The 235825-nt window shown below is 39.9% G+C and overlaps 2 protein-coding genes across 3 annotated transcripts; both read right to left on the reverse strand.

Moving 5' to 3' along the window:
* Nucleotides 1–279: 279 nt before the first annotated feature.
* Nucleotides 280–49574, reverse strand: LOC132767326 (F-box/LRR-repeat protein 20-like). Its single transcript, XM_067464439.1, has 9 exons — nucleotides 49429–49574; nucleotides 35084–35253; nucleotides 33501–33655; nucleotides 31458–31535; nucleotides 12345–12534; nucleotides 8635–8762; nucleotides 6802–6918; nucleotides 2830–2940; nucleotides 280–742 (listed from the first exon to the last, which is right to left on the reverse strand). Exons 4-9 carry the CDS (start codon nucleotides 31481–31483, stop codon nucleotides 616–618), a joined length of 699 nt encoding a protein of 232 aa, XP_067320540.1. The 5' UTR covers nucleotides 31484–31535; nucleotides 33501–33655; nucleotides 35084–35253; nucleotides 49429–49574; the 3' UTR covers nucleotides 280–615.
* Nucleotides 49575–71080: 21506 nt separating this feature from the next.
* FRMD3 (FERM domain containing 3) lies at nucleotides 71081–215018 on the reverse strand. 2 transcript variants are annotated; one of them, XM_060762145.2, is made up of 15 exons: nucleotides 214421–215018; nucleotides 147529–147633; nucleotides 127884–127926; nucleotides 118484–118562; nucleotides 111493–111590; nucleotides 109820–109943; nucleotides 98924–99011; nucleotides 97750–97838; nucleotides 95420–95483; nucleotides 93797–93885; nucleotides 91699–91773; nucleotides 91447–91515; nucleotides 89471–89592; nucleotides 87670–87813; nucleotides 71081–76069 (listed from the first exon to the last, which is right to left on the reverse strand). In XM_060762145.2, the coding sequence occupies exons 1-15, from the start codon at nucleotides 214568–214570 to the stop codon at nucleotides 75471–75473; spliced, it is 1938 nt and encodes a 645-aa protein (XP_060618128.2). In that variant the 5' UTR covers nucleotides 214571–215018; the 3' UTR covers nucleotides 71081–75470. The 2 variants fall into 2 exon arrangements, with proteins under 2 accessions (XP_060618128.2, XP_060618129.2); XM_060762146.2 differs by lacking the exon at nucleotides 87670–87813 and having other exon boundaries at nucleotides 214421–215017.
* Between the last annotated feature and the right edge of the window lie 20807 nt (nucleotides 215019–235825).

The following is a 235825-nucleotide window of genomic DNA, read 5'->3' on the forward strand; positions in this document are numbered from 1 at the left end:
ACGTTATAGGTGTGCGTATTGCTTTCAAAGTTTTTTTTTTTTATCCTTGATCCAGGAAGCGTTTTAGGCCAACACTGGTAAAAGGCAAACAAAGAGGTTGAGGACAAATCTCCCCAGACAAGATTTGGTTGTATCAATATGAGACACTGAATAGGCTTAACTGGTCAGTCTTAATGGATGAGCCGGCTTTATACATTTTTCAAACTTCTGGATATGCATTACAATGTTATTTCCTTTTTTTTAAAAAAAATAGTCCAGATAACATTTTAAATTATATTTAATGAGGCTTTCTGTACTTATTTACAATCATGCTTATATTTCTTTCAATGCCCCTAAAAAACTAAAAAGGGTTTTTTTCCTATTTAACAAATGTTCAAAATGGCAAAAATAGTTAAGTATGTGGATGAAAGTTAAAGAGAGAAAGGATCCTAGGCCCAAATTCAATTGCTTGTGCTAACTACAGTAGACCCATTTAAACAATAGAACTTACACAGGTATCAACTTGCCACCTTCCCACTGATTTCATGGATTTGATTCAGTTAAGAGTAGTAATTAGGTACTAGAGTTTAAAATTAACGTAACTATGACATCTCTTTTGTATTTTGGTAGGATTCTTCATTCCAATGACAGCTTAGCAGCAGGGACATGTAGGTCATCCAATATTTCTACAGTTTTATTGACTTTTTTAATAGACTCCAGATCAGGCACAAAGCAGCAACCATATAAATGAAGGGTCCTTAATCTGTTGCAAAGAAAAGAGACATTTAGTATAATTAAGTAGCTCACTGTTTCCATGTCATATGGCAACTATACACAAACACCTAAAATTTGATTGTTTCCTTTTAAAAATATTGAGGATCTTCAATACAAGACAACTTACAAAGCCTTTGAATAAATATAGTAGAGTGAATACGTATGGCATGGGACAATGAGGATTGATGTTTTTACTGGTTTTATATGGTTTTTATATTATTTGCTAAATGTTTTAAAATTGTATTTTATGTTGTTGGGGGCATCGAATTGTGCTGTCTGTAAACCCCACTGAGTCGCCTTCAGGCTGAGAAAGGCGGTATATAAAGATGGTAAATAAATAAATAAAGCCAAATGTCCAAATTCACTTGGGAAGGCAAGTGTTAAGCCCTTGCAGTTCTAGTGATAGAAATCCAAAATATTCTTGCTGGAAGAGTAACCCCAGCACTTTTCTTTGGCCCTCTCATCCAGTTTCCTCCAAAGATATTGAATTCTATCCCCAACAGAACTGCAATCTGATGTTCATTCTTGATTCTTATTGCCAGAGCTTTTTTTTGTAATAACCACTGCTCTTATGTCAGTTATAAAAAAAAGTACCTTGACTCACCACAAAGGGGGGAAAGCCAGAAATGTTACATGTTTCTACAAGGAAAACTATTGAGAAATTAAAGTTTACCTTTGTTGACCCATGCCAGTGATGGTTACAGCTGCAGCATGGAGTACAAAAACAAAAGGCCATGCTAGTATTATGCTATTGCTAAATAATTTGTTAAAATTAGGAAGCAGTTAAAAGGAGTCTGAGCTATTCATTTACCTGAAAAGATTTGTGAGGCAACTATGCTTCACAAATTTGTTTTATCTCTTAAACACACTCGTTTAGATAACATCACAGCAGCCTGAACAAATAGATGAGCACTAAGTGTATCATTCCTTCTGTTTCTACTGTTGTGATCCCAAATTATCACCCTTTGTGAAAACAAACAAATAATAATAATAATAATAATAATAATAATAATAATAATTACATGCAGAGGCATAACACCGTTGCTCAGATGATTCATTGGAACTTGTGCCACAAATACCATCTGCCTGCAACAAAGAACTGGTGGGATCACAAGCCGGAAAAAGTTACAGAGAATGAACACGTCAAGCTACTCTGGGACTTCCGGATTCAGACTGACAGAGTTTTGGAACACAATATTCCTGACCTCGCAATCATGTTAAAAAACGAAGTATGGATTGTTGATGTTACAATCCCAGGTGACAGGAGGATTGAAGAGAAACAACTGGAAAAGCTGACACAATATGATTTAAAGATAGAACTGCAAAGACTCTGGCACAAGCCAGCCAAGGTGGCCCCAGTGGTGATTGGCACACTGGGTGCAGTGCCTAAAGACCTTGGCCTGCACTTAAACACAATTGGCAGCTGCAAAAGGCCACCTTACTGGGATCTGCATGCATTATTCGGTGATACATCACACAGTCCTAGACACTTGGGAAGTGTCCGACGTGTGATCCAATACAACAGCCAGCAGAGTGTCTGCTGTGAACTCATCTTGTTGTGTTTCAAATAATAATAATAATAACAACAAACACAATATTTTATTTATATACTGCTCTATCTCCCCTAGGGGACTCAGGGCGGTTTCCATGTAACAAAACACCAAAACATACAGAGTAAGCAAAACATAAGCATAACATTATCAAAACAACACAGATACATCAAAAATCAATTTTACCCTATTCTTTCATACAAAATTAGTGTTTGGGCCAGGATTTCAGAATGGGCCTAAGTGAATTAAGAAGTGCTTTTCTTTTGGCTGCCAATAACCTACTGGCACAACCCGAGTTTCATTAATGTAGAAGACAAAGGAAAACAAATTCTCCCATTTTCTTTCTTCACAGCACATGAAACTTTATAAGCCTTGAAAATCCTGTCAATCGTTTTTTGTGAACTCAACATTCCTTAATGCTAAACCAATAGGACTTTCCTTATGATTTGTCAATGAAACTTTTAAGTTTTCCATTTTATATTGACTTAATTGTTAGACTATTTTATAGTGTACCAATCACACTCACCTTCTACAATTTCTGCATAATTTTCCAACTGCATTCAAGGAGATATTCTTGCAGAAACTAAGCTTCACACATTCCAACGTCTGGAAGCAGAAACTAGCCAATAAACAAACTCTGAAACCCATAAAACAAGATGCCAATTAGATTCTGGTATTATGAGAGGATTTACTCTTAGAAACTACTTCTCAGAATGGATTTATGTTACATTTAAGCTATTTCATTTTTTTCCTGAAAGGCACAAGACTGGATGACATTCCAATGAATCCCCCACCCCCCCATGCACATATACACACATGTTAAGTACTGTGGTTACTTCAGATCTGTCACCACATACACAGAGGATGTGGAAATTGTGTATTCTTCTAGATCCTGGACTACCTGTGGCTATCCAGGTGTTTTGGGCTTCAGCTCCCAGCATTCCTCACCATTGGACAAGCTGGCTAGGGCTTCTGAGATTTGGAATCCTAAAAACCTGGAAAGCCACAGGTTGTGCAGATGAGTTCTAGATGTTGCTGAATGGCAAACTTACAATCACAGTCCAATTTAGTAGGGTACACAATTCCCATCATTACTATGGAGCTCATAGCCAATAGGCAACATATAGGCAACACTGCAGTCTTTGATAGGTTTCTGCTTTTTTTTTTTTAGATGGGCTCACATCTTAGCCAGGAACAGTTCTAGATCTGAGTACAGCCTGGACAGAGTACCCTCCATAAAAAAGAGGCCATTTTTTATCTTATATTAAAATGAAAACTATCACAAATATAAATGAATGACATATAAATAACGAATACATACACTCTCAAGATACATGTATCTGATTTGAACTTTCAGTTATTCTTCGGCATATTCAGCACTAGTCAACTATGCATGACCAGCAAAAACAATGAGGCTAAACCACAATGAATAAAGCAGTTAGTTATTACTTAGCACACGTACAGTGAACCAGATTTTCAACTTCATGATGTCCTTCCTTATAAGTGTAGAGTGAATAGCAAGTTAACAATGGGTGGATTAGATATATATATATTGTTTTCTTTTAAGAAAAAGATCAGAAGTCTTTGTAGCAAATGCTGTAAGCATTAAAGCAGCCGGAGAATAAACTTCACAGATCAATGTTTTTCAATGCCTTTGCAGTGCCTGTGTGCACAAACGTTTTGCATGAGTGGAACAAAAGAAATCCTGCAGATCATTAGTCTCTACTGTGATAGATTTGTGGTAAAAAAAAGTCTTCTTAACATTTAAAGAAGGAATTAGAAAAAAATATTAAAGTACTTTTTTATCATCCCCTGACTTTTTAATCGTTTATGCTTAATTAATCTTATTTTTTCAATAATTTCATCACTTTTTATTTTGTAGGTAGATTCTTTTGATTTGTTTTAAGAAGTGGGATATAAATAAATACTGTTGTTAGTGGTGGTGATGTTATGCACATAATCTTCAGGGAGAATACAATGCAAACAATTTAAAACAATCTGTCAGGATCCAGGGCTCTGCTGATATGCGACAAAAATTAACCAAACAACAATAGGCCTGTGTCCAAGCTATTTTATTTGAAACATTAACTTAAACACTCTCACCATTTTAAGGTCCCACTTCAAAACATAAAGATACATCATCACCACATAATATAAAGCAAATACTTATATCAAGGAGCATACTACAGACGCCAAGAGTCAATAATAAATGTCCAAGGAGCAAGAGTCTAAAACATAGTCATCTTTCCTTTGGTCAAGCCAGGCCCCTTCCACACAGATGAATAAAATCCCACACTACCTGCTCTGAACTGGCATATATGGCAGTGTGGACTGAGATAACTCAATTCATTCTGCCTTGATATTCTGGGTTATATGGCTGTGTGGAAGGGCCCCCAGAGAAGCCAAAGTTCAAGAGTAGTCCAAACACAGTAGTCGAGGGTCATTCCAAGGGTTCGCAATTCATCAAGGTCAACAGCAGGGTACGGACACAAAGATGTTCACCAACACAATAATCCTCTTGGTTCAAGGTTCCACACAGTACAAGACTCACAAGAGTTCATGACACGGGTCTTAACACCATAATCCACCAACCCAAGGGAAGCACTACCAATATCCATGGCCAAGCATGACAAATACTTTTCTTCCAAAGAGCAGTCTCTGCTAGGCTCTTTTTATGCATCTTATCACAGCTGAATCCTCTCTCTTGAAGGTTTCTGCCCTTAATTGCTACCGCCTTTACATTCTTACCTACAGATTACTCTGCCCTTGCAGTTTCTCAAGTCCCTCCTGACAAAAAAACCTCTGTCCTTTAGAACTAGGAGAAAGACTAACCCTGTCTATACCTTCTAAAGCATCACCGCCATGCAGGTCATGATCCTGCCAAACCTTCTGTATACTAACCACCACCACCAACTGCTAGGCATTCTAACCACTATCAACTGCTGGACATGCTGGAAAATTCCATATTAAAAGCATAATTAATTTATGCAAGATAAAAATCAGTTTTAACATAACCAAGTTTAAAAACACTTTAAAAACTTCAAGGATTTTAAACCATATGCATGTATACTTTGGGGGAAAAATAGTCCCCAAAAACTTTAAGAAAAATCCATGTTTTGGCTTAGCACCAGAAAAAAACCCACCCTCCTGCAAATGAACCACTAAAGGAAGTTGATTTCTGGTTTTTGTCTTAGTTTAAAATCAGCCTATCCCAGGCCTTGAATAGCCTGATTGGAGCGAAAAATTATGGTACAAAAATCATGTATCCCCTGTGTGCTGTAGCAGAACATTGGATTACATGTTCAGCAAACTGAATTTGTGCTTCTTCATATTCTGAAGGCTACATTGTAGTCCATATTCCAATGCAAGCTTTTCCAAGAATGTACAAGATACTGATCTCCTTGCAGTCAGTGAGTGCAGAGGCAATGCAAATCAAGAAAATCCATCAAAATTATTGTGGTAATTTATATAAGCTGCATTGTCTAACTAAATAACTACAAGGACATGTTCTGGTACAGTAGCGTTTAAGTCCAATGGGCTCTTAAAAGAAAAATAGCCCCATGAGATGCAGTTGAACATAATGGAATCAAGAAGGAAATGGACCAGACCAGACAGATGAAACCCAGACAGTCCAGAGCAACATGGTTGTATTTAAGGAACATAAAGCCTCACAATTATGGAGCTCCACTGCTACCTAGGCAACACAGTCTTAATGCTCTGCAACTCAGGAAGGGAAATTTAAAATGTAGTGGGGAAAAAAGCTCTTTTGTCACCTCTTTACTTTTCATCTTAATTAGCAGACCCTCGGCTCTTGAAAAGATCCAGCTGTGAGATGAAAAGGGAGCTCCGTCATTACAGGGACTGGCAACAAGAGCTTTGTACCTACTACTGACGCACACTGACTGACTCCAGCAGGGGGGCAGAAACCTACTTTCTTTTAGCATGTAGATACTTTGCTAATTAAAAATGCTATTAATGCATGACAACAGCTCTATAAAGGTCTCTGTCAGTGCAATGGGGCATGCCATCTAAAAGGAACTCCAGATTTTTTTTAAAAAAAATAATAGAATAGACTTGCTTTTTAAATCACCTAGGATTTAGAAGCAAATGATTCACCAGCAAATCTTAAAATAGCATTTAGTAAGATTCACAGAGTAGTACCATTTTTGTTATGTGACCCGGACATTTTAGTCACTCTGTGCTGAACCAAGTACTTTTTCCAGCCAGAGCAGACTATATTCTGGGTTAGTTTTACTGAAAAGTTCATGACAATCCAGGAGTCAAGTGGAGGAGATGCTCACGACAGATACTCCAGGACTGTTTTTAGACTAGAGATGATAGAATCATAGAATTGGAAGGTATATGGCTGCACTCTGTTATTTAATAGACACGTGTTATTGCTTGCAGTAACAATGTAGTTTATACAAAACACACCTTGAAAGTCAGACTTTACTTGTATTACAGAGGCATAAGTGTGAAACAGTCTCAAACATTTTACCCTCTCTTGCTTGTTGCTGTGGAACTCAAATCAAGGTAAGAAATCCTATGACACTTCCTTGCCAAAGCTTGAACTCCGGCGTCAGTCACTTTTTCACAGCCACTAACATCAAGGTACCTGCAGGAATCAAAACAGAGAATCCAGGTATATCAATCAAATAAATAAATATTTGACATGTATTAAGTGGTCCTAAACGGTTTGGGACCACCCTACCTGCGTGACCGCATCTCCATCTACGAACCTACACGCTCACTTCGATCATCTGGGGAGGCCCTGCTCGTGATCCCGCCTGCGTCGCAAGCGCGTTTGGTGGGGACGCGGGACAGGGCCTTCTCCGTAGCGGCCCCCCGACTCTGGAACGCCCTCCCAAAAGATCTCCGACAGGCCCCTACACTAACAGCTTTCAGAAGGAACCTGAAAACTTGGCTGTTCCGCTGTGCCTTCCCGGATTAGGAACCCTCATCCCAAGTCCTAATAGCACGTTAGCACGGTTAATATTGCTGCACACCGTACTTTAATCCCGACGCCCCTCCTACCATTTTCAGCACTTTTAACCTTGTACCTCTCACCGGCCGAACCAGTTTTTATATTTTTATATTGTCCCGATGTATAGTTCTGCTGTATTGCTAATTTTGATTTGATTTGTTTTTGTTTTTAATTTGCTTTGTTTGTTTCTATTGTATTGTGTTGTGGCTTCGGCCTGTGTAAGCCGCATCGAGTCCTTCGGGAGATGCTCGCGGGGTACAAATAAAGTTAATAATAATAATAATAATAATGTTAGATTATATGAAGTCTTTACAGCCACATGATAAACAGAACTGCAATCTATGCCATGTCTGTGTTTCCTGAGCTCTTAAACAGAGCTCAGGGAATGGATCACAAAATCATGCACTCTGTTTCCCCCAGTGGGCACTTCTGCTTATGATGTCAACAGCCATAATTGTGACTAATATCAAATAGAATCCCATTGCTTCCAAATAAAGAAGACAGGGAAAGATCAAAAATAACAAAATATTAAAAAGCGGAGGAACCTGTGTTACCAAAGAAACAATATAACCACTGTCCTGAATTTTAAGATAGCATATGTTGCCATAATACATACTTGTGTTACCCATGGGAGAGGGATGTAAAAATTTCCAGGTTGGTATGTAGGGCTCACAGAATCACAGAACTGGAAGAGACCCCAAAAGCCACTGGAGGCCCCTTCCACATCTATATAAATAAAAATGTAATGTTCGTTTGTGGGATTAACATAACTCAAAAACCACTGGGTGAATTGCCACTGAATTTGGACACAATACACCTTCTAATCCAAGGAGTGATTATCAAACAAAAAATGATTTTGTCATTTGGGAGTTGTAGCTGCTGGAATTTATAGTTCACCTACAATCAAAGAGCATTCTGAACCCCACCAATGATGGAATTGAACCAAACCTGGCACACATAACTCCCATGACCAACAGAATAAATAAAAATACGGTGTTTTCTGATGGTTTTTGACAACCCCTCTGATAACGCCTCGTGAACCCCCAGGGGTCCCAACCCCCAGGTTGAGAAACACTGACGTAAAGAATCATAGAATCCTAGAGTTGGAAGAGACCTTGTGGGCCATCCAGTCCAATCCCCTGCCAAGATGCAGGAAAATCACATCCAAAGCACCCCTGATAGATGGCCACCCAGTCTTTGCTTAAAGTCCCCTCTCATGTGCCTCTGGACCACTCTTTTTCACAAAGAACCATTAATCATGCTTCTGGCCCAAATGAAGTCACTGAGTGTGACCACCTTAAATTATTATAAATAGCAGCAATGTTTCAGAAACATCACGAAACACACCTGATTGAAGGTAAATGAGTGCTAATTTCCACCAGGCTGCTGTCAGTTACTTGACAGCAAGAATGGAGAATGAGGCATTCCAATTCAGGACATTTTTTCACAATAAAATGGACCAAATGATCCCTCACCTGCGACCAAGCAGAAAAGACAATCAGGAAATATGATCATTTGGATGAATTTCCTTCAAAAGACATTGCACAAAAGGGCCCCAAGAAATGTCATGTCATCTTACACATGTTAAACTTGGCTATCACTTCAGCCTATTGAAAAATGTCACTTCTTCATATTGTTGATCTTATGTAGCCTTCAAGACGTTTCCAACTTAGAGCAATTCTAAGACATATCACAGGGATTTCTTGGCAAGATTTGTCTAGCGGAGATTTGCCACTGCCATTGTCTGAGAGAGTGTGGCTTGTCCAAGATCACACATTGGGTTTTTGTGACCATATTGGGATATGAACCCTTTATTTCAGAGTCCTTGTTCAACAACACAGTCACAGCTGTATACTGTCTCTTGTGCTTCTTCCTATAGTTATGTATGATTTAAACTGAGTTGAAGAATACCTCCAAATGTTGCTGTGTTGAACTCCCATCAGTTGCATAGCAGTGGTGATGGATGAGGGATCAGCAGTTCAAAAACATCTGGAAGATCATATATTAAAGGGTTCTAAACCTGTGGGTGTGAGTACAATGTCTTTCTCTTGTGAGCATGGCAACTCCCATAAGAACTTAAGAAGAGCTCAAAGTAAAGCATATCTGTTATTAGGACTCACATTGTGTTGGCTTCACACTTAATCCAGTTCAAAAGTACTTCCCCTTATTAATAATGGAGATGTGGCTGAATGTAAGATATTTGTTTTTAATCAGATATAATTAAAATCAGAATCAAAAGAATCACTTTTACATTTCCTTATGAATCTGAACTAGACAAGGCATAAATAAACAAACATGTTCTGTGGCATCCAGTACTTCCTGTTTCTTCACACAAGGTCAGCTGATTTTATGTTAATAAAATGTTTAGCTCTCTTTGAAATTTGTGTGTTCCCTTATGTGTGCCAAACGGTTCAATCAAAACTTCGCTTTCCTTTTTTCTTGCCTTCTGCTTACAAACTAGGAGTTACATTTTATTTTTAAAATGCCCATGTATCCACTAAACAGACAGAATAATTATCTAATACAACATTCAGCAATGTGCACAGATAGACAAGCACAATTATTCAGGGTCAACACTGCAGTTTTCACTGGTCTTCATTATAATGGTGAGTGTAGACTCATATAATGCAGATTGAACCACACTGAACTGGATTATATAGTCTACATTGTCATATAATCCAGTTCAATGCAGTTAATCTGCATTCTGAAACTCGACTGAGGGTGGTTCCAGACAGCACCAAAATCCGGGATTAAAATGGGGGGTAAAAATCCTGGAACCTGACTGCAAGTCCCCACATAGACCTGTTAGTCCTGGGACTGGGTCCCCTGCCATCCTCACAGGCTTCCTCTGTATCGGAACAAAATGGGGGGCAGATGGGGGACATCCAACGGAAGGTTGGTTTTTTAAATCACTATTATGCACTGAACCTTGTGTGCACACATGAAAATATCTGCATGTACACACAAGCACATTTCTTATCTCTCTTTCCCCATTTTTAATGCAAGCTCTGTTTAATATTATAAACTGTGAAAGAAAGAGTTTCAGAGAGTTCTAAGTGCTCTCTGTTTGTGCTTTTCTTTCTTTGTGTTTCACAGCCCAATCAGCTGATCAGCTGTTTCAGGCTTGTTAAAAGCAGACTTGCGCTGGAGCAGTCTCTACAAGGGGGAGGAAAGGAAGGAAATCGCGTGAAAGGAAAGAAATCGCATGATTGCAGGGTTGTACAATCATGTGAATATGCACATTTTCTGGCCAAAATCAGGATGTAAGGGGACTTTTTACCATGTGTTTTTTCTCTGTTAATGTAAATGAGCGTGGATTTAGCACTAGCATCATAGCCGATGCCACAGCCCACCCCCCACTTTTAACCCGGTAACTTCCGCATTTTAGGTGCTGTGTAGAAGAGACCTAGACTGGGAAAGAACAGCATTTTTACCTGAATCTCATCTTATTTCAATTTATAATAATCTTATTATACCTGGGATGGTGACAAAACAAAGACAGAGCTGAAAAAGACGGAGAAGGGGTAGAGTTTTGGAGAAAATTCTCAGAGTGAGGTGAATAAGCATTGCATTTATCTTCTTATGTAAATACTTTTGCAGAGTTATTTATTGTAAAATTGCTTCTACACATTTCAACCAGCATGAGATTCATGCTGGTTGAAATGCATCACAGTCCAGAAGTAGTTCCTGGAATGACCATGTAACCACAAAATACTTTTTGTTTAAGGAAAGGGAAAACTTAAAGGGAGCACAGCATTATACAATGTAAGGTACTTCATGTATAGTATGCCAGCAAAAAAGTATTGTGCTTAACATCCCCCTCCACTAAGTATCATCCTGCAGTTGCTGGGTACTTCAGAAAACCCATAACATCAAGCCCAGTACAGATCTTTCTTTCTTTCCCTTTCTCCTAGTCCCTTGTAGCTCTGAAACATTATACACATATTTCCACTGTTAAGATATATGTCTCTCAAATCAAATCAAATCATTTATTTCGGTCATTGACCAGCACAGGAAATAGTCACATTTTCATACAAACTTGGTATGTGTGGTACATTAAAAATATAAATATAACTACTGAAGCACAATATGGGTGAGGGAGCAGAAGGGAAGGGGAAAGAGGGTAAAAACATACATATGTCTCTGCACACACACCCCAAAATTAAATGGAAGAGAAAGGGATGTATATCAGAAATGTTTTCCAAAGAATGCAGAGACTGGCCAGTTGGCAGCTATAAACATAGTAACCTACAGTCTTAGAAAACAACCTTATATAGGAGAAAAGACAGAATTTTCCAGTGGTTTCAACATTGTCCTCCTTTGTAATTAAAAACCACCTGTTCACAAACAAACGAGTTTAATTAGCCAAATGTCACATATAAAAACTACTTTGAATGCAGTCTATTATATAGTTTTTATATAAATTGGTAGTGTTCTGTCTCATTTTTGACATAATCACTGGAAGCAGAAAGCATACTAGAATGACCTTTGCTTTATAATTACTTACAGAGTAAACCCTGTCATACCTGCAACTTCATCAGCAATCCTACTTTGCATTTTAGTTAACTAGAATTTACATAATATTCTCCATATGTATATAAACAAGGTGAATATGCCAAATGTAAACAATGTTCTGTTGTTATTAAGCAACATAACTGTGCTGAAATTAACTTTGATTTTGTTGGGGAAACATTAGGATCAAATTTGTGTCCACACTTTTTCCTCATGTTATCATTCTTCAGTAGTCTTCTGGGCTTTTATATTTCCCATTCTTAAAGGGTGAGACGTTTCTTCTGAAATTTAGTTACTTCCAATAAGGTCTTTATCCTGCGTTCTTGGTACCACTTTTTTGCTTTTGATCCAATTCATTAATGGAGAACAGCATCAAGAAATTATCTGAAATTGAATTTGGATCTTAGTCTAAAAGAATTTTCCACCTTTAATTTAGATTTCTAACTATGTGCAGTAGAAAAACAATGTATTGGAGAAAATTGCTGCAGCTTGAAAGATAGAAACAACAGTTGAAATTAGGTGAGAACAGGGAAATCTTTCCTTACCACATTGAGCCCTGTACAGTTCAGACTAGTTAGTTTTTCCATGCAATTTACAATTTTTGCCAAACAGTCCTCAGTAATCTTGGGAACTCTGCCAATATTCAGGACCTTTAGGTTAGGACATCTCACAGCAACACAACTCAGGCATTTGGCAGTAACAGCATGGCAGCCAAATATTTCAAGTTTCTTAAGTCTGAAGAAAGATAAAACAATATAGTCAAGTAAATTTGCAATCTCTTCTAACATCAGCAGCTCAATATTCAATAAAACCATTTCAGTGTAAAGCTGTCCAAAATATTAAAGAAAAACAAAACATAAATGACATAGCGGGGTAATAACACAAAATTTTATACTGGGTAGTTATCCCTTCCCTGGAATGCCTAAATCCAAAATGCTTCAACAGGTAGTGACAACTTTGCCTTTTGATGCTTCAGTATATGCAAACTTTATTTTCTGCATAACATTATTAATAATACTGTGCTTGAAACATAAGAACATAAGGTGCACAAGAAATATAAATGTTTTGTGTTTAGATTTGGGTCCCATCTCCAAGATAGCTCATTATGGGTGCTTCCAGACAGCGGCAAAATCCCACTCCACCCCTCAAAAAATGGGCTTTCCCGGTTGGGGAGGGGGTTTCTAAATGCCATCCTGATAACTACTGAAATGGCCTCCAGCCATCCCAAAGCACCCCAAAACAATACTTGATGTGCCAGGAGGGGGCAAGGAGGGAACCCCCAACCCCCCCCCCCCCCCCGGTCACCTGGTGTGTCATTTCTACACTCCAGGAGGATTGAAGAGCCACCTTAATGGTGGACCGCTAAGTTTCTTTTAATTTTAATACTTGTTATGAGGGGGCCTAAGGGGAGGGGCTGGGTGTCATTCTGCACCTATGGGCTCCAGGAGCCCAAAAGGTGTGAGATGGCAAATGGGGACTCACCTCCAGGTAGTTCCGGTTGGTCCTGGAACTACCCAGTGGTGAGTCCCCACTGACCCAATACCCCATTAGACCCGGGCCTTTCAGGAAGGCCCAGATCTAATGGGGTATTTAATTAATTTGTAACAAAACAGGTAAATTCTGCTTCGTTCCGAATTAATTCAGTTTCACCGAGACAGGTCTCGGTTTAAATGCCCGCTTGGATTGACCCTATGTAGGTATTTGCAAACATGGGTATTATAAAATCTGGGGGGGGGGGGGAGGAATCCAGTATGAAAATAGTAATTATTTAATAGTTTAAATGCTCTATAGTAATCGTATATTTAAATGGTGGACTCTAAAATGAGCTAGTTTCCACACTAAGATAAACAACTGGCGAAGACTTTTATGTCCAAACTATTTCATACAATTGCACATAGCCCTTCAAATCGACAGGAAGAGACTTTATTTCAAACATTTAATTAAAACGTTCGACACAATTAATACTTATGTTTCTGCCAAAAAGTGCTCAAGTACCCAACATTCAGATGCCCAACATTCTAAAATACTGAACCAGGCATGTCTTTCCACTCTTCTCTCTTAGGCTCAGGAATCAAAAGTCATTGCTACCTGTCAATTTATTTAAATTCTGTCTAGGAATCTGTTATCACCTTCCAGTCATCTGAGTGCCAAATTCATGATATTATTTAAAACTAGATGGAAAGAAGGTACGAGTTAATTTTCTAAAGGAAAAATACTGTAGAATACCCTGCTTAGAAAGTTAAAACAATTTGTATTGTCAAACACAAAGGACAAAACTAGGTCTTCTGCAGGCAATAAATAAAGTGGTCTGGACTCTGGCATATTTATTAGTAGATCCTGTCCATATTGTTCCTTCATAGCTCCTGTTCTTGAATTGCTCAGTTAGAGTTCCCTGCATTATCACAGATGCTTCAGCAGCCTGATTTGTACTCTGTGCTGCTATGCAAATTCATTTTGTGTTTTTATTGCACGCAGCTGGAGTATGCTATATCATTAAAGTGCATCTGTCATGGGTAAACACATCAGCAGGAAGAATTGTCGCACTCCATCATGCTCTAGAATTTTATAATAAAGGCAGTACTGGTGAAATATAATTATGACTAGGAAAGAGACAAACAAGGTTGGAGAACATTTTGGGTGGGTTTTTTAAAAAAAGAAATTGAGATAAGGAACACATTTCAGTCTTGCTCTCATCCAGTTTTATAGTCACAGCAATCTGAAAGCAGGTGCACATCGATGGCAGATGAGGTATTGTTGTTGTTTATTCATTCAGTCACTTCCAACACTTCATGACCTCATGGACCAGCCCACACCAGAGCTCCCTGTCGGCTGTGGCTACCCCAAGCTCCTTCAAGGTCAACCCAGTCACTTCAAGGATAACATCCGTCCATCTTGCCCTTGGTCAGCCCCTCTTCCATTTTCCTTCCATTATCTTCTCCAAGTTTTCCTGTCTTCTCATTATATGGACAAAGTAATTCATCTTTGCCTCTAATATCCTTCCCTCCAGTGAGCAGCTGGCCTTGGTTTCCTGGAGTATGGACTGGTTTAATCTTCTTGTGATCCAAGGCACTCTTAGAATTTTCCTTCAGCACCTCAGTTCAGAAGCTTCTCAGCCTTTTGGCTAAGATCAAGTGTAGAATCAAAAGCATCTATCTTCCTTTGCTCAGCCTTCTTTGTGGTACAGCTCTCGCATCCATAGGTTACTACAGGGAATACCACTGCTCTAACTATGTGGATCTTTGTTGCCAGTGTGATATCTCTATTCTTCACTATTTTATTGAGATTGTTCATTGTTCTCCTCCCAAGAAATAAAAGTCTTCTGCAATAATCTTCACTCCTAGAAATATATAGTCTGTCGCTGCCTCCACGTTTTCTCCCTCTATTTGCCTGTTATCAATTAGTCTGGTTGCCATAATTTTGGGTTTTTTTTATTGTTTAACTGCAACCCAGTTTTTGCACTTTTTTCACCTTGGTTATTTATTTATTTACTATTTACAATATTTCTATACCGCCATTCTCAGCCCGAGGGCAACTCAGGGCGGTTATAAGACTCATCAGGTCCTCCTCTCTTTCAGCCATCAAAGTGGTATCATCTCCATATCTAAGGTTGTTAATGTTTTATTCAGAAATGTTAACTCCAGCCTTGGATTCCTCAGGCCCGTATTTCACATGATGGGTTCTGCATTCAAGCTGAATAGGTAGGGTGAGAGTATACAGCCCTGCTGTACTCCTTTCCCAATCTTGAACCAGTCTGTTGTTCCATGGTCTGTTCTCACTGTTGCTATTTGGTCATTATACAGATTCCTCGGGAGACAGACAAGATGACTTAGTATCCCCAGACCTCCAAGAACTTGCCACAATGTATTATGATCCACAGTCAATGGCTTTAGAATCTATATAAATAAAAATGTAATGTTTGTTTGTGGGATTATCATAACTCAAAAACCACTGGATGAATTGACACAGCGGAAGGGACTTTAAAAGCCAAAAAATAAAAATACATTACAAAGCATGCGCAAAACAATATATATACAAATATATACACACACATACACACATATATACACATATACTCAAAACACATATATACAAACTGGGCCACAGCAACGCATGGCAAGGGAATGGCTAGTAGTCAATAAAACAGAAATAGATGTTTTTCTGAAACTCCATACCTTCCTCCATTATCCAGTGGATATTGGCAACTGGGTTTCTCGTTCCTCTGCCTTTTCTAAAACCCGCTTGTACATCTGGCAACTCTCTCTCTATGTATTGCTGGAGTCTTGCAGGATCTTGATCATTACCTTACTGACATGTGAAATAAGTGCCACTGTGTGAAAGTCTGAGCATTCTTTAGCATTTCCCTTTTTTGGTATGGAGATATAAGTGGATGGCCTTTCTTGTGTTTTCCAGGTTATCTATATCTATATCTATATCTATCTATATCTATATCTATATATATAATAAAGAAGAGTGTTTGTTTGTATCGGACAGAGGAAGGGCGGCGGGCGGAAGGGCGGAAGGGATATGTGGCAGCGTTCTGATTGGCCAGCCTGAATGTTCCAACATTCGGATTGGCTGCCGCAGTGGTGCTATTTGCATATGGTCTCTGATTGGCCAGCTTCAAGAGGAGCCCCTGGTGGAGAAAAGAGTTCATGGCAGAAACGGGGACATGAGAAGGAAATTTGCATATGGTCTCTGATTGGCCAGCCTCAATTCCAAGATTCCGAGATGACAGAGGAAAGGAAAGGCCAGAGGGGGCTGAGTCAGACAATTACCAAGACAGACCACACTTGGCAAACAGAGCACACAAGACCCACTCGACATCCTACTGCAGTTTGGAGGAGGATGAACCATGGATGATGGGACTTGCAGTACCACCACTCACATTCTGAGACCGCTGTTAACCTTATCCAATGACTGATCAGGACCAAACTTCGCACAGAGACCTCTCATGACCCACTTTACATCCTGCTGTGGTTTGGCCGGGGATGGACCGTGGATTATGGGACTTGCAGTACCATTGCTCAATTCATCAGACCACTGCAACCCTCATCCAAATACCAAAAAATACCCAACTTGGCACACTGAGTCTCCATGACGCACTCTACATCCAGGTGCAGTTTGAAGGAGGATGCACCATGGACGATGGGACTTGCAATACCTGCACTCCCTTCCTACGACCATTACAACTGCCAACAATGATGGGTCAACACCACAATTTACACAGAGAGCCTGCATGACCCATTCTACATCCTGGTGTGGTTTGGAAGAATTTGTCAATGCATGATGGGACTTGCAGTCACTGCACTCACTTCCTGGGACCACTGAGACCCTCGCCAATGACTGATCAAGACCAAACTTGGCACACAGAGTCTCCATGACCCACTCTACATTCTGGTGCACTTTCTAGGAGGACAGACAATGGATGATGGAACTTCAAGTACCTCCACTCCCTTCCCAAGATTGCTGCAACCCTCATCCATAGACCAATCTAGACCAAACTTGGCACACAGAGCCCCCATGACCCACTCTACAGCCTGCTGCAGTTTTGGAGGAGGGTTGACCATGGATTATGGGACTTGCAGTACGTTTACTCACTTACTGAAACCACTGCGACCCTAATCCAATGACTGATCAAGACCAAACTTAGCACACAGAGCCCCCATGACCCACTCTACATCTTGGTGCAGTTTGGAGGAGGACAGACCGTGGATGATGGGACTTCAAGTACCTCCACTCCCTTCCCAAGATTGCTGCAGCCCTCATCCATAGACCAATCTAGACCAAACTTAGCACACAGAGCCCCCATGACCCACTCTACATCCTGCTGCAGTTTGAAGGAGGATGGACTTTGAATGATGGGACTTGCATTACCTTCACTCACTTACTGAAACCACTACCACCCTCATCCAATGGCTGATAAAGACCAAACTTGGCACACAGAGCCCCCATGACCCACTCTATATCCTGCTGCTGTTTGGAGAACGGTGGACCATGGATGATGGCACTTCAAGTACCTTCACTCACTTCCTGAAAACAATACAACCATCATCCAATGACCAATAAAGACCAAACTTGGCATAGAGAACCGCCATTACCCACTTTCTCTAATAACCCGGGCAGCGCCGGGTCCCCAAGCTAGTATATAATAAAGAAGAGTGTTTGTTTGTATCGGACAGAGGAAGGACATAGGGCGGTGTATGTGCCAGCGTTTTGATTGGCCAGCCTGAAAGTTCCAACATTCGGATTGGCTGCCGCAGTGGTGCTATTTGCATATGGTCTCTGATTGGCCAGCTTCAAGAGGAGCCCCTGGTGGAGAAGAGGGTTCATGGCAGAAACGGGGCATGACAGAAGGAAATTTGCATATGGTCTCTGATTGGCCAGCCTCAAATCCAACATTCCGAGATGACAAAGAGAGGAAAGAAAGGCCGAGGGCTGGGTCAGAACACTCCCAATACAGACCGAAATAGGCACACAGAGCCCCCATGACCCACTCGACATCCTACTGCAGTTTGGAGGAGGATGAACCATGGATGATGGGACTTGCAGTACCACCACTCACATTGTGAGACCGCTGTTAACCTTATCCAATGACTGATCAGGACCAAACTTCGCACAGAGACCTCTCATGACCCACTTTAAGTCCTGGTGTGGTTTGGCCGGGGATGGACCGTGGATTATGGGACTTGCAGTACCATTGCTCAATTCTTCAGACCACTGCAACCCTCATCCAATTACCAATAAATACCAAACTTGGCACACTGAGTCTCCATGACGCACTCTACATCCAGGTGCAGTTTGAAGGAGGATGCACCATGGACGATGGGACTTGCAATACCTGCACTCCCTTCCTAAGACCATTATAACTGCCAACAATGATGGATCAGGACCACAATTTACACAGAGAGCCCGCATAACTCACTCTACATCCTGGTGCGGTTTGGAAGAATTTGACAATGGATGATGGGACTTGCAGTCACTTCACTCACTTCTGAGACCACTGAGACCCTCGCCAATGACTCATCAAGACTAAACTTGGCACATGGAGCTTCAATGACCCACTCTACATCCTGGAGCAGTTTGGAGGACGACAGACCATGGATGATGGGACTTCAAGTACCTCCACTACCCAAGACTGCTGCAAAACTCATCTAATGACCAATCAAGACCAAAGTTGGCACACAGAGCCCCCATGACCCACTCTACATCCTGCTGCAGTTTTGGAGAAGGGTGGACCATGGATGATGGAACTTCCAGTACCTTCACTCACATTCTGAGACCTCTGCAAACCTCATCCAATGACGAATCAAGACCAAACTTGGCACATAGACCTCTCATGACCCACTTTACGTCCTGGTGTTATTTGGAAAACTTTGGAGATGGATGATGGGACTTGCAGTACCTTTGCTCACTTCCTGAGACCACTGAGACCCTCGCCAATGACTCATCAAGACTAAACTTGGCACATGGAGCTCCAATGACCCACTCTACATCCTGCTGCAGTTTGGAGGAGGACAGACCATGGATGATGGGACTTCAAGTACTTCCACTCCCTTCCAAAGATTGCTGCAACCCTCTTCTAATAACCACTCAAGACCACACTTGGCACACAGAGCCCCCATGATCCACTCTACATCCTGCTGCAGTTTGAAAGGGGATGGACTTTGGATGATGGGACTTGCAATACCTTCACTCACTTACTGACACCACTGCCACCCTCATCTAATGACTGATAAAGACCAAACTTGGCACACAGAGCCCCCATGACCCACTCTATATCCTGCTGCTGTTTGTAGGAGGATGGGCCATGGATGATGGGACTTCAAGTACCTTCACTCACTTCCTGAAAATAATGCAGCCATTATCCAAAGACCAATAAAGACCAAACTTGGCATACAGAACCACCATTACCCACTTTCTCTAATAACCCGGGCAACGCCGGGTCCCCAAGCTAGTATATAATAAAGAAGAGTGTTTGTATCGGACAGAGGAAGGGCGGAGGGCGGAAGGGCGGAAGGGATATGTGGCAGCGTTCTGATTGGCCAGCCTGAAAGTTCCAACATTCGGATTGGCTGCCAGAGTGGTGCTATTTGCATATGGTCTCTGATTGGCCAGCTTCAAGAGGAGCCCCTGGTGGAGAAAAGAGTTCATGGCAGAAACGGGGACATGAGAAGGAAATTTGCATATGGTCTCTGATTGGCCAGCCTCAATTCCAAGATTCCGAGATAACTAAGAGAGGAAAGGAAAAGGCCAGAGGGGGCTGAGTCAGAAAATTACCAATACAGACCACACTTGCCACACAAAGCCCCCATGACCTACTTGACATCCTACTGCAGTTTGGAGGAGGATGAACCATGGATGATGGGACTTGCAGTACCATCACTCACATTCTGAGACCGCTGTTAACCTTATCCAATGACTGATCAGGACCAAACTTCGCACATAGACCTCTCATGGCCCACTTTACGTCCTGGTGTGGTTTGGCCGGGGATGGACCATGGATTATGGGACTTGCAGTACCTTTGCTCAATTCTTGAGACCACAGCAACCCTCATCCAATTACCGATAAAGACCAAACTTGGCACACTGAGTCTCCATGACCCACTCTACATCTTGGTGCGGCTTGGAGGAAGATGCACCATGGACGATGGGACTTGCAATACCTGCACTCCCTTCCTAAAACCATTATAACTGCCAACAATGATGGATCACGACCACAATTTACACAGAGAGCCCGCATAACCCACTCTACATCCTGGTGCGGTTTGGAAGAATTTGACAATGGATGATGGGACTTGCAGTCACTTCACTCACTTCCTGAGACCACTGAGACCCTCGCCAATGACTCATCAAGACTAAACTTGGCACATGGAGCTTCAATGACCCAGTCTACATCCTGGAGCAGTTTGGAGGACGACAGACCATGGATGATGGGACTTCAAGTACCTACACTACCCAAGACTGCTGCAAAACTCATCTAATGACCAATCAAGACCAAAGTTGGCACACAGAGACCCCATGACCCACTCTACATCCTGCTGCAGTTTTGGAGAAGGGTGGACCATGGATGATGGAACTTCCAGTACCTTCACTCACATTCAGAGACCTCTGCAAACCTCATCCAATGACGGATCAAGACCAAACTTGGCACATAGACCTCTCATGAACCACTTTACGTCCTGGTGTTGTTTGGAAAAATTTGGAGATGGATGATGGGACTTGCAGTACCTTTGCTCACTTCCTGAGACCACTGAGACCCTCACCAAAGACTAAGCAAGACTAAACTTGGCACATGGAGCTCCAATGACCAACTCTACATCCTGGTGCAGTTTGGAGGAGGACAGACCATGGATGATGGGACTTCAAGTACCTCCACTCCCTTCAAAAGCTTGCTGCAACCCTCTTCTAATGACCAATCAAGACCACACTTGGCACACAGAGCCCCCATGATCTACTCTACATCCTGCTGCAGTTTGAAAGGGGATGGACTTTGGATGATGGGACTTCCAGTACCTTCACTCACTTACTGACACCACTGCCACACTCATCTAATGACTGATAAAGACCAAACTTGGCACACAGAGCCCCCATGACCCACTCTATATCCTACTGCTGTTTGTAGGAGGATGGCCCATGGATGATGGGACTTCAAGTACCTTCACTCACTTCCTGAAAATAATGGTGCCATTATCCAAAGACCAATAAAGACCAAACTTGGCATACAGAACCACCATTACCCACTTTCTCTAATAACCCGGGCAACGCCGGGTCCCCAAGCTAGTATATAATAAAGAAGAGTGTTTGTATGCGACGGACAGAGGAGGGAAGTGCGGAGGGCGGAAGTGTATGTGCCAGCGTTTTGATTGGCCAGCCTGAAAATTCCAAGATTGTGATTGGCTGCCACAGAGGTGTTATTTGCATATGGTCTCTGATTGGCCAGCTTCAATAGGAGCCCCTGGTGGAGAAAAGAGTTCATGGCAGAAACGGGGCATGACAGAAGGAAATTTGCATATGCTCTCTGATTGGCCAGCCTCATTTCCAACATTCCGAGATGACAAAGAGAGGAAAGGAAAGGCCGGGGGCTGGGTCAGAACACTACCAATACAGACCGAAATAGGCACACAGAGCCCCCATCACCCACTCTACATCCTACTGCAGTTTGGAGGAGGATGAACCATGGATGATGGGACTTGCAGTACCACCACTCACATTCTGAGACCACTGTTAACATTATCCAATGACTGATCAGGACCAAACTTCGCACAGAGACCTCTCATGACCCACTTTACGTCCTGGTGTGGTTTGGCCGGGGATGGACCGTGGATTATGGGACTTGCAGTACCATTGCTCAATTCTTCATACCACTGCAATCCTCATCCAATTACCAATAAATACCAAACTTGGCACATTGAGTCTCCATGACGCATTCTACATCCAGGTGCAGTTTGAAGGAGGATGCACCATGGACGATGGGACTTGCAAAACCTGCACTCCCTTCCTAAGACCATTACAACTGCCAACAATGATGGATCAGGACCACAATTTACACAGAGAGCCCGCATAACTCACTCTACATCCTGGTGCGGTTTGGAAGAATTTGACAATGGATGATGGGACTTGCAGTCACTTCACTCACTTCCTGAGACCACTGAGACCCTCGCCAATGACTCATCAAGACTAAACTTGGCACATGGAGCTTCAATGACCCACTCAACATCCTGGAGCAATTTGGAGGATGACAGACCATGGATGATGGGACTTCAAGTACCTCCACTACCCAAGACTGCTGCAAAACTCATCTAATGACTATTCAAGACCAAAGTTGCCACACAGAGCCCCCATGACCCACTCTACATCCTGCTGCAGTTTTGGAGAAGGGTGGACCATGGATGATGGAACTTCCAGTACCTTCACTCACATTCTGAGACCTCTGCAAACCTCATCCAATGACGGATCAAGACCCAACTTGGCACATAGACCTCTCATGACCCACGTTACGTCCTGGTGTTGTTTGGAAAACTTTGGAGATGGATGATGGGACTTGCAGTACCTTTGCTCACTTCCTGAGACCACTGAGACCCTCGCCAATGACTAATCAAGACTAAACTTGCCACATAGAGCTCCAATGACCCACTCTACATCCTGCTGCAGTTTGGAGGAGGACAGACCATGGATGATGGGACTTCAAGTACCTCCACTCCCTTCCAAAGATTGCTGCAACCCTCTTCTAATGACCAATCAAGACGACACTTGGCACACAGAGCCCCCATGATCCACTCTACATCCTGCTGCAGTTTGAAAGGGGATGGACTTTGTATGATGGGACTTGCAGTACCTTCACTCACTTACTGACACCACTGCCACCCCCATCTAATGACTGATAAAGACCAAACTTGGCACACAGAGCCCCCATGACCCACTCTATATCCTGCAGCTGTTTGTAGGAGGATGGCCCATGGATGATGGGACTTCAAGTACCTTCACTCACTTCCTGAAAATAATGCTGCCATTATCCAAAGACCAATAAAGACCAAACTTGGCATACAGAAGCGCCATTACCCACTTTCTCTAATAACCCGGGCAACGCCGGGTCCCCAAGCTAGTATATAATAAAAGTCAAAGTTTGTATGCGTTGGAAGTGCGGCGGACGTAGGGCGGAGGGATATGTGGCAGCTTTCTGATTGGCTGCCGCTGTGGTGCTATTTGCATATGGTCTCTGATTGGGCAGCTTCAATAGGAGCCCCTGGTGGAGAAGAGGGTTCATGGCAGAAACGGGGCATGACAGAAGGAAATTTGCATATGGTCTCTGATTGGCCAGCCTCAAATCCAACATTCCGAGATGACAAAGAGAGGAAAGGAAAGGCCAAAGGGGGCTGGGTCAGAACACTCCCAATACAGACCGAAATAGGCACACAGAGCCCCCATCACCCACTCTACATCCTACTGGAGTTTGGAGGAGGATGAACCATGGATGATGGGACTTGCGGTACCATCACTCACATTCTGAGACCGCTGTTAACCTCATCCCATGACTGATCAGGACCAAACTTCGCACAGAGACCTCTCATGACCCACTTTACGTCCTGGTGTGGTTTGGCCGGGGATGGACCGTGGATTATGGGACTTGCAGTACCATTGCTCAATTCTTCAGACCACTGCAACCCTCATCCAATTACCAATAAATACCAAACTTGGCACACTGAGTCTCCATGACGCACTCTACATCCAGGTGCAGTTTGAAGGAGGATGCACCATGGATGATGGGACTTGCAATACCTGCACTCCCTTCCTAAGACCATTATAACTGCCAACAATGATGGATCAGGACCACAATTTACACAGAGAGCCCGCATAACTCACTCTACATCCTGGTGCGGTTTGGAAGAATTTGACAATGGATGATGGGACTTGCAGTCACTTCACTCACTTCCTGAGACCACTGAGACCCTCGCGAATGACTCATCAAGACTAAACTTGGCACATGGAGCTTCAATGACCCACTCTACATCCTGGAGCAGTTTGGAGGACGACAGACCATGGATGATGGGACTTCAAGTACCTCCACTACCCAAGACTGCTGCAAAACTCATCTAATGACCAATCAAGGCCAAAGTTCGCACACAGAGCCCCCATGACCCACTCTACATCCTGCTGCAGTTTTGGAGAAGGGTGGACCATGGATGATGGAACTTCCAGTACCTTCGCTCACATTCTGAGACCTCTGCAAACCTCATCCAATAACGGATCAAGACCAAACTTGGCACATAGACCTCTCATGACCCACTTTACGTCCTGGTGTTATTTGGAAAACTTTGGAGATGGATGATGGGACTTGCAGTACCTTTGCTCACTTTCTGAGACCACTGAGACCCTCGCCAATGACTAATCAAGACTAAACTTGGCACATGGAGCTCCAATGACCCATTCTACATCCTGCTGCAGTTTGCAGGAGGACAGACCATGGATGATGCGACTTCAAGTACCTCCACTCCCTTCCAAAGATTGCTGCAACCCTCTTCTAATGACCAATCAAGACCACACTTGGCACACAGAGCCCTCATGATCCACTCTACATCCTACTGCAGTTTGAAAGGGGATGGACTTTGGATGATGGGACTTGCAGTACCTTCACTCACTTACTGACACCACTGCCACCCTCATCTAATGACTGATAAAGACCAAACTTGGCACACAGAGCCCCCATGACCCACTCTATATCCTGCTGCTGTTTGTAGGAGGATGGCCCATGGATGATGGGACTTCAAGTACCTTCACTCACTTCCTGAAAATAATGCAGCCGTTATCCAAAGACCAATAAAGACCAAACTTGGCATACAGAACCACCATTACCCACTTTCTCTAATAACCCGGGCAGCGCCGGGTCCTCAAGCTAGTATATAATAAAAGTCAAAGTTTGTATGTGTGGGAGGACAGAGGGAGGATGGAGGTAGGACGGAGGGAGGACGTAGGGAGGACGTAGGGCAGAAGAGTTTGTGCTAGCTTTCTGATTGGCTGCCACTATGCTGCTATTTGCATATGGTCTCTGATTGGGCAGCTTCAATAGGAGCCCCTGGTGGAGAAGAGGGTTCATGGCAGAAACGGGGCATGACAGAAGGAAATTTGCATATGGTCTCTGATTGGTCAGCCTCAAATCCAACATTCCGAGATGACAAAGAGAGGAAAGGAAAGGCCAAAGGGGGCTGGGTCAGAACACTACCAATACAGACCGAAATAGGCACACAGAGCCCCCATCACCCACTCGACATCCTACTGCAGTTTGGAGGAGTATGAAACATGGATGATGGGACTTGCAGTACCACCACTCACATTCTGAGACCGCTGTTAACCTTATCCAATGACTTATCAGGACCAAACTTCGCACATAGACGTCTCATGACCCACTTTACTTCCTGGTGTGGTTTGGCCGGGGATGGACCGTGGATTATGGGACTTGCAGTACCATTGCTCAATTCTTTAGACCACTGCAACCCTCATCCAATTACCAATAAATACCAAAGTTGGCACACTGAGTCTCCATGACGCACTCTACATCCAGGTGCAGTTTGAAGGAGAATGCACCATGGACGATGGGACTTGCAATACCTGCACTCCCTTCCTAAGACCATTACAACTGCCAACGATGATGGATCAGGACCACGATTTACACAGAGACCCAGCATGACCCACTCTACATCCTGGTGCGGTTTGGAAGAATTTAACAATGGATGATGGGACTTGCAGTCACTTCACTCACTTCCTGAGACCACTGAGACCCTCGCCAATGACTCATCAAGACTAAACTTGGCACATGGAGCTTCAATGACCCACTCTACATCCTGGAGCAGTTTGGAGGATGACAGACCATGGAAGATGGGACTTCAAGTACCTACACTACCCAAGACTGCTGCAAAACTCATCTAATGATCAATCAAAACCAAAGTTGGCACACGGAGCCCCCATGACCCACTCTACATCCTGCTACAGTTTTGGAGAAGGGTGGACCATGGATGATGGAACTTCCAGTACCTTCACTCACATCCTGAGACCTCTGCAAACCTCATCCAATGACGGATCAAGACCCAACTTGGCACATAGACCTCTCATGACCCACGTTACGTCCTGGTGTTGTTTGGAACACTTTGGAGATGGATGATGGGACTTGCAGTATCTTTGCTCACTTCCTGAGACCACTGAGACCCTCGCCAATGACTAATCAAGACTACATTTGGCACATGGAGCTCCAATGACCCACTCTACATCCTGGTGCAGTTTGGAGGAGGACAGACCATGGATGATGGGATTTCAAGTACCTCCACTCCCTTCCAAAGATTGCTGCAAACCTCTTCTAATGACCAATCCAGACCACACTTGGCACACAGAGCCCCCATGATCCACTCTACATCCTGCTGCAGTTTGAAGGGGGATGGACTTTGGATGATGGGACTTGCACTACCTTCACTCACTTACTGACACCACTGCCACCCTCATCTAATGACTGATAAAGACCAAACTTGGCACACAGAGCCCCCATGACCCACTCTATATCCTGCTGCTGTTTGTAGGAGGATGGGCCATGGATGATGGGACTTCAACTACCTTCACTCGCTTCCTGAAAATAATGCAGCCGTTATCCAGAGACCAATAAAGACCAAACTTGGCATACAGAACCGCCATTACCCACTTTCTCTAATAACCCGGGCAACGCCGGGTCCCCAAGCTAGTATTAATATAAAACAGATGCTAGAGTGAAATTGTGCATCATTCCATACGATATTAAATTTCAGCTCCTCACATTCCTCAGCATTGGTTAGGATGGCTATGGCTGATAGGAGCTGCAGTTCAATGATACCTGGAGTTCCCTCCCCTATGATAGAGGGATCTTCTAGGTTTCTGTTTACCTCTAAAGCATTTCAGTATTGGTTGGTGTCCTGGTGGATCTGGAACAAGGTATAGCAATGAGGAAAGAGGCAATACAGTCCCTAAAAACAGATTGCTTGATTCTATGATTCACCATATTCTATGATCCTCTATATTATATGTTTACCCCCTTACAAAAAAAACCCTCTTCGAACATCACTAAAAACAAGTGGTAACAATAAAACCAGTAAAAATCATTGCACTGATTGATCAATAACCATCAAAACAATGTAAATGATCATATTCTATAGGCACACCATCACCTCCATTCTACAAGTCTACATTCCATAAATGAGATGGAAAACAGGAGAATGACCTCTCCCACCCGCTTGTCAACTAAATTCTGCCAGTAATTGAATGCTATGACACAAAAACACAACTGCACAGCAGGAAGCCATCAGACTATTCATGGTGTTTGTGTATGCACATTCATGTTGCCTGTTGACTTTAGGCAAGTGAATAAGTTAGGCTTAAATTGCACAATAAAGTAAAGCTGATAGATGAAACATATCTCTGGAATACAGAAACCACTGTTGGCCCCCTCCTTGGTTTCCTTTTGCCAACAGGCAAGGACCCTCTTATTTAAGCATATTTTTAATGACTAATTCTTTGCAGAGAGCCATCTTATGGGATTGGGAGGGTACTTTACTTTTCACTTTTGTATGTTTTTAATGAGTGTATATTGTTTAATTTATCATTTTTATATGTTGACATTGTAATTGTGTTTAATGGAGTCCCCAGTGGCACAATGGGTTAAACCAGTGGTTCTCAACCTTCCTAATGCTGCAACCCCTTAATATAGTGGTTCTCAACCCTAATGACCCCTTAATACAATTCCTCATGTTGTGGTGACCCCCAACCATAATATTGTTTTGTTGCTACTTCATAACAGTCATTTTAGTACTGTTATAAATCATATTGTAAATATCTGATATGCAGTATGCATTTTCATTGACTGGACCAATCTGGGCACAAATACCCAATACACCCAAAAGTGAATTCTAGTGGGGTTGGGGGAAGATTGATTTTGTAATTTGGGAGTTCTAGTTGCTGGGATTTATAGTTTACCTATAATCAAAGAGCATTCTGAACTGCACTAGCGATGGATTTGAATCAAACTTGGCTCCCATGACCAATGGAAAACACTGGAAGGGTTTGATGGGCATTGACCTTGAGTTTGGGAGTTGTAGTTCACCTATATCCAGAGAGCACTGTGGACATGCAATGGTGGATCTGGACCAAACTTGGCACGAATACTCAATATGCCCAAATGTGAACACTGGTGGAGTCTGCGGAAAATAGATCTTGACATTTGGAAGTTGTAGTTGCTGGGATTTATAGTTCATTACAATCAAAGAACATTCTGAACTCCACCAGCGATAGAATTGGCTCAAACTTCTCACATGGAATCCCCATGACCATCAGAAAATACTGTGTTTTCTTATGGTCTTTGGTGACCCCTCTGTCACCCCCTCGCGACCCCCTCAGGGGTCCCGACCCCCAGGTTGAGAAACACTGGGTTAAACCCTTGTGCAGGCAGGTCTGGTTGACCAACAAGTTGGCGGTTCATCATCATCATCATCATCATCATCATCATCATCATCATTTAATAACTTATTAATTGCCCACCATCTGAGAATGCTCTAGACGATTTACAGCTAAATTATAAAAGATAAAATACATACATACAAAAATTAAAAATTAGCAGAGATCGAATGCTCTAGTAAAAAGCCAGGTCTTAAGTGCGAGAGATTCAAAGCCAGGGAGAGGGGAAAACTCCCATCTGTCAAGCTCTAGCTTCAAATGCAGTGACATGAGAGAAGCCTCCAACAGGATGGTAAAACATCAATAATCTGGGTGTCTCCTGGGCAAAATCCTTGCAGATGGCCAATTCTCTCACATCAGAAGCGACTTGCAGTTTCTCAAGCTTCTGACATGAAAAACATGTGTTTAATGTTATTATGATGTATTTAGTCAATTTTGATTTATTGTTTGTGAGCTGTAATGAGTACCATTCTGGGAGAAAGATGACAATATAAATGTAGTAAATAAATAAATACATGTTATAAATGTTGTTTTAAATGTACAAAAAAAGAATTATAATGATTAATTCATTGCAGGTGTTAAGGGGAAACTTAACTCTCTTTTTTTTCATGTGGTGTGTCCTTGACAAAAAAATCACTCACCTAAACCTGCTCTTGCACTGGAGGAAAGCTCCCATTATCTCTCAGAAGTATTTAAACTTCTTATGGATAGATCTTTAAAGCAAGGCAGCAGGAGATGAGGCATGTAATAGCTGACAGCATAAGAAAATATAATTCAAATATAATAGAATTAATACGAGCTGTGCAACTTGATGGAAATGATGAAAAAAGCAGTATGCTGAGAAATACTGGTTGCCATTTGTTATAAATGGTGACATAAACAAACACAGAAGTTTCTCAATGTATAAATTTTCAGAGGAAATTATATGGGGATAGCATCATAGAATCATAGAATTGGAAGAGATCAGTCTAATACCGTGCCAAGAAGCAGGAAAAACGCCTGCAAAGCACCCCCGACAGATGACCATGACCATCCAGTCTCTGTTTAAAAGCCTCCAAAGAAGGAGCCTCCACCACACTCCAGGGCAGAGAGTTCCACTGCTGAACAGCTCTCAGAATCAGGAAGTTCTCCCTAATGCTCAGGTGGAATCTCCTTTCCTGTAGTTTGAAGCCATTGCTCCACATCCTAGTTTTCAGGGCAGCAGAAAACAAGCTTGCTCCCTCCTCCCTATGACTTCCCCTCACATATTTATACATGGCCATCATATCATCCTGCTAAGAAATTACGTCATTGCAAACTGACTTATGATAGCATAAAGTGGAATTGTGCTATTGCGCAACGTTTATATTATCAAGAGGAGAGAGGAGACATAGCTATGCTCTGAGACCATTGCATAAGTGGAGCTGACACCTGTTCTGATGCAGAATATGCCCCACTGCACAATGTGTTCTTTAGTGCAGTAGGCACCCCCATTGTTGCATGGTGCTTCAATGATTAAGGATGTTAAACAGGGTCAGTCCTAGTTAGTACCCTGATGGGATATCACCAATGAATACCAGGTCCTGTAGGTTATATTGCAAAGGAAGTAATCGGCAAACAACCTCTCAGAGTATTCCTTGTCTTTAAAAAGCCCGATGAAGTTCATGGGATCACCATTAAGTCAACAAATGATTTGAAGGTGCACATACAGCTTAGATATTGTAGGGTTAAAGTTAATATTAAAAAATTAATAACTAAACATACTGTTGCCTTCAGCAACCACCTGCCCTTCACATCGGTGTGTGGTAGCCAGCCTCAGACAGATAATATTTAACTAGCAATCACTAGGCAAACATGCAGTACAAAAACTATAAAAATACAGCACTGTCGAGTTTATTTTGATGTATTAATGTACATCCTTTCCAAAACGTAGTCATTTTCATCTTAGTGATGACTCAAATCTTGTACACTGAGCTTTGATTATTTGGCATGAAATTTATCTAATGTTTATTTCCAAGGAGAAATTGAAGTCAAACATAACGAGACATGACTGGGACTGAATGCTTGTGCTAATATAAGACATCTAAATGGGCCACTTGGTAAAGGGAAGTGTAATGATTAGTTGGAGCCAGTTAGTTATGAAACATGATAGCTTCGGGCCCTTATTTTTTTTCTGAGGTTTGGTTCCAGGACCAAAATCTGCAGATTTTATTGTCCCATTATATACAATAATATAGTAGAGTGATGTTCTTTATAGAAAATGGTGAACATCTTAAATGAGTGTTTAAAAAAGCCTGAGGCAATGTGGGAAACTACAGCAAGGTATAGAACTTAGTCTGATATAAAAACTTTGCTTTTTGGATTTTTTAAAATTACTGTTGGCTCTCTGTATCCAGAACTGATGGATACAGAGTTCCAGCAGTATTTTCAAAAGTATTTGATGGGGATCAGCACAGGAATAGTGCCATCATATTAATTACTTCAACACCCAATCTACAATGCCATATCATTCAAGTTCAGAATGCAATTTAATTGCATTTAACTACATTTTATGACTCTACACTGTCATATAATGCAGTTCAATGCAGTTAAACTGCATTCTGAAATTGCATTTTATGGCACTATAGATGGGGACACAGATCCTCAAGAAATGCCCCTTTTCAAGTCCCACCACAGCTTTTAGTACACAATCAACATACTGTTGTCATATGAATTACCTTTTTCCATGCTCTTCGATCAACATAGCCACTGAATCATCTGTAAGCTTGCATCCATTAGCAGAAAGACACTGTAAACTAAAACATGGGGCAACTGGAGTTATCTTACATTCAATGTGGAATTCCTGGGTTGTTGTAGGTTTTTTGGCCTATATGTCCATGTTCCAGAAGCATTCTCTGCTGACATTTCACCTGCTTCTATGACAAGATGTGGCCTCACAACCTCTGAGGATGCTTGCCATAAATGCAGGCGAAATGTCAGGAGAGAATGCTTCTAGAACATAGCCATATAGCCCGAAAAACCTACAACAACCCAGTGATTACAGCCACGAAAGCCTTCGACAATACAATGTAGAATTTCATTCATTTAAACCTGCTTCTTATGTTATGCTTCATCTAATGGATCGTAATACATAACTTATGCCGAAGCAGAACAGAGATAAAGCAGAATCTACCCAGTAGAATTCTGTCAATCCTGTATCTCTTGCCCATAAAATATGAACATTAACTGACTGCCTTGAAAATGTCCTCTATGCTGCTCACTTCGCCTGAGTTTTGTGTTAAAAACCTTGCTCTGTAGCAAGACAGATGTATATTTGTACTTTCAAAATGAATGCACAGCTTGCATGGAGTTGTAAGGACTTGGCTCTGATTTGAACTTTTGTTTTATGTTTGGTTCTATCACACACACAAATATCTTTCATCTGACTTCAAATCCCAGGTTCTTGTAAAAAAACAACAAAGAAGATCCCATATGGCTGTAGTTCAGGCGTGGGCAAAGTGCAGCTATGGTCCACATACAGCACCTGCAGCCCACTTCTGTGGCCCATGAAGACCCCCATCAATCAATCCAGCTACTCAGTTTAAAAAAAAAACCAGTTACTGCAAAACACACCCACAAGCATTCCAGAAACCCTTACTACCCATCAATTTTCCTCTGCAGACAATCTCAAAATGATGACAAAAATTGCAGTATCAATTCCTGTAGCCATTTTGAGAGTGACTGCATCAGAAGATGGGAGCTTGCTGGGGGCAGGTACAGTCTGACATAAGGGAATTTGCAATTCTGCAACTCATATAGTTGCCCATCTTCCAAAGGCTGTCTTCCTACTGGTGTGTTTTCCCTCCTAGAGAGAATACACTGACTAGAAAGTGAATATCCCCATCAGGAGGAAAATGTCCTCACACCACTATTTTTGTAATACTATTTTATTCTATCCACAGCATTTCCTTACAGTGAAAATATCTATGGAGTGACAAGGGGAAACCAGACAAAATATGACACCACCTTGAATGTACATCTTTCTGTTGTACTCTATCAGTATTACTATTTCTATTAAAAATCAGTATTAACTAATGCTAAAATGATTTAAATGTTCTCTAACTAGTCCTCATGAATCAGGCAACAAAACAGATTGGCATAGTCTTCATCCTATTTCATTTTTTTCAACAGCCAGCTGAAGTTTTAGAATGCCAATAGTTCATCTATGGATTTTTTAAAAGTAGGGAAGTTGTGAGAAGCATATAAACCAAGGTTTAGAGACATACACCTCCTCCAAAAAAAAAAAGTACAAAATCTCACACATGTACTGAGGAAAACCGTAAGGGAGAAGTGCAACAATTCCAAATAGCCCAATGATGACTGACTATGCAAGTGGCATTTGCTTACTAATGGGTTCATGGAGAGGAGAATATTAGGAGGAAAAGAATATCTTAGGAGATGGTTTGCCACACTACAACATTTCACTGCAAGTCCTCACACAAGCTAAGGGTGGGCAAAATGCATGAGGACCCTAGGATCAATCTTGGGGAATCATGGGTAAAAAACAAAGGAGGAAAACTTGTCCCCATGGTAGCAATGAGACTGGGTCTGTATTGCCCTATATTCCAAAATCTAATTCCAGATTATCTGCTTTGAACGACACAGAGTCTACACTGTCAAATAATTTGGGATAAGCAGATAATTTGGGATCAGATCCTGAAATATAGGGCAGTGTAGATCCAACCTGAGATCAATGACATTAGGAAGAAATATTTTTCTACCTTCTAGAAGCTTTTACCAGGGCAATGAGGCCTGAATCAGTAGCTCCTGTCCAGCTTATATCTACAGCCCTTAGGTTGTGGCAAAAGGTACTTGCATGAAGCAGAATGATATCCCCTCTAAATCCAGGACCACTGCAGCTTCTTATGTTCAATTCCTAAGTGCAAAAGAAAAAACAAAAAATACCATAGTGAGTGAGTTAAAATAACAGTGTTGTCAATCCTATTTTTAAACTGTTTGCAATCCTTGTTTTGTATTTTAGCTGTCCTAAGTTTAGGAAAAACAATTGCTCTGGGATTAAGGAATTTCTGCATACAAGAAGTGCTAGATTCAATCATAGAAATTTAACTTATAATAATACTTTATTTTTAACCTGCCCTCTCTGCCCGAGGGGACACATCTATAAGAATCAGTTGCAAAGTGATGGGAAGTCCCAGGGCCCTTTTGGACAGGCCTTTAAGTCAAGACCTGTCTCGCTTTTACTGGAGAAATGACGCATGAGGAGGGGGGACATGGAACAATTGTCCTCCTCACCCCTCCCATCCTCTCATGCATCATTCCCTCCAGTAGGATGATGTGACGAGAGGCTCCATGGCAGCCAAAGACATTTTTCAGTAAGTTTTAGGGGAGAAATGTGGGGCTTTGGGGTGGCTTAATACTATCCCAATTTCAATCAGGTTAGCATGCAACCACCCTTGCAGAGAAAGCCTGGGTTTTGGGTTGAGGATGAGAACAGGAACATGAGCAGAAGTGGGTTATTTTAACCCATTTCAGTTTGAGTTTAGTATAGTGTATTAGGGCTCTCAGATCTTAGAGAGATCCTTTATTGCAGGCCTGCACAATCTGTGGAGCTCCAGGTATTTGGGACTCCAACTTCCAGAAGCCCTAGTCATCTTGTCCAGTGGTCAGGAATTCTGGGAGCTGAAAACACCTGGAAGGTCACAGGTTGTTTAGGCCTGCTTTATTGCACTGTCTACTGCAAACACACTGCTGCAACCGGACACCAAAAAGTCTATACTTCTCTGGCTTTCTTTCACAAACTCCCAGTATCAAAGATGATTTTAAAAACCTTCAAACTAAACAGAGGACAAAGAAGAAACGGGGATGATCAAGTGTAAAAAGGCTTCTTTAAAGGGAGTTTAAATGTTGGAGGCTTTGCTAACTGAAGTATTCCTGTATATGTTGAGAAGCACATCTATTTTGTCAGAATTAAGTTTCAAATTGTTTGCCCTCATCTACTTTATTACCTTATCGGCTTGGGGTGGAATGGAGTAGTAGAGTTGGATGTCATCTGCATATTAATGGTACCGCACCCCAAAACTCTCGACAACCTCTCCCAGCGGGTTCATGTATATGTTAAACAGCATGGGGGACAAGCTTGAGCCCTGAGGGACTCCACAGGCCAATGGCCAGGATAACGAACAGGAGTCCCCCAGCACCACCTTCTGGGTTTATTCCTCCAGGAAGGAACAGAGCCACCATAGAACATTCCTCCAAGTCCTATCCCTGTGCCCATGGTCAATGTTACTATCATCTTTAGTACTTAAAGGTTTCCAACAAGAACTCTTCTAAAATGTGATATTACCTTAAGAGATCCTTCACATTGCTGAAAGAACCACTTTAAACCTACTCCAGTAATATTCTGGGATTCATCATGGCAATGATCAAGAGTGAAGCGTTGGGGGTGATGGTTTCCAAGAGTGATCAGCCAATCATCATTTAAGCAGTGGCAATTGATGAGCTGAATCTCCTTCCCTAAAGAAAGAATGTCCAGTGTGTTTAAGCTGTATACCAAAATGTGTGCACAAAGTAAAAAGAATATTGGAAATTATCCTAGAATGAACAGTATCAATTGCTATTGGAAGTTTAAATCTTCCTTTACATTTCTAGCCCACCTTCTCTCCGAGGAGCCCAATAGGGACTATTCATTCCAGCAGGAAGAAATATAAACACAATGTTTAGCACTCATGGGATATAACATTTCTATATTACTTGGATGACATGGTGAAGCATATTTTAAAAAACAGTAACCAAATGTATCATACAAATAAGACTAGGAGTTCTTTATCACTGTACTTGTTCAACGCATCCCTGTTTTATTTCTGGTAGAGAATGACATTGTTATTTTATGCACAGGCATAGAGGATTTACTATTTTTCTTGCCCTTGATAAAAAAATGTCTCTTGAGATGTCAAAAACAGTTCATGATATTTCCCCAAAAGTTCTAAAATACATACCAAAGTGAAATACTGTACAAAAACTCTAATAATCTTGCCATGCAGAGTTTTAAAAACGTTTCATTCTGTCATGCAAGAACAAAATTAAGTTTTCACATGCAAAATCAAATAAGCACATACAAATGAGCAGCACACCGTGGGGGGGGGGGGGGGGCAGGAATGCATTAATGAGACAACACATGCATTGAAAGAACTTTTAACTTTGCCAGCAGCAATATCTTAGATTACAAGATATATCCCAAAAATTTACATTCATACCAGTTCCATTTCTCAAGGGAAATTTCATTAACCTAACAAAGTAAAAAATATACTTAATAATTCCTGATTTGCAGAAGTAGTTTGTTTGGAAAAGGCACATAGCTACAAATACATAGGTATTGTAACAGGAAATTATATACAGTATACAATATACAATATATTTATAGCCATTGTGTAAGGTACATGATCATATAATCTCATTGTAAAATTATGTATCATACACCAATACTCAACTTTGCTATTAAAAAGGAGACTATGAAATCTGAAGAGCAAGGTTATGGCTGTATGTAGCTTATGCAGACTGAAGCAGGAACAGCTGATGGCTCTCATATCAGAGAGCAGTGAATCTATCCCATGTTTTGGCTGATTTTATGGAAGATATCCAAAGTGCTCAACCAGTTTGGGAATAAGGTTCAGCACCTTGGAGAGTTCCTTAAAGGCATAAATTTAAACCTGGAGTAGGTTCTGACATGAATGCCCCAAGTTGCCACTGGGGTATTCAAGCAGGAGTGGTTCTGGGATTCTTGGTTGCTGCTGTAGTAGGAGGGAAGCAAATAAAACTTCTAAAGCACCAAGAGAGAAAATATGAAAATATGGGAGAGAGATCAGGACAAAGAGTAATGCTTATAAAATCCTGTGATAGGATGACTTTAGAGTTGCCATAAGTGGGAAATGACTTGAAGGTGCAAATATACCATGTGTACAAATGACTATGACCCCATAAAGTTAGTGTTTACTAGCTTCCGGTTTCCCAGTTTTCTCTTGCTGCCTACTCTGTAAGTTTCTGCTGGAGCTACCACATCTTCATGGTGGTCCATGTGAAGCAAAACACAAGCCTCTCAGGTTGCTTCCAGACAATGTCAAAATGCAGGACAAATAAGTGGGGCAAAAAATCATGGTACCTGTCAGCAAGTCCAGACATGGAGCTGTCAGCCCCAGTGAATGCTCCCCTGGCATCCTGACACATTCATTTATAGCGGATTTTAGAAATCTGCAAGATGGACAGGGGACATCCACCAGATGTTTACTTTTATTTATTTATAATTGACTCTCTGAGATGCATTTGGACCTCATAAGTGCTGATGGGGATATCTGAATGTGCACACAAGCTGATTTCTTGTCATTATCTCTCCTCACCCTCCTGCTGCCTTTACGTTTTCCCTCGCAAACCCCATTTCCCTTTGGGGTCACTTGCCTCCCATGCTGGTGCTCACTGTACACATTCAAGCTCTGTTTAATTTCATAAACATCAGAACAAAGGAATGGTTGCAGAAAATTCTCAAGAAACTGCTTTCCAATTATGCTTCATTTTAGCCACCTGTGTGTCTGTGGCTCCCATCAGCTGTTTTGGGATTTTAAAATGTACACGTGTGCTAGAACAGTCTACACCAGCATATAGGAATGAAGTTACATGTTTTCCTTGAGTGCAAGCATATACAGTCATGCAAATATGCACATTTATTTGGTCAAAATCAGGTTTAAGGTGCACCCTTTTAACATGTGTTTTTTGGCCATTATTGCAACCCAGCGCACATTTCAGCAAATGTTATTTAGCTGCCCATACACCCCTTCTGCAATTTAAGGCCTGTGTAGAAGGGCCCTCAAAGGAAACATTTCATAATATCAGAAATACTGAGAAGGATGGATTCCAGGCATGTTTTAGGTGCAACAGCCTGGCAACAATTGGCTAGAGATAACAACTGACATTGTCCTCAGCTCTTCCCAATCCCATCCCACTAATGGCTTCAAAAGACCTGGTACTTCCCTCTCTCCAACCTTCTCATTTCTCAGTACTCCCAATTTTCTCTGCTCTCTTCCTCCTCTACCCCTCTTCACTTCTGCTGGCTCTTCTTTCAACTTCCCCAGCCTCTGAATCTTCTAACCATTTTAACAAACAGTTCCAGCAAACTATCACTGGGGATAATCAGCTTTTGAAAAGCTCCACTACAAAAGCAGTATCAATGACAAACACTAATTAGCCCAGCAAAACTTGTAAAATCCCATTGGAGCTAAAACAAGACAGAACACAGAGACACTGTCTCCTTTCTAATTGGCAAGGAGGTCAAGCAAGGCTGCATTTTAGCATCCCATATGTTTAATTTGTGCACTGAACATATCATATGTAAAGCATAATTAAATATGGAGAAAAGAGTCATGAAAATTAAAGGAAGACCAACAAATTCAGATATGCTGATGACACCATATTACTTGCAGAAAATAGTATAGATTACTGAAGAAAGTCAAGAAAGAAAGTGCAAAGCTTTTTTTTTTAAAAAAAAAAAAAGAATAACCACATATTATTTACATAATTTGAAATGAGATGATGAAGACATTGAAATAATTCAAGATTTTCCATACCTTGGTTTCCTCATTATCAGAATGGAGACTGAACTGAAGAAATCAAAAGAAGACTAGAGCTTGAACTGAATTAGATAAGATCCACAAGTGTAAAGATATGTCACTGAATACTAAAGTTAGGATTGTTCTTGCTGTTATATTTTCAATTTCTATGTCTGATTATAAAAGCTGAACAGTGAAGAAAGTCAACATGTTTGTAATAAGGTGCTAGCGAAGAGTTTTACAGATATGGTCTACTAAAAAGGAAAAATAAATGGGTCCTAGAGAAAATGAAGCCTGAACTCTTCCTAGAAGCTGAGATGGACAAATTGAGACTGTTGTACTTTGGATACATCATAGGAAGACACAGCTAAAGTAGAAAAAGCAATGACATTTGGTAAGACGGAAAGCGGTAAAAAAAAAAAGGAGAGGACCAATTCCAGATGGATAAACTTAATCTAGGAATCCATGGCCATGAGATCTGACCAGGGCTGTTGAGGATAGAGTGACTTGAAATACCTTGAAAGTTGAAATCAACTGAACAGCAGTTAACAAGAACAAAACCCAAGGATTAACCCAACTAAATAATATCAGTTTCATCAATGTGTGTGTACATGTACATGTCCTTCAAGTCATCTATTGATTTATAGCAACCCCATGAATTTCACAGTCTTTTCTTAGGTGGTTTTGCCAGCTCCTGCCTTTTCCATAGTGGTGGAATTCAGTACTCTCATTAGTTGTCTTTCATCCAATACTCTTCAAGGCTGATCCTGCTCAGGTTCCAAGAACAGAAGGGGTCTGGGTCCTTAAGGATATTTGGGTTTTCATAGGAACTAAGTCAAAACTTGTCTAAAGCTTGTTGATTCAACAGGTCTGCTCACTTAGTTTGCCACAAATTTCTTATTCTGACCCAAGTTTATAAACTACTGACATCATTCCAATTTTGTTTTGTGGTTGTTGTTTTCTTACTTTCTTAAAAAAATAAACTCAAAAATAAGAAGAGAATTCCCACACAAACCTGCCATGAGAAGCTGAGAGGCTTCTATACTATAAATCTCATCACCTCCATCCCCTCGCCTGCATAATTCCTTTAAAGATCTCCTAAAAACAAATCACATCCTGGATCAGAAAGATGAATCCTGTTGACTCAGTGATATTCAATTTCAAGATGATGAATAAGCCCATATTTGTACTTCTATCCTTCAGAAACTCTTGTAATTCACTTTCTACAAAAGCTGCAAGCAAGCATGATGTTACACCTCTGCCTCCCTAACTTTAGCTATATGTTGGAAAACATCTAGAGCATAAACATCCCTACAGAAGTATGACAATTGCTCAAGAAAGTCCATATGTACTACTTGAAGTTCCTTGTAGAACAGTACTGGTTATTTCCCTTCCAACCACAAATATACCCTTGTGCTTTCCACATAGATCACATTAAACATTTGCAGGGTGATCCAATGCACATTAACTCTTAACTTCACTGAGATATGTAAAAAATTGAATATTTAATATAAAACATCACACTCATATAGTTTCCAAAAAAAATATTTAAAAGCTAGGAACAATAAGACCCCCCCATAACCATGGAACCCATAATTGCTGTTTTACCTACTTGTGCCCAAGGGGAAAGTGGTCTCTTTAGAAATTTACTAGGCAATTCTTGGGTATATTTCCCTGGACCCTACCCCAGAGTTGCATTGAAAGACCTAGTAAATTCCTCGAGAGGACACCTCTTTAGGAATCTTTGTTATCTAATGATATATTTAGACCAGAAATGAGGTAATTTAATGGCAGACATGGGGGTCTTACTGTATTTTCACCAAATAAAATAGCACTGGGCAGGGCCAATGAATCCACTACTTTTCCATAGTGGTGGAATTCAGTACTCTCATGGGAGAAGAGTCTATGCTATAGGAATATTCCTGAAAGGCATTTGCTTCTCAAACATCCCAATCTGGAAAGGGAAAGATACTGGGCAACAATAGTAGATATGGACACTGGTGCAGGATCACTCAGAGACAAAAACAGTGAAACTTTAGGTAACCCGTGTTAGCACTGCACAGAAGGAAGCGCCAATAAACTATTTCTGAATGCCTTTTGTTTTGAAAAATCCCAACATGAGACAATCCAAAATGAAGCAAGAGTTAGTGTAAGAAAAGACTCCAAGAGATACTGAACCAGTTACTGTGGAAGGAAAAAGGTCAAACACAAGTATTGCTGTGTCTAATGATGCAACTGGACTGAAGCTAAAAGGATATTCAGTTGCTCGTATGTTCATATGTGAAAGGAAAGTCTAATGTTCCATAACAAACATAACAGAAAACCACTTGACCATGACAAAATTTTTTTTGGTAGAATAGACAATCCTTGCAAGATGAAATATGGAATATGAAATGTATGAATCAGGGGAAGATAAAAATCATAAAGCAAAGGAATGAAACACATAACACAGAATGTAAAGCCTATACAAATGCAATACTAAGGAACCAGAAGGCTTCTGGACCAAAATCAGTGACATTATCAGAAAAGCTGTAAAACACTCTATCTGTACCAAAAAGGAAGAACTACCATGGACTACTGATGAAGCATTTCAAATGGTTAAGGGGAGCTGAAAAGCAAATACACACACACACACACACACACACACACACATATACGAGGGGTATTTTTTAAGTAAGGTCCGTTTTGTTGTAGACACTAGTAGTTCGCGCGCATACCGTAACGAGCGCGTCCGTCATGTACCGGCATGCTTCGGGAACAACTGTGCTCAGTTTCCGCTCTGTAGCTAACCTGTACAGTTCTGTTCTGTGCTTTAAAAATGTTTAAGACTATCAACTCACCCGCCGCATGTGTGGTTCGCTCAGTGACATGGTTTTTGTCAGCAAGGAACCTCATCAGTGGGTGAGTTAACAGTCTTAAACATTTTTAAAGCACAGAACAGAACCATACAGGTTAGCTACAGAGTGGAAACTGAGCACAGTTGTTCCCGAGGCATGCCAGTACATGACGCACGCGCTCGTTGCGGTATGCACGCAAACTACTAGTGTCTACAACAAAACGGACCTTACAAAAAAAATACCCCTCGTGTGTGTGTGTATATGTGTGTGTGTGTGTGTGTGTGTGTGTGTGTGTGTATATATATATATATATCAAAGAAACAGAGTCAGAAGCATAAATGCACCTGTTCAGCAAAGTGTAAAGAAAATTATAATGATCAATGCAAAGATTCAGAAGATGTCAAATGGGCAAAATTAGGTCTTTCTAGAACATCTGAAAAATGAAACAAAAATTAAATCAAGAATAATAGTGCTATATAGTCACCAGAGGACATATTATATGATTAGGACAAGAAAAAAGGATGAGATTGAGTTGATAAAAGAAGCCATGAGTTGGCAAAACCCAAGCAAAATTGTTGGTGACTGTGACTGCTGGAGGTCTCTCATCTATAGAGTTGCAACAAGTTGAAGGTCTTAATTGCAAACAGAAGCAACAAGAGTTGTGAGTAGAGTATGGAAAATGGTTAACTCCCCTGATTCACTGAGATAATGTTCCCCAGAACTGAAGAAACCTGAACATAACATCTTTAACACTAGACCAAGCTCAAAGAACAGTGCATCATCATTCATTACCTGTTTCATATCTTAATTCAGTTTCTAGTTTAGTTCCCTTGTATCAGCTTTCTCCGAAGCCATCAGCCATACTTTTGATGTTGACTAATTAGTTCTGCACTGTTTGAGTCTGCACACAAGAGACCTGGGTTACTGGAAACACTAGAAAGCATATTATCATATTTACAAGGGAAAAAAGTTTCTAAAGTTCTACATATACAGTATATTGTCTGCATGGTCTTATGCTAATAAAAAGCCCAGCTTTCCTCTCATATGTAGTTCTGAAAGTATCCAAGGATTTAGTCTCCAAGTTCTTTGGCTTTTAATCCTCAAATGAAAAGGATTTTATCCCCTGTGGTTCACTCCAGCTGACACCTCTTTTATATTTTCCGGCCGTTTTCTTTGTGCTTAAGAATGCAACTTCTTCCTATCTGATTCACTCAGGACAGGTTGAGATACAAGAGAGTGACTGCGTACTCTGTATCCCATGTGGCCAAACAAAAAGACAAAGAAAAAAAGATCTTAAAAGAAAGACATAAATATCAGCATCCCAAAATGGCATGGAAAGATCTGAACAACTTCTTTTGAGTTAAGCAGCTTTAATGTAGCAAAGATATCTGAGAGCAGAATAGTCACCCAAAGCACATATGCAAGGAGAACACCCTCCCTGAAGAATTTGTCTATCCTTGTGTGTTTTTCTTCTGCAGATATCACTACTCAGTCACTAATGTACATAGCAACAGAATTAACACTGAACTGTTGGGTAAACTTTAGCTTATGACCTGAGCCAGAAAACAGTGGGAATAATAAAAGTTTGCCTAATCACTGTTTATAATGCATTCGAATATTCAGTGGAATACTGAATATTCATTAGTTTTCAGCAATTAACTATTTTTAGGCCTCAGCACTGCCGACAACACAAACAAATAAAGATGACAATACAGTCTGACCAAACTGGTTTTTGCCTGACTGGACTATCTGCTGCTGTCATGGGTTGTGCCGGACTGTCCAAACAGCTCCACACCAACCAGGAACAGTCAGGAGCCCCGGATTTTTGTGTAAGTGTAAATATGCCCTCTTTTTATGAGAACAGTATCATTTTGAGGAATAAGAACCATAACCTTTACACCTTTTTGCATTTTAAACGTGTTTAACTTTAGGGTGGAGTTTTACTCAGTAGAAAGTGCTCATGCCTGGGTTTCCAGGTATTGTCAGTCATCAGACACTGAGCAAACAACTCTAGTTACGTTAATTGTCCATGCACATGCTAAAGGTATGTATGTTGGGAGTATTTTCAGTCTGACTATGATCCTCCTAAGAAGAAGTGTGCAATATGTTGATCCCTCTATTTTCTAACATAGACTTAAATCAGATGTGAAAGTAATGTGGATTCCTTTGTCTCTTTCTATGGTTGCTCCATTGTCATTATTAGCCCTTTGTTTCACTACAGACTGTATCCCAAAATTCCTTCTGCCCTCAAAGTCTCTGCATCAACATGTACTCTCTTCATTAGTTGCTCTTTGCCTTTTCCATTATTATCACTAATACTTCATACTCTGGTGAAACATGTTGTTTTTGTTAGCCTCTGGCATAATACGCAGGATGTGTATGTTTTGGTAAAAGAATGCAGAAAATCTACTCAAGTTATTGCAGCTTATTATCTATTTTTACATCTTAGTTTCATAGTCAACCTGGTATTAGTGATCGCAGTTTTGAATCATCAATAATTCAGATACCACTAAGGTAAAGGTAAAGATTTCCCCTGACTTTAAGTCCAGTCGTGTCTGACTCTGGAGGTTGGTGCTCATCTCCATTTCTAAGCCGAAGAGCTGACATTGTCCGTAGACACCTCCAAGATCATGTGGCCAGCATGACTGCATGGAACGCCGTTACCTTCCCATCAAAGCCGTACCTATTGATCTACCGACATTTGCATGTTTTCAAACTGCTAGGTTGGCAGTAGCTAGGGCTAGCAACAGGAGCTCATCCCATCCCACAGATTCAATCCACCATTCTTCTGGTTAGAAAATTCTGCAGCTTAGGGGTTTAACCTGCTATATTCCAAACAATATAATGTTTATAACTGTGCTATTGTGATCATATCTAAACCTATTTTCATTCAGATAATTTGGATTACTATTATAGTTCCAAGATTACAAATGAAAACAATAACAATATAGTTAACGCATACAAAAGCTTAACATTATAAACCTTTAAAACATTTTAAAAATATAATGAAAAACTATTTTAACACAATATGAAAGGGATACACTTTAAAAAGCAGAGTTTCCAATTAAAACATTGATCTCACACATTACTTTGTATAACTCAGTCCGAATTCTCCATTTGAGTTTCTAACATTCAATTTATAGATTTTTTTTAAAGGAGAAGGATCAGTATGCCTACTTTTTATATAAACCAATGGTTTCCCTTTGATATACATATCCATGGCAATGGCATTACTATTTTCTTTCTTGCATCTCAGTTACTATTTATGTGAATGTTCCTCTCACAATTTTAACACCTAATTTGCAACATAATCGGTAGGAAGCCATGGTGCCACAATGGGTTAACCCTTGTGCCAGCTGAACTGCTGATCTGAAGGTTGGAGGTTCGAATCCCTGAGACAGGGTGAGCTCCTGTCTGTCAGTTCCAGCTTCCCATGTGAGGACATGAGAGAAGCCTCTCACAGGGTGGTAACACATCCAGGCATCCCCTGGGCAACGTCTCTGCAGACAGCCAATTCTCTCACACAAGAAGCAACTTGAAGTTTCTCAAGTAGCTTCTGACATGATAAAAAAAAACCCCACATAATCAGTGATGAAAGCCTCTAGGAAACCACAACAATTGACAGCTATTTCATTCATTTCTTTGATTTCACATATAACACAATGCATCTCTCTTATTGCCATAATCTTTCTCCTCTTTCTTCTACTGCAAGCTACTTTAAAAACAGACTGGATCCTTTTCTGTCAAGGAAAAAAAATATAATGCACGTCATGTTCTCCTTGTTTATTAAAACACACAAACATAGTGAGAGCTCTAGAATATTTACATAGCATTACTGAAATGCAGCACTTGGCTGTATCTAATTGCACACCTCTGTTTGTTCAAGGCGGTAAGTATTTGGCTTGGAATTTACTGTGGGAATGAATTTGACACAAGTTTAGCAGTACACGCTGTCAACAGGTGACCCACAGGTTATTTGCTATCAGAGTAACTAGGATCTTTTCTTAGACTTTCACCTGTTTAATAAGAGATTAATTTTCTTCCTTGGGGAATTTTAAACAAAATCTCCATAATTCTGTACCATGAAAAGGGCTGCTCTCTGTTAGTTTCTAAGAACTTTACATGGTTTTCAAAAACAATTGCAAAAATATTTTTTGTTAATTGATATATAGATAACACTCCACATTTGAGGTTAAGCATTCATGGATTTGATTAGCCTTGGATTACTGTATTTGCTGTCGCCTATGCTGCTGTCATATTCTAGGATGATCCAGCTTCCAGCAGAAGTTGGCCATAGTCTCATATTTGAGGATCCAGAGATTCCCAGGGAGAGCATTTCCATAGGCACCTGGAGCTCCTCTAGTGCTATTCTGTGATCAGTTGCCAGGTGAAGCCAGATATAGAATCACGCTAAAGAATCTGCAAATGCCTAGGAAAGCATTCCCCTGGGTAAAAGAAATGTTTGCAATTTTTATTTCTATTCAAAATGAGATGTCATCAAAATAGCTTCTCCTTAGGGAGCTCGATGGAGAAAACACAACATTTTTAATCACTGTGGCAAGAATAATGTGAAAATGATAAGGTGACAATTTTTTTAAAGCAAACACTGGAACTTCAGGAGATAATCTGTCAGATAAGCACAGAAATGTTTCTCCAGAGTCTGTTACTGAAAATATGCATGCTTTGTTACTTGTAACTGAGCCTAACAAAGATATGCTGGCTCCTAGGAAACAAGCAATTTTTCACACAGTTCTCAGCTACTAAGGAAACACCAATGGCATGGCAGAAGTGAAATCTGCTGGGAAGAATGGAAAGGCAGAGTGTACTTAATCCCATCCTCCACATTTCTGCCAATTCTACTGTCATTTCCCTTCTGTTTTTTCACTAGATTTTCATTTTTTGATCCTAACTGATTAAACATTTCCTGGGGATTTTATGGCCAGTATTACCATTATACAGAGTAAGGAGGCCACCTTAGGGAGGAGATACTGGGAGATAGCATCCACTTGCCCTGGTCAGTCCATTAGAGCCTCTCAGGCCATCCAGATGTTGCAGTCCTCCTGAGGCAGCAACTTTTGGCTGTAGCTTTTATTGCTGCTGCTTTGATGTAGTTAGCTTGCTGACACATTTAGTGCTCATATATAAGTCAACTACATATGTAAGTCGAGGGCAGGTACTGGGAGCAAAATTAAGGTTTTTGATATGATCAGTCAAAGATCATTCCGCAGAGAGCACCAACGCCATGCCAAAGGCTCAATGGCCCCTGGCTACCACTGTCATATTTGTCCCAACATTTAAAAAAGGTCCATCATCATTCTAGTTAGAGAAATTCAATTTTTAAAGTTAAAGGACAGTATTTTTTAAAAAGACGTACAATCCCCTTTTCTTAGTACAGTGGTGAAAAGAGGGTGTAATAAAATATCTAATTATACTATGGGTTTTGAATATGTTACGGTTAATATATTGCAAAGGCAGGCCTGCTTAAGCTACAGCTGCTTGGCTTATGCATTGCCAAAGTAACTAAATTTGCAGTAGAAATGTATCTATTTCAGCAGAGCTCAACAGACAAAGGGGCAGAGCTAACTGCCAACAGGAGGAGAGCAGACATTTTAAAATGTTAGCCAGTCTTTGGCCGGTTGAGCCAAAGGAAGGTTGGTTCTGGCTATGTTAGACCAAGGAGTTTAAGTCTTCAGCCTTGAAATTTAGAGTGTTAATTGAACCAGTTTTGAATTAGGAACTAGCTTGTGAGCTAGGGGAAAGGAATTCCCAGAAATGTTGTGTGTCTTCAGTGGGAGAGCTGAAGTAAAATAAAAGGCAAAACTGTGCCTAAGTGTCAGTCAGTGGAACTGAGAATAGAAGTGTACTCTGAGAAAGAATAAAATGTTAAAGTAAAGCAAGTTAGAAAAGTCAGATTGACAAGAAAATAAGCCATTCTTGAAGTTATATGGAAACTCTTTCAAGTGTTCATGATAATAAAAGTTAACTGTAACTATAACTAAAGAATACTGAGAAGAAACTACTGTGCGACCACTAAGCTTTGGGTGCCTGAGAATCCTTAAATAAATATTTCTTTGTTCAATTTCTTACAACAAAGACTTGTGTCAAGTTTCTGAAGTGAAGATTTACTTCAAAGAAGATGGCTGAAGATATTTTGGAACAGGATTCAGTTTATGGTATTGGGGTTACACATATTAAAGTGTCTCAGAGAAGTTATTTTAAAAGTCAAACCTCTCTCATTACAAGCCTCCTACTAGTCTCTGTCTCCAGTTTCACACACACACACAGAGAGAGAGAGAGAGAGATTAAAATCTCAGTCATAGCTATGCTACACATACTTCTACTATTTACTCTACTCATTGCCCAGTTCGTTTGGGTGTGGTGTCGTGCCACATATTTAATGGTGGTGCCTCACATATAATGAATGGTGGCAGCGGTGGGATAACCCACCCTCCCACCCGAAGATTAATAACTGTGTTTCCTTGGTGTTCCGTCACAGAGGACTTAGTCCATCTTAGGATAACGTAAAAGAAGCACCTACTGTCTCCAGTCTTGGTGCTCCTTTGAAGGGAAGTTCTCAAAGAACTGCTGCCACCACCATTTTCTTGTATAGATATGGCCCTACAGTCAAGATAGAAGGGGAGTAGGTGTATCTTTTAGGTTCTCCCAGCATAGACTTAGCTCTTGTCTTTCACACACACACACACATACACACATATATATAAGTGTTAAACTTCGGTACTCACAATGATCCATAAATATATCAAGCCAGTTTTTGGGTTTGATTTAGACTTAAACAGAGAATAATCATCTTCTCCCGGAGACATAAAGTGTTTCCAGACTTCACAGAAATGCACACCAAAGCAGGATTTAAAAATCCGCTTTGGTGCGCATTTCTGTCCCCACACCTCCCCCCAAACCCAGGCTTTCCCAGGCAATTGTCCCCATGCCATCGTGGTAAGTACTGCAATTGCATGGGGCTGCCCGAAATCTGCCATGACACCTCTCCAGAGGCCTCCTGGCATGTAGAAATGATGCACCAGGAGGCAGGGGTATGAGCAATTCCCCCCTCCCCCTCAGCATCTGGCCATCATTTCTATGCACCAGGATGCCTCAGGAGAGGTGTCATGGTTTCCTAACAAGAATTTTCTTATTTTAAGGGCTTTGGGGGAGGGGGGTTTGACGGGTGCTCTCCTTGGTTCTCCGGGCTCATGGGGCCTGAAGAACCAAGATGGGCTGTGAGGACTGACCCCTGGTAGTCGCAAGACTACCCAGTAGTCAGTCCCCACAGGGCCCATACCCCATTAGACTTGGGCCTTTCCAGAAGACCCAGATATAGTGGAGTATCAAATTAATTTGGGATAAAGCAGAGTTTACCTGCCTTGTCCCAAATTAATCCTCTTTTATTTGGAAGCATTGTTTGGATGCCTCTGGTAGAAGTCTGACAGGGCCCCCATTTTGGGCCCTATTTGGAATGGCCCATAGAGACATAAGCACTGGAAATGCCCCTGAAATAAAGACACGCAATAAGTCCAGGCTACATAGTTCTGCAAACTTCAGGCACAGGCAAAGACATGGCTCTTCCTGCTAATATAATGCATTCTAGTGTCTTTGCCACTTCATTGCAGCATTCAGGTGGGCAGCAAGTTAGCATCAGGCAAAGCAATGACCATGCTACTACAAGACCTATTAGGTGCTAAGCCAGAATTTCAATTTTCAGTCACCATATCTGTGATTTATTCATTCAGTGGATCATACGACTGAAGTGTGAACAAAATTGTAAGTACAATGGCTTTACAACGTCCTCCAAAAACCCCAGATAACATTCCATTATGTCTAACAAAACATCCCTTTGCAGTTTGCTGTTTTGAACCTGACAAAAGCATTTTGTTTATTCAAAAAGGTCTTCATAAAAAAGAACCACAAATAGTTCTATCAACTGTTCACCAGATAAGTCTGAGATTGCAACGTTTTATTGGAAACAGTACAGTATACACAAACACTGAAAGTGAAAAGAACAACAATGGCAAAAAATGTAAAAGTCCCCATAGAGAAACTTATAAAAGGTATAAAGCATATTTGCTTTTTAAGCTCTTGTTCATCTGTTTCAATTTGATATCTTAAGTCTGGAAAGAAAGATATTAACTCCAGCTGTCTGAATTGGAACTGAATTTGCATATTAGACTGAACTGAGTTTTTCTCAATTTCTCCCTAGTTATCATCCTTCCATTATTCCATTTCAATCATTTTGATGTACTTACATAAAGATTCATCTTTAGCCAACTGGTAAAACCTGTGACAGACTTGGGAAACCCGAGAAATATCTTTGTGAGTCAGCAGAGAGAAGATACAAAGCCATAATTCATCAGGAAGAAGTAGCCATGGCAAGAGGTCATAGTCACCTCGTGTTCTCTGAAAATAATATTAAAAAATATTGCTTTGTATTATGACAAAGAATGGCAGCAACAACCATAAACACCAAATGTAATCAAATCCAAAAACACAGGAAATGGCAAAAACCCAAAATAAGGCAGGTAGTAAACCAAACTTAACTGAAAATTTAAAAGAAATGTTCATTTAGCAAATGCATTCAACTTTTTCTTAATGAGAAACAGTTTGGCTGCCTTCCTTTAAAGACAAATTGTTTCACAAACAAAGCATCTTACATTTTATATCTGCAAAGTTATCTGTCAGTTAATAATCTATCCCTGAATCTTCCTCAACTCCATGAAATTTTATGTTATATAGGATAGAAGGAAATAACTTCTCTTTAATTTAGTTATATGCATGTGTATATTGGTAAGCAATTGATTTGACAAGGTCTTTTTCATCTGTTTACATTTAAATTCAGTACAGAACAGAAAAAAAAGCCAAGGTGTCATCAGGGGTTGGGTATGAAATGTAAAAGTTGAAATGTAACTTCGTAAGAGTTTGGCCTGACTAAAGCCAGAATGACATGCTCTTCAGGGCAAGCAGGTAACACCAAAATGCAGCAGATCTATGTTGTACTGTCTATTACTCCCCTGAGAAGCAGCATGGGCTCTAACAAGTAACACTCCACACACATGAAGAATTACGCACACAAAGGGTGGAGAGGAAAAATGGCTTTACATAACACTTTTCAAAGCTTTGCTAAGGGCAGTACTTATACTTCAACACTATATGCATTCTTGGCTTCACAATACAGCATGTGCATGGACTGGCAAAACTGATTTAAAGATGATGCCATCAATGTGCAGCTACATACATGTCATCGGAGTGGGGATTGCAGGCCCTAGGACATATAAACAAGACTGTGGTATCCAGTACAATCTGATATCACTATCACAATTAATGGGCAAGTGCAGTTCTTTCTACCAGGCTCAGAAAAACATTAAGAAATCCTCCCTTACATACAGGGTGAGGCAGTATAATTTCCTTTTTTCAAAACTTAATAAAACCCATTGTATGAATCAGAAATGTATTTTTGATATAATGTAGGCACATACCTAAAGTTTCATTTTACGAAGTTTTGAAGATCAAATTAGATAGGTGACGACCCCCATTTTCCATACACTGAGTAAACCAATTTCTGGCATTTGTCATGACTCTTGCAGGCATTATGTTGGCAATTTCTTCCTGGATGTTGGTCTTCAAATCTTGTAGGGTCCTTGGACGGTTCACATAAACATGGGATTTCAAAACAACCCATAGAAAAAAAATCACAAGGGTCCAAATCTGGAGAGCGGGCCGGCCACTCCAAATCCACTCGAAAAATAGGCCTCAATGGCAAAAGCACGCTCCTCACTGTTCCAACACATGATGGCGACTGAACTGTGTCAGAACAAAACTTTATACTCCCGCCTCTCAAATGAGACCACTAGCGCTCTGCTACATCTTCAACCAACTGAATGGCGTGCATTTTAAAAAAGGAAGTTATGCTGCCTCGCCCTGTATTTATATATACACGCACATGCACACAAACACACATACTTACAACAAAAGTTTGCCAGTATGAGATAACATGCTTACCAAATTTATTTCATCACCAATTTGAACAGCAGAATTCTGATGCTCTTTGGATTCTGTCCCTGAAGTGATGGAAGTTAAAGATTTTACACAGCACATTATCAAAGTTGCACTGATGTGGGAGGGAACAGCAAACCCTCAGAATTCTCCTCAAAATAATTTATTTACTTAATTGATGGTTGTCTACTCCCCTCCCCAACAAAAGTCTTATTCAAGGAGGCTAGCAATAGCAATATTAAACTGTAGTAGCTACAAAAAGTATGCCTCCTAAGGGTGAGTCAAGGCCTGTAAAGCTCACCATGTGATGTTGAGGGAAAGTCTGAGGGTCTTAAAAAGTCTTAAAAATCCCAGGTCCTGACAGCAAGTTGTGTCAGTCCCGGGACATAGTCCCCCACCATCCTGACATCTTCCTTTGAAGTGGATTTTGCAAATCTGCAAATCTGGGGACATCCAGTGAAGGTTTGTGGGGGTTTTTAGGGTTAAGATCAGAGCAAAGGAATGATTGCAGAGAGTTTTGATAGCTTTCCAATTGTGCTTAGATTGAGCCACCAGTGTCCATGGTCCATTTTTTGATAGCCTGATCAGCGCAGGTACACTGGAGCAGTCCACACAGGGGGCTTGGAAGGAAGTCATGTGTTTTCCTGGGATATACAGTCATGCGAAGGTGCAGATTTTTGGGGCAGAATCAAAATTTAAGTATACTTTTTAAACACATGCTTTTCAGCAGTTAACCTGATTCTGCATGGACTTTCCCAAAATGTAATTTAGTTGCCATCCTCCTTTTATTCCAGTTACTTCTAGGTTTTTACTACATGTGTATAAGGATCCTCAAGCAAAATCAGCTTTGCAGAATGCAAAGTGCTTTATAGACATTCACCTGCACTGGAGCACCTTTTCAAATTTGAAATGAAGAGAGGAGGGCTGCTGAAAGATGCTGAAAGAGAATAGTTGGGCAGCAGGGGCAAATAGACCCCCTGAGACTGAAAACTGATTACTACCACTGCTATCACTTTCCCTTTCCCCGTCACCAGAGCTCAGATGTGCATCTCACCTGGAAAGTGAGGGAAAACTATGTTCTCCAGCATCTGTCAAGACACAAATACCATGGATTATGGAACCAGTTTGAAGCCACTTTCCATGGTTAATGTAAGCACCTTCCTGACCTCAATCCTGTTCCAACATCAGTTGAATCCACACAGCAAAACCGGTTTCTCTCAAACTGGTTCCAAACCAATCTAAGTTGTCAGGTTAATATGCCCAGAATAGGCTCTTCAAAGATCTTAATATGTCCCAAATGTTTATATCTTGAAGATTTTCAGCTCAAAAAGATAAAGTATTGCTGCATATGTGCTGTTGTGGGTGCCGCTATAGAATGAGAACGCCCAATGCCATGTAACACATTCCTTATGAGGGTATGTTATTCTATAAGGAAGAAAGCTATCCTTTCCTCAGCTTCTAGTTCTCTACATCCAGACAATGTTTCTGTATGAGGGAACAGTCCTTTGTCTGAACTTTTCACCTGTAGCTTGAACAATCCACCACACTTTTATTACCTCATTTGTGACTGTGACAAACTGGGCCTCACACTGTTTTCATAACAAATGGCTTCATTTTTCCCCTTCGCCATGAAGTTTTTATTTGTTTTGTTTCAGTCAATAATGAATAGTTACCAATTGGTTGGCTTTTGAATTGCCCTTATTGTTTCCAATCAAACTGGTTACACATACATCATACTAAAGTGAAGATCTAACTATTGCCCTTATATACATAATAGTGTGGCCTTAGCAGTCTCATTAGCATTACTCCCACCCTTTTTCTGAGATGGATCCCACTGGCTCCACACACTGACTGCTTTTAGCTATGCACTTAGCTAAAGGCAAAATTGGGTTGCATGCAGGAGACATTCTGGAGGAAGGACTGGAGAAACTCAAGTTTAAATCCCTGATCTATTACAAATACACAAGGTGACCATAAATCAGTCACTGTCTCTCGGTATTTTTGTAGGAGTAACTATGGGGAATGGGAAAGAACCATATTCTAAATCTATAAGCAGAGGGGGAAAACCACTGGTACACTGAGTACTAACTTTGTCATAGCAGTTGTGCAAAGAAGTGGAACAACAGCATGCTAAAAACACCTGTGAAATAAAACCTATATTGGATATGGCCACTGCACTAACTCTGAAAATTCATAGCTGCTGACTAGCCCAATGAACGTTGTACAAGCATGGTGACACACCTGAATACAGGCTCATGTGTACCAACTTGAGCTCCTTGAAAATACACACATAGTAATGTAATAGTAAGTGAGAATCCTATAACTTAACATAGCTTTACATATTTACGTAAGGGTTTGTCTACATGGTCTAAAAATCCATACTCACTGTGAATGGGCTGCTGGCTGTCATCAGTACACACAGCAACTTCCAGTGAATATCCTGGGATTTTTTTTCACATTAAGCCAACTTTATCCCAGGACTTCAAGGCACTCTGGAAAGCTAAATCAAGTCCATTTTGGACTTACCCCTGTCCAGGTGGACACCGCTGCATCATCCTTTCTCTGTGCTGATCTGCACAGGAAAATAGATCATGTCACCCCCCCCCCCCCCCCCCCACTGCTTCCCACCAGCCATGGAGATACATCGGGTGCCTGGCTGTCACAGTCATGTCTTCTGATATCAGAACAGGGCATCCATGCAACCAGGGAGGAGGAGATTGATCCCCTCCTTTTTGCTGCTCATGCAAATAGCATTCTGACGTGAACGGAAGTGACCTTGATGATCTGGAGCCCAGATGGAGCAGCAAACAGGGAGGAGGTGGCAGCCCAATGGGTCAGATGTAATCCTGGCCCATTTGAACAACAGCCCTGGATTCAGTAACTACAGACTAGAATTACACCAGGCGAACCTCCCTTAAGATCCTGTTAGTGAACTGCAACAATGTGTATCAGGGTAATGACAAGAGTGCTTTGGTCCCAAAGTGCAGTGTTCACTTTGTTGACTGCTACAGAGTAAAAGAATGATCCTCTACTGCATATGGGATGTTATAAAACAGTCCAGTTCTAATTCCCACATACATAAATCCACTTACAAACACATAACTTTCATAAAGGACTCAGGCCAACAATGTTTCAATGAGCATGCTGAGTCTTTCCCCTCAATCAAGAAAATTAAGAGAAAACAGAGGACAACTTTCTGCGTGTGTTTATTCAACATATGGGAAATAAGATAAGCATGCAATTTTTGACAAAATTTAGGCACCCTAAATTTTACTAACCTGAAGGTGTACATCTCGGGGATTTACACTTACTCTTCCTTATTACCTCATTTTCAGTGGCACGTTTTTGAATATGCTGTGATCTAGTGCAAGAAAGAACGAATCAAACAAAATAAAATTTCAAAAACCCTCCTCCAGAATTATAATGGACCAATGATAAGCGCATCTGACTATGTCATTAGAAACACAGTCCTAGTCCTTTTTCATTCTGGGAATATCCAAATATTCTTAGGTCCAGATTTGATACAAAGGTCTCAGATGTGGTGAAGTGTGGTTATGAGGCTGAAAATGTGTTGTGTGGCTGCATACTTTCTCCGTGTTCCCCTCATTATCTGCCCAACTTCAAGTCACTTATCATCTGTTTTTCTTCAGTTTCCCATGACAAATGAATACAGTGATTTTGAATGCAACTTAAACTAAGATTTGAAACCATGTTCATGGATGCCACAGAAACCTATAGTAATGAGCCAAAACAGAACTGTAAAATTAAAGTGCATAAGGGGAGGGATACAAAGTGAACATGTTCTCAAACTAATTAGGTAAATTCAACAGACCCACAATTATGACACCTTAGACATATCGTTATCTATGACAACACTGGAAACTTGAAACCCAACAGTGAGAACAAGACAAGCATTCTAGTCATTATGAAATATTTATGTAAGAAATTACTTTAATTGGAGAGACAACAAACTGAAGTTGCACTTGGTTATTTTTGAGGGATTTCCCCCCATTTTGTTGCAAGAAAGGAGAAACAAGACATTAAACATGACCTTTTCTTGTAACTATGAATGAAGGTTTCTGTTTACTGGACAAAACAAAAAACACACCTGCTGCAGCTTTTGTAATACATATTTCATTTCATTTTAATATAATTAGTTAAAAGAGAGATAAAAGATATATTTTTAATTGCTTGACTACTCTAATTAACACAAAAAGCCTCCCTCCAAAGAAGAAACCACAAAACATGATAAATATACTAGTCACTCTGTTGAGCACACATGTAATGGACCACAGAGCTTCTCTCCATCATTTGCTTATGGTTTCTTATGGCTCTGGTTTGTTTCTTTCCCAACAAACCAGTCAGGATCCATAATTTGATTTAGGTTTATTTATAAATTTCATCCATGGCTAATTGGGAGAAAAACAAACCCGAGAAGCTAGTATGCCAGAGCAAACATGATAAACAAACTGCAAAGTGAAGCTCCATTATTCCAAAACATGGGGAAATGGAATTTACTTCCTGGAAATTACATAGTGACCCTGGTTTTTATTGAAGTGTGGACAATTGGATTGAGCTGACCTGGGTACATCCATGTCAACACTTTAGTTTTGTCAGTCAAAGAGTTTCAAACAGCTCCTCAGCAGGGCCTTGTTGGTGACACTGCTTCTAGAGATCATATAATTGTGATCAGCAAAGCTGGAGACATTTCTGGTTGGGCAAAACAGTAACAGCCTTCAGAAGCAAAGGCCAATGGTCCTGATGTACCCAACCAGCTGTCCTAAAAGGCTGTAGAGGACTTCCATGACAGCAAATACAGACTCCCTATGCTATATTTGGGGAAGGTTTGGAGGAGGTTACTTTATTTACATGCAGGGGAAAAACTTCCTCTATTCAAAAATGTACAAAATGAATGCAATAAAACACAAGAGGTTCCTAAGAGAAAAATGTAAAAACATAAAGAGCAAACCTGGGCTTCACCTCTCCATGTGTATAAGCTGACCACGCAATGCTGGCTCTTGCCCAGTGCCGCTGAGGACAAAGCATATTTGTAGCAATTTTCCTTGCCTTGAACACGTCTTTATCTACAAAAAGATGTCCCACAGAATGTCAGTATAGCTAAAATTTATTTCATATCTCTCAGAATTCTGCATAATGTTAATAAGAATAATACAAACATGGAAAAGGTTTTCTCATTAATTCACTAGATGTCAACTCTATTGTTGGATCTCTAATGGTTAAAAAAATCGGCCCCGTCCTGCAGGCATTATGTTATTCTGGCAAATGACAGAAAGCTGTCCTTTCCTACTGATCTCCTTAACCTTTAATAACAGTGATATGACCCTACTCCTTCCCAAGTCCTGACATGCAACATCTGGGCAATGCCTTACCAGCAAGCCTACAGATGTTTTGCCATAAAGAAGTCTAACTAATTTCAGAGGTTACTCCTTGGTGAGTGCATGCACATCTCCATCCTGAATTACTTATTCAGCTTGAGACTGTATGTTGGTGTAGACCACACATTTCTAGGCAGCAATAAATTATGACTAGCATTCTGTATTGCAACAACAGATTCATAACCTGGAGTTATGGATCCATGATTGCTCAATACTCACCAATGCTATGTGGTCACAACTGTCACAGTGTCGCTACAATTCTAAATGCCCTTCCAACCTATTGTACCAGGCAGCAGCCACATGAAAAGATGGATGTCATTTCAGGCGGCAACAGGAGCACAGAATGATGGTGTTTCCACCCACTCCAAGAAATGAGACAGTGAATCAGAAGCATGACTCCCACACAAATCCTTATTGCAGTCTCACTTGCTGATGGAAGAGAGTGAAATGCCATCCTTACTGTAGCCTAATCAGCAGCAAAGGAGACCTCCCAGAATGGCTGCTGCCTGTAAAGTAGGTGGAATGACAGCCATTTTCAAATATTTGAAAGAATGTCATATTGAGAAGGGGGAAAGCTTGTTTTCTACTCCTCCAGAGATTAAAAAACACACAAAGCAATGGATTAAAACTACAGGATAAATATTAAGAAGAGCCTCCTTATGATAAGAGCAATTCTGACATTCTAATTATTTCTATACATTATTTTTAAAAGTAATTCAAATCCATCACAATTTTGTTAGAAAACATTAGTTTAAATTTACCTTTCAAAATTGATGGGTTCCCTAATCTGGTAGAATTCCGTGCAAGATTAGACAGAGGCTTGGGATTCATACTTGCAAACAGAGCTTTAGGTTCTTGTTGTTCAGGATGACTTTGTTGCTTTAAAGCCTCAGTCCTTTTGTCCTTGTGGCAACTTATTTCAGAAGTTCCAGAATCATTGCTCATATATTTCTCAGCCTGTTGTCCATCCAAATTACTACTCTTAGAGGTGCAAAGGGGACAAATGCTTGCTTCACTAGAAGATTGCTGACAAAAGAATGAATAATCACCTTCTTGATCTTGAAGCCTTTTGGACTTATTGAGATAATTCAAGTAGAAATAATATTTAGCCAAAACACTATCATCGGAATGGGATTTGTCCTTTCTAAATTGCTTCTGATTGACATTGTCTCTGAGCAGCAACTCAGCATCACTTTTCAAATCTACAGTTGATCTGACAGCCCTTTCAGATATATTTTCTTTCATATCACCTTGCAGGCATCTTGGACCTATACTGGATATACGTGCCATACTCTCATCATTAAACTGAGGCACTGTGTCTAACAAAATGCAATCACTGTTAGTACACAAGCCAGTACTTTTGTAAGTAAGATCCAAAAAATCTGAACCCATTTTACAAGTACTATTTTCAGAAGGGTTTGGTGATATATTCCCACAGAAACTGTTCATTTGCAAAAAAGACTCTTTCCTCTGAGATTTTAATTCTGTTTTTCGTTGGCCTTTCTTGCAGTTACCTCTGTGACAAGTATTCTTGGCTTCACCTTCTCTAGTATGTTTATTCCCTTCACAATATTTTTCCATCTCTGGCATACACCCTGCTTCAGATTCATTTCTTTGATCATTTCTTTGTAGAGGCTGAAAATCTAACATGCCATCCCTTGATAGATCTTTTTTCACCTTAGACCTGTGATTGAAAAAGGTGCTTCTCTTTGTAGCCTCTTCACTGTGGCCTTCCACATTATTGATGGTCTCGGTGGAATCTTCAGGTTTTTCAGCCCACCTGAAATCTTTGGATTTGTGGTCTTTAATCTGCAAAGTTTCTGGATTCCATTTTTCTTCACTGCTATGAAATACTTCTGTGTAGCAAGGCGTGCCTCCCAGCACTTGGAAGCTGAAATGTTTCCTCTCTTCTGGTCTGAAAATGTCAGAAATATCACAAGAGCTTTTGATGTTCTTGCTATCTGCAGCTGCTATCTCTAAACTGTTTGTCTTCACATCTGTCCAATCCTTAAACTCCTCATCTGAACTATCAAGGGGAGCCCAATAATAAGCTTCATTTTTCTGTGAACCTAATGTAGACACAAATGGATCATCATCCTTCTGTGTAATATGGGAGTTTTGAGAGTTGTTCTTTATTGTATTGTGATGATCTACCTCATGTCCTTCTCTAATATTGCTGTAAACTATAATATCCTCTCTTTCTTTCTCACACTTGAGTGTTTGACCAGGTTGTAAAATCTTGTTTGCAAAAGATGATGGATTGCTTTTGAAAAAAGTATATGGATTCCATATTTCAGAATGCTCTTGACTATGTTTGTCAGTTACACAGGGGCGTAGAAAATCAGAATGCAATATCTCTAAATTAAAATTGCCAATATTTTGATCTATATCATCCTTTTCTGTCCTCTTTTGAGCCATCCTTGTTTCAATGTCATGATCCAGGATGAATTTTCCAGTTTCCTTTATGCTGTCCCCAACAAGATATTTATCTAGGAATAATTCATCCCAACTTCCAATATCTTTGAGCTTCTGTGTTTCAGGAATGCCAATATTATCACATAAGTTATTAGCTATATAGGCAACACTCAAGTATTTTCTATGTGTCCGTTCATCTGTGGTACTTGCATCTTCTTGCATTTTCAACTGTTCCATCCCAGGAAGTCTCTGAATTTCGTGTTTCTGTCCATTTCCTTTACTGCTGAGCTCTTCAAAACCCATTTTATCATTAGCTACAGAATGTAATGAGCTGCTTCTGGACTTGATTGAATCTGAACTGTTGGTACTGCAGCCAGACACATTCCTTTCATAGAAAGCCATATGCTTACATAGCAAGAACTTCTGGTTCTGAGTATGATGTGTATCAATTGCATCAAAAGTCTCAGCAAACACTGATTTTAATCTCTTCAGAGGATACTCCTTCTGCAGAAAAAAATGTAGACAGATAAAAATACCCCAATAGTAGATGACAACTTTGGGTTGATGCGGATTTCTGGGCTGTATGGCCATGTTCCAGAAGCATTCTCTCCTGATGTTTTGCCCACATCTATGGCAGGCATCCTCAGAGGTTGTGACATCCTCACCACCTCCAAGGATGCCTACCATATATGTGGGTGAAATGTCAGGAGAGAATGCTTCCAGAACATGGCCATGCAGCCTGGAAAACTCAAAGCAACCCAGTGATTCCGACCATGAAAGACTTCAACAACACTAATGACAACATTATTTACTAACAATATGTTGACATTCCCCACCCTTATATTCAGCTACAATAAACGGGACAACTGTGTGAAATTATAACATAACTTTCACATTCCAAACCGCCATCTAAACACGCTATCCTTCCTTACCACTTGGGGTTTTTGTTCTGTTAAAGGGGAATACTGTTTAAACACACAGGAAATTTCTACCTAATTCAGGGCGTCTGCCAAAACAGTGAGATCTGCAGCATAAAATTGATCTGGGTGTAGAAGGATGACTATCACATTAGTTAACTAATTAGTCAACATTAAACTGGCACAGACTTGAGCCGATCACTAATGGCCATGCAAGTTGTTAAGGTTCAACCACATATTAAGGTTGATAATGTGATGCTAGGAAAGCTCTGATCTGCACCACGAAGCAAGGAATAGGGGCACAGTTAATCTTTCCCAGCTCTTCCACTATACACTAATTAGCATTAATAATTAAAAACCTCCCATTTGACCCTTGGGAGGCTTTTCATTGATGCTAATTGCCACACTAAGAAATAGGAACTTTGACAGAGATTACAGCTGTGAAAGGAAGTCATGAACTATGACAAGAAAAGACCCCAATTGTGGTGGAGTGGGACACTTGGCTGTGGAAAAGAAAACAGATTTAGTTATTTATTTCTCATTTTTATTCCATACAGGTCCCAAGGCAGTCTTTAACCCATGCCAGCCCAGAGTTGAGTTATATTTGAATAGGATTAAATGTACACTTAAGTTATTTTAAATTGTTTATGCTAGACCACACTTCTGTTGAGTATCAGCATTGCAAAACTAGGAGCCCACAGTGGCACAACGGGTTAAACCCTTGTGCCGGCAGGCTGCTGACCGAAAGGTCGGCAGTTCAAATCCAGGGAGTTCCCGTCTGTCAGTTCCAGCTTCTCATGCAGGGACATGAGAGAAGCCTCCCACAGTATGGTAACACATCCGGGCATCTCCTGGGCAACATCTCACACCAGAAGCGACTTGTGGTTTCTCAAGTTACTTCTCACACACAAAAAACTGCAAACCTGCAAAACTGACCATTTTCCCAGTAGAAATTTCTACAATTCCATTAGAGGCTGTTTCTGTGATTTCAGGGGGTTTTTTTTGGGGGGGGGGGCATATTGTATGCACTGATGGTCAGTTGAATGATACTGACGGAAGTGGGGCTGTTAGTTATTCTCAACTAAAGTAAGCCAACAAATCAGACAATGATGACTGTTTACTGGCTTGTCAGTGGGACTGTGAATCCACCACCAATTTTAGATAGATTTAAAGGTGTTGAACCAATTTAGACATTAGACTTCAAAACTCTGGATAAAACCTGAAGTGGATTAACTATCTGCCATAGGAGTCACTAGTTCCCAACACAATTATGTGCCGAGTAGTGCATAAACATATAGGAGAATCCAACTGAGTCCAAAATTCTGCTCTGAACAGATCTAACAATAGGATTTGGTGAAATGGTTATCTAAAGGCCCACCTAACCTTTTTATTTCATTGCACGTGTGTTTGAGTCCAGAACAAAACAAAAAAACCTTCTGGGACACATTGAGTTGCTTTTCTTGTTCACTGCACAGGACATTGCTTCTTAGCATGCATCTACGCTGTAGAACAGGAATAGAAGAACTTTGGCCCTCCAGGTGTTTTGGACTCGCACAAAACTAACAAAATGAAGTTCAACAAGGACAAATGCAAGATACTCCACTAAGACAGAAAAAAATGAAATGAGATGCCTGGCTCAACAGAAGTACATGTGAAAAGGATCTTGGAGTCCTCATGGATAACAAGTGAAACATAAGCCAACAATGTCATGTGGCAGCTTAAAAAGCCAATGGGATTTTGGCCTGCATAAATACTATAGAGTCTAGATCCAGGGAAATCATACTGCCCTTCTATTCCGCCTTGGTCAGACCACACCTGGAATACTGTGTCCCATTTTGGGCACTGCAATTGAAGGAAGATGTTGACAAGCTGGAATGTGTCCAGAGGGGGGTGATTGAAACGATCAAGGGTCTGGAGAACAAGCTCTATGAGGAGTGGCTTAAAGAGCTAGGATGTTTAGCTTGCAGAAGAGAAGGCTGAGAGGAGACACAATGGCCATGTATAAAGAGGTGAAGAGAAATCATAGGAAGGAGGGAGGAAGCTTGTTTTCTGCTACCCTGGAGACTAGGATGTGAAGCAATGGCTTCTAACTACAGGAAAGGAGATTCTACTGGAACATTAGGAAGAATTTTCTAACAGTGAGAGCTGTTCAGCAGTGGAACTCTCTGCCCAGGAATGTGGTGGAGCCAGAGCCGTGGCCAGGGGGGGTTAAGGGTTCTAACCCACCCACCCACCTGGTTTACTCAAGAATTTTAATTGGTTAACCAAATTATGAGTAAACCAGGTTTCTTTTTTAAACTGACACATTTTCAGGGCAGGGTTTAACTTTTAAACCACCTCCTCCGCCAGGATTTTGATTCGGGGGGAGCTGATTCGGGGGGGGGGGCTGAGTCTGAGTGAAAGAGGGTCTACCCTAGCAAACATTTTGTATCGTTACCCCAATACCCCCATGCATATGGAATATATTGAGCATGGTGATCAGATCATGATATGAATAAACATAACAGCATAATTAACAGCAGTAAGGCCTTCTCACGGACCACCATGAGAATTTGGGGGGGGGGTTAAGTCCCTCAAGCCCCCCCCCCCTCCGCTACATGCCTGGCCCTGGGAGGAGGCTCCTTCTTTGGAGACTTTTGAACAGAGGCTGGATGACCATCCGTCAGGGGTGCTTTGAATGGGATTTTCCTGCTTCTTGGCAGAGGGTTAGACTGGATGGCCCATGAGGTCTCTTCCAACTCTAGGATTCTATTATTATAATGCCTAGCCACTGGAATTGTGGGAGTTGAAGTCCAAAACACCTGGAGGGCCAAAGTTTGCCCATGCCTGCTGTGAAATGAATGCAGTTTGACATCACTTAAACTGCCAAGCTTCAACACAATGGAATCCTGGAAGGTGTAGTTTGGTGAGAACACTAAATATCTTACAAAACTACACCTCCCATGACCCTATAACTATGAGCCAGGGCAGTTAACTTGGTTTCGAACTCTATTCATCCTGCAAAGTAGATGCACCCTTCTGCCCCCCCCCCCCCTTGTTTCCCTCTTGTTCTATTTTACAGTAATGCCCAAGAACAGATTGACTTGTGGACTGAGTAGATGCCTGCAAGGGTGACCCACCTCATCCCATTGACAGCTTCCAGGCGCCAAGGAAGCCAGGCGACGAAGGGGAGAAGCCTGTTCCCCAAAGAGTTAGGCTTGGGGGAGTGGCTTGAAGTGGGGTTCCTCCTGGGAAGAAGAATCTGGAGGAGTTCTCATGGAGACAGACGAAGCAGGCTGGGCGGAAGGAGTGCAGCTCAGGTGGTCCCGCAAACAAGAGACAGCGCCTCTCTCCTACACTCTTTCTCTTCCTCTCCCTGCCTCCATCTGGTGCTCCTGTCTCTGGCAACCTGCACCACGCTGTCCTCATGGAAACGGCAAGGCTTGGAGTCAAGGAAGGGCCAGAGAGGAGCCCCGCCTCTCCTGCTGAGCTCGTCCCAACCCAAGCATTGTGGAGCCCGGCTTCTTCAACCCCAGGCCTTGACACGACTCCCAGGCACAGCCCAGGAATGTACTGCTAAGCAAAGGGAGGATGTTTCTCACCCAAACTCTGCGCCCCCTATTACATTTTCCCTCCCTCACCAGGCAGGATTTCAGGGGGATGAACTGGCAAAGCCATCCCCTCGAGTATTCCTTGCCTCAGAAAACCCTATGAAATAAATGGGGTTGCCGCAAGCGAACAGGCAACTTGGAGACTAACACACACAAACTTCACCTTTTTGACTCCCAGAACTCAGCTTTGCTGCCTTTAAGTCCCCTTGGAAACTTTTCCTCCCATTTTTTTCTAAACTATTTCTGAAGGTTCCAGTGATTTTTTTTCTTCATCATCATCATCATCGGCGATCACTCATGTCCAAGTAGGTTGGCCTTCTAAGCGTAGGGTCTTGGTGGTGGGTCCGTAGATGACTGTGGACACCTAGAGTCATAGAATCATAGAGCTGGAAGAGACCTCATGGGCCATCCAGTCCAACCCCCTGCCAAGAAGCAGGAAAATCGCATTCAAAGCACCCCCGACAGATGGCCATCCAGCCTCTGTTTAAAAGCTTCCAAAGAAGGAGCCTCCACCACACTCCAGGGCAGAGAGTTCCACTGCTGAACAGCTCTCACAGTCAGGAAGTTCTTCTTAATGTTCAGATGGAATCTCTTTTCTTGTAGTTTGAAGCCATTGTTCCGCATCCTAGTCTCCAGGGCAGCAGAAAACAAGCTTGCTCCCTCCTCCCTAGGACTTCCTTTCGCGAATTTATACATGGCTATCATGTCTCCTCTCAGCCTTCTCTTCTTCAGGCTAAACTTGCCCATTCCAGTTTGTCAATATCTCTCTTCAATTGTGGTGCTCAGAATTGGACACAATATTCCAGGTGTGGTCTAACCAAGGCAGAATAGAGGATTTTCCCAGTGGAGGTTAGAAGGGAAATACCTGAATCATTTCCACATTCTGTTCTTTCCACCTTTTTTAAAAAGGTGATGATGGTGGCATCTTTGAAGTCTGCTGGGATTTTCTCAATCACCCACACTTTTTCAATGAGCTGGTGGAGTTGTTGTGTCAACTCAGGACCACAAAGGTCATGATTTTTTTTTAACATAACTGTGACGCTATACATTTGGAAACAGAAAGAAAATCTTCAATGTGTGAAGGTTAGCCTCATTTCGTCCCACATACTTCAGGCCTTATCTACACTGCCATACACAATCCCGATTGTCTGCTTTGAACTGGGTTATATGGTAGTGTAGACTCATATAATCTAGGTCAAAGCAGACAATCTCTATTATCTGTTTTGATAACCTGGATTATATGGCAGTGTAGATCCAGCCTCAGTGACACCCCCAGGGTCAGCCTGTGGCAAAGGCACAAAGTGACAGCTACCTCCTTTGCAGGAACATTCAAGTTCCAATAAGAGAGGTGTTGCAGTGGCACTTATGTCAACCTTAAAAGAAAATCAAAACACCAAGATCTGAAATCAATCATGTGATATCACCTTTATTGGGTCAACCAAATGTGTGTGTGTATGTATGTGTGTGTGTGTGTGTGTGTGTGTATCCCGTAGCTTTCAGGACTTTGGTGGCTTTTTCATCAGGCAGAGATAGATAAATAGCACACAGAGGTTGTAGTCCCGGCATCTTCATTCTAGGTTTGACAGTTTAGGAAAAGTGTGTCAAGGAAATGTAACAAAGAGGCACATTCTGCAATGGCTATAAGCTGTATGGCAACAAAAGGAGAGACAGGTAATAGTAAATTATTATTATTATTATTATTATTATTATTATTATTATTAATCCTGGGATTTGTAGTTTAGTGAGGTATTTGGAATCCTGTGCTCCAGTGCTCAAGATCTCTCATGTTTGTTCAGAAAACTCAGGCTTCAGGCAAATGGAGCCATGACAAATAAAATAGCGTGCAGCTACTATAACTTTGTAGAGCAAAGTACTTAGTGATCCAGAGTATTTTGCCACATCTGGAATGGGGGGGATCTCCATGTCTGCCCAGAGGTATAGGGGAATATTCCCCATTTCCTGGGCATAAAGTTATCCAAGCAACAATTAAACTATATTCATTGACGTGTGTTTTTAAAGGACGCTCATGTATGTCCAAATCTTTTAGTCCAAATATTAGTCCAAAAAACCTGGATCAGTTTATAGATGGGTCAATGTGAGCACTGTGCCTTAATTCTTATCAAAAATAAGAAGCCATTCTCTTCTCTGAACAGTGCCCAAAAGCAAGAGTTTAGTCCTTCCCAGAAGCACTCAACCCCTCTACTCTCTCCACTTGAGCACCACTTCTGGCTCATTGAATGCCTGGACAGGATAATGGCTATGGCAGCATCAAGTGTAGTTGGCCTCTTAAGGTGGCAACAATGCTTTCCTCTTTTTGCAGAATGATCCTTGATTTATCCATGGGACATATCAAAATCCATAATTTTGGCCCCTAAACCATCCATCGACTTAAACATGAGCTTGACTTATACATGAGTATATATGATAGCTACCACCCCAAACTGTTTCTTTGGCTGAGCTATATTTTCTTCTGGCAAAATATCCAAAATTTTGTTTAGGCTCATCACCAAAATTTCATTATCGAGAGCAATTACAGCTAATCCCTGTCCAAAAAATGGGTAAATTGGCCAAAAACAAGGAGGGGGGCAAATAATATTCAATTGGACTTGATTGCTTTAAAACCAGATGAAACTGATCAGCCAGGCATTTCTTTGGATACTGAGAAAGCTTTTGACAGATTTTAAGGTAAAGGTAAAGGTTTCTCCTTGACATTAAGTCTCATTATGTCTGACTCTGGGGGTTGGTGCTCATCTCCATTTCTATGCCGAAGAGCCGATGTTGTCCATAGATGCCTCCAAGGTCATGCGGCTGGCATGACAACATGGAGCGCTGTTACCTTCCTGCTAGAGTGGTACTTATTGATCTATTCACATTTGCATGTTTCCAAACTGCTAGGTTGGCAGAAGTTGGGGCTAACAGCGGGAGCTCACCCTGCTGCCCAGATTCGAATTACTGACCTTTCGGTCAGCAAGTTCAGCAGCTCAGCAGTTTAACCCACTGTGCCATCAGGGGCTTTTATTAGCCATTTATTTTCACAATATTGGTTCATTTGGAGTTTCCTAGAACACACGCTGGATATTTCTTAATATTTAAAACAGGGTTCAAAGCAGGGATGACCACTGTCTCCTTTAATACTCAATTTGTGCTTGTGCTCAAAATACCAGGATCAATGGATTTATGCATGTCAGTTTAGAATTTTAAAATGTTCTTTTCCCAGATGCTCCTTTGTTGTTCATTTCAAAGCCCAGCAGTCAATCCATGTTGTGATGCAGCTAATTATTTTGATGAAATATCTGGCTGTTCAATTAAGTGGGCCTAGTAAGAAGCACTGCCAGGAGGAGACAAGGCAAACTTTAACATATTTAAGGCATGACAGATTTAATAATACTCCACTTCTATTATTTATTGGGTTATAATTAACTCTAGAGAACTTATTTCAGATTATTGATCTTAATAAAAATAAGATGATGAAGGGTAGTGCACAAGATTTAGAAATATGGGCTTAAAAATGATTCTGGGGTGTACGGTAAACACAATTAAACTGTATCTTATACCAAGAATAGTTTGCATTATTTGTGGAATTCCTCTACTCATGTCTTACAAGTACACTCTGTACCCCACCTTTTCCAATGGTAAGAGTTTCATTCATGTGCAGTTTGTGGTTGCAAAGGAAGAAAGATTTCAAATTGGTTCCATATTTTTGAAACACCTTGTACTTTCAAAAAATAGGTGTGTTGTGCAGGAGATTGAAGAGGGGCTAATCTCAACCTAGAATTTTAATGAAAAGGATGCAAAAGCACAGCAAACCAAGAGTATGCCTTCCAGATCATTTTACAACAGGTATATCTGTTATCTTGTGTTAATCTTTGAACAAATCAATGTAAAGTAAATAATTCACCAAAGAGTGTTCATTTCTGGAACCTTTATTCAACTGGACAATACCTGGTTCTTATTTTATTTTTCAAGAAGAGCAGTGTTTTGCCAACAATTTCGGTAGTTAGAACTGCATGGCAGATAGGCTTGTGCAACTTGGCTGATGGGCAGTCCGTTTTTGGTATCCAAATTTGATTGGGTACCCAGATCCGTTTTTGGGACCCTTCTGAAAATCGGCTAATGGAAAAACCTGTTTTCAGCTAGGCAGCTGAAAGATCCAGGAAGATCTGGCCCATTGGCAGCAGTGGGGAACTTACGAGGCTCCCCTTTCCATTCCTGTGACCCTTTCCTTTCTTCTTTCAAGGGAGCCTGGGTTTGAGGAACAGGTTAAGGAAGCACCCTTCCCGGACTCCTTTTCTTTCTTCCTTTCAAGAGAGCCTGGGTTTGAGGAACAGGGTTAAGGAAGCATGTGCTGCGTGCTCCTGAATAGAAGGGAAGAAGCTATGCCCGGCAGCCACGTGGGTCATTTCAGGTAAAAAAAAACATGGCCACTGAGCCCTTGCCATTATGGCCATCTGGAGAAGCCGAAGAAACCAAAGGAAAACGGCTAAAATGGATCTGTGCACATGTCTAATGGCAGATATTGTCATATCAATTACAATCTAAGCCATAGCTCATGACAGATTGACTTTATGAGGCAATCCAGATTTTAAAATCTGATTAAGTCTGGAAAATTTGAATAGGAAAATTTGGGTATTACATGGCTGGCTAAGAGAGAATAGCAGAAATGAGAATCTTTAGTTTGGATAAAAATCCCAGCTGATGGTGAACAAGAATTATCCACATGTATATGGAAACCTCGATGAATTCCTGTGGATGATTTCAGTCAATCAGTAGGGAAGTGAAGGGAGACTGCAATACAAGGTCATGAAGCCATGCTACTGCCTAATGAACACCAAGTAGCCACCACCCTTTCTTTTTCAACTGTTTCTTGACTAACACTAATATCTGGATTCTAATAGTTAAAAAGTAATCTTCAATTCAGTAATTATACCAAAGCTTTGGTGAGTTTCCATGCCTTTCAGACTAACATGTCAGATTATTTCTTAGATGACAGTACATTTGTATGAGGAAAATGGGAAAATTAGGTTCTAAAGTGAACAACAAACAAATAAATGATTCACTGTAATATAGCCAGGGTGATGAAATTGAAAGTCTGGAAGAACACAAATGTTCATTCTTGTAATGTGTACAGGACTAGTTATATCTGAAATCTGCTAGTCTCAGCTAGAACATATGGACTGGATCAATTGCTAAATGATACGTCAGCACTTATCTACGTCCAGTTCATTCAATGGGACTATTCTAACTGGAAGTGGCAACAGAATTTAAGTTGTGCAGTTTTAAATACCCATTGAGGTGAGGCTCTTAGGTGACTCAGTTATCCTGTTGTTTCCAGCAAAGACTTTAAAAAAAGATTTTTGTTAAATATTCAAATATATCGTCCAAGTTTTCTAAAGAAAGACTTAATATTGTTTAATATTGCATATTAATCTAGAGTGAGTCATCGTGTGGCATTCTGGGCATATTACGTGTTGTGTCTATAAACAGAATTATATAATCAGCACAGATATGATGTTTTCACAATAAATTCTTGGGTTGAAGTTATTCTAAGAGGCAGCAGGTGGTGCTGTCTCATCAGTGTTTGGATTTACGTACATTTTTATCTAAGATGTTCAGGGAACAACATTTCTAAAGCAGAACCAAAACAGTCTCAGAATAATTCCAATAATTCCAATATTACAAATACATAACTACTTTTTGTGATGTTTCTCTACATACTGGAAAATGTGATAGGGAAGTGTAACTCCATAACTGCCTCATTTCATGGAATTGGAAGGGATCTCAGTGCTCGTCTAGTCCAGCATCCTGCTTATGTAGCATGAGATGGGTGATTTTCCAAAGTAGTCTTCCCAGAACAACTGGAAGCCAGGGATTGCAGAGAGCCATCAGATTCTCCATTGGACAGTAGCAGAAACATCTTTTTCTGCCTTTCCCTGACAATGCATTTAGGCTGTGATAGTTTTGGTAGCCAACAAGATCTCGGTCTCTCTTTTGAGATATTAATTATCCCTCCCAATTTGGTGTAATCTGCAAAGGGGAGAAGTATCCCCCTTTTCCTTCATCTAATTTACCTATATATTCATGTATACAGGCAGTCCCCAAGTTACAAACAAGATAGGATCTGTAGGTTTGTTCTTAAGTTGAATTTGTATGTAAGTCTCGTGGTGTTTTACTTGCACCTATGGCAGGCATCCTCAGGATGCCTGCCATAGATGCAGGTAAAACATCAGGAGAGAATGCTTCTGGAACATGGCCACACAGCCTGAAAAACCTACAACAACCCAGTGATTCTGGCCATGAGAGGTTTCGACAATACATTGACTACACCTTGTTTTATAGATAACACATTTTTTGGAATGAAAAAGGGGGATTGTGAAGTCTCGGCCTGTTTATTTCCCTGTTGGACTGTTCCATTTTGCCAAGTTTAGGGGAGAAGCTTAGGTTCCCCCTAGAGGCCGAGCTCAGTTGGTGCAGCCCTTTCTGACTCAGAGCCAGAATGGGCTGGTGATAGAACTTCTTATGGCATTCTTTGTTGGTCATAGTTTGAAGGTAGTTAGCCAGATAGTGTCTGGTCTGGCCTAGCAATTTGAACAGGCCATCCTTATCACATATTTGCCTTATAGATAGATAGTTCATAGATAACACATATTTGCCATATATTTGCCATAGAATAGATAATAATTGCCTTATAGATAGATAGTCCAGATATACATGCCCCATAGATTATAGATTATAGTATATGTAATAAAGAATAGATATAGCCATACATGCGTTAGAGTTTATAGATTATAGAATATGCCATAGTTAGTAGTTATACTTACCTCATAGAAATTATAGTTTGTTACCTCAGAGTTTATATTTCACTGTTCTAACACCATCAAAATCAAACTGTACTTTTATACCTTGATTATTTAGTAAACAATTGTTGAATTTAATCTTGTTTTTAGAGTTTTATTTTTGGGGGCATTAAAGTAATTTAGGGCATACCGATGGTCACTGGGAAAATAGCCAGACACATTTAGTTTCTCATTAGATCTTCCTGGTGTGCCATCATAGGGATGCTGAGAATCTCAGAAAAGGGTTTTTCTTTCAGTCCCACTACCTTCACAAGCACAACTAGTGGGGACATTTTATAGAGTCCTTAGACTCTGTTGCATTTGTTTTCATTTGTAAGATGCCTTGAGTCTTCCATTTGGGGGGAAAGACAGGATATAAATAAATATCAGCAACAACAAACAGAGGCAGTGGAATAGTGGGATATAAATGTAATAAATTAATACACGTGTCCAAATAAGATGATGCATCTCAGACATTATGTAACAACTGTTTAAAACACAATATCCACATATATAATTTTGCTAATTCTAAATATTTTAATATATATTCCTGTAGTGTCATATTTTTCATGATCACATACCATTACAACTGTCAGTACACCTGATCCTATTAAGTGTAGGCTAGCAATTCAAGTTTTAAGCTCCATCATAACCCAGTTGCTATTAAATGCCATGCCTACGACCTTAGTCGCAACAACCCATGCTGCTGTCCTTGATGCCAAATTACTTTACAGCACAATACGAAATATTCACCCAATGGCTTTTTTCAATATATTTTATTAGGGAGTCCTGTCATTTTATTAACATATAAAACAACCATGATGTTGACATAGAAATGTGAAATTCACTTTACAAAGATAAGGCTCAAGTTTACAGGTACATTTTCCCCCAAATTTTGGTGTGTGTGTGTGTTTGCATTTCAATGAAATAAACCCCATTTAATTATTCCCAGAGTTGTGTTTATAAATATTAGACAAATCACAAAATAGATTTCAAGTACATAACATCTTACACTATATTCCAAGCACAGACAGAAATACACTATACTATCTATGGACTCTTCATACGCCAGCTCTCATATTGCCAGTACTGGAGACAAGACCTTGTTTCAATCTATACAGAACATGCTGTAAATTATATATGCATCTTTTCCCCACCCTCTTTTCATTTTTTTTTTATTCTAAAGAGGGGCCCGTTCAAGTCCATGCAACAGGATACAAGTGCTGGGGGCAGAAAACAGCCCTTCAAATATTGTTAGAATACAAGTCCCATCAGCCACTGCTATGTTGGCTGCAAGTGATGAAAGTTGCAGTCCAACAGTATCTGGAGGGCCACACATGCCCGATCCCTGCTTTCAAGTTTTGTCAAGGTTCAAAGATGCATAGATACAGTATGAACCCCATATACACAGAGAGTACATCCCACCCCCACCCCACCCCTGTGAATACTTGAAACCATGGATAATATAGACATGAGTTGGAAGCATACCATGAAATCATACTGGAGGACCTCAGAAGTTCACAAACCTTTCTGAGGAGGATTTTCTTTTTGGCGTATGGGTAAGTGAAACCATGAATATCGAATCTGTGAATAAGGGGGTCATACTGTATATCCAAACGTTCATGTACATGAAGTTGCATTTAACATTACATGCATCCTTATTTTACAGACCATTCTTTGAAATATTGTGTCCTTCACACAACTGAGGCCCCATCTACATTGGCATATAATGCCGTTTGACGTACATTATAATTGTCAGCATAGACTCATATAATGCAGATTGAACTGCATTGAACTAGATTATGTGAGTCTACACTGCCATATAACCCAGTTCAATGCAGTTAATCTGCATCCTGAAACGGCATTATATGGCAGTGTAGATGGGGCCGGAGTCTCTTCTGAATCAAATTAAAGAATTCTCAACAAATGCTTCCTATAATTCGGGAGCACAAATATGGACAAAAACCTACATGTTAGAACTCAGGACCTAACTGTTTTATAATTAAGGGGTATAGGACGCAGAGTAGTTTGGATTTATTTTTAGTTTACTGTCTGCAAAGTCTATATTGCATGTTCCCATAGCTGTAGCTCCCACAATGCAGGTGATTTGACTATTTTAGAAACTAGAGAAACACGTCTCTTTGTTAGATTGTCATGTCAATAGAAAGGATTCAACTGGAAGCTGCAACACGATTAAATATGTACCATATGTGTGACGTAAAAGTCTTCCAACGAGTGAAGAATAGGATCTCTTCCACGCTGTACAGTCATAACATTTTGATACCACCAATTCAGCCGCATTGGCTTCTTCATATGCAATCCTGGGATTTGCAGTTCTGTTGAAAATGCTGTGTCAGAGAGCTCTAGTGCTTCAGCACACTACAAACCCTAGAATGTAGCCATGGCAGCTAAAGTGGCATCGAAGTGCTAAAACTGTAATGTAAAAGATACTCTAAGGCAGTGGTTCTCAACCTGTGGGTCCCCAGATGTTTTGGCCTTCAACTTCCAGAAATCCTAAAAGCTGGTAAACTGGCTGGGATTTCTGGGAGTTGTGGGCCAAAACACCTGGGGACCCACAGGTTGAGAACCACTGCTCTAAGGCAAAGACTGGAAATAAAACCTTGAAAGTAAAAGTCATATGTGATTTCAACCTCTGGATCACAAAAAGAATAGAGTTTATGTTGGATAAAATGGTTCTGAACAGGTATACAAACACTGTACTTCTAAGAGATGGGGGACAAACAAGGGCAGATCATCAAAGCTTCCTATAACTACCCATAAAAACAAGGAAACAAAAATGTATCTGATATACCACATCCTTACTTTTCTTTCTTTCTTGCGTGGGATACCTAATCCCATCCAAGAAAACGAAAGAAAGAAAAAAGAAAGGAAAATGAATTATAGCAAGTCTAATAAAATAATGGAGTGATTTTTTCCACTCAAGCAAAAAATTGAGGTTCACCCTAATCCCAACTTAAGCAGTATCCCTATACTCACTTATGTGGAGTAAACTCAACTGGTTTTAATGGGGCTTACTTCTCAGTAGGTAAGTATAGGGTTGCATTGTAAGAGTCCTGTGACTGAAACATTTAAGTACGAGAGGAAAACTTAGATCATGCAATCCATGCTACAAAATACAAAATGCAATTGGTGCTTTTTTTCCTTTTCAAAATTGGGACCTACTGATCGTCTCTATACATATACGTTTTTATGCACTTATAGCCTCTTTGACAGACTTGAGCTACACGGGCACAAAATCCCCAGCACATCTAGACAACAAAGATAACCACACACCACTGTCATAGGGACACATTTAAGGAGGGAAAGATTGTGCATCCATTGTCACTTATATTAGGTCAAAGAGATATCATGCACAAGAAATAATAACACATGAAATGGCGACTCTGGGATTTATCATGACAAAATGGTAATGAATAGAATCAGGGACTATGGAATTTATCTTTGAATGCTTAGAATTTGAGGGACAGGATGCTTTTCATGGAGTCTTTCTCTATTTTTAGAGACCAGTATATTTTAAGCTTCTAATGTACTTAAGTAAGTAGGTCTATCTAAACTTTTTCATATATCCACATTTCTATGTTATATACAATAATCTACAGTTAATCCAAAATTCATCAAACCTCTTACAAAACCATACTTGCACTGCCTTACCTTTCTATCACCAACAGAAGTGGCAAACTGCAAGGAAAGCAATATTGCCTCCATCTGAAAATACTCACCTCTCTTCACCTTGTAGAACTGCAAAGGCAGAACTATACATTAGTTTGACCATCTGTCAACTGACACAAATGCAGGAGCAAGGGAAATTTGCAAGGCAGGATCAATAGATAGGAGAGAGTGCTTACATATTCTCTCACAAACCCTGATTCTCTCTTGCAAATGCCCGTTCAAGCTGTTTCCCCATATGACTAGTGTTAATTGGGGGGAGTAGGAAAAGTAGGCTTCAAGAGAGAAGTGGTGGACAGAAGAGGGTTTAAGCATTTCCTCCTGCCAGACACTGGGTGCATTTACACTACCGAATTAATGCAATTTGATACTACTTTAACTGCCGTGGGTCAATGCTATGGAACTCTGGGATTCATAATTTGGTGAGGCACCAGTACTCTTTGGCAGAGAAGACTAAAGACCCTGTAAAAAAAACTACAATTCCCATGATTCCATAGCATTGAGCCAAGGCAGTCAAACTGCATTAATTCCACAGTGCAAAGGCACCCAAAGTTCATCTACAATCGATCATTACATTGGGTTATTGTAGGTTTTTTCGGGCTATATGGACATGTTCTAGAGGTATTCTCGAATGCCTCTAGAACATGGCCATATAGCCCGGAAATGCCTACAACAACCCAGTGATTCCGGCCATGAAAGCCTTCGACAATACATTGACCATTACATTACCATTACAAAAGAATCCCATGACTACTGCTTTGTAATATGTTATCCAATCCTCAAGAAACCCATGATTTCAACTCCATCTAGCAGATTCTGCTGATTGTTCCATCTTATCTATTCACCGTCTTGTGCAGATCTTTAAGAATTTAATTCTTCAATTTTTTAAAAAAATGCTAAAACATTTTAAAAATTTATGTCATGCCCTTGTGCATTTATTTTACTAATCTGTACACTTAAATATCTTCAGAAGTTATTGTCGCTACAAATTTACCAAAATCTTGTAAACACATAAAAATATTTTTAAAAATGAAAAATCAAACCGAGAAAGAAAATCCCAGCAATCAGTGTTGCTTGTATAGGCATTGGTTAGTAGAGATTGTTTCACTAAGGAGTATATTCAAAAGCGTCACCTTTCCTTTGTTGCTAATGCTTACATTTAGTATATCATGGCTTGTAATGATATTGATGATAAACTTCAGCTCTACTCAGTGATTAATAAACACGGACATGGAAGGGAAATAAAAAACAAATTGCTTTTTGGTTATTGTAAGACCATCATGTAGCTAAACCAATTGTTCAAACATAGAAAGGAAACTTAAGAATTTGGAAATCGACTATGGATCCAAAATGAGGAACTATTTGCTGATGGCCTTCAAAATGTTTATGAGCACCTAATACTAACTAAAATTCACTAGTTTTGAATATAGCCCTTAGTTGCATCGCATATTTGTACTGTTTTAAGAGCTGCCAAGCAAGTGGCTGACAAAGTCTATTTTGCAGGCCACCCACTGTCTAAAAGGGCAGTAGTATTCGATGTGAAATTGCTGGAATTCAGGCGTCTGGCGGATTTCGTGGAGGAAGGAGATATCAAGGTCTGATTCCAGCAGCACAAGGAGAAGAGGGAAAAAAATCAGCAGTATTCCAAGCCCGACAAAGAGAAGTCTCGAAAAGCTCTTCACGGCCGCATTTATCTTCATGTTGCCCATCAAAAAGTCATAGCTCCATCTCAGTGCTTTCCGAGCTTCTTTCAACTCTTCTTCCTCGGCAACCAAAAATGCATTTTCATCAGCCTCCAGTTCTTCAAAGGAATCCGTGTCGTCTTTGTCATTCTCTGCCCTTGGAGAGGACTGAAAGAGCAGGTCAATCTCCTCATCATTAACCGGAGTGGGGAGCAAGCTGCTGCTGGGGTTATATACCAATTCTGAGATTGTTAAAGGCTCTTCCTTGATTTTCTCTTCCTCCTCAACCGACAAATCGGAACTGTCATCTCCTTCCTTAGCAGGAGAATTGGAGATCACCGGTATTGAAACATCATCTTCTTTCGGCAGCTGGATACCTATAAAAATAGTTGTTGCACAGATATTTTAGGTTCTTGAATATATACATTGAAAAGAACAGTAACAGGGCAATGGAGATTCAATTTAAAAGCTGCTCATAATCTACTTTCAAAGTTAAGTGAAATTAGCTTTACACATTCCAAAAATGTAAGTGTGTGGATATGTATAGATAGATTGATAGGAAGGCATACCATTATACTCTGTTTAATGCAAGACCTATATGGTAGAAGCTTTTAAAATTAAAACATTTTGTAAACCTTGGACAAAATCCACATTTTGTAAACCTCGCAAGATGTTTCAGATACAATGCTGCCCGTTACTACCGTATATACTCATGTATCAGTCAAATTATTTTAGTAAGAAATCAACCCCCCAAAACTAGGTCAACTTATCTACAGTAGTATTGATGCTTTCTCCTCTCTGTAGAATGACCCCTTACTTATCCATTAGTCATATCAAAATTCATAATTTTGGCTCTAAAACTTGCTTTTGATTTATACATGAAGTCGACTTATATATGAATATAAATGCTATATCCAATTATCTTAAAATCCTGAAGTGCTCTGTGTTGTTAGACAGAATCATAGATTTGGAAAAGGCATCATAGCCTAAAAGGTTCAAGACACACTTGTCATGTATTTGTGACAGAATGTGTGATAGTAAACCAAAGTTCAAAACACCGGGAGGACCAAAGTCTGCCCATGCCTGGCATAGACAATAGTGAGGAATTCTGGCAATTGCAATCCAAAGCCTTTAGGTGGTGCACTTACCCATTCTTATAGTAAATTTTGGTTTAAAATCTATGTTACTGAATTACATTTTAAAAAACTTGTTGATTTGTAATTTATAATGTGTTATCCTGGTCTGAACTGTGAGTTTTGCATGTAAATTATTTGTAATTGTATGTACATTGATTCACACAAGTGTGTGTGTGTACATGATCAAAATGTAATTTTTCACTGAACTTTTGTTTTTGCATTTTTTTCAACATGAGGCTAAACCAGGGGTGTACACACTTTTTAAACAGAGGGCCAGGTTACAGTCCCTCAAACTGTTGGGAGGACCGGATTATAATTTGGGGGAAAAAATAAATGAATTCCTATGCACACTCCACATATCTTATTTGTAGTGCAAAAAACACTTAAAAACAACACAATAATTAAAATGAAGATCAATTTTAACAAATATAAACATGTTAGTATTTCAATGGGAAGCATGGGCCTGCTTTTGGCTGATGAGAAGTTTCAGACTTAGGTTGACCCTAAGCGAGGGCCGGATAAATGACCTTGGAGGGCCGTATATGGCCCTCGGGCCTTAGTTTGAGGACCCCTGGGCTAAACCAACAGAGGTTTTCCTTCCCCCCTTAATTCTTGAAATCCCTACATGCCTCTTCTCCAAATTTGTTTCCTATATGAAGAAAAAATCAGAAATTTCAAAGTCACAATTTTAAAAATGTAAATACATTAAAGCTCCAAGTTTGGGATCAAACTGTTATTCTTAATTGTTCTAGCTGAACTGTTTAGGTAAGAGCATAACTATAAAAGGCAAGTACTGGGGAATTTAGCACATTCTGTGCACATTAATTCAATCATTATAGAGTCTCTGTCTCAGGTCCCCCGCGCGAAAAAAAAAGTACTTAGATTAAAATGGAAATCAGCACATGTCAAAAATGCCACCTAAAAAAATAACTCCATCCTGACCTTCCTTGTCTGAGTTGCATGTATGTCTGGCAAAATTCCTAGAGCCTTTCAGCAGTTCCCATTCCTGAACTATTAACTTGAGATGAAGGTTACAAATGCATGCCTCATAAACAGGATGAAGATATCAAGTGTCTAGTTTCAATAGTACATTTCTTGTTGCTATGTATCTTCCAGTCTATTCCATTTTATGACAGCCCTGTCATGTGTTTCTTCACAAGATTTATTCAGTGGAGACTGGCCATTACTTTTCTCTTAGGTTGAGAAGGTATGACCTTTTTCAAGATCACTTTGTGAAGTCCCATAGTTAAGCAGGGATTTGAATCATCCCCGACCAGCCATAGAAATCCACTGTATGATCTTGGGCAAGTCCTCTCAACCACAGAGGAAGGCAAATCCACTTTAAACAAAATCTGTCAAGAAAACCCGTTAAAATGATCACTTTATGTTCACAATAAATCAGAAATAATTTGCTGCTCTCCCCTCTCCCCCTCCCAGCTGCCTTAGTGAGCCTGTGCTCTTGCTGACATCGGCCAGAACACCCAGGATAAGGTAGGTGTGGGTACTGCAACCATGACATGCGGAGTGGAAGGGGACCACTAGGATGGCTGCCCAGCAGCGCCAAACCACAGCTGGGCAGTGGGACTCTGAATCGCCTCCAAGGGGGTTGGGGGGGGGCACCAAAGGGGCCTGATCTGATGACTGGGACACCAGATCAAGCCTGCTTGACAGGTCAATGTAAAAGAGCCTTCAGAAGCCAAGGAGGGTCAGCCCTTGTTAGAACTTGAATGGGAGAACATCAACAATTACCAGCAGCTATAGGCTATTTCCCGGTGGCGCAGTGGGTTAAAACACTGAGCTGCTGAGCTTGTTGATCGAAAGGTCGCAGGTTCGATTCCGGGGAGCGGCGTGAGTTCCACTGTCAGCCCTAGCTTCTGCCAACCTAGCAGTTCGAAAACATGCAAATTGAGTAGATCAATAGGTACCACTCCGGCGGGAAGGTAACGGCGCTCCATGCAGTCATGCCGGCCACATGACCTTGGAGGTGTCAACGGACAGCGCTGGCTCTTTGGCTTAGAAATGGAGAAGAACACCACACCCCAGAGTCAGACATGACTGGACTTAATGTCAGGGGACTACCTTTACCTTTACCTATAGGCTATTTCAGAGAGAGGAATTAGCAAAACCTACTCAGAATATTACTTGTCTAAAGAAAGTCCCATGAAAAGTTCATAGAGTTTTTATGACTTGAAGGTACATATATACATTTCCAGAATCTTAGGGCACATCTGCACTGACAACTTTGCACAAAGGGCTAGCAATTCAGTTCCATGGCAGCAAAACAATGCATGAAGTTGATCTGTTTAACACTGTCCAATGCTGCTTAATACTGCCTTGAACTTTATTAACCAAAGTTGAAGGTTGCTCAGAATTCTCCCACTGAATTCAGAGGAAATTGCAACTTTAGTCCCATGTAAATGGTTCTGAGAAAGAACCAGCCACAACTGTTTACACACCATCCTGTGTTCCCTAAGCTTGGACAGCCCAGAGACTCAGTGTCCCTCCTGTTCTCCATGCAGTTCACCGTCACCTCCTGTTCTCCTTGTCCTGACCCCACCCCCCACCCCCAGCCACTGCGGAGGCAGTAAGGAGTCCTGGCCATCCCATCCCATGCTCATTGTCACTGTGGCCAGAGGAAGTGACATATTTCAGGTCAGTCACTTTCTGCCTTGAGTGACCCCAGACAAAGTGACAAGGCAATTGGAGAACCGGGTTAGGGGCAATTCCTCCTCTTTCCATTCCTACTTTCTCATTGCTCAGGCATCCTGGTAACATCGCCCCAAGCAATGAATGACAGGTATAACCCATGTCACTTCCACTGGCCATTGCAACGGTGAAAATGGGACAGGATAGTCAGGATTTCTTCCTGCCTCTGCAGTAGCTGGTGGTGGGGTGGTATATAGTCTAAGGGCCCATCTAGACAGTACCTTTATCCCAGAAGCTCCTGTAGCAAAATGGAGGGTGGCCAAACGACGCCTCCAGTAAAAAAGGATTAATTTGAGACAAAGCAGGAAACCCCTGCTTTATCCTGAATTAATTAGATAGCCCATTAGATCCACACCTTTGAGTCCCCCCTAGGGGGTTGAGAAGGGTGGGGTAGAAATGCTTGAAATAAATAAATAGATAAATAAATAAATAAAGACCCAGGTTTGATGGGTTAAGGGGCCTGTATGGACAGGCCCAGTAGAAGTCCTGGAACTTCTGTGGGGCCTGCCCATAAGGTGCGAGATGACCCCCAACGCCTCCCCCCCAAACCCCTCAGAAAAGCCCTAAAAATTGTGAAAAACTCACCAGATGCCATTAGACTTCAGAGCACACTTCCTGGAATGTACCATTATCTGCAAGAAAGCGAGGAATGGGGGCAAATCTTGGTGTTTGCCCCCCTTCCAGAAAACACAAGCTTTCTGGGTGTGTGTAGACTAGAACCTGGGAACAATCATGTTTTTAAAACGCAATTGTTCTTGGGTTAGAGGGCTGTGGGGAACCACCCTAAACCATCCTGGGGCCAATCCAGCATTCCCCATGCTGGATCAGCCTCAAGATAAGTGGTCAGTGTAAAACTGTCCCTAGTTCAGCACTCCAACCATTACACTACACAGGAACACAGTGGAGTATGAGATCTTATTTAGTGAAGCAAAATTAAAATAAAATAGTAGAACATGAAACTTAACATGGAGGTCTTTAGTCAAAATCATATTCTCAAAACCAATTGAGAACCTGTCCCACTTTTAATTAGTACACATTGTCACTATTCTACAGTTAGGCTATGTATGTCTTTCAGCACTTCTCCTCACGTCAAATTAGTGAAGATTAAAGCATTCCTCCACTTGTCTTTCCTGCCTTGGGATTAGATTAAAATCCAGTTATTATATGACTGGCAGATGTCTTTGCATTCTTGTAGCAATAAGAATTATTCCAGGTCTCTGGGGGATTACTGGAAACGCGTTATATAAAAGCTTTCTCAAAAGTACCAACAATGGTTTCCACAGATTTTTTTTCCATGAAAGAAATGAACTTGCTTAAACACAGTTCCCCTGAGGAATGACCAGACGTACCCACTGAAGGTTAGTCATTCCTTAACAATGTGGCACCTAACCTTATGGAACTGTTCTTACTGATGCTTTAGTGAATCATTCACATTGTTAATTCCTCAGCACAGATGTTCATGCCAAAATTCCCCTTAACTTCCTGAAAGCGCTTTCATGGATCTACAAATCCAGCATCTTAGGCTAGCAACTACTTCTCTGTTCCCCATTGTGGGATCCTATTCTTGTGAATATCGTAACTACATAGATGGTGCACCCAACATGCCAAGCAATGACTGCATGGGAAAGACCTATGTGCTTGAATTACATTTGCCCTCAACCTCCCCTGCCCCTGTTTCCAGTATTCACATACTGCTGTGATCTCACCAATGAGTAAGCAGCACTTACTTTATTACCAATTTACATAGTAAGCAAGGTGCAAAACTGATGGTCAGGATTCAGGGGATAAGGGAATGGTCAGGGAGGGATTTCTAATGGAAATCTGAAGAACACGGGTCTATCTTACACTGTCAGGTACATTTAAAATAATTGTATCTGATAACGCAATCTTTAGATTATGTCCATTCTATTCATTTCTATGCTCAATTCATTTCCGTGGCTTGAGACCTAGGTAGCTATAGACAGCCTTCCCAATTTACTTATCCCCAAGCACTTCCTTTCTCATTTCAGACTACTAGCTAAAATAAAACAAGTCTTAGAGTCTTTCTGGTTTTGGCGCTATGGAGCAGCCTGCCTAGATAGGCCTGCTTAGCTTAAATACTTTGGAATACCAAATTAAGATCTTTTCCCCCTTTCAGAGAGGTCTTTGGCGTGGGCTAAAAATTCAGTATTCATTTTCTTCCTTCTTCCCCTTCTGCTATTCCCCTTCCATCGAGCTGTTTCCTGCTGCACAATTGTTAATTTTCCAAAGTTGCTGATTTTGTTTTCATTACTGGCAACATGCTTTCATTTTTGTAGCCTGATTTTATTTTGCCAAACAAGCTAATGCTTTGATTTCATTTTAAAGAAGAGATAGGTTGATAATTTTTAACTATAAAGGAAGTGTTTATATAGTGTCTGGGAACAGTAGCAAAGTTTTACAATATAACTTTGACCAAAGCAAAGATTTGTTGTGATTGTATGAATGTCCATAGCTCTCTGTATTTAGCAAGAGTGAACATGTCATGGGACTACATTGTTTGCAATTAGATTGTTGCAAAATGTTATGCAAGTAAATCAGTTCCTTTGATTTCTCATTTCTATATATTAGATTGTCATGTAACTCTTTTTAGATATATATTTTTAAATTTATATATGGTATTTTTCTTCATTAATTTAGGTATTCAGCTAAAATAAAAAGTATACTTGTCTCTCATCCATTAGAAGCAAGTTCTTCATTCAACATTATGTTTCTATACTTTTCCTCTCTATACCCCATATTAACATCTCCACTTTCTTTTGTGACAGCTGAAGAATTTGGAAGAAACATTAATTCAAACATTATTGCTATAATTTCTTGCACTCATTTATCAAGGTAATTAAGCAGAAACAGGGGAGGGACACACAACAAAACATTTTTGCTCAAAAAAGGCTTAAATTAAAGAAAATTGGAATTTCAACTTACCAGCACTTGTAGCTGTGACCTTAGAGCCATGTCTCAGCAGGCGAATGCACACATCTTTGCTACAATGGTTAACCATTCGCAAGTGAATACTCCGCCTGGTTTGGATTTTTACTAGGCATTTCACCATACTGACTAATTGGTATAGTTTTCTATGGCAGCCTTTTCAACTAGTCAACCATACTGGCTGTGACCTTTGCTAAGTTTCCACTGTGTTCAGCTTGGGAGCACCCAGCTGAATGAATCAAATAACAGGCTTCTAACACAGCCAATAGAAGGATCCCACCGGAGAACAGAATAGGAGGCTATTTTTAACTGTTTCCAACCGTCTCATAATGCACAATGCAATTTACTCTAAATACCAACCATTTCCCCAGCAGTTGCTAATAAACAGCTGTGATGCACCACATACCAATCTAGGCCCCTAAACGTGTTTACTGGACTACAGGGCAGAACAGCAAAACAGACAGCAAAAGTCCACAAGGGCTCGTGTCAAAGTAAAAATAAACTGATATGAGCTCTCACATTAAGGGGATGCATTTTGATCTTTCATTTGGAATCTATACTTCTAATTTGCTATTTGTGCGAGTAACCCTTGACAGTGCAAAGTACTCTAATGTTGCCTGTGGCCCAGTGGTATAGCTGAAATGTCCCTCACATGGCAACCATTAGAGGAGAAGAGCGATCAATATGGAAGCCTTCTGTAGGAGCCCAGTCAAGTCAAAGCCACTGTTGAGCAGCCAGCAGTGCCTGATATAATACTAGGACATTCTGGGCCTAGGGAAGAGAGGATATGCTCTGTTTATCCAAAACAAGACCAAGTGAGTTTGTAGTTATTTGTCAGAGAAATCAAAAGTTAATTGGAAAGGTAAGGTAGTGCTCAAATATGTCTGGGAATGTGATGATACTCCTACTCAAGGTACATGTCCAAAGATGATGCCATGCACAGTGACATTTGACAATACTAGGGCACAAATAACATGATATGATGGTAACAACACTAGCAGAAATATATTTTGGAACAGCAAGACATGTTGGTAGGAAACCCCTATTTTTTAAAGGATTCAATATCAAAAATTGAGAAAAGCAAAACTCAGCATGAAAAACTACATCTGAATTCTATTGACTGTTATCCTAATTCAGATGTTTTAGCAAAATTAAGTTTCCGAATGTAAATACAGGGACAAAATAATGAAACCTCTGGGAAGCTTAGTGCCAGAGAATATGGATAACATGAAGTACATCCATGTCAACATCGCTAGAATCCTCAAGTAGGGCCACAGAAGATCCATCCCTGGAGCCATTGAGAGCTTCTGCTGGTCAATGTAGGTAGCAGAAGATGGGTCAGAAGTTTTTGACATGGTATAAGACAGGTTCCTCTATTCCTACGAATGTCTTTCCTTTGAGGAAAGGTGTTAAGGTCCAGGTTAGATGGTGAAGGAAGACATATAACTAATGTTTGCTTCAGGTATACTATGCGGCCAAGAAGATTTTAGCACTAGATTTATCAAGCATCAAAAACACTCACAGAAATGGCATCTTTGGCACTCAGAAAATGTTTGGTTCTCACCAAATACAGTACAAACAGTCCCCGAGTTACAAACATCTGACTTACAAATTACTCATAATTAAGAATAAGGGTGTGACATCAGGAAGTGAGAGAAATCTGCCCCTTGGAAGGGAAATTGTTTCCACAGCAAGCCAATTTTTTCAAAATCCAGTTATAACAGGGACAGAAAGTAAGGTGACATCTTCTGAACAGGGGCACAAACAGCAAAACAAACTCCACAGGGGTGTTAACCCTCCTCTATGCTATCTAAAGCTCTCTTCCTCCCTCCCCCTCCTCTCTCTCTATATGTGTGTGTGTGTGTGTGTGGCTGGAGTTATCCTTAGAAATGTACCTGTTCTGACTTACATACACATTCAACTTAGGAACAAACCTCCAGAACCTATCTTATTTGTAACTTGGGGACTGCCTATATACATGAATATAATGGTTAATCAGATGAAAGAAAAAAGGGATACAATTTGCAGATTGCACCAAATCTTATTCGTAACTTGGGGTGCCTGTAACTGTATTTCAATATAATACTGAACTGCAAAAAATATTTTTCCCTATAATGTACACTGATCTGAAGTATCCCTATGAGTAATTTCATTGATTTCATTTCCCATTGAAAGGGAAAGCCTGGAAATGTGTTTTTCTGTTCACTCTCAATAAACATTCACTTTGTAAAACCAAAGACAAATAACTAACCCTTTCTTGCTCTACGTTGCTTTGGCATATTTTCAGACACAAAATCTGTAAGCAATCCTGTTGCTGCAAACACACCCTTGGAGCTATTTATAGGATATAAAAAGCAAGCCTCTGACTGCCAAGGAACGGTGCTGATCTGTTATTTTTATACTGATAAAACATAAATGTCCCTCCAAGTCATTAGTGTGTTTTCTAATTCATGGACTGAACTCCCATAGTGAATAAATGGCTTTGGGGTGTCCAGCGGGGCTGAAGTCAAGGTCAACAAATAAATGTGTGCAAAAATAACTCATATCATGTTACATGGAAAAATTACGTCTGAAGGACAGAAGAAGAATTTGTACTGAAATATATAGCCTGAAATCATATAGCTGAGTCAGCCATATACATAAATATCCATTAAAACTAACTGCCAGCAAGCAGTGAACAGATTCAATCTGTTCCCAAAGGTATTAGACAGCACATTTTCTTCTAATGCTGGGGATCATAATTGCAATGAGGTGTCAGAAAGACATTTCTGGTGGGGAATCCCCATCCTACATTTGTGGTCCAGCCTGGTTGCTTTTCTTCAGGGATACCCAACAGACAAAATAGCAATCCTTGCCAAACTCAAAGAGCTAAAATAAACTTGTAACCTTTACTCCGGAACAACGCTAGAAGCCCCTGTAACTTTATTTCTCTGGAAGTCATTTACCAGCAAAAGAGATTCTGATTTAAGAGAAATACTAACGACATCAAGACTTTAACATTTCCCATATTTGGAGAAAATTCCTAGAATTGTACGCACTTACACACAACAAGAAGCTCAGTCAATATCTGTTAAAGTTTACCAAATATAACAATTTTTGGTGTAATTGTTTTCCCTCCCTCATCGGGCTTCTAGTGTTCAGAGATACTGCTTTGAATTGTGGGGATTTCATTTAACAATTGATCAACCAATCCTACTTTCTTGATGGTTAAATGTGATTTTACTCTAGTGAAATTACTAGATTGGATGGAGATTTCTCAGTAAGACTGAAGATCTTCATAATAAAAGCTCTATTTTTGAGACTGTCCACTGGATCTTCCCTTCCTCAAAATGAAACTAAGCTATCTCTATTTAATGGAAACACCAACATTTGTACCATTACCACATCACTCTTGCAGGGTTGTGCTGAGGCCATTGTGTATCTGAGAGGTGCTCCAAAAGGCAACATAGCAACTCAGTAAATGTTTAGGACATGAGTATTTTTTTTGCTATTTTTTGTTGTTGTTTATTGGTGGCCCACCTCACTAGTCAATAGCCTCTTTTCTAGAGCTACCTGATGCTCTCAAACTGATCTGAATTGGCAGGGACAGTCCTGATTAATCTTCTGTCATCCCACTTTTTCAACAACTCTTAAAATGTTTGAGTTTCTCTCTCATACTCCCAATATTCCTCATCATCCTTGACTTGCTTCAACTGCTGTAGTAGGTTGTACTACAGCAGTTGTACTACAGAAGAGAACAGGGAAATGTTGGCCTTCCCTGTAGAATCAAGTAAACATAAACTACTGTAGCCTATTGCTGGCTATGTAATCTTCCTCATTAATGACATTTGCGATTTTGATCATATTCAATGTTGCTTGGCCACATGTGCCCCTCTTTTAATGTTTCATCCAAGGTAAGAACTTTCTTACTCTACTAGTACTTCATGACTGTTATGGCAAACATTTGTTTCTTTACACTGGTATCTGCATCCCTACAAGGGCCATGTCCCTGGGGTTTGTGTGCATGTGTGCCTGTTGAATGGGATGGTTGCAATGTCATATGGAAGAGTTTTCCACAATCTCACTATGGTCCCATAAGTAAATCACTACTTGGTAGGATTGAGAGCTACAAGGTCTTCAAGCTAAAGCAAGGGTGGAGGACTGGTGTTCCCTGTTTTCTTTTCACTGTCAAATATTAAAATACAATCACGAATTAGAAAATTAACATACAGTAAACATAAGGCCGCATCATTGCCAAAAATACTTAATAACCTTTGAAGAGCATCAAATAGAAGCTGAATTATTTATTTAATCAGGTGGTGTTATTTTATTTTTATTGCAATATCTTAATTATGTTTAAAACATTTGTGGATTATAAATGTAGTTTTGAAATGTAGATTAGATTATATTTTAATTTTATTATTATTAGTCACCTTAAATGTTAATGTTTTTGCAGGAAGAAGAATTTTTAAAATCATCAATAAGTAAGTAAGTACAGTCTGTGTTCATGAATATGAGCCTTCATTTGTCAGCAGGAAAACAGCCTTGGATAAGAAGTATGACATCACAGAGTTCCAAGCAATTCCAGTAGCTTCATAACGGTTATATTAATAGTTCATGATTCATAGTTGTCTCTTGGATGGAGGTTCAAAAGGGCCAATCTGATCTTAATGCATGAATCTAATGACTAAGGGGAAACATGCTGGCAATGAATACACTGGAATTTGCAGAAGTAAATATAAAGGAAATTATTGAGAAAAAAATGAACAGAGGAGATGCCAAAGTTTTTTGAACAGTAATTTTAAAAAAATCTATTTCCCTGAAACACTATTGCCATGCCTCAGACCCAATCCACAAACCTAAAGGGGATTGTCAATGGTGTTCTCTGGTGTTCTTCAGAAGATGTACAATGGCTGTTGTGTTGCAACAGAGAGCACTGGAAACCTTTGGTCTGAGAAATGAGGATGCTTTTGGGGTGTGGCACACTCACTCCTGTATGAACCAGATTCTTCCAGAGTCAGAATAGTAGCACATCATCACAGAATATTAAACTCTTAACCATGATAGCAATCCAGTGAGGACAATAGTTTATAGCCACATAGTCTCTTGTTTTCTTCTTCCAACCTTTCTCCAATATATATGGTGTGATTAGGTTAAAAACAAAAACACCAGTAGCCCCCCAACCCAAGCCAACCCACATCGTCACTCACCAAGAGACCTGGGGGCACGGAGACGGGAGGGAGAGTCACGTGGTGGAGAGAAGGAGCCAGATTCCCAGGCTGCCAGGCTTCCAGGAAGGAACACAGGGACGGGGTCATGCTGGACCAGGTGGGGACTGAGGGCAGGATCTTCCCCTGACAGAGTATAAAAGCAGGAGCAGGAGCAGTAAGAGCAAGGATCCAGCAGTAGGAGCTTCTCAGCCAGTCAGCTAAAGAAGCTGGAAAGTTAGTCAAGTTTAAGGAGGAACTCAAATCTAGTTTGAGTTACCAGCAACAGGAAACAGCCAAGGTGGCTTTCATGACAGGAATAACCCCAGCTGCATGCTCTGGAGGATAAAACTGGAAAAGATAACTAAGATCTCATTCAGCCATGCATTTTATACAGGGGAAAGGGGGGAAGAGAAACAAGTAGAAAGAAGGAGCTGAGTGGTGGAAATTCCATCGCATGCATCCTCAGATGATGGAGGAAAAGTTGTTGTCTAGCTTATGCCAGGAACAACAAGGCTTTAGGGCCCTTTTGGGGCAGGAAAATTGATCAATTGAGTAGTAAGAAAAATGGGAGTGGGGAAAATGCATAGTTTGCACCCAGATGATACCCCCAACATCATCTCAGAGTGAAACAGATTTGTTGAGTGATTGTATCTCCTGTTTAAAGCCCTCGAGGAGGGAATGGAAGAACACATACTGAGTGTGGATGGGGAACAATATTGTTTGGATATCATTATACCCCCTTGACTGCTAGGTAAATTGGAACATAGTTATTTCCCCGGATTCTGAATTTTACGATGCCATTCTTGACTTATAAAAATCCACGCATCAGCAAACACTACATACAGGAATGCAAATATCAGGAAAAGATAAATACAAAAATTATGTAACAGGGAAGGATATGTACAAAATATGTATGCTATGGAATGTGACGTAGAAAACTGAAAAATTTTGTGAAGTAGGATTTCATAGAATGGCATGGAAATTGGACACAATAATTCTACCCTTGGTTGCAAGGAGATTGAAATAGATTAGGTACAGATTATTTGTACATCCATACATTTTGAAATAATTTGGTGATATCCCTGGTCTGTATGTGGCCACCTACACACTATTCTCTCTAATTCTCCCATCATTTGGTTGTCTCTATTACAAAGGAACAAACATAGTCCTAATTTTCCTTCCTTCCTAACAAACCAAATGAATCTTTATCCCTGTCCAGCTGCTTAGGGAAACGAGGTGCTTGACAACTGAAATGAAAATCTTCTATCTCTTACTTTTTATTTATTTGGGTTCTACAGTAGAATGCAATGGAGTACACAAATTTTGAATGATTGTGAAAATGAGGTTATACTGCACTTCCTCTATAAGACTCTCAGTGATAAAAGAGAGGCCTCCAGTGCTGGGTTCACATCTCAAATCAGCAACAAGACAGCATGAGAGGAGTCACTGTATCTATGGCTCTGTCTCCATCTATAACATGGGAATCCTACTTTTTGTGATACTGTGATGATGAATACTGAATTATTATTAATTCTCCTCAACCTTATATCAGTTAGTCTAAAATGTGCTGAATAATATTAGTTGGATTTTCGCAGTGCTATGCTGTTTCCCTATTTACTCAAGCTATACACAACCTTTAAATAATGTTGTGTTCCTCAAAGTTCAATGAAAGCCAACGAATGAATGGTTTTGCCATTTATGTATGTGTCTGTCTCTGTTTCTTTGCTTTTTTTCCTTTGGAAAAAGTGAGAGAGATAGTATGTGAAATTACAATGCAAAGTTACATCAGAAGCAGACTTGCCTTCATCAGAGACAACATCTTCCTGGTCATCTGATGATGGATGGAGTGGCTGCAGAGGCTCCATATTAATTATGAGCTGCTTGTTCAAGGAGTGAGAGCTCCGACTCTGAGTAATGTTGGTTCTGAGAATAAGAAAACAAGAACATATTAAAAATTTAAAAAACCTCCATACTGCCATATCTCAAAGCATATTTTTAAAAAAGACATGGCAGAACCAAAGAGGTCTGTACAAATACTGTAGAGACACCTGTCTTGAAAGTTAAGCAGAGATACGCTTTATTAATACCTGTAAAGGAGACCACCAGGAAATACTAGATGCTGTGTGCTACAATCAGAGGGAAGCAACAGCAAGCCTCCTCTGAATAAAACATACCAAGAGAGAGAGAAACTGATAGGATTACCATAAGTTGGAGTTAATTTGAAGGCACATAACAACAACAAAGAGTCAAGGGATGCTTTGCTGTTATTTTCTTCCAAGCGTTTCTGTATAGAAAAACCTGACTGAGTATTTGCAATGGCCTATCCTACTTTATTTTACACTTTATGATTGAATGTCAGTATAGTCCCCTAGAATACCCTTATGTAATATTTGATCGGGTTCTTTGAAGTAAGAATTAAATTTCAACGAAAGAAAAATGTACATGGCAAAACTCTAAGGAAATAAAACTTATTTTATGAGGCCAGAAGAATCTTCTGTACTGAGACTCCAGATAATTAAAAATAGCCCGAAAAAACCCACAAGAACTGAATTAAAAATAACATAAAACAAAAGAGTTCTCTTCAGTTAATCTCAGTTAAACTATTAATAATAATCTGAACCCCTTATTTAAGGCTCAGAAATAGTTAAATAAAATCAAGGCACAAAAAGATGCTGCATAACATGGTCAAAATATTAAGTGTGTTTAGTGGGGTGACACATTTTATGCCACAGTAATCGAGTATGATGTGTTTAGATTCATTTCACCATCTTATAGTATACACAGAGATAATGGTAACTGATGAGCTTTTAACTGCTTAATTCTTAACTCTTGTTTTTCAGAGTATTTGAATTTCCTTAAATGTATGTACTGAGCTTTGGATTTACAGGGTGTGGCTTACAGAACCTCGGAGATTAAGATCTTCTGGGAAGGTCCTGCTCTCGATTCCACCTTCCCCACAAGCACAAATGGTGGGGATGAGAGACAGGGCCCTCTCCGTGGTGACCCCTTGGCTATAGAACTCTCTCCCCAATGAAATTAGAGCAACCCCTCCCTCCTGACGTTCAGGAAGAAAGTAAAAACATAGTTATGTGACCAAGCTTTCAGACAGAAAAACTCATAGTGCAATAAGATCATAAGGAATAGTGAACAGACCAATGGAACGACTATGGACTTGATTTTGGATGACGTGATTTTAATAACTGCTTTTAAATTGTATTGTTTATCGATGGATTTTAATATAAATGTTATTATATTATTGGTGTTTAATTTTATGCTTTATGTCTAAATGTTATTTTATGTTTATGTTTTAGGTTAATTTATAGTTATATGTTATTGTCTTGTTATCTTTCGGTTTTCACATGTATGTACGGCATTGAATTTTGCCTTAATAATGTTGGAAACCACTTTGAGTTCCCCTAGGGGGAGAAAAGTGGTATATAAATTTAGTAAATAAAATAAATAAATAAATAAAAACCAGTGGGCAACATCTGGTCTGTAGGCCATCTTCATCTTCCATCCTTGGTGTGGTAGGGTTTCAAGGCCCAAGAATACTACAGAATTATAAACACTGTGTTTATCCTTCTCAACCAAAGAACCACAATATCTGGGAATATGTATGGCATAGCCATGGTAATTAATAGAGGTGCCATAGTACCATAACTGTGTCATGTAAAAGGATCTGATGATGAAATCAATCTATTTGGCAGCCAAGAGCAAAGAGGTTGCTGAACATTTTTTACATCAACTTATTCAGGTCTGATTTTGATAAGAAAGTACCTGTGCACTTCAGGGGGCTCCCTCTGGATTTTAGAACTTGCTTCAACAACCTCTTTGGCAACTTTTCCACTGTAATCAAAGATAAAAATTAACATGTGAAGATTTCACTGACAGTCCAAAACACTTAAAGTAATGAATAACTATATTTAAATTTTTCTGATTATTTAAATGATATATATATTCTTCTACAGATAAAATCTCGGCAAAGAGCTGGCCATTTATTGACAACACATACTCTGTCTCTAATCTTACCTGTATCGAAACCTGCTACCTTTAAAAAATATTTTGCTGCTGGACACAGTCTTAATTTGGCTTGATTTTGCATACCTTCAGAGAAAAGCAAAGCAGACACATTTAGATTTTTCAGTTAAGTTTTTAAAAGGCATAATACAAAACAATTAGCACTATTATCATACACACTGTATTGTTTTGTGTTCATCATGGAGGAATAATCACAAATAATCTGTGCAAGCATGTTTCCTTTAAAGAATGGTTTTTAAATATATATATTTCATTACAATCTGCTCATTGGTCAGCTAATATTCAGGAAAGGACTACTTGCTACTAATGTGCCCCACAATTTTCATGAACCTTACATAGCTTGTTTTAAAGTCCCCTGAATAGAAATGAACTCTGTTTGGCAAGCTTTATGCACTAAGAAGGAAGATTCAAATGCACATATTGAGATACTCTGAATTTAGTGGCAGAACTAGCCTATACATTGGACAACTAAGTATTTGTTGTTAATCTTTCCCTGTTGAAGGAGCTCAGGATCTTGCTTACACTTCTGAAATTCATATGTTGTTGGATTCTGAATTTATGATATGAATCAAGATAATGGTGCTCTTTCAAATAATTTGGGAAACAGCATAGGATTTCTATAGTGTAGTGATGTAAGTCTTTGAAAAGATGCAGGTCACATCTGAAAGTCACAATATACACTGGAATATGGTTGGAAAACATGCAGCAGTCATGATCACAGTATACCTGCTGCTGGTTTGAATAACTCCAGCTATTTTACATATACTTCCTATTTACATATAACAACATGTGTTATGCTTGCACATGCATGTATAGTGTTGCTTGAACAAGACATTGACTTAGATATCAACTTTTCCCCTGCACATGCCATCTCTGGCAGGGATAGGAACACTGTTTCAATACAGGATCTGAATTCCAATTTGGAAAAGGTTTGAGGTCATCTTCCAGCAACTGGTGTTGCTAAGAGCATGAATTAGGAACAAGGGCAGGTGCAAAGCAAAGTAAGTGGTGTGGGTATTAATTTTATCATTTTGGACATATTCTTATCAAGCATAACCGAGTGGAGAATGAAAGATACAGCCTGCAGACCAACTCTCCTCACCACACTCTGTCGCCACCCCCCACCAACGGCCAGCGAGGAGAAGGTGAAAACAAGGTAGGAGACTTCGGCTCCTCCAGAGCGGAAGTGGGACTTTTTATTGTCCTTCTATCTAGAATCTTAGTGACTATCCCAATGCATTTTGGGTTTTGTCATCACCCCTTCCACGGTTGGTCTTTGGGTGGCGGTCTTCGCCTGCCCATAAACCATCCTCAGCTTACTGGCAAGTGATAGCTCACAACTGACTTGATAGCACCACAACGGAGAACATCTTTGTTGCTCTGGACTTTTACCAAATGGATCAGTAATCTAATGCCATCATCAGATAAGGCTCTCACTCCCGCCCCCCTAGGACCTCATATCACATTTACTATCCCCCAAGAAGACCCAGGATGTTTTTACGCTCTCCATTCTGTACTCATCTGTATCTAAAGAACTTTGTGTCTTATGAGCAGGGAGAGTATAAAAAGAAGGGCTGAAACACTATGGAGAGGGAGCTGGGGGGGGGGGAGTAGGGGTCTGCGTTGTTAATTGCAGCAATAACATGTTTCATGCTTATGTCTATGTTTGATGTTTTTATAGTTTTAATGGTTTTAAACTACAGTTACATGTTATTGATTTAGATATGTCATATGTTTTTATACATATGTGAGGCATTGAATTTTACCATTTATGTTGTAAACTGTTTTGTGTCCCCTCCCCAGGGATGAGAAGAGCAGTATAGAAATGCAGCTAATAAATAAAGAATAAATAATAACTGTATGTCACTCTCTTGAAAGCCTGGGAAGTATTGCTTACTACCATGCAAATATGATCGTAATGTTCTTATTTTTCCAGTTCAAAATCATCAAGCTAATTAATGTAAAGGCAAATCTGTGGAAGATTTGCCTACCTCACCATTCAACATAAAAAGCCCCCCAGAATTGTTTGATACTCTTTAGTCATGTCCATATTCTTTATTGTATTGTTGACTTATAATCTACAGCTTACTTGTAAAATGCCTGATTCTCCACTCCGCACTTCCAAAGATGCTTGCAGGCTGCTGGTGTAGAAGTATGGAATGACAACATAGCCTTTTTCTATATATGCAATGAAAAATGAAAAAGGAGAAGAAAAATGTTGACTTGACACTTTTATAGTGAAGAAGATAAATTATATTTAGGCTGTGACAAAAACCCTTGTTCTTTTTAGTGCTTGAAAAAGCCTGTGTACTAGAGAATTTAGAAGACCGTGGTAAGTCTCTTCAAAGACCCTAAATCCACAGTCCCTATATCCTCTTACTGTATTGATCCTCTTCAAGCTTTCCTCCATATTACCCACCTGATAGCCTTCTGTTTAGGGATATTTTTCCTACATGGTTATTTTCTCTATTTGTTCTTCTCATCTGAAATTAAATATTCTGGTCCTACGATTCCTTACTGTGTAAATTGCCCAGCCAAAATGATTGAGAAGCATTAAAAAAAAAAACACCAGTAAGGGATACCATGCATCAAACAAATAATAGTTTTATTAACTTTCAGTTCTGGAGGTTTATTCCTATAAACCAGTGGTTCCCAACTTGTGATCCCTGGACCACCAGTGGTCTGCAAGAACTAAAATATTGTCTGTGGCCTCACAATTAACATACCATTGCAACAAAAGCAACTGGTCTTGCGAAACCCTTTTATAATGCCGAGGCTTATTCAATATGGTTTTCTGTGAGTGAGCAGATGGCGACTACTGGATGGCATATGTTGTGGATCAGAAACTCAAGCTGATGTGATCTATCCAATGCCATTTTCTGATTCAGCACTCCAAATAAGCAAACCAAATCTAAATTTGATCAAAAACCGATTTGTAACTCTTTTGGTAATAATGTTGGAGAGTGGTCCCTGGTCAAAGTACCCCCTGGTTAGAGGTTTTTTTTTCACTCACGTTACTTTTCCCTTGCTCTATTCCATCTTTTTTTAAAACCCTCCCCTTTCTTTTAAAATACTGCAAATACGTAACTAATAAAATTATTTATAAAAAAAGGTTGGGAACCACTGATATAAAGAGTTTTTGTTCTAACTCTTCCAATTCAAAATATATCAAATAATGAAAACACCTAACAATGAATTAGAGATCCAGTGTTGTGTAGAGGTCTGACTTTGGAAAACAAGGCTCAAATCCCTGCTCAGCCCTGAAAAACCGTAAGTCACCTTGGGCAAGTCACACACTTTCATCTTCAGAGCAAGGCAAAGTCTAACCTCCTCTGAACAAATCTGTCCAAGAAAATCCTGTAATAGGTCCACATTAGACTAATTTCTGGCATTAGTCAGAAATGGCTTGAAGAAAAATGACAACCTAAAACTGGATTGCATGGAACAATAATTTGTAACAACTTACAAACATTTCCATACATTTTATACACATATATATTCCATAAGTATTATTCACTGCATTTTCTCTATATACATTGGGCTGTTCTCTGGAAAGGAACACCGAGTTTATTCATAAGCATTAAGTTGACTGTTCCAGTACATAAGGCCGAAACTTATATTGTAAGAGGAAGAATAACTGCACACTAGCTCTCAGAAAGAGCCCAAATGTAAATTTACTCTTTTAGTATATAGAAAATATAAAATACCAAACCTCTTTTTGAATTGCAATCACGTAGAATGTCTTCCCTTCAAACTTTAATTTACAGACATCAGACCTATAAAAACAAAGCCCTTTGAATGAGGAAAATAGATTACAGTTTTAAAATCTGGCAATTTCATGCAAATGTAGCCAAGTCATAAATACTGAGAACAAGTACAATATAAAAACAGAAGAATATAACACATTAAAGCCAATAGCATAACATGAACAGAACAATTCAATATACTTTAACTGCTATCATTTTACATATCTTTAAAAAACTGTCTTGTAAACCTGTGGGCAGGGTCATGCCTTTTTAATTTTTATAGCATTTTCAAGTGAAATGATAAGCATAGTATAAATAAGAAATGATAAAGAGATAAAAGACATTTTAGAGGGTGACGTCCAACTCAAAATGTTTTTTACACCTTAGGGTATTTTTAATTCTTGATATTTGGGGAAGAGAAGGAATGCATTTTCTGATGAACAGATTATGTAAAAAGTTCTGTATATTGCTATCATAGTTATGAATCCTTTGTGCATATATCTCTGGTTATGACTTTGATCTTTAGATCTGTTAATCATAAGAACCTGTCTGCCAAGTTTTTTATTTTCCTCCCAGATTTGATCATGTCAGTAGTGTAGTCACAAGAAATGCAACTTGCTTACTAGTAAGAATAATTGAACTTCAAGACTGCCATCCTATCCACTGAGTTCACTAGGCTTATTAAAGTAATGAAATACAATAGAACCCAAGTTCATTATGATGAGAAGGATCTCCACTTAGGAGATCCTTCTCCAATAGGAAATGCCCTTCATTAATGAAGTGTTCTTAACTGACAGTTGATTATGCCATCTTTCACAAAACCATGGAACCATAGAGTTGGAAGAGACCTCATGGGCCATCCAGTCCAACCCCCTGCCAAGAAGCAGGAAAATCACATTCAAAGCGCATGTAAGCCACCTTAAGTCTCCTTGTGGTAGAGAAAGGTATAAATTAGGTAAACAAAAAAAACACCCCTGACAGATGCTCATCCAACCTATGTTTAAAAGCCTTCAAAGAAGGGGCCACCACACCACACTCCTGGATAGAGAGTTCCACTACTGAACAGCTCTCACCATTAGGAAGTTCTTCCTCATGTTCAGGTGGAATCTCCTTTCCTGTAGTTTGAAGCCATTGTTCCATGTCCTAGTCTTCAGGGCAGCAGAAACAAGCCTGCTCCCTCCTCCCTATGACTTCCCCTCACATATTTATACATGGCCATCATGTGTCCTCTCATTCTTCCCTTCTGCAGGCTAAACATGCCCAACTCTTTAAGCCACTCCTCATAGGGCTTGTTCTCCAGATCCTTGATCATTTTAGTTGCCCTCCTCTGTACCCATTCCAGATTTTCAACATCTCCCTTCAATTGTGGGGCCCAGAATTCGACAGAGTATTCCAGGTGTGGTCTGACCAAGGCAGAATAGAGGGGTAGCATAACTTCCCTGGATCTAGACATGATATTCCTATATATATAGGCCAAAATTTCTCTTACTTCGATCCTGCTCAGTTCAGGGAGGAATATGTATACTTACTCTCGGGTGATTACCCCCTCGATATATTCTTGGATGACTGGAAACAAAGAAAGAGTATTGCATGTGGGACAAACTGTTGTGTCTCCAGGATTTAATTCAGGGAGCTAGATTCCTGCACCAAGGTCACATTCAAAAGCAGAAAGGAAGACGAAGGAACTTCAGTGTGTTTAATTTGAAACTCAATTTTCCCATACAGGAAATTGGATTCATCTTCAAATAATAGTATGTTATCCACAGATTTCAAAGACATGTGTGCTATCCTCTTTCACAAAAGGAAGAATGAATGTATGCTAAATTTTTTAAGATACAGATTTTCCCTGATGCTGGAGCAGAAAAGTCCTGATCTTCCTTGAGGCATATTAGGAAATCAGCTTGTAACTGTGTTCATTTAAATGTAGTACCACCCAAGTCATTTTTCTCCCAGAGTAAAAACATAGAGAAAGTTTTTTAAAAACAACAACAACAACAACAACAATGTAATACTCCTGCCATGCTATCAAGGTAGCAATGTAGAATGCAACCTGCTTCACTAGGAACCAAAGTAAGACAAATAATCTCGCTTCATTGTATAATCCCATGCATATCTATTCAGAAGTACACCCCAGAGAGTTCAGTTGAACGTACTCCTAATTAAGAAAATATACAGCATGGCAGCCACATTGCAAATACTGAATCATGAACTCAACTTTCTCAACAAAGCATTCTAAAAGAGAGAACATTCAAGTTAATATTCTGATATAAAAATAAATGTCAGAATAACAGCTCACCATTTTAGCAAATGTATTCTTTTATTTCCCTGGAATACTACAAAACCTGTGGCTGTGAATCCTAAAAATGTTGTGGTCCCTGTTGAATCCTTGAAAGAAAGAAAAAGAAGTAAATTTTAAATTAGCAATGTGAGGGCTTTGAATACAAATGTACAAAAAGTTTACTGAGTGAAAACATGTATGTTTTCTGAGTTTCTGTAAATTTGCACTTCAATTGGTACTTAAACACAAAACAGAATACGCTTTATGACAATTTGTATTATTGTTGTTATTGTTACTATCATTATCGTCATTGTATAATATACTTTCTCAAATATACTTTTGAAGGGATAAGCAGGTAAGTACTAGTGGGTAAATGCAGTATCTTTACAGGTACACCATACCATTTTACGGTAATAATTATTGTGCCATTATTACTCCATTTTAGTCAAATCAGAGATTGGTCATCATATTATTGCTAGTCAGTTCCAATTTGTCTATCCACATCATTCTTAGAAATCTGGGGAAAGCTTTCCTTATATAAGTTGAGTTCTAGCTCACATCAAATTTGATTCATCAGAGTAAGATGCACTCCCAGTCATCTTGCTTTTGTAAGATGAATTGCCACTTAACTGAGAGCTGCGAAGTATCTAGCTGAGCTGGGTCTAATATACAGGCATTCCTCAAGTTACGAACAAGATAGATAACCTCAAGTTATGAACAACACACACATATAAACATAAACTCTGGACCACATATGGAAAGCTTAACACCCCTGTGGGGTTAGTTTTGTTGACTGTGCCCCTGTTCTGAAGATTTCACCTCACTTTCTGTCCCTGTGATAATTCAGTTTTGAAAATTTTAGCTTGTTGTGGAAACAAGGATTGCTGATAAAGTTTCAGTGGAGATACTTATTTTCAGGAGTGAATTTCAGGAGGGGCAGGGAGGATTATACAATATGTAGGGAGGGTCATGTGTCCATCAAATAATGCATTATATGTACACCTCTGTAGTCACTAATAGAATGATCCAGTTCTATATGTAAGTTCCCTTCCCTTTCAGTCTTGAGCTCTTTTGCAGACAATATTTTCCTCCATTTCTTCACCTGCTGCACAAAGGGAGCTGCACATGTCTACTGGTACAAAAATGGATGGAATATGGGAGCAGGGAGCATTAAAAAAACCAAATTCTGTACCTTGCAAGGATGTGGATCAACACCATAGGTTTCTAAAGTATGTGCTTTCAATAATAAATTAAACTCAGCAACAGCTGGACTCAGACCCCTGAAAAATCACAGAAAAGGAAACAGTATGAGAAAAAACATACACAGAGTTTTTGCCAATAATATTCATCCTGAGCAAGTGGGGAAATAGGAGACCTTTCATATGATTCTGCTGTTACTCTGCCATAGCGCCTAAGCCTTTTGGATTAAGCCTAGATGCTTTTGACATACTTCTGGGACTCCAGTGAGCTGGGCAGTTAATCAGGGGCTATCAAGTGTCTTTCAAATACATGCTGTCTTTTGGTACACATGGAAGATTTGAAACTTAACAAGAAATAAGCTCCAGCCTTGGTTCCCAATGATATACTTACTCAATTTAATTTTTTAAATTGCTCAGATTGAAGATGCATTCCTTCCTGCTCTGGAAATAAACAAGGAAGTAAACAAAGACATTTTGATCAGGACTGCCTCTCCACCACTTGTTTGGAATCTGGCAGCATTCTTGTGATACGACTACACTCTCAAATGAGCTAAAAACATTCCCCAGTTTGTAGCCTTTGCCCTGCAGTTTTGCTCATTTGAAACAAAGGCTTACATATATGTGTACACATTTGGTTTGGGAGAAATGATGCCCCTGATAAAATGCTATTATATTATGTTTAGTCACTTTGGTTTTCCTCTATCAAGTTTTGTGGCTAATCTGAAGTGATTGCTGCATGAAAGAGAGAGTCACCATACCCTCTAACTGTGCCAATTTAGCAAGGACAGTACTGATCAATCCACTGTCATCCCACTTTTCAGATCCTTTAAAAATCTACCAGCTTCAATCGTCTCCTCCTCCCACTTCATCCTCAGCATTTTTCAATTACTGCAAACTGCATTTGAAGTACAAAAGTAATTGGCACTCAATTAACTCAGCAGGATCAAAGAGGATAAGGGGGAAGTATTGTCCTTCCCAGTAGGCTCAGGCAAAAGCAAACTACTACACCTCTCCTAGTTTGTGTGTTCTTCCTTATTAATAACTTTTTCTCTCTAAGACATTTGTGCTCCTTGGTCACACATTTCCCAGCATCATTCATGAAATGTTGGATGGTATGGGAGTCATCTTTAAGCTAGATTTCTATAGTTTCACAATGGTAACTTAATTTTTTTTCTCAAGGTTGCATAGAAGTGACAGCAGAAGGTAGAAAAAAATCATCTTTCTCCAATACCTGACTTTCCTCGTGGCTGCTACACCAAAGCTTTGTTTCCCCACTACTGCCATTGCCTCCTCTTGAGTAGCTATATTAGTGGAGTACCTCAAGAAGAGTATCCAATTTGATAATCCTCTGATCATAAAAATATAAAGATTATACTTGTGGAGCCATGACACTACCAACCTTGTCACATGAGTATGGACTACAAGATAACTTCAACAGGCTAGGAAGTAACTTTTAATCAGGTGCAATGCTTATGGTGGTATAGTAGTAAGTAATATCTGTACATCTCCTGTACAGCTGTGTGATGCAAGATGATGCCTTCCATTCTTTAGGTAGAAGATGAAATATACACAGAGTTGCCAATTCAACATCATGCCAGGTTCTGAGGTTTCCAGCCCCTTGTGATGACAACATTAAGCATTATGTAATTTGTGCTGAGTACCGTTGGTTACAGCTTGACATTCAAATACACAGACTGAGAACACATTTTCCTATTTGGAAACTAAGAATGAAACATTAGCTACAGTGGATGTTCCCTGATGGAGGTGTGTAGTGAAATCTACCTTTTAGGCGACCAGGCCGAGGCCTGAGTGACAGTGGCTGTCATCTTGGGAGACAGGCAGAAGCAGGAGGAGGAGTCAAGCCGACTCCTGATTGGGTAGAGCAATTAGGGGAGGAGTCGGTTGAGAGAGGGAAAGTGGCTGTCAGCTTTTGACAGAAGAGAGAAGTGTCTTGACATCAGACACAGAAGGATAGGATTTTAGAAGAGGAAGCTAGATAGAGTTCTGATAGGGAAGAAGAGTTTTTAAAGTGAGCCTTAAGGTTAGGGAATAAGGTTGAGACAAAGGCTAGGGTTTTACTGAGTTGAGAGGACCAGTAAAAGAGAGTTTTGTCTTATTAAACTTAGGAGAAGTTTAAGATATCTTATTGCCCTGTGTGTGAGACAGACAGGAGTCTGTTCTCTAAGAGATACTGTTTCTAAGAATAAAACAGTGTGTTTAAGGAAACTCACAGTTTTAAAAGCTTTATGGTCAGTAGAACTGTTTAATTCAACTAAGTCTCTTCAACTGAATTATGCTTCTGTACCGCTCATTCTATGAGTAGATGTTTGTTTAAAGCTCAATAAACTTTTTCTAGTTCACTTTTAACTGGTGTCAGCTTCAGTTTGTCAAGCACTTTTAAAGTCCAGTCAGCCAGTTAAAAAGCAGTTATAGGAGACCCAGGGCAAACACACCTTACCTACAACACATTCACACCTTTGGTTCCTCAGACCAATACAGCTGAGGTGGTGGCGGCTAATACTACCAATAACATCGGTCATTGATATATTCAACTTATGGTCAGCAGCTAATTATACTACACTGGTGGCAGTGGTGGAATTCTTTCTTCCCCCCTGCCCCAGATATCCTTTGATCTTCGTTATAAGGTGAAATAAGGGACCTATTCCATCTCACTTGGGTGCATCCAGACAGCCCCTTTAACATGGGAGTTTCGCAATTAAAAGGGGGCTGTCCAGATGATGTCCTGGACAAACCCAAACTAATTCACCACAAACCAAGAAAACCCTGGTTTGTGGCGAATTATTTTATTGGTGGGTTTATTCCGCCCCTTCTTAGGATAAACCCACTACTTTCACTGTCTGGACTCAAAACTGCCCCTCAAAAGTCCAGGAGTGAATTTCCCTTCTGAGGGGTAGATTTCCCTCACCTCCTGGTGTCTCACCTCCGTTCGTAATTGTGAGTCATTTGTAAGTTAAATGTTTGTAACTCGGTGACTGTAATTATAATTGGTTGGGGTTTTTTTCCATAGCTAATTTGTAGTTAAGGTTTTTCCTGGGCTAGCCAATTGCAACATAACACATCAAAGGACAACCTCCTCATTCTACAGTTTAACTAGAACTGTGCTTTAGCTATTTTTATAGTAGGGTGTATCTTGCCTCATTATTTAGGCATATTTGTAGCTTGTAGCATTTATGTATTTAAGGTTACTTAAAAGTAACTGGTTTTACCTTTGAGTAATGAATAATACTGAACTTAGCTATAAGTAATTAATCTGAATGGTAACTATGCAACTTCCCAATTTCTTCTTATCACACTAGAGAAAAAATCCACTTAAAATATAGTTTCTGCAGAATTCTGGAGTTTATAGTTTAGTGAAGCTGTTAAAGGCTCCTCCCTAAACTACAAACCCCAGAATTCTGCAGGAGACAAAAAACATATTTTAAATGGATTTTTTCTCTAGTGCGAAGTGTCCAGAATATGGAAAAATCTACTGCAAAAGGTTGTGTTTGCAAACAACCGTGAGAAATATCCCCCAAGCACTTCCGTGAAAAAGGGCAGAAAAACTGTTTACTTTTCAGCATGTGTTATTGTGAAGCCAGAGGTTCCTTAGCCTCAGTCAAAACAATTTCAGACTTAAAAGGCTTTCCCCGAGCCCTGGAAGGATCTAAGGAATTCAGCCGAAAAGCTCACTTTAATGCTACATTTGCTTAGAGCTCCACTGAAGGGTCAGCAGCTGAGCGACAGTCTTAAGTGTCTCCCCATCAGTATCAGAAGGGAAATTCTGCAAAGTCTTCCTTGACGCCCAACGCTTGGAATCTGGGACAGCTGCTGGTCTCACACATGCATTAAAAACAACAGCAGAAGTTGCAAGGATCAAAGTGGAAGAACTGGAATCAAAAGTGGAATGAAAACTGGGTAACTGGAATGTAAAGGAATGGTAGCAGCTAATATGAACTGCTTAGATAAGCATCTCTTCCAAATTGATACCCTCCACACTGAATGCACCTTGGCAAGCATATGAACGTTATAAAGATATTTTGTTCAAGGGAATAAGTAACATGACAGGAAGCAAAAATTGTAGCAGTTACAATCTGCACGCTCAAGCTGTCACTGATCACTTGTAATCTGAGTTAATTATTTAGTGGGAAGCTCTATCTTAGGAAGAAAACACATCTGACTTGTATAACTAAGCTCCGTTACTGGGTCTTGTCTTTCAAAATGTCTTTGCCTGCCAATATCTAGTTACTGACTTCTTATTTTTTTATTAATCATGAATATGTCATATTTCTTAGGAAGGCAGAATATAGATCTTCATTAATGACACAAAATGTTCTGATTCTATTAGTGTAGTATTTTTTATTCTAACCCAAAGAGAATTACAATCACTGGTGGAAAGTTTACAAGTCCTAATTAATATTCTGCAGCTGTCATGTGGCTTCCATCACCACTTCCTTAGGAAATTCCATGTGAACAAGCCGTCTTAGAGAACAGTTTATAAGATCACATTTCCATAAAACCTTGACAATGTTATCACTACCCCATGGAGGGAGCAAGAGACAGGGACAATGGATCAATCATTAGTACTAATTCATAAAAGTATGCCTTCTGTATTAGGCAAAATGACACACCAGGGAACCTGAACTGTCACTATGTGCTGCCAACTATAACTCAAAGATTGCTTCATTGTTTTCAATAGTCACAGCAAAAACAAAAAACAAAAACCCACAATCTATTTTTTTTTAAGTAAAGATAAAAGTAAAGGTTTCCCCTGACATTAAATATAGTCGAGTTCAACTCTGGGGGATAATGCTTATCTCCATTTTTAGGCCATGACTACATGGAGCGATGTTACCTTCCTGCCGAAGCGGTACCTATTGTACTCACATTTGTATGTTTTTGATCTGCTGAATTTTAAAAAGTAATCTTAGTTAATAATATTTAAAAATTGTTGAGGAGAAAGACTGGTTTGAAAATATCCAGTTAACAGGAATATAGAATACAGTGACCTGACAACAATCTGAAAAATGCAGTGATATCCCTAAACAGGAAAAACTGACTGCTGATAAAGCCTAAAATCATTTTTTTAAAGGCAAGCACTGTGTTTGTCATGAACAGAGACAAATCTATATAAAATATGTGACATTTTCCCTTGACTAATTATTAGGAAAGCTCAAGAACAAGAATAAAAAGCAAGAAAGAGGAATTCCTTTTAGGATCCTTCACAAACTCATTTTTGAATGAAAAATGGGGAGGAAGAGACATTTTCTTCCGTTAATCAAGATGGAAGTTTCACAGCATCAGATGTCATTCCATTCAAAAGACTGCAGGTCTGGATCCATTCTACTAAATACCTAATAAAATATGGAAGGCTCTGTCTCCCCGTCCCCACAATAGACTGACAGATTGATTTGGGTATTCTGTTATGTTCATTGAATCTATCGGTCTGTAGCCCCCAGTGGTGCAAAGCTTGTGCCGGCAGGACTGTTGACTGAAAGGTTGGCGGTTTGAATCCGGGGAGTGGGGGAGCTCCCATCTGTCGGCTCTAGCTTCTCGTGTGGGGACATGAGAGAAGCCTCCCACAGGATGGTAAAACATCCAGACATTCCCTGGGCAACATCCTTTCAGACGGCTAATTCTCTCACACCAAAAGTGACTTGCAGTTTCTCAAGTCATTTCTGACATGAAAAAAATCAGTCTAGTATGATCCAGAACTATTTTTTTTCCACAAGCAATAATTTCTATAGACATGAATAGTAGAATGACCGCAGAAAATAATACATGCTATTATCACTGTTGTCATAAACAAACACTGAATATGTGAATAAAATAGTTTTTCACTCTGTTTTAATCCCTCAAAATGTTTTTTCCCTCCAAAACATGTCTAGAGGTTAATTAATTTACATTCACATATATTGCAAATGCATAGCAATGATTGTGGAATAATTTCTTTTACGTGCACTAGGGATTTCAAAAGAAAGATAGGAGGGCAGTATTTACTGTTGATTAATTAATGTGGAATCAAAGAGTAAAATCTTCAAGTGCTATCAGAGGCACTTCATGCTTATTAATTTAAAAAATCAGGACTAATGAAATAACAACAGAATAATCTGTTGAACTAGCAAAACCTCATGTTGCATTAGTAATGGCCCATTCCTAATATATAAAGTACAGGATTTTATCTACCAATAATAATGAGCATGAGATAATATCACAAACTTAGAACATTTAATTTTCAAAAACTATATCAAATTTCAAAGAGCAAAGTAGCTTGATTAGTCCTTAAGGATTCAATTGAGCTCTCTGCAGCTCTACAATGAAGTCTCCTTGAAAAATCATTTTGAAGAAGTTCTCTGCTGCTTTTAACACCTTAAAGCCCAGGGAGATTTTTTTAAAACAAGCCTTCATTTGTGAATGATTTTGAAAACATTTTCATGTACATCTTGGTGCTAGATTTTCATTTCTGTTGTTTCCTTGATTCTTAAAAAACTATCTTTGAATTCATCTCTATAATCTCTTGTAATGTGAAGTGATATTTTTGCGTAGCTTGTGTTCTCCAAATGGCCTTGAAGCACTAATTAGCAGCATCTGGATAGCAGAGCATACTAAAGTTAGCACCATGGGTGGTTATACACTGAGCACTTATCCCAGGGCTGATTCAGCATGGTGAATGCCAGATTGGCTAAGGGATGGCTTAGACCTCCATTTCCCTGGCCAAGGTAGAGGCAGGAGGAAGTCTTGACTATCTAGCGGTGCTAAGCTTTTTGGCAGTGCCAGACTGCCACCCTCACTTTTGTGTTCTTCTTGTTGTGGAGGCCAGTGATGTGCCATATGAGTCCTGTCAGTCACTTGTCACCTGAAGTGATGTCAGTCAAGGTCCCAGAGCAACAAGGGAAGAAGAAAGAATTGCCCCCCTCCTCTCCCTGTTCCCTCTTCCAGTTGTCTTGTTGCTCCAACTAGTGTCACACCAAGCAATGAGTGACCAACAATGCATGATGGGCCCACTGGCCAACACAACAAGGAAAAAAAGGAGGAGATAGTGAGCGCCAGCCCATGTCCTTGAGGCTAGGGAACACAGGATGGCCATGTAAACAATTGTGGCTGATTTTTTCTCAGAACTGACCCAATTGCTTTCATGGACCCAAAGTCATGATTGTCTGCAGAATATAGTGAGAATTTGGTGCAACCTGTGGCTATGCTTAATGTGGTTCAAATGTTAAGCAGGTTTGGCCCCTGTTAACTTAGATCAGCTCCATGCACCATTTAGCCACTATGGAGATGATTCGGTGGCCCTTCAGACTAAGTGTTCAGTGTAGATGTGTTCCCTGTTAGTCCTAACTGAACAAGCCTTCTCCAGAACTTGTACCTCTCCCTCATAGTATTTCTTTGCAGCCAAGAGAATGTGTTTCCTTATATGTTCCCTTAAACTCACTTTGTCCCTTCATCAAAATCAGAAATTGTAAATTATATTCTACACACTAGCTTCCTAAGACTAATTTGGGATTTGTATGCAACAAGTCAATCTGGTGGGAAAGTGACAATTAAAGCTTCCACATTCCTTTTATGGCAGCATGGGAAGAGAGAAGGAGAAGTGTGTGAAGCCAGGAAATGGTGGGATTCATTTGTATAATGCTAAACCATACTCTAAAATGACATCTGAGCAATTTTGAATCCCTCATATACATCTCCCTGTCAATCTGACTTACACAAAAAAGTGATCTGATATTATAGGGAAATAGCTACCAGGGATGGATGGGGCGAACAACTATTTTCACCATGCTGCACACTGTTTACTATATATTTTCCACAATTTAAATATAGGAAATATTAGAAGATGGAAGTATGTTTCTTATTACATTAGAGGATAGGAAGTCTCTGTGTCTGACAGCAACCCATTTAGAATGCCTTTTTATACACTAATTCTGGACATTCAGCCACCTATTTCAAAAGAAAGGGAGATAAGAAAATAGTCGAACTGAAAATTATTAAACAAATGAAACTTCCCATCTGATGGCTGAAGCAATTTAATGCAATCATCTGGTGGTAGATGGCCAGAAATAAGTGGATAGTGATACCATAGGTGGTTTGTTTTCATTTCTTCACTTGTACAAAAGAATATGTGTGTTTAATGCTAGGAAACTGCACACACTTGATCTGTGCACCTTCTAAAAAGTCATTTTAGGACATGCTCACAACAACATTCAGTATATACTTCACTTTAGCAATTTAGGAGCCCCTGGTGGCACAGTGGGTTAAAGTGCTGAGCTGCTGAACTTGCTGACCAAAAAGTCGTAGGTTCGAATCAGGGGAGCGGCATGAGCTCCCGCTGTTAGCATCATCTTCTGCCAACCTAGCAGTTTGAAAACATGTGAATATGGGTAGATTAATAGGTACCTCTCCAGCGGGAAGGTAACAGCGTTCCATTAAGTCATGCTGGCCACATGACCTTGGAGGTGTCTATGGACAATGCTGGCTCTTCAGCTTAGAAATGAAGATGAGCACCAACCCTCAGAATCCGTATCACTCCTATATAGCATAGAGCCCCCACAGTGAGACTGATTGCTCCGCATACCAATCTAAGTGGTCAGTGTAAATGTGCCCTGCAACCTCATCAGATAGGGTGGAATTTGGTGGCATATGCTGGTTCCCCTTCCCTTTTGCCACAGAGCCCACTGACTCTCATCCCACGATGCACAGATACTTCTGGTGGGGCTCTATGGTAAAAGGGAAGGGGAACCAGCATAGGTCACCACCTTTATGTTACAGGCCATTTAATAATAAAATGAATGTTATTCGTAACATTTTTTCATGTGATGCAGGACAATTAGAAGTAAGATATTCCTAGCCATACACTGGAGCAAAACACCTCAAGGGGGCATGCTTGCCCAAAGCACTTTCATATAATAACAAGGACAAGACAGTTTACTTTCATTTTGTATTCCAGTTTGCATTTAAGAATAAAAATAGACATGAAAATGTATAAATTGCTCCTGTAAGGACACAGAAAGTGATTCCTAACCTCCTCACATAATTTTCTGCTGGAAACAAGATTGCAGTTGTTGAAATAGGCAGTAACCTGTGTACAGTGGTTCTCAACCTGTGGGTCCCCAAGTGTTTTGGCCATCAACTCCCAGAAATCCTAACAGCTGGTAAACTGACTGGGATTTCTGGGAGTTGTAGGCCAAAACACATGGGGACCCACAAGTTGAGAACCACTGCTGTATAGTAAACCAATGCTTAAAAATAGTTAGGATGCCACAAGAAGTGTCAACATTCAAAGGGGGCCATAAAAATAACCACATTGTTAAGTTCTTGTGGGTTTTTTCGGGCTATATGACCATGTTCTAGAGGCACATTGTTGTTTTCAAAAAATAATTAGCAAAAGAAGAAAATTACCACCTGCCAACAGTGATTATATTCACTTACAATAGACAAATAAAGGATGCAGCAGCATAACTTCCTTTTTTCAAAACTTAATAAAACCCATTGTATGAATCAGAATTTTTTTAATAAAGTTTTGTTTTACGTAGTTTTGAAGATCAAATTAGGTAGGTGACGTCCCCCATTCTCCATACACTGAGTAAACCGATTTATGGCGTTTGTCATGACTCTTGCCAGCATAGCAGGCATTATGTTGGCAATTTCTTCCTGGATGGTGATCTTCAAATCTTGTAGGGTTCTTGGACGGTTCACATAAACACGGGATTTCAAAAAACACCTGGAGGGCCTAAGTTTGCCCATGCCAGTTCTAAAGCTATTGGATGTGAAGAACCAGCAAGCTCTCCATTGCCACAGTGACTGATACCATAATTGTGCCATATTATTACCATGTGTTTCTTTCTTTCCTGGGAACTCAATGTGGACCAGAAGTTGACTTCTCATGGACTGGCACCATCCTGTAAATCATCACTTTAAATAGAACTGATCTAAGATACAAGCTGTGGGATTCTGGGAAGGGAGGGAGCAAGGAATATCTTATTGTACTTATGATTTTGCATAAGGCTGGAGTGTGTCTAGAAGTCAAGCTTGTCACATTTTTTTTACTCCAACCTTGAAATGCAAAAAGATGCACATTTTGAACTAAGGAACAGAGTGTCCGTGAACCCATTCTGAGCCTTTGGGTTTATTTTCAGTGTCAGAGCTGAATTGAGCTCACAGTCTTTCTGCATAGAAATCAGCTGAATGATATCTATGATATCCTCCTTTTGAGAGCCTAATTTAAGAGGGAAAGGGTTGCTTTCCAATCTACTACACATAATCAAAAGAATTACAGTCAGATCATGATCTAAGATTTGTCAATTTCTACTGGAAATTAATACATTTAAAACAAACCTTTAAAATCTCTTTCCCATTTAACAGTTCTGCAAAATATAAAGGGTCAGAAATTGTATAGAAGCAGATGTGCTTGACTCTCTTGAGAGCAATAAGGTTGAATACGCTTGGGCCCTTCCACACAGCCCTACATACAAGAATATCAAAGCAGAAAATCCCATAAAATCTGCTTTGAACTGGGTTATCTGAGTACACACTGCCATATATTCCAGTTCAACACAGATAATGTGGGGTTTTATTTAGCTGCGTGGAAGGGGCCTAAATCTCTATGGAGTTATGGCCATAGCAATGAGTCATGCAGGATCATACAATCATATAGTGCACTCTACAAGTTAGTTATAGATAACAAACTATCTTGAATACCAGTTGACTTTAAATATATATATATCATACACAACTTTCAACTCCTGACACTTGAACAAAAGGCATATGTATTTTACATATGTTTAAGATACAGCCTAAGGGACAATATAATATCCCGAAGAAATAGAAACTGAGCAATAATAGTTCAAGATATATATATAGAGAGAGAGAGAGAGAGAGAGAGCAATTTAAATTACCTGAATTCATTTCTATGTATTTCTGCTATTTTTCTTTCCAGCTTGGGAGATTGCTTGGGAAAAATCCTAAAATCACTGACATAATTGTCCATGTGGTCATCAGGATCATAGTCACCAAGCTCAGCTGTGTAGATGCAAATACAAACAGACAAGAGGAAAATCAGTTAAGATACCACTACTAAAAGATACAGTTACTAAAAGGATCATATTTCTAGTTATTGATTTATTTCACCTCTTTGTGCTTTGGTTTGAGGATTTATTGGATGAAGTAATTCAAAAATTCTATAAACAAATCAATCTTTAATGCCATGGTGTCTATCTGTAAATGTTGATGTGCCCTCCTCCCCCAAATACAGCTGTACATTAAGGTCATCTGTAAAGCCCTGTTCTGAGCATCATTGCCTTCAAAGGTTAAATAGTTGTTCACTGGGAAAAGGGCCTTTTCGATTGTGGCCTGGTGCCCTTGCAATACTACCCCCTTGCAGAGTCACTTGGCAGTAAGTTCACGACTTTCCAATATCAAGCAAACTAGTTTTAAATTCCTGGACCTCTTATACTCTGGCTTCCCAAACACAGATATACAAAAGTAAACAGTTGCATTTTCTTGTTTATAAATACGTAAACAGTCCAAGTTAGCCATTATAGGTATGACCATCAATTGATTTTTAATTGAGGTTCCATCATATTATTGTGTTGTATTTATTGTATTTTAGGTTTATTAAAATTCATAATGTGGAATTCTAGGGTTATTGGTATGAGAAATATACAGACTTTTGGCTCAGGGCTGTGGTTAGCACAAGTTAAACCACCCGCTACAGAAGATTTTGCCAACCAGAATGCTGGCAGTTCAAGCTGCAGGTCGGGGTGAGCTCCCGCCATTAGCCCTAGCTTTTGCTTATCTAGAAGTACAAAAACAGCAATGTGAGTAGATAAATAGGTACCGCTTTGGCAAAGTGGCAAAAGGCGCCCCTGAAGGCATGCCAGTAATTCAATCAGGAAGGTGTCCATGGACAACAGGTGCCTCGGCATAGAAAAATGGAGCAAAAGCACCTCCCCATGGCTGGGTCGAGCACAGCCTCCAGATGCCAGAGATTAAAGAAAGAGGGAAGCCTTGCCTTTATTTATGTACTGTCTGTCTTTGTTGTCAATTGTATAACAAAACTGAATGTTTGCCATATATATACTCTGTAATCTGCTCTGAGTCCCCTCAGGGAGATAGAGCAGAATATAAATAACGGTTGTTGTTGCTGTTGTTGTTGTTGTTGCTGTTGTTGCTGTTGCTGTTGTTGTTGTTGTTGTTGCTGCTGCTGCTGCTGTTATCATGTAGGTCCCATCTAGACTGCCATATAATGTCTGAAACTGCATTGTATGTAGCTGAAATAATCTACTATTTCAGCTGCATGCCTAATTATGTTTGAGCAAATTCAAGGTTGTGTCTACACTGCCATATAATGCCTTTTGGAACTGCATTATATGGCAGTGTAGATCCAGCCCAAGTTAACTAATATTAGTGGGACATGTCTGTGCTGTACATAGTCAAGTCCTACTGGTTGACTTCACGTACATCCAAACAAACTGATTTAACAAAAACCTTCAAAAGGCTTTTTATACTATATAATACTCCTGACCAAGACCCTGAAATAAGGTGCCATGTTGCTGTTCATATCACTTACCTTGGACAATGCATGCACCCAGGTAGGCTGCATCTGAAAACGCGCACAGCAAACGGCCATGGAAAATATCTCTTTTGATTTGTAGATATAAAAGGTACCTGCATGTAGTATGAAAAACAATTATTTACATTTCTATATCTATTTCCTTTTTATTCTCATGAAGATCTCTGAAGATCACACTAGTATCGCAAAATTAAAATTCAGAGGGTCAGAGAAGAAAAGAACTTAGGGCAATTCTACACAGCCCTTTAACCTGGGAGCAATCGGGTTTTTAAAAAGCAGGGTTTTACAAATGCTCCAAATGCTTTTTTGCTTATGAAGGAAGAGTCCCAGGTCCAATACCGAAGGCTTTTTAATTATTGGGCTTCATTTGTAGCTGTCCTTTTTTGGACATCTTCCTGGAGCTATTTTTGGCTAGTCATAGTTTATGAAAGTCCTTTGAAATATTCACAACTTGTGTATTGGTAGTTCCCAAGAGAGAATTTTTGTTCCATTGTACTGAACTGATTCAAAAACCCTTAATCCATAATGACAATGTGCTAAAAGAGTCTGAAATATAAGTGCTTTGAGACACTCTACTAGTCTAAAAATCCTGTAACTTTTGATAACACTTTCTAGCAGTGTAAATCAGTTTGCACTACCCTGGGAATAGTAACAAGCTCAAGAGTATATCTGAGAAATGGTGTGCATTCTGGTTTGAGCTGATAAAGATACCATGGAGAGGCATTTCACATATCCATCTCAAAACCTGTCACACAATTCTTTTTCTTCCTTTTTTTTACAAATACACTAGATGTCCTGCCACCAGAAACAGGTGTTCTCAAGAGCTGACTTAAAAGGTCATGTATCAGATAATACAGAAAGGTTTTTAGGGAAGGATTAGTAGGGATGACATTAAGATCCTTTCTACACTGCCATATAAAATCCAGATTATCTGCTTTGAACTAGATTATATGGTGGTGTAGATTATTTACTTTGATAATCTGGATTATGTATATCTCCTCAAACCTAAAATGAAGCTTTTCCCCATATAAATAGCTTTAAAAATGGGAACGTATCTTAGAATTGTAGGTGCCTTTTTCTGTAGGTGGTACTGAAATTAGTGTACGTCTTACAATTCATGGCATCTCAGAACTGATGGAATGTAATAGAAATATAAACTAGAAGTGTAAATAGTGCTGAAATGCAAATGCCGCCCTCCTGCTTTCTCCATGTTCTGCGGCATAGAGAGGAAAGGATGGCACTTACCTGTGTCATTCTTTGTCACTGCAGCAGTGGTTACAGAGCTCTAAGGAATTCCTGCCTACTGCTGTGCACCTTTGCCGATGTCAGCAAAGATGCCCACGAGATTTGGAGAGGCTATGTGTGCCTGTCAAACTGGATTCAATCTGAGTGGATGGTCAAGACTCTGCTTCCACCACATCCATGGTTCAGAAGCAGAGTAATGAAAACATTATGGCAGAAACCAGGGCTGGTTGAAAGCAGCAATGAATTTTGAGGTCCACATGAATGGGTCCTGAGTGCCAGGTGAGCCCATTCCTAGAAATGTTGGCTCTAGCCACAGTGAGACATGATTAGTTGCATCTCATTTGAATTACTGTGTAGGACTTACTTTGAAAATCATTTGGAAACTTCAGCTAATCCAAAGTGGAGCTGCGGTGGTGCAGTGAGTTACACCCTTGTTTAGCTGAACTGCTGAACCGAAGACCTGAAGGTCAGTGATTGGAATCTGTGAGATGGGTTGAGCTCCTATCTGTCAGCCCCAGCTTCCCATGTGGGGGACATGAGAAAAGCCTCCCACAGAATGGTAGCACATCCAGGCATCCCCTGGGCAACATCCTTGCAAATGGCCAATTCTCTCACACCAGAAGCGACTTGAAGCATATTCTTAAATTGCTTCTGACACAATTTTTTTAAAGCTAATCCAAAGAGCTGCCACCACATTGCTCAATGGGGCCAGCTACAGTGGTAATAACAACTTTCTCGTTACAACATAATAATAATAATAATAATAATAATAATAATAATAATAATGTTATAACCTGCCTTATCTCCCCGAGGGGATTCAGGGCAGTTTCCAACAAAAGATGGCAAACATTCAGTGCCATAAAACAATCCAAAATGAACAAATAGCCTCATGAATAAAGCACCTATAACAAATTATAACAACTATACACAAAGCTTAAATAAATAAAACACATAAATCTCTTAAGCCTACAAAGTAACAAAACTAATCAGTTTAAAAACAATTAAAAACAATTAAAATAACTATTGTTATATAATTTATAACTGAATGCCTTATGCCTTTCTGTTTTTATGTGCAATTCAAAGTGCTGGTTACAACCTATAATGTTCTATTCTCTGATATGAGTCTGTCCATATTTAGAAATCACCCAGGAAGACCATTAAGGATTATCATGGCCAGAATCACTGGGTTGTTGTAGGTCTTTCACCTGCATCTGTGGCAAGCATCCTCAGAGGTTGTAAGGCGGGGTTGTGGGCGAAACGTCAGGAGAGAATGATTCTAGAACATGGCCATACAGCCCGAAAGACCTACAACAACCCATTAAGGATTACTTCTGATGCGGACTAGGAGAAGGTCTGGTTGGTAGGTGCTTCCCTGCTTTGAAACTCCCTCCCTAGAAGTCACATTGGTAGCTTTGTTGTGAATCTTCATGGGTAAATTAAGACCTTGAGGACTGACTGCTTTGGGAGTAATGGCTTTCATAATGTAGTGTGTGTGTGTTTCTTTTTAACAGTCATGCTTTTAACTATCCTTAATTCTACAAAAACATATAAACCCTTTACCCGTGATGATTGTTTGAAGGCTAAGTAAATGCATTTATGTTGAAGAATACATGTTATAATAATGATTTGTTACCACTTTCAAGATGAGTGCAAAATAACGAATTTCAAGCCTAGCATTCTTGTTTGTTTCCCTAAACACAGGAGACCAGTGCAGGGAAATGCTTTACATGTTTTAACGTTTGACTACCAGTGTTGCACACGGAACAAAATTAAAAGTTTAGGTGATGTGCTCACTCCCCTGTTTTTTTTTTTAACTTTGCCATCATTGTCTCTCCAGATGTTTAACAATACGACTCCGTTCCCTGCTAAAGCGCTTTACGATCCATACAGGAAAATACTTAATTGACACAGTCAGCAAACAGAGAAAATTGCAAGGCACAGTGTGCTGTCAAAATAAGCAAACGTGCTTTTGATGGAGCCTCTCTCTGGGGATGTCAAAGTAATTTCTTCTCCAGGGAGAAATGATTTGAAATAGCAATGCCCTTGACAAAAATAATTTATAGTGTTTCCTCTCAAGAGAGAGTGCTGAGTTATTTCTTTAAAACAGCAATAACATGCCACATTTTCATTTACAAATCATTTGAACAGCTAGGAATAAGCAAGCATCACCATTTGTAACAAGCGAGGTTTAAAAATATTCAATGATAAGACATTTCCCCACAACTCAAAGCCTACATCTTTTTTTGAGTCCCCACTTAAGCAGACCTGTTAAATCAAGGGAGTGTTGATTAGCGAGTTATATAAATCCAATTCATTCAATCTGTATATTTAGACCCAACTCCTTAGCAGGAAAAAATGCTTAAGAAGAGTTTGCATCACACATTGACAGGTTTTGCTTATTTGGGCCGATACTGCAACGCTCTCTATGTGGGGTTGCCTTTGAAGACTGCTCGGAAGCTTCAAATGGTCCAGTGTTTGGCAGCCAGGTTGCTAACAGGAGCGGCACTCAGGGAGTATACTACTCCTCTGTTGCGCCAGCTCCACTGGCTGCCAGTTTGCTACCGGGCACAATTCAAAGTGCTGGTGTTAGCCTATAAAGCCCTAAACGGTTCTGGCCCTACTTACCTCTCTGAACGCATCTCCTCCTATGAACCGACTAGGACACTAAGATCACCTGGGGAGGCCCTGCTCTCTGTCCCGCCTGCATCACAGGCGCGCTTGGCAGGGACGAGAGACAGGGCCTTCTCAGTGGTGGCCCCTCGGCTGTGGAATGCCCTGCCTGCAGATATCAGATCGGCCCCCTCCCTGCTGGCATTTCGGAGGAAAGTGAAGACCTGGCTGTTCGAACAAGCATTTGATTAAACTGTGTAATTGAACATAGGAATACGGAATAATGGATGATGAGACTGGATTCTCATTTTACTGTTGAGGCACTAATGATTGTTATACTGATGTTTAATGATTTAAGTTACAATTGTTTTTAATTGCCCTATACTTGTCTCGTGATGTTTTGTATCGATGTTGTTCACCGCTTTGAGTTGCCTGAGGGCTGAGAAAAGCGGTATATAAATAAAGTAAATAAATAAATAAAGTAAATAAATACTTGCAGCTGTAAATCAAGAAAAACACAGGGTGTCAGTTAATTCTTTGTGAAGAGGGAAACTAGATCAGCCCCCTCCCTCCTGACCTTCAGTAAGAAAGTGAAGATATGATTGTGGGACCAAGCCTTTGGACAATGATTCCCAGGGCAATAATGGTCTCTCAGTACAATAATGAATAATGCAAGTGACAATTGGAATGGCCCCTGGAATATGCTTTTTGGTGGTGTGATTTTATGTAATTGTTTTAAGATTAGCAGTTCAAAAACATGCAAATGTAAGTAGATCAATAGATACCACTTCTGCGGGAAGGTAACGGTGCTCCATGCAGTCATGCTGGCCACATGACTTTGTAGGTGTCTACAGACAACACCAAGTTTTCAGCTTAGAAATGGAGATGAGCACCACCTCCAAAGTCAGACACAACTAGACTTAATGTCAGGGGAAACCTTTACCTTTAACTTTAAGTTTGATATGTATTAATTATGTGATTTTAAAATATATGTTGTTTTATCCAATATGTCTATTCGTGGCATCAAATGGTGCCTTTGTTGTGAGCTGCCCCGAGTCCCCTTTGGGTGAGAAGGGTGAGATATAAATTAATAAATGGGCAAGTACATTAAGGAACAGCATGTTTAGTTTACCTGAGACAAAACTAACACAGAAATTACTCATTTGCTATTTAATTTGTATTTAACTAAATAGTTATACATATATTTCAGTTAATTTAAAGGTCCAGTTACTAGCTTAACTAGACAGGATCTACTGGTTAAAATGGCTTATATAATTATTGGCCTCTCATTTGATCAATGATTTCATTGGATTACTCTAGTTAGGAGTAATAACTGGATTTAGGCCAAAGGACAGTTCAAAGGATGATAGACTACGTGACCTACTGAAACTCTGACTCAGGATTTCAAGTTTACAGATATTTAAAATGCATTACTTTCCCATCTTCCTCTCTAAACTTTTGTGTGGCTCTTTTAAAATTTTAAATACTATCAGCAATTCTGTGCAGATTTTTTCACAGCAATTTTGTGAAGAAGTTTTAAAAGGGAGTTAATCTCCTTTGAAAGCAATGGAAAATTTACTATACGCCAATATGATGTTATGGCCTGGCAAATAGGGATATTCATCTAAATGTTATGAATCTTCCAAAAATATATTCTGAGAATGTGAATGAAATATCATTCAATTTGGATTTAAAATGGAAAAAATCATTATTAGCATAAGAAAAAATTGGCTCTCTGCTTTTCTTCAAATGATACTGTAAGTGAAGAATGTATTAAAAATCTTTAATGTAAATTTTACTTCCTCTCCTCCCAACCTCAATTGAAATTTTTCTAACTAAACATGGAGGGGAATTTTATGTAACAAAGAAATCCAAGACTCGTAGCATCATGGACTACGAAAGGATGTCTTGATCGTGATGGCACCATGTTTATTTTGTTTTGATAAGAGCTTTCTTGGAAGAGTTTGCTTTGAAAGCCAGCACGCAAATTATTAAATGAATAATACATACTTTAACAATTGGTGGTTCCTGTTTGTTTGTGTATTTTTATGACAACAGTTTTGTTATTTTATTGTGATTACCTTTATTTGTAGTTGATATCCATGCCTTAATCATAATGGACAAATATTAAAGTTTTGGTGGAAAAAAATAAGTAATTAATTAAAAGCAGGGATTTGGCACGCCAGTTATTGCCAAGCCTGCAGCAGAATTTGGGTGCCTTGGTTTGCATACACAAAGGAGAGATTTATTTATTTCTTTTTCTCCAGCCCATTCTCAGCCAATACCAAATATTCATTTTGAATCATCATTTAACTACATAGTGCAGTCTTAATCACATTAACCTAGAGTACAGTTGAATTCTATGCAGGAGGCCAATTGTTCACAATGGGACACATACCCGAGCAGGCATATTAAGCCACCTAAAACATGATATGTGCTAGAAAAGACAGAAAGCAACCCAGGCATGTAGCACAACAGTGGCTCACCTTGTGATGCTTAATATAGATATCTCTATGCCAGTGGTTCTCAACCTGTGGTCCATGGACCACCAGTGGTCCGCAAGAATAAAAATATGGTCTGTGGCCTCACCATGACTACACCATTGCCTCAAAACCACATGGTAATGAGAGCGACTGGTCTCACAAAACCCTCTTATAGTGCAGAGGAAACGGGGATGTTGGGAGGGGAGAGGCTGACTACCCATGAAAGATTACTACTACCACATCGGCTTTAGATGATTAAATATTGTTTTTTGTTTTTTTTGTGGGAGAGCAGATGGTGACTACTGGATGGAATATGTTCTGTATCAGAAACTACAACTGATGTAGTCTATCCAGTTTTCTGAAACAGCACCCTAAATAACCAAACCGAACCTAAAGTTGACCAAAAATTGATTCGTAACCCTTTTGGTACTAATGTTGGAGAGTGGTCCCTGGTCAAAGTGTTCCCTGGTCAAGTGGTCCCTGGTCAAAAAAAGTTTGGGAACCACTGCTCTATGCTCTCCCTTAAGCTCCAAAAAAATTCTAGAAAAATGTGTGCTAAATCAAAGTAGGAAAAACAGCAAATGATTAGTATAATGACACAGCTAGAATCTGAAATCATCAATTAAATGAAGAGACAGGAAAAAATATACCTGGTGAGCTCTTCTTTAATCTTCATTGGTTCGTGTGGGTAGAATTTCACTCTAAAGCACATGGTATATGGTGGATGAGCTAAAACATTACAAAGAAAAATCATGAGAACAACTATATAAAACATGACTTATTTGGCACTGTAGGAAACTTTCCCAACATCCCACCCCCAATAGATTATGAGTGCGCAAATTAAGATCAAAAGGGTAAGTAAAAAGCAGGTATAATGCATGACAAGGAAGTACAAAGCATAAGTGGAATACAGCCAATCTAAACTAGATATTTTTATTATGTTATTCTGAAATGCAATGCACACATTCCTGGGAGTAACCCCCATAGAATACTGTAGTACTCATTTCTAAGTAAATAGCTACAGAGACATATTATCTACAGACCTGTCACATGGGATGGTTTGAGTGGTTAAAATGAAGTGGTCAATGTGCAATATTTGTAAATACATTATTAATTAGGCTCCACATCCTCTACCAGGAAATAAATATGTGTATAGGCAGGACAAGGACAGTCTAGTGAGATCAATGTCTCTGCTCTGGAATAAGCCACAGGAGCGCTTGACCTTGTTGGGCTTCTTAGCTGCTTCCTCCTGCAGCAACAGACCCAATTATCTATCAAACACAATGGAGAGCATCCAGACTCTTCTCATGGGGACATGGTTGCTTGTTTTGCATGTGTGGGTTACATGCATTCATATTGTGCTTGCTATCCATATTTGTGCTGTGAGCAGTTTTATCAATACCCCTAATGAAAAGAACAAAGTTGTGGAAAGATGTCCCATGGGGTGGCTGTTGCATGAATTCAAGCCACAAGAGGGCAGCAAAATCTCATGAGACATATGGCTTTCATGAGATTTGGAGGGCAACAAAGAGTTCTAATGGATGGAGATTATGGATTTGTCTATATGGGCATTAAAACTTGGAGTCATCCTGAATTGATTCCTGGCAATCTTCATAACATTCCTCAATTTCCAATGAGTATCATTGATTAAAGTGAGGCTACATATACACTGCCATATAATGCACTTTGAACTGAACTGAACTGGATTATATGAGTCCACACTACCACATAATCCAGTTCGATGCAGCTAATCTGCATTCTGAAACTTAAGTGTATGACAGTGTAGATTGGGCCTGAGTTACTCTAGTTTTGGCCCACTACATACAACTTGGTGGGATCCTCTGGAGTTTGCTTGAAGCTCTGGAGCATCCCACAGCTTCAGGGAAAGTGAACAGCTGGATCGGATCTGATTTGGACTGGACCAATGTCCACATGGGGCACCACTATCCCTGTTTCCTTGGGCCTATCAGAGATGGGAAAAGAGGGCAGATCGTACCCATGTGCTGCTTCAAGTGGGCTGTAGAGGTGGACGATCACTCCTCTCCTTCTTACTAGTTGCATGGGTGTCTCTGCAGCCATCTAGGAGCAGCGACAGTGACACGGAAGATGAAGTAACAGTCCAGTGGATGCAATGTCATGTCAACCTGGCGGGACCATATAAACTTCAACCTGCTGCCATGGCGGTTTCGGTGCGTGTGACCACTTATGGGGCAAGTCCAGATAACATTTGCTCTGGATTGGCCCTGGATTTATAAGCAGTATAGACACAACCTGGTCTACCTAAATAGAATAATTGAATAATTGCCATATGTAAGCTGCCTTGAGTCCCCCTTGGGGTAGATAAAGGCGGGGTATAAATAGGGTAAATAAATAAATATGTGAGAATTGTGGGCAATTCCATCAAACAATGAAGAATATGAATAATGTGGATCAGTCAAACGCAACCATTACATGGAATTATTTTTTAAAGTGTTTGGGCTGTATTTTACAAAATTCTCAGCTTTATATTTTGAAAGCATGGCTTTTAGTTATGATGGAGATGTTTAGAAATAACCAGTTTTTACTTTCACATGAAATAAACTCACACCTTCAGATGCAATACCAAGTCATAAAGGAAAATAACAGACAAATAGTAAAACATGTCTGGGAGAAATAGTGGACTGCAGAAAAATAATACAAAGAAAAGAAGCAGAGAGAAAAAATGAAGCAGTAAAAACAGAGCAAGGGGAAATAAGTGATTGACGTAAGAAAAGGAATTATACACATTTTACACTGCAGTATGAATTTTTATCTGTCTTTCTATATAAGTCATTAAATATAGGAATATGGCAGCTTGTTTCCTTTGGCCAAGAATATCTAGGTTTTTGAATATGTTTATTGATCTTAAATCAAACTCTAACTCAATTAAAATGTATAAAAAGATGCCTATGAATTGCAGTTTCGAAAGCCAGATCTTAGTCGTCAGTGAAAAATCACTATCTGTCCAAGGTGATTATAGTTTAGTTGTAAAGCACATCACTACACCTGACAAAGTGTGAGGAGAAAAGTGGGTAGATTAATGTTATCACCACCCCAGGACTAGTAATATGCCATGGGCATATCGCCTTCAGACTATATTGTCTGGAATGTGTCAACATGTCAACATAGCCATCAACACCTAACAAATGAAATTCAGACATCCTTGTGTATTTTAAACACCTCTGTCTTCACAGTAAACATCATCTCTGAAAGGCACAGACACAACGAGATTTCTGTTCATTTCACCAGACACAGTATGTTAATAGTAATTATGTAATTATATTGCATAATGCAATTCCATCAGCCCTCTAGATTTGCAGGTTGAAATTTTGCCAATTTGATTACAAATTTCTAGTGGACTTTGACCATGCTGGACCCAGAGATTCCTAGAAAGAACACTTCTCTGGAGATCTCTAGATTCTCCTGTGTGGTTCTATGGTCAACGTCTGACTTATGTTGTGCACAGTGAACACTGATTGCATACATATGTTAGATATCACATACAATTGTACCTCTGTATTGACCAGAAATCTGTGAACATATGTACACACTAAAACAGCACTGAATCCCACATTATGTTTTTCTCTGCATCTCCTACATTACAGGGGCATTGGAATCATATAGAGTGCCTTCAAAAATGTTCTTCCCCAATGAAGAATGTCTTGATTTTACAAGGAGCTGGAGGGATTATATCTACCTTCAAGTCACTTGTTGACTTATAGCAACACCATGGATTTCATAGGGTTTTCTTAGGCAAGGAACACACAGAAGTGTTTTGCTGCCTCCTTACTCTTGAATATAGCCACAGCACTTGATGCTCATAGGTTATCTCCTATCTAAGTACTAACCAGGACTGACCCTGCTTAATTTCTAACATCAGATAGGATCTGGTGACTTACTAAAGGCCCTACAAGGAGCTTAATGTATCATTATTTAGTAATATTTTTTTTTGCCCTCTGCCTATATTTGTTCTTTTACAATTTTGTTTCTAGTTAAGCGTCCCTCCTAGAACAGGGATGTCAAACTCATTTTCACCAAGGGCCAAATCAGCCTTATGGTTGCCTTCAAAGGGTCAGTTACAATTGCAAGACTGTATAAATGTAGCCATGTTGACCTGAAATTGAAAGTCTAAAGGGGAACATAAAATGGTGTGGTGAACTCACAGGCCTTGCATTTGACCTGTGTGTTATAGAAGCTCCCTCCTCTTTTCATTACTTTAACAGTTAATTATTAAAATCAGAGCTTGTATACAGCTGGCTTTCCACATATGGAAGTTTAAGTTTTTGAGATTAGATTATCTGGGGATCTGCTTAATATTTTCTCTCTAGGTTTGTCTAGAAATGCCTAAGTAACCCCAGAGAGTAACATTAGGGGTCATATTCTTAGTGGGGGTCCTGTCTCTATGGATCCAGCAAAAATGGATGGCCTAGGGTACATACTAGGGAAGCACCAAATGTTTTGCTAGTTTCCAGGATGTTAAATAAATCTGTGAAATATCAATACTGACTTAGGAGTTTCCTTTCTATATACAAGAAAGGGATAAGCCTTTCAGGGACCAGGTCTTGGAGTTCATTAAGGAAATTAGAGAATACACATATGCATGAATATGCACACAAACACACACACTTTCATATCTGCATTACTGTATGTGTGGAGACATAACAGTTCTGCTACCAGTTATCTGAATTATTGTGCAACAAAACATTGGTGAAACAGTATCTCAACTACATTTTACACTGTTACATTGAATTATTTGACTCATCATGACTGAGCTGCTACTATGTTTACAGCTATCAGCCGGAATAAAATCATTTCCCCTTCTCACACAATAGAAACAAGAACCGGTATATAACTGGCCCATTCAACCAACCCACTGGTTTTGGGATAATCAAAGGATTTTAATACATAATACTCCTCCTTCGTGCCCTATGTAATTACATCAGATTATATTCTGCTGAACATCTTGTGCTAGCAGCTTTATTTATGTTTAACATATGGTCATAGTACATGTATGCAGAAACACATTTTTGGCTCAGTATCGACCTGCAATTTTTGCTATTTCTACTCTATACACTCTTTAACAATGGGGAATATATTTTCCTTATATGTCTATCTCTTCAACTTGAACTTTAATTCTTGTCCCTTCATATTCCATCATTCCATCATATCATTTTTGCATCTTGTTCCTTACATTTAATTTTCTTATCGATGCCATTAATATGCAGAGTTAAAGGCAAGTGTTGGGTGAAGGGATTCAGCGTGCAGAAAATACTCAGTTAACTTCCTTGTTGTTTATAGCTAATCAAAAAAGAGCATGCAAGATCAAGTAACACTAGCTTGTAAAATAATAACAATGGTCCCTGAGATAAAACAGTGTCATGTTTGGCAGAGCAAGTGTGCCTGAAGCATTTACTCATGAAGAATATCTCATAGGTAACCTGGTAGAGGATCTTACAACTGCACAGGTGGATGCTTGCAAACCTGTGAAGCAATAATATCCTAAAGTTACAGACAAATTCTCCCTTGACCTTTTCAAAGAAGGCATAATATCTTGGAAGTTATTTTCTATCTAAGAAATGAACTATCCCTAAGAAGAAAAGCAGGCAGTGAAAAAAGTGTGTGCCTCCAGATCAGTTGTTCTCAAACTTCCTAATGCCGTGACTTCTTAATACAGTTTCTCATGTTGTGAAATCATAAAATTGTTTTGTTGCTACTTCATAACAGTAATTTTGCTACTATTATGAATCATAATGTAAATATTTGATATGAAGGATGTATTTTTATTCACTTGACCAAATTTGGCACAAATACCCAATTTGCCCACATTTGAATACGGGTGGGGTTGGGAGGGGATTGATTTTGTCATTTGGGAGTTGTAGTTGCTGGGATTTATAGTTATCCTACAATCAAAGAACATTCTGAACTCTACCAGGGAAGGAACTGAACCAAACTTGGCACACAGAACTCCCATGACCAATGGAAAATACTGGAAGGGTTTGGGGGAAACTGACCTTGAGTTTTGGAGTTGTAGTTCACCTACATCCAAAGAATACTGTGGACTCAAACAATGATGGATCTGGATCAAACTTGGCATGGATGCTCTATATGCCCAAATGTGAACACTGGTGGCGTTTGGGGAAAATAGACCTTGACATTTGGGAGTTGTAGTTGCTGGGTTTTATAGTTCATCTACAATCAAAGAACATTCTGAACCCCACCAATGATAGAATTGGGCCAAGCTTCCCACACAGAATCCCCATGACCAAAAGTAAATACTGTGTTTTCTGTTGGTCTTTGACGTCCCCTCTGACACCCTTCACGACCCCCCCCCCCCCCCCGGGTCCCAACACCCAGGTTAAGAAACGCTGCTCCAGATGTTGGTGGACTGCAACTTCCAAACAATAAAGCCAGCTGTGTGATAGTAAGAACTGATGACCAACAACATGTTTTAATTTCTCTTCTTATGCTTGGTCTTCAAAACAAATCCAATTTATGCTTGCTAGTATCTTTTTCCTTTCTTTTCTGTCACTGGGAGATAATGATGGAGACATCCACTTGAACTATGCAGGGAATAACAAAGCAAAGGAGACCATTTGTAGCACGGCTCCAGCAAATCGTCTGTCTCATGCACAGGGCAAATCAAAATCAAAGACTTGACTTCTTATTTACAGCAAGTAAGGATCTGTTTCCTTTTTCTTCTCTGTATTTATACTTTTTTCTTCAACTCACACTATGCAACCTGCCAGCCACTAATATAATGACTCCATTTGAATTCTTCTGCCATCTTCAAATTCATTTTTGTTCCACTGAACATAATACAGTAGTATTTTTCAAACAATACTTTAAGAAATTTAGATGTGAGTACTGAACAGAAACTGAAAGATCAATTCATCTACTTCATTATTATGCAAAATACATTTTGCGGGAGAAAAGCTCTGAGAATTTTGACATTAGGGCTGAACAATAAAGAATACAGAATACCCAGGCTACATAAAAGAACAAACAAAATATTTAAGAAATTGTCATTTTTTCAGATATATTGAAGTTTTAAGTTAGAGCTATTTCACAAATTATAGTAACATATAGCTTCGGCATATTAGCTGCAAGCTGGCTGCTTTAATGTAAGCAAAAGACTTTTCAAACAGGCCTTTGAGAATGCCTAGTCCAGACATGGGCAAACTTCAGCCCTTGTTTTGGACTTCAACTCCCACAATTCCTAACAGTCTACTGGCTGTTAGGAATTGTAGGAGTTGAAGTCCAAAACACCCGGAGGGCCGAAGTTTGCCCATGTCTGGCCTAGTCCATACTTGTTCTGCACAGTAGTTGTACATCCTATGCCCTGTCTCCATTGTTGCAACTTGCACATATACCATTCCTATTGTTTACAGCTTGGCCATGTTTACAGCAGCTTACCGCCTCTAGCTGATGCCCTTAGTTTTATTGAGACTGAATAGATGTTTTTATGTGTGTATGTGCTTCATTTTATTGTATTTTATATTGTCCTTCATTTTTATGTTTCTTTTCAGGCACTTTGTGCCATTCTGTAAGCCACCCCAAGTCCCTTAAGGAAGATGGTGGTGGGATATAAGAATAAAGTTGTTGTTATTATTATTATTATTATTATTATTATTATTATTATTATTGAAATAGAGGAACTACATTTCATGAGCTGCACCTCAAGGATGGGCAAAGCCAAAAGAAAAAGAATGAAAACAAATTTAACAGTATATTTCAGTCTGAAAATTTTACTACCAAGCTTATATAATAGCCATCTCAACCATTTACAGGCAGGCAGTCACCGGGTTATGAGCAAGATAGGTTTGGCAGGCTTGTCCTTAAGTTGAATCTGTATGTAAGTCAGAACAGCTACATGTTTTAAATGTAACTCCAGCAAGATATAGATAGATAGATAGATAGATAGATAGATAGAGTGAGTGAGTTTTGGATAGCATAGATAAGGGTTAACGCCCCTGTAATATTTCTTTTGCTGCTGTTCAGAAGAACATCTCACTTTCTGTCCTTATGACAATTGGGTTTTGAAAAAAATTGGATAGTTATGGAAACAAAGATTGGTGATATAGCTTCAGTGGAGACACCTTTTTCCCATGATAACTCTTATAGGAGTGAAGTTCCTTTCCTAGGGGTAGATTTCTTCTTTCTTCCTGTTGTCTCATCCCCATTTGTAACTAGGAGTTGTATGTAAATCAGATGTCTTTAACTCGAGACTGCCTATATAATACAAATTCTATACAAAATCTCATAATGTTGTGGAGAACAGGATGCAGTCCTCTGCTGAGTTCCAGAGGTCTATAAACTACTTCTGTGCTAGAGATTAGCAGCACTGGATATCATCTTCTAATCTTTCTTGTGACACTACGTCTTTCCAAACAAACAAAGGTCAGGGTGAAGATATATATGAGTGTGTGTGTGTGCAGGTCAGTATCAAATGATGAAATGGATATTTATATTAATGGCTCACTGGGTGGGGGGCATCATTGGGTCCATTAACTACATACTTACATGCCATGCAACTGTCTAGCACTCACTCAAAGAACTGAAAGTGAAACGTGTAGCAGGAGGATGAGAAAATGTCCTATTTATAAAAGTGTTTGCATACAAACGGGGGCATGAATAATCAAGTTCATTGTAGGCATGAGTCTTCCCTTTCAGAATGGCCTTTTATCTGCCAGACAAGACCCAGCTGGTATATCGAAGGGCCCAAGGCTTTGTCAAGCTTTCCTGTCATCTGGGGCACAATTCTTTTTACTAAACTGGATTCATCATCATAATCGTTTAAAAGGATTTTACACACCATGCTCTGCACTCAGTTCAGCATCTTTAAAGGGATGCTAATAACTCCCTGGCTTATGCACAACAGTATTCAGGGGAGAAAGGAACAGCAGAGGCAAAAGCTCCCTCTGAGTCATATACAAACTGTCAACTACAGAGAATCCAGCACGCAAGGGTACATCACGCTATAAGGCTGGTCTCCCTATATATCCAATAGACATACCACCAAATACAAAAAGGTGATTCAGAACAAAAGCAGAATGAATTTCACTTCACCACTTCGCATTTAAAGATATATTTCAAAACAATGTTGTTAAGAGCTAAGTGAGACTTCCAACACAAATTTCTCAAGTAAACAAATGGACTTCCATGCATGCTCACCTTCCCACATCAATGCACTTTCCTATCTCTGCTCCTCGAATGAGGAGCAGAAAAATTATGAGATAGCTTTAGAAGGATGCCCTGCCTAAAGGATCATTTGAACAGTAATCACTTGTTTTAGAAGAGCTCTGTAAAGAGCCCACGTGACAATGAAGAATGTCGAGAAAACATATCTGGAAACAATGAACAAACACAATGAATTAACAATATAAGTTTATATAGTATGACAAACAAATAGAAGAGCACTTGTTTCAGAACTCTTTAGTCTCAGATGAAAATAGACAACAAGAAGTGAGAAAGCAAATATGAGTGGGTGGGTTTATGAATTGTTTACTGCCATAAGATTTTGGTACCTGCCAAAATATAATAAAAGTTCTGCTTTCAGTAATAGTGAGGCCTCTGATATGCCCTAGGGACCTTCTGGGTACCAAAAGCAATGGCAGCTCAAGTCCCATTGCACTGAGTAAAATGTGTAGTAAAATAACATTCCTTATATAATATGATGAGCACCTCATATGAGTGCCAGATAAAACCTGAGGGTCTGTGAAATTGTGTTTTTAACCAACTATGAAAAACATATGCCAGTAATTAATCCTCATATAATTTTATATCCAATTGATTTAATTCAGGATGAGTCTGTAAGTATCACATGCCAGAGAGTAAAAATATTGTTAGTTTTCATCATGGCATGAAAGGCTGAGCTTTCAGCAATTCTGAAATTTTAATTTAAAAGTAAGCAATTTATACGAAGGCAGAACCACCGCTGTTTTGTAAGACAAGGTTGGAAACATGCTGCCATATATGAAGCTGTGACATTTAAAAACATTACACAAGATTATGAAATTGATTTTAAACACTTACATTTCATTTGCTTGCAGATAGCCTTGTTGGGCTCAAGCCAATGCTGAAAAAAAGGCAGAGACTAGTGGTTACGAGAATATCACTTCTTTAAAATTACAAGGTCATAGTAAATCAGAAAGCCATTTTTTCGTATCAGTTGTGATTTATACTGTGCTTTGTATCGACAACTTCAAAAAGATGCTCAAATTTGTGTAAAAATGTGAAGGATGCATTGATAAGATTGCAGAATGCACAATATTTAACTTAGATTGAGGCTTCAGCAAGGGGAAAGAAAAGGGCAGAATTACATGCACTCACACACAAATATGGTAAAGGTACACACACATACATTTTCTTAATATGATAATATTGCAGTTCTTTATGTGTCTATTATGAAGTAAGTTTTACAGAAAACATCTCCCAGCTATGAACTGATTTAGACACTGTCCTAACAGCAAAAGTTGACAGTGGAGTGTCCAGCCACTCAGTGAATCGGATTACATTGGATCAGTATTAATTGAGAGTACCACTAATTTGGACAGGCTGCTAGGATAAATAAGTAAGGAACACAATTTGTTCTCTTGATCCCTGTCTTTCTTGGTTGGCTGTGCTAGGAGGAGATTCAATCAGATCTTAATTACAATATATTGTTAACATATCTCCCAAGGAAGGAAGTTTTTCACCTTGTTTAAAGGAAGCTGTGGTGCAAAAAAAAGGGGGGCCCTCTATGGACTCCCAGTTTCAAATCTTCTGGGAGGGGGGGCACGGTGACTGGGAAGACAGTTTTTTTCAACTCTGGGTAATCTTGGATGATACGTACTTCCCAGCCTAATTCCAAAGTGGCTTCAGAGCAGGATACAGAGTTCAGATCACAATGGCTACCTTAGTGAATGATCTTTCATTGAGCATCATTCTGGGTAGTGAGTTTCCACTGGTGCTTTTAAGCTTCTCAACAGCATTTGATTCCATCAACCATGGTATCCTTCTGCAATGCCTGAAGGGTTTGGGATTCAGAGGCACTATAGTTCAGTAATCCCAACCTATCTCTTCAGAAAATTCCAGATGGAGGTGGTTAGGGATAGCTGCTTCTCAAAGATGGAGATGTTATATGGCATATCAAGAAGTGCACTTTTATCTCCAATGCTCTTTAAACACTGTAATAATAATAACTTTATTTTTGAACCCCGCCTCCATTTCCCCAAAGGGACTCAGGGCAGGATTCAAAAATAAATTTGTTGTTGTTGTTGTTGTTATTAATAATAATAATAATAATAATAATAATAACGTGTCTCATAGAGTTCAATTGAAGTGTGAGTGTGTAGAGAACTGCACCTAAATTGACCTAAATTCTATTGAGAAATTACATTAGAAATAAATCATATCTCTAGATCAGAGCTTGGAAAAGTTATTTTGTGACTACAACTACCAGACTTCCTCAGCTATATGTTACTAATTTAGATTATTATCTTCTCATCTTATTCCACCAGCACCCCACAAAGAATTCAGAGATAAAGTTATTCACCTCTGCCTCTCCCAACATGCAAACATTCTCTGCTCAACAACTGATACTGGGCAGGTGCTGAGAGGGATTAACTAGATACCTCAAGCTGTTTCTCTACAAATTGCATTTAATAATACATTTAATAGGAGAAAGAGCTGATGTGGAAAAGGGCATGCTGACATGTAACTACTGTTTTTGTATATGGTCAGTAAAATTTGCACTCTGATTTTTTTCCCTGTAAGCAAAATATCTTCACAATTAAAAGTACTAACTATGCCGAATAAGCACCTGCCAGAGACAGTGCTGTCCAAGCTTTCCTAAGTGCAATAACTTAGCTTTTTCAACAGACTTAAATAACATTCTTTTTAACTCATTCCATGCTAGAGTATAGAGTACCTAAAAGTAAGGAATACTTACGAAAATATGGAAACAGTTCTTTCAAAAAAGTAATAACACGGGCAAATGGAACATTCCCAATGCAACACTTGGAAGGGACTTCTTTGCGAGCTTTATACTTTAACAATTGCCACAAAGCCTATTCACTATTCAATTAAAACCCCTTCTACATTGCCATATAATCCAGATTATCAAAACTGATAATTCACACTCAGTTACATGAGTCTACACTGCCATATAATCCAGTTCAAAGCAGATAATCTAGATTTTATATGGCAGTTTAGAAGGAGTCATATATGTCATGAGTAAGTCTCAAATGAATGTGAGCACAGGACAATTTTGTGTGATTTACAAACACCTAAAAATGATTATTACTGCTGCTGATAATGATGATAATGTGATTTGTTATACTTTCTCTTCTTTTCTCCAAGGACCTCAGAAGGACAACATATAAGGTTTGTTAATCACCTATTTTATCTTCATAATTGTAGGAATATTTGGCATCTATATTAAGCAGCATGCAGCAGGACTAGTGCAACATGAGCTTGAGGTAGAAATGAGGTACTTCTTCAGGATGCTCTTGAAAGGTTTAAAAAGTCTTAGGAAAAATCCATCTTAGGATAGGAAAGGAGACATGCAAAAAGATCTTGGCCTATATTTGGTTACAAGAGCCCATAAAAGCTGTCTTTCAGGTCTGCTGAAATCATGGATTCCACTTTATCAGACAAATAGACTAACTTATTGCAGAAGTAGGATGTTATTTTAACAGATTAGAAAGACGAAAAAGGCTTGAGTGCATAGGCCAGGGCTGCTTTTCCACTCATGCCTCCTTTTAACCCATTACTCTTTTTTTTTTTTTTTGCAACCTCGTTTCTACCAAGAAAAGTCTACATGACACCAGGCATATAAAATTGGTATAAAAATCAAACATTTACTTTTAATATAGCAGCATTTGCAAAACTTGCTAATCAGACAGATTTTCCTTATTATGAAGTACAGCTGAAGCAATTTCTACTGAGTCCATTGTAAATACTGCACATTATTGTTAACAGATTCATGTAAATGTCTAGATGGCATTCAGAAACCTTTTACTGTTGCCAAATTTTTCGTGATCCCAACACTGAGCTAAGGAAACCCCATTTGAGGTCAGGACCCACAGTTTAAGAAGCAGTGATCTAGACTCCGTATCTCATGAATCACTTTATACAAGCATTGAGTTCCCACCAATAATAACTCTGTATTGTCGAAGGCTTTCATGGCCAGAATCACTGGGTTGTTGTACATTTTTTTGGGGCTATATGGCCATGTTCTAAAGGCATTCTCTCCTGACGTTTCGCCTGCATCTATGACAAGCATCCTCTGAGGCAAAACGTCAGGAGAGAATGACACTAGAACATGGCCATATAGCCTGAAAAAACCTACAACAACCCAATAATAACTCTGTAAGGCAGGTTAGCAAAATGAAAGTGACTCTACAGTATTACCCAACCTGACGTTTACCTAATAGTCTAACCAGGATGACCTAAACTACAGCGTCCTTTTTCCCTCACATTTCCAGCGAAAACATTTTCCCTTATATCCTTATTTATGCATTTATCTCAGATAGGGAAAATTAGCACAGCTGGAAATCCCATTCAGTCTTTAATTCGGTTGTTGACACAAAAGTGTTTATTAAATTGGTTCCTATGGTTTTTCCCTCAATATCTATCAGAACTAGACGTGTGCATTTAGGGGAAACCTTGTCCTGTTTCATGTGCCAGCTTTCATTGGGGCCCCCAATGCATTTATTGTAAGCCTCCCGATACTGGGAGGATTGTTTTCGGTTCTTTCATTTCAGGGCCCAAAAATCAGACCATTATGAGAGAGGGGCTTCCCACCCACTGGCCCCCCTTTCCAGAGTGCATTCTTCTTACCTGGCACTTGCTGTTTTTACTCTTATAGAGTAAGAGGTGCTTGGCTGTAGGCACTGTCAGGTGTGTGCGCTTTCCAGGCCTACCTGCACACCCCACCACGTATGCACTTTCCTTGGAAATGCCAATGCCTGCAGCCTAGCAACTCTTACGCTAGAGTTGAGTAAGAGGCATTCAGCTGTAGGCGTGCTCTAGGCCTGCCTGCCATCATGCCCTGCTATACACACCCTGCCACACTCTTTGAGAGTGCATGTGTGGCAAGGCATGCAGGCAGGCCCAGAGCATACCTGCAACTGAGTTCCAGGCCTGTCTGCCAGCATGCTCTGCCACATATGTACTCTCAAAGCAAGGCGGCAAGTTCAGATGCTTTTGTGTCGAGTATATTTTCATGTGGGGATGGGGCTTTCTGTTTCGTGCTTCTGAAGAAACAGAAGAGACGAAAAGTAACGGTAAGAACTAATTTTGCACACATGCCTAGTCAGTAATTAATCAGAGGATGGCTTGCATTCCCTCCCATTTTTAACCGATGAAGACTGAGACATACGTGGCAAAGGTGGCAAAGGTTACTAATGAGGAAGAACAAAGAAACTGGGAGAACTTTTTAAAGCACTTTGCTTTTTCCTGAACCTACTAGGATGGGTAAGCTTTTGTCCCCTCTCCTCCACCCTGTTGAGTTAACTGAGTGCAAAGTATTTTTTGTTTGAACACAATTTAATTAAACCAAGGATAAAGGGGAGAAATGAGAAGAGGAGGAAAAAAACTGTAATATTTTAAGCAAAGTGGAATGGCAGAGGATTAACCAGGACTGTCTTTATCAGATTGGGACTAGTGGGGTATAGAAAAGTTCTTTATACATGATGTGTGTAGGGAGTGGTGGCAAGAAGAAAAAGTATGCAGGAGGAAGGAAAGCATTATAGAAACTGTCTGCTTTTCCTCACCATTGCAATGCAACCCTGGAAAAAGTGTAACTGGCATAGAGCACCAGTAAGGATTCCAGCCAGTGTCTGCTTTTATTTTGAAATTGATAAGAATTAACAAAAAGAGCCCCGACTTAATAGGGAGGCCAATCAAATTATTACAATTAGATTCCATTCCAGCATCAAATTAAAAACAGGAAATGAGTCCCTGGCAAGAATCAAAGGATGCTATTATGAAAGCAGCCATAATTTCTCAGTTCAGATATTTCTCTCTTACTGGTTTGCGAGTGTCATTTTTACATTAGGGTGCAATTATTTAAGCACCGTGTTTTTATGCTGCACTGGAAGAAATTGAATAGCAAAACTGCATTGATGTAAGCTATTTTCAATATCTCTGAAGATGTTGGGCTTGGGACGTTTAGAGAATATTTTATTGCTAAGGCAATGTGACCTCTGTATATTCTTTTAATAGGATGGAATTGCACCTGCAGCAGAGTATCCCATGGATTGCTGTGTTCTGAACAGACATGCTTCTCATTTTCTAAGCATTAATCCCTGATCAGCATTTCAATGCACCTGAGTAGCCATTTACCCGGACAGGTGCCTATTTTTCACAATGCTGAGTAGGATGTTTTATTATGCATGCCTCTATAGCAAAGAGCCTCTAAGGTTATTTCAGTTTTAAGAAACATTATTTTTATAGTGTTCTTTTTTAAAAAAATACACAGTGAGAAATATATTTACATGATCTATTCCAGCATATTGGGAGGGAGAGCCAATACTCCAGAAGACAGGAGCAGAATTCAAAACGATCTTAACAGATTAGAGAGATGGGCCAAAACTAACAAAATGAAGTTCAACTGGGAAAAATGCAAGATACTCCACTTAGGCAGAAAAAATGAAATGCAAAGATACAGAATGGGGAACGTGTGGCTCAAGAGCAGTACGTGTGAAAAAGATCTTGGAGACCTTGTGGACAACAAGTTAAACATGAGCCAATAATGTGATGTGGCAGAAAAAAAGCCAATGGGATTTTGGCCTGCATCGATAGGAGTATAGTTCTCTTGATGCAGGGAAGTCATGATACCCCTCTATTATGCCTTAGTTAGACCACACCTGGAATATTGTGTCCAATTCTGGGTACCACAATTGAAGAGAGATATTGACAAGCTGGAATCTGTCCAGAGGAGGGCGACTAAAATTATCAAGGATGTGGAGAACAAGCCCTATGAGGGAGCGGCTTAAAGAACTGGGCATGTTTAGCCTGAAGAAGAGAAGGCTGAGAGGAGACAGGACAGCCATGTATAAATATGTAAGAGGAAGTCATAGGGAGGAGGAAGCGAACTTGTTTTCTGCAGCTCTGGAGACTAGGACATGGAGTAGTGGCTTCAAACTACAAGAAAGGAGATTCCATCTGAACATTAGGAAGAACTTCCTGATTGTGAGAGCTGTTCAGCAGTGGAACTCTCTGCCCCAGAGTGTGGTGGAGGCTCCTTTTTTGGAAGCTTTTAAACAGAGGCTGGATGGTCAGGGGTGCTTTGAATGCAATTTTCCTACTTCTTGGCAGGGGGTTGGACTGGGTAGCCCATGAGGTCTCTTTCAACTCTATGATTCTATCTAAATTCATTTTACTCTTCGATCGTTTCTCTCAGCCCCAGACATGATTGGTTTGAATGGACTCAATCTCAAGTCACTGTGTGGTTCTTTTGCAGATTTGTGAGGGATTTTGCAAAGTCCAGTTAGCAGCACCCCCAAAACAAGTCTTTGTAATAAGAGAGGGAAATATAGGGAAATTTTCCTGCCTACTTTCAGAAAATTTCATTCCCATCAGCATGTGCAAGAAGAAGGAAGCAATATTACCAATGTGCTGTACTATGGACTTAATCTTGAATCTCACCTGCCATTCCACTATCTAGTCAGCAAGATTGGTCATAATCATTCAGAGCGTTCAGTCTTTTTGAAAACTTACCCTGAATAATTCTGTCTTATCTGCAAACTTTGGTTGCTTCACTCATTATCCATGGCTCTGGAGCCTTTCTAAATGCCTTAAGTAATAATATGGCCTCCTTCCCACCAAAGAAAAGCCCTGTAAACAATATAATTTGTTCAGTCTTGTCTTCTCGTTTGTAAATGATTAATAAGGGAACACATTCCCATAACTGCTATACTCCCATCGTACAGTACTTTAATGGTTTACACTGATGGACTAGAACTCAAGAGAGCCAGTTTTATATCCCTATTTGATCTCTTCTCAAAACTGTCAGCTGCTACCCAAATCACCACAGATTGTTCCAGCTGTGATCCTTCAGATCATTCCTTCGTGTAATTTTGGAGCTTAGAAGAAAAGTCCACACTTGCAACAATTGAAACTTTTCTTTCTAAATTCTAAGACCACAGCAAAGGGGTCACTATTAGTAAAATGGCAGCTGGGAAGGAAAGGAGTTAACTTTTTTTTCAGGTCAGGAGTAACTTGAGAAACTGCAAGCCATTTCTGGTGTGAGAGAATTGGCTGTCTGCAAGGATGTTGCCCAAGGGACACCCATTCTTGTAGGAGGCTTCTCTCATGTCCCCGCATGGAGAGCTGGAGCTGACCAAGGGAGCTCATCTGTGCTCTCCCCAGAGTCGAACCTCCAACCTGTTGGTCTTCAGTCCTGCCAGTACAAGAGTTTAACCCATTGCGCCACTGGGAGCTCCTAGGAGTTAACTACCCCCTAGAATTGGACAGTTGGAAGAGGCCACAAGGATCGTCCAGTCTCAATGCTCAAATAGATTCCAATAAAAAATATGTCCAAATTTTTTAAAAAAAATGTTGAGGAGAGATACAAGTAAAGATTTTAAAAGGAGGAGAGGTGGAAGAATGAGGAAGAAGAAAAAGCAACAACAGGCAAGAGGCAAGTGATACCAAATCTGCATACTACGCTAGAACTCAAGTACAGAGAGGGCCACAGTTTTCAAGTTAAGTAAATGATATATTGATCAGCAGTTGAAAATAACTCGGGTATATAATCATTTGTTTGCATATGTCTGGACTCACCAAATAGCCTGTGCTGTTAGGAAGAAGGTGCTATGTAGTATCAGTCAGACAAACATAAATACATCATAAATTGAATGGTGTGGACTTTCCTTTCTGTTTTATTTCCAAAGGCATATGCTGTACAACTATTTTTAAACTGCCATAGTATGGCAGTGCTGAGTAGTATGTTTTAATACTGAATTATTTAGCATTGTTTTTACAACTGTAAGGTTGTCACAAGCATATATACACCAAACGGTTACTAAGCCTAAAAAAGGCCTGAGAGATTTTGTATCACTTATCCAAAATATTTGGGACCAAGGGTGTTTCAAAAATCTTTTTTTGAAAATGTTGGAGTACCTACACTTGCATAAGGAGATATCTTGGAGATGGGACCAAACACAACATTCATTTATGTTTCATATACACCTTATGCATGTAGTTTGGAGGACATTTTACATAAATTCTTAATTTTGCATAAAACAAAGTTTGTGTACATTAAACCCTCATAAAGAAAAAGTGTCACGATTGCAGCCACCCATGTAGGCACTTTTGGATTTTAGAATACAGGCGGTCCCCAAATTATGAACAAGATCAATTCTGTAAGTTTGTTCTTAAGTTGAATTCGTATATAAGTCAGAACAGGTAAATTATTGAAGATTAATTCCAGCCAAAATATATAGATATATAGATTTTAGCTTTGGATAGGCCTGATAGCTTTGGATAGCATAGGGAATCTGTTTTACTGTCTATACCCCTGTTTAGAAGATTTCACCTCACTTACTGTCCCTGTGAGAATTGGATTTTGAAAATGTGGCTTGTTGTGGAAACAAGGACTGGTGATAAAGCTTCAGTGGAGACATCTTTTCTCCATGATAACTCTTCCAGGAATGAATTTCCTTTCTGAGACAACTTCCTGTTGTCTCACCACTATTCTTGACTGTGAGTCACTTGTTAGTTGGATGTTTGTAACCTTGGATTTTGGAGTTCTAGATAAGGGATGTTCAATGGGTCCTGCTTTCATAGTGTCTCAGTGTAATGGCAGCTGGTGCCTTGTATTTCAGGGGTGTGGTCAACCCATCCTGATCTTTATTCCAAATGTTAAAGGAATTATCCAAGGTACTGAACTTCACTCCTCCATCTCCCTGATTGGCCTACAATAAAACCTCGAATGCATTTGCTCCATCCATAATATTGAAGCTCTTGGAAGTTGCTGCCCCAATGACTATGCTGGGAGGGGGATTCTGGAATCTATTGCCAAAACAGTAGTTTTACACAGCTCCAACTGTTTCACTTACCTGAATTGCATTTTGTTATGGCAAATCGCTTTGGAATTAAAAAAAATTTTTGCATGAATTAAAGGGCATTTTTAAACTTCAAAATGATATTGGTCATGTTGATCTCATGCTGTCAGAATGACTGAGAACTTTATCTTTAAAGCTCTCACAAAAATCTCAACATGTAAAAGCCCTTCTCTTTTTCTAAATGAGCAAATATACAGCAAACTAACATTTATGCTTTTTCTCTTGATGTGGGAATTGGGAAAGTATGATGAAATAGTAGGCTTCCTTCCAAAAGTAAAATGTGCCCTAAGCTGCCATGAAAGAATGCATTACAGAAGCAAGGAGATCCCAGAATACCAATTTACATTCATCGTAACAGATTTGCCATTTCATAGGAGCTAAATATTTCAAAAGCCTTGTTTCTCACTAGCAGACTTACTTGACACACTGTTAGCATTACTTAGAGGAAATGTTACTCACACTATCAGTGGAGTGTTGTGCGTTTCCAATAGAATGGAGATATATATATATAAATACACATACATATAATATAAATATGAAATATGATTGAATAGATTAAAGTGTTCCAAGCAATGATTAATTCTCAGACTTTTTCCAATACAGATCTGAAATGGTAGGTGAAATCAACTAGTTCATTTATATGCATAAACAAGGTCCTAATAAATGTATTGCATCTTGAGATCTCACTGACTAGAGTCCACTTTCCATACATGCAACTAATAAAGTAAGTTGTCATCCATAAAAACATATGCCATGTTAAATATGTTAACCTAGTCCTGTGTTTCCATAAAGATAAACATAGTTATCCTACTAAAATTTTGGTTTCATCCACATTGATATCTAAATTAGTTAAGATATGGCCGAAGTACATAAACGATTATATGCATTTTAGGAAATCTCATACCTGGTAACCACCATATTGTTATAGCTTACAATTTAAATCAAAACCTTCACATATACAAAATATATGGTTATAATTTAATAGTCCTTTTGCTTAGGAAACTGCTTGATAACAAAGGGCACATCTATACAGGCCACTTAATGTAGTTTAAAGGCAGCTTGAGAATACTGTGTTTATATGGCTCACGCTACAAATGCACACAGCAAGACATGTTAATGGCTTTATACTAGTGATAAGCAAAGTTGGGAGATATTCCTAAATAGAGCTCATAATGTGCATCAGCATGCCTATTGAAAACCACATTGCAAAACTGATCAAGAAGCAGTGATCAACACATGGGGCATGTATTAGTTCAAAGTCAGCCTCTGTGGTACATATAAACACATCCAGGCCACAAAACAGTTGTAATCATCAACAGTTGTAATCATCACCTGTAATCATCAACACAATGAAATCACTTCCAGTTTCACATTGGGGAAAACACAAAAATAGCTGGGCATGCTCCATTTACACAGAACGTTAATTTGTTGTTATAGAGGAGGAAATGAAATTGAACATGCTGAAAATGAGGAGATGGAGGAGCAAGTAAAACAAAATATCCTGAGAAAAGGGCAAGGCTAGCAGAAACTCTCAGTCTTGCACTCGGTGCTGCAAGAATTTCTGACATATCCCATTGAAGTGGTGGATTTATAGCCCTTGAGACTATCCGCCACTGCCCTGAGTTCTCAGCTTGTCCTGGCATACCCAAAAACAGTCAAAGAAAAATAAACTTCTTTATTCACAGCTGTGAAGGCGTACGGTATCAGCGGTAATTCAGCTCAAAGTGAACACTGCCACAGACAAAACACTTTCCCGGAGAGTTTTTATATCTCCTTGTAAACATCTCAGGTCACAGTTCTAGCCTAGGTCACATTTCCCATGTTTGGTCATATTATAAAATCTTCTACTTTCATTGGCTTAAGCTCATCTCTGCATTCTACCAAATTAGGCACTACAAAAGATAAACAAAAAGACATAATACATATTGCTCCTTCTTGAATGAGAGAGAGTAATCCTGCTTTTTCTAACTTTGGTTCCTTCACTATCTATCTATCCATCCATCCATCTACCTAATCAAGTGAAGTGAGGTAATCTACATTTAGCACTTATTTAGGGGTTTAACTCAAATACCTATTGCCGTTGTCAATATTTTAAAAGCTATAAAAGCTTCCAAAATTGCATTCTAAATTTGAACAAATCTCCAAAGTTAATTTTTTTGTTCACAAAAAATTAACCTTAAAAGATTCATTCTTTTTTCCTCATTTGGCAACATGATTATAATTTTAAAAGAGTAAGAAACAGAGTTTAAATCCATGCAGTTTGGCCTGGATTGTTTCTGATTATGTGCCTGTGCTCCAGCAAGCAAACTACTCCTCTGAAATCAATGGCAGAATTTAGAGCAAAGTGTCTGCAGATTTTAGCCCCGGGCTCCAAGCTGCAAAGAGTGCCCCTGATGGAATGTGAATCAGTAATTAGCAGAACTGTGTGAATTGTCAGAGGATTGACAGTAAGACACACTGAAGCACAGGCTATCTCTGTTATTGAAAATGAGAGCCCACTCTTAATGTCCACTGGGGAATGCAACTGAAACCTGTATTTATGACCTTCTTCCCTAAAAAGAGCATGTTCCAGCACAAAGTTCTCATGCTCATATTGTTGTTTTTTTCCATGTGGAGTGTATAGACCATGTACATTCCATTAATATCAATTTTTTCTAGTTTGACAGGAGGAAAAATATGAAAAGCAGGTGCTTAAGAAAATCCTTGATGAAGCAGTCTACACAGCATGTAAAACCTGCTCCTACCCTAGTCGCTTGCACCAAATAGCTAGAAAATAGTGCTGTGTAAGAGAAGCACAATAGAGCTCCAACAGCTCTGCTTGCCTCTTTGAAAGCTGATACAGTGGGTTTTCCTCATTTTTGAGAGTTAGGGGCAAGGGATCCCTGTAATAAAAGACCACATTTTTAAAACCTGAGAGAATATCTTTGTAGGAATCTCTTGTATCTCCAGTGTGAGTTTTTCCCCTCAGACTCACACTACATCATTTACTTATCTCACCCAGGATTTTATCAATTTTAGCCTGTGCATTTGGCCTGCCCACAATGTTTTTATTCTTCCATCATTTTAGTTACGTTTTCTTATTGTATACTTGGTTTTTGGATTTTATTTGATGTTATTACTTGTTTTTTGTATTTTACTTTGCTGTATTGTAACTCCTGGGCTTGGCTGCCCTGAGTCCCCTTTGGGGAAATGGTGGTGGGGTATTAATAAATATTATTATTATTATTATTATTATTATTATTATTATTATTATTATTATTATTATGTGATGCTCTGGTTACCTCTCACCAGAGAAATGTTCTATTGAGGACACTCTAGGTCAGGAGCAGGTTCACTAGAATCACAATGGCGGTCCTAGAGTTCCCTGAGGAGCACATATCAATCAATTTTGCAAATGTTAAACTCACAACTGAGTTTAAATCTCCTAGCTGATCTCCTAGCTGATGTAAAACTAAATGAAGAGTTAGGAGATGTGACAATGGCCCATGGTTCTTAGGATGACAATAATAGTGGCATTCTGGACCACACTCTCCTTCCCTACAGCAGCATTCCTGCAGTAAAGAAATTTTTATGCCTTTGCTAAACCTGTGGATGCTGCTCCATTGGTGCGCTAGATGGGGGCATCAGCAATTGCCAGCAAAAACAAAACAAAGCACTGGCAGGAAGTCTGATACCAAGCTTACGCTCTGAGCCACAGTTATTAGTAGTCTGCACACAATGCATAGGATTAATCTCTTGGGCTCTGACAACATAGCTAAGGGGCATTTTGACATTTTTCTTCTAAACCAATGCATTGTTTTGAATAGTTTTTATAGTGGGAGGAGGGAAAGGGAAAACTTCAAGTGCGGGAAAGAAACTGAGGAAGTCTATCAGACAGCAATGTCAAAGGATAAGCATTGCCATTTGTATACAAACATTCTTGAAAAACCAACTGTGTGTGAGTGCTCCCATACGAGGCCCCTTGACTTTTGTGCAATTCAGCAAAGAACTAATGCACTCATAAATATGATGAGCTTTAATATGGCCAATAAATCTCAGCTTGAGCCACGCAGTTCTGAAAGTACAAACATCTGCACAGATGGCAATTAAACAAATTCAGTTGTGTGCAAAAATGCAAAGAGCACAACTGAAAGATGACGAAAAAGAAGGGAAACAAAAAGCCCTGAAGTAACAAAACATTTTACTAGTTTCAGAAGGATCCACGCATACATATTCTGTATTTCTTCAGTTCTAAGACACACATTTCCTCCACATAAACATCTCTAAAATCAGGGTGCATCTAGAATTCTGTGTGTGTGTGTGTATGTATGTTCAGGTGTGTTGGACTTCAATTAGTTGAGGTTGATGGAAGTTGTAGTCTAACACATTTGGAAAATGTGTTCTTTTCCATTGATGATATTGAAATTAGTATGTGACTTACAATCGATGACAAAAGAGCCCCAGTGGTACAATGGGTTAAACCCTTGTGCTGGCTGACCTGCTGACCAGAAGGTCAGTGGTTCGAATCCAGTGAGAGGGGTGAGCTCCTGTCTGTCAGCTCCAGCTTCTCATGTGAGGACATGAGAGAAGCCTCTCACAGGATGGTAAAACATTTGAGCGTCTCCTGGGCAACACCTTTGCAGAAGGCCAATTCTCTCACACCAGAAGCAACTTGCGGTTTCTCAAGTCGCTCATAACACACACAAAACATTGATGACATTTAAGAAGTGAAGCAATACAGTATATCAAAAATATAAAAATCTCCCCTTTTTGGGCAAAGTCCTGGAACGTGTGGTGGCCTCACAACTCCAGGCAATCTTGGTAGACACGGATTATCTGGATTCGGCACAGTCTGGCTTTAGGCCGGGACATGGTACCGAGACAGCCTTGGTCGCCTTAGTGGATGATCTGCGCCGGGAGCTCGACAGAGGGAGTGTGTCCCTGTTGGTGCTGCTGGACCTCTCAGCGGCCTTCGATACCGTCGACCACGGTATCCTTCTGGGACGCCTCGCGGGGATGGGTCTTGGAGGTACTGTTTTACAGTGGCTCCGCTCATTCCTTGAGGGTCGGTCTCGGAAGGTGTTACTGGGAGACTCCTGTTCAACCCCACAACCTTTGTCTTGTGGGGTTCCTCAGGGTTCAATACTGTCTCCCATGTTGTTTAACATCTACATGAAGCCGCTGGGAGAGATCATCCGGAGTTTCGGAGTGCGATGTCATCTGTACGCGGATGATGTCCAACTCTGTCACTCCTTTCCACCTGCTACTAAGGAGGCTGTCGAGGTCCTGAACCGGTGCTTGGCCGCTGTGACGGTCTGGATGAGGGCGAACAAATTGAAATTGAATCCAGACAAGACAGAGGTACTCCTGGTTAGTCGTAAGGCCGAACAGGGTATAGGGTTACAGCCTGTGTTGGATGGGGTCGCACTCCCACTGAAGACGCAGGTTCGCAGTTTGGGTGTGATCCTGGACTCATCGCTGAGCCTGGAACTCCAGGTTTCGGCGGTGACCAGGGGAGCATTCGCACAGTTAAAACTCGTGCGCCAACTGCGCCCGTACCTTGGGAAGTCTGACTTGGCCACGGTAGTCCATGCTCTGGTTACATCCCGTTTAGACTACTGCAACGCTCTCTACGTGGGGTTGGCTTTGAAGACGGCTCGGAAGCTTCAATTAGTCCAACGGTCGGCAGCCATGATACTAACAGGAGCGGGGCGCAGGGAGCATACAACTCCACTGGCTGCCGATTTGCTACCGGGCTCAATTCAAAGTGCTGGCGTTGGCCTTTAAAGCCCTCAACGGTTCTGGCCCAACCTACCTATCCGAATGTATCTCAGCCTATCAGCCCACCAGGACCCTAAGATCTTCTGGGGAGGCTCTGCTCTCTATCCCGCCTGCTTCATAGGTGCGGCTGGCGGGGACAAGAGACAGGGCCTTTTCTGTGGTGGCCCCTCGACTTACCTTCCCATGGAGGTAAGATCAGCCCCCTCGCTGATGGTGTTCCGAAGAAGATTAAAAACCTGGATGTTCGAACAGGCATTTGGTTAATCAGTGCAATGAAGGTGACGATTACAGGAATGGTAATATGGACGACGCAACTGGATCACGACTTTAGTCATGAGATGCATTGGATTGTTATTGTAGTGTTAATATTGTGTATCACGCTCTGATTATTTTAAATTGTATATCGTGTATTGTTTTACCCTTGTTGTAAACCGCGTTGAGTCGCCTGTTAGGCTGAGAAACGGCGGTATACAAGCAAAGTAAATAAATAAAATAAATAAATAAATAAATAATAAAATATTGTATTTCCTCACCAAATAAATTAGTACTGTGATATAACTATACAAGGAACTGGCTTGTTTGCTGTGTAATATATGCAAGACAAACTTCATTTATTATTTAAAATGTTTTGGCTTCTGATGACGTGACACATTTAAAAGATCTAGATAACTCCCAAAATACCATAGTTGAACATTTTTACATTTCACAATCAGGCCAGTCTCTCCTTGGTGTTTTCCAGATGTGTTAGACCACAACTTCCATAAACCTCAACTAACTGAAGTCTAACACATCTGGAGAACATGGAGTTTTTGAAAGTTTTACACCTTTAAAATGACAAGAGGGAGAATTTATTTTAGTAAGAGGCAAATACAGTGCTAATTTTATGACGCAGGTATAATCATGTAAAGTTCTAACAAGTAATGGGAAATTTAACTTATCATTAGGAGCCTCCAGTGGCGCAATGGATTAAACCCTTGTGCCGGCAGGACTGAAGACCGACAGGTTAGAGATTTGAATCTGGGGAGAGCATGGATGAACTCCCTCTGTCAGCTCCACCTCCCCATGCGGGGACATGAGAGAAGTTTCCCACAAGGATGGTAAAGCATCAAAACATCTGGGTATCCCCTGGGCAATGTCCTTGCAGACAGCAAATTCTCTCACACCAGAAGTGACTTGCAGCTTCTCAAGTCACTCCTGACACAATAATAATAAAAACTTATCATTTATGCAGAACCAAGTGCCAAATCAATATGATGCAGTATGGGACAAAAATTTAGACGGAAGTGGTTCCAAGTAATAATATTGGGATTTGTTATGATTCTGGATGCATAGATGAATAGAAAGAAACCATACAAGGATTTTTGAAAGTGACTTAAAAAAAACACTACAAGGTAAATAATTAGATTATTTGAAATGAGTGGGAAGTTTGTTTTCCTCAATTAAACTGGAGATAGAAAAGAAGGAGAACTTGGCTGTTTTGTCAAACTGGACTTCCTAAGTAAATTTTCTGACCCAACCTTAATTCTATGACATACGATAATCATGGTTCAATTAGAATTTTACCATTTGTGATGCATCTGCAGTGTGACTTGCACATGCAAGGCATGGACCCGATCCTTAATTCCTATATCATGGATACTATGGAATATGGACGCTAGTCTTAATCCTACCTAAAAACTACATTTTTTTCTTCATCAGTAGTCATTCTTTGTTCAACAGTTATTTATCAAGATCAATACCAAATATATTTATGGCTCCAAAGTGAAACCACAACAGTCTCTATTGCAGTAGGGCTGTATATATATCCTTGCTTGGAAGAGTTTATAAAGTTTGAGCCTGAAAATAGCTTTGAAAGCTTTTCAGGTTTTCCAATGATTACAATTTGAAGACTGTCAACAGGCATTTTCCACCAGCATTGCTAAACCTACTGATTTTGCAATTTACTTGTGATCAATTTTTTTTTCATTATACTTGCAAGTTCGTGGGCTGTCACTTCTATTTTTTCTCATCAAGGTTTAGAGCCCTCAAGCAAAGAGCTGAACTACGTGGAGTGAGTTGGGCTGAAGTCAACCAGATCCAGGAAAGGAAATTGGGATGAAATCAGTTAGGTTACGAAAAGGCAGGTCACAGTAAGCCAAGTGACATTACGTCAGGGACAGTCAAGTAAGACTGAACACAGTCACAGAATTAAAGTAAATCAAGGTAATTACAGAAAAAGTCCATGTGAGTGTTTCTTTCTGCTAAGCACTGATCAGGACCCAAGATAATTCTCAGCATATTCTTAATATAAAACAAGGTAAAGCTGTTTCAGTCTAAAGACCTCATCACATTGAGGTCGGTATGCTGGGCAATAGTGAGAGGATTCACCATGGATTGTGGCCGATCCAGCATGGGGTGTGGGGAATCCGCCGCCCCACTCCCCACATTACCCATTATTATTATTATTATTATTATTATTATTATTATTATTATTATTATCTTTATTTGTACCCCGCTAGCATCTCCCAAAGGACTCGATGTGGCTTACAAAGGCCAAGGCCTCAAAACACAACATAACAATACAACACCTAAAGCAAATTAAAAACAGTTAAAGCAATATTACACAACAAGTAATAAACAATACAACAAGACACTATAAAACTGAGCCCTTAAACTCATCCCACGGGGGTGTTTCCATCCAGTTTCCCTCCATTCTTCTCTATGCAACACAAGAAGCCTCTTATGTTGCCAGAGTTGCCTCGTACGACAGTTAGACCTCACTTCTGGCATGGAGCCATGCCGGAAGTAGATCTACATCATGTGATGTGATCCAGGGGACTCAGTGCCCGAAGTGAGGTAGGACTGTGTAGGACAGTCAATTTTGCCCGTGTGATGAAGTCATAAGACTGGAGGCATTAAGAAAGATGGCAAGGCCTTTCTATCAAGTCACTTCACACACACACAAAACAAATGTTTATAATCCTTAAAAGGAGCATGACAGTTCTGTGGAAGGGATCACAGGACAACTACCCATGTGGAAAGAGCCACATTCTCAAACCAGGAGGCCATAGCAGTTATGTCAATCACCATCCCTAAAAATGTGACAATGATTTATTCAGACCTAAGACTGGATCTATACTGCTATATAATCCAGATTATCATAACAGAAAATCCAGATTATCTGCTTTGAACTGGATTGTACGCGTCTACACTGCCATATAATCCAGTTCAAAACAAATAATCTAGATTTTACATAGCAGTGTGGATGGGGCCAAAATGTCTCTGCTAATAATTATTCTGGGATCCATATCAAGAGGACACGGCAGCATCTTGGAACACGTTGAGACATTTTAGAGGCACATATTTACAATCGCACCAAGTAAAAATGAAAACCATAGAATGTTAACTCTTTCTTCCAATGAATTCTTGTTACATTAAACTAAAAACCACTGTCTTTCAAAGGACATTCTAGATATTGCTGAAGCTTTTCATGTCCGGAATCACTGGGTTGCTGTAAGTTTTTCAGGCTGTGTGGTTATGTTCCAGTAGCATTCTCTCCTGGCGTTTCGCCTGCATCTGTGGCAAGCATCCTCAGAGGTTTGTATAGAAGTTGGAACAAACATACTTCTGAACACCTCTAAGGATACTTGCCATAGATGCAGGCAAAACATCAGGAGAGAATGCTACTGGAACAAGGCCATACAGTCCAAAAATCTCACAGCAACCCAATCTATTTATTTATTGACAGTATTTCTATTCCGCCCTTCTCACCCCGCAGGGGACTCGGGGCAGATTACAATGTACATATACATGGCAAACATTCAATGCCATAGACACAACATATATAGACAGACTCTCAGAGGCTATTTAATATTCCAGCTTCTGGCCACCAGGGGAGCTGTCGCTTCCTCATTCTTTGTATACTTGCATACTTCCTGGAGATTTTTTATGGTCTCATAAATCAGTTAATTTAGCCTCCCCACAAAGTGGTACCTAATTTTCCTACTTGACAGATGCAACTGTCTTTCGGGTTGCAAAGGTTGACAACAAGCTACACAATTGGTCGGAAGCTCACTCCGACCTGAGCTGGCTTCGAACTCATGACCTTTTGGTCAGTAGTGATCTTAATGCAGCTAACTCCCAGCCAGCTGCGCCACAGTCCCAGTGCAACTCCTGGAAGAGTTGTTGTCATGGAGAAAAGGGTTTCCACTGAATCTAGATATTGCTTTGGACCCATATTAGGAAAGGATAACCTCAGATTTAAACACCAAGGAGGCCCTTTTACATTCCGGTTCTCCTATTGTGTGGGTGCCTCTTACAGAATTCTGGGAAATGAAGTTGACGGAAGGCGAGGACCTCTCTGGCCAAGAATTCCAAAGGTCCCACCCTCAACTGTATTTCCCAGAATTCTGCTGGAGGCAGCCACACAATAGGAGAACAGGAGCACCCATTTTACAATGCTAATGTGATATCGTCCTTACTCTACATATCTAAATATGAAAAGGTCTGGGGAACACCACTGCTTGTTGATCTGGAAATGGATTTTCTACATCTTCTGCTATCTTGGGTTTACTATAGAAAATATTGGAAGAGCAGCAGAGAGAGATTGGGAGAGAGATACAGTCACCACAGGGATGCAGATCCCCATGGCAACAGTACTGTGTATCCCAGTTCAGAGAATGGCACAGTCCCAACCATCCCACTCAAGGGAACCCTTCCATTTGGCATAGTAAATCAGTGGTTGCTTTTCTAAAGCACTAACATTGAAATGTAATATCAAATGGAAATGGAAAGTAAGTCTTGGTTTTGCTTAATGGCTAAATAGATCAGTTTCTAGGGCCTTGACAAAAGTTAAAAATAAATTATAAGTGAGTTCATATACATACCCGCTGCTTTTCAGGATCCACATAACGAATACCAAAGTAGTCTTTTTCCAACAAACTGTAGTGATTGCAAACATGATCTATGAGAAACTGACCTTTGGTCTCTTTCTGAAAAAGAAAAAGAAAGCAGGATATATAGTAAACCTATATAGGTATATTCATTTCAAGCACATTCTGTTTACTATAGTACACAATTTAAGAAAACTTAATAATGTCTACTATATACTCATTTTGTTGGTTCATATGTGTGTGTGTATCATGATGTCAGAAGATGGGTAAATTCTATCAGGTATTACAAAAGGGACAAGATGAGCCAGAAGCATGAATATCCCTGATATCAGCACACCCACATTTAATGTCTGGTCAAATTTCTCATTCCTGGTAGGAGTTTAAGGAATCCTGACAATGGAGATGGAAAAGGATTGAGTGTGCCACAGCCTCAGCTAGGGCAGAAAATAAATGTACTTCAACATTATCGAACTAAATCAACTAATTAGCTTAGACATTTACTACTTTAAAAAATGTTTAACTGGACCTTTTAAATGACAATACCTGGAAAACTGCATTTTCAAATACAAAGGCAAAAACAGCAGTAAATCCATAGCTTTGAAGGATTTACTCTCTAATCCATTCAAATTATTGGATTATCAGTCGTTCTGAGCTCCATACACCAGAGTACTTGAGTTAATTAGTATGTGATCAAAGTCTAAGTAAAGCAATCATTTATTTCAAGCCAATAACACTTTTTTTCCTAAACCAGGTACTAGATTAAACTTGTTTGTGAAGAACAATCAAGGATGCAATTATGGAAGTGCTAGATTCTTGTATCATTCATTTTGAGAATCAAATACAATGATTGTGTGGATTATTATGGACAGCAAGAAGTACTGGCACTCATAAGTAATTAAGCAAAAGTGAAACTGTATAGTTGCAAGATCTGGTTAGCTCAGTTTTGTATTTGCAGACTTGTATCAGTTTAGCCGTTTGTCACTTGCCTGATTTGTTGCCTGCCACAAGCACTATCCCAATTACTCAATAAGAACTGCTAACAGTAGAGCAGAACTATGAATGGCCCTGAGCCGCATTGTTATAAAAGCTTCCATACTTGAATTATTTTGTCACACCAAGAACAGTCCTGCTAAGCTAGCATTATTAGTCACAATAATAATAATAATAATAATAATAATAATAATAATAATAACAATAACAATAACATCAACAACAACTTTAACCCAACACCATCTCCCTGCTACTCTGCTGCTGAGTACGCATGCCCAATGTGGAACGCAACTTACCACGCTAAAACAGTGAATGTGGTTCTTAATCAGACATGCCACATTATCACAGGATGTCTGTGCCCTACACCACTGGAGAAATTACACTGTTTCACTGGTATCGAAGCACTTGACATCTGCCAGGAAGTAACAGCCAATAATGAAAGGAGCAGGGCAGTGACATCTCCGGCCCATTCCCTGTTTGGATATCAGCCAGCACGCCATACCTTAAATCAAGAAATATTTTTCTAAGATCTACAGAGATACTTGTAGAAACACCTCAGCAAGTGAGAGACCAAAAGTGGCAGGCTCAAACCCACAACCTCAATCAATGGCTGGTACCAAATGAGAGGCTCCCTCCTGGGCACACAGAAGACTGAGTGACTTGGAAGGCACTGGACAGACTGTGTTCTGGCACCACAAGATGCAGAGCCAATCTTAAGAAATGGGGCCACAAAGTGGAGTCTACAACATGCAACTGTGGAGAAGAGCAAACCACAGTCCACCTATTACAATGCAGTCTGAGCCCTGGCACATGCACAATGGAGGACCTTCTTATAGCAACACCAGAGGCACTCCAAGTGGCCAGCTACTAGTCAAAGGACATTTAGTATAATGCCAAGTTTCTAAACTTTGTGTGTGTGTGTTTTAAATACATTATAACTCTCCCCTTGGTCTGCTCCTGATACAATAACTTTTTTTAATCTCCCTGAAGAGATTCAGGGCAGCTTACATAATGACCAAGCCCAGTATAAACAAGGATTACAAGCTAAAACACAATTAAAAACAATAACATATAAACAATATAATTAAAACAATTAAAACCAGAAGAGTAAAAATGTCATAAAATACATCAACAGACATCAACAACCAGTAGCTGGAAATGGTGGGCATGATCAGATTTGAGGGCAAGGCAAAACGCAGACTATAGGGCCGGGGCAGGGAGTAAAGTGCTGGAAAAACCAAATCGATAAGTTAGGACTGGGCAGACCTGGTCGAGAACTAAACCATCATTCAAAGGCACACTGGAACATCCAGGTTTTCATGTCTTTATGGAAGGTGGACAGTGTGGAACCTGATCTAATCTCCCTGGGGATGGAGTTCCAGAGTCGGCCAGGCACCACAAATGCGGATTATGTTGATAATGATGACCTTTACCTTGAAAAATCATACCCATGTGAAATGTGGACAATTCTTGGTAGGTTCCAGTTAATAAATCCCTAAAGCATTTTAATAAGATCTATTAAAATCAATGAGGCCTGTTTCAGAGCAAACATCTATAAGATTAGGATGCAATATATTTTTCAGAGTTTTAATACTGTCATAAATACACGGTCCATTTCAGATCTCAATATAGTCAATAGATAGTCTTTCAAATCTGTTTTCAATACATTTCCTGTGAGACACAATTTGACACTTGGAAGGAGGAGAGACAGGTAGGTTAATTACACTACCAAATAATCTCATTGAGTCAAACATTACCCAAGAGAATAATCTCACAAAACCAATTTAATTTTGCTATTTGGAGACCAAGATCACCTACTCATTAACATTGCCTTTAAATAAAAGTATTTTGCAGAATGTTTTTAAACCCTTTTCTGAAATTCTACTGTTCTTACAGTTTCCTCAGAGCCCAAACATCCAGTGCTGCTCAGTAAATTTGATGGTACTAATTTAGACAATGAAATGTCATTGTCCCAGGAATATTTACAAAAGGTTGCTCTCAGAAGTGCAGACCAAATATTGGAGGACGTTCATGGTCCATGTTATGCTTTTGATATTCTGCCACGATCTTTAGCCAAATAAGTTGCATAGATTTTCAACATGGATCAAAATATGCTTCAGGAAAGCTGGAACTATCTCCAGATGCATGATAGATGTTTGCAGACTAAAAAAGATTCAAGGAGTATGCAGTTGGATAGAACTTTATAGAAATAACTATTTATGTAACTGTGGGAAGGAGTAAGTACAGGCAAGTAATCTGAAGAGAAATAGGTCCACCCTAATCCCTTATGCTGATAGCCATGTGGTCACCATTCCAGTGGACCTCTACTAGTGCAGACGTAGAGTGACATTCCCATGTCACAATCTCTCAGAGAATCACAAATTGAGTGAATATATCTTATTGGTATCAAAGGCTGTTCTAACCCCAATCTAATGTTCCCACATATAACTGACAAAACAAATGTCACCCAAATATCGTAACTATTAATACATCATCAATATCATAGTATCAAATCAGTGCAGAGGAGAATGACCATATAACCCATTTCTATCTGTTCCATCTACAGTGTCATCCTCAAGATGCACTTTCCCCCATCCTTAATGAAGGCCTAACCCCACTATTCCTACTTCTTGGGCTCCTCCCTCACAAATACACTTTTTCTACTCCTATCTCAGCCAGGGTTTTATCATTTTATCTTGTGCATTTGTTCGACTTTTATTATGTTATTTTGCACTGTTTATTTTATCTTATTACTTATGTATTTTTCTAAATTTTTGTTGTTTTATATTTTATTTTGCTGTACTGTGTTTTCGGGCTTGGCCTCATGTTAGCCGCCCTGAGTCCCCTTTGGGGAGATGGTCGTGGGGTATAAATAAAGATGATGATGATGATGATGATGATGATTAAGTTCTGCTACCCAAGTTATCACATTTCAATGTTTATATCTAGTTGTGAAAGCTGGACAGTGAAGGAAGCTGATAGGGGGAAAAATCAACTCATTTAAAATGTGGTACTGGCAGAAACCAGTACATCGATTGCTGAAAAGACAAATAAATGGGTCCTAGAGAAATTCTAGAAATTAAGATGACTAAACTGAGACCCTATGAATGAGAGACTACCAAATCACCCTGTCTTCAACACCTTTAGCATCCTTAATGATGTCTATGTTTAGTCACCTATAATGAGGCCCTTCTCTTTTCTTATTACCTTACTAAGCATTATGTCTTTTCTAGTGAGTCATACCTTCTCATGATACGTCCAAAGCATATGTCTGGTATAATAATTGCTGCAATTTTTTAGACACAGTGAGGAAATTTTCGTCCCCACGATGACTGTGCCTCTGGAAAACCCTTTTTGAAGGCTAGGTATCATTTAAACTATTCCAGTTATACAGCTTGATTCCAGACTATTTGAAAGAACGTATCTGTCTTTATGAACATGACTGAGTCTTAAATTCCTTCTGGGCAGGCTTCCATTTAATCCCATCATAGTCACAGGTGTATTTGACGAAGGTATATTAAAGTTCTTTCTTGGTGGTTGCTCTCAGACTGCTGAATTTCCTTCCATGGAAGTCCAAGTTTGGCCCCCACAACTCTCCTTCTGCCAGCAGATAATGGCTTTTATATTTAAATAGGCATTTAGTAAATAACTAATCGTTAGGAGGAGTCTTTTAATTGGATGTGTACACTGTATTTTTAATTCTTGTTATTTTCCAAATGTTTTTATACATTTTGAATTTTAGTGTTTTAATTGCTTTCAAAACTTTTTACCATCAGGTTTTCAGTGGTACCTATTTTGTTTCAATCTGTGTTGTAACCCTTTGTGCTGGTCAGTGACCATAATAAAGTTTTGTTGTTGCTGTGTTGTAAGCTACTTTGGCCTTCATGTTGGAAGAAAGGAGAAATGAATTAATTAAATAAATACATATTTTAAATGTTGCAAAAAGTTGCAAAACCATTTGATGTTGGCTACATTGTGCAAATACCAAAGGTATAACCATTTTAGGGAAGATTTTAAGATGATTGTGTGGCTCCTGTCCTACTGAAATGCTATTTAATGGTAACTTGATGGTTCGTTGTATAAGACACGCTATTGAGTCCCAAGTCTGGGAACCACTGTTCTTAACACCAGTTGCTAGTACATTTTGAAAGTTCTTAGAAAATACTACAAAGCAGGAGTAATATATCATTACTTATAATATGCTTTTGAACTAGTATTGAGTCTGATACTGAGTCTTTTTGAAGCAGTACTGAGGGCCAGGCTTTAGCACAGCGGGTTAAACTGCCAGCAGCAGAAAATCTTGCTGATCAAAAGGTCAACGGTTCAAGCCTGGGTTGAGTGAGCATCTGCCTCTGTTCACCTAGCAGTTGGAAAACAGCAATGTGAGTAGATAAGTAAGTACCACTTTGGCAGGGAGGTAATAAAAGGTACCCATGCAGACATGCCGGCAATTCGATCAGGAGAGCATCTAAGGACAACAAAATTACTTGGCATGGAAGATGGAGCGTCAGTAAAGACCTGGCTGTGGAACCAAGCATTTGGCCCATCATAGGAATATTTAAAGTTAAAGTTAAAGTTGAAAGTGCAATGACCCAGGACTGTTTACGGACAACAACTATGTCTTTGTGTGATGTTATTTTATGTGATGTGTTTAATAATATTTAATGTTTTATTAGGAGAGGGTCAATTTTGGTGTTTTATACTGTTTTTGATTGATGGGATTGAATTGTTGCCAACACTGTGAACCGCCCTGAGTCCCTTTTGGGGTTGAGAAGGGCAATATACAAATACTGCAAATAAATAAATAAATAAATAATACTATCTCAGCACAAGGACAAGGAATGTTGCCAGTTTTTTTCAGCAATGGGCCCATCACCACATTTCAGTATAACTAACTAGAACACTTTGTCAGAGATGTTTGTAGAGGAAAAGCAAAGTGAAATCACATGAAAATATGACCAACTAGCAAGGTAAACCAAGACAGTGAAAAGCAATGTTTGACTCTGGATTATATTATGTTCTATTCAGCACAGCCCCACCCTGACAATAAATGCCATGAGCTTCAAAAGAAAGGAGAGTGCATTTGTTCTAAAGAGTCATTCCTCACAATGAAGCTTTGAAAGACCACGAAGAGTGCATTTGCTCTATTGCATCATTCCTCATGAGACAGTACATAAAACAGTTTTTTCCCTTCAACCTAATGTCTCATCCCATAAATTTGCATCCAGAAAGGAACAAAAGAGAAACAACACTTTGTTTCCGGAACTAAGACAGAGTTATAGAGTTTTAAGCATAGCCCATTAACTTGGAAATGCATTCTGAAATCATCCTGATATGGATCCAGCACAAGCCTCCAGCAGACAGATGGGCTCCTGCCATCAGGGGAAGGCTTTTGATCTTTTTCCACCCGGCTGAAGAGAAAGAACATAATCTGCATTGATTTTCCCCTCTCCCTTTTATTCCCCTATGCCACTTGAAAATCTGTACCTAAGGGTTTGAGAATCATTCAACTTAGTGAGGGAGATGTGCGCCAAAGGAGAAAAAATAATGAAAAACTGCTTCCCCAATTTCTACAACAAGAATACTATGGATCCAATCCACAGACCCAAATGTGTATATTCCTGTATAGAGTAGACTCATTGAATGAAAAGGATTTATATGTGTTAATTTATCATTCAGTGATAAATTAAATGAGTCTGCCTTAATTGGGAAAAGCAAATGATCACAACGTCCCAATCTAACTTTCCAATTTATTTATTACAACAAAGCCCTCAACGGTATAATAATTTCTTTTTTCATGTCAGGAGCAACTTGAGAAATTGCAATTGATCATCTGCAAGGACATTGCCCAGGTGATGCCCGGATGTTTGATGTTTTTACCATCCGGTGGGAGGCTTCCCTCATGTCTCCGCATGGGTAGCTAGAGCTGAGACAGAAACTCACCCTGCTCCCCGGAATAGAACCGCCAACCTGTTAGTTAGCAGTCCTGCTGGCACAAGGGTTTAACCCATTGCGACACCAGGTGCTCCATAATAATAATGACTTGCAAATAATAACTGTGCAAAATCATATAGAAAGAAAAATACCTATCTATGTTTTCTTTCTTTATTCAATTACATCAACCAACACCAATATTTTATTCATTATTAATTAGGAAAATATTTACATACCACCTTTCTTTAAAAGGTCTTCTTGGAATAGGCATGGATATGTGTGACTCCTACAAGTTATTCGTAATTTCAGCAAATGCTTCTATTCACTGCACTGCAAATTTTGAAATTCTCCCAAATATGGCATAATGCTGCATAAAAAGGAAAGGAAAGGAAAATGCCTAACCATGCCCTTTAGTAACTGATTCTCCAGGTCATAGTTCATAATATCTAGATAAGTATGGCTGGAATTATTATGTTTTCTGTGAATGTGACAGATAGTTAAAGATATCATAGATTAAGATATTCTGGGGAGACGCTGCTCTCGGCCCCACTGGCCTCACTGGTGCTGCTAGTGGGGATAAGAGACAGGGAATTTTTGGGGGTAGCCCCACGGCTGTGGAATTCCCTCCCGAGTGAGATCAGGTCAGCCACTTTTCTCCTGACCTTTAGGAGACAGCTAAAGACCTGTCTGTGGAACCAAGCATTCGACCCATCATAGGAATATTTAAAGTGAAAGTGAAAGTTGAAAGTGCAATGACCCAGGACTGTTTACAGACAATGGTTATGTCTTTGTGTGATGTGTGATGTTATTTTATATGTGATGTCTTTAATAATGTTTAATGTTACTTGATTTAAGTTAAAGTGAAATTTCAAACTATGTAGATTTGCCCCAGAAAAATTAACTTGGGCAAAACAAAATCTGCTGGCAGCCCATCAAGTAAGCGTTATTTCACACACCCCTTCCCTCTCCTCCCCCCCCCCCCCCAAAAAAAAACCCAACAACATTGTTCTGGGTTTCCTATATTAAAATGTGACAGTGCATTTTCCAAGCATGGAAAATAATGAATTATTTTATTTATTTATTTAAAACATTTATATTCTGCCCTCCTCACCCCGAAGGGGACTCAGGGCAGAGTACAGCATATATAAGGCAAACATTCAATGTTGGGACACAAATTCATATACACATACATAAACATTAAAAGCATGTATCTCAATATTAAAATACACCATTTTAAACTGTCCTAGTCATCAGCATCAATCTAATTGGCCTGGTAATCTTTCCTATTTCTGCTTTATTGCCCTGTCCCAAAAGCTTGGTCCCACAGCCAAGTTTTTACCATCCTTCTAAAGGACAGGAGAGAGGGGCTGACCTGATCTCGCCAGGAAGGGAGTTCTAAAGCCGGGAAGCAATCACCGAGAAGGCCCTGTCTCTCATCCCCACCAATTGCACCTGATGAAGGATGAAGGAAAATATCTGGATTTTCAAATGAGAAAAAGGCAGTCAGAATTGCTAAGAAAACTGATATAAGTTTTAGTCAGCTTCTAAAAAAACTGCAAGTAAATATTGGCAGATTCAGTGTCAGTGAAACTCTTCAAGTTACTTCAGTTTGCAGCATCCATTGGTGTTGCTATTGTGTACCTTCACATCATTTCCAACTTAAGCCAACTCTAAAGCAAAACTGTCAAGAGGTTCTCTCACTGAGCAAGATCTGCACAGAGTAGTATTTGCCATTGCCTTCCTCTGAAGCTAAGGGAGTGTGGCTTCTCCAAGGTCCTCTAGTGAGCTTCAAACACCTGTGTGGTTATAGCGTGCCAGTACGCTAGTGAAATGGCACTTTAAGTTTGGGACTATATGGCAATATAACTCTTTAAAAAGTCAAAAAGGAGATTTGCCATTTACATAATAAAATAATCTCAAGCATACCATGAGTGATTTAAGAAAATGTTTAGGATCACTTGAAACAGCTTTCAAAAAGGAAAGAATGACTGGGACAAAGAGTAGAGAACAACCAGCAAAACCCAGCAAAATCCAAAAAACTATGTTTCACAAGAGGTCATGCTTCTTAAGACTAATGTGAACGGGCCTATAGCTAACTCGTGTACTTCTTCATTTTATTTTATTTTATTTTAATGCTGTTTTTGTCATGGCCCTAGATTAGTTATTTCTTTCCTCTAAATGTCTTGTTTAGTAGAGCATCCCAATGAGTGACAGCTGGACAATAAGAGATTTTCAGCTCAATGTTTTTATACCTAAATGCTATCCAAACCAGTTTTACTATACATTAACTGTGTCATATATATTATATGTAACTTTAATGTATATTTTTACTCTGCCTTTATGCTTTATTGTTGGTTTGTGGCCTATAATAATATACCTGTCTTGTAAGTAAATTATGTGTTCTTGGAAGATAAAAGAATATTATGTTTTCTGTCCTGACCTGAGTTAACTGGCAATCAATTTCACTGAATGACTCAACTGTTATGATTTTACACAGGGAAAATGAATAAAATACACAAGCAACCAACTCCACATGTTATCCAAGCAATATGTGGTTTCATTTAACACAGTTGGAACCATGCAAGATATACTGCTTTCTATGATTTCTTTTATTTATGACTATCCTTAAGAGTTTTCTTCTCGGCTTTACCTGCATCTTCTATATTACAGCTTTACATCTGCAGTAAATGAAAAATGAAGCATCTCCAAATATCTAATATATCTACTTGCAAGACATTGCATTATTAGTATGAGGAATTATGAGCAATCCTTCTATGTGTTTGTATCTGAAAAATCCTGCAAATCTCTTGGGAAGACAAGCGGACAAATATCAGTGTGCTGGAAGAAGCAAAGACCACCAGCATTGAAGCGATGGTCTTCCACCATCAACTCTGCTGGACCAGCCACGTTGTCTGGATGCCTGACCACCGTCTCCCAAAGCAGTCGCTCTACTACAAATGCAAGAGTGGAAAATGGAATGTTGATGGGCAGGAAAAGAGATTTAAAGATGGGCTCAAAGCCAACCTTAAAAACTCTGGCACAGGCACTGAGAACTGGAAAGTCCAGGCCCTTGAGCACTCCAGCTGGAGGTCAGCTGTGTCCAGCAGTGCTGTAGAATTTGAAGAGGCACAAATGGAGGGCAAAAGAGAGAAACATGCCAAGAGAAAGGTACGTCAAGCCAATCCCAACCGGGACCACCTTCCACCTAGAAACCAATACCCGGCTTCCTGAGACTGTAGATAGATGAGTGAAAATGTCCAATTAGAGAAATTAGTGGGGGAAGGTCCTTGGAAAGTGTTCACTGACAGATAAGATATTTGCAGAAGACTCTGAAATGGAAAGAAAAACAGGATAGGGATTCCAGGAAAGGAATCGTGTAGCCAGATTCTTTACAGATATTAATGAATGGTTTTGTAGCAGAATGTTAGATGGAAGGCAAGGAAAGACCAAGGACTGTCATCTTAAAAAAACGGAGGCTGTTACAGTGGAAAGCAGGGAATAAAGATAATGTATTTCAAAGACACCCATCTAGAGCTTTGCAACAATCAAACTAGAAGCAGTGACAACATAAGAAAAAGGAGAAGACAGGTAGGAGATTTGGGGAGCAGTGACAGCCGGAGCAGTACCCATGTAGCATCACCAGCAAGGCCCCTTTATGAAGCAAGATCTGCTTGGACTTTCCCTTCCCTTCCTGGCTATGCAGGCTACTTTTTAAGGGCAGAAAGTGTGCTGACAACCAGGGAAGCACCTGGGATGTCTACGTTTTAAAGGGACCTTGTCTGAGTGGAGTTGCAGGAACCAGAGTCCTCCCTGGTACCTGGTCAAAGTGGTCCCTGGTAAAAAAAAAAAAAAAAAAAAGATTGGGAATCACTGGTGTAAAGCAAGGGATCCTTGGGGGAAAAAATCAGCAAGTGCTGAATTTATGACTAGCCCCCTTCTGCCCCTACCTCTCATAACTATGTAAATTCAAATACAGGAATTCCAAAAACTGGAAAAATGCAAAAGACATTTGGTCCCTAACATTTTGGATAAGGAATTTTCAACCTGTATAAATACAATTCTCTGAGCACAACACCTTCTTTGGGTGGCATGCAACTACATAAAGCTTTAGAAAGATGCTCTAAGAGAGAACTCGGTTCAGTTTACAACTCTGAGAAGCTACATTTTTGGACTGAGAATATTAACTGTGCCATCGGAAGGATTCTGAAAACTATAGTAACTTGTCCAGGCTCTGGTTCAGAAAACGCATCCTTCAGAATGCAAATCCCATCAGCCCTAGCCAGCATAGCCAACGCAGAAGGATGCTAGGAGCAACTACCCAAGGACACATCATTCGTGTTCCCAATTCTGATGTATATCACCAAATTGAGACAAAACCTCATGTTCCTGTGGCTGTCAACACTATGAGGAACAATTCCTCTCACAACTTCTTCTTGGGGGGAAACTGGGCTGAGGGAATATGTCCTACAAGGACGGCTCCTTTCGGACCATTGTGTCCCAGTCTGAATGGAGGTGAAAGAGTGGTCAGTTGCTTCCCTTCAGCTTAACTCCCAGCCTTGGCTTGCTGTGAAAGTGATACTGGAGGGGCAGCTGGCTCTGCTACAACTCTTTGAGATCAGTTGATGCATGTACTCTCTTGATCCTATTACACCATTCAGCAGCTAGAAAACATAGATCTTTAGGCTTTGCCAGAATTCATAACATCAAAATCCTCTTTAAATTAATTACACCCATGTAAAAAGGAGAGTTTATTGACCTTGAAAGCACCCGATTATATATTTCCCCATCTGTAACATTTAATCCAAATTACATAAACTAAACATGGTAGCTATTTTCAGACAGAGAAGCAAAAACTAAAGCTAGTTTACATGACTACTGCAAAAGCTTTCTATGCTGCCATCAAGAAGAAATATGCAAGCAGATGCCAGGTAGTTTTCTTCTGTCAATGAAAAGCTTCCATCAATCTCCTTTCCCCCTCAGCTTTCTATAACCCACTTTCACTTGCTCCAGATGGTATTTAGCAATCTGGAGGAAGGTACAGGGGTCCCAAGGATGAGGGGAATTTGGAAAATTGCTGCAGCTTTGTCTCATTGACAAACATTTTCTGTTAGTAGAGGAAAATAAATTACAGTCACTGGGGTATGGGACAGAGGACCCCCGTGGAATTTTTAAAAATGAAGAAAAATGTTTTATTTTTCATCTGAGAGAACCTCTTACCAGGCATGTGTAGGTCCTCCAGAACAACTTTTTGAGGAAGTTGACCATGAAATTGCATTGGAGGACCTATAAATGCTTAGAGAAATGTTCTTTCAATGAATCTCTATATCCTTCAGTGTAGATTATAGAGTTGTGCTGGAGAAACTAAATTTTTCTAGAGAGACCAAATTAACAAACTCTGCAAAAGTTAAACTCGTGAATGTGGAGGTTTAATTGTAGATATTATCCAATAACTTTCCCAAAAGTCCACAAAAGTTAAGTGTAGAGATGTTTTGACTGGTCACTTTGATTACATGAAATTTAGTAGTCCTTTGTTATTCGCTGATAATTTTGAAAAGAAACAAAGCTCTTATTTTGCAAAATGTAATTTCCCAAAACACCTGTAGGCCCGAAGCATGGCTGTTTGAGAAATGATAAGGATGTTTTGATGAGCACTATTTTGATTATATCTTGTAGAACTAGTATCTCGTCAAATGGAATGTGCTAAAGACAACTGTTCAAGTAAATAAGATACATTTATTCAATGGGACATTGGCAAATAAACATATCTTCCACCAACTGGCCAACGGGCAATTGGCCAGTTAGTGGAAGCTATATTATACTGAAGCTATATTATACTGAGTCATAATTCTGGTTCAACTAGTTCTGTATCATCAACTCTGACTGGCAATTACTTTCCAGGATTTCAAGCAGGATTCTTTTCTCATTCTGTCTGAAGATCTCTCATGGCTTTTCATCCAAGTATTAGCCAGGCCCAATCAGGGTAAACTTCCAAAAAGCAGAAGAGTTTACAATTTCTCTCTTTCGCTCTTGCATCCACATTTACAGGTTTCATTTTCCAGATTTGATTATTCAGAGATTTGATTAATATGTTCTCATTAGGAATCTCTAGGTCCTACAGTGTGACTCTATGGTCAATTTCTTCCTGAAAACTGTACTGGGGCAGCTAGAAATTTCTAGGCATCTGTCTGTAGGTTGTCCCCCACCATGTTTTTATGGTCCGCTTTTATCAGACGTTGACTGTAGAGTTACACTGGAGAACCTAAAGCAGTGTTTCTCAATCTGTGGGTCCCCAGATGTTTTGGCCTTCAACTCCCAGAAATCCTAGCAGCTGACAAACTGGCTGGGATTACTGGGAGTTGCGGGAGTTCTGGGGACCCACAAGTTGAGAACCACTAACCTAGAGGTTCTGATAAATGTCTTCTCTCAGGTGAAAACACTGTGGTTTTTTATTTGCATTTTTCCACTTTTGTGGGGCCCCTAACCCCAATAAATAGGAGGGGCTACCTGTAGTTTATCCCGCTGCTTTCTAAAACTGCAGTCAGAAACATCTAGAAATCATCAGGTGGTCCATCCCTTCTGTAAGGTAACTGAACCAATATGCCAAGACAAAAAGAGATGATAGCTTCACAATCCAGAAGCACAGATGTTCAAAACTGTGAATATGCACTTACTGGTTCTTGTTAGTAAGGCACAGAGATACAGTTAGCCTTTCATATCCACAAAGTCTGTATCCTTTCAAGTCTTGGCTTGAAAGTGTTCAAACAAAATTCCCAAAAGCAAACTTTGATATTCCATTTTATATACAGGGTACCATTTTATATATAATAGGACTTGAATATCCATGGATTTTGGTATACAATAGATCAGGTCCTGGAACCAAAACCCAGTGGATACCAAGGGTCCACTGTGTAAGGAGAAGATCATAATCTGTAAAACCCCATTCTGTCATTCTTACGCTACAGAATACAGGGGTTTTTTTCTCTCAGGAGGAAAGCTTTAAGCTGACCTGAGTAAAGGTCAGCTTAACGCTTTCTAAAATAAAAATTTAAACAATATGCTGAAAACCAAACAATTTTTTCCCCAAAAAACCTGCATCCTTTGAAAAATTAGTAAACTTAGAAGAATACTGTCTTATGTGCTTGCCTTTGGAACGGATTAAGCAGTATACCCATATACACAATACAACATGCTTGAAGGCATATCCCACTTCAAAGCATTTTGTTCTTGATGATACCTTCTGTTTTTAACAGATAATTAAGATTTAGATATAATGTTGTAAAATCTTGCAACTGAAAGCTCTGTTAATCTTTGCCTTCCTAATGGTAAATTATTAAAAGCATGCCTGAGGGAAAGAGAGAGAGAAATAGCCACATGAGGTCAGCAGCTTATAAATATTCTTGGAGAAGCTACTGGGAAAGAAGCCATGAAAGATTAGTAATTGGGAACACATTCCACATACAACTCAGTTGATATAAGCCAACAGAACAAAACTGATGCATCTAAGGAATGTAGATGGGACAGCCTTGTGAGATGTGAAAAGCACGCAGCTTTAATTCCACATAATAAATGTCATGATTGTTTTTGTTTGGTGTCAGCAGAAGATGGGCAAATATTGATGAAGAATAGCACTTTCTAGCTTGCTCATCTGAATTCAGTATAACGTTATCTACAAAACATCTGTATGAACAGATATTTGGAAAGATGGCATCTATCTATCTATCTATCTATCTATCTATCTATTTAATAGTCTACATGTGAAAATATTCATTGGAAAATATTAACTGGAATTCATGGTCCTCATTCGGAATTCTTCTTGCATTGCTCAAATACAAGGGTGGGGAAAGGGCAGCTACTTGCATCTCATAGGGCTCTTATGCATTGTGTCCCATATGTGTGTGTGTGTGTGTGTATCTTTCTCCTAGAGTGGAGGTAAATATGATACCTGGGCGAAAGCTCAAAGGGCTAGATTGCATAGAGAGGGCCTGAATTCTCCCAAACCTGCTCTAATGACCTCATCACAAAGGCCGCCAGAATTGCCACACATCGTGGCGATTCTGGAGGTGCCCATTGGGGTGTGGGGAACCCGTCACACCGCACTCTGCATTGCTTGGCTCATTGGAGTCCTCATCCCATGGGGGGAAATGTTGTCGTCGTCCCCCCCCCCCCAGCTTCCCCCCATTGCTTCTTGCAACATGGGAAGTCTCCCATGTTGCTACTGTGGCAGCATGCACTGGTTCCTTTATAGTTTTATGACGGAGTCCCACAGAAAGTTCCTCTACATTGAGAAATCATAGCCAGAAGGCTCAGTTGTAAAACTATTGGGGAATCGGTTCATGCCACTGAAAACAACCCAATGTGATGAGGTCATAAGGCAGGGTTTCTTAATCTTTTTCCACTCACAATCCCGTTTCGCCTGGTGACCTCAACATTGATCTAAATAAAGGTAAAGGTTTCCCCTGACATTAAGTCTAGTCATGTTTGACTCTGGGGGATGGTGCCCATCTCAATTTCTAAGCCAAAGAGCCAGCATTGTTCATAGGTCATGACTGCAAGGAGCACCGTTACCTTCCTGCAGAAGCGCTACCTATTGATTGACTCACATTTGAATGTTTTTGAACTGCTGGGTTAGCAGAAGCTGGGCCTAACAGCAGGAGCTCACACCACTCCCCAGATCTGAACCACCAAACTTTTGGTCAGCAAGTTCAACAGCTTAGCGGTTTAACCCACTGCGCCATATTTATCTAAGCTAAGGGCCCCCCAATTGGGGTTGGGATCCACAGTTTAAGAAGCAGTGCTCTAAGACCAACTTTTTAGACCAGCATGGGTCAAGATCCTACATTGCTTCAGCATGTTACAAATATCCACCAGTAGAGCTGTGTTACACAACACTGAATACTAACATAGTGCAACATATCTGGTTCAATGGTCAAAATGCATGGGTGACTACACAATGTGTAGCTGAAATTTTCAGAGGTAATTCCCAACCTATACTGTGCACTTTAATGTGGTGCGATGTATACAACAGTTCCACATCCACTTTATTGTGACTGCATTTTTATGAGGCAGGGGAGACTAAAGGAGTAAAAAAAGAAGAATTATCTCCTCTTCCTTAAGAGTTATGTGACAGCAGTTACGCTGATTTTCTGCCAGGATGGGAGTTGCTGCTTAGCAAGTGTATGTGTATGTTTTCCCTTTGCCCACATCTTAATTCAGAAAAGCCCCAAAGCAAATGTCGAAAAATCTAATTAAAACTACAGATGGCCCTCTGCTGATGTACACTAAAATGTGCAGGTTCTTGGCAGATTTAAAACTGTCAGTGTAAAAACTCTGGATACATTTGCTTCAATTGTCTTGCTTTACTTGTCCTTGTTTTAAATATTTTACTCTTCAGCCAGTTTTGTACCCTTGTCCCAATAACCCCAGGTTCTCAAAACAATATGCATTCATGAAAAAGCCATTACAGAGACAGGTACAAGCATTTTTTTTTTAAAAAAAAAAAGGGAAATACCCAGGATACAAAAATACAAGTACCACTTTGGATAAAGGATTAGTTTTGTTACTGAATTGCACAAGAAATTTCAAAGGAAATTTCAAAGCCTGTTACTATTCAAATATTTAACATTATACTTAAGTGGACAGGGTTTTCTTTTTTAAAAACTAGAGTGTGAAAAATAGTGGAAAAGCCAATTAAATGGTTTTTACCATTGGTGCCAAATTGTATTAATATGTAATTTAAATAAACACGCTTCATGAAATTTATATATAGATATGGTTTAGATGAAAAGAGCATTAACTGCTGAGACCAAGAGTTTCTGTCTCAGAGCATAATTAATTCATATTAATAGGAACATTTGCCTTGAAGATACGTTCTGCTCTTATTTAGCTGGCCCCACTTCTTATCTCAAATTTATACTTTGAAATAATTTCCCATAACTTCAGTGACTCAGTATCTGTGTGTCTGCAACTTTGTATGGAGGTGGCTTTTCTTATGAATATTTTCTGTATTATCTTTCTCACTGGAAGTTTTAAATGATTTTTCAGTCGTTTCATTTAAGGAAGGGAGTCTTCTTTCTTCTGTTATATAGTATGTACATTTCCACATGGAACAGAACAAGTGGCAATGTGCTTCAGTTCTCACCTCATATATACTCATGTATAAGTATAGAATTTTTTGTCAAAAATCAACCCCCCAAAAATGGATTGACTTATGTATGGGTCAGTGTGGGTACTGTACCCCTTATCAAAAAAGGAACCATTCCCTTCTCTCAATACAATGGAGAAAGACATCCTAGGAGAATCTAAAGGCACTTCAAGACATGACTGAAATGTGAGCGAAAACTGGTTAAACTAACCCATTTTTGCCCACATTGTAGTCCTCACCCCCTCTCATAAACCTAGGATTTCCCTCCTGGGGTGGCTACATGCCATCCTGGGTCAACCAAAAGTTGAATAGTCTAGAACAGGGGTCTTCAAACTAAGGCCTGGGGGCCGGATACGGCCCTCCAAGGTCATTTACCCAGCCCTCACTCAGGGTCAACCTAAGTCTGAAATGACATGAAAGCACACAACAACAATCCTATCTCATCAGCCAAAAGCAGGCCCACACTTCCCATGGAAATACTAATAAGTTTATGTTAAATTGTTTTAAATTGTTTTTAAATTGTGTTAGATTTTAGCCGTTCTTGTAAGCCGCTCTGAGCCCCAGGGGAGTGGCGGCATATAAGTTCAAATAATAAATAAATAAATTCATAAAAAATCCATATGTACAAACTCTGAATGCGTGTACAGTACATTGTTTTCCATTAACTTATTCCCGCAAGAAGCCGAGCAGCTGCATTTTGTACCAACTTGAGCTTCTGGATCACCAACAGAGGAAGGCCAATGTAGAGGGTGTTACATAGTCCAGTCTTGAGATGACCGTAGCCTGGATCACCGTAGCTAGGTCGTCCCTGGACAGGTAGGGGGCCAGCCGTCTAGCCTGCCACAAATGAAAAAAAGCAGATCTGCTAATGGCGGAGACTTGGCCTCCATCGTCAGCAGAGGGTCCAAAAGGACTCCCAGACTCTTTACCAATGATGACAGGCATAGCGCCTCACCATCCAGGGTAGGCAGCTGGATATCCCCACTGCCCGGTTGACCCAGCCATAGGATCTCCGTCTTTGCTGGATTCACCCTCAACCTGCTGGCACGCAGCCATCCAGTAACGGCCTCGAGGCACTGATGGAAATAATTGGGTAGAGAGTCGGAATTAACTCTCATGGAATAGTTTTAGCAGAACTGGTGATGTCTAGAGAACTGGTGATGTCAAACAGAGGAAGAATTTCTGGAAGCATGTCACTTTAAATAAAGGGCTATTTACACTCTGCATGCTTAAGACATTGCTGGTAATGTTTTCTACACTGAATTTAGTGTCCCTTCCATAGAAAATCATTTTGACAGAAACAAGCTTATATAAACTCATTATTTATTCCTGGCCTTGGGGCCCGCGAGACCTTAGTTTTGCTACTGCTTGTGACGGGCTGTTTATGCAAATCATCTCTTGTGCCTTATCACAGCGACTCTTTTAGCAGAAGGCTTTGGGATTTGGATTAAGTCTTTTATCTGAAATATTGGCACAAGTGTTAATGCATCAGAGGGAAACTCAGATGGAAAACATCTACAGTACATCTTCCTCTTGCATTTAAGATCACTTTAGGGTCAGTTTTAAAAATTGGAATAAATAGGATGAAAAGGCAATGAAAACACTAAACACACACTTTTAAAAAAATACAGAATAATTTAAATAATATAGATGTATATTCAATAAATGATTAGGTTAAAAGAGCAAAAAGGTAAAACAATTGAAACCCTGTACATGTAAACTTTAAGTAATAATAATATTAAGCCCCAAAAGATCACCGATGACACTTATCCTGTCCTCATACTCCAACCAAGATCAGAAATGTTTCACTGGGGAGAGTGGTATACTGTAGAATAAAAAGATTGTGTTATTATTAAAGTTGTCTTTCACTGTCTTAAGAACTATTTAAGGAAAGCTCATCATTTTTTTCCAGATGCTTTTCTTGGTCCGCTACCAACTCTTTAAAAAGTGAAATATGAAGTTCTAGGTTCTTTGAACATTTTACAAAACAATGGGGAAATGCAGAACAGGCATTGTGTCTTTGGAAATGAGCTATTTTGTCAAGTTCATAAACAGCTGAGATTGCCAAGTAATAGACACAGGGAGTTCTTCAGACACTGAAATATTTTCATTTTTAAAACCACTCTTATTTCAAGAAATCTGGACTTATTTAAGAATGTAACAGCAGCCCAATAGTGGCTTGTCAATAATACATATTAGTACTATTGACAATTTATGGCATATGTTCTCCCAAAATTACTCTATAGATTATAAGCCTTGGAAGTTATTCAGAGTGATGGGTAGGAGTGAATTATTATATTTAAACATGCCAAAACACAAAACTATGCCAAACAGAGACAACTGATGATATAACAGTAAAATTCTTAGATGTTTCCACTACTACAGTAGATTAAAGGGCAGGGTTGGTATTTGTAACAAGAAGTCTTGTGTGTTTTGGGAATGGGATGTGTCTTGATCTCTAGATGTTGCTACCATCCTGCCTAGTAATTAAAGGCAACGACAAAGGATGATGGAAGCTGGAGATGAACATCTGTAGGGCTGTACGTTCCCATCCATCCTGTACCTGGCCAAGAAACTATATAAGCACCATTCCTTAGGGATCTGTTACTTTATAGCAGATTTAACATCAAGCCCTCTCCGTGATGTAAGATCTTAGTCAAATTGTGCAGCAAAATGTTGGAAATGCTCCAGATCCTACTTTACCATGCTTCTTAATCTCTAAACTAATTCCAACTACTTCTGATGGTATTCCCACTCAGATTGGGCCAATATGGATAAGCAGATACAGTAGAATAGTTCCTAATTTGTGACGTATTATACTTAATAGTAGAGCATAGTCTGCCAATTTGACCCTTCAGATGATGAAATATTAGATTGCTTCATTATAATGATAGATATCTAGCATTACAAGATTTTTCTAGCATAGGCACATTAGTGGACTCAGACCCAAACATTCTAGATATGAAATAAAATCTTTTACATGCATTGGTGTAACATGCTAATAACCTACATATAAGTGTAACTGTCAGTTAATATTTGAACCTTAATACACAACTGGCATTAATTTCCCCATCTAAAACACATCCTCACCATTGGCCATGCTGTACAAGGCTAATAGGAATAATAGGCGAAAACATCTAGGTACCATGGCAAGATCACCCCTGGTTAATACAGGGTGAGGCAGCATAACTTCCTTTTTTAAAATGCATGCCATTCAGTCAGTTGAAGACGTAGCGGAGCACTAGTGGTCTCATTTTGAGAGGCGTGATTATAAAGTTTTGTTCTGACACAGTTCAGTCGCCATCATGCATTGGAACAGTGAGGAGCGTGCTTTTGCCGTTGAGGCCTACTTTTCAAGGGGATTTGGAATGGCCGGCCCGCTCTCCAGATTTGGCCCCTTGTGATTTTTTATGGGGTTCTTTGAAATCCGTGTTTATGTGAACCTTCCAAAGACCCTACAAGATTTGAAGACCAACATCCAGGAAGGAATTGCCAGCATAACGCCTGCTATACTGGCAAGAGTCATGACAAATTCCAGAAATTGGTTTATTCAGTGTATGGAGAATGGGGGACATCACCTACCTAATTTGATCTTCAAAACTACGTAAAACAGCTATAGGCTGTATTTCAAAAAAATAGGAACTGCAAAACTGCATCTATATATTTCTGGTCTAAGAAAACTTTTTGAAATTCATGGGCTCACCATATGTCAGCAGGCAACTTGAAGGCATTCACACACACTGTGATGGCACGCCAGGGATTGAAGGAAAACTATTTGTGTCTGGCTATTCCCCAGAGGCTATCGGAATACCCTTTATGTACTTTATTTCTTTCAAATAAGACTCTAGAGACAAGATTGAAATTAACCAAATAAGTTTACTGGAACAAAAGCAAAGAGAATTTCAGTCAGAGATCTTGAAAAGTGAATCAAAACAAAGTATTACAAAAATGCAGTTTGATTATTGAATTTGGTTATACCAGAAATAAACAGAACTATGAAGTATGGTTTAAGAGCAAACAAGGAAATGGACAGAAAAAGGAAAACTAGGCCAAGACTTCACACACACAAACAGGTTCCCTAAGCCTGTCAAAACATCTTATGTGTACATTCAGTAATGTTCCGTGTCCGATATTCACCAGGGAAAAAAGTTAAGGTATATTTACATGATCATATTGAGCCATCTCTGACATTGGATCTCCCTATAAAAACTAAAATCATGGGCAGGTATTTTGGGTTGTTTGTGCAGTTTGCAATTCTGGCAAGTCCCACTGAGAGCAGTTCCACACAGCCATTTAACCCAGAAGCAATCAGGTTTTAAAAATGCGATTGTGCCCAGGTTGAAGTCTGCACATGCCCCAGAAACAGGATACCAGGACACAAAACAAAAAAACCCATAAAAGAGTTTAAAGAAAGAAAATTACTTACCTGGCTGGCATTTCCCCTTTTCCAGAGCTCTCTTGGTGTGTAGAAATGATGCACCAGGAGTAGGAGGGGCAGGAGCGATTTTCCTCCTCATCCCTTCTCCTAGTGTGTCATTTCTATGTGTTTATCACTGGTGGGTAAGTTATTTTCTTTTTTTTTAATGTTTTTCAGGGGAGTTGGGAGGGTGTGGGGCTATCTCGGGTTTCTTGGGCTCCAGGAGCTGAAGAAACCTGACAGCTATGTGGATGGGCACCAGAGGTCATGTGACATGATCCCCGGTCGCCATCTACAAAGCACCCACAGCTGGAAAGACCCAGGATTTCTGAAAGATCGGGTCTTTCTAGTTGACAAATCAATTCGGCACAAAACAGGGTTTTTTACCTGCTTTGTGCCAAATGCATTTGCTTTTATGTGGGATGTCATTTGGACACTCCATGTGAAAACACGGGAGCTTGCACTTTTAAGGGGCTGTCTGGATCCACCCTGAGTCTTCCAAGAACTACGAGCTGCGTTAGGCAAATGGCATTGATTTCGGTGGGCTGGCTTTCATTACAACCCAAGTGTGCTATCCTCTTCAAGCTAAACAGCACAAATGTGTGAAGCTTCCTTGTAGTGTTTTGGACCCCAGCAGAGAGAATTAATTCGAGAATTTAGGCCAACAGCTGTGACAAACAGCTCTCTTTAAAACAAAACAAAATGAAACCTGTAAGGGGCCTGAAAGCATATGGTCTTGATTTGCTAAATGGAAAATAATGAGATAAACAATATCTACATATACAGGCAACTCATCTGTCTTCCAGAACTATACAACAAATTGATGTATGAACAGGAGCCTTGCTCCAAGGCACATAGATAGCCTACGACTAGAGAACACCGTCTTTGCTTATGGAAAACTGGTAGGAGAGAATCCGCTGCAACAGTGGGAATTCCTCAGTGTTCATTCCCCAGTGTTTAGACTGAGAAAAATGAAGATGCCTTTTCAACTTCCTGAGCCACACATATGGTATATATTGAGGATACAAACTCAGCATTATATAACACCAAGCAATTTTGAAGGATCCAAAACACTGGACATATCTAACAATTTGTATCATTAAAAAAAATGAGTCAAAGGACTTGATCAAAACAATGCTGGTGTTGAACAAAAATATATAAGAATCCAGTACAACCCTCATAACTGTAAAACCCATATCTGCAATTTCACTTATCCACATCTGAGGAAAAATGGCTATATCCTTCCCCAGAAGTTACCAAAGAGCTACCAGGTGTTACCAGGAATCTTTGGCCCCTTCTACACTGCCATATAATCTAGATTGCCAAAAGCAGATAATTCACATTATCTGCTTTGAACTGGATTATATGAGTCTATTCTGCCATATAATCTAGTTCAAAACAGATAATCTGGATGTTATATGGCAGTGTTAATGTCCTCCAGTGCAACTCCATGATATGCTGGGGCTGGAAGTCAGGTAATTTAATGGCATTCAATCATATCAGAATCACAGATGGAGATATATCCCCCATGAAGATGGGTGTAAAATCAAGTACATATAAAATAAAAAGAACAGCAACTCTTGCAATGACAGTAGCATAATGTTCTATTTGTACATTACATGTGGTGAGGCAAGCTTTGCTCTTTTGGGGGTGTCCATGCTGTTGGATTGTATGGTCAACACAGCTGCTCTTTGAGTATCTCACAACCTCTGAGAATGCCTGCCATAGATGCAGGTGAAATATCAGGAGAGAATGCTTCTGGAACATGGCCATCCAGCCCAAAAAATGTACAGCAACCCAGTGATTCTGGCCATGAAAGCCTTCGGCAATACATTGCTCTTGAATATATTTTCTGAGTGTGAGGATACCAAATTTAGCTAATCTTAAAGAAGAGGGAGCCAAGAACTGTGATTTAACTCTGAAATTTGTACCTCCAACAAAAGTAAAACATAGCCAAGACAGGAACACCATGAAGATCCCTCCAGAACAGCTAAACAACATAAATTGTAGGTTTGTGAATCCAATACTTTTCTTTTCCTGAATAATTTTAAATGTTTTTTGCTGGGTAAAAAAGTCAGTGGAGCTATGAAAGGCTTATAAAGACTATTTTCTGAATTTTGTATTTTGTTGGGTTTGTTGTTGTTGTTGTTGTTGTTTTTGGTTCATGGCCAATACAGCTACCCCTAAATATGTTTGCAGAAGCAAAACAACTCTTTTTGTTTACTCTGCTCTGTAGTTAAATATTTTCATACGGCAGTGTGCTCTTATATTGTCTGTTTCAGCTCATCCATGCCTAGACAGGAAAGACGCCAATATAAATAAGCTGTCCAATGTACTCAAGTCTACAGATGCATGATGGGAGTGTCAGAGCTAACAGTCCAGATCAACTGATGGTAAAATTAAAAATACATCAAATCGAGAGCTCTACTGATCTGATCAAAGAAGCATCTTTTTGTTTTCATTTATATTCACAGAGGGGAGTCCCATGGGAGTATCAATGTGGCAAGCCCTGGGTATGATGGGATGTAATGAATATTTATTTCTTGCAAACATGGAAATGAAGAGTATGTGTATACAAGCCCTCAGGCACAAACAAGCCCTCTGAGGAGAGCTGTCACACCAGGACTTCTCCAAAATGTACATTTAATTCACTAACCAAAAGAAACTGAAGAATCCATCAATGTTGATGCGCAGAGAGTTGCACTAAGGAAAAGTAAAGAAACATTCTCATTTTCTGTATAATTTGGTAAATTTATTTGCCTGTGGACCTGAGATGATAGTAACTGTACAGCAGTAACTGATTCCTTAGGATTTATTTGTGCTGTTTCATGTCTAGTTTCAGATAAACGCTCTTATAACTGAATTCTGCTGTATATACAAATATTGGTACAGCACAAATATGTTTATTATTACAGCAGAACTAACCTTTAGGCTACAACCCCATAATTATGCTGTTGATATTAATTTCTGTCAAGTCCAATGTCCTAGAGCTCCGCATCCTCTCCACCTTTTGGCACTCCATTATTCACCTTGTGACTTTTGGTGACCCTATGACCAAGAGTCTTGAACAGCCCTAGTCAATAATTGTCCTGCTCAAATCTTGCAAATGCAGGGCTGTGGCTTCCCTGCTTGGAATGTGTCAGTATAACAATTCCCTGCTTTTGGAATGTGTCAGTATAACAACCTCCGTTTAGTTATCTTGGCTTCTAGGGAGAGTTGATTTACCCTAAAATCCATATGTTGTCTTTTAGTAGTCCATGGTATTCATAAAACACTTCTTCAGCACCACATCTTAAAATGAGTTGATTTTCTTTCTGTAGAGTTTCTTCACAACCATACATAGATACTGGAAAAACGTGGGTTGAATGAAAAGTAATGCCTCCACCTTCGTTACTTGGGTTTGGCTGGGAATATTTTAATAAATCAAATGCAGAAATAATCCTTAGAATGTGCTCTTTAACTACCACTATTCACTTTTCCACATAATCACCAGACAATTGGATACATTTCTGCCAACGATGAACAAATTTTCAGAAGCCGTCATGAAAGAAGTCGACACTCTGTTTCCGCAACCCATCATGCACAGATCTTCCAATAGCCAAGCAAAGCAATAATGTGACCCACATGTTCTTGTGAAATGCCAATTATGCTTGAAATTTTTCTCTAAGTGATGCAACCATTGTCCTGAATCAATCTGTCAACTTTTTGCTTGTGAAACTCAGTGGTTGTTGTCACAGGACATCCAACTCTTTGTTTGTCACGCAAATCATGTTCCCACCTCAACATCTTTAATCTTACTTGCCCAACAACACACAGTATTCACATCAACACAATCACCATAAACAGCTTGCATTCTCTGATGAATCTACTTTGTGATGACACCTTCTGCTGTCAAGAATTCAATGACTGCATGTTGCTTAAGTCGCATTGACCGACCGTCTGACCAGGGTTCCATACTTTGCACTTTAACAACACAACCATTCAATGCTAAGGCTTCCCACCAAAATGGAACTGTAGAGGAAAGTCTACTGAACAAGCCAGTACCTGCCGCATACCAGTACTGCCATCTGTTGAGGAGTTACGAAGGTGGAGGCATTACTTTTCATTCAACCCATGGACTATGGTCTGTATAATCCTGACTTTGGTATTTTATATGTTTCTACATTTGAGAATCCTGTCTAGTTATGTCATGGTTGCATTTCCTAATCTTAGGCTGGCTATACACAACCCATTTTATCTACCATTCCTCAATGCTATCTGTAGTTTAGTGTGGCACCAGGACTCACTGGCAGAGAAAGCTAAAGACCTTGTAAAACTTGGCTCCAATGATTCCATAGCATGGAGCCATCACTGTTAAAATAGTGTTGAATTACATTAATTCTACAATGCAGATGCATCCTTTGTCATGTTGACTACAGTCTCCATTTTGATTAATGACTGAGGCAAAGTATAGGAAATATTGAACTGTTTCAATGTCTTCATTTCCTATTTTATGTAAGTTATGTAAAGTTAGGTTAATAAAATTATGAGCATGTACATGTGAGTAAGTCCCACAGAACTTAGCAGTATTATGCTCCATTGCATCCTGGATTTTAGCTACTCCCTTTGGAAGGAACATTTATCTCAGTGAAGGTGGTACGGACAAGGGAACTAATTTTACATGTATTTTCCCACTGTTATTTACAAATAACTATTATGCCAAAAAGGTTTCCAAAAAGCGTCAAACAAATATTGAGAGGGGCATTGTCCATAAAAAATGTCCTATTCTTTGGCAGAGGCATTTTTGGAGAAGTATTAAAAGAAATTAACAATATGACCAAATGAAGTACCACAAAAACCTAGACTTCTATGTATTTTTAAATAGATTTTACAAACTAAACTGCACAATAGCAACAACTGCACCCAGTGGACAAATCTCAGTGGTCTTTTCTATCAAATATGGGTCCCAAAGGCTTTGAAATAATCTATAAACCTCATCTATACTACCACATAAGACAGTTATACAGCAGTGTAGATGGGACCAAAGAGAACTCAATATTTTGGTTAAAGAGACAGAGAGAGGGGATTTGGTTAAAGAGACAGAAACCCCTTCCACACAGCTAAATAAAATCCCACATTTTCTGCTTTGAACTGGAATATATTGTAGTGTGGACTCAGATAACCCAGTTCAAAGCAGATATTGTGGGATTTTCTGTCTTGATATTCTGGGTTATATGCCTGTGTGGAAAGCCCCAGAGAGAGAGGAGAGAGAGAATAATGCTTCTTTGGGTCAATGAATACAGCATAATGCAACCCTTTGCTTCTATATGTCTGTGGGAAAGGTGAGGAGAGAGAACACAATTGAAACTGCTTATTGACAAATAAAAACTGACTGGCAATGGATTTTCCAGTAAGTAGATCTACTAAAAGCAAACTGACAAGAGCAAACTGAGTGGGCAGAAGAAAATAGGAAGAGGCATTTGCTATACCTGACTAAGTTCAGGCCTGATGTTGAAACTGAGCCATGTCTCTTGTCAATTTTTAAACGTTAGCCAGGTAATGTGATACCTTATGACACTGAATTATAGACACTGTGGAGAAGAATGTGCCAAAGAGCAGCACATTTGGAATTTAAAAGCACGTAAGAAGAACCTCTACAGGAGCAGTGATGCTTGAGAGGGTAACAAAAGGAAAGTAAGGCAGGTCATTAAAGGATCGGATGACAAAAATACAAATGCAGCACTTACTGAAGTCAGCTATATGCCAGCAATCCTTAAGATTGCAGACATAGACTATCTGATCCAGGGGTCCTCAAACTTTTAAAGCTGAGGATGACTTCACAGTCCCCCAGATGTTGGAAGGGCAGACTATAGTTTGAAAAAACATGAATGAATTCCTATGCACCCTGTGTATTGTTTATTTGTAGTGCAAAAAAACACAAAATATCAATATAATATTTAAAATAAAAAACAATTTTAACCAACATAAACTGACCCGTATTTCAATGGGAAGTATGTGCCTGCTTTTGGTTGATGAGATGGTCAAGTAAATTAGGATTGTTGCTGTGTGCCTTCATTTCAGACTTGGGGGGGGGGCTGGGTAAATGACCTTGGAGGGCCACATCTGGCCTGCAGGTCTTAGTTTGAGGACCCTTGATCTGACCTACACTTTGAGTGTCAGGTCAGATATAGATTGTTTCTCTGTGGCCAATGGTTATGGCTCTCCAAAGGAAGATAAACAAAAATAAGGATATATTCTTACCTCAGTATGAAAGCTCAAATGAAAATCCACAAATATGAAAGTCAAGATGAAACATGTTTCCAACTATGTGTTCGAGTGTCCAATATTTTTCCACTAAAGAAATTTGGAGCAATAAAGGAGTATAGATAATCTAACTCATTGAGTCATAAATGTAAAATAGGCAAGTGGTGCCTATGAATCCACTCATGAAATGAAGAACTGAAGGCTGCAGGAATAATAAGCATGCCTTCTGAGCAAATTCAAAAGTATTCTTGGTGAGGCAGCCCAAGGCAAGTTTCTGTCATTCTTACATAATTGTAGCACAAAAGGAATAATTTCTTCAGGTAATGCAGACTGATCATGTAATTAATTACCTTAGAATGAAGCAATGGCTTTTTAATGGTTCAAACAAATGCAAAACTGAATTGAGGGACTGAAATCAGTTATGAGAACTGAGCCTGGATTTCCCTTTTCAGGTGCAAACTATTTCTGATTACTCAGGGCTGAGATGAACAGAAATGGCTTTCTGTGTCAGCAAGCAAGGGTTGCCTTAGATGACATTGTGGAGGAATAGAAAGTAGAAAATATTACTTTTTTGGTCTAAATAATCCCCCAGGGCATAAACATGCTGCCTAGATAATTCTGGAAACTATGCAAGCTGTAAAAAGAAGTATCCTCTCCAAGTTCTGCTACATGGACAGATGGTTAGATGCAAAAAGACAATTCCTGCAATCTAAATAAGGGCCTTCACATCACATGGGGTGCAAGAGAGAAACATTTACAAATAGATGACTACACATTTAAAAGTCTTCACATGAAAGTCAAGTTATAGAAGCTAGAAACTGAAGATGACCATGAAGTTATAGGCGCTATAACCTACAGCAATAAACAGGATGAATGAAAGCAACATTATTCAGGCTGTGATGATAAGCTAGAAAGTACTTTGTGTCTTCTCCAAAGCAGAGATTTAGGCTAGTTGAACATTGTGTCTGGTTGATGTGTTTACTAAAACAAAACAAGAAGATATTAAAAGAGATTGCCTTAATTCTAAATACTGCTTTCTTTGTTTGATGGACTAGCAGTTGCCAGCTTTTTCAAGGTTCATTTGCTCATGACAATACTCGGCAATCTTTATGTCACAATTCTGACTTCACAGTATTCGCACACCTAGTTTTGCTGAGCCTTTCCTTGAATTCCACTCCCACCCGCTCCAAAAAAGGCCCATGTTTGCAAGGAACCGTGTGCTAAGCATTAATTTGAGGTGAATGCCATGCCAACTTTGTAACACAGTAGTGCTCTGTATCAACCAGTTTGACGTCAGTCACAGAGAAATAATTACAAAAGTTTCCAATACTTCAAGGGAGGATTTACATCCTAGAAAAATTGTCTTCAGTCATCCAAAGCTAAAACGGGGAACAAATGAAGGACTGTACATCAAACTCAGGGTGCAGCCACACTGCAGAATTAATGCAATTTGCCATCGCTCAATATTATGGAACCCTGGATCTGTAGTTTTGTGAGGCATCAGGAGCCTCCGGTGGTGCAATGGGTTAAACTCTTGTGCCAGCAGGACTCATAAAGATAGTACATACTACATCTTTATGTAGTAAGAACATTACAAAATAAATGGCAGAAGGAAGGGCCACTCACAAAACAAACGATAGAGGACGTAATGAAGGGGGTCAAAAAAATTAAAATGGAAAAATATAAACAATTAGAAAGGAAATATATTTGGAAATGTTACAGGACACCAGCTCAATTAGCAAATATGGGAACAGGACTAAGCCCAATGTGTTGGCACTCTAAAGTAGAGAAAGGCTGGTATGCACATATGTGGTGGGACTGTTTAAATGCAACAACTTTTTGGGATAAGATAATTTTAAAAAATGGGGAAACTTTTCAAAATAAAAATTCAATTTAATATGGAATTTATGTTAGTGACAATTACAGGGAATAAAAACATTGCTGTGAAGAACCAAGACCTATTTAAAGCAATGATTTTAGCAGGAAAGGCAGTAATAGCCTGGGGATGGAGAGATGAAAAAATAAATGGAATATGGAAAATTGGAATAACTATTTATTTGAGCAAGTCCAATCAGATATTATTGCATGTATAATCCAAGAAGGTTCACAAAAGGACAAAACAGAAGAAATTAAAGGAAAATGAGCAACTTATATGAAATGGGTAGAAGAAGGGGAAGCTAGCACTGACATTGTATAAAGATTAAAAAGGTTAAAAATAAAGATATAGAGAGAAAAGTGGTGGGAGGGGTAGGGAAGGGTGGTGGGAGGAGGGGGGAGAAAAAATAAAAAATGTAATACGAACAAATCTGTAAAGAATGTGAATGGATAATATAGAAATATGTTGCATAATGTAAACCTACAATAGACATTTATTATCTGTTCAAATATGTTATTTTGTTTTAAATTCAAAAAAATTAAAGGACTTATAAGATAGTGTCACATACCAGGGCTGGAAAGGCACCTCTGCACCAATCTCACACTCCGGAGTTGAGTGTATAAGCAAAGCAGTTTATTAAAGAATATATGTAACTTCAACAAAAGGAATAAAAGTATTTAAAAGTAATACAAAATATAGTCCGTGCAAAAACAGTCACCTAAAAGACTTGAAAGAAGTAATCCAAAGGACCAAGATACAGGCAAAACCTTTAAACTGGAGTCTTGGTAAACATAACAATCCTGAGGTTCAAAGGTACATGACAAGCATAGCAAAGTCATTAAACCACTTTATTCTAGGAGCAATACAATTCTCACTCTCACTATCAAAAACTCAGAACCAAACATGTTCTGGAGTTTTCTTTGGGAAAACAGGAAAAGGAGCGATAATGAATGGTGACTCTCTCTTCAGATTGGACAGCTCAGCTATCTGCATCCTCAGAAAGAGAGAGGGACAGACAAAGAATGGGAAAAGACCTCTGGCTTGTTAATCTGGGAGCAGTAGTTGCTACTACTCACCCTGGCTAGAACGGTTTTATTACAAAAAGGGCAGACATTCCACATTTTATTGGTTTCTCAACACAATATGTGCTGTGTGGGGAAAGGGAAATCTCCCCCTTTCCATTTTGTAAATTCATACAAAATTATACTAATTTATGTATGAACCATTCAAACACTGCTTCATATCTTGGCTACTCATCCCAGCTTTCCAACCATGGAAAATTCCATTTGTTGGTTTAGTTTTGCTGTAAACACTGTGATTCCATAACTGCCAAAGAAAGGACGATACTTATGTAGAAGCGATGGTAGCTGGACATGCATTTTGGTTTTACTTTCATTGCAGAGGCGGCAGTGGCCAATCTAACAGAAAAAATGTGACCCACTTATTTTGAAAGCACATTATTTGATTAGCAATTCTGTTATCTTCCAACCCTTGGCATATTAATTTGATATTCTGTAATCTGGTTTGCAGTTAGAACATATCACAAATGTCTTAGTAATGAATTATGTTGTAAGATACATTTCCAGGGCAGTTTTGGATATGTGACCTCTTTTTTAAATCAGAAAATTGTTATCCGAAAATACCATTGGAAGAGAAAACTATTTTAAGTAGGATGGATCAAATGCTTTGTGTCTTACAATCAAAAACTAAGCCCTTGCTATTGAAATAAATGAGTGTTCATTAATAGATTCCTCCGTCTCGCCTCATAGCACAATTTCGGCAACGCTTTTGAATAAAACACTGCATCTCTTCTTATTACTTGTAAAACATATTCATTACATAACACTACATTTATTATTTTTCAGAGGTATGTAAACCACAGCATTTCCAGCAGAGTTCAGTTTCAGAATACAAAATTCACACCAAAGCACTAACATCTTGTGTTGTTGTTTTTGTTTTGTTTTTTTTACATAATGGTGTATCAGCTCAACTATGCAATAATTCAAAATTGATCAAAATTTTCCATACTTTTTAAAAAAAATTCAATTATGATTCTCTCTTAAGGTCTAAAGTAAGTTAAGTTTTGTAGTCATGCTTCAGATGAAATGTTTATTGGAATGATGAAAAACAGTACAAGTTATTGGATAGAATAGCAGTAAGGCTTAAAGTATTTTTAAAAATCTGAAATATATCTGAAATCCAAAGCACATCTGCCCCTAAGCACTTTGGATAAGAAACACTCAGCCTATACTGCCATGACTCAAATCTTTTATGTTGAATGCATGTTCATATCTAATTTACATTAGTGGGCAGAAAGTAGATCGGTATAGAAGATTATCCCACTGGATCCCAGTGTACTTTCTGCCTACTCATGCATTAGATCAAAACATTCATGGACATTTCTACAATCATTGCAAATTAGATATATACAAACATAAAGGATTTGAGCCATGGTGGTAAAGGCTGGATATGCTTTGGACTTTTACAGATATCGAAGTACCTGTATTTGCATATACGCACAATGAAATATCTTGGAGATAGAATCCAAATAGCCCCAAGTTTGCTGTTCTTATTTGTTGTAAACCGCTGTGAGTCGCCTTCGGGCTGAGAACAGCGGTATATAAGCAGAGTAAATAATAAATAAGTTCCTATGAGGAGATGGGGTAAGGTACAAAAAAGTAAAGGTTTCCCTTTGGCATTAAATCTAGTCGTGTCCGACCCTGGGGGGTGGTGCTCATCTTCATTTCTAAGCCAAAGAGCTAGCGTTGTCCGTAGACACCTCCAAGGTCATGTGGCTCGCATGACTGCATGGTGGCAATCTGCATGAATCTAGGCCCCTAAACAAGCCAGAATTTAGAATAACAGAATGCCTTGTTTAGGAAACATGGCTGCCTAAATACTTGTTCTCTTTGGTCTTTTTTTTATTTTAGGAAACCAATTGCTCTTCCACAATAAACAAAAATATATTCATTGCTTTATGTCAATTAAACTCAATAAAAATCTATAAGAAATAAAATATATAGACCAGGCATATGTTTTCTGCCTTTCTGAGGAAGTATTATGTGGAGGTATGGAATAAATATCCTAAAGGCAGCAGATCCTGTCTGGTCTTAAAAGCTAAGCAGTACTCGGGTGGAACACCACCAACAAAGGCTGTAAGGCTATATTTCAGAGGCAAAACCACCCTTTAATATTCCTAAGAAAACCTTATAATATTTATGGCATCTCCATAAGTTAACAGGTGACTTGAATGCACTTAGATATCATGAAATGGCTGTGGTGACCATAAAATCTAGAGCTTGTTTGGATTAAAGCACTTCAAATCCTCTAGCCAGAATGTCAATTGGTCATTGAAGGTCCTGGGAGTTGTAGTGCAAAAAGTAATATCCTATTATTCCACCCCTTCCCTATCAAAATAAAACATCCCTTTTCAGCCCTAATGTTTGCAGAGCACTGCAGTTCATACAGAAATGACAACAATGTTTTCTTTGGACATGGAGCAACCTTCTTCTTTGATTTGCATAGGGATGTACAGAGTAGGCAACAGCTCCCTGTTGTCCTCTCCAAGGGCCAAAGCTTGCTCCCTTAATCTCTATAACAAGACAGAAAAAGGATCCACTTAGTCTAATATTTCTGACATGAACTGCTTAATTGTTTACTGACATTTCCTTGAATAGATGCAAGCACATTATATTTATTGTATGTCAGTAAACAAGTGAGCCAGAAGAATTAAATCGCTTTCATGTACTGCTCCATTATTATTTCAATGCCAGCTATTTAAATGGCTTGTACCCTAGAGCTCAGTTCACAAAGTAGATGTATGTACAACTGAAAAACGCACAGGGCAAATTCTCATTTCCTAAAAAAAATACACTGCAGGCAGTACACATTTCAGGTGAAGAGAAATGCTGATTTTTACTATATAGATAAATGATTTACTTATTGATTAAATACCCATTTCGTTATTACAAGCAGAATAGGATGCAGAAATGGTTGAAAGCATGCAAATGTGGTTTTTATATAGCATTTAATTCAGTAAGGTTAGCGGTGGAAACACAAGAATGTAGCATATCTACTTTTTGTTCCTAATTAAGCTCCCTTTAAGGGGCAAAATCTGGCATGCATTTTAAGATGTTTCAGTTATCATGCAAGAATATTTCTCCATTTAAGGAAACACTTGCATTACCAACTTAAGTTTTTCCTAAGAGGGGATTTCCCTACATTGACTATGGATGCTTGCCTACATAACCTTGTTGCAAAGGTCAGTGAAGGGTCAGATCTAGTCTACTATGGTTCCCCTATTGGCATTGACTGCCTGTCCTGTGTTTTCAACATCCTTCCTCTCTCCTCCTCTTCCTCCTGTTTGTCTCTGCTAACATAGTTCCTGGGGGAAGAGCTTTCCTTCTGTAATGAAAGGGTCTTGTCCATCCATTGCATAGAGGCAGATAAAGGACTGTCACTTTCCTTTAAAATCGTTGTTATCAGAGATGAACATGTGCACTTTCTTTTTCACAATACCTTAATGTTAATACACAATTTCTGAGAGGAGTAGGAAAGGAAGACAGCCAAGGGTTTAAAAGGAGCAGAGAAGGCAAACATCCAGGAAATCATCAAAGGCTACACAAGGGACATTCACTGAAGCAGTCACATATGGATCAGATTTTTTCTTCCTTCAATGTCCTAGGCTCCAAGGGCCCACAATATCCTAAGGAAGGCTTGAAGGATGGAAAAACACACTAAAGACACTTCATTATCCAACAGAGATCATACATTATCTTCCAGCCAAAAGGGTGAGACCTTGGCATTATCCAACTCAGAAGATTCAAACAACATATCCATAACTTAAGCTTAGAACTATGCACTTTATATGTTTTCAAAATTTTGTATACTGATGTATGTTTATTATTGCTTAATGTTAATTGTTTGTAACTGTTTCATTTTTATTGCTAGTACTGGTTTTTACCGGCATTTAATTTTTGCTGGAATTGTAAGCCGTCTTGAGTCCCTTCGGGTGAGAAAAGTGGGGTAGAAATTAAGTAAATAAATAAATAAACTTTATAGAACCCAACAGATACAAACCATATAATAGCGCTTTAGAAACACTGATAATACTCCTAAGGAGTTGGATCAAAATATAGTAACTTCTCAGTGTATATTAAGCATTGGAATTATACATCCCTCCAGATGTTGTTGGGCTAAAAATCCCAGCAGCACTAGCCAAATTAGTCAATTATGGGCAATGTTGGAAACCTGCAATTTAAGCATATCTGGAGGGCCACATATTTCCTACATCTGGCCTACAGAAAGCTTTGAACAGTTTCACTTTCTGCTGAAACATCATCCTTTCATTGCTGCCAAAAAGGAGAGTGCCAGCAAGGAGCTGTCCATGGTCTGTCTTAGAGGTCTTATAACCTCCCTGGAGTGGACTTAAACCTGACCATGTTCCCGACTCCTAAGAGCCTGATGGTGGAACAAGATCAATGCCTTTCATCTTCTTGCTATTAGTTGCCTGTCTTTCCTGTGAATCTCCTGAAACCTGGAGTTCTTTACAGAAGTGTGAAAGTAGTACTGATATCTGTGGAACCAGAGAAAACATGGGCTGGTTATGCTCATGTTCATAGGAAATGTCACCATAGTCAAAATTGCATTGTAGCATTTCACCACTTTCAGCTAAATCCATGGAACACAGTTGGCTGTTTGGCAAAACATTTCATAGAAATGTGAGAGTAATAGCTGCTTTACACCAGTCGTCTGACAAAATGAAAAATAGGTACTCAAAATTCATAGTTGGGAGGGTAAAATATGTTATTTGTCCATGTCCTCCCCTAAGTATTTGTGATCCTCAAAGGTCTTGAGACTAAACAAGTATATGTTGTAGTAGCTACAAATGTTCAGAAGCCAAGAAGTGCTTCCTGCCCCTAATATAACTTTCAGGGAGTGACAGCCAACCTAATGTATTGCCATTAAGCTAATTCTGTTACAGATTTCCAGACCAAACAACACATGGAAACATTTCTATTCAAGCAAAGTACCGCACTCCTCATTACCAGAGTACAAAAGATTTTTTGTGCTAGCAAATCTGGTTCACTGTATTTGGGCTGCCTTCCTGCATTATAAAAACAAATGTGTTCATTTGTTGTTTTGCATCCCAATCACGCTTAGGATTAGTTGGCAAATCATGCTTGCATGGCATGGCATGGCAGGTATGCTTTGCCAATATCTTTGAAAATACTTGCATATTCACTTCTGGCATTGCAGAGATCAGTCAGGAAAGCTAGGGGAGAATCTGTTGCTAATAAGCAAATTGCTTTCATAATTCATGAATGCTATATTAAATCTAATGCATAATATACCAGAGCGGAATATGAATAATGGAACAAGCAGACAACTGATTCCCTTTCTATTTCTGATCTCTGGGATTCAGTCTGGTAGCATTCCTTGTCCTTAAATCATATTAAACCATCGTTTAAAAAAGCCAACTGGAAATTTTTCATTTACAATCTTTCTCACATCAATTGCATAATGAATTACATTATTAAATTACATGGAAGTCGTTTTTTCTCTTTTAGCTCCGCAACTATATCTATTTATTTGTCTAATTTTGGTAATGGATTCTGTAAAATTCACTTTTTTACCTAATTTTCTTTTACCTAATTCTGGTTTTTAAGTGCTTGAAGCAAGTGTTGATATGCTTTCTAAAGTACTGTAAATGTCAATCTCCTATACGAATGTGCTTAATACTGTTGTTTATTTATTTAGAACATTTATGTCCCACCCTTCAGCTGAAAAACTTCCAACAGCAGCTTACAAATGGAGCCCCCCGTGGCACAATGGGTTAAACCCTTTTGCCAGCAGGACTGAAGACCAGCAGGTTGCAGGTTCGAATCCGGGGAGAGCTTGGATGAGCTCCCTCTGTCAGCTCCAACTCCCCATGCGGGGACATGTCAGAAGCCTCCCACAAGGATGGTAAAATATCAAAACATCTGGGCGTCCCCTGGGCAATGTCCTTGCAGACAGCCAATTCTCTCACATCAGAAACGACTTGCAGTTTCTCAAGTAGCTCCTGACATGGAAAAAAAAGCACGACTGCTGACCAAAGGTTCAGTGGTTTGAATCCAGGGAGAGAGGGTTGAGCTCCCCCTGTTGGCTCCAGCTCCCCATGCGGGGATATGAGAGAAGCCTCCCTCAAGGATGGTAAAACATCAAGCATCCAGGTATCCCCAGGGCAACGTCCTTGCAGACAGCCAATTATCTCACACCAGAAGCGACTTGCAGTTTCTCTAGTCACTCCTGACACATACAAAAAAGCAGCTTACAAATAGTTAATGTGTTATTTAGTAATGCACGGTTCATTGTTTTTCAACTTTACAAAAATGTTCTCTTTCACTAAATAATGTTTGTGCTGGAGAATATTTTTAAAGATCTATTGCAATGCAATGCAGGCTCCGTATATTTATCCAAAACAGAAGTGGCAGTAATGTCTGAACATTAGGCTATCTGCCAGACTTTATAATGAGTGCTATTTCTTTAGGGTGAATAAGGGGTTATTATTATATTATGATAATAAGCCTTTAAAAGCCAGGAAGTCAGCTTATACATACTGTTGCACTCTAAAAAGTCCTAATTCATCAGGAAGCATTCTGGTGTACATTAGACCTCTATGGAATTGAGGTCTCAGCTCTCTGGCAACATCAATAAATGACGAAAGAGCTCTTGTGCCCACAGTTGGGGGTGGGACATACTATAATTAGCTGAAGGAATTCATGATTGCTCTGCTTCATATACTGAGCGTAAGCTTTCTCATTCGATTATGTCTTGGACAGAAACTATGAACACTGATTTCTACAGAGTGGATAGTGCTGAGATTGTGAGCAATTGTATGGCTAAGATTAGATGAGATAGGATGAGATGAGATGAGATGAGGAAGAATCCCAGGATGTAGCACTGTTTATGCTAGACGTGTCCAACTCTTTTTCATTATTTTCATTGAGGGCCACATCAGCCCTTCAAAGGGCCATTGAATCCATGGATGGGAAATGTGTGGATACAGAGGGCCAACTATATTTTCTAGCATAGTGGTCAGTACTCTAGTTTTTACCCAATTTGGGTCCCCAGATGTTATTGAACTCCTGGCTTGACAGCAGTATGTGTGAAAAAGATCTTGTAGTTCTCATGGACAACAAATCAGTCAAACATGAGCCAACAATGCCATGCGGCAACTTAAAAAGTCAATGGGATTTTGGCCAGTATAAATAGGAGTATAGTGTCTAGATCCAGGGAAGTCATGATGCTACCCCTCTATTCTGCCTTGGTCAGACCACACCTGGAATACCGTGTCCAGTTCAGGGCACCACAATTTAAGGGAGGTGACAACAAGCTGGAAGGTGTCCAGAGAAGGGCAACTAAAATAGTCTGGAGAATAAGCCCTATGAGGAGCAGCTTAAAGAGCTGGGCATGTTTAGCCTGGAGAAGAGAAGGCTGAGAGGAGACATGATAGCCATGTAGAGGGGAAGTCATAGGAAGGAGGAAGCCGGCTTGTTTTCTGCTGCCCTGAGCAATGGCTTCAAACTATAGGAAAGGAGAATCCATCTGAACATTAGGAAGAACTTTCTAACAGTGAGAGCTGTTCAGCAGTGGAACTCTCTGCCCCAGAGTGTGGTGGAGGCTCCTTCTTTGGAGGCTTTTAAACAGAGGCTGGATGGCCATCTGTTGGGGGTGCTTTGAATGCAATTTTCCTGCTTCTTGGCAAGGGGTTGGACTGGATGGCCCACGAGGTCATTTCCAACTCTACGATTCTATTATTCTATGAACAACAATCACTTGTGATTATCTGCTATGCAGACTGGGGATATTGCGAATTGCAAACCAACAGTACTTGTGGCTCTGAGGTTGGGGAGCGATTAAAGGACATTTTGAAGTCAGACACCATATTCGCAAGTCTTGTATTTAAATTCAAACCCCACTATCCTGACTAAATAGAACAAACTGCAGCCTCCCAGATGATACTACATCACAATGCCCATAAGCTCTAGTCATTTCTAATTATGGGATTGTAGTCCAGCATCTAGAGGACCACATAAAGTGACACTGTGAACTGGATTCAGTCTGGGGGCCTTGAGTTTGACACAAATGGTATAGGCTATACCTGCTGAGTGTAAGAGAATTTTATCCACCAAAGTTATCCAGAAATCTCTTTCTATACCTTACAGTTATGGATCTCATTTGTATTTTACATCTGAGATAGAGGGTGCATCCACACTATTGAATCAATACATTTTAACGGTACTCATTTCTATGACTCAATGTTATGAAGTCATGGGAGTTGTGGTTTTAAAAGGTCTTCAGCCTTCCCTGCCAAAATGGACTAGTACCTCACCAAACTATAGCTCTTATGATTTCATAGCACTGACCTATGGCATTTAAAGTGGTTTCAAACTGTATTAATTCTGCAGTACAGATGGTCCCGTAGAATACGGCAAATCCAATATCAGTTTTTTCAAGAATATAAACACTAGAACACTGTAAAACACAAGTCATTCCTCACAATGGACTCCAAAACCTGTATATTCCACGTATAATGATGCCTTTGTTTTTTAAATCAGTTGAGGGTGTTTTTCATCTAACCATGACAAAGGTGCATGAACCTTCTACAAACCTCTGTTTGCACTGGTGTAGACATTAAGGACCAACATGAAGAACCAATATAAAATGCAAAGGCAAGTGCTGCAAAATACATTCCTGGCTTTTCAAGCAGACTCTACATCAGTGATTCCAACCTTTTTTTGTCCAGGGACCACTTGAACATGGACCACTTTGACCAGGAATCACTCTCCAACATTAGTACCAAAAGGGTTACAAATCAGTTTTTGGTCAACTTTAGATTTGGATTGGTTATTTGGGGTGCTGATTCAGAAAAATGCATTCGATAGACTACATCAGCTCTAGTTTCTGATGCAGAACATATGCCATCCATTAGTCACCACCTGCTTGACCACAGAAAACCTTATTTATTTATTTATTTATTTATTTGCCGCATTTTTATACCGCCTTTCTCAGCCAGAGGTGACTCAAGGCGGTTCACAGTTGGCAGTGATTTGATGCCATAACAATTATATAAATACAGTTAAAACAAGTATAAAAACAATTTAAACATTTAAAATGTGATATAAAAAACATTACAGCTTGTAAAAAACAAAATCATTGCCCAATTGCATCATCGGTTGTTGAATATATTCATTTTCGTCTAATTATGCTCCAGTAGTAAAAGCTTGCTCAAAGAGCCAGGTCTTAACCTTTTTGCTGAATGTCAGAAGGGAGGGAGCCAATCTTATATCCCTGGGAAGGGTGTTTCATAGCCGAGAGGCCACCACTGAGAAGGCCCTGTCTCTCGTCCCCACCAAACACATCTGCGAGGAAGGTGAGATCGAGAGCAGGGCCTCCCCAAATGATCTTAAGATCCTAGATGATATGTTCGGATAGGTAAGCCGGACCGGAACCATTTAGGGCTTTATAGGCTAAAGCCAGCACTTTGAATTGTGCCCGGTAGCAGACTGGCAGCCATTGAAGCTGGCGCAACAGAGGAGTCGTGTGCTCCCTGAGCGCCGCTCCCGTTAGCAACCTGGCTGCTGCTTGTTGAACCATTTGGAGTTTCCAGACAGTCTTCAAAGTAAATATTTAGTAAATCTCAGCACTGTAGAGGGTTTCAAGAGACCTGTCGCTCTTGTTGTAACAGTAGTAATGGTGAGGCCGCAGACCATATTTTAGTTCTTGTGGACCACTAGTTGTTCACGGACCACAGGCTGGGAACCACTGCTCTACAGGAATGTGCTAAGAAGAAGGAGGAGGCAAAAAATGTTTTCTGCTCAAAGTCCTTAGAAAACCTTAACCCAGAAGCTGTATCATATGTTTCTTTCTTAAAAATGATTTGCAAGAGTGGCCTTCAGATCAAAGAAGTTCACAGAGCTCTGTGTCCCAACAAACTCTCAAAATAGCATTTTGAAAGTTCAAAGCAATGAGTTTTATTTCTACTCTTCTCGTTGCCCTACTGAGGAGATGTTTAAATATTTGCATCTGAATGTTTAAAAGATCATTTTAGCCTTTTCAGTGCTTTCTGCAGTAACTCATTTTAATCTTCTGTTCACAACACATACTGAAACTGAGTTAATATACACATAAAATTGGATCCCATTATTCATAAACACACATGCATAGTCTATAAAATATTTTCTATTTCACTTTTAGAAGTGAAATGTAATAAATTACTCAGGGTGTTATTTAATTATTTATTTTAAGCCATTATTTTAAGGAGAAACACTTTGGCCACGTCTGTAGGAGGCTATCAGAAACAGAATACAACAGCTGAAATTTCAGAATACAATGAGGCAGACTAGGAAGGAAAACCGAGCCATTGAGATGAACTGAGTCAAAGCAGATCATGATTTTTTCATTTCACTTTAAAAGCATGGTGCTTTGTATCTTAAAATAATGATTTGATCCTACAATGAAGATATTAACTCAATTCATTACTGTGTAGTCTGAAAAGATATACAGTACTACTGCAGGGCTGGTATCCATGGTTTCATTATCCACATCTGACAAACTATGGCCTTTCTATGGACTTTCAAGATCCTTCAGCAGAACTCTAGGATATTCTTAGAGAAGAGATCTTTCATTTCAGTATGAGTCACTATTATCCAAGGAGCTCCCGAGGGCACAGTGAGTCAAATCCTTGTGCCAGAAGAACTGCTGATCAATACATCAGTGGTTCGAATCCAGGGAGCAGGGTGAGCTCCCATCTGTCAGCTCCAGCTTCTCATGTGGGGACATGAGAGAAGCCTCCCATAGGATAGTAAAACATCCAGGCATTCCCTGAGCAAAGTCTTTGCGGACAGCTAATTCTCTCAAAACCAGAAGCGACTTACAGTTTCTCAAGTTGTTCCTATCATGAAAAAAAAATATTATCCACAGTTTTGCATATGCAAAGCCCACTGATGTATCTACAATTGATCCTCTATATTTTCAGATTTCACATTTGTGGATTTGAATAATATATTATTACTTATTATTGTTATGCCCCTAATCTCAGCAAATGTATAGGGCTGACTACATACATATATGGAGAGGGAAGCTACTCCAAAGTTAGAAGCATTTATAACTTTAATGTTCTACCTAAGTTTAGGTGACTTGGCAGGGTTTCAGCAAGATGCAGGCCCGTAGCCGGATTTTGTTTCGGGGGGGGGGTGAGTTTCGGGGGGGGGGGCTGAGTCTGAGTGAAAGAGGGTCTACCCTAGCAAACCTTTTGTATCGTTACCCCAATACCCCCATGCATATGGGATATATTGAGCATGGTGATCAGATCATGATATGAATAAACATAACAGTTTAAATAATGCACCCGTAAGGCCTTTTTGCAAACCACCATGAGAATTTGGGGGGGGGGGCTGAAGCCCCCCAAGCTCCCCCCCCCCCCCCCCCGGCTACATGCCTGGCAAGATGTACGTCTGAGTAAACATGTATAGATCTGAGTTGCTGATGAAGTCTGCAGGGGCAGGCACTTGGCTGAATTTCCTTAAGTCTTCAGCTCTATGATCACATTGTTCACTTTTACATCTCTCTCAGGGAGACAGAGTGACCTGGATTATATAGGTTGAATGGATGTATGATGAAGAATCATGTCATGGAGACTAACAGCTGTACTCACTGACCTTCCACCCCATTCAGTGAGATGATCCCACGAGATCGGCGTATCTTGTAACTCACCCGCTCTGCCAACCTCTTTTCTATTGATCTGTTCCTGACATTGCTTAACTGTATTTCAAAAACACATCTCTAACTTCATGCAAAAGCCATAGATAATTTTTTGAAAAACAAAAGCCAAATTAAAAGAAAACTTGGCAGTCCTGAGCATTCCAACAAAAGATTCTCTTTGTTTCATATCCCAGAAAGGACATTGATAAAATAAAAAATACTATTATCAAAGCTATTTAATTGGAATCCCAAGATTGGACTGGCATGAAACTGCCCATTAAAGAAAGCACACTGCAACATTTTGCAGAAGAATTGCAACAGTCCATAATGTTCCCATCCATTAGATGACATTTCATAAATTAATATTCCCCCATTTAAAGCCAGCTAAAATGGGGGAGATTTTCAGTGAGCAAAGTGAGACTTCAAAGACATAAGCATGTTAGTCTAAAAATATCACTATGCATCATTTATTAAAGCTCCTACTACCAACTTCATTATTTTAGTTGAGCATTTCTCAACCTCAGGGTCAGGACCCTGGGAGGGTCGTGAGGAGGTGTCAGAGGGGTCACCAAAGACCATCAGAAAACAGTATTTTCTGTTGGTCATGGGGATTCTGTGTGGCCCACTTCTATTGTTCTATTGTTGGTGGGGTTCAGAATGCTCTTTGATTGTAGGTGAACTATACATCCCAGCAACTACAACTCCCAAATGTCAAGGTCTATTTTCCCCAAACTCCACCAGTGTTCACATTTGGGCATATTGAGAGTTTGTGCCAAGTTTGGTCCAGATCCATCATTGTTTGGGTGATCTCTGAATGGAGATGAGATACAAAGTCAATGCCCACCAAACCCTTCTAGTACTTTCAGTTGGTCATGGGAGTTCTGTATGCCAAGTTTGGTTCAATTCCATCCTTGGTGGAGTTCAGAATGCTCTTTGGTTGTAGGTTAACTATAAACCCCCACAACTACAACTCTCAAATGACAAAATCAATACCCCCAACTGCACCAGTATTCAAATTTGGGCATATCAGGTATTTGTGCCAAATTTGGTACAGTGAATGAAAATATATCCTGCATAACAGATATTTACATTACAATTAATAACAGTAGCAAAATTACAGTTATGAAGTAGCAACGAAAATAATTTTATGGTTGGGGGTCAGCACAACATAAGGAACTGCATTAAGGGGTCGCAGCATTAGGAAGATTGAGAAACACTGTCTTAGTTAGTCTCTAAGATGTGTGAATTTATGTTACTGAACTGTAGCACATGTCATATTAAAACCTCATCTCATATATATTTAAATAATGTCTATTTGGGCAAAGCACATCCTGAATTGATGAAACAACTTATATTTTTAGTAACAAATGACATCAACTGTTAAGGAGACCTGTTGCTTATTATGGCATAAATAGACTTCACAATTATTAGTTGCTTGCAATGTGTTCAGTTCTACAGATCATTACAAATGCTCGTATTGCTAAAATATAAATATAGCCAGACAGAATAATGCCATTTAATAAACATGCCCACTCTATTTCCTTGTTGTAACAAATGTATAAAATGTTAACATAGTGAAAAGATCAGATTATAGTTTGTAAACAGTAATCCTGTTTGTTGTACAGTCTTCAAGCAAACATCAAGAGAAAGCTGTATATTTGCCAGGTCCACAAGGAACAAATTAGATGTAGCCAGGAAACAGAAAATCTTTAGAAAGGGTCCACTGTATTTTCACAGATGGATTTCAAACTTCACACATTACTGAACTACCTATGATAAGCATCAATGTATAAACAGCAAGCACTTTTCCTCTGGAAACTATGTTGTTCCTCACTATGTTGTACATTAAATGTGGGAAATATCTGGTCTCCCAGATATTGTTCAATTGTAGCTTCAATCAGTCCTGGACAATATTTTCCGTGGTGAGTGATGAAGGAAATTGCCATCCAGCTCCATTTGGATGGATATAAGTTGTCCACTCCAGCTGGGGAAGGAGTAGTCATGCCTTATCATCACTTGTATTTTTCTACCTCGAGTATCCAGGCCCTTGTCAGCCTTCATGGTATGACTGGACCTGAGCTGGAATATCTGGAAATAGACCTGGAACATATAGGGAACACAGACTCATTTGGTTATTTGCAAGAACATCGCCCAGGGGATGCCCGGATGTTTTTTGATGTTTTACCACGATTGTGGGAGGTTTCTCTCATGTCCATGCACAGGGAGCTGGAACTGACAGAGGGAGCTCATCCGTGCTCTCCCCAAATTCGAACCTGCAACATGTCAGTCTTCAGTCCTGCCGATACAAGGGTTTAAGGCACTGTGCCACTGGGTGCTCCATTTGCATGGATGCAAGTTGCCCACTCCAGTTGGGGAAGGAGCAGCCAGGAGTAGTCATGCCTTATCATCACTTGTATTTTTCTACCTGAGGTGTCCAGACCCTCGTCAGACTTTACGGTATGACTGGACCTGAGCTGGAATGTCTGGAAGTAGACTTGAAAAAATAGGGAACACAGTCTCATTTGCTTATCCCCCTTCATTTCTCTGAGAGATATTTTCATCATTACATTTTTGAAACTGTGTGGCCTTAGGGGCATCTATGCTATGTATTACAGCCATATGGCATTATCTGCCATAGTTAGTTGTTGAGGAAGGAAATAATTTCCACTTGTGATGCTGGAAGGCAACTTTCATTTACTTCGGTGGAATTTAGTCATCAAAGCAGTTCATATCGGCCAGTTCTTTTAGAGATCTGGTCAACAAAAATGGAATAGCTTCATTTCCCCACTAAGAATTGAACCCATTCCTCAAAAATAATCAGTGTATCTGCTACAATGTGTGCAAGTTGAATTCTCTTGTGTTCTTCTTTTCTCCCATGAACAGCAAGGGGCCAGTCATACCATTTCCTTCAAGGAGGCTTTTTCAGACAGAAGTGTTCCAGATTTTAACTGTAGGTGTTCCTTTGCCAATAATGACCTTATCTCTGAATGAAAGAAGAGTCAACTATGTCAATGACTCCAGTTGCAGCCTCAGGTCATGCCAGCCTCTTTTCTTCATAATACTATCTACAAAAGCACAGACTACTGGCTGCAAAAACACAGGAAGCTGTGAAAGCAAGAGACAACAGTGAAACATTTTACAAGGAACTGAAACAAAAGGGCCCTTGAAGCAGCAGAGATCTAGAGAGGAGGCTGTCAGGTACATCAGGCAGTTTAGGAAGGCATTCAGCTAAAGAATCTTGACATTTATCTTTTTTTTCCCCATTTTTCAATTTTCCTGCCAGTTTTTTAAAATTACATTGTATGTTTTCCTTTAAAATAGTTTTTATCCTTTAAACAAAAAATGTGATGAAACCAAACCAAAGTGTCATTTTGTTATGCTTATGACACTGATGTCCAGATGTTCTGGAAGATTTGGTGAGTCATTCCTAACTGCGACAGCAAATAAAGCAAAACTACACTGAAGTTGTGTGAGCTCTCATGGTCCTAACACCCTCACAAAGAAAATGGTAGTCCATCGGGTATCCAGATCCCACACTGTTTAAGGCTTTAAAGTTCATAATGGACCCTTTTAATGCATCCAAAATATATCAGGAGGTAGGAAATGTGTTTTATTTATTTATTTATTTATTTGCTGTATTTGTATACCGCCTTTCTCAGCCTATTGGTGACTCATGCAATGGAATCGCACATTCCTGAAAGCTGAACCTAGCAAACAATGATGGAAAGTCACACTACTTCCTTCATGTCAGCTAGTCACATATAGTTGCCACTGTTTGTCTTTCAACCTCATCACATGAGGTACTTTTTGGCGACATGTACCAGTTTGAATACTTTTGTATTCAAAAGTCCACCAGCTCCCATCCCTTGACGTGCCTCAATAGGATACTGTCCCCAGCCAACAACTTTGTTGTTGTACTCTGACGTTTCTGAACACTTCAAAAACTCCACATGACTCTTAATCCAAAGAGGACGTACCATATATATTTATGTGTAGGCCAACCTCATATATACATTTTGGAGCCATTATAATGGATCTTTTTTCATGCCAGGAGTGACTTGAGAAACTGCAAATTGCTTCTGGTGTGAGAGAATTAGCCATCTGCAAGGATGTTGCTCTCATGTCCCTGCATGGGGAGATGGAGCTGACAGAGGGAGCTCATCCACGCTCTCTCCAGATTCAAACCTCCAACCTATTGGTCTTCAGTCCTGCTGGCACAAGGGTTGCTCCATTTTTCAATAAGAGTTAGGGTACAGTACATTGATAAGATGATCCAGTTTTTTGGGGGCTAATTTTTAGACAAAAATGTCTGGAGTTATACACGAGTATACAGGGTTATATCATTCTCAGTTGTATGACAAGGATTTTGTTAATTGCAATCACTGGAACAATGCTGTTTAGAACAGGTTCCTGAAGCATACTTAACATTCAAAGCAGAGTCTTCAAGGGAAATGGAATGGTACCCAAGCATCTGAAGTTCTTCAAGTCAATTGCTCCAAGGAAGGGGAATAAAGGACCATGGAGAAAAGAACATCTGATTGGGGTCCTAGAAAGCTCTGTCTGGCAGCTAAGTTGACAATACTGATCTAAGTGTGCCATTGGTATGATTCAGCATGAAGCTGTTCGTTATATTCTTAGCATCATCAATACAATACAAAGTATGATTCCAGCAGAAACTCCGTGATGATATAAGAGCAACACAACACACAATCAAAGAGATTGTACTCTCTCTCTGCCTATTCTATGCTTGCAACATGATGAACTAGATTACCACAATAATTGCTTTGTCCACACAGCTGTTGGTGCTTATGCTGTTCCTAATAAATGTTAAAGCACTAGGAAGGTTTCTTTTCGAAGTTCACTGAAACTGAATGTCCTCCAACTGTGCAATTTACACTTCACATTTCACTTCACTATCCTGTTTCTTATTCTCTGGAGATATTGCTATGCTCAGCAGGACAGACTTTTTTAAAAACTTTGAACTGATTACTCTTATCCTTCAGACTGCAGCAGTCTCCAGAGTTATCTCTAAGATACAAACAGTGGAGCCAAGTATGAAAATTAATTCAGAGGTTCTGGCAAAGTAATTAAGCTTTCCCGTTAGAAACAGAAAAGGCTCTTCACAGAAAAGAGCATTTGAACTGCAGCTAGAATTTGTATCTAATTCCATGTGATGAAGGAGGCCTGATGTGGTAAACAATATGCATGTCCCCAGTTATTTTATCCTAATAGACAGGAAAATGTCGCCATCCACCAACAAGAGGAATGAAAATTAGAAAGATATCAACAATGCAGGAAAGAGGAAAATATTAACCCCCAAGAGGAGGCAAAAAATAAAGATTCTATTTTTCAAATGGATTTTAAATACATTTTTTCTTTGGAGTGCCACTGTGTTCACTGCTGTATGATGTTAGCCAAACATAAATACACAGAACAGAATATTATAGTCCATTTAAGCAACCAAACCTTCCAATTTGCCATTTACAACAGTATAGGGTAAGCGAAAAACCCTCCTAGAACATAAGCAAAGAAATCCTACCCAGCTCCCAAAAAAAAAATACACTATTAGGGGCGGGCAGGTGGGTCGATGTCTTGTCTCAGAATGAAGAACAGGGGGCGGATAGGTACTAGTGTAGCTCTGGCCCTGCAAATAGATCCGGACTGATCTATTTTAACACTTTCCCTTCCAGAGGGAGGCGGCATAGCCACTTCCACCCCTACATTGGGGGAGGAGTTGATTGCTGGACCACAACTACTATCACCTCAATCCCTTATCCATACAGACAGACTGGAGCTAATGGACTTGTAGTTGACATTTGGAAGGACACAGTTTCCACGTCATGTATAAACATGAAGGTTATACCATTCTCCCATTCTACAGCTCTTATTTTAATAAATGAACCAGAGTATCAATTTTACAGAAGGTAGGATTATTACAAAGAACAGAATATAGAACATAGCAGTGGGCACTTTAAGTACACTTACTTGAAGAAGGATTTTAATGCTAACTCTGTTGAGCCCATAAAATCTGTAGTTTGTGCATCCCTGGAAAATTGTCCCCCACTTTCTTTTTAATGTGTTTTCCCTTAGATTTCAGTCTTTTAAAACAAATGTGACATTGCTAGGAAAACAGCACATGCCTGTCTAGGTCTCCCATCTGAAATTGATTGATGCATCTGCAAGTCAAATACACTAGTACGGTAGATGCACACACAGTAACACAGGATTATGTACGTTTGAAACATGGAATGGCCTTGACGATGCTACTGGAAAATGAGGTTAACAGGAAGACAGTGGTTACTATATGTTTTTAATGGTTTTTATATTGTTTTATAATGTTGTTTTAAATGTTTTAACTGTGGACTGTTATGGCATCAAATGGCTGCCAATCTGTAAGCCGCCTTGAGTCACCTTCGGGTTCGAGAAGGGAGGGATACATATATCGTAGTAAATAAATAATAAATAAGTGCACCTGGGGGTCACACTGTTAATAGCACTGCAAGCATATTGACTGGCATAAGCAATAAGGACTTTTTAAACTAGCTAAATATATAGACTGAATAAACTTAAGAACAGAAAAACCTTCCTGCTAATCTCATATTTTGTGGCTGGGATTTATCATATTTTCATAATTTCATAGGGAAAGGGTTAATTATATCAGGAACTTTAGGAGCCCCCAGTGGCACAATGGGTTATACCCTTGCGCCAGCAAGACTGCTGATGGAAAGGTCGGCTGTTCGAATCTGGGGGACAGGTGAGCTCCTGTCTGTCAGCTATAGCTTTCCATGCTAGGACATGAAAGAAGACTACCACAGGATGGTAAAACACCTGGGCAGCCAATTCTCTCACACCAGAAGTGACTTGCAGTTTCTCAAGTCGTTCCTGAAAAGAAAAAAAATCAGGAACCTTAAAATTCTAGAAACTAAATTTCTGTTTATACACTGCAACATTTAACATAACTCTAAATCACATATAGGATATCTCTGACTTAGACCAAACAGATAACCTCCCCCAGCATCCAGAGGAATATCCAACTACATGAGGTGAGAGTCATCTTCAATTGTCCTTCACATTTCACTGGAGGAATGGCATCTTTCAGATACAGCAGGATTTTCCACTCTACCAATGGTGAAGAAATGCTATAAACACATTAATTCTCATGTCAATCTGCCACTTAGCATAATCTTTAACAGTTAAACATGAATATAAGATTGCTTGAAGGAAAGGGCATTCTAAAAGTGGAAAGATATAGCTCATGATTCTCTTGGATGCCAGTGAAAACAAACAAACAAACTTGATCTATGACTTTTCAGTGCATTGTTCCTGCTAAAATGATGCTGTAAGGGAAATGTGACAGTGCTATTATATAGCAATACACCATTAATTAATTTGCAACCTCGTTCAAAATATATTTTTAAAAATGAAGTGTTCTGTTGCACATTTTGTGTCTTAAGTGCTTGAACAGAGATGAAATGCCCGATGCTTTTCAATATGATCACTTATTGTGTATTTCACTGGAATAGAAGAGAAGCATGAAGCAAGGTAGATATGATGAAAAGGAAGTGAGCACGTGAATAAAAACAAATAAAAATGGAGCCCGGAATAAAAAAAGTGGAGAGGATTCATAAAAGGGGGAAAAAATGAAAAGAGAAGAGAGAAGGAAACCACAAGAGTATTTGATTTCCAGAGCCCAAGATTTTGTGAGTCTAGACAGAGTTTCATATAAGCCAATGTGTCCTTAGAAGTGAGGTCCTTAAAAAGCTATGGGTGTGTATGCAATAAAACATGTGAAAACAATGAAGCAATGCTGTGCTCAATCTAAGCTTTGAAGACAGGGTTAAAATATTTAAAATCCAGCAAAGCAGGCATTAACAGCCGCCTTTAAAAAACGTCCACGCTCTGCTCGCTTCCTGCGAGACAAACTCTCATAGGCTCACAGCTCCTCACAGCTCTTGTTTTGTTGTGGTTCTGACATCACTTGCAGGATAAATATAAATTCACTAAATCTCCTGCCTGCTGTGCCCTCTGCATAATCCTTTAACCTTTCCTTCCCCACATCCACAATGTTTTTCCTGAGGCTTAGCTGCGGCCCCAGGAGGCTCTTGATTTCCCTGCCTTTATTTGGGGTTTTTCAGTCCATATTTTCCGCCTCTTTACAATGTGGTCCGTCTCCCAGCTGCTAGTGGCCCTTAAATCTGGGTGATAAATTAGAAGAGAAAATCTGTAATGGGATATGGGTTATGGGTGCCAAGACACTGATCTACCTAAATATAAAGACTTGCCAGGACAAGCTGCTAAACCACTGGTATATATCACCTGCAAATAATGAAAAGGTCATTAAGCCCTCTTAGTGCGGCCATGCTGGATTGTTCTGCCATCTGCAACAGGAATCCCCAACACTCCAGATATACCAGAGCAAACTTATGAACTGCTGTGAGACTAATTTCCTAGGTAAAGGTAAAGGTTACCTTTACCTGACATTAAGTCCAGTCATGTCCAACTCTGGAGAAATTTCCTAGTTCAACTTAAAAGGATGTATCCTCCTCCACAAAGGGCAAGGAAGGGTTGATGAGTCACATTACTCAGGATCCACCATATATCCCCACTAACGTGTCTTTCCTCCCCCAAATGAGGTGGGAAAATAGTCAAGGAAAAATGAATGGATTCCCACAATGCAAAAAAAAAATGAATCTCTTTTAAGAGATAAAAAGTGGTATATAAATAAATGTTATTGTTATTATTATTTTACTGAAACAAAAACACAGTATGTCACAGCAAACGTGATATATATGCTGGATTTTGAATCACAAAATCATGATTCGAACACTTCCCAAGCGTCTAGGACTGTGTGATGTATTTTCGAATGATGTGTGCAGATCCAAGTAAGGTGGCCTTTTGCAGTTGCCAGATCGTGATTTTGTCAATGTTTATTATTTCCAAATGCCAGCTGAGATCTTTTGGCACGGCACCCAGTGTGTCAATTACCACTGAGACCACATATACTGGTTTATGCCAGAGTCTTTGCAGTTCAATTATTATCATTATCATCATCATCATCATTATTTGCATAATTCTGGCTGCATGCACTTTGTAGTAATGTGACTCCATAATTCAAGAAGGTGGTAAAAGCACGGAATCCAGCAATTTGACAGCCAAAGCTTTCAGTTTAAAACATACCACATTTCTAGTCCCTAGCCCATGGTGATAGATTTGAAAGTCTACTGGCAGAGTTCATAAACCTCTGGGTACATCTACATTATAAAATTAATGTAGTTTGATACAGCTTTAACTGCCATGGATCAATGCTATGGAATCATGGGAGTTGTAGTTTGGTGAAGCACCAGAACTCTTTGGAAGATAAGACTAATGACTTTGTAAAACTACCACTCCCAGGATTTCATAGCACTGAGCCACTGAGTGAAAGTGGTATCAACCTGCATTAATTTTACGGTGCAGACGTACCTTCAGACATTTCCCCCAAACATTAGCCAAAGCAGGATATTTTTTTCATAATAATATATACCAGTGATTTCAAATCCCAGAATTGTAAGTTATAGGTAAAGGTTTCCCTTAACATTAAAGCTCAGGGGAGGTGGTGCTCATCTCCTTTTTAAGCCAAAGAACCAGGTGGCCGGCATGACTGCATGGAGCACCATTACCTTCCCACCGAAGCAGTATCTACTGATCTACTCACATTTGCATGGTTTCAAATTGCTAGGTTGGGGCTAACAACAGGAGGTCACCCCGCTCACCAGATTTGAACTGCTGACCTTTTGGTCAGCATGTTCAGCAGTTCAGCAGTTTAGCCCACTGTGCCACCCAAAGTTTGTTTTGTTTTAAAGTATATGTTGTCCACTGTTTTTATTATAATAAGTATCCAGTTTATATCTCAAAGAAATTTGATAAAGTTGATATCAAGTACTGGATGTTTGACATTTAGATTTGTATTCTTTGACACTAAACTATATGCAGAGTTAAAAAAATCTCTCCAGAATTAGGTGACAAAGTTTCTGTTTAATCTTCTCAGTAATGACTCATGTTGCAGTTTTTTTAATGTATATTCAAAGTCATTTAAATTTTTCATACAACTAGGCAGAAAAAGTTTCTCTCTGCGACACGGAGACACATCCATGCAGCCTCCCTCCATTTACGTAAGCAAAATGCAACTCTTATATCCAAGCGCCCAGATGCCCTCTAATTTCTTGAGAGAGATTAAGGAAAATCTTTTGTTGAACAAAAATTTATAAGACAATATATCCAGTAAAATTATCTTGTGCTTCTGAAAAACAAGGACAGACTGTACTTGTTTTGAATAGTAAGACATCACTTTTCAACAACAAAAGTTCTCAATTGAGATTATGTAGTACAGAATGGCTTATAAACAGGTTTCAAGATATTTCTGCAAGGACAAATTTCTACATGTAAATTCTCCAGTCTGAAACAAGGAATATTTGCCTCCTGATTCCCAATGTTTATTGAAAGCCTGGCTGTCTGAGTTTAAACTGTAAGGGCAATAAACAATCTCTTCCAAAGACTAGGCATGGAACCACTGGCCTATTTCTGCCTCAAAGTTCCCAAAGACTGCGGGCTGAACAACACTCATAAGAAGGGTCCTGATGTAGATGCTTTCTAACCTCATGAGGTCTATGGAAACTTTTTGCTCAGTTGACTTCAGCAGTGGGGCGAAAGGAAGAGACTCCTTCGAAGGGCCATGAGGCCAAATATGATGGCAGATGTGTATGCTGGCAGATGGGAATGGGGTGAACTCCCACTGCTGGGCCCAGCTTCTGCCAACCTAGCAGTTTGAAAACATACAAATGTGAGTAGATCAATAAGTACCGCTTCTGTGGGGAGGTAATGGTGCTCCATGAAGTCATGCTAGCCACATGACCTTGGAGGTGTCTACAGACAATGCCAGCTCTTCAGCTTAGAAATTGAGATAAGAACTACCCCCCTCCCCCCCCCCCGAGTCGGACATGACTAGACTTAATGCCAAGGGAAACCTTTACCTTTACTATTAGGCAAGGAATACTCAAGGTGCTTTTCCAATTCCTGCCTCTAAAACATAGTCTACAGCACCTGGTATTTATTGGTGTCTCCCATCCAAGTACTAACCTCATTCAGCTAAGATCGGATAGGATCTAATAACATTAGGGTATAATTATGATTCCAGATAGCAAATAAAATGAAACAAATGGTGCTCACCAAAAGCTTTAAAGGATAAATTGTTTTGCATTGAATTTCATAGAATCCCACAGCCAGCATGGCTATTGATCACCAGCCACGCTTGGAGCAGTAATTCAGTATTCTGAATGGCACCAAATTGGAGAACATACACCACCAGTTTAGCTATTAAGAGCCTTTAGGATGAGATCGTCTATCTAACTGCACTCTGTAGAAACAGAGGAGACAAAAAGGACCTCCTTGAGCAACTGGGTATGGATATTAAGCATACCCAGCAAATTCATATAACCGTGAATGGGATAAAGAAGAAACAAAGGTAGGGAGATATGAGGACAAACTTAACAGATTTTTTGTGTGTGTCAGGAGCAACTTGAGAAATTGCAAGTCACTTCTGGTGTGAGAGAACTGGTCATCTGCAAGGACATTGCCCAGGGGATGCCTGGATGTTTTACCATCCTATAGTAGGCGTCTTTCATGTCCCTGGATGAGAAGCTGGAGCTGACAGATGGGAGTTCACCCTGCTCCCCAGATTCGAACCGCTAACGTTTCAGCAGTCCTGCTGGCACAAGGATTTAATCCATTATGCCACTGGGGGTTCCTAGCTTAGCAGATACAACAAGTGTAGTAGGGTATTGGATCAAGACCATAGAAACCAGTATTTGAATGTCTGCTGTACTATAAAAGCACTCTGGCCAACCCTAGGCATGTCACACTTTCTCAGTCTCAGACAAAGGCAAGGGCAACCTCCCTCTGAACAAATCTAGCCCAGAAAATCCCATGATATCTTAGATTTGCTATAGGTCAGAAACATCTTGAAGGTACAGTACATAACAATAGCGGCATAATACCATGTAATGCTTTCCATATTAAACTTCAGAGGGTTTCTTTACAGACTTTATATTATTTGACTTTTAGAGAATGCAGAGAATTTCCCTGGGAAATGCTAATTAAACAATAAAATGTTTGTGTAGTCAAAAAGCAAAAAACAAATTGGGCAATACATACTGCTGTTAGGAGAACAAAAATGTTACAAAAGTTTGTAAGTGGTGTGCCCTTGCAAGTTTATTTTATTTTATTTTGATTTCTATCTTGCCTTTCTCCTTGTACAAAACCAAGAATTCTTCATTATGAAAGGTAACACAGAAATTAGGTGACACGAAATGAAACAAGTCTCAATATCTAGCCAAGTGCACTGGCATTTGTATTAAGCTGCAAGATGGAGACTGTGAGCTCAGTGAAGAGATGTGTTAAAGTATCCGTTTTCAGTCTGCTGGGATGGTCACTTAATGGTTTTTCTCCATCTCTACCAACCAGGCGGCTGGCTAGGATTCAGAGAACTACTCATTGCCTTTTTGTGATACTCAGTGACTCCTGAATTCGCTTAGAGGACAGACACAAGAGTAATGCGATAGTCATTCTAGTGCAACATTTTAGTGATCCTAATAAATAAAAAATACAATCGTATCAAAAGAAAGAAGGGAAGGTTTTTGTGGTTGATTATGAAACGAGAAAGATAGTTCTGAAATGCAACAATGAGCTTGTACATTACGGTTGGTCCTCCATAACTATGGATTCTGCCATCCGTGGCTTGAAAATATCCCTCCCAAAAATTCAATCTAAAAAACAAACCTTGATTTTGCAATTTATATAAGGGATACCATTTTATATAATGGGACTTGAGTGTCCACACATTTTGATATCCAGAGAGTGTCCTGGAACCAAACTGCAGCAGATGCCAAGGTACCACTGTACACATTCAGATGTACTAAAAATGCCTATCAATTAGTCATATCACCTGCAAATAATCAAAAGATCATTAAGCCCTCTTAGTGCAAGCACACTAAATTGTTCTGCCATTTGAAACAGGTTGGGTGTGATTGGGAGGAATATGAGTTTTAAAGACCATTTTGTGTGTGTTTACTGTATTTTAATTCTGTTTTTACCACACTGTTATATAATTGTTTAACTTTTTTATTACACCTTTTAAGCTTGTTTAGTGTAAAGTGTTAGCCACTGGATATAAATAAAAATGATGATGATGATTTTATTTTATTTGTCGTGTCAGGGCAACCAGTCAATTGTATTACATTTCTAACAGAACAAAACAAACAGACAGACAGACAAAACATAAAATTCTGATTGATACCAAAAGAAAGACAAGACCTATTATGGAGGAGACTGATTTGGTCCCCAAGTATGCTTACAAGTTTCACCAATAAAAGGCAAACTATAAATACGTATAACTGAATCCTTCAGTAACCATTCCCATGTCTTTGTATCATGTTCAACATTGTGCTAGCTCTCTCCCACTGGATCTCTCATTCCTGGATCTAGAGATTTCCCAACCCCATCTTTTTGAGTTGGTTTTAAGGGGTTTCAGTGTAAAAGGGAGATTATCTCATATAAACTAATAAATCTAGTTCAGGAGATAGACCAAAAATTTCTCTGTGTATGGATTACGGTGGTGTGACAGGTTAAACCATTGAGCTGTGGAACTTGCTGACCAAAAGATCGACAGTTTGAATCCATGGAGCAGAGTGAACTCCCATCATTAGCCCCAGCTTCTGCCAAGCTAGCAGTTCGAAAACATGCAAATGTGAGCAGATTAACAGATACTGCTCTGGTGGGAAGGTAACGGCACTCCATGCAGTCATGCCAGCCACATGACCTAGGAGATGTCTACAGAAAATGCCAGCTCTTTAGCTTAGAAATGGCGATGAGCACCACCACACAGATTTGGACTCGACTAGACTGAATGTCAAGGGGAAACCTTTACCATTACTTATGGATTACGGTGATATAGTAAAATATTAAATTTGTTTACTTCGTTTTCTCTAGTTCTTGGGTTTGCTGGCACACATGCACATGCCATCTACCTGACCAAAAGAAAATGATCCAACATCCTCTATTCCTCTGAGTTACTGTTCTTTACTGCTACCCTTTCAACCTTCACTAACATCCTTTTAGCTCTGTTTGGACAGGCAGGTCAACCATTTCTTACAAAGCATCTGCAGGTGCCCATTAGGACTGCCAGTTATTTTTCATCCCTCTTTCTGCTGTGCTGATGAAATCCTATCAAATGATTCTGCAAAATGACAGAGTCCTGAGGAGGCTGAAAAAATAAATCAAAAACTGTACATTGAATGTCATAGGAAAGATAGATGAGTTAAGTTTGCCCATGGTCCTGACCCTCTTCTTCTGCCACAGTTCAGCTAATTTTTAATCATTGAGTCTTATGGATGAAAGGGCAGCATATTGAATTTTGACCTTTAGGCTAAACCTAGCTTTAAGCCAGATGATGACCTATATGGCAGCTACTCTCTGTTAATAAGCTGATTAGAATCTGTAATTGCATGATTTATTTGAGACATTCTTCAACCCACTCAATATGTCCACAAAGGGATTCCTCATCACCAGGATCCGATCCTGCTTCCCTCCTGAGTGTTTGCAATCCAGTTCTCAAATGAGCTTAACATTCCAATGTAAATGTTAGTTTCATCAGACAGGGGGGGGGGGGGAATCTAGCTGCTCTTTTCTTTTACAAAGAATAAAATGTAGAAATCTCATGTAAACAAGGATGACCTTTCTGGTAAGTTGAACAACATACCATTTTGATTTAATATGCTAAAAATAGCTTCTGTATCTTAACAGAAAATAGCTCTTTTTGGCAAAGTCTATAATCTGAAACTGCATCTTGAGACTGTGTGGTGAATGATGCTGTGAGTGAAGAGATGCATTGATGGCCTCCATGAAGAGGTGCAAGAACTGGCATTATATGGTGGGGCATGGCATATGCAAGGAGCATACTTGAAAGTTACTGAGATCCAGTTCATCCCCTCATGAACCCTCTTTCATTTTTGTGCTGGATCTTTGCTACTCGTTCCTGAGCTGAGTAGGTGTTTCAAAATCTTGGGGGTTGGGACCCCGGGGGGGGGTGTCACAAGGGGATGTCAGAGGGGTCACCAAAGACCATGAGAAAACACAGTATTTTCTGTTGGTCATGGGGGTTCTCTGTGGGAAATTTGGCCCAATTCTATCATTGCTGGGGTTCAGAATGCTATTTGATTGTTGGTAAAATATAAATCCCAGCTGCTACAACTCCCAAATGTCAAGGTTTATTTTCACCAAACTCCATCAGTGTTCACATTTGGGCATATTGAGTATTTGTGCCAGGTTTGGTTCAGATCCATCATTGTTTGAATCCACAGTGCTCTCTGGATGTAAGTGAACTACAACTCCAAAACTCAAGGTCAATGCCCACAAACCCTTCCAGTATTTTCTGTTGGTCATGGGAGTTCTGTGTGCCAAGTTTGGTTCAATACCATCATTGGTGGAGTTCAGAATGCTCTTTGATTGTAGGTTAACTATAAATCCCAGCAACTACAACTCCCAAAGGACAAAATCAACCCCCCTCCTCACAACCACAGGTATTTGTGCCAAATTTGGTTCAGTGAATAAAAATACATCTTTCCTTTCAGATATTTACATCACAATTCATAACAGTAGCAAAATTACAGTTATGAAGTAGCAATGAAAAAAATTTATAGTCGGGGGTCACCACAAAATGAGAAACTGTATTAAGGCGCTGTGGCATTATGAAGGTTGAGAACCACTGCTCTAGGTGCACTGGATCTTTGCTACTTGTTCCTGGGCCAAGTAGGATTTTCTCCCATTTACCTGGGGGTTGGGGTGTTTCCTGTCCCATATCTGTCAGATGTTGTTGATTGGGTGGTGTCTACAAATAGCTTGCCATGAACAGGTATGATGGGTAAAGTGTACACCTTGCAACCTTTTGGTGAGGGTCTAGCATGGCCTCTTTAGTCCTAAGATCCAGAAGGATGTGAAGGAGTCTGTCCTTGGAGCTAACCTGGGGTTCTGCTCCCTTTTATAGAGTCCTGGGACTTGAGAGAGAATGCCTTTGGTTTGCCTTCCAGTATATATCTGAGCAACCCATACTATTGGATTGCCGCCAATGGTATTTCCCCTAAGGGGAGGTTGAGAAGGTAGTCAAGGGTTGACATCAGGTCTCAGCTTTATTTATCCTCAGGCAAAACTCACTCATATAGATTACAAGTCAAACAATGTAGCTCTTATTTAACACATGGGCCCCATGGTGGCACAGCGGGTTAAACCACTGAGCTGCTAAACTTGCTGACTGAAAGGTTGGCAGTTTGCATCCAGGGAGCAGGGTGAGCTCCCACTGTTAGGCCAAGCTTCTGACAACCTAGCAGTTCAAAAACATGCAAATGTGAATAGATCAATAGCTACCGCTCTGGCAGGAAGGTAGTGGTGCTCCATTCAGTCATGCCAGCCACATGACCTTGGAGGTGTCTATGGACAATACCGGCTCTTCAGCTTAGAAATGGAGATAAGCACCATCTCCCAGAGTCGGACACGACTAGACTTAATGTCAGGGGAAACCTTTACCTTTTATTTAACCCAGTTCTCTGTATCTGATCTTGTTATTTCATGGTTGACCATCAAACAAAAATATGTGCACTTGTTTGGTTTTGGGGAGATTACCAGTACAAGACGCTGAACTACAGGCGGCTATGCATAGATGTGCTAGATGGGATCACTTATATGAGTCTGACTGTAAATGGTAAATAAAAAGAATGAAAAGGGAGGCATTTCCTAAACCCATTGACAACTGTCCCTGGATCCCTGCAGGTACACTTACAGTTATCTAACAATTCTTGGTTTTTATTTTGATCTAAACTGAACAACGCCATGTAACAAAATATCTGGGTGTCAAGCCAGTCAGTTCATATTCACTTTTCAGGAAATGAGTTTGTTTGTTTCTTCCATAATTTGCCCCTAGTCTAGCATGTCAAATGTAAACAGCTGAAAATATGGTTCCAAGTCCTATATTTAGAGTGGGTTTTTTTTTCAGTTATGCATCCTCAAATGACATTTTAAAGAACAGTCATGCTCAATCACTCATCTGAGCCATGAGGTCATCACTATAATATTCCATTATGAGAGAATTATTGATATGCGCACATTGTCTCAGAGAATGCCCCTCCTGCCACTTGGCATTCCACAAAATCTGAAGCAAATTCTGTATTCATTACTCTCTTGGCAGTCTGTTAGTGAACACATGCTAGTTCATGATGCTGTACAGCACTATCAGCAGAGAATTTAGTCCAAATTGAATTAGAAGCAGCTGGAGTTATGGGAACACGGATCTCCTAAAGTACAAGTCTTTTCTTTTTCTCCTGCCACAAAAAATCAGCCATTATCCTAAAATGACTCCACTAAGGTCGCTGGATTTGTACAAGGGAATATAAATAATCTTAGATATTTAAATAGCCTTCTGTTTTCATTTTAATCAACAGTAGCAGACACATTATTTCACTCTAGTTCTAGAGGACTGGATGCAATGGGAGAATTTCTTAAAAGGGGTTCACAAATGTAGCAGTAGTTGCGACATGAAAAACACAAGTCAGAAACACAGCTGTGCATGTGTGTATGGATGTGTGCATGCTTCAGAAGGTTATTCTTTTGGAATATTACTTTAGAAATTCCCATTTCTGGAAAGATGGCCATTGCTACTGGCCATCTATCTTCGGAATTCCAGCAGCTATCATCCAAAAAGTAATTTTCTGAGCTATGACAGTGGAAACATTAACTAAGATATTAAAAATGCTGAACCAGGTCATCCAAGTAGATCCAGCACCTTGGACAGTTTCTCCAAGCCTTTTCAAACTCTTGGTGGATTCACCTATTCTCCGATATAGGACCCATTAGCAGCCTCTGGAGGACAACAGACAAGCTTAGGACCTACACGGAGAACTGCACAACATATACAGGTCTGTTCTCACTTTCTTGCCACCATTCTCCAGTCCTTCATGTCTGCTGCCTGAAGTGGCTTCTTTGTTCTGTCTAATACTTCAGGCCTGCCCACCAGTGATAATAAGGCTTTTCAATGTGATTTTCCTATGCATTTCTGATTAATTTTACTTAGTTGGTCTATTCATTACTTATATCCTTTTGTTCTGCTATATTATTATTGGGGGAATGTAAAGGAAATGAGGGGGGTGGGACTGAGAGCAGGGCCTCCCCTGATGTTCTTAGCCACGAGGTGGATCATAGAGGGAGATATGTTCAGACAGGAATGCTGGGCCAGAACTGTTTAGGGCTTTATAGGCTAAAGCCAGCATTTTGAATTGTGTGGTCGAAGGCTTTCATGGCGAGAATCACTGGGTTGTTGTAGGTTTTTTTGGGCTATATGGCCATGTTCTAGAGGCATTTTCTCCTGACATTTCACCTGCCCCAGGCACTGCCAGGCCATCAAATGCTAATGAAGGTGATCAGTTGAAACATTTACAACTAGCTCCAACAGACAAGAGTCCTTGGTCCCACCCTGGTCATTCCACAGATATATAAACCCACTTTCCTAGTTCCAATAGACCTCACTACCTCTGAGGATGCTTGCCATAGATGCAGGTGAGACATCAGGAGAAAATGCCTCTAGAACATGGCCATATAGCCTGAAAAAAAACTACAACAACCCATTTTGAATTGTGCTCACTAGCAGACTGGCAGCCAGTGGAGCTGTTGATCGACAGAATGCCTTATTTTAAAATTCCTCTTTATAGTCATGTGCAAATAGGCACTGAAATTTAAATTCTGTTGTTCTCTCCTAATATCTAACTGCCAGGAATGTTATTCCCATATGTTACGCTGTTAACATACTCCAACGACTTTTACCCAGAGGGTTTTGTGAAGGTTTTATGGAATACAGGGAATGGTGGAATCTATTGACTATGAAAGCTACTATCTAAATTCCTCAAGGGGGAGAAGATTAATGCTTTTGTTGACCTGAATGTACCACATACAGACTGAATATAAGGGGAATTGGGGGGGGGGGGTTGACATGGCATGGTTGAGAGCAGTTACTTTCATAGGGAAAGCTTCATTCAATATGTGTACTACTGAAAGGATAAACAGATATATCTTTGGGTGATATATGCCTGAAAGAGGTGGGCTTTCTATTTGCCATTAAAATACGATAAAGCCATGCTACATGGTAGTATTTTAGGCTGCGAGGCTCAGTGGGGAAACTGAAGGAATGCTGAGAAGTCTCAGTGGAAGAATGCTTTATGAGAAGTAATTGCTCCTCTGTTGATCCCAAACATCAGGGCACATAAGTAGTAGAAGCAGTTATATTTTAATTCACAAACTTACAGTAGATTATAAACTTTTTGTAGCTTTTAAATTAAACATAGCTTTTAATGAGAAAGAATGGGAGAAATTGATAGTTTTACATAGTTCTGTGAACCCCAGAGCCTCAAGGAAACCAAAAAATAGTGTCCTACCACCCTGAAGAAAGGCAATCATTCTCCAGAGTAACTGAAACAGAACAATCATTAACACTAGTTAATTATTCTCTCAAACCCTACTGGGTATATAAAGTTGCTATGTAAGAACTATGTAAAAAGAAATGATTACGAGTGGTCTTCTGTCAATGCATAGTTGTTTTTGTTTATGTCCTGTTTCTTTCAGTCCTGAAAATAAACCTATATCCAGGTTTGAGAAATATCTAAAATTTTCTCAATGAAATTAATCAGATCTGGATTGTTGAACGCTTTCATGGCCGGAATCACTGGACTGTTGTGAGTTTTCCAGGATGTGTGACCATGTTCCAGAAGCATTCTCTCCTGACGTTTTGCCTGCATCTATGGCAGGCATCCTCTGAGGTTGTGAGGTTTGCTGAGGATGTCTGCCACAGATGCAGGTGAAACATCAGGAGAGAATGCTCACAACAGTCCAGTGATTAGATCTGTTTCAAAGTGGATTCCTCAAACATACACCCTGTATATTCATGTATAAGTCTTGAAATGTTAGCCAAGAAAGCAACTAAAAAAATCCTGGGTCAATTTATTGATGGGTTAATGTGAGTACTGTGCCTTAACTCTTATCAATAACGGAAGCATCCCTATCTTTGAGTAGAGCTGCAAAAGGCAAGAGCTTAGTCCCTCCTGGGAAAACCTGAAAGAAACACTGATCCACTCTCTCTGCCGCGGTGCCATTTCTGGCCTTTTTGAAAGCCTGGACAGGGAAGGGGCAGCAATTGCAAGGGTATGTCTGGCCCCCTAAGGCAGCATTGGCATTTTCCCTCCCCACAGAATGACCCTCGATCTATCCACGAGTCATATCAAAATCCATAGTTTTGGCTCCAAGCCTTCAACTTATACATGAGCTCAACTTATACCATATATACCAGGCACGGGCAAACTTGAACCCTCCGGATGTTTTGGACTTCAACTCCCAGGCCCTTTCCTTTTTCCCATCAGCTGCTTAAGCTAAGTTGAAGTCCAAAACACCCAGAGGGCCAAAGTTTGCCTATGCCTGGTATATACGATAAACATTATTTTACCCCTCAAGAACACTGATTCTTTGGATATTGATTATTGTCTGTCGCAATCATTTGGCTTTGTTGACATTTGTCTGACTGCACTTTGACTCATGGAAGGTTGTCTGTAGTGGTGGAGAGAGCAATTTATACTATGTCATTTTCTTTAAAAAGTAATAGAAGAAAAGAAACAGCAATAATTAAATTATACCAACAACATAAACATGTTTTGCCATTGCTGAAAATAGTTGGACCTGCAACCCTGTTGCCAGTGAGTGCTCTGGTCCTGGATAGCAAATAAAAACTAACAGCCAGGTAGCGAGAATGCAGCTCAAAAATTGCCAACCATCTTGTGACATACGATGATGCACAACATACATCTTGGTTGGTGAAAATAATGACTGTGGTAAAGATATGGACACCGTGCACTGAGATGCTTGTTTCTTTTTTTTCTTTTTGGTGGAACAGGACCAAACACGTAACTCTTCTTTGCAGCACTTTACCACTAAATACATGCAAAACACCACACTTTACCCACCTCTTTAATTCTATTTTCCGGCAATAACAAGCATAACCCTGGCAACTCAATGAAAGAGAAACAGCAAGAAAGTACTCTGCGGCCCAAAATATACCTCCTAGCCTTTTTTATTGCGTGAGACCCATTATCCTTACATCACTTTATTGCCACTTCAAGTCTTCCCACTCATTGTTTGCTTCCTCTCCAACTCATTCTTTTTTAAATAGCATAAGAAAGGAGTGTTTCATCTGAAAGGAGGGAAAAGTGTTTTTCTCCTGCCACAACCCAGCCCAGTGACACAATTCAAATTGCAGCCGTCCGTTCTATTTTTATATTGTAAGAGAATGATGGGAGAACATAGTAAAGGGAAATATGTGTCATTGTATGGTCACAGGCACTGGCCAATCAGAGCTATGCAATCCACACACAATCACTTTCTGTAAATACAGAAAAAGCACATTTCCTCAGCAACATATTTTGGAGATTGGGGTGAAGTGTCCTCTCGACAGAATAAGATTCCTGTAAGGTAAAGAGAGAACTGGATCTCATATACAACCATGCACAGTAGCTATACATTTGTTGTGCTATATATATATATTTTAAAAACCAACAGTTGCCTAGAAAGGTCTTTCTGAACTTTCCAGGCTTTCAGCCCAGAATCAGAGAACAGATAAGGAAGGGTTGTTGTGAGTTTTCCAGGCAGTATGGCCATGTTCCAGAAGCATTCTCTCCTGATGTTTCACCTGCATCTATGGCTGGCATCCTCAGAGGTTGTGAGGTCCCTCACAACCTCTGAAGATGCCTGACAGATGCAGGCAAAATGTCAGGAGAGAATGCTTCTGGAACATGGTCATACAGCCTGGAAAACTCACAGCAATCCAGTGATTCCGGTCATGTAAGCCTTCAACAATACAGATAAAGAAGGTTCTGATTTCTCTCAATCTCTGGATTTCTCATCTGCCTCTGACCTCAACTGTATTTTGTAAGAAAATGATGGGGAAACATATTAGAGGGAAATGTGTGTCATCAGCATGGTCACTGACTCTGGTCAGTATGCTACCCTTGTGGGGCAACATCGGTTCAGGTCCAACCTATCTTCAAGACCACATGACCTTCTATGAACTGGCGCAGGCTCTAAGATCTGTCGGGTAGGCCCCTTCTCTCGGTCCCAACTATGTCTCAAGTGTGGTTCGTGGGAACAAGAGAGAGGGCCTTCTCAGTGATGGTCCCCCGTCTATGGAACTCCTCCCCAAGAAGATTAGATAAGCCCCCACTTTCCAAGTTATTTGAAGAAATTTGAAAATGACTCTTCCAACAGGTCTTTGATCTTGTTTAGGAATCCTGTATTATTATACTCGGGGCCTTAGGTGATTGTTTCACCTTGTACTTTATGGGACTGATATTGATTGCAGTTGTTTTATATCTGCAGCTATTGTTGCATTTTATTAAATTTTGAACTAGTAGGGTTTTATGATACTATGCTGTTTGTTATTGCTCTTGTGCCATTTTATGCACTTGTTGTATTTTGTGTGTTTGCACTATTGAGTGCTTTTGTGAGCCACCCTGAGTCCCATCAGGGAGATGGTGGTGGGTATAAATAAAGGTTTGTTATTTATTATTTCATTATTATCTTTTGGAAATTGGATTATGCCACTATTTCCATAAAGTAAAGAGACACCTGGATATTATGCACAATAATACAGTAGCCACACATTTGTTGAACCATTAAAAAATCAGTTGCCTAGAAAGACCCTTCTGAACTTTCTATGCTTTCAGCCCAGAAGCAAAGAACATGTTTAGGCTTGATTTCTCACCTGCCCCATCCCCAATTTCATATTGTAAGAAAATGATGTGAGAACATAAAAGGTAAGGGTAAAGTTTTCCCCTTGCCATTAAGTCTAGTTGTGTCTGACTCTGCGGGGGGGAGGGGGGTGCTTATCTTCATTTCTAAGCCTAGGAGCCAGCATTGTCCGTAGACACCTCCAAAGTCATGTGGCCAGCATGACTGCATGGAGAGCCGTTGTCTTCCCACAGAAGTGGTACCTACTGATCTACTCATATTTGCATATCTTCAAACTGCTAGGTTGATGGAAGCTGGGGCTACAGTGAGAGCTCACCCCATTCTGTGGATTTTAATTGTTGACCTTCCAGTCAGCAAGTTCCGCAGCTTAGTGAGTCTCCTGCGGGCTGAGAAGGGTGGTATATAAATATAGTAAATAAACAGTGGTTTAACCCACTGTGCCACCGCAGCCCCTTGGTCAATATGCTACCCTTATGTAAAGCAACATCTTTTGGAGACTGGGGTATGCCACTATTTCCATTAAATAAAGACATCTGGATATTATGCACAATAATACACAGCAGCTGCATATTTGTTGCACCATTTAAAAAACCGATTGCCTAGAAAGATCCTTTTGAACTTTCCATGAAGCAAAGAACACATTCAGACATGATTTCTCGCTTGCCCTGTCCCTGATTTCATATTGTAAGAACATGATGGGGAGCATAGTAAAGGGAAATGGTACAGGCGCTGGCCAGTCGGGGCTATGCGAGCCACAGGCAATCACTTTCTGTAATGGGAGAGGACCACATTTTCTTAGCCACATCTTTCACAGATTGTAGTGGAGCATCCCCAACAGAATGCATTTCCCATAAGGTAAAAGGGACAACTGGGTCTCATGCACAACAATGCACAGCAGCTACACATTTGTTGCACCAAAATGCCCTTCTGAACTTTCCATGCAAAGAACGCATACAAGCTTGATCTCGCTTAATCTCTTAACATCTTTGAATCATAGAATCCTAGAGTTGGAAGAGACTTCCATCCAGTCCAACCCCCTGCCAAGAAGCAGGAAAAACACATTCAAAGCACCCCTGACAGATGGCCATCCAGCCTCTGCTTAAAAGCCTCCAAAAATGGAGCCTCCACCACACTCCGAGGCAGAGAGTTCCACTGCTGAACAGCTCTCACAGTCAGGAAGTTCTTCCTATTGTTCAGGTGGAATCTCCTTTCCTGTAGTTTGAAGCCATTGCTCCGCGTCCTAGTCTCCAGGGTAGCACAAAACAAACTTGCTCCCTGCTCCCTATGACTTCGCATCACATATTTATACATGGTCCTCATCATGTCTCCTCTCAGCCTTCTCTTCTGCAGGCTAAACATGCCCAGCTCTTTAAGCCGCTCCTCATAGGGCATAAACAAATATCCCCATGATCATCATCACCATCATTTCTGGGTTTACCCTCCCTCCCCCTCCAATGTTGCCAAGCAGATCTCTATTTTGTAAACAACTTCTCCCCAAAAGACAGCCATGTGGGTCTCTCGTGATGGGCAGAGCGGGCAAGGGTTGCATCAGGGTGGAGGCAAGGGGGTCTCCATCCAACATGGAAGGGAGGAGTGGGCAGGGGCTGAATCCACACCGAAGCAGAGGGACATCCAGAGGGAGGGAGGGATGCCCATGTCCCAGGGCGCGCAGACACACCTGGATGTGGCAGGAGATCTCGGAGTCGTCCAGGAGGCGGATGGTGCATTTCATCTCTTGGCTCAAGGACCTGATGCTGGAGCTCCGGAACCGGATCATCTTCATGCCCCTCCTGCCCCCTCGCCTCACGCACTCGCAAGGGGAGAACATGCACCGCAGTCCCGGCAGGGAAGAAGGGAAGGCAGGAAAGCAGGAAGGAAAAAAGAAAGATAGAGGCGAGAGGAGGGAGCGCAAGGGAGCGACCTAGCGCCTGCCGGGCGGCTCCCGCTGCTGTTGCTGGGCGAACATGATGCTGGGGAGGCGGCGGCTTCCTAGAGACTGCTGCTGCTGCTGCTTTCCCTGCTGATCCTGGCCAAAGGCGGCAGCAGCAGCAGCAGAAGCAGAAGCTCCACCAAAGGCCTTTGCGCCAAGCCACCGCCGGGAATCCTCTCTCCTCCTGTCCCTCTCTCTCTCTCTCTCAATCCCTCTCGACGCCGCCAAAGCCTCTCCTGCGTCAGGCGCAGCTCTCTCCTGCCTGCTTGCTTGCCTGACTGCCTTCCCTTTCCCTTTCCTTTCCCGCCGCTGCCTCCTTCCCTCCTTCCCTCCCTTCCTCCTTCCCTCCCTCCTTCCTTCTCTCCCTCGCCCCTCCTTCAGCCGCGTTTTTCTCACGTTTTCTCCTTCTTCCCCCTCCCCAGGCCTTTCCCCCTTCGCTACCGTTTCCTGCCCATTGCACCTCTTCCCAAAGGATGAGCGGTTATGCTTTCCTGTTTTCGGGTTTTGATTGATGAGAGTACATTTGTATACCCGGTGTTGCATGTTCTTTATTGTTGTTTATTCGTTCAGTCGCTTCCTAATCTTCCTGACCTCATGGACCAGCCCACGCCATGAGCTCCCAGTCGGCCGTCGCCACCCCCAGCTTCTTCAGAGTCAAGCCAGTCATTTCAAGGATGCCATCCATCCATCTTGCCCTTGGTTGGCCTCTCATCCTTTTTTCCTTCCATTTTCCCCAGCATCGTTTTCTCTAAGCTTTCACACACACAAATAGGTTTCCTAACCCTGTCCAAACTTCTTATGTGTACATTCAGTAATGTTCCATGTGCCATATTCACCATGGAAAAGGGTTAAGATAAATTTACATGTTCATATTGTTTATTCTTTCAGTCACTTCCGACTCTTGGTGACTGCATGGACCGGCCCACGCCAGAGCTCCACATCAGCTGTCTCCACCCCCAGCGCCTTCAGAGTCAAGTCAGTCACTTCAAAGATACCCATCCATCCATCTTGCCTTGGTCATCCCCTCTTCCTTTTTCCTTTCATTTTCCCCAGCATCATCGTCTTCTCTAAGCTTTCCTGTGATGTGGCCTCTAAGATCCTTCCCTCCAATGAGCAGTCAGGCTTTATTTCCTGAAGGATGGACTGATTGGATCTTCTTGCAGTCCAAGGCACTCTCAGAATTTTCCTCCAACACCACAGTTCAAAAGCATCTATCTTCCTTCTCTCAGTCTTCCTTATGGTCCAGCTCCATAGATTACTACAGGGAATACTATTGCATTGACTATGCGGATCTTCATTGCCAGTGCGATGTCTCTGCTCTTCACTATTTTATCAAGGTTGGTCATTGCGCTCCTCCCAATTAGTAAATGTCTTCTATTTCCTGGCCACAGTCTGCATCTGCAGTAATCTTTGCACCTAGAAATACAAAGTCTGTCACTGCCTCCACGTTTTTTCCCTCTATTTGCCAGTTGTCAATCAGTCCGGTTGCTAGAATCTTGGGGTTTTTTTATGTTTAACTGCAACCCGGCTTTTGCGCTTTCTTCTTTCACCTTGATGAGAAGGCTCCCCAGCTCCTCCCCACTTTTGGCCATCAAAGTAGTATCATCTGCATATCTAAGGTTGTTAATGTTTCAGCAATTTTAACCCCAGCCTGTTGCATGTAATGCCGCTTATATAGAAATACTTGCTGTTATCTTTATGATTTTTGTGAATGGCCTCATTAGAAAAGATATCCCTGTATTGTCGAAGGCTTTCATCACTGGTTTGTTGTAGGTTTTTTGGGCTATATGGCCATGTTCTAGAAGCATTCTCTAATGCTAATGCTAAGGTTGCCAATTGAAACTGACAAGAGTTCTTTCTTCCACCCTGGACATTCCACAGATATATACAGTGGTCCCTTGCTACTTTGTGGTTCACTTTTCGCAGACTCACTATTTCGCGGTTTTTCAATATGGACTTAAGAATGTTTGTCTGTATGGAGAGGCTGCCTCTGTGTATAAAACCCAAGCCGAGAATTACATGAACAACACAATCAAGGAGGGTTATGAGGTGTATAACTGTGTGGAGAGGGTTTATAAAGACATAAAATAGCGTATAACTATTAAAATAATGTATACATATTAAAATAAATAGAGTCCCTTGTTGTTGTTGTTCATTCGTTCAGTCGTCTCCGACTCTTTGTGACCTCATGGACCAGCCCATGCCAGAGCTCCCTGTCGGCCGTCACCACCCCCAGCTCCTTCAAGGTCAATCCAGTCACTTCAAGGATGCCATCCATCCATCTTGCCCTTGGTCGGCCCCTCTTCCTTTTGCCTTCCACTTTCCCCAGCATAATTGTCTTCTCGAGGCTTTCCTGTCTCCTCATGATGTGGCCAAAGTACTTCAGCTTTGTCTGTAGTATCCTTCCCTCCAATGAGCAGTCGGGCTTTATTTCCTGGAGGATGGACTGGTTGGATCTTCTTGCAGTCCAAGGCACTCTCAGAATTTTCCTCCAGCACCACAGTTCAAAAGCATCAATCTTCCTTCGCTCAGCCTTCCCTAAGGTCCAGCTCTCACATCCATAGGTTACTACAGGGAATACCATGGCTTTGACTAGGTGGATCTTTGTTGCCAGTCTGATGTCTCTACTCTTTACTATTTTATCAAGATTGGACATTGCTCTCCTCCCAAGAAGTAAGCGTCTTCTGATTTCCTGGCTACAGTCTGCATCTGCAGTAATCTTTGCGCCTAGAAATACAAAGTCTGTCACGGCCTCCACATTTTCTCCCTCTATTTCCCACTTGTCAATCATTCTTGTTGCCATAATCTTGGTTTTTTTGATGTTTAGCTGCAACCCGGCTTTTGCGCTTTCTTCTTTCACCTTGATTAGAAGGCTCCTCAGCTCCTCCTCGCTTTCGGCCATCAGAGTGGTGTCATCTGCATATCTGAGGTTGTTAATGTTTCTTCCAGCAATTTTCACCCCAGCCTTGCATTCATCAAGCCCTGCACATCGCATACAAGCCCTGCATACAAGTTAAAAAGAGTCCCTACTTCATGGATATTCCCTTTTCGCGAGTGGTCCTGTAAACCTAATTTTCTAGTTTCCAACAGACCTCACAACCTCTGAGGATGTCTGCCATAGATGCAGGTGAAACATCAGGAGAGCATGCTTCTGGAACATGGTCATATAGCCTGAAAACCTACAATAACCCATATACCTGTATAATGGGACCTTTTATAACATTCTTTACCTGATGGGATAACATTTCCATTAGTCTAAGACCTCATGAAGCTGCAATTATCATCAGCTCCAGATATAATCATCTGCAAATCCCATCAGGGCCACATCTGGGCAGATGCAACTCCCATCAGCCCCAGATCTTGCCTGCTGGAAAATATTATTATTAGTAGTAGTAGTAGTAGTAGTAGTATTGGTATTAGTAGTATTATTATTATTTTACTGACACAAAAATACAGTATGTCACAGCAAACAAGATATATGTGCTGGATTTCATATCACAAGTCAAACACTTCCCAAGCATTTATGACTGTGTGATATATTTTTGTATTATGCACGCAGATCCAGCTACTGACAACTGGCACTGCTCGTTCGCTTCCGCTGGCTTCCCGCTACAAGGCAGTGATACCAACTTCCCCTGAGAAATTTCCCCACAAGAGCTATATGCCTTGTAACCTTACTTTCCAGATAACTCTTGTAATATGACACTGGGTGACCCCAACCCTAGGGATGCCATAGCTCTGAGCAGTGTACTTTTCCTTCCTTATCATCTTTTTCCTTTTTAAATTTTCTCCCCTCCTCCTTTTGTTCTCTTCCCCCTTCATGATCTGTTCTCTAGTTTTTACTGTTTTTCTTCTCCCACTACTATTGTTCACTTCCTTCTCTTTCCTCTCTCTACTGGATTTTCCCTTCTCAGCTTCTCCACCTGTTCTCTTTATTCGGCATCTTCCTTGCCATTAGGCAGAACAGGAAGAGACAAGAAGCCACCCCTTCCTACTGTCCTTCTATTTCTGCATTTTCCTCATTACTTAAGGGTGCTTGTTACATAGACAAATGCATTAAAATATTATAACCATAATAGATCTGTGGTAGATAAAGTGTGCCTCTTTTTTACAACCCCCTCCCCCAAAAAAGAACACTGTACTTTTTAATTGACATGGGAGTTTGACATCAATATGAGATACTTGGCCCCTTTCTTTGCATCCCCATAAACCTTTCTGGTACCTTCAGTGGTCTCAGGCAGGACATGAAAAGGCAGGAAATGGTTAATACATGCAGTTTATTTATTTGTTTACTTACTTACTTACTTACTTATTTCCAACATTTCTATCCCGGCCTTCTCAACCCCCGAGATGGGGCTCAGGGCGGCTTTTAAACCGGCAACAATTTGATGCCGTAACATAATACAATTAGTCAATATATGAGGACTGTATTCTTATTGAAAAAAATGCAGAGGAGACTTTTATGGATTTGTCTCCTTCCTTTGCCAAAGGGCATTGGGTTGCTAACAGGTACTGAAATACCTTAACTTATGCAAGTGAATGGATGACACCATTTGCTACTCTGGGTGTTTTGGTCTGACCTTGCACTGCCCTAATTCTTTTCTCTCTCACTCACTTCTGTGTGCCATTTATTTTTTCTATGGAGTGATTTAAGATTAAGTTTTGAAGCCCAAGTTTTCCCTGAGGGTCAGCTACTAGCCAAAGCTGATCTCCACAGTTTTCCTGGCTTGATTTTATGCTTCTAACAGATCTTCCTCAGAGCAAGGCATTTGTGGGCAAGTTAACCTCTTCCTCCATTCAGACCAAAATGTTTTGACATACATCAGCCCACTTTTCTGTGGTGGCATTGCTATGGTGGTATAATGAGTCTCCATGGCTGTCCAAAGATGACCTGAGTCCTACTCTGGAGTGATGGACTAGCTGCTTCCCACCTGTGGAAATTGCTGCAGCTGAAGAGTGACCAAGAAGGCTCACCTGAGTGGCAGTAGAAGGGTATGGTTTCGAAAAAACCAGATGTCACTATCTTTGATTTGCAACACGCCAAAAATTTCCTAATTCTCTCTTGTGTCTTTTTTTAGAATAACATTTTTGTAAGGAGGAAAAGATGGAAGAGCTGTACAACACCCTTTGGAACAGTAGTCCTAGGAGCTGGCTGTGTGGATATTGACAAATTGGAGCGTGTCCAGAAAAGGGCAATCAAAATAGTGAGAGGTCTAGCAGTTAAGGGCTATGAGACTCAGGGAGCTGGATACATTTAGCTTGGGGAAAAGAAAATTAAGAGGGGACATGATATCCATGTTTAAATATTTGAAATAATATCATATTGAGGAAGGGTGACGTTTGTTTTCTGCTGCTCCAGAGACTAGAACGTGAAGCCACAGATTTAAACTTCAGGAAATGAGATTCCCCTTGAGATTTGGAAACATTTTCTGATGACAAGGGAGGTGTTTGATAGTGGAATATGCTTTCTCGGTGTGTAGTGAAATCTCCTTCCTTGGAGCTTTTTAAACAGAGGCTGGAAGGCTATCCGTCCAGAGTGCATTGATTGTGTGCTCCTGCATGGCAAAATGGGGCTAGACTGGATGGGCTCTACTTTGGAGAGAGGCATGGGGAATCTGGCACCCCACACCCCGCATCACCCGGATCCATGGGAAGGTAATCACATGGGGGAAGGTTGAGTGCACGTGGTGTGTGCAGTCCCCCCCCCCCCCCCATCTATTTAATGACAACACAGGAACTCTTCATGTTGCCCTGCCAGCGGCATGTGCCAGCTCTGCCCTCCTTCACCCACAGAGCCAGCACTTTGTCGTATGATAGGAGCCGGCTGGCTCCGTGGGTGTCTTGGGCTAAAATCGACACGTGCCACCAATTTTAGCCCAATGTGATGAGGTCGATAGTCTCTTCCAACTTAATGATTCTATGAAACTTCTCATCTTTTCATCTCTCTTCTTCAATTGGAAATTCTTCTTCCAATTTCCTTGTTTCTTTCTTTTTGGTCCATTCTACTCATCACATCCTCTTTCTTTTCTATTTTAAGCCAATTATTTATAACAACTCTTTATTTTCTTTCCTCTACATTGCTCACTTGGAATGGAATACTGACTTATCATCATTTGTAGATGGGGATACTTTCTTTAGCTACTGTTTTGGAAGATCTGTGATTTGATCTGTGATAATTTCACTGCAACTGGCTGGGTTCAGAAGTAGGGTTGTGGTTTTCATTAATATCCTCCTCAGATAGCTATCCATTGTTCCCCTTACTTTTACGCAATCTCCTTTTGTTTTCGAATAGCATTTTTGTATTGCCAGGCTTTAAATCTCTGATGTATTGCTTGCTGTGATTGTTTTTAACATTGTATTTTACTTTTAAAAATAAATATCTGTTGGAAACTGTGAATTGAAAAGTGGTATAGAAATATTTTAAATATAACAAATTTTCTGCTGTTCCCTTCCTATGGAATTCTCATTATTTTCTTCAGGGCTTCTATTCTTCCCCTTTGCCCGCCATCTACTTGCTTTTACCCAGCCACTCTATGCATTCACGTTAACAGCTGGACAGAAATCATTCACAATAGGTTTGGCAGCTGTCGGGGTAAGCCTTCCCAGTTCCTAAAAATGTCTCGTTCTGCCAAGTGGAGGATGTAAATCTTGATAATATTAGCTCTTTGGCGCCTTTCTTGGCTCCCAAATCAGGCCTGGGAGAATGGGGTCACAGCTTCACATTTTGAATGCTCAGCTGTTACCTTACCAACCTGTAAAAAGAACATAAAGATTAAAAGTAGTGCTTAGTCTGTTGCACTTTGTTTATGATGTTGGATACAAAGAAACCAATGGTAAATAATAATGACCCAAGAAGAACATGTAATTAAACCTTATTACATTGCAGACATTCAGTATATGCATAGTCGTAAATTAATCAAGACCTAAATATACTGTGATGAATACAGAATAAAGGGATGAGAGAGAAATGGAAAAGGGCATTAACCCCTCCAGTATAAATAGTTGTTGCTACCTTTCTAATTTATGATAACCTGAAGTCTAAGGTAAACGTATCAAGGACTTTTCTTGGCAATATTTGTCCAGAGGGGGGTTGCTTTTGCCTTCCTTTGAGGCTGAGAGAGTGTGACTTGCCCAAGGTCACCCAGTGAGTAAATATTGTTGTTTTGTTTTTGACAAACAGTACACCTAACACATGCAACATTGTATTCTTAACAGAAACAAGGGACAGTTTAAGGCAGTGTTTCTCAACCTTCCTAATGCCGCGACCCCTTAATACAGGTCCTTATGTTGTGGTGACCCTCAAACATAACATTATATTAATTGCTACTTCATAACTGTAATTTTGCTACTGTTATTAATTGTAATGTAAAATATCTGATATGCAGGATGTATTTTCATTCACTGGAACAAATTTGGCACAAATACCCAATACATCCAAATTTGAATAGTGGTGGGGTTGAGGGGGATTGATTTTGTCATTTGGGAGTTGTGGTTGCTGGGATTTATAGTTCACCAACAATCAAAGAGCTTTCTGAACTCCACCAATGATGAAATTTAACCAAACTTGGCACACAGAATTCCCATGACCAACAGAAAATACTGGCAAGGTTTGGTGGGCACAGACCTTGAGTTTTGAAGTTGCAGTTCACCTACATCCAGAGAGCGTTGTGGACTCAAACAAGATGGATCTGAACCAAACTTGCCATGTATACTCATTATGCCCAATGTAAACACTGGTGGAGTTTGGGGGAAATAGACCTGGACATTTGGGAGTTGTTGTTTCTTGGATTTATAGTTCACCTACAATCAAAGAGCATTTTGAATGCCACCAGTGACAGAAGTAGACCAAACTTCCCACACAGAACCCCCATGCCTTGAAGGGACTCACTGGCGCGAGGCACCCTCCAGCCTCACATGCTCTCCCTCACCCATGCATGCACACCATACTGTCTTGTGCTGAACATGCCTTCTCTCCTCTCCCTGCTTCTCTCCCTCCCTCTCAGAAACAGCCCTCCTCTTGGCTGAGAGGCCAGCTGAGAGACCAGCCAATCACAGCGGAGGAGGACTTTTGGTGGGAGGATTCACCGTCTGTTTCCAAAAATGAAGAGAAGGATAGGCTGAGAGATCTTCAGCCTTGTTTTCTGGTGATCTTTGTTGACGCCTGAAACCCCCTCATGAACCCCCTCCCAAGGGTCCTGACCCCCAGGTTGAAAAATGCTGGTTTAAGGTCTCCTAGCTGAGGTTGACTCATCAAAGCTTTTTATTTCTACAGTCACGATAACATTTGCTGGATTGTTTGCAGCTTGAGAAGATTGTCTCATGAACTATATGTGAGGCATCAGACCTACTTTTCATACCTCTGTGTTAATAGCCAAATTTACAGAAATTTAAGATTAACTCCCAATGGATATGATACAATATGTGCAGTTTAAAAACAAATACTTTTACTGTAGGCACATATTTGTTTAATGTACATCTCACCAGAATCTGTATGACACAGAGATGCTAATACATAGCTAGCAGCTACAGCTTTGTACAGATTGTGCGCCTTCTATTCTGATTTGTGACCGCAGATGACTCCTTTTCCTACTGACTTGGCCACAGAATATCCCTCCCTCAACATAGACACACATAATATACCCAGCTTGCCCAGTCTAATCGTGTGTTTCTACAGATTCCTTATGCTTGGGTAGCACACTGAATCAACAGAGAACATTTGCAATTAGTCACAGATTAAGACTCATATTGTGGTATGCCAAAACCTCATAATTATTGCTACTGATGGCAAATGAGATGTTACGGTGGTAGTCTGAAAGCTGTCACAATCATAATACTCCAGTGTCCCATGTGTAGAACTACTGGTGGAGTATGCAAATAGATAGGTGAACAGAAAGCAAATTACTTTGCAATAGCATTTTGGCGGTGGAGCCACATTTGTGAATTGCTGTCCTGAGAGAGGTGCAATTTGCACCCAGCTTAATTTCTTCTTGACCTCAGGATAAGATTTTTTTAAAATTCTAGATATTTTAAACAAGGTACTATCTGTATGTGTATCTTCAAGTTGCTTGTTGATTTATTACCACCCCATGCATTTTGTGGGGGATTCTTAGCCAAGGAATCCTCAGAGCTGGTTTTGCCAGTTCCTTCCTCTGAAATATACAGTACCTGATATTCATTGTCTCCCATCCAAGTACTAACCAGGGCTAACCCAGCTTAGTTTACAACATCAAGCAGGATCCGGTGCCTTTAGGATATTTAGGCTCTTAACAAGGAATTAACAGTTTATTAATTGTATCCATGGAAGATGGCTACTGATTTAGATTTCCAGTTGGCTGTTTTTCATGAGTATTTGATTTTAATTTATCCTGGGGAAAAATGGGGGGGGGGGATGGGTTCAGTGTTACAAAATTTGTATTTTATTATTTTCAGTTGTTTTATCTTTGATTTTGTATATCATCTACAGAATGATGGATACATTTTAAAATAATACATTTTAAAATGTATTCATCATTTCTTACATGACTTTTGTTTTTACTGCCACTTGACTTCATCAGCAGAAACTATGTTTGCCCATTTTTCTTTTTTATTTATTTAATGGTTTTACTCAGTGGAGAATAGTTGATTCTGAATAATTTGGAGAATTGCCTCACAGTCTAGAGAGGCTCAAATACTTTATGCAATTAGGATTAACAGGGAAAAAAAACAGTTTTCTGAGCCAGAGGAACTCTCTCCTTGGTCCACGTGTTCAGACTTAATTTCTAATCCTGACAGTCAAAAACCAAAGCTCTAGCCAATTCAAGTTTGAGATTGTAATGGCATCATCATCTGCAAATAAATTGACTGAGGAATATAGTTTACAGCAGTTAACAAACCCAACGTATAAATACAGAAATAGTTTATTTTGATTAAGATCCAACAGGGTTATTCCATTAATGTAAGGGTATTTTATTATTTATTTAGCTATTATGTATTGGAAGCTCCCCCCCCCCCCCTGCATATAAATGTAATGTTCATTTGTGGGATTAACATAACTCAAAAACAACTAGACAAATTGACACTAAATTTCGACACAATACACGTATCAGGCCAATGAGTGACCATCACTTTAAAAACGACTTAAAAACACAGCAGATGAGACTTAAAAAGTCAAAAAACACATTACAATGCATGCACAAAACCACATATATACACAAACACACATACACACACACATTAGGGCTGGGCGGTTTCGTTCGTTAATTTCGTAATTCGTTATTAATTCATTATTTTTTATATAACGAAGCGATATTGAACCATTCAGGAGCAACTAAAAAACGGAAAAAAATTTCCAATTCGTTTCGTAATTGTTTTGAAATTGTTTCGTAATTGTTTCGAAATTGTTTCGTTATTATTTCGTTATTATTTCCGTATGTCTGGTGCAAGTTTTATAGTCGTTGTTTGTTTTATCAGTGATTAAAAAAAATTATCACACCAACAGTCAACAACAGAGGGAGAGGGAAGCTTCAGAAGTTCCCCCTGTCCCATTTGGAGGGTTTTTTAGCGTATTGCGCAATCACATCCACCATTAACGAATCGATTCGTTATTGTTTCGAAATTGTTTCGTAATTTCCAAAATTTCATAAATATCGAACTTTTTAAAAGAAAAATTTCGGAATTCTTTTAAATAACGAAACGCAAACACCCCCTAAAAACGAATCGAGTTTAGAAACAAATTTTTCCATGGTTGGACAGCCCTAACACACATATATACGCATATACACACACACAAAACACATATACACAGTGGGCCACAGCAAAGTGTGGCAGAGGATGGCTAGTGTATGTATATGTGTATGTGTGTGTGTAATGTTTGTTTGTGGGATTAACATAATTCAAAAACCACTGGATGAATTGACACCAAATTTGGACACAGTGCACCTATCAAGCCAACAAGTGACCATCACTCATAAAAACACTGGAAAACACAGTGGAAGAGACTTTAAAAGCAAAAAAAAATACATTACAACACATGCGCAAAACCACATATATATACAGAAACACACATATATACAAATATACACAAATATATACACACACAAAACACATATACACAGACTGGGGCACAGCAATGTGTGGTAGGGGACAGCGTGTGTGTGTGTGTGTGTGTGTGTGTGTGTGTATATATATATATATATATATATATGCATCTTTTATGCTCTCAAGATAGGGTAAGATGACTGTTGGCTTGTTCTCTGGTTGAAAAATGACCTTTCTGAGTTTAAAATGGTCCAAGCACTCCTAAAAACATGGTCCAATTCATCATCACCATGGCCTCTATAGTTGGAGAAATTTTAGTTCCTTATTTTAAAAAAGTAGAAAAATATTATGTACAGGGAGGAACCTCCAAGGTGTCATGGGAGGCAAATGCAATCCTTCTAATAATCAGAAATTGCCAGTTCCATATGCCACAAGTGGGGAAAGGGGAGCCCTCTGGAAATGTAAAGGCCTCCTGAAACCCCTTTTAAAAAAATTCTAGCTCTGTTATAGAACCACCATAGATTTGAAATTACTGGAAGGCACAAAACAGCAGAAGCAATGCTATTTCTAGGACTATTAACTGAAAAGCAGTATATGCATTATTATTATTCTATTTGTTACACCCTGCCTTTCTTCCAGTGAGTTCAAGGGTTTATACACGGCTCTCCTTCTGACCTCCATTACATTTACTATCATAAAAACTCTGAGAAGTGGGGCAGATTGAGAGAGTGACTGACTCAAGGTCACTCTGTGAATTTCATTGCTTATATTACCCAGGTTTTCATATAAACAGCACGAGACATCACACATAACTGGTGCAGCACAAAACATTAATCCAGTTTTCATACTTGTGCCTCTTTTTTCTGAACGACAACCAAATACTTAAATGTGGTTTTAAGTGTATATTGTTAAGGCATCAAATGGCTGCCTGGTTGTAAGCCGCTTTGAGTCACCTTCGGGTTTGAGAAAGGTGGGATAGAAAGATCGTAAATAAATAAATACTTAGCATAATGTTCCCAGTTGGTGAAAAATGGTAACAGGATGTAAGATCTCTGCTGCTATCCCTCTCCACTTCCAGAAAATTGAATAACTCATAGATTTTTAAAATCGTGTCAGAAGCGACTTGAGAACATACTGCAAGTCGCTTCTTGTGTGAGAGAATCGGCCATCTAAAACAAAGTTGCCCAAGGGATACCCGGATGTGTTACCATACTATGGGAGGCTTCTCTCATGTCCCTGCATGGGAAGCTGGGGCCGACAGATGGGAGCTCACTCCATCTTGCAGATTTGAACCACAGACCTTCAGGTCAGCAGTTCAGACAGCACAAGGGTTTAACCCATTGTGTCAATTCAGCTCTCCATAGATGTAGCACTGGATGTACTGGTGAAGGAAAGTATAACAATAATAATACTAATGTAAAGCAGAACATTAGAAAAACACAATGCCATTTGATTTGCTTATACAACCCAATGCATTATACTGAGAAAGGGGGGGGGGGGGGATTAACATTTCTGCACTATACAAACATTAAAGTTCCCTTTTAGGGTGAGAAGGGTGGAATACAAATATGTGAAATAAATAAATAAATAAATAAATAAATAAATAAATAAAAGTAGTTGAATAAAAAAACAGACTTTTTTTTTTTTAAAAAAGAGAGATTATAATTCCAAGTAATGTTGAAATAGATTCTTACACAAATTTAAGTGCTGGTTGCTTAAACAGTAGATGAAATGATAAAATAGACTTACTGCAGAACCAGTATTTCACCTGAGGTTCAAGACTTTCAAATGCAACATCTCAGAAACAAATTGCTGGAGGTTATTCTTGGCGTAAACCCCACATTCTTTCATTTTATATTTTTGCTTTCCATATTACAGATTAATTAACAGCAGTGGCAGTATGTTAGTGTGAAGGGACAAATATCCTCATTAAATACTTCCCGCAGAGAAAAGGATTTCCCCCGCCTCTTCTTCAGAGAATTGCATCAGTGTCGTCTGTTTCCCAGAACAGGTTTCCAGGGTGTTGTGATTGTAGGCTGTTGATAAGGAAACAGAGGTTCCTTTACAGAAGAATTATACAATGATCAAGCCCTTTTGGAGTACTGTGGTAACTTCAAGTAGAAGATTATTTTGTTACTATTGTTACATAATCCCAATTAATTTTTTTATTGAGAATCTGCACTATTTCAGTAGAACAATGCAGCTGGCATGACAGGCAGTCAGGAATTTTTTAGCAACTTTGATTATGCAGATATGACTGCCATCCTTACAGTATTTTCACACTTAGGTAAAGGTAAAGGTTTCCCCTGACATTAAATCTAGTTGTGTCCGACTCGGGGGGTGGTGCTCATCTCCATTTCTAAGCCAAAGAGCCGGCGTTGTCCATAGACACCTCCAAGGTCATGTGGTCAGCATGGAGTGCCATTACCTTCACACCGAAGCAGTACCAATTGATCTACTCACATTTGCATGGTTTCAAACTGCTAGGTTGACAGAAGCTGGGGCTAACAGCAGGAGCTCACCCTACTCCCTGGATTCAACCACCAACCTTTTGGTCAGCAAGTTCAGCAGCTCAACGGCTTAACCCGCTGTGTCACATGGGAGGAAATCCTTTGAACACAATGGGACTTGTTTCCTATCAAACATAGATAGGACTGGGTTGCTGTGAGTTTTCCAGGCTGTATAGCAATGTTCAAGAAGCATTCTCTCCTGTCAACCATACAGTGTGGAAAACTCACAGCAACCCAGTGATTCCGGCTACAGAAGCCTTCAACATCACATAGATAGGACTACACTGGACATGCATTACAAACTGTGTCCTGTTTTTCTTTCTCGGAGATAACTTATTAGGGCTAACAGCACAGAGATGTAATGCATCAAGGAAAAAATCATTACACACAGATACGCAAAGAAAAATGCAATAAATTCCAAATTACTCCTCACAGTGATACTTTTATTAAAGCAACTGCAAAATACATCACACTAGCTTTCAAGGCACATTGATTTTCTTCATCAGATAAAAAAGGTAAAAATCATAGGAGGGAACAAATGTGCCAGAGTCAGTGCTCAAGTGTTAAGATGGTCTCTAGCTGCAAAAAAAAATCTTCTCCATGCTTATTCAAAAGAAGGATTTCTACACTGAGGTTTGTTGTTGTTCATTCGTTCAGTCATTTCTAACTCTTCGTGACCTCATGGACCAGCCCACGCCAGAGCTCCCCGTTGGCCGTCACCACTCCCAGCTCCTTCAAGGTCAATCCAGTCACTTCAAGGAGGCCATCCATCCATCTTGCCTTTGGTCGGCCCCTCTTCCTTTTTCCTTCCTTTTTCCCCAGTATAATTGTCTTCTCCAAGCTTTCCTGTCTCCTCATGATGTGGCCAAAGTACTTCATCTTTGCCTCTACTATCCTTCCCTACAATGAGCAGTCGGGCTTCATTTCCTGAAGTATGGACTGGTATGGACTCTGTATCTAAGGTTGCAGTTTCTGGCCCCTCTGACTGAACTTGAAGTCCTGCACTTTCTGAATCAGGTTTTTCCCAGAGGGAATAATCATATCTCTGACTTGAATCTTCATCACTTTGTACCCCAGGAAGACCCATAGGAAATCCCACAATCCCCTCTAAATCATTGGTGAGCCCATCAGCCTCAGGCTGTACTGTAACAGGCTTTTACCATGACCTCACATCTGATCAGACTTTGAGTAAAACAATCTTGGAAGGTTCACCAAGTGCAGCATCTTACTACTTGTTTCAAATCCAATTGGAAAGTTGTGTCTCCCCCCGCCCCCTCTCCACCCCACTCCCGGTGTGTGAAATATTGCATTCAATCGGTTATTTTTATTCTAATGTGTGAACTGCTTTGCTTTAACAATGATTTATTTTTAATTTGTCTTTATGGAAAAACTCTTCTAAGAACAATGACAACATAAAAGTGGTCAATAGTTACAATAAAAAACCCAATAAACCTATGGTTTTTAGAGAGACTGTATCTACTTTCATATTGCTTAGTCATCATGTCCCCAGTAGGCATGATAAAAATCATCACAAGTGAGATATCTTTCTAATTTTACAATCTTATTCTAAGTACAGTTCCTGGGATTACTAATTCATGCAATTCAGATCAGATTCAAAACTACTGGAAACCAAGTCAGTAATGAGCTGCAAGTTGGTCTCAAGAGCAACTGAAATGAGAAGAAATGTATGGGTTCCCTTTCATAATTTGCCAGGGGCTTCTTTGGGGATCTTATTTCTTGGAAGACTTGAAGGCAAAGAATATTAATAATATGACAAACATTCAGGAACCGCAGGAGGTACTTGGAAAAACAGTCCTTCTGAATACGTTTGAAAACAACAGACTCCCAGTTCTTCTGAGGACATTTCAAAATAAGCGAGCAAAGGTAGCTCTTAGCCATATGTATACTCAACATGGAATCTTTTTCCCCCCATGGCATTTTATTTCAAAACATTTATCAAAACATATGCTGTGAGGGAGGGGACATCAGTTCAGCTAGACCAAAATAAGACAATCAGCTTGGTAAATAAGGTTTTTGACTAAAAAAAAAATGCTTGTTCTGATAGCGGGGAAGGGAGCAGAAACCCTAAACAACTGAAATCTCAATTGGTTGGAGGATTTCTTTTTTCTATGTGAGCTCCAGAAGAGCAAATAAGATCTCTATTTCTTGTTAATGGTCAGACCAACCAGTTAGTGGTGCCTTAGGGCCTTTCCTCACAGCCATGTAACTCAGAATATCAAGGCAGGAAATCCCACAAAATCTGCTTAGAACTGGGTTATCTGAGTCCACACTGCACATATTGTGGGATTTCCTGCCTTGATATTCTGGGTTATATGGTTGTGTGGAAGGGCCCTTAGATTAAATTCAAATTTTCCTACCAGTTTGTGTTTTAAGATGCCACAATGGCACCTTATATTTTCAGGGCATGGGATAATCAATATGGTGATGTTGAGTCCCAAACCTATTCATGCAGTACTTGACCCTTCCAGACTCCCCAAACTATCCTTCCTCTGCCAATGGGAAAGGGGGTGAACTGGCTCTGTTGAAAACCTTCAGAAAAAGCAATTCGTTTTTAAAACAGATTTCAGGACAACCCGGCACTGTAACATCAAACAAGATCTATGTCAAAAATCCAGTATTGGACTTTAGGGTCACTCTGTCTTGTCTGGATTCAATTTCAATTTGTTTGCCCTCACCCAGACAGTCACAGCCTCCAAGCACTGATTTAGGACCCGAGCAGCCTCCTTAGCAACAGGTGGAAAGGAGTGGTGAAGTTGGACATCATCTGCGTACAAAATTTTCTGAACAGGAGCACAGACATCAAAACCTTTCCTTATGTTAACCAAAACTTATACAGTAATCTCTTATCCAAAATAAACGGGCCGGCAGAAAGTTGGATAAACAAAAATGTCAGATAATACAGAATCTCCTACTGTCCGACACTGCGCTAGACACCTAGAATACTAACAACACGGACTCAAAGGGCTAAGGCAAGGCAATGCCTTGGGACTAGAGAGGCCCAGCAGGAAGTGCTCGGATGCGGAAGAAGAGTGTGGAAATCACAGAGAGAAGGAGGGAAGATGGTTTCACTTCCAGTCCAGCCCCCTTTCCCCCTTTTCTCCCTCCTCCTCCTGGTTGTCTTGCCTTTTTCACTTATTAGGAATGGAGAGAGAGTTGGAGAGGGCTCCTTTAATTGAAGGGGAACTGCTGGAGATAAAGGGGGGCATCAGATAAGATGGATAAGCAAAGGTCGGATAAGCGAGAATCTACTGTCTATATGGCTGGAGCTACATTTGCAAAATGTCATACAAATTCAACTGAAGAACAAACCTACAGAACCTATTTTGTCTGTAATCTCGGGATTGTCTGTATACTTTTTTATAAAAAGAAAATGTTTGGTTCTAAATAATATCCTCTTGCCTCTTCAAGTGATATGGAGACTAGGCGTGGTTAGGTATCGTCAGAATACTCGTAATTCGGAATAAAGTCGGAAAAGTTACCTTTTCGAAGCGATTTCTAAGTTATTTTAAAAACAGGAAGTCCCTTTGCCCTTTCAAAGCTTCCTCGCCATTTTTGATATGACTCAGGAAGTGAGTCAGAAGTGAGTCAGCGTTTGGAGGCAAGCAGCCTCCTAGCATGCAAGCTGCTTGCCTCCCAGCCAATGAGGGGGTAAGTTTTGGGGAGGGGAGGGGTTTCGGCATGGCAGCCATTGCACCACATAAAGGGCAGCACATGGCTCAGAAGCTCATTGTGTGCCCGGAAAGGGAAGGGGAAAGAGAAAGGGAAGGGAGGTTGTGAAGGGAGGTTGAAAGAAGAGTTGTTGGAAGAGCAGGGCAAGCAGAGAAGGGCAGTTGCCTGGCTGGGCTGCCTGCCTTGCCGCTTGTGTGTTGTTGCTGTTGGGCTTTGGGACGTGTGGGTGACGCGTGGGTGGGTAATATTGGGGTGTGAGGGTGCGTGGCATGGCATGGGAGGAAGGAAGGAACAACATGGAAGAAACAAAGCACTCCAACATTTGAAAAAGCCCCAGCGTTGTAGCAGGTCTCTCTGGCCTGGCCTCTGTGATGTACATTGCGCCAATAGAACTAGATCTCTCATCAATTCAAGCTACTCTTTGAACACAAACTATCCTTCCTAAAGGTGTGAAATCAACTTCCACAAAGGCCTCTCTCTGCTGTTTTTTTTCCTTTGTGTAATTGCATCCGCCATTAACGAAGCAATTTAGAAATTTCGGAAAGTTCTGATTTTTTTTAATCGGAATTCAATTCCAAATCAAACCACCAGTGCCTTCTACATCCGAAAAGAGTTTTGAAACTTTTTTTAATCAACCAAGCCTAATGGAGACAATGCAGACAGCAGCCCCTGGACTGCAGTGTCCTCCTCATCCTAGTGCCTTGGAGCATGGTATTATTTATTTATTTATTTACTCTGCTTCTATACCACCATTCTCAGCCCAAGGGTGACTCATGGTGGTAGACCAACTGGCTTCATTTTTCAACAAATCATGTTGTGTGCTTTAACGGGAAACCCTATTTGTTTCTTAAACATCCTCCAAACGCATAACCCCTGTCATCACAGGTTCTTAAATTACCCAAAGCTGGTTTTGACTTCATTAATAAATCAACAAGACAAACATTCAATTTTTGTTAAAAAATGTCTAGATGCTATCATGCACAAGTTTTCAGACATCATTATGGACTTGTTTTGTCACCAGAGAGATAAAAATTCAATTTCCTTCAGATATTGCTTCACCCTCAGTAATGACGGCATAAAGTGATTGTTTCGAAGTTTCCATTGACATTTCCTAGCAATCTGGACTTGATGGGGAGGAGACTACTGTGAGAATATGTTGCATTATTAGAATAATGGACAACTCTTCCTCAATGAATCCAAATAAAAGGAATTGTAATTGTTGGGAATCAGAGCTGCTAGACTCAAAAATAACCCTCACTGGGGGTGATGCTACCATAAATATAGCAGAGTACTAGAAACAGATTTCATAACCAGCAGAACCTTACGTGTGTTGAGTCAGGGTTAGCTTCCATTCAACAGGATGGTACAGGATTGCAGAGAAAGAACTTCAGGCTCAAAATATTTATTCAAGAAGAGAAATACATTCTAGGTAGAAAAGGTCTTGGAGCTAACTAGCTTACTAAGCTCATCTTCTAAGGAAGATAAAAGGATAAAATATCAAAAGTATCCAGGCAGCAACATTTTGCATAAATAAAGGCAAAATGCGGCCTAACTGAAAGGAAGACAAAGGTAGAGAGAGGGCAATGGGGAATCACCACATGGCCAAGCCTGGACAATCAAAATACTTTGAAAGAGGAAGTTACCTCATCCCTCACAGAGATTGCATTGCTACATTTTCAAAGGGAGAGGAGATAGTGCCAAGCAAGAAGAGTAAAGACAAAGCTCCTTCTGAGAGAAGTACATGTAAGAATGTAGGGGAAGGAATCCCTCACTCTAACCCTATATCTAAATCTAGCTACTCATTGAGAACTGGAGATTTGTGCGGTCCAGGGATGAAACCCAACAGAAATCATAGGAAAAACAGTTACTGCCAAACTTGGAAATGATTAGCTATGAAGGTATAGTTTCAGTTTTTCATTTGGAAGCACCAAATCCCATCTGATCTTGGAAGTTAAGCAGGTTCTTTGATGAGAGATCACCAGTGAATGCCTGATGCTGTAGGCTCTATTTCAAAGGAAGGAACTGGCAAAACCACCTCTAAGTAGTCTTTGCCTAAGAAAACCTTTTGAAATTCGTGGTGTTGTAATACGTCAACAGGCAATTTGAAGTAACCCACACACACATCATCCATAATTTGTGTGTTTCATCCAAGGAATAGATCTTCAGATTGCAATATCCTTTTGCATTTTCCAAAAAGGAAGAATGGTTACTGTTTTTTTCTTGCCAGGAGGCATTTCTTGTGACAGCTTGATACCTGCACATCTACCATTACTTTGTGTCTGTAATTTCCATCTAGGAACTAAATTAACGGGCAATTTCATGGTCATGATCAGATCAACTTTTTGAAAGTTCCTGCATTTTTGTTTTTTCACTCACTCCCCTTTTAATTTTTGTCCCACCCAGCCTACTGTAAAATTGTGGATAAAGTTTGCACACGTTTGTGGCATTTTAGTTCATCCCAACAAAGACACAACCTAACAGTAGATTTATAGAGCTGCGGTGGAGCAATGGGTTAAACCCTTGTCCTGGCCGAACTGCTGACCTGAAGGTTAGGTTGCTGACCTGAATGTTGCTGGTTCAAATCCGTGAGACGGGGTAAGCTCTCGTCTGTCAGCTCTAGCTTGGGGGCCATGAGAGAAGCATCCCAGTAACACATCCAGCCGTCCTCTGATCAATAGCTTTGAAGACAGCCAATTCTCTCACACCAGAAGTGACTTGCAGGATGTTCTCAAGTTGCTTCTGACATGATTTTAAAAAGTAGATTTATTAATATTCTTAATACTGTTTTGTCAACAAAGTACACACTTTGTATATGAAGATTTCTAATATTATCTCCCATGTATCATTCCTGTGAGCTAGTGCTACTCTGCATCATCATCTATGTATCACAAACAAATAATCTAATTCCACAAATAACTCTAGGCTTATGCCTTTAGTTATATAATAGATGTTATGCCACTGAAGCCGCAGGTGTCGTGCTATTTAAATATTCTTTTATTAATATCACATCCCTATTTTTAATATCCCCTTTGGCTCATGTTTTATTCCTCACTCTCTCTCTTTACTGTTGTTAAATGCCTGCAAGTCAATTCTGAATTAGGTGACCAAGTGTCCCCCGTCCCCCCCGCCGCCATATAACCCAGAATATTAAGGCAGATAATCCACAAAATCTGCTTTGAACTGGGTTACATGAGTCCACACTGCCATATAGTCCAGTTAAATGTGGGTTTTATACAACTATGTGGAAAGGGCCATAATTTGTTCAAAGCTGATAATGTGGATTATCCATTTTGAGAACCTGGATTACAAAGCAGCGTAGAAGGGGCCTCAGTGGACGTCTGAAATTGTTTTCACCGGAGGCTGAGAGAGTGTGACTTTCCCAAGGTCATCCAGGAGGCTTCTATGCTATTGAACCCTGGTTTCTTGGATGGAGAAAGCCAAAGACCTTATAAAACTGTGACTCCCAGGATTCAATTGAGCCAAGTGGTATCAAACTGCATTAATTCCATAGTGTAGAAGCAACCCAGATCAACTGAAAAACTAAACCCTAAACTCACTTTGACACAGCTGTATAAAATCCACATTGAACTGGGTTATATGGCAGTTTGGACTTGGATAAACAAGCCCCCTTCCACACAGCTGAATAAAATCCCACATTATCTGCTTTGAACTGGAATATATGGCAGTGTGGACTCAGATAACGCAGTTAAAAGTAGATTGGGGAGCCTTCCAAACAGTTGGATAAAATGCACATTGAACTGGATTATATGGCAGTGTGGACTCAGATAATCCAATTCAAAACAAATATTGTGGATTTTCTGCCTTGATATTCTGGGTAATGTGGTAAGGCAGAAAGGTACAGCTGTAGGTATGCAGAAAGGTACAGCTATAGAAAAGGCAAGAAGCACAGCTTAGCTGCCGGGGTTTGCATGTAGAA

Source organism: Anolis sagrei, chromosome 2 (genome assembly GCF_037176765.1).
Source record: "Anolis sagrei isolate rAnoSag1 chromosome 2, rAnoSag1.mat, whole genome shotgun sequence".
Lineage (NCBI taxonomy): Eukaryota > Metazoa > Chordata > Lepidosauria > Squamata > Dactyloidae > Anolis > Anolis sagrei.

Excerpts from the sequence above, each read along its gene's own strand:
- FRMD3 (XM_060762145.2), bottom strand. The coding sequence starts at position 214,570 with ATGTTCTCCCCTTGCGAGTGCGTGAGGCGAGGGGGCAGGAGGGGCATG. Across the intron at positions 95,484-97,749 it reads AGAATACATTTGCTAAAATG|GTCTGATGTCTGTAAATTAA; the intron begins GTGAGCTGTTAT and ends TTGTTTTTATAG. Across the intron at positions 91,774-93,796 it reads GAGAATCAGGCATTTTACAA|GTATGCAAAATCAAGCCAAA; the intron begins GTAAGCTGTAGA and ends TTTTCTCTGAAG.
- LOC132767326 (XM_067464439.1), bottom strand. The coding sequence starts at position 31,483 with ATGTTGATCGAAGAGCATGGAAAAAG. Across the intron at positions 12,535-31,457 it reads ATCGAAGAGCATGGAAAAAG|ACTTAAGAAACTTGAAATAT; the intron begins GTAATTCATATG and ends ATCTTTCTTCAG. Across the intron at positions 2,941-6,801 it reads ACAGCAACAAGCAAGAGAGG|AGTTTGTTTATTGGCTAGTT; the intron begins GTAAAATGTTTG and ends TATGGGTTTCAG.